The sequence below is a fragment of the Phascolarctos cinereus genome, unplaced genomic scaffold, assembly GCF_003287225.1.
Source record: "Phascolarctos cinereus isolate Bilbo 61053 unplaced genomic scaffold, phaCin_HiC Scaffold_726;HRSCAF=1367, whole genome shotgun sequence".
In the NCBI taxonomy this organism is placed as follows: domain Eukaryota; kingdom Metazoa; phylum Chordata; class Mammalia; order Diprotodontia; family Phascolarctidae; genus Phascolarctos; species Phascolarctos cinereus.
In genome coordinates, this window is record NW_027556098.1 from 346,334,921 (window position 1) to 346,594,955 (window position 260,035).

At 37.6% G+C, this 260,035-nt stretch overlaps 3 protein-coding genes, 1 non-coding gene and 1 pseudogene across 20 annotated transcripts; 3 read left to right on the plus strand and 2 right to left on the minus strand.

Moving 5' to 3' along the window:
• Positions 1 to 21,685: 21,685 nt before the first annotated feature.
• On the plus strand, positions 21,686 to 22,327 carry LOC110195010 (V-type proton ATPase subunit E 1 pseudogene; annotated as a pseudogene).
• Positions 22,328 to 100,498: 78,171 nt separating this feature from the next.
• On the minus strand, positions 100,499 to 100,571 carry TRNAK-UUU (transfer RNA lysine (anticodon UUU)). The gene has a single exon. It is a non-coding gene; the product is annotated as a tRNA-Lys (tRNA).
• A 1,499-nt stretch (positions 100,572 to 102,070) lies between these two features.
• On the plus strand, positions 102,071 to 155,082 carry SUPT20H (SPT20 homolog, SAGA complex component). 17 transcript variants are annotated; one of them, XM_020967892.2, is made up of 26 exons: positions 102,071 to 102,156; positions 110,968 to 111,068; positions 116,231 to 116,266; positions 118,101 to 118,159; positions 118,254 to 118,320; positions 119,884 to 120,013; positions 121,453 to 121,556; positions 122,223 to 122,339; positions 122,468 to 122,521; positions 123,766 to 123,905; positions 125,762 to 125,918; positions 126,018 to 126,074; positions 127,260 to 127,331; positions 128,981 to 129,138; positions 132,612 to 132,644; positions 133,591 to 133,705; positions 134,803 to 134,931; positions 138,195 to 138,294; positions 138,518 to 138,676; positions 140,421 to 140,727; positions 141,645 to 141,799; positions 143,828 to 143,883; positions 147,810 to 147,941; positions 151,981 to 152,086; positions 153,622 to 153,725; positions 154,494 to 155,082. In XM_020967892.2, the coding sequence occupies exons 2-26, from the start codon at positions 111,066 to 111,068 to the stop codon at positions 154,632 to 154,634; spliced, it is 2,691 nt and encodes an 896-aa protein (XP_020823551.1). In that variant the 5' UTR covers positions 102,071 to 102,156; positions 110,968 to 111,065; the 3' UTR covers positions 154,635 to 155,082. The 17 variants fall into 17 exon arrangements, with proteins under 17 accessions (XP_020823551.1, XP_020823548.1, XP_020823556.1 ...); XM_020967889.2 differs by lacking the exon at positions 102,071 to 102,156 and adding an exon at positions 108,355 to 108,444; XM_020967897.2 differs by lacking the exon at positions 102,071 to 102,156 and adding an exon at positions 108,355 to 108,444 and having other exon boundaries at positions 154,497 to 155,082.
• EXOSC8 (exosome component 8) lies at positions 154,999 to 168,492 on the minus strand. Its single transcript, XM_020967909.2, has 11 exons — positions 167,624 to 168,492; positions 166,779 to 166,815; positions 166,385 to 166,448; positions 165,181 to 165,254; positions 164,405 to 164,450; positions 160,189 to 160,294; positions 160,058 to 160,103; positions 157,381 to 157,477; positions 156,225 to 156,345; positions 155,588 to 155,694; positions 154,999 to 155,210 (listed from the first exon to the last, which is right to left on the minus strand). Exons 1-11 carry the CDS (start codon positions 167,638 to 167,640, stop codon positions 155,095 to 155,097), a joined length of 831 nt encoding a protein of 276 aa, XP_020823568.1. The 5' UTR covers positions 167,641 to 168,492; the 3' UTR covers positions 154,999 to 155,094.
• Positions 168,493 to 168,703: 211 nt separating this feature from the next.
• Positions 168,704 to 222,134, plus strand: ALG5 (ALG5 dolichyl-phosphate beta-glucosyltransferase). The gene is made up of 10 exons (XM_020967802.2): positions 168,704 to 168,874; positions 174,169 to 174,340; positions 184,408 to 184,454; positions 186,857 to 186,925; positions 188,735 to 188,827; positions 191,904 to 192,017; positions 201,249 to 201,308; positions 211,484 to 211,635; positions 218,893 to 218,978; positions 221,934 to 222,134. Exons 1-10 carry the CDS (start codon positions 168,809 to 168,811, stop codon positions 222,047 to 222,049), a joined length of 975 nt encoding a protein of 324 aa, XP_020823461.1. The 5' UTR covers positions 168,704 to 168,808; the 3' UTR covers positions 222,050 to 222,134.
• The last annotated feature ends 37,901 nt before the right edge of the window (positions 222,135 to 260,035 follow it).

The following is a 260,035-nucleotide window of genomic DNA, read 5'->3' on the forward strand; positions in this document are numbered from 1 at the left end:
GACAGAAAGCCACCAACACCAAGTGCTGGAAAATGAGTTGCTTTCATTAGAAGTTTTAAAATCCTTATGCTTATTTAATTTATAGTTCAAACGTATTGTTTCCTTGAACGTTTCAGCAGTGTTTCCATTCTCTCAGCCTTTGTCCACACAACAGCAAAGAACTTCTTGGAAAAGGAAAAAACATTGCATAAACTGGTGTTGGGGAAAGGTTTTAATGACATTTTTTTTATTTTTCAATCATATTAGATTATGTAGTGTGGGGTCTCTCCACATTTCTGTTACTTCTATTACTTCCTTCTGTCCTTGGAAATGGAAAGGAAAACACTGATCACCATGCACTCATAGGGCTGTGGTTACAATGAATCAGAACAATCAAGTCTACTTGAAATGGGAACCAGATATACAGGAAGAAATCTTTCAGCCTACACAAAAATTTTTTAGAAGAGGGAACACATATAATTTTTTAAATCACTTGAAAAAATTCTCAGTGCTCACTAATATTCAAGATGGGCAAATTAAAACAGCTTTGAAATCTACCACTTCCCATCACTGAAGAAGGGTATGTCTCTTAATTTTAACAAGATGTTCTAAGGCTTCCTTAATACCTTTCTCATGTGAGAACGCATCTTTAAGTGACAGAATCAAAGTTACAAAATAGGTGTGAATAATTCCTAGATACCTCTGTTGATTGAATCAATCAAAAGCATGAACTAGGTACAAACAACCCAGCCAATAAAGTGGGAAAGAAGTGAAGTGCTTTGAGCCACTGAATGAAATCATTTGATGGAATGTATTGGGATTGGTTGAAAGAATTATATAAACTTCTGAACCTCACTATATAAAGGAAAATTCTAGTAGAAGGGTTCTAGCTACTGCTTCAGTAATGTACTGAGAGGGCAGATCCCCTGGAATCCTTGTGGTTGTATCAGAAGGAGAGGCATAGAAGGATAAGCCCTGAAAGGGTGTCAGACTCCTCCTACCATTGACTGTATCATTGGAGAGAATGGGCCAGTAACAAACAATGCATCCTATAAGGAGCTGAGAGAGAACAAACTAGACACCCAGAAGAAAGGCTTTAGAGTGAGGAAAAGCAGCACTCTGAGAGGGCTTGACCCTCAAAGAGCTACACCCCGGAGGAACGTCATGAGAATCCCATAAAGGGAGAAAAAGATTTCCGTCTAACCACCAGTTGTGTATAACCTTTTTGCCTTATCCCTATTATTTCCTGGACGCTGGATATACTTGTGAGAGAGTGCACCCGAGACTTTGGGGGAAATGTTTTCATACTAATTGTTTTTACTGTGCTACCTAAGTAAATACCCCTTCCTTAAAATGAATTAATTCTGGCTATCAATTAATATGAACTAATAATCAATAGGAACACACAGGTGGGGGCTCATGGGTGATAGTATTAGAAACTATAACTACTTAGGATTACAGCTAGAACCCTGAAGGGAGAGCTGCCCTCCTGGCACAGCCTTCTAGTTCAGCATGAATAGGGAGACTGAGCCCAGGACCTGAATTACACTTAAAATCAACAAAACTCAATAATGCTGGTGGCACTATTTGGCAACAGACAGGTGGATCATTAGTTTCTGGTGAAATTATAAACTGATAGAATATTTTTTGTATCATAATCTAGTAATAAAAATCACAAAAATAGTCTTGGGGAGGAAGGGGGAAGGGAGGTAAAAAAAATTTAAAACTCAAAAGCATATAGAAGTGATTGTTAAAAACTATAAATAAATAAATAAATAGATAGATAAATAAATAAATAAACAAATGTTGCAAAAATAATCATGCATTTTTATCTAACAATTTTATTGTTAGGAATGTTATCAAAAGTGTTTGTCAAAAAAAAAGTTTTTAGACTTTTGTGCAAAATAGCACGTAAATTCCTTAGGGAAAGGGATGGTTTTATTTTTGACTTTGTATCTCCTGGGCCACTCATAGCACCTTTCACAAAGTAACCAATGTTTGTTGAATATGTTGAATTAAATTTTCATGGAAGCATTATTTATAAGTATGAAAATAAATGTGCACAACTTAAATATCTTACAATAGGAGAATGATAAATAAATTCTATCATCTTAATATAATGAATATTATTAACTTACAAAGAATCCAATAAAAGGCAATAAGAAGGGACTGAAAAGTTATATTTGTACATTCAAATTTATTTATTTAAGCATAAACTGTTACAAAGCAAGTTTATTTGGTTATAATAATGTTCAATATTGTCTAGTTTAAAAAAATTTAAGAATTATTTCAGTCAAATACGTTTCAAACATTTATTTTGCTCTGAATAGGGGAAGTTTAGTTTTCAGGTTGCAAAAAGAGAGAAAAGTCAGCTGGGCTGGCTGGTGCTCATGAGATACCTATTCCTGCTTTGGTAAAGTTACCCTATGTTGCCAGGGGCTCTATGCTTTATACATTCAGGAACTCCATGTTATTGGATCAGTCAAACTGTGCTGACTCTGATTCGCCTTAACTGGATTCATAAAAGACTGATTGATAAAGCACAATGATAAGTCATTCATTAAAAACAGGAGATCTTATTTAGAAAATCTAGAAAAACAACTCACTAGTCATTTGCACAGAACAGTCTGTCTTAATGGGCAGAGCAGCTGGTCCTACAATGGAGAGAATGCCGGGCCTGAGTCAGGAAGACATGAGTTCAGATCTTCTCAGACATTTACTAACTTTTTGACCTTAGGGAAGTCACTTAGCCGCTGTTTACTTCAGTTTCCTCAACTGTAAAATGGGGATAACAATAGCACCTACCTCACAGAATTGAAGGATCAAATGAGATAATATTCGTAAAAGGTTCATCACAATGCATAACACATAGTTGTACTGTATTGTACTATATAAGGATTCAGAAGGATTCAGAAAACCCCAAATTATAGATCTTAGGAACAGGGCTGCTTGGTAAGCATAGGCCTCCAGGATCAAACATAAATTTTTCTATTTGGCTTTAGACCTTCATAACCTGACTCAACCTACATTTTCAACTTTATTATATATTTTACACACACACACACACACACACACACACACACACACACCCCCTTCCTGCATTCTGTGACCCAGGCATACTGGTCTTCTTACTGCTCCCTACATGACACTCCTCCCATTCCTGAGCTATTGCATTGACTGCCTCCATGCCTGAAATGGACACCTCATCTCTGCCTCTTAGAATCTCACTTCCCTAAGAACTCTGCTCACGTGACACTTTCTGGAAGAAGACTTCCTTATGCTCCAGCTGTTAAGGCCTTCCTACCACCATAAAACAAAATAAAAAAAAACTTGTATATATAGTTTGTATATACTTATTTATGCTAATGTTGTCCGGCCCTTTCCTTTGCTTCTATAACAGGAATTCTTGACCTATTTGTGTGTCATGGATTCATTTGACAATCAAGTGAAGTCTATGGACCCTTTTTCAGAATCATGTTCTTAAATGTATAAAAGAAAATACATACATAAAAAGGAAACCAATTACACTTAAATACAGTTATCACCAGGCATTGTGGGGCATGCCTATAATCCCTGCTACTAGGGAGGATGAGGCTGGCTTATCACTTGAGTTCAGGAGTTCTAAGCTGCAGTAGGGCTATAATTGGTCAAGTGTTCATACTAAGTCCAGCATCAGTATGGTAGCCCTCAGGAAGAGGTAGGGAAGAAAGGGGCCAGGCTATCTAAAGAGGCAAACAGGCTGGAAATAGAGTGGGTCAAAGCTTTTGTGTTAATCAGTGCTTTGATAAAGTCTGTGAAAGACTGCTGCACTTCGAGGCTGAGCAAGTTTAAGATATAGCCTCTGAGTTTGATAAATAGATATGTATGTATTCATATGTATATACGTATATGTGTGTATGTGTATATACACACAAATATACATGTACATGTATGTACATATATTATAGATATACGTATAAATTTTGTAAATTAAATTTAAAGACTCCAAATTAAAAATATTTGTCCCAAAATGTAAGCTCCTCAAAGACAGGACCCGTTTCGTTTTTGTCTCTGTAACCTCAGTGCCTAGTACTACCTGGTCCATGGCAGGAGCTTAAGAAATGCTTGTTTATTGATTTACTGATTATCTGCGATGAACTTTGTCTCTCCTAGATGGGTATGACCATCTCCATTAAGAGGAACAACATATGGCTACATGTAGAAAATTTCTGAACCCCAGCCTTCTGGAACAGTATCAGGATTTGAGTGCATAAGTAATGACCTCCCAGATGCAAAGGAGAGGACTGAACCCAAAATGTCAGGTCATGTGGACAGCTCAGTTTTACAACTAAACCATTCTTTATCTTGTTTTCATTAAACTTTTCCTCTCCCACTACTTCCCTCAAGAAAAAGAAGGGGGGCAGAGGCTGAAATGATACATTTTTCTCACAGGTTTTAGGTGTAGATGGATAATCACAAGTAGGGCCAGACATCCATAAGAGATCAGAGTGAAACATTGAGTCAGGAAAGAATAGAAGATATAATTTGGAGTACAAATTTCCTGAGAATTCAATGCAGAGAAGATTGCCAGCCCTGACACTGTACAACTGCTTGAATCAACTGAAAGGGCCACAGTATGAGGAAAACATTTCCACAGAAAGTAAAATTCCAAATAATATTACCATTAGGGATTGTTGCACTGGTTCCCCAAAATCTGTGCTCTTCTCAGAAGCAATTGTGTTTCTGTGAGCAGAAATCAAAAACTGCAGCTCCAAAGCTGAGCTCAATAGTGTTTCAACAGAAAAGAGAAATGTAGCTTTTTTTAAAAAGTACAGATTTTTTTAAAACCCAATGCAAACAAAGGTCAGGTATCAAAGAAATAACAGTGTGCTCAAGTCCAAAGTACTTGACATACATTTTCCAGGTCTCTAAAAATGGCATTTCTCTCCCCCCAAACATTAGGAATTACAAGTACATCATACCTATTAAAATGGTACCATAAAAACTTATCTAGGTGAAATGGCATGGAAGAAGTTAATTACAATTTTATAAAAAGGAAGAAGTGGCAAATTAAAACAACTTTAAGGTGCCATATCACACCTGTCAGGTTGGCTAACATAACAAAACAGGAAAATGATAAATGTTGGAGAAGATGTGGGAAAATTGGAACATTAATACATTGTTGGTGGAGTTGTGAACTGATCCAGCCATTCTGGAGAGCAATTCGTAACTATGCCCAAAGGGCTATAAAAATGTGCATACCCTTTGATTCAGCAATACCACTTGTAGGGCTGTATCCCAAAGAGATCATAAAAATGGGAAAAGGACCCACATGTACAAAAATATTTATAGCAGCTCTTTTTGTAGTGGCAAAGAATTGGAAATTGATAGGATGCCCATCAATTGGGGAGTGGCTGAAGTAGTTGTGGTATATGAATGTAATGGAATACTATGGTGCTATAAGAAATGAAGAGCAAGCAGACTTCAGAAAAACCTGGAAAGACCTGTGCAGACTGATGCCGAATGACGTGAGCAGAACTAGGAGAACATTGTTGTACACAGGAACAGCCACATTGTGAAATGACTAACTTTGATAGACTTAGTCCTTCTCAGCAATGAAAGGATCTAAGACATCTCTGAAAGTCTCATGATGGAAAATGCTATCCACATCCAAAGAAAGAACTATGGAGTTTGAATGCAGATCAGAGCATATTATTTGCTCTTTTTTTCTTCTGTTTTGTTTTGTTTTCTCTTTTTTGTGGTTCCTCCTGTTGGTTCTAATTCTTCTTTACAACATGACTAATGTGAAAATATGTTTAATAGGAATGTATATGTAGAGTCTATATCAGATTGCACGCCATCTTGGGAAGGGAAGTAGGGAGGGAGGGGGAGAAAATTTAAACTCAAAAGCTTATAGAAGTGAATGTTGAAAATTAAAAATAATTTAATAAAAAAAGAAAAGAAAAAGAAGTGTTCCTAGGCAGCCAAAATTAAAACAATAAAAACTGAAAATTAGTCTTTGCAAAGATGCAATACTAAAATCAAGCAGGACTGGGATGAGGTAGGGGAAGGGGGAGGGATTGGGATGCTTGAACAATTAATATCCCCAAAGTGTGGTTTTGTGGCACGTTAAGTTACTAGAGGAAGTTTTTATTCTCTCCATCAGTCCCTTACCTATAGCTTACAAGCTAGGTGGAAATAATTTTCCACAGATAAGCTTAAACATTGTTTCTCAAAAAGAATCATTGTTATCCACAAGTAAAGAGAGTACAATCCATCTTCCCAGAAGAACAAAACAATGGAATTTACTATAGATTAGAGTGTGGAATCAGGAAGACATCTTCCTGAGTTCAAATATGGCTTCAGACACTTACTACTGCCTGGCTGACCATGGGTGAGTCACTTAATCCTGATTGCCTCAATTCCTCATCTGTAAAAGGAGCTAGAGAAAGAAATGACAAACCACTCTGTTATCTTTGCCAAGAAAACCCCAAATGCGGTCACAAAGGGTCAGACATGACTTTAAAATGACTGAACAGCAACAAAAATAGATTAGAAGCTTCCTGGAAAGGAAAGCCTTGGTACTCATTCCTATTCTCCTTACAGGATAGTTTGCTTCTTATAATGGAGACGAATTTCTCTTTTTCCCTCCTTCCTCTTCCCCCATCTACAAAACTCAAGGGTTCCTTCTGATAACATGGTGCTTCAGGTCTCTAAAATATCATTACCTATATAATCCATGCATCAGTTGGTCCCCAGCCCATACAATGTACTGGATTTGTCTTGAAGCCCTCTCTCATACATCCATGACCAGGATAGTCATGAAGAGCATATCCCAAGAACATTACAATTTAATTCCTTTTTGCCTCCATCTAGGGAAACATCAAAGTTTGACCCTTATCTCATTAAGATCCCTTAGCTCCCCTGCAAGCATTCAAGCTAATAAGATATCATATATAGGACATATTTTATTTTACCCAATACTCACACATATACACATATACGTAGAATTCAATCAGATCTCCTCTCTGATGAGTCCAACATCCCCTCCAAAACTATATGTTCCATAAATAGCTGATATTACCAGAAAAGAGAGAGATTTGGATTACAACTCAGTGAATGTGGTTTCAACCCTATGAACCTTTCTTCCCTTTTGGCTACACAGATGGTGAGGCCTTTTGGCCTCTTTACTGTCCTTAAAGCTGGAAGCCCTGAAAGCATTCTCAGAGGGAAAATACTATTCCTCAGATCTAGAAAGGAAAGACAGTTTTTAAGTACTGGGATGAGGAGTAAGAAAAAAAGCTGAAGCAAGGTAATTCCTAGCTGAAACTAACCAACTTTTTATCTTTTCCTACCTTTCATCAAGGTTTAGATCCATTTCCTCTTTCTCTTTTGTCAAAAACAATAACAATACTAAGATCTATTTATATAATGCCATAGGATTTGTGAAACCTATGTATGTATGTAGGGTGTGTGTGTGTGTGTGTGTGTGTGTGTGTGTGTGTGTGTGTGTGTGTGTGTGTGTGTGTGTGTGTGTAGGTAGAAATAGGTGTATATATAGATATATAGATATACATATACCTATTTATATGCTTTATATATTATCTACATACATTATCAAATTTCATGCTCATGACAACCCTATGAGGTGCTATTTTCTCCTTTTTGATGAAGAGAAAAATGAGGCCCAGAGAGGCTGGATAATTTGCCCAGTAAACATATAACCAGTAAATATTAGAGATTTAATCTGAATCCAGGTTATCCTGTACTGCAGCACTTTATCCATTATTCTATTTTCTATACTATAAAGGATCTATCTCCTTCCAAGTAAGTCTCCACCATGTAACAGTCCCCAGATACATATGAGTCTCTGAAGAGGCCGAGTGCTGTGCCCAGTTTCCATTCTTTCTGTCTTCTCCCTCCAGAAGGAATTTTTCTCTGAAATTTCTAATTTCTTGTCTCTTAGAAGCCCCATAGGGTGTGACATCTATGAATGTCTACTCTTCTCATTGATGTTAATGTGTACATGTGGTAAACTATATTCCAGGTTCATGAGAAAAAAATGTTCTAGTGTTACTTTTCTCATACGGTACTATGCTTAAAATGGATTACTTATCCCATACCTTCGAAATCTGTGATAAACTATGCTCCTGATGGCCAAAGAAAATAAAAAATAGAAAAATACCCAAAGTAATTTATTTTCCTCTAGATACCTACATCTCATTGGTCTGTATGCCCCCCTTTATATTTAGTGGATCTCTCTCTGTTTTGCCTGGCTGAGTAGAAATTCAGAGACTTTGAATAAAGCTGTCAGTTGTTATATGGTCACAATGACTAATTCTACCAAAGTTTTCACCCACTGGAAGAAGTGACAGTTCAAACTTAGTCATTGTCTAAAGAGTACGAGAATTATTCAGATCAAACCTTTGAATATCTTTAGTACATCACAATGAACTCTGTAACTAGACTGAAACAATCTCTAAGGCAAGCTTATACTGTCCTTAAAGCTGGAAGCCCTGAAAGCATTCTCAGAGGGAAAATACTATTTCTCAGATCTAGAAAGGAAAGACAGTTTTTAAGTACTGGGATGAGGAGTGAGTAAGAAAAAAAGCTGAAGCAAGGTAATTCCTAGAAACATTTAGCCTAAAGGATTTTTGTAGATCAAGTGCTAAGTTTGTTACAGATGAAGATGGGGAATACTAAAAGGCAGTCCAGATTTTTACCTAATAAAGTAAAATTAAAAAACAACAATAATTAAAATCCATGTCGGGTTGTCATAGAGCCTTAAGAGCCTTGTCAGAGAGTTTTAGGGTACTTTATGAAAAACTGAACACTAGGGTGGGGGGTATTCTTCTTGACTGTTAGGAAAGAAGGAGGTTATGACTATATTAGAAATGGTACAGTGTCCTGACAATATTCTGATGTAAAGGTAATAGGAGGTCACAAAATCTGGCTTATGCCATATTTAATGCATTGCAAGTGCCTGTTTTGCTTTTTACAAATTACATTCATTTTCTACTCAGAAGCAAAACAAAAATGAAAGGGAAATCAGGACAACTGAATGCCAAATAGATTCTTAAAAACTCATACTCAAAAAAAAAGTCTCTATTGCTACTATGAAGCTCCCTCTGGGAAATACTCAAGAAGTTAATGATTCTTCCAAAGAACTCAATTTCCTCAAATTAGGAATTCCAAAGTGAAGTTAGGAGAGGAATCACAGCCTGGAACAGTAACAACTATAAGGATCCAAGTAATGAGAAGGTATAAACAGGAAGTGGGAAAGGGATACCACAAACTTACCGTATTTGGACTGACAGAATTATTGAGCAATGTGACATGAAATAAGGTGACAAGTTTGACTTTAGACCCTCATTTGGTTATTTCTTGGCACCTTCAAATAAGGCTGGCTTTCTGATTCTCTGGAAAACAAATCAGTAATAAAGGCTGTGAGGGAACCTTGGGCATCCTCTTGTGACTGTATCTGAAAATAGACTGGAAGAAGTCAAAAGACTTACTCACGTATGACAAAACTACCTAGGCATAGAGTAGCATCACCTCGTGCTCTCCATATACACTATGATAGCTGGGGCATGCAGGGTCAGGAGGCATTGCTACCAGTCATTGGTCATTTTAATTCTGTGCCTCTTTGGAATGGGAAAGGTACCCCTGCTTTGCAGTGAACTTTGTTCTAACCCCATCCTCTTGTTTCTCTCCCCTCCTCAGCTTTCGTCTTCCCAAAACCATCAAACAGCCTGTTTTCAGTTGTCCTGTGGTTACTGTGGGGTCATTAGCTTAGACAGAGAAACTACAAGAAGAAACAGTCAGCAAGTCCCAAGTTTGATATAGCAATGGGATGAGTATTTACCAGGCCAAAGTTGAGTTGTGAAAGGTAGCGATATTCTCTTGCCTGATACAATCACAAAAGAAAGCTAGGAAAAACTGAGCCCCAGGAATGGAGCAGATTGGAGTAGTCCTAGGAATACGCAATAGTAAAAGGAATATCTGAAGCAAGAAAGGTATGTGTGTCAAGGAAATTAGTGTACTGCCTGAGTATAGCTACTTTCAATTCCTTCCTGGTTGTAATAAGGACAAGCAGGTATATCTATGCATCAGAACATCTTGGGTTGCTGGTGACCCTGAAACTGGTCCTCATATTTCTAGAAGAGCTAGAGAAAGTGTGATACAATTCTGAGATAGACAAGCAAGCAACCAATATTTTTTAATAATTTATTTTTATTTTCAGTATTCCCTTCCATAAGATTTTGAGTTTTAAATTTTCTCTCCTCACCTCTCCTCCCCCCTCCCCAAGACAGCATGTAATCTGATATAGGCTCTACTTATAAATTCATATTGAGCATATTTTCATATTAGTCATGATGTATAGAAGAATTAGAACTAATGGGAGGAACCATGAGAAAGAAGAAATAAAACAAAACAACAAAAGAAAAGGAGAGCAAATAGTATGCTTCCATCTGCATTCAGACTCCATGGTTCTTTTTCTAAATGTGGATCGCATTTTCCATCATGAGCATTTTGGAGTTGTCTTAGATTCTTGCATTGCTGAGAAGAGGTAAGTCTATCAAAGTCAGTTATTGCGCAATGTGGCTATTATTGTGTACAATGTTCTCCTGGTTCTGCTCATTTCACTCAGCATCAGTCCATATAAGTCTTTCCAGGTTTTTCTGAAGTCCTCCTACTCATCACTTCCTATAGCACAGTAATGTTCCATTACATTCATATACAACTTGTTCAGCCATTCCCCAATTGATGGGCATCCCCTCAATTTCCAATTCTTTGCCACCACAAAAAGAGTTGCTATAAATACTTTTGTGTATGTAGGTCCTTTTCATGTTTTTATGATACCTTTGGGATACAGCCCTAGAAGTGGTATTGCTGGGTCAAAGGGTATGCACAATTTTATAGGCCCTTTGGGTATAGTTCCAAATTGCTCTCCAGAATGGCTGGATCAGTTCACAACTCCACCAAAAATGCATTAGTGTTCCAATTTTCCCACATCTTCAACATTTATCATTTTTCTGTTTCACCATGTTAACCAATCTGATAGGTGTAGCAATCAACAGGTATTAATTAAGTATCTGCTATCTGCCAGGCACAGTACTGGCTGCTGACTATACTCAACCAAAAAACAAATAGTCCCAGCCCAGAAAGAGCCTATGTTCTATCATACAAATGAGACTGCATCACAGAACAAGAGAAGATCCTGGGTTCGTAATGGTACTGGGATTCAATTCTTTCACATCCTGGCATGTCAATTAGTATGATATTTAGGGGATGTCCTTAGCAAATTCAGACTGAGGCAGGGAGGTGAGAATGTGATGTATATTAACGTATGTTAGAACGGATCAGTGGTTGAGAACATGTTTTGCCTTGCTTGACTGTAAGTAATAGGAACAAGCTGGGGATGGGAAATGGTCTTCAATCCCAATAAGAATCTGACCTCTGATCCTGGTGCTGCTAACTAAGAATTTGCCTGGTAAATGTAAGTCTGAGTGCTGCCTTCTCATTAACACAATAATTAGCATTAAATAGATTTAGAGCTGGAAGCAGTGCTTTGTACAGACTTTTTCCCTACCAGTTATAATTTAAAGAGAGGTAAATACAAGTAGATCCATCTCCCAGCCGTATATATTCTCTTGAGCATCCAGAAGAGGATAAAAGGCAAAACAGTTTTTAGAGGCATGTGTGTATATGTGTGTGTGTGTGTGTGTGTGTGTGTGTGTGTGTGTGTGTGTGTGTGTATAGAAATGATCTGCCATGTGAAAAAATCAAATTGATATTGTCTCCATTTTTGTAATTGAGTCTATTCTGTATCACTGCTGCCATTTTGTATACTGCCTAAATCACATTTCTTGTCTCTGAGTTAAGTTAAGAATTTCAGCTTTCCCATCTGAATTAATTAAATTTGGAAGTTTTGTTTTCCTGCTAATAACTATTCTATTACTACATCAAGAAAGTCTGTTATCCTTGAGGGATGCCAAGGAGTCTGATACGTTATCACTATGACACTAACTAGCCATGCAAGTGGACGCCACCAATGAGCCATCCATAGCAACAAGATGAAAGGAAGGGTTCTTGCTAGTGCTGCGTTCCAAATTTCTAGTCAACCATATTGCTTTCCTCGTCTACAATGCTGCCGTTTAGCTTATGGATGCTCCTCCTTTTGTCTTGTAAAAATGATCTGTCAGCCCTCATTTGAGGCTTTTTTGTTTGCTGAGGAACTGAAAATTCCTTTTTGTTGGTAATTGCTAGCTTTACCAACAAAATTGAACATGCACAGAACTTTGTGCTTCAGTTTACCTTAATTTCTATTGTAACACAAGTCACACATTACTGACAATACTTAACATTTTCATTTGATTTGAATCATCAGATTCATCAGCTCATCATTGAATTATCAAGTTCATCAATTGGGGAGAGGCTAAGAAATTGTGACATAAAAGTAATGGAAAATTACTACACTGTAAGAAACAAGAGATACAAAGCATAAGAGAATAAGCAATTGTATAGCACCTACTATGTGCCAGGTACTGGGCTAAGCATTTTTAAAATATTTTCTCATTCAATCCTCACAACAGCCCTTCGATGTGGGTGCTATTATTACCCCTGCTTTGTCATTGAGGAAACCAAAGTAAAATGACTTGCCCAAGGGCAGCTAGGTGGCACAAATCTGGCCTCAGACAGTTGATACTTACTAGCTATGTGACCCTGGGCAAGTCACTTAACCCTAATTGCCTCACCAAAAAGCAATCAATCAATAAAAATGACACACCTAGTAAGAATGTGAGGTTGAGGGGTAGCTAGATAGAGCAATGGATAGAGCACTGGCCCTGGAGTCAGGAGGACCTGAGTTTAAATTTGGCCTCAGACAGTTGACACTTACTAGCTATGTGACTGTGGACAAGTCACTTAACCCCAATCACCTCACCAAAACAAAAAAAAAAAAGGAGAATGTGAGGTTGCATTTGAACTCAGGTTTTCCTGACTCCAGGCTTAGTGGTCTATCTACTGCACCACCAGCTAAATACCAAGAATTTGTGGAATCTTAACAAGAAGAGGAGAGTGAAGTAAGAAGAACCATGAAAACCACATACAAAGTGACTACAAGAACAGAATGGAAAGAACAAAAAAGAAACTGTACGATGCACCATTACAATACCTGAGCACGGCCCAGGAAAACAGCAGAGAAAATGTACCACTTTCCCATCAGAGAAGTAAAGAGAGGGGATATTTCACACATTATCGGACACATTTGGTATGTTTGGGGAGTTCTACAAGCTACATTTTTTTTCTTTTTTTAATCTTTGTTACAAGGGATTTCTCTCTAGGTAAAAGTAGGGAAGGGGGCATATTCACAAACAAAATGTGATGTAAACAAAATACATCAATGAAAATAAAATAATTCTTTTAATTGTTGACCTTTATATCTACAAAAACTTTCCTCATTTCTACTTGCCACTAATTTCCAATAGAGAAATCTACAATGGGAAGCCGCTTTTGAGCCCACAAGAGGTGGGGTACTGGGCCAACCCCTGATCTGTACACTAGCCTGCAGTTTGGACTAGGTTTAGTTCTGGGAGAGCCTGCCTCTAATTAGAGGAATTGGGCTTCTCTTTTTCACACTATTCAACTCACTTAAGTGCTCTTACCCAGTGCCCTGGAGGTAGGAAGCCGGGAAAATTAAAATTTAAGTTATGGTCCATGTCTAGGTCTTCCTAAAGGGAAAAGTAAAAAGAGGCACTCAGTGTACAACATAAACCAAGTATAGAACAAGTAATTGATTCTTACACACAAAAGGAATGGTGAACACACAACACTCATAAGTATACACTAACTCAATGAACTAAATAGGATGCAGTAACTTAATTTAGCAAAGTGCCTACAATAAGCTGGTAGAGTAATAGTTAAGCAAACTCAGAGTACAAATTGAAACATTTTTTCCTCTTTATTTTTCTTGCTTTTTTTTGTAACATGGCCAATATAGAAATATGTTTTGAGTGACTTCACATGTATAATGAATAGCATATTGCTTGCTTTCTCAATTTGTGGGAGAGGGGCTGGAGGGAGGGAGAAAAATTTGGAACTCAAATTTTTTTAAATGAATGGTAAAAAATGAACTTTAAAAAAAATAAATATTATCAAAACTTAAAGTAATTTGCAATACTACCAACTAAGCATTTTACATTTCACCTGGCTCAGCACTGCCCTTACAGCTCCGGCTAGTAAGATGTCCAAGCTTGAACAAGTCCTTTTCTGGTTGCCGTCCTTGTCACAAGATTTGAAGTAATTACCAGGCACCTCTCTCTTCCCTCCCCACCTACATTCTACTCCAACCTCCAACAGAACCTGTGGACCTCTCAAACTCACAAAGTCTCCTCCAATCCTGAACACACCCACCTTAGGATATTCATTCACCTACGATCAGGAAAGAACAAAGAACCCAGTAGCAACGTAGTCCAATTGTAACCCCCCCAGTACTAGCGAAGGTACCTCCTTCCCACCCCTGGATGGAGTTACATGATGCCACCCAGAGTGGCATGAAAGTGAGGGGAGCACCAGTCAGAAACTGTCTCTTCTTTTAACTGGAACAGCAGCATTCTGTAGTCCTGCCTCTGTCACTGGTGACAGAGTGACAGACATTCAGGACCTACCACATCTCATCAAAATGTCACATCTTTTCAGCAGTGAGTAACCCACATGACCAAGGAGTTTGTCATCTTTGATATGTCCAAACTCTGAATTACACATGTGATCATCAGGAAGGGCAACCCTAAACATGCCCTCCTTATATTCTTTAAAAATTAAAAAATAAAAAAAGTAAAGTATGATCATGATAATCTAGAGAACTATGTCTGGGTCCAAGCTAGAAACTCAGAAAATATCTCCTTTGCCGGCTGTTAGAGCCACTAAATAGAGAATGGCTGGGACTTTTAAGTAAATTTTCTTTCTTTTCCAAGCAGAAATTAATCTAGGTAACCCACAAATTCAAGGGATGTTTTCACAACTTAAACAAAATGAGGAATTAAAACAAATCACTAGACAATTCAAGCAAAAAAAAAAAAAACTTGCTCTTGCATTTCATTTTCTACTTCCATTTGAGCTGTGGAAATACTGTCTAAGTTTTCCACAGCCCAAGTAATTTTGGTCATTTTTTTAAGGTAATAAAACCTTTTTTTTAATTCTCTTATTGTTTTAGATTAAATCGCTTGTTTGTAAGAGCGAACATTTAAAACAGCTGTATTGGATATTTCCCATTTCTCTCCCCCAATAAATAAAATCCAATCCTCCAAAGAGGGTATGAAAATTAAACAGGGAAATTAAGTAGTAGCACCAGATTAAGATTTCATGAACTTCTATTACATCACCTAAAATAATGACACTGCTCCAAGGCTAGTCCCCCCAAGCAAGGATTCTCCAGGTAATAGAACTGGCCAAGTGGCTGAATCCTATAGAGTCCTAAATGAGTGAAACTTAGCCAAACCCAGAGACCTTTTGTTCCAAAGAGGGAGCATACTTATAACAAAAGCAAAAACTAGAATCTTCCAATCTAAGAATAATACCATTTCCCTGCTGGAATAAACTAAGTCTAGGCCAGGCTTACATGTTAGCCCTTTATTCTAAAGGGGCCTCAACCTCAGAGTACCCACATTCAGACAGCCTATATCATCAGCCTCGTGGCAAAGGGCAGCTACGTGACACAATGGATAGGGTGCTGAGCCTGGAGTTAGGAAGCCCTGAGTTCAAATGTAACCTCAGATTCTTACTAGCTATGGGACTCTGGGCAAATCACTTGACTTTTTTCTGCCTACATTTTCCCAGGTGTAAAATAGAGATGATAATAATAACACCTTCCTCCCAGGGTTGTTGTGAGAATAAAAATGAGATAATATTGTAAAGCACTAAGCCCAATTCCTGGAACATAGTAGGCACTGTATAAATTCTAGTTGTTATTATTAAAGACAAGAGTCCAAATCACTGAGTCATCTAGTTGAAAAAGAGGGAAGTACAGGCTGTAGCTTACCAAATAATAACCAGATTCTGTGATTAAGTATAAGGGCTATCGGCTTCCTTGGAAATATAGTAGAACCCCCCAAAAAAACAATATTAATGTTTTGACTTTGCTGAACCATTTCCAGTACTTTGAATGACTACTAAAACATCATCTTAAGTAGAAAGTGCAGCTGTGTTTCCATTTGCTAGGGAGAAGCAGTTCCAGCCAAGAAAATTGATGGGATATTTGAGACCCCTGCTCAGATGGAGTCCCTTACGATTTCTTTCGGTCCCTCGTATAGGTCTGCCTTCATTCTCAGGTATGTGCCTATTACTGCATGTACCTATCTGGCAGTACACGTTTCATGGCTTTCAATCTGCCAACACTAAACACATAGGGCTGTGAAAGAGCCCTGCATTTTAAACAGGGTTGGTGAGAGGTTTAAAATCAGACAGGAAACGTTATGGTTAAGGAGGTTCTGAAACAGAAATATGTCTAGGGAACAAAAAAAGGCAGACCCTAGTCTACCAACAGCAAAGCCAGAGAATGATAAGAATGGCAGTATGATGAACATCACTACAATATTATATCTTTATTCTTATATGGAACCATATACTTTTTTAAGAGTTGTATTTTAACAAAACAGGCTAATCAAATCAACCAACTTTTTTGTTATCTCAAAAGCTGCAAATAGACTCCCTGTGGTTGGCAAGTTTCACAGTATTCCGCTCTACTAGAAAGCAGTAGAACAGAGTAGTTCGTTGCTCCACATCCTGGTCTTTTGAAACAATATAGATAACCCAAAAACTACCCTACAAGAGATACCAAAATGGAAATTTCATGGTGTTGGTCCAGACTGCATTGGACTTTCAGTACAGTGTCTGGTAGTGACAATAGTGGTATTTTTATCATATTTTAAGCCTTGCTATTTAGTAAAAGCATAACAAATACTTGTTTGATAAATCAGGAGATATCTTGATTTATAAAGGAAAAAAAAAAAAGGATGCATTCCAACAGCAATTTTATTGGCAAATATTTTGTCCCTGAGAGAAAAAAATGATATGAGTCATATGAATCCAATATAAGGCCTTTAACAAACCAAATAAAAATATGAATTTAATACAGAAATCATAGATTTGAACTAAGTTGGAGTTAATATGAAAAGAACTCATTAGAAGCAGGAAACATATATCCATTTCAAATATGTATAGAATGACTGCAAAAATTGATCACATGCTAGGCCACAGAGAATAGGAATAGGGATTGGACTTGTGATTTCATAGGGTTAGAGAAGTCCCAGATGGTCACTAACAAGTAAAATGACTTGCCCAAGGTCACATAACCAGTATATATCAGAGGTTGGATTTGAACCCACATCTTCCTGGCTCTGAGGCTAGTTCTCTATTCACTATGCCATGCAACTCTCTGGAAAAAAAAAACTCAAAAAGTAGAAATTATATTGTATTTTTAAGCCATAACGTAATAAAATTCAAATCAAATAATAGTGACATTAGCAGAAATTACAAACCACATAAAACCATAGAAACTAGCTCCTTTTTTTTTTTTGAGGCAGTTGGGGTCAAGTGACTGGCTCAGAGTCACACAGCTAGTATCAAGCAAATGAGGTCAAATTTGAGCTCAGATCCTCCTGACTCCAGGGCTGGTACTTTATCCACTGCACAACCTAGCTGCCCCAGAATCTAGCTTTTAAACAATGATTCATTTAGAGATGAAATCAGGAAAAAGGCAACAATACCACATATCAAAACATATAGAATATGGTCAAAGCAGTACTTAGAAGCAAATATCCCAGAATTCATATTGATTAGTGAGTATGGAGAGGCTGTCATACATCGACAAATAATTATGAAGAAGTGGTATAAAGGATGCCACAAAAAATTATAACAAAAAGATTATATGTAGTCATATGGTCAGAAAAAGGGGAAACCAGATATAACATTCAGGCTTTACTGGAATGTTCCTGATGTCAGAAGAATTGAAGGAAGGCCTCCAGGACCCTGGGTTCCCTATGGTGAGATGCAGGGGTGTGCTGAAGCCAGCTCAAACTGGCTCTCAAGAGCCAAACTCTTAAATTTTCAGTGTGAACATTTATACTTCAGAAATCAGAAAATACTACAAATTAAGTCTTGATTTAATGTTTTGTTGATTTTTAGACTTTAAAAAATTATAGGAAAATGTTAATCATGAATATTAAACTTAAAAGTATGTCATAGACTCTATTGGCATATTTGAGTTAAAAAGCTCAAATTCTTCATGGCCTAACAATAAGTGAACGAGTGCTTTTTTTTCTTATGGGAATAATCAAAATACCAAGTTTCTGGGGCTCCAAGGAGACTATGTACCTAGAAGAAGAGAGATTCAATAATCTAAATTATTCTAACTGCAACTAATATAAACAATTTGTCCAAAAAGCGAGAATGAATGTGATATGCATAACTCATATCCTCAAGAGTAAACCAAGTGGAGAAAGCCAGGAAGACTTTTCCAGAAACAAGTTCTTACCAATAACATTCAACACTGGAAGTAGAGATAGAGTCACCAAGCCAAAGAAAAAGTGCAATAGAGTGGTTTCAGTAAGATCAGTCATATTATAAACAGATGGAACAGCTGAAACTTAAAGACCTAGGACAGGAACACATGGCCGCAATGTCACGTCCCAAGGATCTAGTTTCATATAAAGCAGCTCATTTCATGGGAGAGACACAGGCTTTGACTGTATGTAGTAAAAACCAACTATGGTATGGCCCAACTGTTTATTTGAGTCTCATTAATAAGGTGTCCTCATCATGATGTGGATTTGTTTGATTATCAGGATAAGGAAGAAAGCAAAGGGAAGCTGGAACAGGGGTATGGACTGGAAAAGTAAGGAAGAATAAGTTGAATGAAAGTTACAATATAAACAAAAAATAGATTTAGATGAGTGAGGTAGAGGAAGAGATGACAGGGTTAGAGATAATGATCTGAGATGAATTTGAGAGTTCTGGATTCTGGAGATAAAACTGTTATGGGTGAGGGTCAGATCAAGGATGTAACAGTCACTGTATGTGACTGAGGTGAGTGAAGGGATAGAGCATGAAAGATAAGGAGAGCAGATTGTTTGAAGTATGCTGAAGTCCTCAAGTTTAGAGCTGGAATGGAGCGAGTTCCATGCTAAACTCATTGAAAACAGAGAGAATGATCTGGGATCTGATAGTCACTACTCTGATCTGAATAGGGTGATATAGGTGGGATGAATCTCAAAGAACAAAGAATTGTGAATGTGGCAGAGTCTGAAAGTGGTGGAAGAAGGCAAAAAAAATCTCCAGCTCTTCCTCTTCTCCCACTGTTTTGAGGGGCATGAGAAAAGGTATATCCTCCTAGAGAGAATAGCTAGGGATGCTATGTCTCCAGAGAAAGTCATATTTCAGCAAGTGAAAATAAAATAATATAAAAGGAAGAGGTTAAGTATGAAGGATAGTTTAACAATAGCAATTGGCACGATGGAGGGAATAAGAAAAAGTAGATTAGGGATTTAGGAGAGATAACACTGAAATGGATGAGGATAAGGGATGGGGGGGGCGGCTAGGAAGGAGGATTTATCTAGCTGCATTAGTCTGAATAAGTGATTTGGAGAGGAGGAGGAAAGAGTTTACTAGCCATAGGAAAATAGTTCTTCACACTCTTCCCACTAAGCAGCTATAGCTCTGCCCACACCTCAGCTCATATGTTGACTTTCTTAACCTCCCAGGGCGCTACTTAACAATGAGTCTCAGTGTGGGATGACAAGAGACCTGGGATGTGGGCCCTCACAGTGATGACATAGAAACAAGAACTATGCTCACCCATAAGACCCGGCTCTGATGTTGAAAATTAGGGTACGTCACACCCAGAAAAAGAAATGTGTAGTCTGAATGCAGATGGAAGCATACTATTTGCTCTCCTCCTTTGTCGGTCTGTTTTATTGCTTCATTCTTGTGATTCTTCCCATTAGTTCTAATTGTTCTTTAGATCATCACTAATGGGAAAATATGCTTCACATGCATGTACATGTGGAGCTTATATCAGATTGTATGCTATCCTGGGAGAGGGAGGGAAGGAAATGGGAGAGAGAGAAAATTTAAAACTCAAAATCTTATGAAGTGAATGTTGAAAATAAAAATAAACAAATTTTTAAAAAAGAAAATTAGTGTACATCACTTTTAATATAGTAGAATCTACTTTTATACCTATGACTCTTTCTGTTGCCCTTTGAGATGCTTATGATTTTAATTCTTCTGACACCATCACAATCTATGATTTGAAGCCATATAACATTACTGGGAGAATATTGATACTAAAAAGATGGGGTCATTTTTAAAGTGAAGAAGTTTGGTACCACTGAATGCCCTATGTAATTTCCTCAAGACTATTCAGCCTAATCTCCTGCTACTACTGCGCAATACTAAAACAAGGTTTTTTTTTTATCTAGCTGAAGCATTCATCAGACAGAGAGAGAGAGAGAGAGAGAGAAAGAGAGATACTGATGGACTTATTGAGTGAGATAACATATGTAAAGTGCTGTGCAAACCTCAAAGAACTATATAAGTGCTAGCTATCATCAGCATCAGTATCATTCATCATCATAATGATAATTATTATCATCATATGGGTTGTCTGCCCAGGTGCATTTCCTAGTTTAGACCATATGAATTTTCATGTTCTTTGTTTTTTTTTTTTCCAGTATAGAGTCTCTTTTGCATCATTGTGGATTTTCTTTGAAAAGGCTTTGCAGAGTTTTGAAGCTTGATACAATTAGTATGATCCTATCTGCATTTGGAGAACCTAACTTTCAATAGGAAATCCTTTGTTTGTTAAGATATACTTCCAGGATACTGGCAAAAATTTTGGTGAGCATCCATCTCCCTGTTTAACTCCTCCCTTGTATTTGGTAGAGTTTTAATCTCTGTATTACTTGTACTCTGAGAAGAGACTTCAAGGTCACGTTTAATTATAATAAGGCAAATACTTTCTCAAAATAAACAAATAATAAATACAAAAGGAATTAACATTCTTTACATCTCTCAAGCATCTGTGTAAACATATGGTTTTCATTAGAAAATTATATGTAAAGGTCTCCCTGTTCCTTTCTCAAGTCTTCACTCAAGCTACTTTCACGTAAAGAATTAGACCATTATAATTCAGATTTTATAGAGAGGAGAAAGCAGGCATATGGGTCCATAACTGTTCATGTCTTCCCTATCTTTTTTTTAAGTAAAAAGCACTATATGCTCCATTTTCCTTTTTTTTTTTTCTTCGGACATCTCTCTCATTCATTGCCATGACATTCAATTCAAGGATCATTTATTAAGGGCCTACTCTGCACACAGCAATATTCCAGGCACAGGGGAAACAAAGACCAAAAGAAAAACAGCCCCTGTCTTCAAGGGGTTTACAATCTACAGTTAAGAGATAACTAAGTAGAAATAACTGAAAAGGGAGAAAGCACTAACAGCTAGGGAGATAAGAAAGACTCCTATGGGAATAAGTACATGAATTGAACTTTGATTAAAGCTAGGAATTCTTAGAGACAGAAGTCAGAAGAAGAGCGCATTCCACAAATGAGGGACAGCCTGTGCAAAGGCAGAAGCCCAATTATCTCTAAAATTATGTCACTTAGTTGCTTCCTCTTCTGCTGTCCTCAGAGGCTGCCAACTCTGTGTAGGAGTTGCTGCTGTCACCATGGCTCTCAGTGGCACCGACTTCCAAAAGCAGATCAAACACATGTTGGCTTCCACTGAACAGGAAGCAAACAAGAAGGCAGAAGAGTTCAACATTGAGAAACAGAAAATAGAAACTGAAGATAATGGAACATTGTGAGAAGAAAGAGAAACAAACTGGGCAGCAGAAGAAAATTCAGATGTCCAACTTGATGAATCAGGCAAGATTGAAAGTCCTCAGAACCAGGACAACCTTATCTCAAACATTAAATGAAGCAAAGCAGATACTCCCCTAAGGCAGTGAAAGATACAACCAGTCATCAGGTGCTTTTGGGATGCCTGATCCTTCAGGGTTTATACCAATTGCTGGAGGCAAAAATGATTGTTTACTGCAAGAAAAAAGTTCTCTCTCTAGCCAGAACTGCGGTACAAAAAAGCATCTCTATGCATAAGATTGTGACCAAAAAATGTTGATGTTCAAATTGATCAGGAGGCCTACCTAGCAGAGGAAACAGCTGGAGATGCTGAGATCTATAATGAAGATCATAAAATAAAAGTTTCTAATACTCTAGAAAGTAGACTGGATCTTACAGCCCAATAGATGATGCCAGCAGTCCCTGGGGCCTTGTTTGGTATTAAAGCCAACAGGAAAACTTTAGACTAAGCCTCTGATGAGGGGGGAATCCATCCATCTGCTGTATTGCTGATCTATGAAAGTGTCTAAAATTGAAGAAACAACTATCAACATTCCTCCTTTTTGATTCTGTGACACTGTCCCATGTTCTTCGGTGCAATAGAGTTTGTGTAGAATGCTGGATTTATGGACTTAAACCGTGAAGAAGTAACCTAGTTCATCCTGAAGGGACAGAGTTCTGATCTCCTCTATATTCTAGGGACAAAGGGAATACATATCAGTTGCATGGTTTTCTCTGAGAATCCTTCTATGATCTGCCTTAGATTAGAGTGAGCTGTGTGAAGTAGATCATAGCCTCTTTGTATTTGATGTCTATAGGTGCACGCATAAGAAGCATGCATTTACTCTAGCATTAGTAGTATTACTTCTGTTAACTATTTGGATTTAAAGGCTTTCCTCAATCATATCTATGATTCAAAAACCCAAGCTAAGAATATGCTTTATTTATTAAAATAAAAAATATGTGGATCAAAAAAAATAATAATAAAATTATGTCATGTTAAGGGCTTATTTAATCTCTATGTATTTTGATGAAATCTAACCACTCTGTTTGACTTCATCTTATTATTCCCACTTCACATGCAAGTTCTCAGAATGGTAAAGTGACTTATAGAAAGTCCAATCACTTATGTAGGACTGCTTATAGAGAAAATCCAGACTATCTACATGCACAAATGTAACCCAATAGCTCAAAGTGTGGTCCCTGGGGAGCCTGAGAGATCAAAGACTCAAATCCAGATCCTCAAACTCCAAGTCCAATTACAACCCTGCATCACCTTAATCCTAGCATATAACTAGTAGAAGCATATTAAAAAATAGCACATAACTACTAGAATTTAAATGGAATAAAATATTAACAGTAACTCATAAAGAAATAAAACATTAATATTACAACCATCCGGCATGCAAGACACTAAGGCAAATTAATGTTTGTCCTCTTAACGATAATAAGTATCCTAGTGGTTTGAAGGAATTAATAAATCCTCTTTTACAAGGTATAGTTTAAATACTTCTTAAGAATGGCCCAATGGAAGGGCAAATAAAAAACATTCCTGCTTAATTTACATAGAGCAAGTTTGGGAGTTGGTTTTTGTTTTGTTTTTCCCATAGTTTAGATGCTATAACTACAGAAATAGCATCATCTATTTATGCAGCACAAATCATCTGAGAATTCCAATTTAGTTAATCACAATATTCCTCTAATAGCTTACTTTTAATTAATAAAGGCTATGAGAAAGACAGCATGGTCTAGCTGGTAGAGGGCTAGCCTTGGAATGAGGAAAACCTGGGTTCAAAGACCTGCCTTATCTTTGGCAGGCCACCTCATCTCAGTTTGCAAGCAACTCTTTAAAGCTATAAATTACCATCTGTTGCAATTTTAATCAGTAGATTTAGTTTCCACACCAGTAAAGTTAAGGTCTGTACCACCCTAATTCCCAAAGGAAACTCAGTCAGTCAACAAGCATTTATGAAATACTTGCTGTGCTCTGGACACTGTGCTAAGCAGTAGAGATACAAAGACAAAAACAGTCTCTGACCTCAAAGAGCTTACATTCCACTAGAGAAGACATTTTAATTACTGTGTACATACAAATAAATACAGAGTAAATGGAAAGAATCTCAGAGGAAAGACATGAGGTGAGGAGAGAAAGAACTGAGAAAGGTTTTCTTTGGAAGATGGATTTGGAGCTGAGTCTGGAAGCTGGGAGGCAGGGGTGAAGGGGGAGAACATTTAAGCTATGCAGGTCAACCAGAGCAAAGATACAGGGTTAGGAGATGAAATATCATATGTGAGGAAAAGCAAGGAGGCTGGTTTATAAGAGTACCTATAGGGACGTAAAGCTTTAAAAAGGCTACAAAGCTAAGAGGAATTCAGGTCATAAAATAGTCAGTCAGTCAATAAACATATATTAATGCCTAAATGTAATTAATTGCCCGCTATGTGCCAGACACTATGCTAAACGCTGCCGATACAAAGGAAGGCAAAGAGAGTCCCTGAGCACAAGAAGCTCACAACTGATTGAGGAAAAACAATGTATAAAAAGAAGGTGGAAAGGGGAGGAGAAGAGCATAAGGAATGGGGTATGATGAGGTCTATCTGAATGCAGCTGGGTGAGAAATGATTCAATCGCTGCCCTGGGAACCCTCCTTAAATGGAAGATCTGGAAGGAGCTCTCATTATCCACTCTCAACCCTCTCCAATCAGAGGGAGGGGTGCCTAAGGGGATTTTAATGCCAAACAGAGGGCTTTGTATTTGATCCTTGAGGTAATAGGAACCACTGGAGCTTTAGGAAAATCACTTTGGGAGCTGAATTGAGGATGCATTGGAGTGAGGACAGACTTATGGCAGGCCAGATTCACCAGCAGGCTATTGCAATGTGATGAAATTCTACCCTGATGAAATCTTTTTTACTTCAAACGCTATACTAGTAAAGCCGTAAACTGTGCTCGGGCTCCTACAGTTGGTCCATTCCTTTCGTCTACTTTCATGACAGCTGTGACTTACCATGTAATCCAGCTTGGCTACGGTGATCAGTATCGATCAAAGACATAAACAAAAAAAAGAATGGGTTTGCTATGCTAGTACAATTGACCCTCAGTGGAAAGACATGGCTATAGTCTTCTAACAGTGCTAGTAAATTCCACTTAGTTTCATGCTCTACAGGACTGCATTTCCAATTGAAGGCAATTATTTATTTCTGCTAACTGTATCCTGAGGAATTGCTTTTATCTTCCACAGAGACTCAAAATGGTGCCAACACTCTCTCTGCAATTAAGCATGCAGAAAAGTGTCATTTCATCACATCTGTTGCCACTTTGGTCCTATACAATTCTTGCCTGAAAGAGCATTTCGAAAATCCTTCTGACGCAGTGATACTAATCATCTAGTGAAATGGGCATTTCTCTCCAAAGAGAATTTCTAAATAGGATGTGACTAGTTATAATTAGACTATAGAATCTTGGTTGCTTGAACATCTTGGATGCATTCGATTTTTAAGAAACACACATTATCCAAGTACATGAATGTAACCTTGTGGTTCTCAGAGTGTGGTATTCATGGTCCCTGAGACCTTTTTAGGGGATCTACTATTTTCATAACAATATTAACATCATGTGCCTGTTAAAATGCTCCTCCATTTTCCAACTACAGATCTATATAAGGCAAAATTTTCTTCATATACTTCAACCAAAACAACATATCGTGACAGATTGAATACAGAAGCAGAGTGGAGAATCTAGCTGTCTTCTATTAAGCCAGACATTAATGAGCTAGGCCACACTGTCAGTACTTTTTTTGTTTTGGAAAATATATTATTTTTTCATTTAAAAATGTTATTTGTGTTAACATGTAATTGGCTTATTATTTTAAATAAATTAATAAATATTTTAAAATTCAGCTGTTTTGGTTTCTAATATAGTAAATATCAATATGTGTATATACATACATAATATATATCTTGAATAAACAAAAGCTTTTTCGGACCTCAATAATTTTGTTTGTTTGTTTGTTTGTTTTTGCTCAGGCAATTAAGTTACTTGCCCAAGGTCACACAGCTAGTAAGTGTTAAGTGCCTGAGGCTGGATTTGAACTCAGGTCCTTCTGACTCCAAGGCCAGAGCTCTATTCACTGCACCACCTAGCTGCCCCTTATAGACCTCAATAATTTTTAAAAGTGTAAAGAGATTCTGAAATCAAAACATCTGAGAACTGCTGATTTAATTTACAAATAGAAAAAAAGGGTCTTATTGTAACTGATGGCTCAGAAGTACTATGTTCACTCAGACTTTGTCTAGTCTTGGGATGGTTTCCCAAAAAAATCAGTCTATGGCTCGGATCCCTCCTCACTGTGTTTCCTTAGGAACATCATAATTTAACTCTTGTGTAGATTTCTGCAGAAAAGCCTAAAGGACCTTACGCAGGCACGCAAACCAACAATATATGTGAAATTCAGTATAGCATTAATTTTACCTCACTGAAAATTCAAAACATAAACACACAGAAGCCTATAAATAATCAAAACAACTTCTAGATTTTCACATATGCAATGATGAATATTTTTAAGGGTCAGGGATATCATCACTATGGGTCCTCCTTCCATTGATAAAGATCCTAATTTTTCTATAGCTTAGTAGTTAATCAATCAATTCAACAAATGCTAAGAACCTACTGTTTGCCAGGCATCATGCTAAGCTCTGGAGATACAAATGTGAAAAGAAACAATCACTGCCCATCAGAATTTACACTCTTTTGGGGAAACAACAATAGGGACACAATTATTATACTATATTATGGAAATGCTTGTTTTATTCCATAAATTAAAAAATAAAATAAATTTTTAAAAATTTTAAATTCTATCCAGAAGATATGCAGTGTAATTTCAGAGTAAACAAAAAACAAATATCTAATGGAATCAGGAAAAGCCTTTTGTGGGAGGTATCTTTTGGGCCAAGCCTTAAGGGGAAGTAGGGATTCCAAGAGGTGGAGGGAGAGGAGGGGTAGCATTCCAGGTATGAACTCTGTCTCCCTATCTTTGCACAGAGGCAGCAGGTGCAGTTTAGTGCTAGAAGAGCTACAAGTAAAACAGTTTGGCTACATGGTGTTCAAGGGGAAGAGTAATGCGAGATCAGACTGGAAAGCACTGACTTTGGAGTCAGGGAGACCTACGTTCAAATACTACCTTAGAAATGTAGTATGTGATCATAGTCAAGTCAATTAAGATCTCAGAGACTCAGTTTCTTTATCTGTAAATGAGGGAGTTGTACTCAATGGACCCTAAGATCATTTCCAGGTATGAATCCATGACCTTATCTATGAAAGATAGATTGGAGTCACATTGTAAAGGATTTTAAATGCCAAACAAAGGAGCTGATACTATGTTCTAGCAGTAATGAGATGAAGTTTATTCATTAGGAGAATGACATACTCAGCCCTAGGCTTTAGGAATATCAATTTGGTAGCTATGAGGAGGCTATATTAGACTGGAGGAGAGATTAGAGACAAAGAGATCAACTAGAAGGCTATTATAACAGCCTCAGACCAAGAGGTGATGAAGGTTTCAATAAGAGTGGTAGTCGTATGAGTGGAGAAAAGGGATGTGAGAGATATTGATAAGACTTAGCCACTGATTGAATATAGGGACAGAGGGACAGTCAAGACTCAAGGATGACTAGATGGTTGTGATCTTGTGTAACTGAAAAGATGGCTGGTGGTGCTTACAACAGAAATAGAGATATTAGGAGGAGGGGTAGGTTTAGAGGAAAAGATCACGAGGTTTTTTTTAGATATGTTGAATTTGAGATACTTATGGGATATGTAAGTGCTGATGGTGATGTGAGATGATGCCCAGGAGCAGGGTGGTAGGTAGATACATAGATTTGGCAATCACCTTATAAAGATGATAGTTGAACCAAGGAGAACTGATGGATTCACCAAGAGAGAGGAGATGACAGCCCAGAAGAGAGCCCTGGGACACACCCTTTCATAAGATACATAAATAATGTTCCAGCAAAGGAAACTAAGAAGGTGCAATTTAACAGGTGGGAGGAAAAGCAGGAAAGAACCTCCTCCTGGAGAGTGTGATCAATAGTGTCAGACCGCAGAGATCAGGAACAATGAGGACCAAGAAAAGTCCATTGAAACTGGTGGTGGTTGGTGGTGTGTAATTCAGAAATCACTGGGGATCCTGAAGTGAACAGTTTAAGATGCTCTTCCAGAGATTCTGGGTCCACAATATTCATTAGCTTTGGCCAGTCTGGTATAGAATGGTAGTCTGAGAGCTGGAAGAGACATTAGGTATCAACTAATTCAACCTCTCATTTTACATGTGCAGCTAGATAGAAGGCTGGGCCTGGGATCAGGAAGACTCATCTTCCTGAGTTCAAATCTGGCCTCAGTCACTTACTAGCTGTGTGACCTTGGACAAGTCACTTAACCCTATTTGCCTCAATTTCCTCATCTGTAAAATGAGCTGTAGGAAAGAAATGGCAAAGCGTTCCAGTACCTTTTCCACAAAAACACCAAACGGGGTCACGGGGAGTCAGACATGACTGAAATGACTGAACAACAGCAACAACTCATTTTACATATAAGTAAACTGAGACCCAGAGAGAGTAAATCACCTTCTCAAGGCCATGTAAGTGGTATTTGGCAGACATAATATTTGAGCTCTGATCAGATGATTCCAAAAGTTGTGTTGTTGTCCAACTCTTCCTGATCCCATGGACCATAGCACGCCAGGGCCTTTTATCCTCCACTATCTCTCAAAGTCTATCAAAGTTTGTGTTGTTTCCATGATGCAATCAATCCTTCTCATTCCCTATCATCCCCTTTTCCTTTTGCCTTCAATCTTTCCCAACATCAGGGTCTTTTCCAACGAGTTCTGTCTTCTCATTATGTGGCAAATGTCTTCTAATTTCATGGCTGCAATTACCATCTACAATGATTTTTGAATCCAAGAATATAAAATCTGACATTGCTTCCATTTCTTCTCCTTCTATTTGCCAGGGAGTGATAAGACCAGTTGCAGATATCTTGGGGGGGGGGGGTTTATGTTAAACTTCAAGCCAGCTTTTACACTATCCTTCTTCACCCTCATCAAGAAGTTTCTTAATACCTCTTCATTTTCTGCCATCAGAGTAGCATATCTGAGACTGTCACTATTTCTCCCGGCAACCTTAATTCTGGCTTTTGATTTATTCAGCCTGGCAATTCACATGCTATACTCCTATATAAATTAAATAAGTAAGGTGACAACAGGTAGCCTTGTTGTACTCCTTTTCCAATCTTAAACCAATCAGTTGTTCCATGTTCAGTTCCAAGTGCTGCTTCTTGGCCCGCATTCAGGTTCCTCAGGAGACAAGGAAGATGATATAGTACTCCTACCTGTTTGAGGACTTGGCACATTTTGTTGTGATCCACACAGTAAAAGGCTTTAGTGTAGCCAACAAAGCAGAAGTAGATGTTTTTTACTGGAACTCCTTTACTTTCTCCACAATCCAACAAATGTTGGCAATTTGGTTTCTAGTTACTCTGCCTCTTCAAAACCCAGCCTGCTCTTCTGGTAATTCTCAGTTCACATATTGCTGAAGCCTAGCTTGCAGAATCATAAGCATAACCTTGCCAGCATGTGAAATGACTGCAATTGTTCAGTAATTTGAACATTCCTTGGTATTGCCCTTCTTTAGGAGTGGGATGCAAACTGACCTTTTCCAATCTAGCAGCCACTGTTGTATTTTCCAAATTTGTTGGCATATTGAGAACAACACTGTAACAGCATCATCTTTTAGGGTTTTAAATAGCTCAGCTGGAATTCCATCACTTCCACTAGCCTTATTGTTAGCAATGCTTTCTGAGGTCCACTTGACTTCATTCTCCAGGATGTCTGGCTCCAGATCAGTAACCACATTATCAATGATGTGATTCTAAATACATTTCTCTTTTCACTACACCAAATGGCCTCACCAAATTTACAAAGGTTAGTCCTAATACAATTATACAGTCTATCACCAGGTCTACGTTCTAATCTTTTCTAGCTTGGTAGGATCTGTGAAAAGAAGAACTCATTTGGGAAGGGGAAGGAAATAAGCATTTATACAATGTCTACTAAATGCTAGGCACTGTGCTAAGCATTTTTACAAATATTATTTCATTTGATCATAAATGAGTATAAGCCTTAATGATCCGGGGTCACCTTTACCATACCACTAAAGCAAAGGGCCCATAAACATTGTTTTTAACATTTTGCTAATTATCTTTTAATATAATTTGTTTCCTTTGTAATTCTATGTATTTTATTTCATGTATTGAAAAAACATCGTTCTGTCACAAAACTGCCAAAGGGGTCTACGATTCTAGAGTCACCATTATCGTTGCTAGCATTTACAATGTTTCAAGGTTTGCGAAGTGCATTACATACAATATCTCATTTGGTAATATTTGAATAAGACTTAAGAGAATAAGAAAATTGACCTTTTTGAAATTTTTCTTTCAAATAGTCAACCAGACAACTCCTGAATAATTGTATATAAAGAGTGACGAAAACAACTTTCAGCTTGCTCCTGAAAGAATCAAATGCATTGCAATATCGCCCTCTGCTGCCCTGTTTTTAATTTGCACCAAATCTATTCCATTAACTCCAGCAGTGTCTCAGTGCCCTTCCAGGCCCTACTGCAGTTGGAGAGATTTAAGGACTCAAGGACTTAAACCACAGACAAATGGTTTGTCATTTCCAGGATTTTTTTTTAGTTGAAACGATGGCTTCATTTGATCCTGGTTAGTGTTGCTCTGAACATACCGTTTGCAGTACACAGACCACAGCAAATGCCTGAGAGAGCACTGTTTGCTTAAGAACAGGTCTGCATAGTTTGTTTTGTAATATAAGTAAATATTTCCAAAAGAAAAATCTCTTCATAGGAATTTAGGGTGCTTACTAGAATGGCAGCAACACAGCCCAGGCTACAACTAAAAAATTCCACGTTACTTAGAGAGGAAACATTTTCCTTTTTGTTCCTGATAAAGGGATTGCAGTAGCTTTTCTGGAAGAAATCTTCAAAGGAGTTTAGAAATCTTACTCCCAAACCTGGAATCTAATCCCAACTCTGATGTATCACTTTAGGCAGGTTAATTTACTTCTTGGAAGCCAATTACAATAAAGTTGATTTTAAGTTGTTGTTTGTCCTTCATTCTTAAAGGGGTAGGTCATGATATCAGGGAGGTTATGCCATGACATGCAAGTGAATTGGATGTAAGTGAAAGAAGGCTACGGAAGTCACCAGCCTCACTTTCTCCTCAGCAGCCATCTGGGTCCAGTGGCAAGATACAGATCAGGATGACTGGAGATGGCCCTGGACACAGTTTAAGCTAAGGTCTTTTCCAGGTCTCAGTTTGACTGAGGCAGTGCCCATTCAGTGATTAAGGCCAGGTAAGAATTGAGGCAAAGAATAGTCTCTTTTACCCAGTCAAAAAAAAAAAAATCAATCTAGTAGGGGAAGACCCTCAGAATTTCTGGCCAAAACAGAAACAACTGCTATTTATACTCACCCTGAGCCACCGGGGCCCAAACAATGGCCAAGTGGGGCTTGGCCTGGGACCTATTGCTGGCCAATCATAGACAGCCAGAGTGAATTGACCAACACAGGCCTTTTTTTCTGACTTTTAAGTAAGCAGGTGGGAAGCAATGAGGAGGCGGCTTTGCTCCAGAGATGGATTAATCCTGTGGAATCCTGAACCCAATCCTGAAGAGGGAGGCCATGCTATTCTCAATCTATGTTTCATTAACTCCAGAGATAGCTCTAAAAATGAAGCTTGGGTATAATTCATGTCTCTCTAAAAAGTGGGAGACAGATTTCCTTCTCAAAAAGCTACTAGATGTACAATATAGGTATTAGGTATAGGTTGACCTTATTTTCTCAACCAAAGAAAATGTTTAAGACACAAAATAAGCATGCACTAACCATCCTTGTATCTCTTGTATTAGTTCCTCCAGGAACCTCTATTTTAAGGAAGACTCATACCAGCCATTCTTCATTTGTCTCCCAGCTCTGCTTCTGACTCTCCAGACTTCATCATCAGGCCGTGAAATGGGTACTTCCCTCGACCCATCCCCAACTCTCCCCCACCCCAGCAGCTTTTCAGCTCCCTTTATATGCTATCTTCCCTAATTAGAATGTAAGCTTCTTGTGGGCAGGGATTATCTTTCTGCTTATATTTGTATTCTCTGTGCTAAGCACTGTGCCTGGCACTTAGTGAGTGCTTAATAAAAGTTTGTTGACCCAGCTTGTTGACTTGAATAACAAATACAAAAATATATTTTTAAAAAATCACATTCCTTATTGGGGGGGAGGGGAAGAAATGGCAGGAGAGAGACAACTTTGTAGCACTGCTGAACAGATATTTTAAGATATTTCATATTTACCTCAGATCTACACTGTCTTAACAGCTCACTAGGTCTACATCTCCTGGCCAGCCAGGAAATAGCTCAGGTTTTCTTCTTCATCTTTCCGCTGAGAATCCTCCTGGCACTGCTTTGCATAATGTCTCATCTCTGCAGTTTGACACCAGATTCTCCTTATGTATATAAAGACATGGGTTTTCTTCCTAGGATTTTGTAACTTCAAGTACTAGTCTCCTTTTCCTCAAGGGACATAAAGTAATATGGCTTGCTCTAAAATTTATACATGCATATACACGTTTATGCATAGAGATAGATTAATAAATGAGGCTTTGTTAGGATCTTTCCCCACTGGAAATTTATTCCCATTTTCCTATGGGATCTGAGTTAACTTTTCACAGGTACTATCCCTGCGGAAAATAAAAACACAGGTACCTTGATGAATACTTTGATTTCTTACTTCCGAGAACAAGCTGAAACCATACTCCTGGTACTTGCCAGATAACTGGCATGTATCCAAATGTTAATTATCCTTTTTCTTTTTACTTTCACCCATAAAATCAGCCAAGAAGGTCTCTCCCTCTTTGCCAAAAAGTAATTTCATAGATGATATGTCCATCTGGATTAAATGGCCCCATACACCACCTGGCATGATAGGTAAGATCCTTTGAATCTCTCATTAGCTAACTTTGAGGAAATCAGGAATAATTAATTTTCACACTCTTTGCCCCACAATCAATTACTGCATTCAAAGATATCAAAGCATATCTGGAAGTGGACTTATTAGATAACATCTTGCTGCAACAATCTTCATACTAGAATACCATCTCCATTCCCCTCAACCCCCCTGCTCCCAAAAAAGAAGTATCTCTAATACTATTATAACACATTGAAAGCAACTAGGTGGCCCTGATGGGGTAATGGTGAGAGGGTACAGGCCCAGGCCCATTTGTCTATGGGTCCTAGAAAACTCTACCTTGGATTCTTCTTGAACTCTTCTACTTGTCAACTGGCCTTTCATTATTGCCTACACCCAATTTCCCAATTCTCTGATACCCTTAACCTAACCCAGCCCTCTATTATCTGTTACCTCCTGTGGTCCCCAGCTACTTCCCACCCTTGATCCCATCTAGACCCCCCTTCTACCTCCCAGTTACTCCCATCAAGATCCTCTCTAGATTCCCTTCTCTCAGACCTCTCCTCAAGTCGCCCCAAACTATTTGGCCACTCCTTGATCCTTCCCATAGTCCTTCCATATATAAGATCCATCTTGTCTCCATTAAGGTGCCCAGATTCTTAAGATCTGGACCCCTTGCATTAGCGATTTCTTAAGAGTCTGCCCAATATGATGATGTTTAATAAATCTTGTCTTTGGCTGAAAGAAGTCTTGGGTCTAATTCACTCAGGCAAAGCCCGTATGTTGTGATTTTGGGGTCCCAGCACCAGTAAACCTCTAAACCTCAACAACAGGTCCCTAAAGGAAAAGACAATGTCTCTGTGGAAACAACTCAGTCATGTACAAACCTCATCCTGTAATTCCTCTCATAATGGCTTTCAGTGCAGGGTACTGACCCGAGGACTCTGTCTCTGGTGCCTGGACCATGCCTCTGGCAAGCCTTTGTGCAAACAAAATTATCTTGTCCTTTCTCCCCAATGTGTAGTATCAGAGCTATCTCTGTTGACTCCCTTAACTTTCCTATTCATTCCAAAAGACCAGGTCACTAGCACCTGGACTACTGACCACTCCTTAAACCAACCTCAGATCATACTTGACATTCCTTTCACTGTCCCTTTTCCATATAAGCTTTAGCATCATCCTGTCTGTTTGCAGGTTCCCTAAGAACTTTTCCTGCTTCTAAAAGCATCACGATAAACTTTGCCACTTGACTAAAAGGCTTTTTGAGCATGTGAATTCATTCCAGGTGACACTGCCCTATATCCTGACATTTTGGGGGTTCCCAGAACCCCTAAACCACATCAGCCTAGTGGATAGAGTGTTGGACTTGGAGGCAGGAAAACCTGAGTTCAAATCTGCCTCAGACATTTCCTGGCTGGTGTGACCCTGGGCAAGTCATTCAACCTCAGTTTCCTCATCTGTAAAATGAAAATAATAATAGCACCTACAAGGTTGCTGTGAAAATCATATGAGATAACATGTGTAAAATGCTTTACAAACCTTTAAGTGCCATATAAATGCTAGCTATTATTATTTTTACATCAAAAATCTGACATTTCCTATACAAAAAGGGAAAACTGGGGAGCCATCTTTGGAACTGCCACAACTTCGCCCCAATCCAGATCCAGACTAGAAGACTATACTATCCCACTCCTACCTTCAAGTTGGCCAGGGGAAAAAAAATCATTTAATGAATCTCCTTTGAATACTTAAGTTTGGTGCATAGGTTTCATTTTCCTCTTCCTAATGAAATACAGTATCACCATATAGAGAGGTGTTTGTTACCAAATGAATGAAATGAAATGGATGGGAGAAACTGATCAAGTCTCTTCACCATTTTTAAGGTCCTCCAACTCAAAGAACCCTCATTCCGATTGCTTCTAAACTTACCTAGCAGTGGTGATTCTGCAATCACAAAGGTGGTTTCCTCAAAGGGAGGCTTACCCATTGCACTGAAAATATGTTGAACCCTGCAACTTCCCAGAATATCAGAAGTTGTTGTTTGCGGTTGGCGGTGGTATGTGGTGATGATTGTTGGTGGTGGTGGTGGTGGTGGTGGTAATCAGAAGTTTGGAGAGGCAAGGGGCCCTAATTTAGGCAGTGATGCTTTTTCTCCTCCAGAAAGAGGTACTGTTACAGAAATCGCCATACAGTGGGTGGCCAGTACTTGACCCAGAAAACTCTTGTCCTCTCAAACTCACAAAGTTATCACCAGAACTGGAAACATTAATTTCTCAGGATCACTGGTCATTGGCCTATGCTTTAGGAGTAGAATAGAAAACAACCAAGCCCAAGCCAAGAACAAAGGCTTGTCTAGGTAAGCTGGTATTCTCACTGCCCATGTGCTTATAACCACTATTGAATTTGTGGGGTGAGGGTGAAACACTGGATGCATTTCAAATGACAGAACAATTTCTCTTTAGCTGGTCTCATAGAGGAGAATGGGCCACTTTTCCTAGCTTAGTTACCATTCATCTTCAATATAACCTCATAGTCACAAGATCCAATAAGGAGCTGCTTCTTCATTTCAATAAATGTTTCCTTTATCAAGGGTCCAGAGAACACATCTCAAAGAAGGAGACCAGATTGCATGTCTAGCTCCATAGGAAAGGTCTCAGTCCTGCAGATCAGGAGGTTCCACGTAAAATATAAAATAAGAGAACTGGCCAAAGTTGATCTCTAAATTATCTTCCATATCTCAAATTCTTTGATAAAGGATAATTTTGGTTTTCATGTATTTATTATGTTCTTATAGCATGTGCCAACACCCTCAACTCTAGAACTGCTCACTATCTCCAGGTTCAGTATGGAGTATTTGGGGTATTCATAATTATGCAAATGCAGCTTGAGCCTTCCATTCTACTGCGTAGTGTTTTATGGACCTGGTAGGACCCGTAAGTCAGATGGTCAAAGTGTCTGAGACAGAATAGCAGGGCAAATAACAAAGTGAAATAAAATAGTAATATCACCTTGGGTTTCATGTACAAATGGGTATAATTTCCATAGAAATCAAGGGTAAGGAAGCTCTCTTTCCTATGTCAGTGGAAAGAGTGAAGGAAACAGTATCTTTTCTCAGACCAGTCTTATAGCTGCCATGGAGAACTGCTACAGTCTCACAAGAGTAGACATGCACCACCATGACTCCAGGAATGTCCTGACTCCTGGATTTGAGAACACCATTGCAGCCTCACTCAAATGGTCCCTCTCCCTTTTTCTCTCCTGACATAGCCCAGTTAGGTTCTCTCTACCTCCACAGAATCCTGTTTTAAAGCCTCTCTGCTTATTAAATTTTCTGCATGATTCCAGAAGACTCCCTCACCAATCAGAGTCATCTCCTGGTGATTTCACCAATATGTACCCCAGACAAAACAGCCTCTTGATAAACAAAATCCAAGGAAATACTCCTTATAAACAATCATCTTGGGGCCCCAGGCATCATGGGAAATGAAATCCAAAGAATTTTTCTCCTTCACTCAATTTTGAAGATATAGAAATGAGGAGATAGGAGTAGATTTGTGATTTTGTTGATATTAAGAACTCTCAGGTAAGGAAACTCCCTCTATCAATTGAGTCAGAACTTTCTCTATAATTTATAGCCTTAGAGAGCTGCCCAGAGCATTGAGAGTTTCTGATTTGCCCAGAATCACAAAGTCAGTACATTCAGAGGGAGGATCTGAACCCATGTTTTACTGGATTTAAGACCAGCCCACTAACCACTATGATGCAAAATTTTATTTGACCTGAAGGAAAGAAGATTTAAAGATATAACAATCAGATGTTCATCATCATATTATGATTATTTCAATAAATAATTACTTTTCCTTTGGAACATCTCTTGCATAAGCTTGCTTAAGGGAAGCAGAGGCCAACTCTTTAAATCATAGGTTGGCAAACTATGGCCAGAAGGTCAAATCTAGGTTTTGACATTTTTTTAAATAAAGTTTTATTGTATTTTAAAATGTAAATTCATTCTTAGATCAAGGGGTGTAGAACAATAAGCAGTGGGTAAGATTGGGCCCTCAGGTTATAGTCTGCCACCCCAATATAGATTATAGAATGCTGGACTTTTGCCCAGATAAAACTAAGCTTTAGTTCTGTCTCTGATACTGCAAGTGTGACTATAGGCCAAGCACTTAACTTCTCAGTACTCTATATTGCAGAACACTTGTAATCTAAATTGGAATGCAGAGTTTTCTACAACAATGACATCAGGGCGTCTACCCACTTACGGAAGTTTTGTGGTGGCAGCTGAAACACTGGGCCTATGACTGTTCTTTCTTGCTGCTCTTCCCCTGAACCAATAGCAATGGGAAGCTTACATCTACAAAATGCTTTGTAAATTTGAAGGCATTATGTAAATGTCAGTTACTATTACTCATTTGTACTTTTATGTATATCTTTTTAGAAGCCTCTTCAATAATATATATTAAGCTCTAGAATCCAGCAGGAGAAGAAATACTATTCAGGCATCTTAAAACTTAGATACTTTCTTCGTTTAAAACATCTGTGTTTTCTTTGATCACAAGTGGCATTTGCTAAATGAAACATTTCTAAAATAACCCACACATTGCTCTACTGCACCCACAAGAATAATGTGACAGCCTTCACTTGATAATTTAAATAAGATCACAGTTCCTGAGCAGCAATACTACTTATTATTACTAATATTCCCTAATATTCCACTATATCACTGATGTCCAACCTTGAAATCCCTAGGAACAAGAAAATTACAGTTAAAAGTGAGTCCAAGGAGTAGAAGAAAAATCTGTACTAAATCCAGGTTTATAACTCCCAAGTTTCCAACCCTCATATAAGATTTCCAACATAGGACATAATTCAGAACTTACTTCAGTTGCAGAGGAATCATAAGACTAAGACATTGTGTGTTTCACATGTGAAAGGCTTAATAGTAAAACCAGGCACATTTTAAACAGTTATAAAGAGGCAAAGGAAAAAAAATTTCTGGGACAAGGCAAATGAAGGTTTTAAGCAATATCAAGATTATAAATTTAGAGCTAGAAAGGTTCTTATAGGTCACCTTGTACAAGCTTCTCATTTTATGGTTGAGGAAACTGAGGCCATGAAAGGGTAAGTGACTTGCCCAAAGTCACACAGGTAGAAGTGGCAGAGCAAAGGTTAAAATTTAGGGAGGAACAGAGAATTTATTATCCTAATCTGGATTATCTTTTCTAGTCTCAAGAATAAGTAATGAGGTTAAGGATGTCTTATTATTCAATTCAGTTCAAAATAAAAACATTTATTAAACGTCTACTAAGTGCAAGGCTAGCTAGGTGGCACAGTGGATAGAGTGCTGGGCCTGGAGTTAGGAAGACCTCATTTGAAATCCAGCCTCAGACACTTACTAGCTTTGTGACCCTGAGCGAGTCACTCAACTCTGTTTACCTCAGTTTCCTCACCCGCAAAATGAGCTGTAGAATGAAATGGTAAACCACTCCAGTATCTTTGCCAAGAAAATCCCAAAAGGGGTCGTGAAGAGTTGGACACCACTGAAACGAAAAGACTAAACATCAAAAAGTGCCAGCGTGTGAGTCTAGGTGCAGCAGAGAATACAGACAGGAATAAAACACAATCCCTTTCCTTGAGTTTTCAGTTCTAGTAGGAGGAAAAATTCAAGCACACAAATCACTTCAATTCAAGCAGAATATGATAAACACCACAAGACAGGAGGGCAGCTAGAGCAAGGGAGGCTCGTAGAAGTGAGAGAGAGCCAACATCTAGTGAGGAGATCAGGAAAAGCTTCATAAAGACATACTACAGGAGGGGCAGCTAAGTGGTGCAGTGGATAGAGCACCAGCCCTGGATTCAGGAGAATCTGAGTTCAAATCTGGCCTCAGACATGTAACATTTACTAGTTGTGTGACCCTGGGCAAGTCACTTACCCCATTGCCTAGCCAAAAAAGATAAAATAATTTTTTTAAAAAAGACACACTGACTTGAAATTTTAATAAATGTTTGCTAACTCTTGCTTCAGCTAAATCTAAACTAAAGTGAAAGCTTGCTAAATCGAATCATTAACTAGGAGATGGAAGTGTTGAATTAAAAGGGATAGCATTTGAGCCGTGACTTGGAAGACCTGAGACTCCATGAGGGCAGAAACTGCCTCTGGTCTAAAATTTGCATCTCCCTCAGCTCCTAGGGCAAGGCTGTGCTTCCAGTAGGTGTGTAATAAATATCTGTTGAATGAATGCTTATGTGAAAGAATGACTGAACCAGTACAGTTTTGACAGAAGGAATGATGGAAGAACATTCCAGTATGAACATAGCCAGAGAAGAGTATTTAGTGCAGAGTAAGGCTAGAATGCAGCTTGATGATAATGTAAGTGAACAGTAGAAGACACAGCTGAAAAGGTATGTTGGAGCTATATTGTGGTGGGCTCAAGCCTTCTATAACATCCTCTTTCCCTCTCTCCCTCAGCATATGACTATTTGATTTAAAGAGATGGAGAGAAACAGAGACTAAGAGACAGGGAGACAGAGACAGAGAGATGCCATATATCCTTTTCTCCATGTATGTAATACTGACAGATTAGATTTTACTATGGAATATTTACTTCAGTCAGTATAATAAATATATGAACTCACCCTCCCAACACTTAATTTCCACCCACTCCCCACCCTCCAAACACTGTGTACTCTGGGGAAGAGAAGATTAGGATCGTGACTTAGATCAGTATCTATACATCACAATCCTTTTTCCAAGTCCCAAACCCACCCTGGGCAACAGTCTCAGGCATGATGGCTTGTCATGGATTCCCTGCCAGGCTGGCTGCCTGCAATATCCTGCCTGCGATCCCTGCTCCAAAGTCACCATGTTTCTAATTCCCAGATCTGGTAGGGATTTTCACTTACACTAGAAAATGAGGACAAACAAAACAGAACAAGACAAATACTCCAGGCCCATTTGATGGAATTACAAGGTAAAAGGGAGAGCAGGAGAAGAAAATAGTTTCCCCAACATTATTCCCACCACTCCCCTTTACCTTTTTTTCCAAACTATAAGGAAGAGGGGCCCTTCTTCTTGGCAAAGTCGATATCTCTACTTGTGTCAGTGACCATATCATCTTCCGACTACTCCAACAGCTTGCCCTCTCAATCATCCACCCTCACACTAATCTTTGGTCTTTCCCTATCTACTGCCTCACTGCCTGCAAATATACCTAAATTTCCAAAAATAAAAAGAATATATTTTTTCATTAAAGCCTTCTATGGTCTTTGGCTTTCATCTTATCACTCTCTTCCCTTTCATATCTGAAAAGCTACTACACTCATTGCTTATACTTCCTCTCCCATTCATTTCTTACCCACTTGCAGTCTGGCTTCTTACTTCACCACACAGGTGAATATTCTCACTCTAAGGTTGATGTATAATCCTAATTATCAAATCCAATGACATATTTTCATTTTTTTATCCTTGATGCAAAGCATTTGATACTGTCATCAGCTCCTCCTGGACATACCTACTTTCCTTAATTAACACTACTCTTTCCTAGTTCCCCTCCTACAAGTCTGACAGCTCCCTTTCAGTCTCCTTTGCTGGATCATCATTCATGTCTCATCCCATGGGTGTCCCTCAAGCCTCTGTTCTGGACTCCTTTCTTTTGTCTCTCAATACCCTTTCTGTTGGTGATCCTCTCAGTGCCCATTGATTCAGCCTTCATCTTTGTACAGCTTCCTATGTAATCTATGTAATCAATCCTAGTCTCTTTACCAGCCTCCAATCCCGTATCACCATAGACATCTCAAACCCATTATGCCTAAAGCAGAACTCATCATGTTCTCTCTGCCTCCCAGTTTGTCCCTATTTCAATTTTGCCTATTTCTGCCTAGGGTACTATCTTTAAGTCAATCTCAGTACTATCCAGAATCTTCACTATTGCTCACACCCCGTATTCAATCAGTTGTCAAGTGTCGCTGATTCTATATCCACAACATCCCTTGGATTTCTCTCTGTACTCACATGATCACCCCACTAATTCAGCCTCTCATCACCTTTTAATTGACTATTACAACAGCCTCCTAATTGGATTGCTGGCTCTGAGTCTGCCCCCCTCTTCAATCTGTCCTTCATAAAATAACCATCCATTCTCCTGCTTAAGAAACATCATTTACTCCCCATTGTCTATAGGATCAAAACAAATGCCTCAGCCTAGCATTTAAAACTCTTCACAATCTGACTCCAGCCTACCTTTCAAGGCTAATTGTATGTTGCTCTCCTTCACTCATTCTCTGCCTGAGACAAACAGGTCTTCTTGCTGTTCTCTGAATTTGGCATTCCATCTCCAATGTACATGCTTTTGCACAGTCTACACCCTGCCCCCAAGCCTGTAATGTACTTCCTCCCTACTTCTGTCCTTCAGAATCCCTAGCTTACTTCACGGTTCAGTTGATGCACCATCATAAGTCTTTATTGAGGCCCCTAGTTTGTTAGTATTTTCTCCCTTCCTACTCTTCAAGTTATCAAGCACATACTTATTTTTTTTTACATGGTGTATCTTCCCACCTCTCCACTAAAATGCAATATTTCTTTGTATTTCCATTCCCTAGCACTGTGCCTTACTCATAGTAGGTGTTTAATAAATGCTTATTGGATTAGAAGGCCAAATTGAGGAGTTTAGACATCATTGGGTAGGCAATGTGGAACCAGTGAAAGTTTTTTAGTTACATGATCAGAGTTGTGATTTAGGAAGATTAGTTTTGCAGCACTGTGTAGTGCTTTCCATTAGAAATGGAAAGATTGAAGATGAAGACCAGAGACCCTAAGAGGTAAATGCTTCAATACGCCAACAGCTTGTAATTTTATCCATGTAGGTTCTTCAGTTGTAACTCCTTGGTAATTTAGTATATGTCCTTTGGCAGCTGATATAGCCAAAAAATCATCACTTACAGCCAACCAGGTGAATAACTTCTCCAAATTAACAGCATCTGGGCTGAACCTTAGACAACAGCAGTGTAGTCCATCATTGGATCCACACTCAAAGTCTTTTGGGGACCTGCTGTAGTTTTTATTCTGCTGGAATTGCCTTAGACAACCCAGTGTTACCTACATGACATGAATATATATATATATATATATTATATATATAATATATAATATATATATATATATATATATATATACAACACACACACACACACACATATATACATACATATATATGTACACATACATATATATACATACATATATATGTACACATACATACATATATATACATGCATCAGAATATTAATTTAGTAGAGAAAGCTATAACAGCATAAACTAGGGTGTGTAGCACTAAGAATGGAAAAGAAAAGGTGGGTGAAAGAAATGTGGAGGAAGTCAACTCTGTAAGACTTGGAAATCTAATCTAAAAGACTGGATGGAGGAATAAGGGTGAAAAAGAAGGTAAAGACCACTACAAAATTTTGAGCCTAGATAACAGTGAAAGAGCATTGCAATTACACAAAATAGAACAGTCAGGAGGAGAATCTGGTTTTGGAGGGAAGATGATGAGTATGAATTGGGCACAGTAGAGCCATTCGGGGAGAGCTGTCCAAAAGAAAGATAGCAAAAGATAACTAGATCACAATTTCTTTTTTTACTATCTTTCTCTTGGAAAAGACAGACATGGAAAAGTTAAAAAAATAAATTTGAGAGTAATATACATAAAGCTGATAAGCAAAACCATGTGAATGAGATCAGCGAGAGACAGAAAATAGGAAAAGAAAAGGGGTGCCAAGGACAGAGCATGGGAAAATATCCATATTAGAAGGGCAACAGGAGAGAAATGAGCAAGAAAGGAGACACAAATAGCCCAGTTACAGACAAGAAGAAATCCAGGAGAGTTCTCTGTCATGGAAGCCCAGGAAGCTTTCTTCTCCCTCTATCTCACATATATAACTCACTGACTCCAAGATTTCTCCTCCCTACTCTGAAAAGCCAAGTATAGAGCTATTCCCATTAACAGAAGGTAATTCAGCATTTTCTCCCCTGAAGTATTGAAGGAGAATATTCTGCCTTTTATCACTCTATGCACAGCCAAGAGGGACAAAAGATCTTGGAAGGGACTCTAGAGGTCCTCTAACCTGATTCTCTCAATTTATAAACTAGGAAATTGGGTCCCAAAAAGATTTATTAACCTTGTGTTTATTCAAGACTGATCTCCAATCACATTAGAGATTTGGTTCAATGTATTAGAAATCATGAAACAGGAATGAAAATGAAAATTAAATGTTTAATGTTTCCATGGAAAGGAAGCTGGATTTGAAGTCAGAGAACTTGGGTCCAAATCTTGGCTCTTGCACTTACTACCTGGGTTACTTGGGGCAAGATAATTATCTTCTCTGAACCTCAGTTTCCTCAGTTATAAAATTAGAGGATTAATCTATAAGGCCTAGGAAATCTAAATCTATGATACTATGAAATACATATTCAGATGTAAAATCCTATACTATCAAATTGCACTCATATATATATGTTAGCATTTGATGGATTAGAAAACCAAGTTGAGGAGTTTGGTCTTGGATTGGCAAGCAATATGGCATCAGTGAAAGTTTTTTAGTTACATGTTCAGAGATGTGATTTAGGAAGATTTGTTTTGTAGCACTATATAATCCATCCAAATCTAAAATAATTTCTTTCTGCCTAGTCTTCAGATCAAAGATGTACAAAGACACAGCTTTGGATTTATACCAAATCAGAAACAAATATGTTCATTTATACCTGGACCTGACACCTAATGCCCTTCAAGCACAGGACTAGTATCAGTAGAGTTAGACCTAGCTGATGGAGGGGAAGATGGCCCCAGGCATAATTCTACACAGGATCTCTTTCTACCCCAATGGGCTCAAAAGGCGTAACTGTCCAAAGAACCCCTGTGTGAGTGTTTTCTACTATTGAAATCATCCTAAATCTCCCTTTTACTCCCCTAGGTATCAAAATAATAGATCCTCTATGTGCCAACTCACATTGTGTTTCAGTGATTCTTGGAAAGGCTTCTTATACACATCTTACAAAATGTTGCCCTCTAGTAATTTGCCATTCAACAGTACTTTTTAACTATACCATGTTAAAAGGAGAAAAATAATTACAACAACTTACTATATATAATTATTGATATTTTAAATTCATGCATCAAGGAAACACTTGAATCACTTTCAGAAATCATCTTTGACAGAAACATTTCCACTAAAATAATCACTATTTAATGTGTATTATTTACATAAAACTAGTATTATAAACTGTTCTATATATAAATTTTTTTAAAAATACTCTTAAGATTCTAGATCCAGGAGTTTGGCATGATGGCTGCTGTATCCAGAGAAATAACACTGGTCTACATCAAGTACCATCATTAAAGATCCTGTTCTGCCACTAACTGGAGGGGAGGGACAAATCCCTTTACTTGACTGGGCCCCAAATTTCCTCACTTTAAGATAAAGGGATTATACTAGGTAATCTCTAAGGTCCCTTCAAATTCTAATTATCTAGGATTCAATAAATCATTCGTAACTTGAGCATCAATATTAATTGAATAAGCAAGAAAAAGACATCATTCTCCCCAAAATAAGACTGACCTCGTTAAGAACAAACATAAACAAAACGTGTGTGTGTGTGTGTGTGTGTGTGTTCGCGCGCGCCACTAAACCGGTATTATTTTCAGGTACGTAATGTTTTCCACCCAGGCCAGATTCCAACGAGCATCTAAGAGACCATGATGTTTCTAATCAGATGATTATAACAGCATGTGTGTGCACAGACTTGTGCATACTTCAGTACTCCAAGGATCCATGATTCCTTGCTGAGGGTATTTACACACACACACACACACACACACACACACACACACACACACACACACAAATACTTAGAAGAGAACCCTCTGATGTCTTGGTAAGCAATCTTCATGGATTTATAGGATCATGAGATGATAGACTGAGAGTTGGAAGTGACCTTAGAGACCATCTGGTCCAACTTCCTCATTTTTAGAGACAAAGAAACACTCCCAAAGAGGTCAAATACTTTTCACAAAGTCATACAAATAATAAGCTAAGATCTAAATCCGGGTCCCTTCACTCTAAATGCTGAGCTCTTTCCAACATATCAAATTGAAGTTTTTGTACCTCTTCCAGCCTCTCTCCCCCACACCCACCAAAAAAAAAAAAAAAAAGAACCTTCACCTGGTAAAAAGTAAAGCTTTGATGAGCTTATCCAAACTAAGCTAGCTGGTCCTTGGATAAGTATGGTCCAGTGGAAGGAGTGTTGAATTTAAAATCGTAACTAGATGACCTCTGAGGTCTCTTCCAGATCTAAATGTATAATATTATGATTCACTGACAACTATTGATTCTGTGATTTATCACCAGACTTGCACCTAGAGCCTTCTCCGTTCAGTAGAAGCTGCCCAAGCAAGTTCCCTCCTGACACAGCCTACCTCCATGCCATAATGAGGAACTGTCCCTATGATATCAGGAACTCCCAAGCAAGGAAAGCCTCCCTACCAATGCAGATCAGCACCTTCTCTGCAACTCATCATCTTATAGAGCTTCCTAGAGCACTAGTTAAAGATCCAGCATGTGTCAGAGGCAGGTCTTGAACAGAGTTTCCTGGTGTCTAGGCCAATTGTACTGCCATACTGTGCTGCATAAAACATATAGAAAATAGTGCCCTTTGGGACAGGTGTTATTTTCTTTTTTGTTTTTGTTTCCAATATCTAACATGATGCCTGGTCCATGGTAGGCGTGGACCTACCTTGTTGATAATAATAATATTTGTTGATTGAAGTTGAATTGAAAAAGATTGAAGAAACACTAGCTAATCTGTTATTCTCATTATATGATAAAACGAACAAAGAAATTCCTTTAGTAGTAATCTTCTGTATGTACATACACACACACACACACACACACACACACACACACACACACACACACACACACACAACACACACACACGATCTGCCTTTTAATACCCCTGAATCATGAGACACTACTTCCTCCTATTCTTTTCCAAATTGAGTCCTCCAACTTTGCTACTTTATTTGGGAAAACTGTATAAGCAGTATTACCCCCTCTTTCCATTGTGCCATTACAATAATTAAGACAGAACTAATTATAGGACAACGTAAGCAGTTTTTATAATTATTTTCATGTGCACAGAAGGCAAGTCCTTGAGAATGAACAGCTCATTGCAGACTCCCAACCAATGCTTATGTCTGGGCAGCTATTATTTGTGGTTGAAATTTCCACATTACATTGCCTTCTAAAAAAATATGGGAATGACAACTGACTGTTTTGTCAGGTTATTGTGTGTATGCTATGAACAATGTATAGTACTAAGAAATGAAACATGGATGAAAAAAATCACATCATAAAGATCCATGAAAAAGGCACAAAAATGTTTAATATCAGCAGTGATAGGAGACAAAAGAGTACAAGATCCTCCAGTCAAGATATTCAAATCTTTCTCTATATCATCAACAGTATAAGGCTATCATTTGTATATGAAAGGCAGTTTGGTTTATAATAGAGAGATGTCTTGACAGTCAGGAAGACCTGGGCTTAAATCCTGTCTCTGACACATACTAGCTGTGTAACCCTGGGAAAGTCACCTAACTTCTAGTGCTCTAGACTCAATTGCAGAGGTGCCAACCTGCATTAATAGAAAGACTTTTCTTCCTCCCTTCCCCCCCTCCTCTGCCAGGGCATTAACTATACAAATAAAATCACAGGTCCCATTCCTGTTCCTTATAGTACTCATTTTACCCAGGAGTTCAGAGGTTCATTCATTCAAAAAATATTCCTTGAGTATCTATAATGTACTATGTGCTTAGGGTAAACCTGTTTTATAGATAACTATTAAAACAAATTGCAATTTTCTTCTTAAACATTTCAAAGATCTCTAGATACACTGATGTACAGAGATATTGCCTCCATAGAAGGAAATTATAATATCTGCATGTCTTAATAGACAGTTTTCATGAATTCCATGACTGGGGGGGGGGGAAGAAATATTGCCTGGAAGTCATCCCTCTGGTGAAGAATTTCTCTAAGGTTAGCTGGAGTGACCTTCATACAACAGTCCACAGGTGGACCAGTACTGGAAGCCTTTCCAGTATAGTAGACCAGCTCTTCTGGAAGAGTCTGTAAGAATCCAGGGCCATCATGAAGCATCAGAGCAGGACTTTAGTATTACTATAGGAATAGGGATAAATAGGGCCTAAATCTGTGATCTCGTGGTTAAAGAGAACTCCCAAATGAAGAAAATTCCTCTAGCAATACAGACTGGCATTTTCTCTGAAGCTTATTGTCTTAGTGAGATGCCTAGAATGATGAGAACTTAAGGAATTTTTCCAAGGTCATACAGCCAGGTCATAGTGTCAGAGATGATACTTGAACTCAGATATCTGAGATCCAGTGCTCTATCCACTATACCTTGCTACCACTATCGTTAAAGGTATTTTTATAAAGGGTAACCATATTTATACAGGCTCTATGCCCAAAAGGAACAGAAGGCACCATAGTTCAGAGGGAAGACATGTCATCCTTCCAGAGCTCTATAACAGCCTGCTCCCCATGCACATGAGAGAAGAATAGGGCTGAACAAAAGACTTCACTAGATTCTTCCATCACAAAAAAAAATGTCCTTGAAAGTAAATGAGGTCTCCTTGGAATCCACATTAATTATCTCAGACCCTAAGAGTTCTGACCAAGGAGTAGCTTGACAACCAATTGGACACACATATGTTGAAAACAAAAGGACACCTGGATGCTAAGCTGGATGCATATACGGCTCAGACAGACCTTGATATCAATAATTGAGGTCAGCCTTCCTGTTAGACTATTCTTTCAAGTTCTAAACATCTGCACAGACCCTGAGCTAACAAATGAGAAGACCCAACAGATGCTAGAAGGATCTATCATAATAGGTTGTAGACTTTATTGAGCCACCAATTCATCCATTTTGTGTGTTCCTTTGCTTTTTTATATTAAGTTGGATGAAATGTTTGCAGGGTTTCCTCTTTTGAATTGATTTTATATAATTTTTATAACTCCCATGGGGGGGATAGCATCATTGCTAAAAATTACTTGAGTAACTTGAAAGAGTTAATACACCTTTCAAAGGGATGTCACCACCTCCCAGAAAGCCTCACTCCAACAAAAGTTCCCAGAAGATGGTGGCACAATGGATAAAGCATTGGACCTAGAGTCAGGAACACCTAATTTCCAATCCTCCCTCACACAATTACTGGCTGTGTAACCCTGAGCAAGTCACTTAGCCAGTCTGTGCCTCAGTTTCCTCTTCAATAAAACGGGAATAATAGTACCTACCTTCCAGAATTGTGAGAATCAAACAAATTAACATTTGTAAAGTACTTTGCAAACCTTAAAACACCACATAAATTTTTTTTATTATTATTATTTTCATCGTTTTCTTGGTGCTAAGCATGATTTGACATGTCATTTCCATTATCATGGAGCTTGGCTGCAAAGGCAAAACTAAAGCAGAAGGGCTTTAAACAATAGGTGGGCTTGTGCCCCTTCTATTAGAGTCCAGCGTTGATTCTTCCTTTAGTGTAACGGAGCATGGAACATGCTTACATTTGCCCTTCCTGATTCTGGTTAGCCCAGTGGGATCTTTGGAATTGTCTCCAGCCAGGGGGTGACCTATTGCTGAAAGGATTTTAACATTTCAGTATTATGCGGCAAACCCTTACTTGTCTCCTGAGGAGACTATATGTGGGCCAAGAAACAATAGTTAGACCTGAACATGGAAGAACTGATTGGTTTAAGATTGGAAAGGAGCATGACAAGGCTGTATATTGTCATCTTATTTATTTAACTTACATGCAAAGCACATCATGTGAAATGCCAGGCTGGATGAATTAAAAGCCAGAATTAAGGTTGCTGGGAGAAACAGCAACAATTTCAGATATGCAGATGATACCACTCTGATGGCAGAAAGTGAAGAGGAGTTAAGAAGCCTCTTGATGAGGGTAAAAGAAGAGAGTGTAAAAGTTGGCTTGAAGCTTAACATCAAAAAAAAACTAAGGTCATGGCAACTGGTCCCATCACTTCCTGGCAAACAGAGGGAGAAGAAATGGAAGCAGTGTCAGATTTTATATTCTTGGGCTCAAAGATCACTGCAGATGGTGACTGCTGCCATGAAATTAAAAGATGCTTGCCTCTTGGAAGGAAAGCTATGGCAAATCTGGACAGTATACCAACAAGCAGAGTCATCACCTTGACACCAAGGTCCATATAGTAAAAGCTATGGTTTTTCCATTAGCAATATATGGCCATGAGAGTTGGACTATAGGGAAAGCTGAGTTCTACATAATGGATGTTTTCAAACTGTGGTGCTGGAGAAGACTTTTGAGAGTCCCTTGGATAGCAAGGAGGTCAAATCAGTTAATCCTTAAAGAAATTAATTCAGAATATTCACTGGAAGGTCAAATATTGAAGCTGAAACTTAAATACTTTAGCCACATAACGGGAAGAAAGGACTCATTGGAAAAGACCCTGATGCTGGGAAAGATTGAAAGCAAAAAGAAAAGGAGGCAGCAGAGGTTGAAATGGATAGTGTCACGGAAACAACAAACATGAACTTGGACAAACTTTGAGAGGTATTGGAAGAGCGAAGGATCTGGTGTGCTATGGTCCATGGAGTCACAAAAAGTCAGACATGACTGAATGACTAAACAACAATGGTAAACCCTGAGTAATCACTTGATCCTCTGATCTGCCTCATAATATCAACAAAAGGGAAGCCAGTACATCTGTAAAAAGGAGAGAGAAGTCCCAGCTCAGGCTCTCTAGGCTGTGACCTTCATAGTAGAGCGATGCCATTCAAGTGAGAGATGGGAAGGACAAGATACTTCTCTACCATGTATCATGGAGATCCCACCATCATGGCAGCTAATGCTGAGGCCACCACTAACCAAGTTTGCACATGGAATCCTGGAAGCCCCTGGCTTTTTAATTTCTTTTAGGGAAGTTGCTATATCAAAGAGGATAGCAACCAGAAAAAAAGCAATCTTAGTATATGATCAGATGGTGACAAGCAGAGGTGAAATAGAAAAGTCCTTGCCCTTTACTCCCTAGCACTTGAAAAAGGAAAAAAAACCTAGGTGGCTGAGTGGATAGAGCACTAGGCCTGTGGTAAAGAAGATTTGAGTTCAAATCTGGCTTCAGACACCTAATTAATAGCTATGTGACTCTGCGTGAGTCACTTTGCTTCTGCTTGCCTCAGTTTCCTCATCTGTAAAATGAGGATAATAATAGCACCTACCTCCCAGAGTTGTTGTGAGGATCAAATGAGATAATAATTATAAAGTGCCTGGCACATAGTAAGGGCTATATAAATGTTAGCTATATTATTATTATTTTTGTTAGTCTGCTTTGCCCTTCATTGGCACCTATTACTTAACAGGTAGAAATCCCTCAGAGGCCAAACAAGAAAGAAAACCTGAGTAGCTCTGTAGAGCCCAAGCTTAAGGGTGCTACTTTGGCTAAAAAAGCCCAACAACGCTGTAGAGAGCCCAGCCAAAAAGTGGTTTGAAGAGAGTGGACAGCAGAGGCTCCACCTAGCAAGTGACTTTTGGTTCAGGCTGTTCTGTGAGAAGACCAAGGAGATCAAGGCCTTCAGCCAACACTTGTGAATTGTTCTGTACACATGGGTTCCCCACTCATGTGCCTCCCTATTAAGTATATGTAAATTTGTGCCTACTCTCCCCCCCAGACATTTGGTGGGAGAATATGCTCACATTTATGGGTAGACTGTTATGATGTGATTATTCTTTTTTGGCAGTGTATGTAGCAAATGTTTAATGATTAAAAGTTAATATGACCATCTTGGTTGATTTGTTAAAATGGGAAGCACACCAGTTGGGGCTCAACAGTTAAAGCTGTAGTAATAGACATATAGTTTCTCCTTACCTCTAGGACCAGGAGATTAAGTTGTAGCAACATGGTTACTTTCATCTGAGAAAACCCCCTATCTGCCAGTGTGAATGCAAGCTGGTGTGATCAAAGAAATTCAGAGAAAAGAGAGAGTGGATGCAGTTGCCCAGGATACCCACATAGGCCACACCCACACTACGCAGCTTCCTTTAAAGCTTATCCCAGGAGCCACCACCTGCAGAACTTTCCTGAACCCCAAGTTATTAATGTGCCCTTCCTCCTAAAGTAATTTAGCATTTTTTATCTGTGTACATGTTATTCCCACCAATCTCCCCACTCCAATAGAATGTAAGCCCATTTAAGGGGACTTTTTGCTTTTTTACTTTACATCTCTTACTTCTATCACCTTGCCTTGTACATAGTAGGTGCTTAATGTTTATGGAATTGAATTGAACTGAACTGTCTAGTTGTATGTGACTATAGACTAGGCAAATGATGTGGCTCAGCCCCACATCATTGTAGGGACAGTTTCATGGGCTATGAAATTAGTAGAGCAATCCAAGAGAAAGTTGAAGTTAAATAAATACTTGAGAAACTAATTAATTAATTAATTGAGATACTGATTTCAAATTATATACAGCCTATGGCTACAATCATTTTTAATGGATTGAGTGTGGGCAGCCCTGAAGTGCCAACCAAGGGTGTGCTTGAACAATGGGCATCAAAAAAGGTAAATGCAGAGGGGAACATTCATGGTGACATTTTGTCTACAGGTGGCACGTTTGAATTTTGAACGCATATTTACATTTTTGGATCAATTTAAATACTGACGTACCTCTTTCTTCAAAGTGTTCAAAAGACTGTCATGAATTTCTACCACTATAATCCCTTGTGCTATTATCAAAACGCAATAGTCAAAAAAAGGTGTACGGCATCATCGCTAATAATTATGTTGCTTTGAAAAATCTTCCTTCCACTCAACTAGTTTCCTCTTTCCATGTGAGGCTGCCAACCAGCTATGCACATCCTGCCTATTTATCACAACAATGATTGTATCTACTTAGCATAAAGCATAAGCCTAAAAAAGAGTGGAGAGATATTTTTAGCTATCTTGAAAACTGAAATAATAAACCTATCATGGTAGAAGCTTTTTTATAAACTTACTCTGATGCTGCCTTCTTAATTAAACTCCTCCATGACGGATTTTTCAACTACCTTCAGGCCAAGGGCATGCTGGACCCAGCTCTAACATAATTGAGAGAGCCAGCTGTTAAATTTCCTGGGAACTTTTTATGCCTCAATTGCTACAAATCAGGACTTGATTTTTTTGTCGTTGATTATCCACACTTAAAGTATTAATTATGCAGATCAAAATTAAAAGTGCATGTGCAGATGTTCTGTCTTGTTTTGGTTTTCCTGGAGAGCCTAGTTGTTGAACATTTACTGGCACATCCCTGTATTGCCCTATACACATTACTTGAGCTCAACAGGAACATAGTAGAAGGCTCAAGAAATGAAGTCATCACCAACTGTAGGCTAATAATAATAATGAGGGCTGGCTTTTATATAGCCATGTAAGGTTTGCAAAGTGCTTTATGTCCATTATCTCATTTGAGCCTCACAAAAACCCTACCTCAACATCTCAAATCATAGCCTCCTAGTGGTCAGTGACAACTTTCCCTTATGAGGCAAAACCCATGAAATTATCTTTCAGACAATTATGAAACCAACAGTCCTTATTTCATTTTCTCATAGTCTCCAAATTATTTGGGTTACCACTTTCAAGCTTTAACCTCTCAAACTCTAAAAATAATCACGTGCCATTATGCTGAGGAACCATAACACCCTCCAGCCTCAGTTATCTCTCTGCCTCCAGAAAGGTCCTCTCAGTACATTTATTTGAGGGACAATTCTCTATCTGGTCCCATTAGTAGTCTGTATCTCTCCTCCACATTTTGTCTGATAAACACAATTCTCCACAAATTGATTTCATCCTTTTTCTTTCACCAAAGCTATTTTTTCTGCCCCTCTCCTGCAAACAAACTGTTTAAATATGAAAGGGGTAGCACCTTAAAAAAGCTTATGGTGAATCATTACATTTTGCTCTCTTCTCAGGCTTTCTGGAAGCGAGCATCCTATTCATGAAAGCATTTCCCACTAAGGTTTGGGGCCTCGCCATTTTCTCCCCAATTTCCCTTTTATCCTGTCTTTCCCTTGGAGGCATTTGGGTTATATTATTCAAATTACCCAAGGCTACTTCTTAAAACACCTAGACAAGGGAAAGGAGATAGCAACTGCTCTAACTAGCACCATGATGCTGTAAAGAGGGAGGAATCTGTATTCCCTGCTTACCCTAGCTTCCTGTACATCAATACTACTTCAATCACCTACATGCTTCCAGTTCTGAAGTCTACCCCTGCTTTCTGCTTTGCTTTTTTTTTTGTGAGACAATCAGGGTTAAGTGACTTGTCCAGGGTCACACAGCTAGTAAGTGCCAAGTGTCTGAGGCCAGATTTGAACTCAGGTCCTCCTGACTCCAAGGCTGGTGCTCTATCCATTGCACCACCTAACTGCCCCTCTACTTCTGCTTTTACCCTGAAGTTGAGCCTCCATACTTGCATCAATATGAGCAATGAAAGGGTTTATTCAGAAGGTAAAAATAAAACTAAGGATATCCCACTTTGTTTCCAATTCTTAGTCATCACAAAAAGTGCTACTATAAGTATTTTTCAAGTATATGAGGACTTTTAAAATTAATTATAGCTTCCTTGGGGTATAAACCCTGTAATGGAGACTCCATTAAGAGGTATAGACCTCTTAATTTTTTGAGAGCTGTTTATTCACATTATTTGATCATTATGTATTGGGGAATGGCAATTATATAGATATACATTAAAATATATTGTGTACATACATTAATCATATTAATGTGTGTATATGTGTGTATAGTTTATATAACCTGGATACCAAACCCTTATCAAAAAAATGATACAATTTTTTTTCCATTCAATCATTTCTCTACTTATCCTTGATGCAGTAATGTCTGTGAAGAAACTTTTCAGTTTCAAGCTCCCTCTTCTGATGTAAACACAGTATTATATTCCTTCAGTTATGTTATTATTTTTATTTTTTAATAAATATTTTATTTTTCCCCAATTACATGTTAAAATAATTATTTCCAACATTTGTTGGGGTTTTTTTTTAAGTTTCAAGTTCCGAATTCTACCCTTCTCCTCTCCCCTCCCTAAGACAGTAAGCAATCCAGCATAGGTTACACATATGCAATCATGTAAAACATTTCTGTGTTAGTAATTTTGTACAAGAGGACTTGGAGAGAGAGACAGAGAGAATAATAGAATGCTTCAGTCTGCAGCAGACAATATCAGGTCTTCATCTGGAGGTGGATAGTATGCTTCATCATGAGTCCTTTGGAATTGTATTGCTGAAAACAGCTAAGTCATTCACAGTTCATTGTACAATATTGCTATTACTGTGTACAATGTTCTCCTGGTTCTGCTTACTTCATTTTGCATCAGTTCATGTAAGTCTTTCCAAATTTTTCTCAAATAATCCTGCTTGTCATTTCTTATAGTACAATAATATTCCATTACAATCATAAACCACAGCTTGTTCAACCACTCACTAGTTGATAGCTAGCCCTTCTATTTCCAATTATTAGCCACTACAAAATGAGCTGTTATAAATATTTTTGTACAAATAGGTCCTTTTACCTTTTTAAGGCGGCCTTGTTCCCACTGGCTCTCTTCCTTCTCACCCCAATCTTCTCATTTAATATTACCCTTCCTCTCCTCCCCTTTTGCTAGTTCTGTTCCTTAGTTTTTAAATTACTTTTTGGCACCCTTTTCCAAAAAGGATTTCTCTCACTCTCTTCATTATCTATACTGTCTCTCTACTATAGACCCTCATTCTCTGATTCATGAACCCTATTATTATCTGGTCTCTCTCCTTTCTCTGTATGTTTTATGCAATCAAAGGATACCTTCCAAGGTATCTATTCTAGGGTCTTCCTCTAGGTACTTTCTTCCCCTGCCTCATAGGGCTTACCCCATGAATTTCCCTTTTCCATTATGCCTCACTCCCAGAACAATGCCAATTATTGCAGGTGTCAGAGAGGATACTGCCCCGTGATGGGGCCACTCCCTCACAACTTTCATGATAACTAGGCATAGCTATATAGAGAGCTCTTTCCCTTGGGCTTGGTGGAGTGATGCACAGCCCTCCACATGCACCCACATGCTATACTGGTGACCTGTCCCACACTCTCTGCTCCTCAGTTCTCTTACCCAACACTGGCAGTTCAGAGCCTGCTTTCTCCTGCATAGGCAGTGCTGATGCTTTCAGGTTGCAGCCCTAGTGGGCTTTTACTCCTGAATGGCTGTGGCCAAGCTGCCTATCAAGGCCTGAGCAAACTTTCTCATGCTGGTACTGGAAAGAGGAGGTGAGGACTGGGGTAAGAGGATGGGTTTTGGTATAAGCCTATGTCATGTCCCTCAGTCTGCTAATGCAGCTTTGTAGGGAAGTGGCGGAGGGGTGCTAAGTGAGCTCAGGGTCAGGAGTGTCAGTTCTTGGGCTGCTTTTTTTTTTAAACCTTCTTTTGGATTCTAAGTATCCTAGACCATGGAGACAACTGAAATTGTTTCACCTTTGATTCATAATTTCTATTTTGAAGAGATCTGAGAAGTCTTGGTGATTAGAGAAAATGTCTAGTCCACCATCACATGACCCGGAAGCCCGACTATATGTTTCCAAAGTTTTCTATGTCTACACCATTAGATTATGAGCTCCTTGAGGACAAGGACCGTCTGCCATTCTTTGTATCCTCAGCACTTAGGACAGGGTCTGTCATATAGTATGCATTTAGCAAATCTGTTTATTGGCTTATACTAGTTTCCCCAGGCCCTCTGTGGTCATTGGCCATATGCAAAACAGGGCCTCCCAATGCTCCTTCTCACAAAGGTCTCCTTTGGCCAGAATGACTTCTCTCCAATCACAGGTTCCCAAGTACTGAATTTGGTCCCAACCAGGTTCAAATTTCCCAAGTTTAAACCACCTATAGGTTTAAAATCATCTTGACTGTCCTGCCCCCCACCAAGTTACCCAATCTAGAATCCATGTTGATTCTATGATGTTGAACTGCTTTCAGGTTGCAGCCCCCGGTGGGCTTTTGCTCCTGAATGACTGTGATGACATTTCTCTCACATACATGTCATCTTTACCTTACTCTAGCATAGAACAAATATATATCATACCAGTTATTTTACACAATAATAGTCCACAAACAAAAACATTCTCCCAGATTCAGAGACACCCTATTTAATAACAAATCAATACAACCAGTGCCCACTCCCTAAACAAGTTGAGTATTTTTACAACCTCCAGGCCCATCAATAAGCCAAGCTTTTAAAAGTGTCTCTTGAAACCTAATTTGAGATTATTAAATCACGAGACATTTTAAATATTCCTATAATCAATGCTTCAAGATATAAACCAGGGTACATTTTAACAAGATTTTTTAAAAATACATTTTTATTTTACTTATCCAGTGATCAGATTTCTGGAAGTCTCAACCAAACAGAACTCGGCTACATATGAACATGGAAGTGGGAAAAACAAAAAAAGATAGCTGCCCCAAAGTCTGTGGTACCATGAAAGAGAGAGGTAGAGGAACACAGAGACCAGAAAATTACGTTTAAATGAAGCTGATTTAACAAGTTTTGTTATTTAATTTCCCCTTAGGCTGTAACATAAGGTGCTATGGGATGGGGAAGTTGTCAGAAGCTAGAACACTAGCAAGTGACAACTACTATCTGGGGAACCAACAAAAGAGAAGAACTACCCACCAGAAAACACTCTGGGACCATTTAGTGAAGGAGCAAATAACCCTATCCACAGTTTAGCTGCCCCTGGGAGAGACTCACTGTTTTATGCTGCACAGTACAATAATAACTCTCTGTTGTCCCAGGACAAAAATCAAAATCCCTTTCCCTGGCAGTTAAGCTTTGCCATAAATTGGCCAGTCTATTTCACATTACTTTCCTTTATAAACTTTACATGTCAGCCAAATATTTCCAGGCACTAGGACAATCTTAGTCTCATCCTATATCCTCTCATCTCCATGCATTCATATAAGATTTCCCCCAGGCTATTAACAGAGAGGCACAATAGTCCCACTGTGCCACCAAATTCAGATCACATCCGAAGTATTTTGTTCACTTCTGGGCATTTTATTTTGGAAAGGGCATTTATAAGCTTGAAAGCCCCTAAAGAAGAGTTACCAGGGTGGTAAATAGCCTTGAATTAATGCTCACATAAGTATAAGAATTCTGGTGGAAATCTCTCCAATTAAAGTAATCAGAGAAAGCTCAGACAGCTGGATTAAAATAAAAAGTATAAGCAAGGTGCAAGCAATTAATTTAAGAAAAACAAATAACTTGGCCATTAGATAAAGATAGATGCCACACAGGAAATATCTTGCTAAAAGATATTTAATATTAAATATTATTTATTTATATTTTAATGCTAATTATTTGATATCTTGCTAAAAACATCAGACATCTCTGGGCCAATGTATAACAACACAGCAAGCCAGTTAACAATTGAAAGTTCCAACAGCAAGCCAGATGAATGGTTAAGTCACTTAACTGGGATTGCCTCACCAAAAAAGAAAAAAAACAAACAACCCTGAGGAGAGAAGTAGGCACCTGCTGTCTGGCTACCATGCCAGGCATACTTAAGGAAACAGTCTTGGAGATGGTGTAAGGATGAATTGAAGGAAGCAAGGATATATTGCCTAGAGGAGAGAGGTCTTAGTGTAGGAATGATATTGTCTTAACACATTAGAAGGGCTCTTAACTTGTTCTGATTGGCCCCAGAAAAAACTGTAAGAAATTAATGAAAGCTGCAAAGTGGCTAGATATAGGATCCATGATCCTGGATATAGGATCGTATGACCTCAACTTTGCCCTCTGCCTCTACTTTGAAATTTTTTGGATAATGCAGGTTCACTGGGAAAGGCTTCTTGTCTCTCTAGCAACACTAAACTTATTTCGTTTCCAGAAGGAAATCTAAGTCCATTGAAAAGTACCATAAGGCCTTTATAGGTCAATAAGACTGAATGTGGGACTTACTAGAATGTCAGAGGATTATCTGTCTAGCCAATCCTAAATTTATTTCCCTTCCAAGAGGAGTTCAAGCCAACAGATTAGAACTATAAAGCTGGCAGCCTGTAAAGGTCCCTGAGATGAAAGATGGAACTCAGTGGAAAGGGGAAGACAATTATATCAATTGTTTGTGTACATCTAGGAGCAAATCATGGGCTCTTTCTGTTATTTTGCATTTTCTGTAGGATGACATAAAGGGAAGAAGGATGAATTGGAGGTAAAGGAATAAACATTTATTTGTTGTGTTGTTTCAGTCCTGTCCAACCCTTTATGACCCCACTGAAGTTTGTTTGGCAAAGATACTGGAGTAGTTTGGGGCAGCTAGGTGATACAGTGGTAAGTTAGAATGCCAGGCCTGCAGTCAGAAAGACCAGAGTTCAAATCTAGCCTCGGGTACTCACTAGATGTATCACCCTGGGCTTGTCACTTAACCCTATTTGCTTCAGTTTCCTCAGTGCCTGCTATATGCCAGAAGCTAGACTAAGTGCTTTACAAATAAATACAACCTCATTTGATTTCATTTGATCCTCACAATCACCCTATAAAGTAAGTACTATTGTTTTCCCCATTTTACAGTTGAGGAAACTGAGGGAGTCAGAGGTTAAGTGTCTTACTCAGGGTCTCACAGCTAAGAAGTGTCTGAGCCAGATTTGAACTCAGATGTTCATGACTCCAAACCCAGTGCTCTGTGCACTATGTCCCCACCTAGTCACCACTATCAGGTTTACTGTGGCTGGCTAGGTAGCACAGTCGATAAAGCACTGGCCCAAAAATTAGATAGACAGTTCAAATCTAGCTTCAGATATTTATTTGCTGTGTGACCCTGGGAACTACACTCGACCTTTGTCTGCCTCAGTTTGTTCATCTATAAAAATAATAATACTTCCCAGAGTTGTTGTGAAGATAAAGAGATAACATCTGTAAAGCATTTTATATACCTTACACCATTATGTAAAAGTCAAATACTAGCTACTAAGTGCTTGCCCAGGAAGTGAGGACTGTTACAGATGAGTGGAGACCTATATATGGATTAGAACCTTAGGTTCCCAGAGCAAGCCCAGGGAGGGGATACTATTAACCAAAGAGCTATACTTAGGAGATGTAACCTTCCACCCCAAGACTAAGCCTAGTCCGTGTAAACCTAGAGTTTAGGGCTCTGGGCCATGGGTTATATATATTACCTTAGGGTCATCAAGAAAACATCAAATTATACTCTCTATCTTCTGTTTAGAGAAGATGAGAAGCATATTTTAGAAATATTTCCACCAGTATAAAAAAACTAGAGGGAAATTCTAAGTATGTGGAACATTCCTGGAATATGCCGGATAAATGAGGCATTACATACATTTATTTTAACTACCTGGGCTGAGGAATAAATGTTAGCTAACTAGTGATTTACTGTCACTTCTTCTTCACCTATTGCATTGTTCCCCAAATTCCTATCCTGAAGAATAATTGTCTCATTGTTTGACCCAAGACCTAGAACTTCGTAGCCATAAATGTTTTCATGGATGGAGAGTTTCAATAAAATCCATTAGAGATAGTAGTAAATATTACAAGAATTCACACATATGCTTTTACTGCATTCAATTGTTTTTAGGGTCATTCTCTAATGCTAAATAAATCACATAAGACAAGAAGCAATAAATAACTAAGATGCCTCATGAAGAAGGGTTTGGATGCTCATCAAGTCCTGATATTTCCCACTGGTTATGTGTGAGCATTTTCCACTTCTGCTTTTCATAATCATAGAATCACAAAACTGGAGGAGATCCCAGAGGTCATACAGTCAAAAGCATACAGGCTGCTCTGCTTGTGAACAGTACTAACCATTAGGAAATTTCCTCTTCTATTGAGCTAAAATCTAACCCCCTGTAATTTTTACCTACTGCTTCTAATCCTGATACCTGGAACAAAGTAGAATAGATTTAATCCTTCTTTCAAAAGAAGTGGCCCTTCAAATACTTAGTCAACTCAAAACTAACATTTATTGAGCACCAGCAATGTGCCAGGCATTGTACTAAGTGCTGGAAATACACTTAATAAAAGGAAAGTTTCAGCCCTTCAGGAACTCACAATCTAAAGGGGAAGACAAGACACACACACACACACACAACACACACACAAAAAAACAAACAGGAAGGTGGGGGTAGGATATCAAGGGGTACCTTGCAGGGCATTCTGTTCCATGGAGTTGAACCCAGGCAGAGTTACATACATAAAGTGAAGTGATCTGAGAGTCTAATGTCTGCTCTCTATACAGGAAGGCATTGGAAGGATTTTTGTACTCCACCCTCCAGCCCTCTAATCAGAGGGGAGAGGAGGCTGAGGGTGCTGTTAATCAAGGCTTGAGTTAGCAAGCATGGTGATGAAATTAGAGGTAATAAGCTTAATCTGGGGAGGGTATTTTGTTCTTAGAAGTCGAAACCAGGCAAAGCAGCACAATGCAGAGTGGAGACCAATGGAGGAGACAACATGCAAACAAGATATATGTACAGATGTGTGTGTGTGTGTGTGTGTGTGTGTGTGTATTCAAGATATCTTGGAGATAATCTTACTAGCATTAAGGTACTTGCATTAAAAGGGATTGAGAGGAGCAGCTACGTGGCACAGTGGATAGAGCACCGGCCCTGGAGTCAGGAGGACCTGAATTCAAATCTGGCCTCAGACCAGCTGTGTGACGCTGGGCAAGTCACTTAACCCCAATTGCCTAAAAAACAAAACAAAAAAAAGGGATTGAGAAAGTCTTCTTGTAAAAGATGGGATTTTAGCTGGAACCTTAAAGAAAACCAGGGAAACCAGGAGATTGAAATGAAGGAGAGAATTTCAGGCACGTAGGACAATCAATGAAAATGCCCAGAGCCAGTGTCTCTGGGTTGCAGAGTACATGAAGGGGAATAAGGTCTAAGAAGACTGGAAAGGAAAGGGGGGTGGGTGGGAAGGAGATTAAGAAGGGTTTTTAAATCTGGTTTTACATTAGATGTTGGAGGTAAGAGGGAGTCATTTGAATTTACTGAATAGAAGGAGGTTGGCATTGTGATCAGAGTTGAATTCCTGGAAAATGAATTTGACAGTAAGGTGGAGGATAAACTGGAATGGGGAGAAGCTTGAGGAAGGGAAACAAACCAACAGGCTATCACAGCAAGCAACTAGGTGGCACAGTGGATGTAGTACCAGGCCTAGAGTCAGGAAGACTTGAGTTTAAATCTGGCCTTAGACACTTACTAGCTGTGTGATCCTGGGCAAGTCACTTCACCCTGTGTGCCTCAGTTCCTCATCTGTAAAATGAGCTGGAGAAGGAAACGGCAAACCACTCCAGCATCTTTGCCAAGAAAACCCCAAATGGGGTCATGAGTAGTCAGACATGACTGAAAGATGGGGTAAAGAGGAATGGATATTTATTCCATCTCCTCCTTCTTTTGATGTACAATGAAAATTCTTGAGTGGTTGAGTGGATTGCAAGACTATTACAAAGTATGCATTCTTTTTTTCCCTCTTTTTAACCAGATGTTAAATGCCTACATGCCTGCACCACAGGCCACATCCCAGTTTCCAGCCATACATCACTAGGAAATTATTGATGACTTGAATTGTGATCCAGTACAAGGCATTTTTAAAGAGAGGTCCCCAAAAAACCAGAATGAGCCCCATAGAAGTGATCAGCACCAGAGAAAACCCACATGGTCCTAGGTCAGCAACACAGATTGTAGAATCATAGATTTAAAGCTGCAAACACCTTAAAGGACATTGAGTCCAGTCCCTTCATTTTACAGAGGAAGAAATTGAGGTGCATAGGGGTTAAGTGAATTACACATCTATTAAGTGTCTGATGTTGTATTTAAACCCAAAGCTTCCTGACTCTAAGTCCAATGCCCTATACCATGCTGCCTTTTGGAAATTATCTTTGAATTCCACTATTTGTGGGGGCATTCTGCCCAATGGCATAATGATTGGCAAAGAAGTAGAGAATTAAAAATAAAAAATAAAATAAAAATTTTTTTGAAAAGTAGAGAATTCAGAGATATAAAGAATGTTTTATAGGAAGGTAGCCGACAGTGAATTGCCCACAGGGCAGGATCAAGCTTCAGACTAAATTTAATGTTCATTAGTCAGTAGTCATAGTTTATTTTCACATAAATGTGAGCTGTGGATTTGTTATAAATGTCACATCTAGAACTTTTAAAGCTATAAAATAGTTTTATCTTTATTATCTATGTAATATCATCTAGGTGTGTGGACACCTAGTTACCCCCTGGGCTTGCTCATTCTCTCCAGTCTGCCCTTGGATTGCCCTCAGGCCCAGGTTCCCAGAGGAGGACTACTACTAGACAATTTCTCAAGGTCCTAGGAGCTACTAGGAAGAAATGCATTCCCCCTACTCACAAGAAGTTCAGAGGGAAATAGACATGTGGGACAGGAATCAACATGTTAAAGTTAATGCAGACTTCAAAGGAGGGGAAAGGGCCAAATTATACATGAGGATTTGTGGTTTTCTGTCTTTTTTTCTGTTCTTTATATATGAAAATGCTCACTCTGCTTTATCAGGTTCATAATATCAAAAATAAAGTTCAACAATTAAAAGAGATCTAGTAAAAATTATACACCTTGCTCTGTATGATTCATTGTTTTGTTTCTACAATTCAGTATGTCTGTCAAAGCATCTACATGTTAATCCTGACATTCAAAATGAACTTTTACAAATGTTACTTTTAAATAGCAGAATATTCATTTAAACCATGTAGATCACAAGTTTTCTTTGTGAAATTAGCAAAACAGTTGCCAAGTGTAAAAAGATAAATAAATAAAAATACAAGGAAGGGAAAGACAGACTTTATCTTGGTATATGGTCTGAGATGTTGGTCTACACCTAGTTTGTGCTGTATTGTTTTCTACTTTTCCCAGCAGCCTTTGTCAAATAGTGAGTTCTTATCCCAAAGGCGGAGGTTTGGGGGTTTATCAAATACTAGCTTGCAATGGTCATTTACTACTACGTCATATGTGTCTAATCTATTCCACTGATCCACCACTCTGTTTCTTAAGCCAGTACCAGATAGTTTTGATGAGTACTGCTTTATAATACATTCTGAGATCTTGGCCACCTTCCTTTGTATTTTTTTCATTAATTCCCTTAATATTCTTGAACTTTTGTTCTTCTAGATGGATTTTGTTGAGTTTTTTCCTAGCTCTATATAGTATTTTATGGTAGTTTGATTGATACGGCATGGAGTAAGTAAATTAAGTTAGGTAGAATTATCATTTTTATCCTATTGGTTTGGCCTACCCACGAGCAACTGATATTTTTCCAATTGTTTAGATCTGACTTTATTTGTGTGAAAAGTGTTTTATAATCATGTTCCAGCACTGGGCGCCCACCATATCATTCAGCATAGCCCTGGGAAAACAGGCAGCCTTCAGCAGCCAGACTGCCATTTGCTTCAGCGTAGCCCCAGGGAAATGCAGAAATACCCTACCTGCCTCAGTACACACCAGACACCACCACTAGAACCCCAGCTCAGCACCAGGGAAGCTGCTGGACCCCTAGGGCTTCCAGCAGTGCCAGCCACCCCCCAAACCACTGCCTCAGCACAGCACCAGGCACAAGGATCCCCTGTGGGCCTCAAGGTAACATCATTGCAGCAGCATGTAAACAGCCAGGACCTGCAGCCCTGGCACAAGAAGCAGGCGATAGTGTCCCTTCCACCCCAAGAGCAAAGGTCCAGTTTGAAAGAAAGAGAAAAGACCAAAAAAGATGAAAAACAACCACAAAAAGACTCTGACCATAGAAAGTTATTATGGTGACAGGGAAGATCAAGACACAAACTCGGAAGAAGACAACAAAACAGCTATGGACAAAATCTCAAACAAAAACAGGAAGCGGTCTCAAGCCCAGAAAGAACTCGTGGAAGAGATCAAAGAGAAGCTTAAAATCATCTTAGGTAGAAGAAAAATTGGGAAAAGAAATGAGAGTGATGCAAGGAAATTATGGAAAAAGAGTCAACAGCTTAGAAAAAGAAAACAATTGCTTAAAAAGTGGAATTGGCCAAATGGAAAAGGAGATACAAAAATCCACCAAAGAAAACAACTCCTTGGGGCAGCTAGGTGGCACAGTGAATAGAGCACTGGCCCTAAAGACAGAAGGACCTGAGTTCAAATCCGGCTTCAAACCAAACACTTGACCCTTACTAGCTGTGTGATGCTGGGCAAGTCACTTAACCCCAATTGCCAAAAGAAAAAAAGGAAAACAAAAAAAAAGAAAACAACTCCTTAAAAAGTACAATTGGCCAAATGGAAAAAGAAGTACCAAAGTTAAATGAGGAAAACAACTCCTTAAAAGCTAGAGTTGGGCAAGTGGAAGCTAATGACTCTATGAGACATCAAGAATCAATCAAACAAATTCAAAAGAATGAAAAAATAGAAGAAAATGTAAAATATCTTGTTGGGAAAAAAAAACTGACCCGGAAAATAGGTCCAGGAGAGACAATGTCAGAACCATTGGACTACCTGTAAGCCATAAGCATCTTTCAAGAAATTATCAAGGAAAACTGCCCTGATATCCTGAAACCAGCGGGCAAAATAGGCATTAAAAGAATCCACCAATCACCTCAGGAAAGAGATCCCAAAATAAAAACTCCAAGGAACGTTATAGCCAAATTACAAAACTATCAGATCAAGTGAAAAATACTGCAAGTGGCCAGATAGAAACAATTCAGATATTGGGGAACTACAATCAGGATTACACAGAACCTAGCCACAGAAACTTTAAAGGACTGGAGGTCATGGAACATGATATTCCAGAAGGCAAAGGAGCTAGGACTACAGCCAAGAATCACCTACCCAGTGAAATTAAATATAATACTTCAATAGGGAAAAATGGTCATTCAATGTAATAGAAGGATGTCAAACTTTCTTAAGGAGAAGATCAGAAATGAACAAAAAATTTGATCTCCAATATTAAGACCCGAGAACCCTAAAAAGGGAAAAAGGGAAAAGAAAACATAAGGGATTTAATGGAGCTGAACTGTTCATATCTCTACATGGGAAGATGATACTTGTAATTCTTTAAAATTTACCACTAATAGTACAGCCAGAAGGAATATACATAGAGGGTATATGTGTAAGGTGAAATTGAGGAAATAATATAAAAAAAATTAAGGGATGAGAAAGAGGAGCACACTGGGTACAGAAGGAAGGGAGAGGTAGAATGGGGTATGTTATTTCACATGAAGAGGCATGAAAAACCGTATTGAAGTAGAGGGAAAGATCGGAAGGTAGGCAATGAGTACTTCTTGCCTCATCAGTATGGTTCAAAGAGCCTCCATCATTATTTGGCTGGCAAAAAGAATAGAAAGGTAGCAGCTAAACTAGTCTATGTGACAGTGAGAGAAGGGGAATAAATGCATTATCTTCAAGCGTAACAGCTTTCCTCCCTCAGCAAGCCTTCAAAAAATCAGAGTGGGAAATTGTTGCTCTTCTCCTCCCAGGATACCCTGGCACTATCAGCTAAGGGAGGAGTAAATTTTCTGCCCTAAGTGCACTTCAGGAGTTTTAGGAACAGAGAGTTGAAGGTACTTAGCCCACTCCCCCTGATGAGTTAGTTCCCTCAGAGCAAGGCCACATTTCTCCTCAGGACTCTAAGTGTACTCCTGAAGCTTTCTCCAGTACTATCAGCTCAAACTCCCATTCCAGTGTGTTATCTAACAATGATCATATAATAAGAACAAGAGTACATTTTCTCTCAGCACCTGGGGGTTTACTCTTCCCTATACCACCTCAGTACCTAGGGAGAGTGTGCTCAGACTTAAAGCAGTGCCTACATAGTATTTGCCCCCACCAAGTTCACTTCTGAATTCAACATAGCCAATGGATAAATTGCTGTAGTTCCCTAATTCCTGCCTTCAGTCTACACCAAATCAAGCAGGTCACTCAAGATTTTCCTCTCTATCATCTTGCTGACCACAAAATCTGGCTCTCAGACCTCTAGTAAATAGCTCACCACTGTGACCTTCCAAAGCTCGCAAGATCATAGCTGTCTTCAGTACTCCTGCATTTAAAAGCAAGAATGAATAAATGGAAAGACGTGAAGGACAAGAGGCCATACGTGGCAGGCCACATGTCAGCCCCAGGGGAGAGGGAGAGGGAGAGGGAAAGGAGGTGAGGCCTCTACCCTTCCAGAGGCTTACAACATGTCTCTATCACTCCAACCCAAATAAGATAGTAAAAGATGCTTATTCTGGCAGATCTGTTTTTGGCTTTTGAATGCGCCTCAGTTTTGGCTCAGCTCCAAATCAAACTCCATCTCTTCGTTGTATGGTTAGCAGACCAGAATCAGTTACAGAACATTTCCGTATGCTCCGAAGACTATGTTGGGGTTATATCAGCCACCTAAACTACTCATAAGATCCGGGCTTAATTAGTCCCCCATTACATGTAAGCTGAGCAGGTAGAAGACTACCTCATTCCCTGGACACACAAATATCAACACACATACACATACACACCCATATTGCTCATCATTATTAACTCTATCATATTTTCATTCCTCCAGGGTAAGGCATCAAAGACTTCTGCTAATAAATAAGTGCTGTCTATGAGGAGATAATACCATAAGTCATAACATTGACCCTTTAATTTAATTTATAGTTAAATGACTCTGCCCAATAATTCAAGGTAAGAATGTATTGTTAATACTGGATGTCTATGACTTTTTAAGTGAAAACTACCCAACAAATAGTATTCAGGATTTATCTATCAGATGATCAGGACCAGTGATTCATGACAGTGATATAGGAAAATTATTAGACTGCTGAGCACACCAAGAAACCTATGCCACGAGAGACAGTATGAGATAATGGAATGAACACTGGATTTAGAATCAGAAGGCCACCATCTTGGCTCCACTAGAATCGAAAGGCCTAGGTTTCCTGAGCAACCTTGGGCAAGTGACAATCCTATTGGGCCTCAGTTACCTCACTATAAAATGGGGGTAGAGGGTAGACCAGATGATCTCAAAAGCCATTTCTAACCGTAAATCTATATTCATAATGCTATTTTTCCCTACCAGCAAGCCCAGGTCTGTGCTCACTGATATGACCTTCACATTCCTATTTACCAACACTTCTCCTAGATTACTGGGGTTTGCCAAACCCTATGATCCCTGGAGGGAGAAGAACACAGGGATTTTCTTCATCTTATTAACCCATCCAGTTTTTTCTTATTCTCTGATAATACATTAAACTCCTTGGTGATTTTTAACTACTGAGGAATATTATTATGAAGTATTATGGGAAAGATGACATGATATCTTGGAAAGAGAATTGGATTTGAACTCAGAGCACCTGAGTCTGATCCCCAAATCTGCTACTTGCTATTTGAGTCTTGCCTTTTCCTCTCTGAACTTCATTTTCCTTTTCTATAAATGAGATCATCTTTAAGATCCCTTCCAGCTCTAAATCTATAATCATGTGAATATACAGTGGGAGAGAATGAGTAGAATTATAGATGTAAAGATTAATGATTTCAGTTTACAAGCATTCTCACAAGTGATTCTGGTTCTCAGCATCACCTACAAGACATCTGGCACACTCTCCTTAGCTTAGCCTCCTGCCTAAATTTCTTCTATACAGTCTTGGCCTTGATATGAACTTAACTATAGTTCATATTGCCATGGAACTGACCAGACCTACAATTTACAGCCCTCTAAAATCTGGTTCTCTAGCCCTAGAAAAAGGTTTTTTTAAAAAAGGGGGCAGCTAAGTGGCACAGTGGATAGAGCACTGGCCTTGGAGTCAGGAGGACCTGAGTTCAAACCCAGTCTCAGACACATAACACTTACTAGCCGTGTGACCCTGGGCAAGTCACTTAACCCCATTGCCTAGCCAGAGAGAGAGAGAGAGAGAGAGAGAGAGAGAGAGAGAGAGAAAGAGAGAGAGAGAGGTGAACAGGGCAGGCTAGATGATGGCGTAGGAGGAAGCAGACCAGCTCCTCCCACAACAACTCCAAAAAGTATCTAAGAAGATGCTGAACTCAGTAAATTATCAGGAAATTGAAAAAGAATGTCATGTATGTCATCTTTCCAACCCAAGATCACAAATAAGACCTACAGGCAGGTAACCAGGCCTGTAACTATGGAACAAGGATCTCCAGAATCATGATATTAGTACTAACAGGGACTCTCAGAGCAACTCTCTCTTCCAGGACTTAGCTCCAGGCCAGCAGTATGGGGGTCTCCTAGAGAGGTTCCCAAAGCTCCAAGATAGTCCAGCAACTTCCGGTGGTCAAAAGTAGATTTCTGGAAGAATGACAAAATGAAAAAAGAAAAAGAATTATTATGAGGCCAAGAATGCCCAAGACACAAACTGAGAGTGCAGAATTACTTCAAAATACCTGCAAGCAAAGACTCTAAGAAAAATGCAGCTTACCTACAAGATCAGTTAGAATTCCTAAAAGAAATGGTTTTTAAGTGATTTTAAAATGGTATTATAAATTAAACAGGAGTGAGAGAGAAAAGAACTGGAAAAGAAAGGAAAGCTATTAAGAAGGGCCTTGGAAAGAGAATTAATAGCTTAACAGAAGATACCAAACCTTATCCAAGTAACAGAGTAGCATGACACAGGCTGAAAAGAGAAAATGAAAAAGAGAAAACTACATTGTGAAGGGCCTTGGATGACAGACTAAGGACCTCAAACTTTACTCCGTAAGCAATAGGAAGCCATTAAAGAGTATTAAGAAGATAAATTATATGATCAGATTCACACATAGCAAACCTCCTACTTCAATGGATCTCAGTAGTATTAACAATCAGCACATGAGCCAAATCAAGTAAGATGAAATTTAGTGAAACTAAGTATACGATGGAGGTAGATGGTAAGACAGAATTTCTTTTGGAAAAAAAAATGAGGATTTCTTCCAAAAGTTAAAGAAAATGAAACCTTCAACAAAAGTAGATTGTTTGCTTCCAGACTAAACATGCCCTTTTAGTAATCTCATCAATATGTATAGCTTTTTCATCAGTATAACTCACAGCTCATCCATACCTTTCCACCCTTTGCGATCTTTGTCCATGTTCTACCATAGATTCTCCATGAAGTATCTACTCAATTTTCTAGAAGCTTTCTTTTAGGTCTTTTTATATTTGCATGTTCCAGTAAGGCACTTAGCTTGTCCATCTTTCATCCTCACTCTTGCCATTTAATTGGATCACCTTTTCTGATCATTCATGTCCTGATATATTCTTTACATTACTTCTTACATCTATGTCATCCTTAGAAAGATGCTGAAGTCTTCTCTTGTCTACCACCTACTGGGTCACTTAAAACTTTGATCCTTCAGAGACTATAGTGTTGGAAAATTTGCAAACCAGAGTCTCCAATAACTGGGGGAAATGTATTTAAAAGATGAATTTTAATGGCAAAGAGCAACTTGAGATTGCACTGATCAGTTTCCCAAATGCAATCTTGCCTGTTCTCTTCCTCCTATTCATTTCTGGGTCCATTTCATTGTCTGCTTGCAACATCTATCCCAAATACATGTACTATTTAATGTATACATGTAATACACTTATTATTTAGTATTGTCTAAGTACAAATTCAGAGATCCCTCCTCTTCACAAGGTATAGCCTGGATAATAACTATTTTTATGTAAGGAAGATCAATGTGGATTTGATGTGAAGGGCAAATTAGAGGAAGAGTGAAAGAAAAATTGCTAGGAAGCTAGTGCAATAGTCCTGAGACAGTGGTGGGGAATGGAGGGAGGGAGGTGTAAGTATATTAAGCTGTATCAAGTAATATTTATTATTTTGGTGCAGTGAAGTAAAGGAACTTTTCTTCGTGCCCTCTGAAATCTTGCCTTAGACCTGAGTCTAAACCTAACTCCAGAATTCAGTCATATACCATCATGCACATACTCACTAAGTGACCAGACTGCCTTTCAGAAGAAACTTGGTAGTAGAGTGGATAGAGCACTGGGCTTAGAGTCAAGAAGACCTGAGTTCAAATCCAGCCTCAGACACTTACTAGTCGTGTGACCCTAGGCATGTCACTTAACCCTGTTTGCCTCAGTTCCTCATCTGTAAAACGAGCTGGAGAAGGAAGTGGCAAATCACTCTAGCGTCTTTGCCAAAAACAAACAAACCCGAATGGGTTCACAAAGAGTCAAATATAATTGAAACAACTGAACAACAAATATAGTCTTTAAAGTTCAATAGGTCTTCAAGAACTATCCAGTGAAACAACATAGATAGTGGATCCTTAGAGACCTGTAACATTCTACCCCTAGAAGAACATCTAGGGATTCCCAAAGTCCAGGAGAATGCCTAAGAGCATTCCTCCAGGAAAAACACAAGACAGAAGGAGCTTTTCTGTTTCTCTTCAGGGAGGTTTAAAACTCTCCACAACTCCCAGATTTTCACAACACTCCAGCTCACAGCCTGGAAGCTGGCCAAACGTTTTTCTCCTTTTCACTTCATCCTTCTCTTAATAATTAACCTCCCTGTTATGGGATTTCTTCACAGCTGTCAGTCTCACAATTGATTCTAATTAAACTCTCTCTAAACTTGGGAGGTGTGTTTGCTTTTGTGGAGCATCTTTTTTTTTCTCCTTTTCTTTTTTTTCCTTTTGGGGAAAACTTGATTATCAGGCAGATTTTCCCAGGTCAGAATCAAAATATAAAAAAATTCCCTGAAGTGACTTCAGATTCAAGTGCTTCTCATCAAATATTGACAGTATTTCAAGTCCCCAGAGGATTGGAATTTTTTTTCTAGTGATTCTCTCAAGAGGTGAAGCTTTCAGACACATGAATTGCTGTGTTGCATGCTGGACGGAACCTCACCACCCTGGAAGGCATTTTAATCATCAAACAGAAGTCACAGTTTCATGGTACACCACCAACCACCAGGAAGCTTAAATAACTTCTGAGTAATTACTGTAAAATGTAAGCTTTTTGAGGACAGGGCTATTTTGCTTTCTATCTTGGTAACACCAGAGCCTGCACAGTGCCTGGTAAAGGATAAGTGCTTAATAAATGTGGAATCAAATTGAATTGAAGGGAATACTGGCAAGAAGAAGGCAGAAAAGAATTACTCCCTGTCACTGATTTGGGAAGGAGAAGAAGCACCAAAGTTGACAGAGGCTGTACTGTCACTATGAACAGCTGAGTAAGAAAAATATCTCTTGGCACTCCCTGCCCCTGGTGTCCTCATCCAGCTGAGCTGCATGACCACTGTAACTGGGCTATGACCTCAGGACTCCCTAAACCACAAACCTCCACTTGGTTTAAAGTGAAGATAGCAAGTAATGACTTAGTCATAGCACACAAATAACCTTCTGTAAGGGGTAGGGAGGGAGGCAAACTGGCCTTTGAGGACCAGGTCCTGGGATCATGCACAGGACGCTCTCTCTGCCAACCCACATCAGGTGTTTGGTGAGTTTGCTTCTAGAAGTGTATGATGATACAGAATGGAGGGCCCATACTTTAGTACAGAGTGTGTTCAGATATTCCATGACTGGTTCCTGGATGATGAGGAAAATCCTTTTTATTGTCTGCTCAGCAGGAGCTGAGTATACATATTAAAGTCACTAACAGTTCAAATCAAGCTGGTGGTGATAGAAGGAAAAAACCTACAAGCCTCCCGGTGGGAAAAGCAGTCTTGGATCTTCCCACACCAACCACAATGTGGCCATGAACACATGGCATTGTTGGTTTTCTGTTGTATTTAATTTCTTTCTTATTGTAAATGAGGTGTAGGAGATGGAATGAACTAGGTTGCAAACTTGTGAGCTTTGAAAGGCTGAAAGAGTCACCAGAAATAAAGGCAAAGGAGTCCATTCAAGAGTTTGCCAACAAGTAAACCTAGTGAGAAACATAGTCTGCAGTAGTGACCTATTCGATCAGCACAGAAATGAATCAGCTTGACAGCTGATACCATGTCCTGCAGCAAGAGAACAACCTGTCCAACTATACTAATCGGAAGAAATATTGAGAGGGCAAATGTTTAGTAACAAGCACTTTAATTTGAGCCCACCATCTCCAGGGACCAAGATGGTAGAGAGAAGAGTGTGCCTGGTTTGAGGGGCAAGAGATGTGAAATGTGTTTGTTTCAAATAATTGCTATTTATTTCATTTCACATTTATTTCACTTCACATCCAATTCACTCAAGTAGAATACAGGGTATTCCAACAGTTTTAGTGCAATTTTAAGTCAACTGAACTAAGACTGCAGGAATACCATGTATGTATGTGGAATTTAATGACCTACAAGATTCAAATGCAGTGCGGTGTGGGCAGGCAGGCCGAAGCAAACCTGGAGCAGGCCTCAGAGGACTGAATCTCAGGCAGCTGTGGAGGTTTCCAGACTCCTCAATCCACCAATGCCAAAGATAACTGAGAAGGTCAGTGGGAAAAGTCTGTTTCTGTCAGTGCTGAGAAAGGAAGGCGGGGTCTCAACTCCATTCCCCAAGAGCGTGGCCCTGGAGGGGGGGCAGCTGCTTCCCGAGCTTCCAGCCCACAGACTGAGGGAATCCAGTGGCTGATCAGAGAGATTGCAGGGATCTCTTTGCCAATGCTGAGGCAGGAACCTGTTTTTGTTATTGGGCCACAGTTCTGGGTGGCTGGGGTGAGGAGGAACACTGGCTGGTGGAGCTTGTAGTGGCTGTGGAGAGAACCCTCCTCACAGTTACAGGACAGAAAGGAGTACTTGTCACAGGCCAGGAAAGGAGTAAACACCTCGCCCCTTATCATACCACCTTGGAAGAACTGAAAATTTACAGGTCCCTACAAGTATCTCTGAAAACAGCTGTACAAACCCCCCAAAGCTTGGGACAGTACATTCTCCACATTGGAAGCAGACTCTTACCTTAACAAAGAGTTTAAAAACTCAAGTAATTGGCCGGGATCATGAGCAAGCGCAAAAAGAGTTAGACTATATTATCTTACTTTGGTGAAAAAGAAAATCAAAATATACAACCAGAAGAAGACAACAAAGTCAAAGTTCCTACATCCAAAGCCTCCAAGAAAAATATGAATCAGTCCCAGGCCTTGGAACAGCTCAAAAGGGATTTTGAGAAGCAAGTAAGGAAGTAGAGGAAAAACTGAGAGTGATGCAAGAAAATCATGAAAAACAAGTCAACAGCTTACTGCAGGAGACCCAAAAAAATACTGAAGAAAATAACACCTTAAAAAATAGTCTAACCCAAATGGCAAGAGAGGTCCAAAAAGCCAATGAGGAGAAGAATGCCCTAAAAAGAAAAATTGGCCAAATGGAAAAGGAAGTCCAAAAGCTTACTGAAGAAAATACTTCCTTAAAAATTAAAATAGAGCAATTGGAAGATAGTGACTTTATGAGAAATCAAGACACAGTAGAACAAATCCAAAAGAATGAAAAATTAGAAAACAATGTGAAATATCTCATTGGAAAAACAACTGACCTGGAAAATAGATCCAGGAGAGAGAATTTAAAAATTATTGGACTATCTGAAAGCCATGATCAAAAAAAGAGCCTAGACATCATCTTTCAAGAAATTATCAAGGAAAACTGCCCTGATATATTAGAACCAGAGGGCAAAGTAGAAATTGAAAGAATCCACAGATCTCCTCCTGAAAGAGATCCCCAAAGGAAAACTCCTAGGAGTATTTAGCCAAATTCCAGAGTTCCCAAGTCAAGGAGAAAATATTACAAGCTGCCAGAAGGAAACAATTCAAGTCCTGTGGAAACACAATCAGGATAACACAAGATTTAGCAGCTTCTACATTAAAGGACCACAGGGCATGGAATATAATATTCAGAGGGCAAAGGAGATAGGATTACAACCAAGAATCACCTACCCAGCAAAACTGAGTATAATCCTTCAGGGGAAAAAATGGTTATTCAGTGAAATAGAGGACTTTCAAGCATTCTTGATGAAAAGACCAGAGCTGAATAGAAAATTTGACTTTCAAATACAGGACTCAAGTGGAACATGAAGAGGTAAACAGGAAAGAGAAAACATAAGAGACTTATTAAGGTTGAACTGTTTGCATTCCTGCATGGAAAGATGATATTTATAACTCATGAGACCTTTGTCAGTGTTAGGGTAGTTGGAGGAAAAATTATATGTATTTATATGCAGATAGATAGATAGAGGGCACAGGGTGAGTTGAAGATGAAGGGGTCATATCTGGAGAATAAAATTAAGGGATGAGAGAGGATTATACTCGGAGAAGAAGAAAGGAAGAAGTAGAATGGGGTAAATTATCTTACAAAAAAAACCCAGAAAAGTCTCTTACAGTGGAGGGGAAATGGGGGAAGGTGAGAGGGAATGAGTGAATCTTATTCTCATAGGATTTGGCTTAACAAGGGAATAACATACACATTCAATTGGGTATGGAAATCTGTCTTACCCTACAGGAAAATAGGGGGAGAGGGGACAAGAGAGCAGGGGGATGATAGAGAGGAGGGCAGATTGGGAAAGTGGGTAATCAGAAGTAAATACTTCTGAGGAAGGACAGGGTCAAAAGAAAGAATAGAATAGATGGGAGGGCAGGGTAAGATTAAGGGAAATAGAGTTAGTTTTTCACAACATGTCTGCTACAGACGTGTTTTGCATAACTGCACATGTACAACCTATACTGAGTTGCTTGCCTTTTCAATGAGGGTGGGTGGGGAGGGAGGAAGAGAGAAAATTTGAAACCTAAAGTTTTAAAAACATATGTTTAAAAAAATATGTTTTCACATGCAACTGGGAAATAAGAAATACAGGAAATGGGGTACAGAAGTCTATCCTGCCCTACAGGAAAATAGAAGGGGAAAGGGATAAGAGAAGGGGAGAGAGATAGAAGAGAGGACAGACTAGGGGAAGGGATATTCAGAATGCATGCCATCTTGGGGTGGGGGGAGGGGGGAGATGGGGTGAAAATTTGGAACTCAAAAACTTGTGGAAGTGAATGTCGAAAACTAAAAACAAATAAATTTATATTTTAAAAAAGGAGAATTCGATAGTAATAATTCATATTTATGTAGTACAAAGGGCTCTTCTCACAACAATCTCCCAATAACACTGCTTTCTTTTTCTAGTACTGGCCATTCTTTTCCAGTACTGGCTAACATCCTCAGTTTTTCAGATGAGGAAGTGGGCCCAGAGCAGTTAAGTATCACAAAGGTAGTAACTGAGGCAGTATGTAAATCCAAGTTCCCCTGCCTCCCAAATTCCCCAAAAACTTCATTCTTCTGTACCACGATTTAACTCTGGGCAAGATTCTTCTTATTCCTAAGCCTATAAAATGGTGATAATGATATTTGTGGTACCAGTATGACTAAAGGAATGAGGTAAGTTAGCTACAAGTTAAAAAAATAAATAAATACCATTTTGTGAAGCTAGGCACCATACTAGAGTGAAGTATACAGGTGTTACTGAACTTCTCAGAGCCATAACAGGCAAAAAGAAAACAATTCTGTCAGGCAACATTAAACAACTATAATTAAGTTGGGCTAATTTATTTTCACTGAGTTGACTGATTTTTTTTTTAAATTTCTGAACTAACCATTTAGTTGGCATCAAATCCTTAGTGACCTCTAAATGTTCATATGTCTCCTTTCATAAAAATCCTTAGAGAGACATTTTAGCTGTGGGAAAACTTTTTCATTTTATTTTTTTCTCTCAGCCTTTACTTACACAGGAAAAGTAAAATGGAGAGTTACATAAATTATTTTAATAACTTAGAAAAACCCTCTTATTGAGGAAAGAATAAAGAAAACAAACAATTCCAGGTCTGAGTTTAGAGCTGAACTAGAAAGTGTGAAGGGTACTATCTGCTAATTTCACTGTATAATTGAGTAACATTAGCATAAACTGAAGTTGTTCCATTTGGTTTTGCAGATTTAAGTAAGCAAAACTATAAAAATAAAAAGCAATCAATACTCCCCCCTCTCCAAAAATCACCATCAACATGAATATTTTCTGAACTTATGTTTATACACATCTGGGTAACAAATCAGACAAGGCAAGTAATGAGATTCCCTACTGAATAATTAAAATTAACTTTACCATGAGTAATACTGTATTGGTGAGAATGAAGTAATGCATTTTTTTTTAATCTCTTAAAATTTGTGGGAAGGGAAAAGGTATGTTTTAATATTTTGTAAATGAATGGGAAATATTCTTTAGCTAGAGATTTAAGAAATCCCATTGGCCCAATTAAATCAGCCTACAGTAGTTCAGGATGATTCCGATTAGATCAGATGGTAATAACCATAAGGGACAGATGCTTATCTATTCAACGGGTCCTTTTTTACAATGTATCCCAGGGCTCAGCATAAAGCCCTGTCCTGGTTCTTATGTATATGAAGCCATGGAAGATGCTGAAATGTTTTGGACTAAAATGTCAAGTTGCTGATGTCATTAGTTCTCTGTTGTAATTTTCATTTGATCCAGATGGTGTGGTTTCTCAATTTTCCTTGTGCCTGGCCAAGTTTAAAGAACAAATTGGTTAGAGTTCAACACAGACTAGACAGAAGACAGTCAGAGGGAGACACCTGGAAAATGAAGCAGTAACACAAGTTTTTCTTACTTGCAGAAAATTTACTTACTAATTCCACTAATTACACTCCATGCTCAAGTTAAATGTTCCACTTGCCAGTTCCATGTCTTCATGCAGGTATCGTCCCCACACCCACGTCTACAAAGTTCTCCCTCCTCACCCCTGCCTCTTGCAGTTCCTGCCACATTTCATGATTTAGCTCTAATGACAGCTCCATCAAGAACAGGTTCTTCCCAATTATCCCCAATTGTTAGTGACACCCTGCCCCAATCACTCTATGTCTGTATAACATATCAGAGAATTTTTTTTAATTTTATTTTATTTTTAATTTATGGAATAAAACCGACATTTCCATAACACAGTACAATTAAAAAAAGATGATTGCACATGAAACTGCAAATCTATTACGTACAACTTGCTATTCCTTTCAAATATATAACAAAGTTATCATGTAAATTTCTTTTTCCTCCCTTTTTCTTCCCTCCTTCCCCCACCCCACCCTACAGATGGCTAACATTAGATACAACTAAGTACGTATATGTAAAATTTTTCTATACACGCTTCTATTTATCGGCTCTTTCTCTGGATGCAGATAGCATCTTTCTTCATATGTCCTTTAGTTTTAATTTGTGTATTTGTAATGGTCAAAATGACTTGGTTGCTCAAAGTCATTCTTTTTGTTTTGTTGGTTTGGTTTGGTTTTTTGTTGGCTCAAAGTCATTCTTAAAACAATGTTGATGTTACTCTACATAATGTTCTGTTGGTTCTGCTCACTTTGCTCTTCATCATTTCATGCAAGTCTTTCATGCCTTTCAAAGATCAATGATCCTTATAGCACAGTACTATTCCATCACAGCCATAAACCATAACCTGTTCAACCGTTCCCCAATTAATGGAGATTCCCGCATTTTCCAGTTCTTTGCCACCACAAACAGAGGTGCTTATAAACATCCCATTCACACTCAAAGTTAGAATCACCGCTTGTGAATTTCCCTCCATCTCATTTTTACTCACTATTTTCTTTCTCAGCCTCTCTTTTTACCCTATCCCTATTACCTTATCTTTTACCCCAACCCTCCCACCCAAATTTCACCCACCCCTTTAAGAGTCCCCCATCCCTTCCCCCAACCCCTCAATCTCAATCCACATACCCCTCTAAAAGTCCCTCCCCTCACTCTGTCCCCCAGTTTTCTCACCTCTCTACATGTTCAGAAGACTTCTACACCCTTCCAGATGTGCACATTGCTTCCTCTTCAACACAGATGAGAGTAAAGTTCCAACATTACCAGCCCTCCCGCCCCCCCCCTCCTTGCTCCCTCTGTATTAGTTCTTCCCTTCAGGCCCCATTTTTTAATTTTAAAAAATAATTTATTTTTTAAATTTTCAACATTCTCTTCCATAAGATTTTGAGTTTTAAATTTTCTCCCCTCCCCTTTCCTCTCCCCTCCCCAAGATGGCATGTAACCTGATATAGACTCTACTTATACATTCATATTAAGCATATTTTCACATTAATCATGATGTATAGAAGAATTACAACTAATGGGAGGAACCACAAGAAAGAAGAAACAAAACTGAAGAGAAAAAAAAAAGAGCAAATACTATGCTTCAATCTACATTCAGACTCCATAGTTCTCTCTCTGGATGTGGATAGCATTTTCTATCAGGAGTCTTTTGGAGTTGTCTCAGATCCTTGCATTGCTGAGAAGAGTTAAATCTATCAAAGTTAGTCATCACTGTGTACAATGCTCTCTTGGTTCGGCTTATTTCATTCAGCATCAGTTCATAAAAGTCTTTCCAGGTTTTTCTGAAGTCTGCTGCTCACCATTTCTTATAGCACAATACTATTCCATTACTCATGCCCCATTTTTGTAATTGCTCCCTTTTACCTTTTCCTACCCAATTTTGTTTTTTAGAATCACCCCATCATAAGAAACTCAGCCATAACCTTTTTTTCAAACTACCATAGTAATGATGACAATCTTAAGAACACTGATAACATTTTCATATATATAATAAGTAAACAGTTTGACCTTAATGAGTGCCTTAGAATTAGTCTTTAATGTTTTCCTTATATTTCCTCTGGATCTTTTACATTGAATTTTCCGATGAGTTCTGGTCTTTTTGTTACAAATACCCAAAAGACTTTCAGTTCATCAAATGATTTTTTTTCAATTTTACTGGGTAAGTTATTCTTGGTTGCAATTCCAGCTCTTTTGCACTTCAAAATATAATGTTCCAAGACGTATGGTCTTTTAGAGTGGAAGCCACTAGGTTTTATGAAATCCTGACTGTATTTCTGTAGTATTTAAATTGTCTTTTTCTTGTTGCTTGTAATATTTTCTCCCTAACCTGGGAGTTTTGAAACTTGACTATAATATTCCTATAAGTTTTCCTCCTGGGATCTCTTTCAGGTGGTGAACAGTAGATTTTTTCTATTTCTACTTCATCCTCTTATTCTAGAACTTCATGGCAATTTTCATTAATAACTTTGCGTAATAGTGTATCCAGATTCTTTTTTTGATCATAACTTTCAGGTAGCCTAACAATTCTAATATTGTCTTTCCTCAGTCTGTTTTCCAGATCAGTTGTTTTTCTAATGAAATATTTCAGATTCTCTTCTGTTTTTTCTAGTTTTATTATTTCTTAGCATCTTATAGTGTCATTTGGTTCATCTTCCTAAATTCTAGTTTTCAGGGAGTTATTTTCTTCCTTAAGATTTTGTATCTCTCTTATTCTTCAGAGTGCCATGTTGTCAACTTCCACTGCACTGTGAAAGCCAAGTGCAGGAAGAAGCGAATGCGTAGGCTGAAACACAAGAGGAGAAAGATGAGGCAGAGGTCCAAATAACCACTGTGCTGATCATGGAGGCCACAGGAGCAGAGATGGAATGACCCTTGGTGACATTCTCAGGAAGGCAGAAACCTTCAGGAGACGTCACTACGAAGGACTCTAAGCTCTACCATCTGATAAGGACTCTTACCACCATCTGACAACCTCCCTGACAAAAGGACATGCCATCATTTAATGCATATTCCACTTACCTGGCTCTTGACTTTGTGCCATGGTATTTTTGTCATTCTGGATTGATTGTTTTCTTTGTGGCTAAGTGTAGCATACCTATACAATAAATCCCCCTACTTTCTTGTTAAAGATAGATAGATAGATATAGATAGATAGATAGATAGATAGATAGATAGATAGATAGATAGTAGATATAGATATAGATATATATATATTTTGGACCTCTTTTTCCAATTGGTTAACTTTCTTTTCATACTTTTCTTGAATTGTTTTTTTTCTTAATTTTTCCTCAATCTCTATTATTTGATTTTTTTTTTCCTTTTAGTTCTTCCAAGAACTCTTTTTAGGCTTGTGACCACTTGATGATACTCTTTGGGGTAAGAGTGGCTTGTTTACCTCACTAGCTTCCTCTGAATAAGAACCAGATCTTCTTTTACAACAAAGTAGCTATCTATGGTTGAGTTCTTTTTCCTTTGCTTACTCATTTTTATTTTGTTTCATTTTACATTTAGCAGCTTATTATTATCAGGTTTTAATCCTAAATTGTGTGTAATGTTGCCTTAGGCATCAGATCCTCCTGACTGTTATTTTCTGAATTATGCCAGGGGCTCAACCTCAGGGATTTCTCTCCCCTAAGCCACAGCTAGGGCTCCCAGCTGCGATCCCAAAAATGTTCTTGCTCCCTGCCATACCACACCCACCAGGCATGTGCTCTCTCCTCCTCGCCCATAGCCACAGCCCAAGATCCCTTCTGGTCAGCACTGCTAGGCCTGACTTCCAGAAACAGCGGGGAGTCCTTCAATCTTCCCCCACTCAGCCATCTGCTGTTCCTTAGATGAAAGTTTGTGAGGTAAAAGTTCACGAGATGAAAGTTTCTGAGGCTATAAGATGAAAGTTTGTGAAGCGAAATTTCTCGAGGCTGTTAGTGAGGTGAAAGTTGAGGTGAAATTTCTTGAGGCCTAGTCTGCCTCCTGACAGAGCTGCTCTGAGGCCTGCTGTTTGACAATTCAGTGGAGTCGGCCTGGAGGCTTCTACACTTCACTCAGGCCAAACCTCAGCCCTGGAGGTCCCGTCTTTTCTGAGGTCCTCTCTGGTTGTCTTAGTCGGACAACTGCTTTACTCCGTTATTTTTACTACTCTATGTTTATGGCGATTTTCTCTCTGTTTGGGGAGGAAATCTGGAGATCCTAGAAATTTCTGACCTACTCCACCATCTTCCCAGAATCTCTATGCGTACCTCCTTTTCCATTTGGCTGATTCTACTTTTTAAAGAGGTCTTCTCATCTTCTCATCAGTGAATTTTTGTATATCTTTGTCCATTTGGCCAATTCTGCTTTTCAAGGCATTCTTTTCCTCATTGGATTTTTGTACCTTTTACCATTTGGCCTATTCTGTTTATAAAGTATTATTTTCTTCAGGTGTTTGTGTGTGTTGTGTGTGTGTGTGTGTGTGGTATGTGTGTGTGTGTTCCTCCTTTACCAAGCTGTTGACTTTTTTTTCATGGTTTTCTTCCATCACTCTCATTTTTTCTTCCCAATTTTTCCTCTTCCTCTCTTACTTGATTTTTAAAATCCTTTTTGAGCTCTTCCATGTCCTGAAACCAATTCACATTTTTCTTTGAGGCCCTGGCTGTAGGAGTTTTGACTTTGTTGTCTTCTTCTAAGTGTGTGTTTTGATCTTCCTTGTCACCATAGTAACTTTCTATAGTCAGAAATTTTTTCTATTGTTTACTTATTTTTCCAGCTAATTGCCTGACTTTTAACTCTTTGCTGAAGTGGGGCTCTGCTTCTATGTTGGAAGGTGTACTGTTTCAAGCTTCAAGGGTTTTGTGCAGCTATTTTCAGAGATACTTCTAGGGACCTGTAAGTTTTGGCTCTTTCAAAGTGGTATGATCTAAGGAGAGGTGTATTTACTACTCTCCTGGCCAGTGCTCTGGTCTGTGAGTGACCACAAGCATTCTTTTCTGTCCTGGAACTAGGACCACCTTCCCACTCCACTGTGGCCTCAAGTTCCAGTGTGCTAATGCCCCTCCTTGTCCTGAGACTGCCACCAGGACAATGACCCGGATCCAAGAATGGGCAAAACAACAGAGTCCTGACCCCAGTGCCAGCAAAGAGACCCCTGTAATCTCCTTCTGACCAGTTGTTTGACCCCTTTACCATCTGTAGACTAAGAGTTCTGGAAGCAGCAGCGGCAGCCACTGCTACTACTGCTGCAATTCAGTTGCTCCTCAGGCCTGCTCCCAATGTCTGCTCCAAAGCCTGGTCTGAGCTTGAGCAGCCTGCACTGGACTGCACTCCACTCTCACCCCATGCAACAGAGCATTCCTGCCAACCTTCTAAGTTGTCTTTGGCTGGAAAATTGTTTCCCTTTGTCCTTTTGTGGGTTCTGCCACTCCAGAATTTGTTTTGGAGCATTATTGAAAGTTGTTCAGAGAGGTTTTGGGAAGAGTGCAGGCAAGTCCCTGCTTTTTCTCTATCATCATGGCTCCACCTTCCTGGGATTTTGCTTTTTCAACCTTTCTGCCACTCTCTTTCATTTTATTGTATGCATAGGATTGTGATTGTTAGGCTTATGTTTTCCTATATTTACTCCTTTTGCATTGATTTTTATTTCCTTCCTCTTTCAAATTGGCACATTTTCTCTGAACTTAGTTTTACCTACCTTATGTTAATGTCATTCTATTCTCACAGGTTCTCTCTAATTTACATGCCTTCTACCAAGTTCCTTAAATTTACTTAAACTATTAGTTTTTCATTTAGTTATGTATTTTCTCGTTTATTTTATCTATCTACCTATTTCTCCCTTTTATTTGATCCTTCTCTTTCTCTGCGCAGGTAAGCATGTGATTGAAAATCTTCTCTCTCCTCCCCCAAACTTCTTAGTTTGAGTAACATTCTTTTCCAGCACCCTTTTCCATAAAATTTTGCTTTACTTTGTCCTTCTCCTTGTTTCTCTGTCCACCTAGTCTATTATGAACTCTATCCTCCAATTTACAAGCTATATTTTTATTTGTGCCTTGTTTATTCTTTTTATGTCCTTTGAAAGGGTAGAACTTCTGGAGTACAAATTTGAAATCTCTCCTCTATCCTATTTCTATGTTTTTGTATTTGTAGATCTCACCCTATCTTCACATTTTTGTGAATATCAGAGTTAAAAGGAATCTCAGAGATCATTTAGTCTAACCCATATTTGAATGGGAATCCTCTTTACATCTTTTCCACAAAGGATCAATTAGCCTCTGCTTCAGGAAAAAACTCAGAACCTATCAAGCCAGTCCATCCCACTTTAGGTATCCTCTAATTATTAGCAAGTTTTTCCTGGAAACTTTTACTTATTGGTCCTAAATCTGCTCTATGTCAAGTAAATCATCATCATGATTACCACCATCATCATTACCACCATCGTATCTCTTCCATATGAAGGCAATTAAATAATGAAAGACAGCTATCATACCTCACTCACTTAGGACTTTTCTTCTCCAGGCCAAATAGCCCCAGTTTCTTCATCCAAATTTCATATAGCATGGATTTCAGTCCTTTCATGTAATTGCTGGATACACTCCAGCTTTTCAATGTGGTAAGCAAAACTAAAAACAATATTCCAGATGCAATCTGACCAGGACAGAATGTATCAGAACTCTCACTTCCCTTGTTCAGAATTTAAACATATTTAATAGTCACCATGTCAGTGACCCATGACTTTACTAGTAAGAGAACTTCTACTACCAAAACAGCTCACATCAGGTCTATAAACTAATCTTAGAGAGTTACCTAAGGTTAAAATGACTTGCCCTTAGTCATACAACCAAGAATTTTCAGAGGTTGGATTTGAACCCAAGTCTTTCTATCCTAAATCATGCTTTTTTTAAACACAGCCTGAGATCATACTAGCTTTTTCAATGTTATGTCACACTGTTGATTCATGTTGAGTTAAGGGTCTACTAACATTCCAATTTTTTTTATATGAACAGTTCTCTAGTCATACCACCCACATTTAGCACTTATGCAGCTGATGTTTTAAAATTTGGGGCTTTACTTTTATTCCCTATTCAATTCCATCTTATTAAACCCAGCTCATGATTCTAGCTTCTTGAGATCTTTTTGGATCCTGATTGTCCTCCTCACCCCAGATTCAATTTTCTCTGACTCCACCTCCTTTTCCTCACCTGCCACATTCCCATCTTAGGAACCTCCAACCTAGGACCTGCCTCTCCTCATTGATGACTCCGTCCTTAGGACCACCATTTCAGAAAGGCCCCAGCCATGCTTCACCTCATTCTTACCTCAAATCTAAGATTTACTTCCATCTTCTTGTCTTGCATACTGCTCCATTTAGCATTCCCTTCATCTCACTTTCCATTTTCCAGCACCTTCATAGATATCGTCTGCCCCCCCCATCTGAATATGGGATCCCAAAGGTACGGGCTGTCTTGCATACTTGTATTTGTATCACCAGTGCCTAGTACATAGTAGGTGCTTAATGAATACCTTACCTATTGATCTATCTGTCTGTCTGTCTAGCTAGCTAGCTAGCTAGTGTAATAGCAATCCCTACAAACATCATATCATCCACAGATTTTATAAGCATGCTATCTATTCTTTCATCCAAGTCAATAATTTTTTCAGCACAGAACAAAGGATACATACACTAAAAACTTATCTCTACATTGACATCGATCCATTTTGGGACAAGTCATTCATCCAATTCAAAATTCATCTATTTTGGCATCAACCAGTACACATCTCATCCACAAGGACAGCATGAAAAACTATCAAATATCTTGCTGAAATCTAGGCGTACTATGTGTACAATATTTTCTACTTTACCAGGTCACCCTGTCAAAAAAGAAAAAAAAAGGAAGTTAATTTGCTATGACCAATTCTTGATCTACTTATGTTGGTTCTTTCAAAGTGCCCACTAAACATACCTTTAATTAATATATTCAGGAATTTGCCAGAAATAATAAACTCATAAGCCTATAGCTTGAAGTATCCACTCTCTTCTCCTTCTTGAAAACTGGAACATTTGCCTATCTCAAATATCCTCACACCTCTTCCATTTTCCATAATCTTTTGAAGATTATTAATAGCAGTTTAGCAGTGATTTCTTTGAGTACTCTTGGATATAATTGATCCAGGCATGACTAACTGACATCGTTAAGAATGTCTTGGTATTCTCTTACTGTCTCCTCCACTATCCCGGACTATTATAAAGTAAACTGAACTGGGGTCTGACCTCATCATTCAACTGGAACTGCTCTCTCCATATTTACCAATTATCTCTTAATTGCCACATCTAATGGATGAGTTTTCTCAATCTGTATCCATCTCCTGTCTAGGAAAGAAGGCTTGGTACTCCTCCTCAATATCCTTTGCTGGATCTTCATCCATGCCACACCCAGGCACTGTCCTGGGCCTTTTCTCTTTATACTCATTCAGTTGGTGATCTCATCAGCTTTCATGGGTTCAGTTATCATCTCTATGCAGATGACATCCATATATATATTGGTATATAAACTCATATATACACATATAAGGTATATATATATAGCATATGTTATATGCTATATATATATATATATATATATATATATATATGTATACACACATATTATAGAGAGAAAGGAGAATTTAGATAAAGATATAAAGGTAAATAGATCCAGCCCTAGTCTCTCTTCAGAGCTATAATCTGAAATCATCAGTGCCTATTACACATTTCAAAAATGAATGTCCTGGGGCAGCTAGATGGCACAGTGGATAAAGCTCTGGCCTTGGAGTTAGGAGGACCTGAGTTCAAATCCAGCCTCAGACACTTGACACTTGCTAGCTGTGTGACCCTGGGCAAGTCACTTAACCTCGACTGCCTCACCAAAAAATTTTTAATGTCCCATAGGCAGCTCCAATTTAAAATGTTCAAAACAGAACTCTTATTCCTAAACTTACCTCTCTTCCAAACTTTCTTATTAATTTCAAGGATGCCACTATATTTCTAGTCCCCAGGTTTACAACCTTAGTGTCATCCTTGCCTCCTCACTCTCTCACTCAATATATACAATCATTTACCAAACCTTGTTGTTTCCATCACCACATCTCATATATATCCCCTTCCCATCACTCATATAATCTATTTATTGACCAGTTATGATAGTTTTCCTTTCTTTTTCTTTTATTTTCTTTTTTCACCTTCAAAAATGTTACTTGTTATATAGGATGGCTCTCTAGGAGGGTTGAAAGGGAGAAATGTAGGATGACATAAAAAAAGACATCAATAAAAAATATTTTTAAATAAATAATGGCAGGGAAGGACTGTTTTCACTTTTTCTTTGTATCCCCAGAGCTTAGAATTGTTCCTGGCACATAATAAGCACTCAGTAAATGCTTGATCAAGTGGCTGATGCTGCCACTAATAACAAACTGCCACTAACCTTGGACAAATTGCCTAACCTCCCTAGAATTCACTTTCCACACCTATAAAGTGAGGTATTTAAACAAGATCTGAGGTCCCTTCTAGCTCTATGGCCTTATATATTCTGTTTGAAAATAAATAACATTAATTTGGAATGAATTACAAAGATGTGAGTGCTTGGGTTTTAAAGAAAATGAGCAGTTTAAACAAGTATTAGCTTAACACTGTATATCCCATTTGGTGCCACAAGGTGTCACTTATATACAAGAATATTCATAAATCATAGAACCGGGCCTTTTTATTTTAAGAAATTATATGACCAACAAATACTGTGTATTTCTCTCCACTCACCTACCTGATTAACCCATGGCTACTTTTTATTGTCCTCTAGCCCTCTTGGAAACATGTCTACGAAAAACTTGTAAATATGATTATATAATCTCAATATTTTTAGTTGAAGAATTAATCAATCAACACATATTTGTTAAGCACCTACTGTGTGCCAGGTACTCTATTAGTTCTAGGGATACAAAGACAAAAAAATGTCAACAATCTCTGTTCTCAAGCAGTTTACATTCTATGTATATAATGTATATGCATGCATATATGTTGTTTCCTGCATAAGTTTCCTCTGAGAATTATATAATGTTAAAGGCCACATGAAGGATTCTTGATTTAAGATTTCATATTCTTACTCACAAACAAGAGCATAGGCCAGGAAAGGAATAAACACCTCTCCTTAGATCATGCCACCTTGGAAGAGCTTACTAGAAGTATCACTGAAAACAGCTGTACAAAACTCCTGAAGCTTAGGACAGTACACCCTCCACACTGGAAGCAGAGCCTACCTTAACAAAGAGTTAAAAAGTCAAGTAATTGGCTGGGAAGATGAGCAAACAGTGCAAAAAAAACCCCTCAGACTACAGAATCTTACTTTGATGACAAGAAAGATCAAAACATACAACCAGAAAAAGGCAACAAAGTCAAAGCTCCTACATCCAAAGCCTCCAAAAAAATATGAATCAGTCCCAGGACATGGAAGAGCTCAAAAAGGATTTTGAAAAGCAAGTAAGAGAAGTAGAGGAAAAATTGGGAAGAGAAATGAAAATGATGCAAGAAAATCATGAAAAACAAGCCAACAGCTTGAAGGAGACCAAAAAAAATATTGAAGAAAATAACACCTTAAAAAATAGACTAGACCAAATGGCAAAAGAGGCCCAAAAAGCCAATGAGGAGAAGAATGCATTAAAAAGTAGAATTGGCCAATTAGAAAAGGAGGTCCAAAAACTCACTGAGGAAAATAATTCCTCAAAAATTAGAATGGAGCAAATGGAAGCTAATGACTTTATGAGAAATCAAGAAATTATAAAACAAAACCAAAAGAATGAAAAGGTAGAAGACAATGTGAAATATCTCTTTGGAAAAACAACTGACCTGGAAAATAGATCCAGGAGAGATAATTTTAAAATTATTGGACTACCTGAAAGCTATACTCAAGAAAAGGACCTGGACACTATCTTAACAAGAAATTATCAAGGAAAACTACCATGATATTCTTGAACCAGAGAGTAAAAATAGAAATTGAAAGAATCCATCAATCACCTCTTGAAAGAGATCCCAAAAGGAAAACTCCCAGCAATATTATAACTAAATTCCAGAGTTCCCAGGTCAAGGAGAAAATATTGCAAGCAGCCAGAAAGAAACAATTCAAGTATTGTGGAATCACAATCAGGATAACACAAGATTCAGCAGCTTCTACATTAAGGGATTGAAGGGCTTAGAATATGATATTCCGGAGGTTAAAGGAGGTAGGATTAAAACCAAGAATCACCTACCCAGCAAAACTGAATATAATCCATGAGGGGGGGAAGTTGACCTTCAATGACATAGAGGAATTTAATGCATTTTTGAGAAGCCAGAGCTAAACAGAAAAATTGACTGTCAAATATAAGACTCAAGAGAAGCATGAAAAAACAAATAGGAAAGAGAAATGATAAGGGACTTATTAAAGTTGAACTGTTTACATTCCTACATGGAAAGATATTTGTAACTCATGAGACTTTTTTCATTATTAGTTGGAGGAAATATATATATATATAGACAGAGGGCACAGGGTGAATTTAATATGAAGGGATGATATCTAAAAAAATAAAATTAAGGGGTAAGAGAGGAATGCACTGGGAGAAGGAGAAAGGGAGAGGTAGAATGGGGTAAATTATCTCACATAAAAGAGGCAAGAAAAAGCTTTTACAGTAGAGGGGAAGAGGGGTGAGGTAAGAGTGAATGAGTGAACTTTAATATCGTCAGATTTGGCTTAAGGAGGGAATAACATATACACTTAATTGGGTATGGAAATCTATCTTACCCTGTAGGAAAGTAGGGAGGAAGGGGATAAGAGAGGGAGGGGTGATAGAAGAGAGGGCAGATTGGGAGAGGTGGTAATCAAAAGCAAACACTTTTGAGGAGGGACAAGGACAAAGGAGAGAATAGAATAAATGGAGGGTAGGATAGGATGGAGAAAAATATAGTTAGTCTTTCACAACATGACTATCATGGAAGTGTTTTGCATGACTACACATGTATAACCTATATCAAATTGCTTGCCATCTCATTGAGGGTGGCTGGGGAGGGAGAAGGGGAGAGAATTTGGAACTCAAAGTTTTAAAAAGGCACGTTAAAAATTGTTTCTACATGCAACTGGGAAATGAGATACACAGGCAATGGGATATAGAAATCTATCTCATCCTACAGGAAACCAGAAGAGGAAGGAGACAAGAGAAGGTGAGGATGATAGAAGGGAGAGCAGATTGGGGGAAGGGGTAATCGGAATGCATGCCATCATGGGGTGGGGGGAGGATAGGGAGAAAACTTGGAACTCAAAATCTTGTGGAAGTGAATGTTGAGAACTAAAAATAAATATAAATTAATTGGGGAAAAAAGATTTCATATTCTTATAGTTCATTATACAAGGCCAAACTTTCTCCCCAAGTTAAAACTCTATTTAAAAAAAAAATTGAGCCCCATGGGCAGGCTCACTTCAAATGCCACCTTTGAAAAGAAAACCTTTCTTTCTCTCTCCCAAATACCCACTTGTTAAAACTCTTTCCTTCCTCAAATTATAACTATTTATTGCTGCTGGACTTTGTTGGTAATATATAGAAATGCTGATGATTTACGTGGGTTTATTTTGTATCCTGAAACTTTGTTAAAGTTGTTAATAATTTTAATTAATTATTAGTTGGTTCTCTAGGATTTCCTAAGTATACCATCATACCACCTGCAAATAGTGATAGTTTTGTTTTCTCATTTAATTTCTTTTTTTTCTCTATTGCTATAGCTAACACTTATAGTACAATATTAAATAATAGAGGTGATAATGGGCATCCTTGCTTCACCCCTGATTGTACTGTAAAGGCTGCTAGCTTATTCCCATTACAGATAATGCTTGCTGACAGTTTTAGATAAATATTACTTATCATTTTAAGGTAAGCTCAAATTATTCCTATGATCTCTAGTGTTTTTAATAGGAATGGGTGCTGTATTTTGTCAAAGGCCTTTTCTGCATCTATTGAGATAATCAAAAAATTTGTTTGTTTTATTATTGATGTGGTCAATTATGCTGATAGCTTTCCTAATATTGAACCAGCCCTGCATTCCTGGTATAAATCCCATCTGATCATAGTATATGATCCTCGTGATATATTGTTATAATCTCTCTGTTAGTATTTAATTTAAAAGTTTTGCATCACTATTCATTAAGGAAATTGATCTAAAATTTTCTTTCTCTGTTTTGGCTCTTCCTGGTTTGGGTATCGCACCATATTTGTGTCATAAAAAGAATTTGGTAGGAATCTTTCTTTGCCTTTTTTCCCAAACAGTTTATATAGTATTGGTTCTTTAAATGTTTGGTAGAATTCACTTGTGAATCCATCTGGTCCTGGGGATTTTTTCTTAGGAAGTTCATTAATGACTTGTTCAATTTCTTTTTTCTAAAATTGGGATACTTAAGTATTTTATTTCTTCTTCTGTTAATCTGGGTAATTTATGTTTTTGTAGATATTCCTCCATTTAATTTGGATTGTCATATTGTCAATTATATTGGCACATAATTGGGCAAAAGAGCTAACAATTGTCTTCATTTCCTCTTCATTGGTGGTGAATTCACTCTTTTCTTTCTTGATACTATTAATTTGGTTTTCTTCTTTCCTTTGCTTAATCAAATTAACCAATGGTTTATCTATGTTACCATTTTTATCATAAAACCTCTAGTTTTATTTACTAGTTCAATTGTTTTCTTGCTTTCAATTTTATTAATCTCTCTTTTGATTTTTCAGGATTTCCAATTTGCTTTTTAATTGGGGGTGTTTAATTTGTTCTTTTTCTTTGCATGCCTAATTCATCATTCTGCCTTTTCTCTATTTTACTGATATAAACAATTAGAAATAAAATTTTCCCCCCAAGTACCACTTCAGTTGCATCCCATAAATTTTGGTATGTTGTCTCATTGTTGTCATTTTCTTTAATGAAAGTACTGACTATTTCTATGATTTGTTCTTTGACCCACTTGTTTTTTAGGATTAGATTATTTAACCTTTTTCCCATTGTCCATTATTGAATATAATCTTTATTGCATTATGATCTGAAAAGGATGCTTTTACTCTTTCTACTTTTCTGCATTTGATTGTGAGGTGTATATGTCCTAATACATGGTCATTTTTTGTGTAGGTGCTATATACTGCTGAAAAAAATGTAAATTCCTTTCTATTCCCATTCAGTTTTCTCCAGCGAGCTATCATATCTAACTTTTCCAGAATTTTATTAACCTCCTTAACTTATTTTTTGTTTACTTTTTGGTTAGATATATCTAGTTCTGAGAGGTAAAAGTTGAAGTCCCCCCTAGTATAGTTTTATTATCTATTTCCTCCTGTAACTCACTCAACTTTTTCAAAACTTTAGATGCTATACCATTTGTTGCATATATGTTTAGTACTGATATGACTTCATTGTCTATGGTACCTTTCAGCAAGACATAGTTTCCTTTTTTATCTCTTTTAACTAGATTTATTTTTGCTTTTGCTTTGTCTGAGATCATAATTGCTACCCCAGCTTTCTTTGCTTCAGCTGAAGCATAATAGATTCTGCTCCAGCCCTTCGTCTTTACCCTGTGTGTACCCCTCTGCTTCAAATGTGTTTCTTTTAAACAACATATTGTAGGATTTTGGTTTTTAATCCACTCTGCTATATACTTCTGTTTTATGGGTGAGTTCATCCCATTCACATTTATAGTTATGATAACTGTATTTCCCTTCATGCTATTTTTTGCTTGTTTATCCCCCTCTCTCTCCTATATCTTACCCTTTCCCTCCTCACAAGTGTTTTATTTCTGATCACCACCTTCTCCAAAATATCCTCCCTTTTATCAGTCTCCTCTCCCCCTTCTATTATTCCTGTCCCTTTCGACTTATAGAGTAAGATAGATTTCTATATCTGAGTGTGCATGTTATTCCCTCTTTGAGCCAATTTTGATGAGTGTAAGATTTAAGCTTTGCCCATCACCCCTCCCCCATCTTCCTCTCTATTATAATAGCTCTTTCATGCCTCTTTTATGTGGGATAATTTACCCCATTCAACCTCCCCCCTCCTTCTTTCAGTGCAATTTTCTTTCTTATCCTTTTATTTGGGGCGAGGGGTATCATCTCATCAAAGTCACCTTATATCCACATCCTCTGTTGGCATACACTCCTTCTAATTGCCCTTATAGTAATAAAGTTAAGAGTTACAAATATTATCTTGTCATATAGAAATATAAATAGTTTAGCCTTATTGAATTTCTTATGTTTTCTCTTGTTTCTTATTTATCTTTTTGTGTTTCCCTTCAGTCTTGTATTTGGAGGTCAGATTTTTTATTCAGCTCTGGTCTTTTCATTGGAAATGCTTGAAAGTCCTCTATCTTGTTAGAATCTATATTTTTTTTCTGAAAGATTATATTCAGTTTTGCTGGGTAGGTGATTCTTAGTTGTAATCCTAACTCCTTTGCCTTCCAGTATATTTGTCTCCAGTTCTTTAATGTGGAAGCTGCGCAATCCTGTGTAATCTTGACTGCACCTCCAGGACATTTGAATTGTTTCTTTTTTTCTGTTTACAATACGTTCTCCTCAGTCTGTGAGCTCTGGAATGTGGCTATGTTGTTCCTGGGAATTTTCATTTTGGGATATCTTTCAGGCAGTTATCAGTGGATTCTCTCAATTTCTATTTTGCCCTCTGGTTCTAATACATCAGGGCAGTTTTCTTTGATAATTTCCTGAAAGATATTGTCCAGGCTTTTTTCTTTTTTCTTTTTTTTTTTAGCAAGGCAATTGGGGTCAGGTGACTTGCCCAGAGTCTCATAGCTAGCAAGACGTATATGTCTGAGGTTGGATTTTTTTTTGATCAAGGTTTTCAGGTAATCTAATAATTCTTATTTTATCTCTCCTGGATCTATTTTCTAGGTCAGTTGTTTTTCCTATGAGAAATTTCAATTTTCTTCTATTTTTTAACTTTTTTGATTTTGTTTAATTGTATCTTGATATCTCATAGAGTCATTAATTTTCACCTATTCAATTCTAATTTTTAAAGAATTATTTTTTTCAGTGAGGTTTTGTACTTCCTTTTTCATTTGACCAATTCTATTTTTTAGGGAGTTGTTTTCCTCAGTAAATTTTTGCATATCTTTTCCCATACTTTTGACCCTTTTTCATGATTTCTCTTGTATCACTCTCATTTCTTTTCCTGATTTTTCTTCTATTCTAATTTGCATTTTAAAATCCATTTTAAACTCTTCCAGGAATTCTTTTTGGGCCTGAGACCAAATTGCATTTTTCTTTGAGGCTTCACATGTAACCATTTTGACACTATTGTCCTCTTCTAAGTTTATGCCTTGGTCCTCACAATCACCATAGTAATTTTTATTGTCAAGCTTTTTTATTTTGTTTATTTTTGCTCATTTTTTCTGCCTTTTTTTGTGACTTGGCATGTTTATGTGAGAGTTGGGCACAGCTTTTTGTGGTAGGGCTCTGGGTCTTGCTGCTGGCTTTCGTTGGCCTTCGGGGTTTAGCTGCTTGCCTTCTCTAGTGGATAGGTTTCCCTTCTGGCTTGTATTGAGGGTGGGGCCTCCCAGTTGGCTTCCCCAGGGTGTGGGGTTCAGGCCTACTCCAGGAGTGGGGGGGGGGACCAGCTGCTAGGTTGCTATGGTAACAGAGTCCTTCTGGTGACTGGCCCTGGAGGAGGGATCTTGTTGCTGGTCTACCCCAGGGTTAGAGTCCTGCTGTTGGGTTGCTATGGAAACAGGGCCTCTCTGCTCATAGGCCCCAGGGGTGGGGTCTCACTCTTAGCCAGCCCTGGGGTGGGGCTTCACTACTCTGCCATGGGGTCAGGGCCTCCCTGGTGACTTGTGCTGGGGGTGTGGTCGCTGGGGTAGCTCCGTGCTGCTACAGAGACTGCTCACTTTTGTAGGGGGGCTGCTGGCTTGCTGGACAAGGCCTCGCTGGTGGATTGCCCAGGGCTTGGAGCCTGACTGCTGCTGCTGCTGCTCTTCTTGGACCCTGCTCTTCTCCTACCTCAGTGAGACAGACCTTTCCTGCTGGGCTGGTAAGCTATGCTTCCCTTTCTAACCTGGGAAAGGTGCCAGCTTTAGCTCATGAGTTACATAAAGGAGTTTAATAAATATCGTTAAGTAAATTAAATTGGGTTCAAATACCCCTCCCATAATACATGTGTGGCCTCAGGCAAATTACTTAACTGGGCCTCAGTTTCCTCACTTAAAATGAAGGAGTTGTGCTAGATGCTCTGAGGTCTCTTCCAGCTCTACAGTTATATGATATGATGAATGGGCTCCATACAGTGTACTTTATTCCCTGACATTATGGTGGGAGTAGAGAATAATGTAATACATGTGGGATTTCTATTAACAGAGCCTTTAGAAAACACCCCTGCAAATGCCAATAATTTTCTGTTTGTTTCCTAAGCTCTTTCCCATGGTTTTGACCCCATGAAGATCAGGCTTTCCACAGGATAAGCTCATCACCTGAAAACTTATCGTCATGGAGATAGTTTCACCTTTGGTGCCCAACACCTCGTCAGTACCCTCAGTTACTTCTCCCTCTGATGAAAGGCTGGAGGGAAGAGCAAAGAACTCCTCCCCAAAGCCTCTTTTCACACAAGGTCAGAATTTCCAGCCATCTCTTCATTTCCCACTAGTTGATCTGCTTGGTTTTGACTCCATGAACATTTTGTCCTTGGGCAGTTACCCTCTGGCATCCCACTCCCTTTGTGTTCTGTCTTCCCCATTAGATTACAAGCTCCTTGAGAGCAAGGATTCTTTTTTTTTTCTTATTCACATCCCAAGCCCTTAACACAGTGCTTGGCACATAGTAGATGCTTAATAAATTCAGACAAGGACAATAAAAATGGGAATGAAAGATGATTCCTGAACTTTAGTCCTGACTGCTTATCCTAGCTCTAGTCCTGTATCTCTCTTAGTTTTTAGACATTTTCATCTATATGTTTACCTTAACTACAACCTATACAAAACGAAACTCTCATAATCACCTTAATTCCTCTCTGTCTCACATATCCAGTCACTAAATCCTATACATTTTTTTTCAAAAATTATCTTGGATTTATCCCTTTCTTTCTATTGTCAGTACGTTAATACAGGCCCTTATCAGCTCACACAGGCATTATTGAAATAACTTCCAGACTGTCTTGCCTGATTTCAGTACCTCCAGGATGGTGTATTTGAATTGGATAGCACCAGATTTGATGTCATGAGATGTCAAATCCCAGAGTCACTTAACCACTTTTTTTTCCCCCAATTTCTTTATTTATAAAATGTGGTAGTTAGACTAGATGTTCTATAAGGTCCTTCCCAACTCCAAATCCTATTATTCCATTCAGTCCATTCTATATATACCTTTTCCAGCCTAATATTTATTTGATACTGATTTTATTGTAACCTCACAACCAAAGCCCTTTGGCATGGAATTCTCTTCTTCTTCTTGGTGGAGATCAATGTCTAATACCTGGGTGAAGGGCAGAGTGGGCAAGAGCCAGAGGGAGGAGAGCATTTCAATTCTCTTCGAGTTTCAAGTCGCTTCCAAGTGTTCTTCAAGCTTCTATGAGTTGTTCCAGTCTCATTGGGATTCAGAGAAGATAGAAGATGCCAATCCCAATTCAGGTTGCTGAAGGAAAAGACTCTGGGAAGAAGCTGACATGGGGTGAGCTGGCAGTCTCCATCATGTTAGCTTCTTCCAGATTCTCTCTTGAATCCAGAAGCTCCTGTAGAGACTCAAATGATGACTCAGAGAAGCTGAAAGAAAACTTGGTAGCAATTCAAAGCTTAATCGAACTGAAGAGATCTTCTTTCCATTCTCCCAACTCCACCCTGCCTTTCACGTTGACCTCAACTAATAATAGAGTCCCAAATCAATGGGCTTTAGGCTTGAAGTTACATTATTGTATAGCTTCCCTTCTCAAACATTTGCAGTGATTCCCAACCTATCTACCCAACCTTACCTTCCACAGTTTACCTACATAAATCCTTAGCTCTAACCAGGCCATTCTCCTCACTTTCCCCCACGTTCCCTGTGCTCATTGCTGTGTCTCTGTTTTTGATCCTTCTGCTTCCCTTGCCTGTACACTCAATGGTTCAGGATCCCAAGCTGTGGGATTACATAAATATGGTTCAATGTTTATTATTAAATTATTAATGAAGCACCTAATTTTGCCTCCCACTCAGAGTTTTCTCTGAGTCTAGTTCAAATATAGTTCAAGTCTGTGGGTAAAACATCCCTAGCTCCTGTGCAAATACTAAAGCCAACAATATTATGTACATGGCAAACTTTACAACACTCCTTTCAAAAAAAGGTCTCACAATATCCCATTAAAAGTCAATATAATTGGGGGTCCACTTTCCACCTCAGAAACCTATATAGCCTTATAAATACTACTTTTAAAGGGTTGGACAGTCCTCAGAAAGGAAATGAACTTGGGGTTGCTACAAAGGCAATGCCTCAATAGTCCAATGAGTTCTACCTTTATCCTAGGGACCCATGCAGTCCTTTAGTCATATTAAATAATTATAATTCATTAATTTTACTCTAAACACTTTGACCTGTAATTCTTTCCCTTCTTTATTCTTTATCTATATGAAACCTAATCACCTTTCTAAGTTTAGGTCAAGTTGCATCCTTTCCTGAAACATTTCCAGGCTAGTCCTTGTCTTCCTTCCCTTAACTTATTGATATGTACTTATCAGTATTTCAAGCTTTTGTATTATCTAGTTCTTTCCTTGTTAGTCTGTTTTCTCCAATTAATCCTCAGGAGCCATATCGCATGCTTTTCTTTTCTCTTTTCTTTTTTTTTTTTTAAATCCTCAGTGTCTGCACAGTGCCAAGGTCATAAGAGTCACTTGTGGATTGACTGGATTAATTGAATTCAGGAATATCTCAACATTGGAAACTAACTGTAATTGGTGAAATAAAAATGAAAGGTTATTTACAAATGAGGGTTGGAGAACTGAAGAAAGACTAATCTATTGATTGGTGTGTTTAAAACTCATATTTAAGCTATTTGGGGCCATCAGTCCAGGAAATTATAATATTATATAGTTTAGTGCAAAAAAACATGAATCTGTTTATTGGCTATTATCCATTTACTGGCTTGTTTATTGCTTCTTAAAGACACATAAAGACATATTGCTTCTTTAAAAACACACAAATCTTTAAAAGTTTAATTTAAACCTAAATTTTGAAAACATTTTAGACAAAACTTATTTACAACTGTCAAATCAAGAATTTTGTTGAACAGTGTTTTAAGTCCAAAATAAAGACATTATAAATAAAGTACTACATGTTCTTAGAACTTAGAGCTTAAATAATATATCATTATCAACTTAGAAGAGCATCTTGGAAAAAATACATTATGAAAGAAGATGTTGGAAGCATTATGATCCAGTAGTAAACCAAATTCCAAAGGAAACTGATGAGAACCAGATTTTTCCATTCTTTTAATTTATATCTTTTAAACAAAATTGAGGGTAGCAAATTTACAATGCAAATCTTGAAGTTAATTGAGGTTATGCTAGACATACTTGTGTGGAAAGGAACTCATAGCTAAATGCAATACTTGGCATTTTGTATTAATTTTTATAACTAATTTAATTTTCCTGTTCTTTACAGTGTATAATCTTTGAGTTCCCCTTGCTATGTGTGAAGTAGCAAATAATCTCTTAAATAAGCAATTAGGTGTTTTAGTAGCTGAGAAACATACCAAAAGAAAGTTATTGAAAAGTTTATCAAAAGTATTAAGATTTCTTATCAGAAAATTAAAATATTCCTCTCTCTTTCCCTCCCATACCTGTACCCCTATCATTCATTTAAATAACATTCTCTAGAACAGGCATCTTCAAAGTGGCATCCATGGCCTCATGGGAGGCCAAGACGTGACCCTAAGAAGTGTGTGATCATCCCATTAGAAGGTAGGAAAATAGGTCACATCCACTTGTTTACCTCCAACCCAGCCACATCCACCCTTCATTCATTGTCTCCGAACATTCTCTCTCCCAACATTTTCTCCACCGCTTCTACCACTGTGCAAGCTCCTAACTTCCTCCCTTATGAGCAGGGTAAGGCCTAAGCTAGCCCAGGACAATGACTGAGACTAATGCAATGAGATATTCATGCACAATAAAAAAGCAATAAAAACTACTTTATTAGGAACAAGATATTAGAATTTTGTTTTGTCATTTTTCAGTCATATCCAGCTTTTCATGACCCCTTTCAGGGTTTTCTTGGCAAACTGGAGTGTTTTGCCATTTCCTTCACCATCTCATTTTAAAGATGAGGAAACTAAGACAAACAAGGTTAAGTGATTTGCCCAGGGTCACACAGCTAGTGTCTGAGGCCCAATTTGAATTCAAAAAGATGAGTCTTTCTGCTACCAGGCCCAGTATGCTATCTATTTGGGCCACCAAGCTGTCCCAAATTAAAAGAATAAAATTTCTAAATGTAGAATATGTAATTAGAAGTTGTCTGTATATAAAAACCACTTAGTTTAAATACGACATGGATAGATATCCGATCTTGGATCTGTCCTACTCTACTCCATGGGAGACTGAAATTTCTTCTTCTATGAGGAACAGGAGGAATGCCATGACTGGATGTTTCACTTATCTCCAAGAGGAGAACTGAGCTAACATTATATCTAACTACCACATGTGAGATGACCTTCTAGGGGTTACAGTACTTTGGGGAGACCAGGATCAATACCATATTCCATGATCATGCTCCAAGGGAGGGCAGCATTTAGCTTATATTCACCAACCAATTTAGCTTTTCCCCAGTAAATACTCCTTACACAAAAGACCATCACAAATGGCAAATAAACTTTTTTATCAAAGTAGGCAATAGATAGAAATCAGAGAAATTATACAGATTAACATAGACGATAGAATACATCAGTGGACTACCTACCCTCTCTGCCTCCCACTTTGGGTAATATTTTCCTAAAAATATTATTTGTATTAATATTTTAGTGAGATAAAACAGTTTTTATATCCTTACTAAATCAAATAAACATATTTTAAAATATTGTTTACTTAAACTGTATCTCAATTTTTTAAATTTCCATTTGTATACATGTTAAATAATATATAAAATATATAAATCCATTTCCCATTTTTTATTTTCAGTAACTTATTTTAATAATTCAAGGTTACTTATTTTTACTTTTATACCTTACCTTTTTTCATTATCATTCTTTCATCTTTTTTTGTTATAAATTCTAATCTGATGAATTGCTTGGTTTGACAGTGCACAGATAGCTGACTCAGGGATAACTCCCATATCAATAAGTCTTTTTCCCATTGGGTTAAAATTCAGTCAATTTCATTCTTTGATTTGTAATTTGGTGCCATCTACATCTAGCACATACCAATTTTTTTTTTAAGAAAATGTTCATGATGTGAAAGCATGGGGCTGCTCTCTCTTCTACAAGTCTTTGGCTTCTTTCATTTCTTTCTCCTGAATCATACTTTCTCATTTATTTCTCTCCACCCTCACCTTTCCTCCTACTTGTATTGATGATTACAACCTGGGGTGAGCTTCAAGAGGTCAGGAAGCTTAGCCATCCAAGGTCCAGGAATAGATACCATTCTGGGTTTTGCATCCAAACCAACATCAAAGCCCACATGAGTGAGGAGAGACCAACTGGGACCAGGCCAGCAGTAGTTGAAACATAGACTCATCCATTGTCAATGCCATATTTGGACATGAATTTAGTGAGACCACTAGTATGCAGAAACTGTGCTAAATCTGAGTACACTCTCCCCAGAAACTGATTAATAGTCGGGAGAGTATGGTACTCAGTTGTTAGGAGGAAATGTCTGTAACAATGTAGAGGCAGCTAGGTGGCACTGGGCCTGGAGTCAGAAAGACCTAAGACAATGGCTGTGTGACCTTGGGCAAGTCACCTATTTGTAAAGCATTTAGCACAATGCCTGGCACATAGTCAGTGCTTTATGATGTTTATTCCCTTCTCCTTCTCTACCTCTGTGCCTGCTATATCTTCAAAGTAAATACTCCTTTGTTAAAGTTAGTAGATGTAAACAGCTGGAATGTAATTGGGGTGCTAGTCACCCAGGGCCAACAATAGGAAATACACCAGAATGGGTCCTTAAGTCATTAACATTAGAGAAAGACACCCTCTAATCCCTCAGAAGTATCTGGAGAACCCCAAGGGGGAGAGGTTGCCAGCCTTGCTCTCATGCTGAGACCAAAGCAATCACTACATTTATGAAGATGTCTGCCTACAAAGAGCAGATAAAAGTCTAAGAGAATAATAAAAGAATACGTTTCTCAGTCTTACAAACTTTTCTGTAATAGTTTTAGCAATATATTAACACTTTTCCAATGGGTGGATTAGCTCTCTCGCTTCCCTGAGGTAAATTTTATGATGCATCCTCATCCTATTCCTCCTTCTCCTCCTATTTTTCCTCCTCCTCCTCCTTATCATCATCATCATCACATAGAGCACTGTCCCTGGAATCAAGAAGACCTGAGTTCAAATACGGCCTCAGATACTGACTAGTTGAGTGACCCTGGGAAAGTCACTTAACCTCTGTTTGCTCCACTTTCCTCATCTATAAAATGGGAATAATAATAGCACCTATCTCCCAGGGTTGCTGTGAGGATCAAATGAAAACAGAACTGTAAAACACCCCACAGTTTAGCAGATAGTAAGTGCTATGTAAATGTTAAGAATTATTAATAATAATAATAATAATTAAATAGTATTAGTAATAATAATAACTACCATTGATACATGGTATCCCAAAAGTCTTAGTGCCATTTTGATTTTGGGGGGGGGGGTTTGCTTGGCAATGAGGTTAAGTGACTTACCCAGATGGTAATTGTCAAGTGTCTGAGGGGAGATTTGAACTCAGGTCTGCCTGACTCCAGGGCCACTGCTCTATCTACCGTACTACCTTAAAGTATCTTTTACTTGCAATAAGGGGTTTGCCCAAACAGGGATTTGAACCCTGGACCCTCAGATTAAAAGTCTGATGCTCTACCAACTGAGCTATACAGGCCCACATTTTAAGCTACTAAAGCTTAAAGTTTGCAACGCAGTTTACAGATCATTTGATCCTATTTGGTTTGTGTGATGATAAAGAGATAATAGCAATTTTGATATAATTTCACCTAAAGAATTGTCCCTACATCTCGTAAGAAGTATTTGCTCCTTAGAAAATCATTCAATCTTCTTTATTATTATTATTATTATTTTTTAGGCAATTGGGGTTAAGTGACTTGCCCAGGGTCACACAGCTAGTAAGTGTCAAGTGTTTGGTCTGAGGCCAGATTTGAACTCAGGTCCTCCTGACTTCAGGGCCAATGCTCTAGTCACTGTGCCACCTAGCTGCCCCAATTCAATCTTTTTGTAATACATACGAGATAAAGAATGTTTTACTCTAAATAAGATTTAAAATACTCTTTGAAAAAAAAACCTCTATTATCTCTAGAAGTGCTAAAATTTTAATTAAGTTTCTTAATCCTGTCTACACAGGCATATTTTCTAAGTCTTATCCTTAAAGACTAAAAAGAGGCACGCATATGGTAGTTTGCGCTGGCAAAACTCATCCCCTACGATGAGACAAAATGTAAATACTACACAGTAAAACAATGTGCCAAGCCTAAAAGAGGAAGCCAAAGAGAGTAAGACTAGCCTAGAAAATAGATTAATTTCCCATACAGGCAATGGCAAAAGTTCAAAACTCTATACAAAAGATATCCTTTATCTGATGTTCACCCTGAAAAGTAACCACATATGTCCATTTTTTTCCAGTTTTAAGTACAAGGACATTTAGCTTATTGAATTACCATTAGAATAACAGAGCACATGGGAAAAGCTCTAAGTCTATTTTAAACAACTTATTATTCCTAGTTTTCAAAGTATTTTTCAGTAACATATGACAAATCTTAAATACCAATACTTATTTTTCTAAAATTATACTTGGTAATTGAAGTCGTTTGCAATCTGTCTCTAGCCTATATTTCCTGGCTGATTACACATGATTACATCTCTTTCATGCATTCCACATTCCATCCAAACTGGACTTGATGCTTCCCATACAATAGTGGGTTTTCAGACTTTTCGGGTTCAAGATCCTTTAATTTTTTAATTAGAATTTTATTTATTTTCTCAAATATTTATCAATTACATTTTCATATGATTTTAAAACATTATTTATTTATTCTTAACATTTTAAAAAATTGTCTTTTATGTAAATATGAGTTTGGCATTTAGGTTATATGGCCAGCTCATTTGAGTTGCACTCTCTGTAGTAGAGTTTGAATGCTTGGCAGTTCAGCTGAAGAAAAGACCTCAGCATCTGGTACCTTATCTTGCCAGGTAATCTTCAGAATCTTCCCAAGACAAATGAAATGGAAGCAATTCCATTTCCTGGCATGGTGCTGGTATACTCTCCAGGTTTCACAGGCATATAACAATGAAGTCAGCACAAGAGCTCTGTAGACCTTCAGTGTGGCAATTAGTTTAATACCTCCTCCCTTTCACACTTTCTTTCAGAGCCTCCCAAACACTGAGCTAGCTCTGACAATTTGGGTATTAACTTCATCATCTGTGTGGACATCCCTGGAAAGTATGCTGCCAAAGTAAGTGAACTTATTCACGATATTAAAAATGTCTCCATTTGCTATCACCGATGGTTCCACAAATGGAGGGTATGGTGATGGCTAGTGGAGAACCTCTGTTTTCTTGGTGTTGATTGTCAGGCCAAAATTAGCACAAACAGTAGAGAATCAATCTATATTCTATTGTATCTCAGCATCAGAGGCTGCATTGAGTGCACAATCATCTTCAAACCAACTCTCCCTCCACTTTAGTCGACCTGACCAAGGACTTTAATACTGTCAGTCATGAGGACTTGTAGAAGATCATGGTGAAATTTGGTTTGCCTGGAGAAGTTCATCAGTATTGTATACCAGTTTAATGATGGTATGTTTGCATGAGTTCTGGATAAAGGATGATGCTTTTTTACTTTCCCAGTCACAAATAAGAGTAAGTAAGAGCTAGGTGCTTGTTCCCATGCTTTTTTGCATGATACTTTCTTTGATGTTGTCAGAACAAAAACAGCATCCAGGTCAGCAACTGCATTGATGGTAAACTATTTAACTTGTAAAGGCTACAAGCCAAGATTAAAGTGCAGGGAGAGTTGGGAAGCAACCTTTTTTCATTTTGCTTTTTAAAACAACCATTACATAGTCAGAGAACTAGGAAAAGTTGGGTTTGTTTTTGTTTTTGTTTTTGTTTTAGACAAGAAAGATATCATTGATTGCCCTAAGAAAGATCAATTTCAGTAGAATGATTGAGATGGAAGTCAATGGAGTGAATGAGTGGTGAGGCAGTGCAGGCAGGGAATATAGACTACTCTTTCTAGAATTTGGTTGTCAAGGGAAAAAGAGAGATGTCAGATATAGGACTTTTTTCTAGGCCTTTTTGACTCAATGGCCTGTACTCCATGTCATCCTGCTTCTTCTCTATGGCTGACATTGTGGAACTGAAATATATAGCCAAAAGAGAGAGTGTAAAGAAAAGGAAAAGGACAGATTCTTGAGAAACATCATCATTAAAGGGTCAGTAAGAAGATGAAAATCCAATGAAGAGAAGAAAAGTTGCTATTAGAAAGACAGAATCCTAGGGAAGGTTAGGTATCAAGTAGAAGCAATCGGTTAATTTTATCAGAAACTTCAGAGAGATCAAAGAGAATAAGGACTAAAAACAGATGTTAGATTTGGCCACTAGGAATTCCACAATGACCTTTAAGAAAGCAGTTTCAGTAGAGTGGTGGAATAGCAAGCAAAATACTGGGTAATGAGTAAGTAGAGGTATTTGATATAGACAATTTTTTCAAGTTTAGCATTGAAGGCCTATTCTAGCTCCAACAACTGTCAGCTGGTCCATTTCATAGATACAAGACACCACCACCAACGCACTGAACAAAAATCTCTAAGTGAATACTAACCTTGCTATACTTATAGCATGCTTTAGCATCTAGATACTGGTTCAACAATCAATTGAAATTTGGAATCAATTCTGAGTCATAGGAGACACTGGAACAGAACAGTCCAGCATCAAAGAAGGTGCTGTACTCTTATAAGCAAAGCAGAATTGCAGTAGTTCAAAAGAAATGTGTGATGTGCAAATGTAGAGACTACACTCCAGATGTTCATATTGACTATTTGTCCCCGCCCTATGGTAGAGCCTTCGAAGCTTGTATTTGTCTGATCAACCATAGTTGGACACACTGTACCTTGACCTCAACATAGTGATGCCATTTTGGTCCTGGAGAACCGAAGAACAACAGCCTGCCAACTGGCTCAACAGAGTTAAAAGTTCGGTCAGAAATTCTGGTAATGAACAAACATAATGGCACCTTGCTTTCCCCACCCCAATCAGTGCTCAAAAATGCCTGGGAAGTGAGGAAATCTGTGACATTCAGAGATGGGACTTTTACAAAACAGGAGAAAGTTGGGACTCTAACTTTGGAGCTCTTATCCAATGCAGTCTCCTCTCTCTCCCTTTCCCCTACACATACCCACAAATCTGATAAACTCTTGGAGATCTGTTGCAGTTCTCATCTCAGCCTTCCCCAGGATTCAGTCAGGTATAAAGAATATGCTTCAGTAATTCTCATTTAGACTTGGAGGTAAACAGTCTTTGACTAATTAATCCTGGCCCTATCATACAGTGGATGTCTCAGAAAAATGTTGTTAACAGAAGTAATAAGGCACTCTGTGATAATGGGGTAGTGGTGTTTTTGTTGTTGTTAAGTCACTTCAGTCTTGTTCATGACCTCATTTGGGTTTTAGGGGCTGGGGGGGGTTCCGTTTTGTTTTTAGCAAAAATACTGGAATGGTTTGCCATTTCCTTCTTATTTTACAGATGAAGAAACTGAGGCAAACAGGATTAAGTGACTTGCCCAGAGTCACACAGCTAATAAGTGTTTGAGGCCAGATCTGAGCTCACAAAGATGAGTCTTCCTGACTCAAGGCCAGCACTCTATCCACTGCACCTAGTTCCTAATACAATGAAGTGTTAAACTAACTTTAAAACCCATCTATGCCTTTCATTTCCTTACAAAGTATAAAAAATATTTTTCCAGTTGAATTGAAAAGGAAGCTTGGGATTGGCTAGCTGGAAATCAGCCATGCCCTAGGAGGCTAAGACTATCAGTCCTGAATGAAATGAATGAATGAAAAAGCATTTACTTACTATGTGTCAGGCACTGTACTAAGCCATGGAAATACAAATTGAAAAATGAGATAGTCCCTGTTCTCAAACTTCTTACACTCTAATTAGAGGACACAACACAAAAGAAACTTACTCCCTGAGTCCTCCTCCGTCCAGTGACACTTGTTGGAGGCTGTTCCACCAACAAAACACTCAATCCCTCAGCTCTGAGCATTTTCTCTGACTATCACCCATGGCTGGGAGGCCATCTTAAGTCTTCCTGATCTATATCTTGCCACTGACTCAGATGGCTTCTGAGAAGAAAGTAAGGCTGGTGACTCTGTACAGCTCTCCCTCATTCAAATCCAATCCACTTGCAAGTCATGGCATCACCTTCCTGATGTCATAATCCTCTTAAAGAATGAAGGACAAACAACACCCATGCCTGGAACACTCTCCCTCCTTCACTTGGACTGCTGATTTCCCTGGCTTTCTTCAAGTCCCAAATAAATCACTTTTTTTTTACTAGAAGCCCTTCTTAATTCTAGTGTCTTTCCTCTACTAATTAATTCCTATTTATCTTATATTTAGCTTGATTTGTATAGCTCTTTTTTGCATTAGATTGTGAGCTCCTTGAGGGCAGGGACTGGCTTTTGTTATCCAAAGTGTTTCGCACAGTGCCTGGCACATAGTAGGAGTTTAACAAATCAATGGATTGCTTTGATCCTCATATGACCAAAAAAAAAATTACAAATGAAGTGGGAGAGATCAAGATGATCTGTAACTTCCCTTCTAGCTCTACCAATTTATAACTCTTTGTAAATTCTGGATGTATGAGTTAACAATAGTAAGAATAAATATATCATTTCATACCATAGCTTAGCTCGCTATCCCCTCAGCTTTCCTTTTTTTTTGGGGGGGGTTAGGCAATTGGGGTTTAGTGACTCGCCCAGGGTCACAGAGTTAGTGTCAAGTATTTGGTCTGAGGCCACATTTGAACTCAGGTCCTCCTAACTTCACAGCGAGTGCTCTATCCACTGCTCCACCTAGCTGCCCCTCCCCTCAGCTTTCAAGGGTTATAAAGTATAGAGTAAAGGCCTACAAAATGGTGGCTGTGGAGCTCTACCTACTCCTTACAATTCTGAGGGTCTTTTACCTAAATAAAGCAATGAGGTGTCAACTCATCTCATTTATGTGGCTTGACATAAAAGCTAGCCGTTATAGTTTGCTCTGCTGAAACCATCAGTTCTAGCTGCTTCCTGCAAGAAATCTCTCTCCTCTTGCTAGCTCCAATGGAGTATCGGGAGAATTCCCATCATATTCCAGCCCTGGCTGGGCTTTCAAATGTTCTCAAGTTGTAATCTTTCTTCTGATCATAAAGAGCAGAAGGAAAAATCTCTTCTCTTCCTAGTTTACTTAATACTTTACCCTTACCTTGCAAAACAGTTCAACAGATCCATTTAGGCATCTACTTTTGCAAAGCACTGTGCTAAGCTGAGATAGTATATAAAAAACAAACACATACATAAAAAACCCAACCCCTTGAGGATCTCATTTTCTACTGGGGAAAGGGTATAACATCTAAACAGATAAGTAAATGTAACATAATTTGAGGAAGGCAAGAACACTAGGGATAGGACGACCAGGATAGGCTTTGCATAGGTCGTACCTGAGCAGAGCCTTGAAGAAAGTTATGGATTCTAAGAGGCAAAAATGAAGTGTTCCAGGCTAGCCTATGCAAAGGCAAGTAGAAAAGATGGGATGCTGAGCTAGAGGAATAGCTAGGACAACTAAGAGTCCATGAAGGGAGAAATATGAAACACCAGGCAGAGAAACTGGCATGTTGTCTAAGCACATAGGTGGTACAGTGCATAGAAGAGAATTCTGCTTCAGACAATTATTATTTAGTAGAGTCTGACCCTTTGTGACCCCTTTTGTGGTTTTCTTGGCAAAGCTTCTGGGGTGGTTATAACCCCTTTCCTTCTCCAGCTCATTTTACAGAGGAGGACACTAAGGTAAACAGGATTAAGTAACTTAACTTGCCTAGGTCACAACAGCTGTTAAATGTCTGAGATTGGATTTGAACTCAAACCCAACATTCTATCCACTGGGCCACCTACATGCCCCACTTCAGATAGCTACTAGCTGTGTAATCTTGGGCAAATTAATTAACTTGTCTTCCTCTGTTCTGCATCTGTAAAATGAAGATAATAAAAGCACCTAACTGCTAGGGTTGTATCAAATGAGATGTTTTATTTGTAAAAAGTGCTTAGCATAATGCCCGGCACATAATAAGCACTATATAAATGAGGGCTATCATCATCATCATCATCATCATCATCATCATCATTGTCATCATTATCCTTGGTTCAAGATTCCCCCTCTGACTCCTACAATGTGTATGACCTGTCACTTATCTGGGCCTCATTTTCCTCATCTGTAATATAAGGGTTAGGCTACATTACCTCCGAGGCATGACATGATCTTTCTCTTGAACTCTCAAGATGCACATCTGAAGAAGTCCCAAGATAACTCAACTTCCCTTCCAGCTCTAACAACGTATAAAACTTTGAAAATTGAAGACACATAGATAAAGAATAGACAAAGTACATCACAGTTTAGTTTTCTGCTATGGTAAAATCAGGTACATAGAACTCCCTGAAAGATCTGATTTTACCGGTGTAAATGACATGAGGCCTTACTGTCTGCTTTGCTGCTGCATCCTAAGAAATCTTCCAAATGTGTTGTTCCCCTCCTCCCTGCTTTAGAAGATGAGCTCCTCGAGTTCCGTGATTGTTTTTCTATCTGTATTCCCAGAACTTAGCACAGTGCTTTGCATATGGTAAGCACTTACTTAACAAATGCTTCATTCACTCATTCATTCATTCATTCATTCATTCATTCATTCAATTATTGGCGAAACTTGGCAAGTGTTTGCTAAGGCAGCTAGGTGGTGCAGTGGATTTAGATAGACTTGGAGCCTGGAAGACCCGAATTTGAATTCCACCTGAACAGCTCTGGGGTGTCCCTTATCCTGTCAGCCTCAGTTTCCTCTAGTAAACTCTACTACGGTTCTGCTACTTTGAAATGCAAGCTTCAAGGTGGAGCGCTCTTAGGAAATGTCTGGGGGAGGCTTTACTTAAACTTGATGGAATCAGGGCGGCAAAGGTGTGACCAGGTAGCTTCTTTTTAACTACTCAGGTCGGGTCAGAAATGGATTGACCGGTAAGTCAAGCGACCCAGAGCGAGCTGGATGTGGGCACGGCGCTGGGTTGAGGCGGGGGACGGCCGCGCGCCCCTGAGGGCCCCGGGGAGTAGCAGAGGCCAAAGCCGAGGGCGCCCCGCAGCTGCAGAACCGGCCTCAGGCCTCCCGACTCTCCGGCGTTCCCCTCCCGCACTCAGGCCCCCAGGCCGGGGCCCGCCCCCGGCTCCTCCCCTTCCGTCGCCGCCGCCGCCGCCGCCGCCGTGAAGGAGCCCATTGGGGCCCGGACGAATCGGAAGCGCCTAAACCGGAACAGGCCGCCGGCCAGGCAGGCGGCGGGTAGGGAGGCGGGGCGGAGGGGGAGGAGCTGAGTGCGTTCGGCGGGGCCGGGCAGGGCTGGGCCGGGGGAGCCACCGGCTCACTCGCTGTGTGGAGCGTCCTGCCGAGGCCTGAGCTGGCGGCGCCGTCATGAGGCCAAGCGCCCCAGCCCCCGCCGCCGCAGGGGCAGGTAGGGAGCGGGCGGGCAGGAGGCGGAGGGTGTGGCGGACGGGCCCGGCGCGCCTGCGGCCACTCGCTGGCACTCGGGGCGGCCATCATCTCCGCAGGGTCCCGAGGCGCCTGCGTGAGGGGGGGCATGAAGGGGGGCAGCCATCTCCACTCCCTCCCCCTGACCCCCGGCGAGCGTGGGGGCGGGGGCGGAGGCGAGTTGGGGTCGCGAGGTCCCCGCCTCGTCTCGGCGTCCACTGGGGAGCGTGGGTCCCCCGCCCCGGCCTCCCGCCGGGGCTGGTCTCCGGCGCAGCTTCCCGGTTACAGGTATTTTCCGGAGACCTGGCACGGATTTTGTACCCGGCGGTGACCTGGCTTCTTCCGTCCGCCTGCCCCGGGGCCTAAGGGGAGAGTTTGTTTGATGGTCACTTGTGCTGTACTTGAGTGTGAAGTGATTTGGGCAACGCAGGGGGTCCACCCCCAAGTCTGTAAGGGGGGGCCTCTTCCAAAGACACTTAGGAACGTGGATCCTCGTACTGGAAGGGACCTCCGAGGCTGTCTAGGCCCTACAGATTAGGAACCTCAGGCCCCTGAAGGTTGTGACTTGTCCGTGAGCACACTAGCAGAAAGCATCCGCCTTGGGATGTGCACCTGTGTCCTCTGACTGTAGAATCAGTGGCTTTACCCACTCATCTACTACTTGGAAACGATTTGGCCTCGACGCTTACCTTAGGTGAATTATGTATGAGTAATCTCAGTGAACTGCCCAAGTAGTACGAACTAGAACAGAGACGGCATCATAAATGCTAGTTAACATCTCAACCCAGTCAGTTGCCTAAGGGAGCCTTTTCTATTATTTTTCTTGTATATGCAATTTTACTGAAAGTCATAGGTGAGAATTCTCTTGCAAGGTTTTCCAAATTAGGATGAGTAACAAAGTACCACCTTGAGTAAGCATGAAACAAAACAAATTGGGCGTCGGATGACATAAGAACAAAGGAATCTAGTGACGCATCACTGGACTGCCAGGAGGGTAATTAATTAAATTTGTTGCTTGACCACCAAATTAGATAGATAAGAAGAGATGAGGATTAGGTGCTTTTGATAAATAAAGTGATATCAACCTGCGTAGTTATATCACTAAGTGATTTTTAAAGTTCTTAGTTTCTTTCAAGTTGAACTTTAAAGTAATCAATTTTGTCTGTATTTAAAATTAAATTCAGTCAGTCACAAGCTTTTGACTCTGTGGTCAGCCTCTCATCCTACCTGTATTTAATTTGTACGTTGGTTAAATCATAGGATTAAAAAGTTCCATTTTCAGGCTTTCCCAGGACCACTAATTAGCTATGTGGCAGAAAATTATAACACTTGAGTTTAGAGTCAGAAGACCAGTGTTTTTGAATCCTGGTTATGCTCTATTTAGCACCTCAAGTTATCGCCTCAGTTTCTTCATCTTTAAAATCAATAGACAAGTATTTATTAAGCACATACTACTATGTGCCTCCAACATACCTTTGGGAGCTGTTATGAGGATCAAATGAAGTGATAATTTCCTACATTGCTTAGCACAGTGCCTGGCACATAGTAGGCGCATGATAAATGCTCAGGGCCCCCCCCATATACTAATGCTGCCAATACAGTTAAAATAATTCTCCTTGACAGATTTACATCCCATTGTAAATAAAGAGGTGTCTTCTTTTGAGGTTCCTTCTAACTCTAAACCCAGAGTCACAGATTGTACCCTTTGCTCAGTAAACTAACTGCACACTAGTGGTCACATGGAGCCAAGATAAAAATTTGTGTGGATTAATAATTAACATATAGCTCTTTAAAGTTTACTCTCATTTACTGTACATAAGAACCCTGTGAGGTAGGTGCTATTACTATCACCGTTTTATAGATGGGAAAACGAGCCAAAAGAGGTTAAGTCTTGTGAATTTTTTAGGGTCACAAAGCTAGTAAGTAAATAAAATTTGAACTCAGGTCATAGATCCTAGGTCCAGGGTACTACCACTGTGAAACCTAGCTGCCACAGGGGAGTAGCAAAATACCTCCCCCTTGTTTCGAGGGACGGAAAGGTGGGAGGGGGAGATTTTATACTAAAAGTTCTTTGAAATTGATAGAATTTTTCAACTTGCTTTGCATAAAAGTGTTTAATGAACATTGAAACTGATATATAAGGGAATAAATAGCCCATAAGAGATTATGAAAAAAGTTTACTTCTTTGAGAATAGAAGGTAATGTTTAATCGCTTCAATTATATTCTTCCAGAGAATAAAGTGTTTGGAAACTATGAGTATTTGATGATACAATATGCAAACTAAATGTCTCCCCAGCATGTTAATTTTGCTTTTCAGAAATGATTTAAAGATTTTGTATGGAAGTTCTAGAAAGTGCTTTTTTAATATTCATACAGTATGCTTAAAACTATGAAGATGATTGTCACAAAGAATTTGCAGAGTTAGCCACTTGAATACTTTTTGTTTCACTTGCTTGACCATCTTATCTTCATAAAGTTTTTTGTTGTGTTTTTTTTTAACTTCAGCAGTACTTTGAAATTGATCTTGGACGTGATTGTCACCACACTTCATCAACGCACATAAATAATTTTCTCCTCCTTTTGGATAATTTTTTTATACTACAATGGTAAGTTTCATCTTTTGAGGTAAGGGGCCTGGACTGGTGATTTTACTGGTTTAGGGAACCCCTCTGTAAAGAAATTTCCTCTTCTAGACAGATCAGCAGCTATTTAGCAATTTAGAGTCCCAGAGGTTTGCCTGGGGAACCAAGAGGTTAAATGACTTGTCTAGAGTCATAGAGCCATTCTGTTTCATAGGTTTGGACTTAAGCCCAAGCATTCAGATACAGAGACCAGGTTTTTGTTCACAACTCAAATGTTTCTCAAAGTGAATTTTGAGGCAGCTAGATGACACAGGAAATTGGGCACTGGACCTGAGTCAGGAAGACCTAAGTTCAAATCTTACCTCAAGATGTACCTGTTGAATGCTGGGCAAGCCATTTAACCTATTTGTCTATGAAATAGAGATAATAATAGCATTTACTTTGTTGTGAGGATAAAATCAAGTCAGTAAACATTTATTAAGTGACTGCTGTGTGCCAGATACTGTACTAATCACTGGGGATAGAAAAAGAGTCAAAAAACAATCTCTTCCTCAAAGGAGCTTACAAGGGGAGACACAGCAAGCAAACAGATATGTACAGACAAGCTATATACAGGATAAATAGGAAATAACTAAAAGAGGGAAGGCACTAAAATTAAGTTGGGAAAGGTTGGGAAATTAAAATTAAGTTGGGAATTAAAATTAGGTTGGGAATGACTTTCTGAACAAGGTAAACTTTTAGTTGTGACTTCAAGGAAGGCAGAGATGAGGAGAAAGAGAGTTCCAGGCGTGGAGGACAGTCAGAGAAAATGCCCAGAGCTGAGATGAAGTGGCTTGTTCATAGAAGAAGCAGGAGACCAGTGTCAGTAAGTTGTAAGAAGACTGGAAAAGTAGGAAAGGGCTAGATTATGAAGGGTTTTGAATGCCAAACAGCATTTTTCATTTGATCCTGGAGATGATAGGAAGCTACTGGCATTTATGGCAGGGAGTGTGGGGGGAGTTAACCTGATCAGACCTGAGTTTTAGGACAATCATTTTCATGGCTGAATGGAGGATAGATTGGAGTGGAGAGAAACTTGGAGATGGCAGACCCATCAGTAGGCTGTCACAATAATGAAGACATGAGGGGGATAAGGGCCTGCACTAAAGGGGTGACATTGTTGGAGAGAGAGGGGCTGTTAAATGTTGCAAAGGTGAAATCAACAGGCCTTGGCAACAGATTGGATATGGGAGGGGGAGAGATAGTGAGGAATGCAGGATGACTATTAGTTGTGAGCCTGAGGGACTGGAAGGAGAGTCTTGCTCTCTACACTAATAGGGAAGCTAGAAATGGGGGTAGAGTTTAGAGGGAAAGATAATAAGTTCCATTTGGGATATAATGAGTTTAGGATGTCTAATGGACATCCAAGTTCAAGATATCTAAGAGGAATTTGCAGTTTGGGACAGGATAGGTAGATTTTCAAATCATCGGCGTAGAGATGGTAATTAAATCCGTGGTAGCTGATGGGATTGCCAGGTAAAGTAGCATAGAAGGAAAGGAGAAGAGGACCCAGGACAGAATCTCTAGGAATACCTATGGTTAGAGAGCATGATCTGGAGAAGGATCTAGCAAAGGAGACTGAGAAGGGCATGTCAGATAGGTAGGAGGAGAACCAGGAGAGAGTGGTGTCTTGAAAACCTAGAGAAAAAGTATCAAAGAGAAAAGGGTGATCAGCAGTTTCAGAGAGGTGGAAAAGAATGAGGATTGAGAAAAGGCCAGTGGATTTGACAAGTAAGATTGTTGGTAGCTTTGGAGAGAGCAGTGTTGGTGGAATGATGAGATTGGAATTTGGATTGTAATGCTTGGTCAAGAAGTGAATGAGAGAAGAGAAATCAGAAGTGTCTATTGGCAACAGGCCTTTTCAAGGAGGTTGCCCACAAAGGGCAGAAGAGATACAGGATTATAGCAGAGATGAAAGAATCAAGTTCGGGATTTTTGAAAATGAGAGAGACATAGGCAAGTTTGTAGGCAGTAGGGAATGATCCAGTAGAGAGGGAGAGATTGAAGGTAAGTGATAGAGTGTGGTTGACAGAGGGTTAATCTTTTGGAGGAGACAAGATGGAATGGGATCACTGCAGTTGGAAAAGGGAGCTTTGGTAAGGAGTAAGGCTACCTCATTATGTGAGAAAAGGGTTAAGGAGGAGTTAGTGGCAGAAGTCATCTTATTTGGGGGGAGTAAAATGGAGAAGAGGGAGCTCTTGGAGAATGACCTCAATTTAATTTTGGAGGGGAGGGTTTGAGTAAAGTGTGAGGCAGAGTTCTCAGCTGAGGGGAAGCAGGGTTGGGGGGAGCCATGAGAAGTTTGGGAAGATAGGAAAACTGATATTTATAAAGTACTTCACAAACCTTAAAGCACTTTATAGAAATGTTAGCTATTCTTATCTTAAGGTAGAGGCAGTTAAATGGCTCAGTGGATAGGGCGCTGGGCCTGGAATCAGGAAGACCTGAGCTCACACGTAGCCTCAGACCCTCACTAGCTGTATGACCCTGGGCAAGTCTCTTAACCTGTTTGCCTTAATCCACTAGAGAAGGAAATGACAAACCATTCCTGTGTTTTTGCCAAGACAATCCTCTACAGGGTCACACAGAGTCAGACATGACTGAACAACCAAACAACAATTATCTTTTTTTTCTTTTCTTTCTTTTTTTTTTTTTTTGGTGAAACAGCTGGGGTTAAGTGACTTGCCCAGGTCACACAGCTAGTAAGTGTCAAGTGTCTGAAGTGTCTGAGGCCGGATTTGAGCTCAGGTCCTCCTGACTCCCAAGGCCAGAGCTCTATTCACTGTGCCACCTAGCTGCCCCTAAACAACAATTATCTTAAGGTGTCTTAAAATGTATGTTCTCTGTGAGCATGGCAGCAAGTTTTTTGTGATATAAAAGAAGTTCCATCAAAGTACATGTCAAAGTGCTTTTGGAATAATCTAGTTGGAAAGTACTTTAGTAATCACATGCAAGTTTTCTACCTCATGATTAACGTATCTATATTATGTTCTGAGATCTTTAGCATATACTAAAAAGTTAAGCATTTACTTCTTATACATATCAGGAATAGAAAAGTTTCAAGTCACATATATTCTTTCATTTCCATTAACCTGAACCCATTGTTTAACCTGATGCATTTCTGCTTCTGCTCTTAGCACTCATACTTAAACAGTAGTTGACCTTTTTTGGAAGTAAGTTCCCATTGTACACTCTTCAAAGGCAAGGAACCCAAACATAAGAAACATTAAGAAATATATTTTGATGGGTCAACTGATCACCTCACTAGCTGCATTGGGAACTCACTCGATAGACATTCACATTTCCTAATTAAAAACTTTCTAAAGACTGTTGAAAAAGTGGGAAAAAAAATTAAACTGTTCAAACATGTAACAGCATTAACCATTTCACTCCAGTTAAAGTTAAAATGTGAAGGAAGATACAAATACGTACTGCACCTGCTTACATTTCACTGGGTAGATTTGCTTTTTTGCCCTAACAGTTGATGTCATATGTAATACAAGATTCTTCAAAAGATCGTATTAAGCTAGGCTAAAGTCTTTGTTTCATATATTGGAACCTAGGTTCATAAATTTTTACATATGAAGTTGTATTTGAATTTTGCAGCCAAAAGTATTAGAGCAGAGCATAGTAATAATCAACCTTCACAAAGTTCTTTAAGGAACACAAAGCATGAGGTAGCATCATCTTATGTAAGCAGCATTATCTCCATTTTTTACAGATAAGGAAACTGAGGCCTAGAAATAAAGTAGTTTGTCCTTGGTCACGCAGCTAGCTATTCAGTATTAGAGTGGAGAAAACTCAAGTTTTCTCCCTGAAATGGGAAAAGTTTCAGTGACAGCATGCTTACTTATTAAGCATTTGTACTTTAGGTGGCTCTGTGGATGGAGTGCTGGCTCTGGAATCAGGAAGACCTGAGTTCAAATTAGCTTCAGACATTTAATAGATGTGTGACCCTGGGCAAGTCAGTTAATCTGTTTGCCTTAATCCACTGGAGAAGAAAATGGCAAATTTAATTTTTGACAAGAAAACCTCATGGACAGTACAGGCTCATGAAGAGTTGAATATGACTGAACAGTAACTTTTGGGGAAACTTAAAAAAATGTGATTATCATGTGAAGTTTTCTGTAGATAAAGACCTCAGTTCACATTCTTAATAAAATTACAGAGTTTCAGTAGGAGTTTTTACTCTTTGTAACAATTTTTTAAGTATAAAAACCTTGCATTTCAAAGTCATGTTGGCTTTCAGAATATATGAAATTTATTACAGTTAGTTGTTTGATAATTTGTACTCCTATGAACATTACTTTTTGGTTGTAACCCAAATTACAATGAAAAAAAAAACCTGCAGAATATCACAAGGGTTCAGAGACAGTGCATGGGTTTCCATAGAAGGGAGAATTTGATTTTGTCATAGAGGGAGGGTCAGTAGATATAGTAAAGTTTTGGGGGGGGTGTTTCCATGTAACTTTAGAGGATGTTACAATTATAAGGAAGATAATCTGGCTCATAAAAATTTTTTTAATGGAATTAGCACATATTTTAGCGTTTAGGAATGAGGTCTACAGACCTAAATTTGTAATTTGTTCTCTTTGTATATGAATTAAAGATTATTCTATTTTAAAATACTTTAGCTTCATCCATTACTGTGAAGCTGGAAAGAGAAAACATTTATGAGACTTTGTTAAGCCAGTTATGAAGACACAGATGTTTGTCTTCTCCCTCCTTTCTTGTATTCAAATGAAAGGTAACTCTGAAAAAATTTGGAGAGGTCATCAAATCAAATTCTGAAACAACAGCCTTAGGTGTTCATGATGACCAGGAAATATGTAACTTTGTGAGTAGTTTCTTTTATCCATGTTGGCATTCACTGACATATTTTTATTTATTCCTAGAACAGAGTGTGCTTTAAGATAAATTTGCAAGATTGAATAATATGTTTTTCATTGGACGTATTTTTGTCCATTTCTAACTAAGATAGGTATTTGAACTGGGTAAGGGTGGCGGTAAATTTAAGAGAATTCTTGGATCACTCCCCCAAAAAAAGGAATGAATGTGTTAGATTAAGCAGTCTTTCACTCAAATGCTTATTACATTGTTTATTATTAAAATAGTCACAAGCAAATTTTTTTCAAATCATTTTACAGCAGCAAGCTTTAGAATTAGCTTTGGATCGTGCAGAGGTAAGAAATAACTATTGAAATTTTGTTATTTAAATAATTTTGCTTCAGGTGACTATATTGGTTGGTTCATTTTCCTTTTTAAAAACAGCTTTTGTGGATGTATTTTGTTGTGTTTTACATCACTACACTTCCCGCCAAAATCCCTTTTCTTCCCCTTCTCAGACAGCCATCCCATAAAAATAAACATAACTGATCAATGCATCAAAAAAAAAGTCTGAAAACATGTGCAGTGTACACCACTTGTGTACTTCCTACCTCTCCAGCGAGGTGGAGTGAATGATACCTTATCACATCAGTTCTTGCAAGTCATCCTTGTTTTTTAATTTTGCAACATTCACTTTTGATTTTTTTTTTAATGATTACTCTTTTCATTTGCAGTGCTGTAGTCATATTTTTTCTTGGCTCTGCTTACTTCCCTCTGCATCAGTTCATGTAGATCTTTCCATGCTTCTCTGTCATCATCACATACAAAATTTCTTCCAGCGCAACAATATCTCATTACATTCAATTACCACAATTTGTTTAGCCATTTCCCAATCAATGGGCATCTATTTTGTTTCCAAATTTTTGCTGTCACTAAAAGTGCTGCTATATTTTGATGAATATGAAGACTTTTTAATTAGCCGTGGCCTCTTTGAGGTATAAGCCTAATAATGTAATCTCTGGGTGAGAGGGCATGGAACTTTAGTCACTTTACTTATATAATTCTAAATTGCTTTCCACAGTGGTCATACTGATTAGCAGTTTCACCAACAGTGCACTTGTATGCCTATCTTCCCACAGTCTCTTCAACGTTTACTATTCCTGTCTTTTGTTGTCCTTACCTATTTTCAAGGTGTGAGGTAATAGTTTTTTGATTTATATTTTATTAGTGTTTGGAGTATTCTTCCAAATGTTTGTTAATAGTTTGAATTCATCTTTGGAGAACCATTTGTTCAAATGCACTGTCCACTTAACTACTAGGTAATAGTGACTTGTGGTGGTGGTGGTGGTGGTGGTGGTGGTGGTGGTGTGTGTGTATGTATGTATGTAAAGCAATTAACAGATGTCAATAGATAGAAAGATATCTGTCCATTGTTTTTATATCTTGGATACCAAATCCTTTTCAGAAGAATTTACTACAAAGGCACATTATTTTTTTTGTGCAGAAGTTTTTTGTACAGTCAACACTATTTTAACTTGTACAGTTGCTTCTATCTGTTGTTTGGCTAAGAATGCATTTCTTACCCATAGCTGAGAGGTTTCTGTATGATCTATGTTGTAGTCATTTTCAAGTAGGTATTTTTTGGGGGGAAAACTTAGGATATAGTTAGAATGTAGATAATGATATAATTAAAGACCTGCTGTGGAAGGAAACTTTCAAACAAAGGAATTATTAAGACAGGTTTTACAACTGTTACAAGTCTTCTATTTCTTACTTGGGTTTTCTACTCATACTTTTTACATGGTAGGCCTCCACTGATTTGTTGAATTGAATTAAATAGCAATTGAATATCCTAATTTCTGAGTGAATAAATCATAAATATTCTAATGAAACTCAGGAAAGTTACGCAACTTCCCAGCAATGAGATAGATGGTAATTGGAAGTTGTGGAGTCTTTTTTACATCATATCATTATAAAATAATTTTGTTGCCAATTGCTCCTGTCATTTAAATGTTAATGACAGTATTGTACTGTAACAAAAAGGGTTTTTTTGTAAGGCATAATTTAACGTACATCAGAAATTTTCCCATACTTTTGTGGTAAATCACTGAGATGCATGTGTAATCTTACATAATTATTTCAGTTATAAAACAAAAGAAATCAGTGTTTTCATAGCCGCCTTTTTTTCAGTATGTCATTGAAAGTGCCCGTCAGAGACCTCCTAAACGGAAATATTTATCTAGTGGAAGGTGCGTACGCTTAAAAAATTTTTATAGTATAGTTTATTTAATATCAGATGTTTTATCATTGTCATAGTTACATTAATTTTATGATTTTTTTAAGGAAATCTGTATTTCAGAAGCTGTATGACTTATATATAGAAGAATGTGAGAAAGAACCTGAGATAAAGGTAAGTAGAATTTTTCTTCATTTGGCATTATACCTATTGAAGTGCAAGGGAAATAGTTAATTTGGAAGAGTAGGATTATACAGATAATGACCTTTTAATTTTTAACTTTCTTAGAAGGTACCCTTCCCTCTGAATGTAACATAGTATTTTCAAGGTAAATTTCAATACAGTTGTATAGGTTCTTTTAAGGACCTTATCATCCCGGCTTTAAGTACTTAGGGCTAATGACAAACATGAGAAAGATTGTATTTCTAGGAGTAAAGAAGCGTATAGCAGAAAATTAAGAACTAAAACCACAGGACTGAGGTGAGATAAAACTACCAAACCATTTCCTTAAGCTTCTTCACTGGAAGGTAGGTGACTCCTAAGGTGATTCCTGTGCATTTAGAAAATCCTTTTATGAATCCAAAGGTAAATTGGTAATTGATCATCATAAAAGTGAGCAGATGGTCAGAAAAATTAGCTTTAACTTTTTTAAAAAGTATAAAAAAAGATAAGAGAATTAAAATATAGGCACTAGAAGTAGCTAATCCAGCTAGTAGGTAATCTGCCTAGATCTGTTTGGAGCCACATTCCCTAAGCCTGTGCTTCTCAAGAAGGTATTTGTTCAACTCTCTTCCATGCTAGAAATTGTGTCTATGTTGCAGTGGGTTTGGTTTTGTTTTTTGTTAGTAGCATAGAAGTTAATAATGGGGTACTTATGTTTCCCAGAGGTTCTGCTAAAAACTTGAGATAGTTAAAACCAAGTATAATTTGTTCCTTTAAAATAAAAGTTTTTGTTTGTTTTTTTTTAATTTTCAGGATGTTAAAGTTCTTTATTCAAGAATGGCAGTATACCAAGAATGATAATTCTCCAGTGTATTTAGCTAAAAGTCTCACAGAAATTTGATAGTTGATCATTCTGTAGTTGAAAATAGTGTTTCTGATCATCTCAAACACATTTTTGACCTAGATTAATTCCTTTCCTAAGCATAAAAATCTAATAGAAATAATTTTGTTGGTTTTGTTCTTGAATATGTTCATTTTAATATAAAATACTGATGCCAATTTAAAATATCTCCTTCAGCAATTTTTTTAATGGGAATTTAGGAGTAATTTGATTCTCATTAACTTTGAAGGCTAAGAAAATTATACAAGATGTATAGAAAATCATCAGAACTAGCTAACTTCCTTCTAATTAATTCAAAAAAAATATTTTGTATTATCTTTTGCAATTTGAGGAAAGGAAAAAAAAACACCGGGCCAAAATCCCAGGATATTTTTCATATAATGAATTTCAGTAGAAAATAACAAAATTATTTGGATTTTAAAAAAAAATTATTCAGATGTATACTGACCCAAGTTCTCTTTGAAAAACATGTTGGTTTATTGACATGAAAAGTGTCCCTGAGTGCCTCTTTGCTTAAACTGTGCCTTATAGAGTTAGTTACTCTAGGAATTATATTTATTTAACTAATTGTTGAATGTTCCAGTAAGTAATCTTGGATTAATTTTTCCAGAAGAGTGACTTATGAATCAAATAGTTTTAATGATTATTTTCATGAGCTCTGTCTCCTTTTAAAGCAGAAGCTGAGACGAAATGTGAACTTGCTAGAGAAACTTGTTATGCAAGAAACACTCTCCTGTCTGGTAGTCAACCTATATCCAGGAAATGAGGGCTATTCTCTGATGCTCAGGGGAAAGAATGGTTCAGGTAAATACTGTATGCATGCATCACTTGGCTTTTAACTTTTGTTAAAAATATTCAGTCTTCTAGTTCAATATGACCTGTCACAACTTATGTTCTACTGGTGTAGTTTTTGAAAACCCAGGTACACCTCTACATTTTTAAGACTAGTAAAGGAATTTATATGAATTTAAGCATTTTAAAAATTTAAGTCATAGATTACATAATAAATTTTAGTGTGGTGAGTATTAAGGTTTGGGTTATTTTTTGAACATATGTAGGAATTCTGCCAAAAAGTTTTCATTTTATATTGGTTTCAAATTCCTTTTGTAGTTGTGATATAAAGAGAATTGTTGTAAGTGACCATTTTGTAGATGAAATACGAAGTCGTCAACATACTATAAGTTTTATTATGATGAAATTCAGGGAACTCTCAGCTCCTTTGTTTGGAATTTTCTTGTGTTTAATTCAGTAAGTGTTAAGTGCTCTTATGTAAGATATAGACCATAGTCCGAAGAAGCATAAAAGCCATTGAGATTATTGATTCTTTTTAACCAGTAGGTAGTTGCCTAGCATTTGTATTATGTTTTATATTAATAATTTTCTTGAACTGGTTTTGATTATGACAGAATTGATCTTGTACCTGTTGGTTAGATACTTCCTAAGAGATTTTATCCTTTTTTTCTTGCCCCATACTTTTGTGTAGTTTATCATTTATCCCTTGCTCTTTATTCTCGTTGCCACTATCCTAGTAGAGGAATTCATTACATTCTGTTCCACACCGCCCTACCCCTCCACTCCCTCTCCTCCTCTAATCCATTCATTATACTGGTTTAATTTTTCTTACCATCTAGTTGTGCCATTCTTCAGAAAAGTTCAGTAACTCCCTATGGCCTGCTAAGTAAATCCTTCTGCCTGCCTCCCTCCCAAAAACAACAACCACCACCACCTTCAAACTGTTGTTTCCATGGCTTTCTTCATTTGGTCTTATGTGCCCTTGTTAGGCTGCTCTTTTCTGTTGTCCTATTGAATTTCTTCCCATCCTTTAAGCATGGCACAAATGCCACTTTTTCTCCACTTATTTTGGTCATTGACAGTGTTCCATCTCCCATGGCACTTTGTCTTGCAGCTTTCCAGTGAACCTAGTGTGTAATACATTGTATTTCATCATTATTTATTTGTACTTTATCCTCTTGTTACACTTATAAGCTCTGAGAGAGCAAACATCTAATCTAAACATACTATCCTCCATAACCTAGCATAGTGTTGACTGAGTGGAGCCTAAATTATTAATTCATATAAGTTAAGTGAAGAGGAACTCCAGAATCCTTTTAAATGAACAGCTTTATGTTCATTGATCCTTTACATGTCTGCTTATGTTCCTTTGGAGAAAGAACATTTAAATTAAGAAAATGTACTCTCACTTTACTTTATCCACCAGTTTTACTTTGTCTTTCTAAATTCAGATTCTGAAACCATTCGCCTGCCTTATGAAGAAGGAGAACTGCTTGAATACTTGGATGCTGAAGAATTACCACCAATTTTGGTTGATCTCCTGGAAAAATCTCAGGTGAAAAGTATTTCCTCTTTACCTTGCCTTTTTATTAGTCATATGTGTCCTTTGGTGGGAGATTATATTTAATGTCTTAACAACTAACTGCTTTTAGAAAGTGGAAGGAGTCACTGAACCTTACCAGTGGAAAGTTGATTTGTTGTAGGGTCTGGAATATTTTTACCTTCATGTGAAAAGGCTAAATATTGTCAATAGGTTGCTGTTTGCTGCATCTAACATAAATAGGCTGAGGCATGTGCTTCCTACTAAAATCATTGTCACATTTACCTCACCAATTATCAGTCACCTGTCAAAAAATAATTACTGATGTTCCTAGAATGAGCATGACTTAATGTTTGGGGACATGCATTTGCATAAACTTAAATCTTGCTGCATGCAACATTTTTGGCATTTGTTAGACTAATATAAAGAAAGCTTATTCTCTTACCTATGACATCTGTTTAACTCTTATGATAATCACTTTTCCTCTTTTATTAAGCTCTGAATCTTCATATCTTTTGGTCAAGTTTTTAATTTTTTTTCCTACAATGAGACAAAAAATATCAGCCTAGTTTAAATGTTTTATGCTTTTGACCATTTCACCACAGCCTCAAAATCTTGATTCAGTCTTTAAGAAAGTAGTATTTTCCCCCAAAAAAGCGGGTTTTTTTTCTTCTTAAACAGGTTAATATTTTTCATTGTGGATGTGTCATAGCAGAAATACGTGACTACAGGCAATCTGGGAATATGAAATCTCCAGGTTACCAAAGCAGACATATTCTCTTACGTCCAACAATGCAGGTGAGCATTTTTCAGTTACATTCTTAAACTGTACACTGCTGTTTTAATTGCATGTTAGTGTTTTAATTGCATAATTTATTCCTATGCTCATGTGTTTTTATATAGATGTGCTATTTATTTTTTTTCAGACTTTAATCTGTGATGTTCATTCTATAACAAGTGATAATCATAAATGGACACAAGTAAGTTCAGCAATTCTTTTTTTTCCTAGTAGAGCACATACTTAAGGCATAAAGTAAAAATTGTTGTCATAAAAAGTATGAATTAGTTGATACATATTCATATTTGAAAGTCATGAAACAAAATTTCTCCCCCACATTTCATGTCCCTAAACAGTGCAGGATGTTCTCTTTTGGGTTTAATTGTCCTGGACACATTGGACTTACCTTCCTCATCTTGAATAATCTCTAAATTGAAGATTTAATTATGGAATCTAAAATCCTCTAACTGATCACTTAGCCTCATCATACTACTGGTCTTAGAGTATTTCAAGTAAAATCAAGTAATAGTTATAGTCACTTATTCTTCAAACCTTAGAGCTCAATTAGTCCATTTCCTTCTTTCACTCCAGCCTCTATCCCATTCAGGAAATCCCTCGATAATCCAGCCCCCTTTAGAGAAAATAACTACTCAGTATAGTAATTTAAGTTATTCTTTCTATGGCATGTAATTATAAAAGAATCAGTGGTCATTATATTAATAGATATTTGGACATTTCTTCCCTGGAGAGGACAGTAACTTTCCTGTTTGTTTCACAATGTATTACAAAATAACTGTATGAACAAACTATGCTTATTTCTTTGCAAAAGTACTTGTTTAGCCATATGATTAATCAGCATTAATAAATATCAGTTCTAGATTTAATTTTTTTGAATCATGGTACTTTTTAAAAATGCAGTCTTCAGTTCTAATAAAAGATTCAATAAAATACTTAGTTTACTTAATGACAATGAAAACACATATACACACATACATATACACACACATATACATACACACTTTTTTTTTTTAAACAAAGGTGAGTGTTTCAGTTTATGCAAGACAAGTCTAGTTAGCTTTGTTCTGGTAAAATCCTTAGGTGCTGGCCAAACTGCCAAAATTACATTCTAATGTAATTCTTCTTCCTGAGCCTGTCTCTTAACTGTGAAGAAAACAAAGTGATCTGTCATCACTATTTATTTTGGACAAATAATTCTAATTTGGCTGTTTTGTGAAACTGTACAAATTATTGTAGTATCCATGGGAGTCTTTTTATGATGCCAGATGCTTAAAATCTTGTGTTAAAATTCTAAAATTAAGTATTTCATTTCATTTACAACATGTTTGAAGGTACAAGAGTGTTTAAAAGTCTTAAGTGTCTAGATTTATAATTTTAAAGTTTTGAAATGTCTCCAATGTATCATCAGTGTGTTTATTTACATTTCAGGAAGATAAACTTCTCCTTGAGAGCCAGCTTATCCTAGCCACAGCAGAACCATTGTGTCTTGATCCATCTATAGCTGTGACCTGTACTGCAAACAGATTGCTCTATAATAAACAGAAGATGAATACTCGACCAATGAAACGGTAACTATCTTTGTACTAGGATTGTATGTAGACCTAAGGAGATTGTGCCATAACTAGTGGTCCTGGCTTTTGCCAGAGGTTCTTGCTGTGTGGATAGTGTTTTCCCCCAATGTGTCCCATAGACCTCATCTGCTTTACTTTTGATTTCTTTGCATTCCCAGTATTAATTAAACCTTTCTCTGAGACCTCTTAGAATGAGTTTCCAGAGTTTGAAAACCCACCAGAGAAAAACTGAAAGATAAAATGGATAAGAAGAGTCTACATATAAACTAGAATGCTATTTTTTTTAAGTTCTTGTACAAACTAGTAGGTCACAGCTTTAAAAATTGTATTTGATAAACTCGGCTTTTCTTCAGGAAATATGGAAACCATGGCCACTTTTGGTAAGCCAAATAGTTTACTAAATTATTGTGTTTTTTTTTAACTTAAATTACAGTATCCTGATTAATGTTTCAGCTGTATATTCTACACATGACGTAAGACTGGTAGTGTTATTTATTATGCATGATTCATTTTCTCACATTGAAGCAGTTGTCTTTGTTGGCCTCTTTAGAACCGATTCAGATAGGATGTGGCTTGAAAAAGCTGATGCAAGACCATAACACAGCTTAAAGGTGTCAGCCTGGTAGTATATGGGAACAGCAATTTTCTTTTAATGAATCTGTTATCTAAAGTTTTGCTTTCTAATTTACAATGCTGAGTTATTCAAGTTCAAGGAAGACTTAATGTAATTATTAATGAATATAATTATTATAAATGATACCTTTGGAAATAACTAGTAAATAAAGGTAGGAAGGTGCCTTATCTTCTGTTGGAATTCATGAGTTGTTTTTTTCTCTTGTTTCCTTAATTTAAATCAACATTTAAAACAGTTGCTTATTTAGCATATTGTCTTTTATTCTTAAGATCATCGACTTATTAGTAGCTGATAAAGACACTTCATCTAATTTTATAAATTGATGTTTTAAAAACATTCTCTTTAAAATATGCACGGAACGAGCCACTTTTCGGTCCATAGCAATGGACCGAATTAAAGAATGAATGGATACTTCTTATAGAATATGGGCTGCCTTAGCAAACAAATATATGAAGAGTCTCCTGTGAAACTATGGTGATGAGGTCTGGAAACCTTCAAAGAAACTATATGAGTCTCAAAAGCAGAAGGCTAGAGTTCTGTGCTTACTGGTTTTCTTGTGTTGATGTCCCAAATAGTAGCTGACTTTTTCAGCAACTCCACAACCAAGGATGGCCTCTGTTCAGACTAATCTTGTTGAGATTAACATCTCTAATGATTTAGTGGATGGAGTTTGAATCCCAGCACTGACATTTACTAGTCTTGTGCTCTAGGACAAATCACTTAGTCTTATCTGTAAGCTGAGAATAATCACACTTGTACAACAGCCAGAGTTGTGAAGATTGGAAGAGATAGAAAGTGCTTTGGAAAACCTTAAAGCTCAATATAAATGTCATTACTAACATTGTCAGATTTTAGGCTAGAGCCCTTGGGTACCAACATTAATTTGCTTAGCAAAAATATGTTACTTGTTCTTTTTGAGCACATTTCCTACAGAGTTTTTTTTTTAACATTAAATATATGCTAATGCTGTGGGAGAGAATAAGAAACTACTTCTGAATAATACTTTTTCTGCTTTGTAGCACTGTGCAAGCCTACCATTATTTATAGTGTTTCTTTTTATTTTAATAGGTAGTGTACAAATCAGCTTTCCTGGAAATATTCATAGATGCTTTTTTTTTTAATCCAGTCAGAATTTTAATGTCCCCTTACATGCTGTATCTATCCATTAAAGATTTCTTTCAGTATAATTTTTTTCATTTTGAGTCTTAAAATATTTTAGATGTTTCAAGAGGTACTCCAGATCTTCCCTGAATCGACAGCAGGATGTATCCCACTCCACAGCTCCTCCACAGCTAAGATTGCTTGATTATTTGCAGAAAAGAAAAGAGAGAAAAACAGCCCAGCAGTATGACCTCAAAATTTCTAAAGCAGGAAATGTAAGCATATTTTCTTTTAAAAATTAATGCTTATTGATAAAATAAAAACCTTGCTTTGTTAAAGTTTCCAAGATACTCATACTGTTATTTAATTTTTAGTGTGTGGATATGTGGAAACAGAACCCATGTTATTTGACTACACCTTCAGAAGTGGATGTAAGTTAATTAACTTGTTTCTTAAAAGTTACATAAGTTTAGCTAATGCTGATTTGAATTTGGGGGGGGGATTTTGAAAGAACTTTATATGGTAACAGTCTTTAAAAAGTAATTGTTTATTTAAAATGCTGTTCTTTCTGTATTCTGTATTGTGAGGTTGTGAATGAAACAGCTCAAGCTATGAAAAGACTATAAACTCTTTTTATAGGGTAAGGTTAATTAAATGACTCCCGAAGTAGGCTGAATACAAATAGAGCCCCTACTGTATAACTGATTAAGTTTTTCACAATCATAACATGTAAGTGTTCTTTTTCTCTCAAGGTGATTATGCTCTAAAATTGACAGTTTTGGGTGATCAAGGATGAGAGCTTTGTCACCTATGAACCATAAATGAATGGAAGATTACCTTTATAAAGTAACACTACCAAACCTTCCCACCACTACTCATGTCTTTCTTTTCTTCTTAAATGATAGGATATAGAGTTACAAGGAGGTAGCCTGCTCATTTTACAGGTGAAACTGAAACTTAGGGCTTAGTGAATTCCCTAAAGTCACACCTATAGTAAGGAGCAAGACCCAAGGCTCCAGTCCAGTGTTCTTTCTGTTATTACTGTCTGGTCTCTTTTCCTAACATGCTCATTTATAAAATTGTTACAAGAAATAGGTTGAAGATAGTGGTAGAGAGAGTTTTATCTTTCAGTAGTTTATGTGCTTCTTTGGGAACTAATTCTGCAAAAATATTTTTTTTTGTATAAATACTGGGGACAGAATTAAGCTTGAAAGTTACTTAGATCTCAAACAAAAATTATATAAATGTGGAATTTGAATTTAATAAATATGCAAATTGTAAGTCTTCACCTCATGGAGTACAGTGGCAGAGAGAGAGAGAGAGATCATGAAAACTATTCAGTAGTAATAAGAAATTTGGGGTAGGGATTATTTTAAAGCCAAATCACTTTTCCAGAATATGTAGAGAAGTTCTAAACACTGTTAAACTATGTTTCTGTGGTTGAATGTTACTTCGTTCATCTTAAATCACTTTTTGAACTGATATGCTTATTTTAAAAAGTTCTTCTATAGAATTGTAGCTAAGGGGATTACTGAACTTCTTAAGCTCTTTACCTTCTTTCAGACTTTTTTGTTCTTTGCTCTACAAACCAGTGTTTTGTTGGTTTGACTTTTTAGGTGGAAAAGTATGCTAAAGTGGAAAAATCTATCAAATCTGATGACTCACAGCCAACTGTCTGGCCAGCACATGTGAGTAATTGAGACCTCTGCCAATTTCTGTTTCTAATATTTAGCAAAGATGTCTTGGAACATAATTTGTGAAATACTAAGTTATCTTTTTAGTTTTTTATTAACTTATTTTAAACTTAAATACACAATAAGAAAAGTAAAAGAAACTATTATAAACTTAAATACTAAAACAAGTAGAAAATAAGAAAAGGAAAAACAATGTTGCCATGTACACAGCAGAATGTTAGAGAGGATTCAAAATATACAGCAGTTCATTTCTATTTCAAGAAAGCCTATATGATAAATACTACACATTGTGTTTAGAGATGTCCACCTTTTTTTTTGCTTCCTTGTAGGTTTTCTTTTGTTCTCTGCTGTGCAGTTTTTGCTCTGTTCTTTTTGTCCCCTTCCTCCCCCCTTCTCCCCAAGAAGGCTACAATTAAACTCAGATGTATGTGATACACACACACACACACACACACACACACACACATACATATATCTGTATATGCACACATACCATGTACGCATACATACATACAGTTACATATACTTAGATGTCTATAATCACACTCATATGGATATATACATTCATATGCATCTGTATAAGACCATGTCATACTTGTTTGTCCTCCCTTTCTCTGAGGGTGGATAACATCTTCCTTCATAAGTCCAAGTCTCCACATTTTCCATATTTTTCTAAGTCCACCTATACCACAACAATATTCCAACCTTAGTTATTTTAAATAACTTAAAACTATGGCTGACATATAGTGTAGTTTCACTATTTTTCTCTTTTGATTAAATCTGTTTTAGCTTTAACTTTGTCTGAGATGATTACTGCCCCTGCCTTTTCCTAATAAATCCTACTCATGATCTTAAGAGTTATCTTTTTAAAAATAATCGAAAACATCTGGTTTTGTAAGGTGTCATGAACTTCCAGACAGAAAAATTATATTCTCCTTCATAACTTACAGAAGAACTTCATTAGAAACCAGATGTTAAATGTTGATTTTTGGTTTTCTTTAAAACTATTGGTAATTACTGCTGTTCACTTTTTATTCTAAATTTGTGTGGCACATGTCTCCTAGAATTGAACCTTGAAGAAGAAAGTTCACATTAGTCTTATTCCTTGAAGGTGGGAACTACTAGATATTTTTAGTGGGGGAAATTTTCAGATTAGGTCATCACAAGAAATTGAAATGGTAAAAGATCCTTTTTGTGTAGTAGAGAAAAAATATAAATAATAAAAATTAGGATTGTTTTCAAAGGATATTTCCTTTTAATGTTATTATTTACATTTTGTGTGTCCATTATGTGCATCTATAATATTTCTGTTAAGCTGGGTTCATGGAATTAAAAGTTCTGTTGTATTTTCCAAGTGCTAAATTATATGAAAAAACACTTGTAAGTTATTTTTATTGGTTAGGCAAAGACTAAAAAAAAATAGCGAAGTGCCATAGGAGCTATTTGCTGTTTGCCTGCAAGACATTGGGGTGGGGGTGGGAGAACCAGTAGAATAAGGTCGGAAATCATTTTAGGCATATATGGATAGTCAGAATTTGTTTCAGCAGCTCTGCCTTCACCCACCTTTTCTCCTGTTTTACTATTAATTTAAATTGCTGCCTTGCTTTGGAAGAGCACTATTTGTGATATTTTATCTTTTTTAGGAGATAAAAGAAGATTATGTGTTTGAATGTGAAGTTGGTAATCAGTTTCAGAAAACAAAGCTAACCATTTTTCAGTCACTTGGTAATCCACTTTACTATGGGAAAATACAGACTTATAGAAGTGATGAAGAAAGTGAGAGCCCAATGACACCAACCCAGTAAGTTCTGCTTAAATACACATGTATTTATGTCAGCTGAATATGCAGTGAACATTTCTTGAGCTTTTAATATTTATAAAATGGAGTTTTGACAAATAAATAATTTAATTTTTGGTTTGAAATAAGATGAAATTTTAGTTATATCTTAAAATTAAGATTTGGTAAAAGGCCCAAAGAGGTCATGTATTTCCTATCCTTGTGTTTAGTTAAATTTAACTAATTTATTAAACAACTATTGTACACAGAGCTTACCTACAGGTACTGAGAGAGATAAAATTGGAGTTTACATTCAGGTGAGGAGATAAGACACACAAGTGAGTAATGTACAATGAAACATAACAGTTATATTAAAGAGGTTAAACCAGGTGCTATTGCATTAGGTTTAAGGGTGAAGGTTGTCACCTAAAGAGAGAATGAGAAAGATGGAAAGACTTCTCATGGAATTTGGCATTTAAGTTGATGGCTAGAGGATGAGTGGGAATTCAGAAGGAGAAGGAGAAAGAGGGGGTATGTGTAAAAAGGATAGCATTCCAGATATAGAAAACAGTGTGAGTGCAGAGGATTGCAAGGCATATTTGGAGACAGAGAATAATCCAGTTTAAGTGAAATATAGAAGACCTGTAAAGAAAGAATTTTGATTGATAGCTGGAAAGGTAGAATAGAACCAAATTATGAAGGCTTTGAATGCCATTCAGCAAAGTTTGAGCATTACTTAGTAGAGCAAAGAAGTGACTTGCATAAAGAAGATGATTCTGGCAGTAATGTGAAGAATATTTCATATTAAAGAAGATGGGACTAGGAAGATGTGTAAGAAAGCTAGCACAGTCCTTCAGAAGAGTGTCAGTGAGGCTCTAGAGTCTAGGCTAAGGCAGTGGCCGTGGGAATAAAGAGGGAAGGGAATAAAAAGGGAAAAAGGAATAAAGAGACGTAGGAAATATTACAGGGTAAAATCAATAATTGGTTGTTTGAGAGGTAAAGAATAAGAAGAAGCAGAGATAATACCAAGGTTTTGAAAATGGAGACTCAGTGAATAATGGTGGCAATGATAGAACACTAGTAAAAGGAAGTTTAGAGGAGGCGAAATAAGCCATTTTAGGCAGTTCTTCCCAGGAGAACTACTGGGACATCCAAGCAGAGCTATGAGTTTGGAGTTCAAAAGAAAAGTAAGGGTTGGTGATATAGAATTAGGAGTCATCTATATAGAAGTGATAATAGAATGCCTTTGCCAACGAGAGAATATAGAGCAAGAAGAGGTCCAAGATACAAAACCTTGGGGTGGTATCCATATAAGGAGGAGGAACAAAAGAATACTGAGAATTACCAGGGAGAAGTAGACACAGAGTAAGGTGTGTCTGATGTCTCAGAATCCAATGGAGGAGAAAATTTCCAATAATAGAAAAAGAACTGCGGTGGCAGAATGATGCAGAGACTTCCAAGAGGAGAAAAATTGAAAAAAAAGATCATTGGATTTGGCAGTTTGGGAGGCAGCCTTTGAAAAAGCAGGTTCAGTAGTACCTACTTTTCCTGGGCATACTCTATACTACAAAGGATTGAGGAGAGTGGGTGGTGAGGAAACAATACCTGGCATTATGTGTAGGAAACTTTTAAAGAAATTTAACAGTTCATCATTGTTCATTGTCATTGTCCTTTGTACTCAGAGGACCAAAATGGCAATCAATCTGGCAAGATCAGGAAATTGCAGCACAATTTATAGGCAGGTGGAAAGGAAGAGTGGAGAAGAGAGAAAGATTGAAATGTAGGAAGTAAAGGGGATAACTACTAATGCAAGATCTGAAAGCAGTCAGGAGGGAAGCCCATTTCTAAATGCCTCAGTCTTCTGAAGTAGGAGCTGAAGTCATTTGATAAAAAGCTTGGGGTTTTGGTTGCTTTTGAGAACATTAGAAAAGGGTATGGCACTGGGGAAAGCTTTGAAACTGTCACTGTAGGTAATAATATAGTAATGGACAATTTATATAGGGCTTTAAGTTGTACAAAGTCCTTTACATTATTTCATTTGATACTTAGAGCAGCCTTTTGAAATGGGTACTAAAAATAGGGAATGAGATAAGGGTGTTGATAAGAGTTAGAGTAGAATCTCAGAGATGGAAGGGACTCCAGAACAGACCAACCCGGTACCTGAAGCATAAATCCTCTCTACAACATTACTAACTCATCGTCTTCTAGAGTAGAATATGCCCTTTGTTGCCAATTCTAGTATCAGGAAGTTTGTTTTTATAAAACCAGCCTCAGTCTACCTCTCCAACTTCTGTTCACTGTTTCTAGTTATGTCCTGTAGGGCCAAACAAAATAAGTCTCTTCCTTCTTCCACATGACAGCCCTTCAGGTATTTAACGGTAGCTATTATGTCTCTGTTAAGTCTTCTTCTTTTTAATCTAACCACCCCTAGAGCAGCAGACATTTGAATCACATCACCCTCCTGGTTGCCCGCTTATTAATGTCCTTCCAAAACCAAAAATTTTCCCCAAATCCTCAATTGCTAAGTACCAAGAGGAAGTCATAGGCTAAGTTAATTGGGAGGGGAAAGGAAGTGGATTATGCTGCTTTAAATAGCAATTTCTCTATTTGGTGAAGCATCACCTAAAGTTTCTCCCTTCAGGCTTCTAAACTCCTGAGATCTTTCTCTCTGATGGCAGGTTTTGATTTTTGAATCTGTACTATCACCACTCTCTTCCTCAACCTTCCTTCTTCTGTTTCATCACCAGTGTTCTAGTTTCACTTTTTAAGCAGAAATAAGAACCCAGAAAAAAATAATGCACCATAAATTTGTGGCAAGTGAAATCCCCTCAGTTATATGATTTTTCTCCCTAGGCAATGAAATCAAATGATGGAACTTACCCAAAAATGTGTATTAGGGGAGTGGAAACACCAGAAGGTCATAGAGACACAGACTCCAAAGAAATAGCTAGTTGAAACATTAAAACCTAGCTATAACAGCAAATGAAATGTGTTAGGAAGGTAAACTTGGAGAAAATAAATGAGTGCAGTTTTGGACAAAAAGAGGGGGGAAAAGCAATAGAACAAAGGGTTTGATAATCACAGATTATCAAAACATTGTGAAATTTCTTTTGGAAGTTACCTGCCACATGTTCTGGCAATTGAAACCAGCAGCTAAAGTTTGCCAACTAATTAAAGAGGTTTACCTGACTAAAGAGGATAGAGTGCTTTACCCCAATTCAGGAAATTTCACTGTATGTAGTCTGAGTCTAAATTCATTGAACATTATTCTCACTTACTTGACTTCAGATAAATAGTACGTTAGATAACAAATCTAATGTAAAACCCTGTTTTATGTTATCCTGGTAATTTTAAAAATCATGATATGCATAGAATTATGTTTTTCTACTATAACTTGTTGAAGTTTAGTTCTCTGGATCTGGAGATTTCCACAGCTATCCATCCATCCTACTGCTGCAGGAAATGACTCATATCTGAATTTTTCTTTAATACTTCAGGTTCCTAATTGGATCAAAGACTGACGCTGAAAGGTAAAACATTCAGATCTTGTTTTCTGCTTGTTTTGTAATCAGGAAAAAGCACAGAATCAATCCAAAAGGGAATAAATCTGCATGGTATAGTACGAAGTGAGCTACCAGTCAGGAATGAGAAACCTAGATTCTTTTTGGTCCCTATTCTGTTATTAGCTAGCTGTATGATTTAGGCCGGGGTTGGGGAACCTGCAGCCTCGAGGCTGCATGTGGCCTTCTAGGTCCTCAAGTGCATCCCATTGACGGAATCCAAACAGAACAAATCCCCTTAGTGAAAACATTTGTTCTGTAAAACTTGGACTCAGTCAAAAGGCAGCACCCAAGGACCTAGAAGGCTACAGGTTCCCTACCCCAACTTTAGGCAATCAGATCATCTCTCTGGGCCTCAGTTTCCTCATTTATAAAATGAGAATGTTGAATTAGATTCACTAGTCTAAAATTATGATTCTACAAATGCCTAAAATGTAATCCTTTTTTTCTTTTCATTTTTTTTAAGCTAGTGAATGGACAACTCTAAGTGAGGTTACAGTAGAAAGGTAGTTTTCAATCATTTTAGCTAACAAAAGTAATTTTAGGTGGATAAAAGTTGGGTTAAAAAAAAAGCTATAAGCAGGTACTTTTGGTGGCTTTTGGTTAAATTAAAAATAGATTCCTAAGCCATTTATAGTATGTAAAGATCAGATGTTTACATTGTCCGTATGGGAAATTTAGTTGGTATGATCTAACCGTTGAATAGGGCCTACATTGGTTATTTTTGGTGAATGTGGGAGCTTGGTTGTATACCATTTAGAACATGCAGAAAAAAGTGAAAAATGAAGTAATTTTGTCAAGGTCATACGTGTTCATAGAGGAACATTTTCAAGGGATTTTTGTTATCCATTCAGTGCATCTGTAATGAGTTCATTTGAAGCAGTAGCGACAAATTCTTTTTTCATATATATTTCAGAATAATTAATCAGTACCAAGAGTTAATTCAGAATGAAGCCAAATGTCCAGTGAAGATGTCCCACTCAAGTGGATCTGGCAATCTTAGTCAACTTTCTCCAGGGAAAGAAATGGAGGTAAGAGTGGTCACTGTTATTTCCTTATTAATAATCCAAACAGAAGAACTCGAACAATTTCTTTTCTTTTTAAAAATGTTGGGTTTCTTTTGCCATTTTATGTACACAATAATTCATAGATCTTTATCTCAACTAAGCTACAAATTCTTACTAACTGTCCTTTAATTTTTAGTTCCGTATTTAATTGAATGCCTTTAAAACTGCTTAAGGGTTCTTGTCTTGGTAAAAATTGACAGTATCACTATAAAGAGTTAACAGAGCAGCCTAACCTATTATCAAATTTGAAGATTCCTTTAGTATTCCGCATATATTCTTTATTGTCTGTGATGCCTAAGTGCCTTATAAATGGTTGATTAAGCTTTTCATTGTGGCATAGAGTTCTTAGTATATTACTGTATTTTTCTATTACATTTTTCACTTTTTAGCCTTCATCAACTATTTATAATATTGGGAATTTTTTGGTCATTCGTTGTTTGCTATATTTGGTAACATTTATTTTTGGAAGCAGATTTCCTTAGTGGCACGTATTTGTGTACTAAAATAGTGAGATTTATATTAGAACATAAGTAGTTTTTCACAATATCTTATTTCAATAGCCACTATTGATGCATCTTTTTATTAATGTTATGCTTAATTATATTGTACCAACTTAAGCAAAAATGTATACCTCCCATATTGTTCCCAAAATTTTCTCGTTATGTGAATTAATTATGAAAAAATGATTATAAAAATAATGAAATGCCTTAGGTCATGTGATTATTAAAAAGCTATTTGTATTTTTTAAGGAGTTAAGCCTGATGTGATAGAAAGAATGCTGGCCTTTTGAATTAGGAGACCTCTCTGTTCTCGTTTTAGCTCTACTATTAACAGCAGGGTCTGTGATTTTGACAAGTCCCTTCACCTCTCTAAGCATCATTTCCTTCCTCTGAAAAATGAGGAATTTGGGGTTAGAGCAGAGGTTATTAACCTTTTAAAAATCTCATGAACCCTTTTGGCAGTTTGGTGAAACCTAATGCCATTTTTTTTAAATAATGTTTTTAAATGCATAAAATAAAATATGTAGTATTACAAAGAAAACCAATTATATTGAAATACAGTTATCGACCAGCCAAGATGGCGGAGTAGAAGGAAGTAGTACAGCCGAGCTGTCTCCCACAACTACTCCACAAAGATCTAGAAAACGCATCAGACCAAGTCCTGATCGGGAAATTCAAGAAAAAATCACAGTGAGTCATTTTTTTAGCCCAGATTGGCATAGGGAGATAAGTGGAGAGGAGGGTTGGGAGGTAATGGGGAGAAATTAGGGGGTAGGATTGGTGGGGAGGGGGAAAAGGGAAGGAAACAAGGTTCTAGACAGGAGCACAGACCCCCATGGAACCTTCCAGCAAGGCGTCTACACGTGCTTTGCACCAGGATGGAAGCGGTCCCAGATTTGGCACAGAAATGTCTGACCTTATACAGGGAACAGGAATATGTACCAGTATGAAGCTCTGTCACTTCCCATACTGGGTTATAGATCCAGTATAGACTACATAGAGGAGATCTATGTCTGGCTGAGGGTGGGTCCAAGGCAAAGAGTATTTAAGGGCCCTAGACTGAGAACTAAACAAGTATCAAAACAAGCAGTAGCTGTGTGGCTTTCACTCTGGGAGTTGTTTGGATCTCAGATCCAGCTCCCAGCCAAGTCTAAAGTTTGCAGCAGAATAACCAGGGCAGGAAGCACAGACAAAAGGGGAGCCAGCTGTCACTCTGAACCTGCAAAGCTTTCCATCTGGTTGACCAAAAAGTTGCAGTCTCCCAGCTTGAACTGTCACATGTATACTCCAAGAAAGATGCAGGAAGAACACAAAAGGACAAAAACAGAATGAAGCTTAGCCCCAGCCGTTCCCTCCAGAACAGCTTTACCCTAATGCACAGAGCCTTGTCTTAGTAATACAAAGTCAGGAAGGAATTCTGGAAGAATGAGCAAACTAAAAAAGAATGAACCATAAAGAGGTCTTATGGGACAAGGACCCCCAAGACACAATCGCAGAAGAGAATGATTCCCAAAACATCGAATAAGTGAAGACTGAGAAAAACTGTTTGGATACAAGTTCAAATAAAATTCCTGGGTGAGATGAACAAGAGTTCTTAAAAAGAGATAAAATGACTTTATAAATGAAATGAGAGTGTTAGAGGAAACAGTTGGGAGAAAGAAGAGCACAAAGAGCCATCAGGCTCCTTGAAAATTAGAATGGGTCAAACAGAAGAGAATGATTTCATAAGGAAACAAGAAATATTGAAGTAAAAAGACTGGGGAGAGAATAGAAGAAAGTAGAAGGTATCTTATTAAAAAGCAGATGACAGTGGAAAACAGATCAAGGAGAGAGAATTTAAGAATCGTTTTACTACCTGAAAACCTTTGCCGAAAATAGCTTAGGCATCATAGTTCAGGAAATTGTAAAAGAAAGCTGCCCTGACCTCTTAGAACCAGAGTGCAAAGTGAAAATAGAGAAAAATCCACCAGTCACTTCCTGAAAGAAACCTCAAGACAAAAATTCTCTGGAACATTATAGTCAAAATCCAGAGCTTCTAAGTCAAAGAAAAAAAATGTCACAAGCAGCCAGAAAGAAAAAAAACAACAACAAAACTAACTATTGAGGAACCATTGTCAAGATCAAACAGTATAGCAGCCACCATTGTAAAGGATCAGAATTTTGAGTATTATTCTAGAAGACAAAAGATAAGCTTATAGCCGTGAATAAAGTACACATCAAAACAGTGTAATCCTCAAGGGGGAAAATGGACTTTTAGTGAAATGAGGACTTACCAAAAAAAAAAGAAAAGAAATAGAGGACTTCCAAGCATTTCCTGATGAAAAGATCAGAGCAGAGTAGAAATTTGAAATACAAATACTGGAGTCAAGAAAAACAAAAAGTTGACAAGAATGAGCAATCCTGAGGGACTAAAGAAGGAACTGTACCATCATTGCTCTGTCATCATTAGGGTCCATAGAGGAAAGTTATGTCAGTTTTTCTGATCTTAAAAGAAGAATGGAAAAGGAGAGGAAGAGTGATGAGAACTACATCACATAGGGGCAGCTAGGTGGTGCACCAGCCCTGGAGCCAGGAGTACCTGAGTTCAAATCTGGCCTCAGACACATAACACTTACTAGCTGTGTGACCCTGGGCAAGTCACTTAACCCCATTGCCTAGCCCTCCCCCCAAAAAAAAAGGTTTAAAAAAAAGAATTACGTCACATAACCATATACAAAGGAGGAGGGAAGAAAGGGTAGAGTGGGCTACTCTTGAATCTTACGTTCATCTGAACTGGTGAAAGGAAAATACACACAGAATTGGGTACAGAAATATGTTTACTGGGAGCAGCTAGGTGGCACAGTGGATAGAGCTCTGGCCTTGGAGTCAGGAGGACTTGAGTTCAAATGTGGCCTCAGACACTTGACACTTACTAGCTGTGTGACCCTGGGCAAGTCACTTAACCCCAACTGCCTCACCAAAAAGCAAAAAACAAAACAGAACAAAAACAGAAATATGTTTACTCAGTAGGGGAAACAGAAAGGTAAGGGGAGATTAAGAGGGAGGGCACATTGAGGGGGAAGGATTAATCCTAACCATAACAAATTTAACGAAAGAATAGATAGATCACAAAGAGGAATTGAAAAGGAAAGTAAGAAAATATACCAACGCATAATTGGGCTCTGGGAGGAGAAGAGAGGCAGGAGAGCAGAAGCTAACCACAATTTCAGAGGGCTCATGATGAGATGTGTTACCTAACTCTGACAGATTTAAATATATTCTTTTAGACACAGTTATGAGGATTGTTTTGCTGGACTATGCATATTTGTTACAAGGGTTTTGTTTTTCTTTTCCTTTTCAGGGGGTGGTGTGGTGATGGGGTAGGGGAGGAGGATTTTCATTATTTGTTTAAAAGAAAAAGAGCTTAATTTTAAAAAAATACATAGTTGTCAGAATATTCACACACACATACACACAAACACACACACGTGTTAAGAACTCCTGGACTAGAGACTATAAAGGTCTTTTCTTATCGTATTCTATGATGGTCTTCCCTCGTGTGAAGGGCATGAACAATAATATCTTTTATTTATGCCTTTTGGCTGGTTTCCTGGTTATCACTTCAGTACAGTGGTGTTGTCAAAGCAAAAGGAAAGATGAATTCTAAAGACACAACTGCAGCCCTGTGTGGGACCAGGATTACATTCAGGTGACTATCCTGAGCCCTCCTTTAACTTTCTTGGCCTATTATGGTAGCCCATAAGTGTCACATAAACCAAGTGACCTCTCAAATCAAATTAGAGCCTGACTTTGTGGTACTTAGATCACAGTCCTTAAAATTGTGGTATCTATAATATTGAATCTCTTCTGTAGGGAGTGAAATTGTGTTTTCACTTGAGAATTGAGTGATTTTCATGTGATTCACTGTTCCTGTATTTTTGGTAATAATCTTGATGAATATTTCTTCTTAACAGCCCGAGAGTTTATTGGTTCAGCCATCAGTGTTGGGAAAGGGAGTAAAACATCGGCCTCCACCCATTAAACTTCCTTCAAGTTCAGGAAGTAGCTCTTCAGGTAATGCAGTCCTTTCATTTCCTCTTTATTTTTATTTCTTGGTTTTATTTCACTTTTGGGCGATGATCTTGGATGACAGCTGATTAATTATAAAAACAATGTGATAACGATATGCTCTATCATTATCTGTCAAAACTCTTTTGACTTCATTGGTAGCTTTGACATAATTTAAAATCTCTCCTGTGATGATTCAGAATAATAATGTAAATTTATTCTTTTTCAGGTAATATTTTTAGTCCACAGCAGTCAGGCAGCCATCATAAGTCCCCAACTCCTCCCCCCACTTCTAAGCCACCTGGTCTTTCTCGGAAACCTTCCATGGATCTTAGTCAAGTTAGCATGCTTTCTCCAGCTGCTCTGTCACCTGCCAGCTCATCACAAAGTGAGTCACAACCTAAATTCTCCATTAAATATTCATAAGCTTTTGCATTAGTGCATTCCAAGACAACTTCTTGGCCAGTGGAATGATAAAACTTAAATGTACATTGGGCCCCCAATTGTATCAGTTTTGCAAAGCTGAAGGCAGGTCTCTTGTTGACTGTATGTACTTTATGTTTATTGTATTGTGTGTTTTTCTGTATCTCTGTATGCACCCTTGTGTATACGTTTCTAATAGATTTGCCATTCGTGTTACTTTTTTCCTTTTAAAAAATTAGCCTGGTAATTAATGTGACAGTGAGATTCCAAAGTGTTCTTGATACCAGTGTACCTTGGACCACTTTGCATAAGTTATGCAGCAGATTTGATAAAAATGTCTTAGGGGATATAGCAATTATATCTTTGTGTATGTAACAATCTGTTTAGTCCTAAGGTGGTGATGCAATAAATTAAAAGCTGGTTTTTACAAAATACTCCTATACTGTTTTATAAATCACTGTCGATTATTAAACTGTGATAATGATTGTAAAGCACTATATTGAAGATGTTAAAATATAATTTTTCCAACTGAGTGATTTCAAAGGTTTAGATATCATTGACATAATTACTAGAATTCTAGCTCGATGTTGAACTAAATTCTTCAAATAAAAATGAATCTTAAGACATCTTAGAAAGAGATTTGTCCAAAGAAACTCCATTCCAGTTTTTACATTTTTTAAATAGACTATGTGTACTGAACCTTTTAGTACATGGCACAGTGGTAGAGTGTGGTTCTCTGCATTAGTTATAAGCATCTTCATCCTGATAGCTCAAAAGGTGTAATTTTTCTGCCTTCTTGTTTTGCACAAAGAAAAACAAAAATCTTTGATAAATTCTCTAAGTCTTCTTCACACCTTCTTATGTTGGGGGTATGGATTATGTTACTCTACTGCACACGGTTGTTACTAGAAGTAAGGGTTGGGTGACAGCTTCTGGACATTCACATTTCTTTCCTTTCTTTCTGCAGGACATGAAAGCTAAAAAAGAAAACACCTCAAGAGCTTTTGGTTTTGCTTTTTTTTTTTGTTTTCTTTTTTTTAAATTGATAAACTGTGCGTACTGCATTCACAACAGATTTTCTATACATTCTACATTTAAAGAGAAATACACAGTTACTGTTAAAGATACAGTATCGTCACCTTTAAAATGATTTGCTTTATTACTGGCTTTTATGATTTGGGTGAACTATGTTGGCAATTATATTTATTCATATGTATCTATATAGGTGCCCATTTTTGTTTATTGGCCAAACCTAATTTATTGATACTGTTAATCAGTTTGATTCAGATTTATCGGATTATTGTATAAATTATATAAGTAGTTTAAAAGTTAAATCAATTTTAAATCATTCATTATAAAAATTAATTTGGGTTGCTTTAGAACTTTAGTAAAAAACAAAAAAAAACCAAAAAAAACTAAATGTAGGAATTTTAACTTTTAAATGGATGTTGGAAAAAGTACCAATTTGTATTAGCATTGTAATAGTAAAACTGCCACTAATGGACTTTTTAGGTGATATACTGCATCCTTAATTGTGATTGAGTGTAGCAACACTCTTGTATCATATGTAGAAATTAACACTGCAGTTTACTGCTTTAAAAAAAAACTGGAACAAATTGTCAGTGCTAAGTAAGATTCCATTAACCTTATTTTAAAAAGGACTGGCCTTTTATAACAAACTAGCACTTTTTATTTTTCTCAATGAGCAGGATCTGGAACTCCTAAGCCATCTACTCCTACACCAACCCCTTCATCGACCCCACACCCTCCTGATGCTCAGAGCTCAACTCCTATTACCCCTTGTGCCACCCCTACTCCCCAAGATTCAGGCTTCACCCCTCAGCCCACTTTGTTAACCCCGTTTGCTCAGCAGCACATGTCTCTGAGCCAGGCAATGCCTGTAATGACCATTCCTCTTTCCACCATGGTAACATCTATAACTACAGGAACCACGTCCACCCAAGTCATGGCAAACCCTGCTGGACTTAACTTCATCAATGTAGTGGGCTCTGTATGGTAAGTTTGCTTTGCTGCCATGTTTTCTCATTAGTTTACATGAGTCGTAACTCTTAGATGTATTTTCAGAAAGATTCAATGCCCAAGAAAAATAGATGGTTTTAAATTACCTAGCCTAAAGTGTATTGGACATACTTGTGAAATTAAGAATAAATTCCACATTAGCTAAATATGAAAATTATGCATGTTTAATTTTTAGAAAAGATAACAGCTACAAGTAGTATATTGTAGCTATCCTTGTACTACAATGTCATCTCAATGTGTATTCCTGTTCTTCATATTCATAAACAATACAGTGAAATCTTTACAGTGAATTTCTCGGTTTTACGTACTTTTTAGCCTCCTCCTTTGACAGAATCTTTTTTTTATTTTTCCAGTGTTGCACTTTTTTAGGAGTCTTTTATTGTGTATAATACATAGTTTCAGTAGCCTGCGGTCAGCATACAGCCTAAAAATAACAAGGAAGTAAAGAAGTCCGTGCATAAGAAAGAGAAAGGAAACACACACATATAAGCTGAGAGTTTGATATCAGTTTTTTGCATGCAAATTTTGTTGTTGTTTTTTTTTCCAGAAGAGCTTCTAACCAGTTCTAGAATTCATTCTGTCAAGAGTTTAGTAGACTTATATTTCCTAAAGCAAATGAAAATGTATACAAAAAACTAAATTATTGCTAAAGCTATACTGTCATAAACAGGTGTTTGGGTCAAAGGGGAAAAAAAGTCCAGCTGAAATTTATGGGTTTTAGTGCATTTCACACAGTTAGGCATTATTAAAGAGAGATAAACCAAATGAGTAGACTTAGCCTAGTCACTATCTCTAATGACTACAAGTTTGTCCAAAGTTAAATGTATACTGCTATCAAAGAGGAAAAATTGTTACTATTTTGGATTTAACACATGTTTTTTCCTCACCTGCAGTGGAGCGCAAGCATTGATGAGCAGTTCAAATCCCATGCTCGGGTGTAATACTGGTGCCATAACCCCTGCAGGTTTAAATCTGAGTGGCATTTTACCCTCAGGAGGTCTGGTACCAGGTGCATTGCCAGCTGCAATGCAGTCAGCCCCTCAATCAGGTTAGTATATTCAAAATAGTGTAGTCTTGAAGACAAAATGTTTATGTTGTCAAGATAGTAATGACCTTGACCATGAAAATACAAGACTCTTAACTTCTCTACATATACTATATTAGCCTACCATGACCACTGAGGGTTTTGGGTAATTTCTCATAAAACTGAAAATGTGTTAAATTCTTGTAGATGCCATCAAGTGTGTTTGTAGCATTCTTAATTCTATAAATTATTTTACTATAATTTGCCTTTTAAGAGCCATACTAATAGTGAATTAAGCAGAGGTTAACCCAGACGACCTCTGAGTTCTCTTCCAACTCAGATTCTGTGATCCTTTGCATATATGCTTCCTGTAATTGAAAAAGAATCTTGAAAACGTGTTAGAATACTTAGTAAAAGCTACTGTTGGCCAGACATATAAGTTAAAAATAACTTCAAAGTGCTTTCATGAAACAGTTTGAAAAATCAAGTTTTTCTTTTTAGTTACAAGAACAAGAAGGCAAACAGTACACCTTTAAATCAGTTTTACTTGTTAAATGTTTTCCTGACTCTAGAAGATTAATATGTGTAAATGTTATTTCAGCTTGTTGATTTCACTTCTTATAAAGAATTAAACCAAAGAGCCTTGTCATTTATTTGGAATTTTTCATAAAATATATTAATGAGTCTATTTATAATTTAACAAAAATATGTATTCTCAGGTACATATACAAAGTTCTTTGAGACTCCTGTGGTTGAATATCATACATGTGTTCTTTTTCCCGTTATTAAACTTCATCTGGTTATATGGCCAATTGCTATTGAAAATAATGTTTATGATTGAATTCTCCATCTGTGTACTTGACTATAGTACCTTAAGAGTGCATCTTCAGTTTTGAAGGTTCAAAGCTTTCTAGGAACTGGATCAGTAGAAAATAGTTGTAAGATTCTGTGTCTGTACTGAATCCCCAACATTCTCTTGATTAACCTTGATGTGGTTAAAAGATGTACAGACACCCCATGTGTCACAGGCATGCTAGTGTATTTAATGACACTGCACCAGACAGTACTTAGTCATTTGTTAAGAGACAGAAGCATGTAGAGTTTTGTTTTGCCCCCAACAAATTACGGCTATTCCTGGATTCATGAGTGAAATAAACCTCGTTTTGGACCCCCTGCAGAATTTATATCCAGCTTAGCTTAGCACTTACTGCGAATGACAGTAAAGTTATACTTACCTTTTTGGTATGATTTCTCAGATTCATGCCCCTTTATGCTTTTGTGCTTCATTTCTGAGAAACATGATAAATGCACGGTCTGCCAAGACTTATTTTAGAAAATGTGGTCCAATTGGTAAATGGGCTGAGTATATATCAAGTTGTGGCCTGTCCAGATTAGTTGAACTGCCTTTCTTAAGTAACTAAGATCAAAATGTCTTAAGGTTTTATTATGGTGTCTTTTCCCAGTCGAATACCTTATGTCTGTCTATCATCTACAAATATATGTAGTTTGTTTGCATAAAGGATTTGAAATACATAGTCAACAAGCATTTTTAAGTGCTCATTATATGCCAGTACTGTGCTAAGTACTGGGGAAGCTTAGAAAGGCAGGCAAAAACATGATATCTGCCTTCAAGCAGCTCATGGTACTGGGAGAGACAACATGCAAATAACTAGGTATGTACAAGATAGATATATAGTGTAAATGGAAGGTATCCATGCTCAAAAGTCATGATTATAGTGATATTCATGATGCCTGCATAGCACCATGCTAGTCTTCTGCTAAGAATGATTCATTAAGAAGTTCTTATATCTATAAATAGGTTTTATTTTGTCAAAGATCTTCAAAAACATCAATATTATTTTTAAATTTTTCTTACTAATATGTCAAATATAAGATGCTGAATAAAATACAAACAAAACTAAAAATAACCACAGTTTGTTGACAGAATTTTTTAAGTGATGTCAGTGGACAACTACCAAATTACAAGCCTATTTTAATATATAACATTCTGTTGCTTCCTTTTTATAATTTAAAAAACCTTTTCTTTGTCAGGTGTCCCCTTTGGTTTAAAAAATACTTCAAGTCTCAGGCCCTTAAATCTACTCCAGGTAAATATAAGATACTGCTTCTGTTCACAATTCTAGTGGGTGTGGGTGTTTAAGATGTGGTAACTTGTATTGGTTATTTTCAGCCACCTGTAACAGCCTTTGAAAATGAGGGGCTTTATCAGGGGTATGTTAAGAGTCTATAAACATTGCCAGGAGGCTGAGAAGGCACAGTCAACCCTGTCCCCAGGTACCTCTGATGGTGAAGGACCCTGGGACATAGAGTTCCAGCTCTGGATTTGTCAGTTACTAAGCACTATTCACTAGCATATAATATTAAATACTATTTTAATAAACTTTATTATAAGCTTAAAAATCATCAACAAACATAGTTTTTGTATGTAAAGAAGTTGAGAAAATGTCAAACCATGAATCCATTATATACTGTTTGTTCCTTTTAATATATGTTATATTTAACATGGTGGAAGACCCACATTACTCTGCTTTTCTTTATCTCCATCTGAATCCTTTGGTCCCTTATTTTTTTTAATGCTTCATTGATGCTCTTTTATTTCCTCTCTACCCTCTTAGAGCAAAAGTTTTAGACTTACTGTTATTGAAGAGGCATATAGTGACAGTGTCTTTAAAAGTCAGCTTACCTACAAGCCAGAAAATAACATATTTGTATATACTTTGTGGAAAATACTGTTAGCTGTCACTGGTCTTTTCGGCCCACCTAGAAGTACTGATGGTCACTACGATCAGGATCATCTTTAAATAGGAGATGACCCTTTTTAATACAAGTGTGGAGGAACATGACTAATACCCACTTTAGCATTAACTGATATATCAGGCTTTTACCAGGTAGTTGTGTTTCAGGCAGTATAATTCAGCCTGTTATGTATTTAAGTCCATACTAGTTTCCGTGGTGAATTTGTTGTGATCAGCTACCAATATCTTGCTAACTGCATCTAACCAAGTGAGTTGACAGGATCAGTCCTAAACAGAAAGCTAATTTTTTTATTTTTTTTGCTTTTTGGTGAGGCAGTCAGGGTTAAGTGACTTGCCCAGGGTCACACAGCTAGTAAGTGTTATGTGTCTGAGACCAGATTTGAACTCAGGTCCTCCTGACTCCAAGGCCAGAGCTCCAGAAAGCTAATTTAAAGCTCAAGAAATAAGCTAAGTTTTCTTTTAAAAATTTTTATTGGGTTAAATAAAATAGTTATGAGTCAATGATGAATTGAAAGCAGTTTAATAGTCTGTCTCTATGTAAATGGTTTTCTGCTTCCACAAAGTTTTTTGTTAATAGAGCAAGTTATAGAACAAGTCAGATTTCAGCTAAACCTCTCAACAGTTAAATGTATCTTACTTTACCCTCTCCTCCCCCCCCCCATCATACTTTGGATAACATATAAGATGAAAATGGCCTTGTTCATACGTGATTCAAAAGGACATCAACACTGACACACTGAAGAAAGGGGTTTGTTGAGAGATTCAATAAAGTACAGTATAAGGGAGAGAGAGACACTGCCTCAGAAACAGCAGAGGAGCAGACCTATGATTGGCAGGCGACTGTTTAAAACAATTTGAGTCATGTGTGGAAGGGTTAAAAGCCAGTTAATCAGGATCAAAGAAGAAAGAAGTTGTTTGAAAAAACAGTAGAGGCATCTGTCTCCATAGCAGCACTCATCCAAGAAGGTCTATGACAGAACTTTTTTGGTTTTTTCTGCATTTTAGATAACTCCCTTAATTGCAAGCTAGCTACACGTTTCTTTTGAGGACTTTTACATTTCAGCTTGGGAGCTTATTTTAGAAAGCAAAATTGGTCCAGTTTATTTTGATGCTACAGTATGTCATCTGTCACTGAGAACGAGGGTGTTTCACACCAGGTTCTTTCTGAGCTTATATTTGGTTAGTTTTGGAAATTTGGGATGGTGTAAGATAATTCCATGTCCTTGAATTTTAAAAAGCAGAAAAGGAACTGAGGTGCCATTATTAATACTGTTTATTCAAAGTGGAGAACCAGTCAGGGAAACAAAGTGTAAGCTTAATCTGTCCTTAGCCTTTCTTTTCTCCCCCTCCTCCCCCTTTTTTTTTTTGGTTGGGGGGTGATGGTAGTAGAAACATTTTACATCTACATAATCTTTTATGGTTATTAAATATTTTAAATATGTTAGCATATTTGGTCTTCAGTTGTTGCTCTTAGAAAACAGGCTTAGAGTGATTCACCTAAGGCAGAAGGCTAGGTCTTAAAAGTCTTCTCCAAGTCCAGTGCTTTTTCCACATTTATGTGCTTTCTCTAATTTAAGAATCCTCTTCTGTTCTACCAGTGCATGGGCCAAACAGCTGAGGCAGCATGGCATAGTGGATAGAGAGCCATCCCTGAAGCCAGGAATACCTCTGGCATATATGGTGGTTGTGTGACCCTGGGCAAGCCACTTATCCTCTCCATCTAAGACTCTTAAATTGAAGAGAAGGTGCCAGTCTGCATTGGTAAAGGAAGTTTCTTTATCCAAGACCTTCCTACACCAATGAAATCCCAGATCTAATACTTATCTCTTCCTGCTGCCAGAACAGTCACAGAATGAAAAATTTGTATGAACTATCAAAGGAATTGTTTGTGTAGCTGTGGGCAGATGCCAAGGACCTCAAAGTATCTACAGATTAAAATTTTAATCTATAACAGGTTGGCTATTAGTTCCCAATTATAGTTACAAAAACTTTGATTTTTTTACCCTATTTTTGGTACATGTCTTTATATGATCCTAATATTTAAAAATAACAAGTCTTTTCTCATGTAAATTAAGATTCCAAAACATCAAGTGCCTACAGGTACTGTATAATGTAATATAAAGCCAAATTTAGAGTCAGGAAAACCTAAGTTGAAATCCTGCCTCTACGTGAATTTGGGCAAATTGCTTAATCTCTCAGTAGTTTAGGTGAATCTGCATTGGTAGAGGGAGTTTCCTTACTAGGGAGACATGAACAACAATGACATTTTTTAACAAATTGAACAAAGAAAGTTCCTAAAACAGAATGTGAGCAACCAGAGCTGAGTGTATTCTTTACAAATGGCATTTAGCTTTTCATCTCTTTTGCAATTTCCCTCTAAGACCTATCAGAAGCTGAGTTTTTCTTTGGTGAAGTTCAAGTCAGTTAGCTTTGGGGGTGGGGGGGGGAGTTTTTATAGAGACGTCTGATTTTTATCAAATGCTCAGCCACTAGAAAGTTTTTAGGATGGAATTATGTTTAAGATGAGAAAGGTGAGCTTGAAAGTAAAAAAAAAAACAACAAAAAATAACAAAGGACTTTACTGTGATATACTTGGGTAGTAATTTATCATCTTTAAAAATGAAATACTTGTTTTCTATAGAAAGAACATTCAAATTTGCCTTTTAATTGTATTAAGTCTTCAAAATTTTTGCCTCCATTCTGGACAATGAGCCAGCCATCAGGAACCCAGAATTCCCTCTCACCCCTCCCCTTCCCAGTGGGAATGGTCTGCTCATGTGAGATAGACATGCCTTTGTTGCTGTAGTTATACCCTTAGTGCTTCCATCCTGCTCTCCTGCAGCTGAATTCTTCTGTGTGTTGTCTTCCCCCTTACAGCTTCAGAATAGGGACTGTCTTCTTTTTCTTATATCCCAAGTGTTTGCAATAGTAAGTGCTTAATAAATGATTTTTCATTTTAAAAAACTGTGTCCAGATGGGTTGCCAGGGCTGTGTTGTTCAAGTTTTGATAGAATGGATTGTGTACTGACCAGAGTCAGCATTTTTGAGATTTCCAGTGTCTTCATAGCTTTGCACATGTTATTGAACCTCCCTGAGCCTCAGTTTCCTCATCTGAGAAACCAGGGGGTGGGACAAGGTGTCTTCTGAGGCCACTTCCAATTCTAAATCTAAGCTCCAACAATCCAGATATCAAAAGTTCTTAACAGTATATGAAAATGTGAATTTAGCCAAATAATAATTTTTAAATTCCTTAACAGCTTCCAGGTGGTTCACTTATTTTCAATCCACTTCAGCAGCAGCAGCAACAGCAACAGCAGCTCTCTCCCTTTTCTCCACAGCAACAGCCTCAGCCCCCTACAACTTCTAGTCCTCAGCGGCCAGGAGAACAGGTATATGCCCTCTTGCTCTTGTGTAAGACCAAGATTTATTGTACTTATTAACAATAATAATGTCTAGATTAAATTATAAAGTTCTAAACAGTCACAGTGTGACATGCCTATAAAATAGAGGGACAGAGGGAGACAAAATAGAGGGACTGAGGGAGGAGTTTGATACAATAAGGTGAATTGTTTGATTTTCAATTTACCTTTTCTTGAAAATAATAAATTTGCTTTTACATTCGTTTATAATCTGCTCCTCCCACTGTTCCCCCCTATAACCCTCCCTCCATTGAACTAAAAATTTTATAAAATCCTCATCACAAACATGCATTGTTCCCACACTGGCCATGTCTAAAAATATGTTTATCTTTGCATTTTAAGTTCATCACCTCACTGACAGGAGAGATGATTTGTGAGCATGTTTCATTTTCAATCTTTTGGACTTGTGATTTATCTTTGCATTAATCAAAATTCTAGAAGTCTTTCAAAATTGTGTTTTGTTATGTTATTGTTATCGTTTAAATTGTTCTCTGACTTTATTGCTTGCTTTACTTTGCTTCAATTTATAGTCTCTCCAGTTTCCTTTGAATCTATCCCTTTTGTCATTTCTTATGGTATAGTAATACATTTCATTTATATACCACAATTTGTTTAACCATTCCCTAATAGAAAGCCCCTTAGTTTCCAATTTTTGGCCCTGCCTAAGGAACTGCTAAGAATATCTTTTGTACATATAGGCCCTTTTTCTCTTTATTTGATCTCTTTGGGAGGTGTCTGTTAGTGGTATAGATGGGTCAAAGGATATGCACAGTAACTTTTGGGGCAGAGTTCCAGTCTGCTATGTAGAATGGCCTGACTAATTCACAGTTCCACCGGCAGTGCACTGGGGTACCTTTTTACTCTCAACAACTTTTCATTTTCCTCTTTTGTCACCTGCCAGTCAGGGGAACCTCAAAGTTAATTTTTTCATTTGATTATTGATAGTTTGAATTTTTTCCTTTGAAAACTGCTTTTTCTTATCCTTTGACTATTTATCTACTGGGGAATGGTACTTTCTCACTTTCATTTCTGCACTGATGCTAAATTCTTCTTAAACTACATTGATAAGTACTACTTCTATATATGAGCACATATATGTGCTCAAAAGATTATTGACGCATTAAAGTGTAAGGAATTTCTTAGGGCTGTTGGATTAGATTAATACAACAGGACAAGTGTTTTCTGGGCATGTGTTTTAACCAGAAGTCAGTAAGCATTTATTAGGTACCTATTAAATACCAAATAGTTCAACAAAAAAATGAAACAGCATCTTCTCTCAACAAATTACATATAGCTATAAGGGGCAAGACAACACACAGAAGAAACAAGATACACACAGAACAAACTGTAAATTTAAAATGTATTCAGAGATTGAAATCACAAGCATGGATGGGTCATACTACTTTCCCAAAGACATAGCTCAGGAGTATATCCATTGTCCTAACATGATCATTTCTAGGGATTCATGCAGATTCTAACATCTAGACCTAGACTTGTATTGATCTTTTTGTTGTTCAGTTTTTTCAGTCATGTCCAACTCTGTGACTCCATTTGGGGTTTTCTTGGCAAAGATACTGGAGTACTTTGCCATTTCCTTCTCCAGCTCATTTTTCATATGCAGAATCTGAGGCAAACAGCTAAGTGATTTGTCCAGGGTCACACAGCTACTAAGTGAGGCCATTTGAAGTCATAAAGATGAGTCTTCCAGACTGTACTCTACTGTGCCAACCAGCTGCACCCAGAGATTTATTATTAAGGACTTATTCTGTGTCAGACACTGGAGGGTACCAGCATGCAAAAGCAAGTTCCACTTTCAAGGAGCTTATATCTTAACAGGGGAAGACAACCCAGTAAGAGTTGGTAAGGACATGGGGCAGAGGGAGTGACATAGGGGGGGCATGGTGTGAAGGACTAGTTCTGGCAAGAGGAGGTGGGGCAGAAAGTAGATAAAAATGCTCCTCCGTTAAGAAATGGTATAGTAGAACACTCACTGCATGGTAGCCAGTCTTGGGTTTGAGTCTTAGTTAATGGCTTCCTAGCTGTATGACTTATAGGGATAATAATATTTGGACTAAAAACTTCACAGGGTTGTTTTGAAAATTAAATGAGATAACAGAAGTCACAGCACCTTTCAAAGTGCAAGGCTGTTCCTGTCATTAAGTTGTTGTTCCTCAGTCCGCTGCGGATGCAACATTGAATTCCATGTCTTTTCTTTTATTCTGTCTTGAATGTGATTATCCTTTTAAAGAGTGTTTTTTACTTGAAGCTTTTCTATTTGCTTCAGTCCTTTTGAGAGGTCTGCTATAATTTGAAACCTTTTAGCTAAATAACTCTAAAAGCAGGAGTTGAGTGGTATGATAAATTTATTAAAGAGCATACTTTTAAAAATCAGAAGAGAAGCAGATCATACACTTCTCACAGCTTTTTGTAGGAGATATATTCTTAACCAAACAAGAGGTAGAGACAATTCCAAAAGATAAAATCGGTAACTTTGATCACATGAAACCAAAAAGCTTTTGCACATATAACATTAATGCATCCAGGATAAGAAGGAAGTGATCAAATGGGGAAAAGTCTTCATATCAAATTTCTCTAATAACGGTTTGGTATCCAACATATATAAACATATATGAAACAGTAGCCATTCCCCACTAGACAAGTGGTCAAAGGATATGAACAAATAGTTCTCAAAAGAAAAATTACAAAGTATTAAGCCCCATGAAAGAGTGCTCTAAATCACTAGTAATAAGAGAAGTGCAAATCAAAACAACTCTGAAGCTTCATCTCACCCTGGGAATTGGCAATGACAACAAAATAACAATAGTCAGTTTTGGAGGGGTTGTGGAATGATAGGCACACTGATACAGTGTTGGTGGAGCTGTGAAATGCAATTTGGAATTTTGCAAAGGATACTGTCTGCACCAGGAAAAGATAATGTTTAATTTAGGCAGAGTTAATATTCTTCCAAAATAACAAAGGATTATTTTTTACCACTTATCCTGAAAATATAAGGCAGACAAATTTGGACAAATCATAGCTATTTTTCCTATATGAATTAATTAATGTTTAAAAATATACAAACATACAGGCACATATGATGCTACATTTCAGAGCTTTCTTTATGAGTATATGTAGTTGGTAGTAATAAAACACAACTGTACAAATTTAAAATCCAGACAAATACGCATATGATCAACATGTTATTACATAAAAACGCAGACAAAACCAAGGAAATTTATGCAACAGTTCTGCTTAGGACATACTACCACTTGCTTTTCAAATTAAAAGAAGATAAAATTGGTTAAGCCCTGCTAATATTATGACATTCCTAGTTTACATTCATTCTTGTATGCTGTCTTACCCTAGTAATATACCCAGTTGAGTTCCTCACAAGATTTCCATCCTTCAGTTTCAAATCGTTAGTCAGCTCCCAGTCTCCTTTATCACTGCATTACTATACATACTGTAGACTTCCCAAGCTGCTTGTAGACTTAGTATTTGATATTTTTCAACTTTACCCACTATGGCTGATTGGAAAGCTAGATATGCATTTGCAAAGGTATAATAACTTCAGTGGTTCTTGTGGTCAAGGGTTATACTAACTCAAAGTGATCTCAGTTGGAAGTCAGATTTACCCAAATCTTAGTGGTTTCTGGCACTCTGATAGTATTCGCTAGTCTGTTTAAGATGGGGTACCAGCCCTTGATTGAGGATTTCATATAACTTTGAAGTTTAAATTACATAAAACTAGGTTGTTGACCCATCTAATAAGTGACAATACCAGTTGGTTAGGCAGCTTTAAATCCTTGTGTTCTGCACTGTTTTGTTTTTTCCCTGAAACTTAGTCTAATGTAACATAGCAAATATCCTTTTAAAGGGGAAAAGTTTTTATCATGGTGTTTGGAGGATTTTTCTTTTTTAACTATCAAATAAGTAAAATTGTTTTTTTCATTGTGTCTCTTCCTTGACAACATGGAGTTCATTACTGCCTCTTTTTCTTTTTGGTCAGAGTTCTGAACCAGGTACAGCCAGTCAAGACCAGGCCTTATCTGCTCAACAAGCTGCTGTTATTAACCTGACTGGAGTTGGGAGCTTTATGCAGTCCCAGGCAGCTGGTATGTCTCTGCTCAACTTATGCTGTGTTTTCAAGCAAAAAAAAAAAAAGTACTCAATCCAAAATTCACTTGGCATTTTTATTTCACCTTTTGAATTATTTTTTTCTTTTCCTTTCCAGGCAGATGATAACTGGGGACTTAAAATAGAAAGTAGAGTTGGTCTTAATGTGTGAACTCTTGAGATCTGTCAGTTGAGGCCCCTTTTTAGTATTTCATTATATTCAGTTGTAATAGATCAATTAGAAATGCCTGGCCCTCCACAAATTACTAACTGTAGTTTTTCCGCATGTTATATTAGTTACAATTCTGCACAGTTACTAAATGAATTAGGCAATTAGAAAATGTCTATTTAAAATGTTAATCAGTAATTGTGCACATTATCTACTTATTCAGAATGCATCTTTTTCTGTATTTTATCTTTTTTTTCCTGGCAGTTTGCATATCCACAGTCTTTGGACAAATCAATTAATGACTCTGTGCTTTAGTTCCTCATCTGTAAAGTATAGGGATTGGACTGGAAGGCCCCTAAGGTCTTTTACATCTCTTTATCTGTGTGAAATAATTCATTAGAAATGCAATTCAAATTGCTAAAACTACAGTTAAGATAGTCCATATTGTGTAGGTGAGGTTTACTGGGAAGATATTTAAAAGGTCTCTTGATTTTAGGAATCCCTTTACATATCCTGTTCCCCACCCTACCCCCACAAAATGAAAAACTTCAAATTTGTGAACCTAGATACCATTGAATATATAAGGAAGAACTAAACTCTTGGAAATAAGCAATTAGTAATTGTTATTCCTAGACTTGAATTGTAGTACAGGTATAATAATACCTACAAAATGGTTGAGTGGAAAGAGCAATGAATTGCAAATCATGTGATGTGGGTTCTAGTTCTGGCTTTGTCACTAACAAGCATGTGACCTTGGATAAAAATTACTTAAGTTCTCTGGGCCTTGAGTTACCACCTTGGAAACTGAGGGGGTTGGATTAAATAATTACCAAGGTTCTTTCCAGCTCAAACTCTGTACTTTTATCAAAATGTATACATTGATCAAATTTTGTTAAAATATGGACTTCTAACACAAGCCTTTGTCTTGAAACACTTATTTGGCATCTATAAGTTATCTTATTTAGGCTGTCTTTTTGCTCCTTGGGAACATCAGAAATGTAGTTTTTAATTTTATGGGTAGCAGTTTTTGATACTGGAAAAATACCTTCCCAAATAAACATCAGCATTTCACTCCAAACTTCCGAGTTTCCCTCCCATCCTTATTCCCCCCCCCAAAAAAAAATCCTTAAGAATATACATTAAAGTCCTGTAGGAAAACTTGTTGCATGACCACAAAGCTTTATAGCCTAATTGCATGTATCAACTAACAAGTGACTACTTTATTCTGAAATGTTGTGATTTTATATCTAGGATTAATCATACTGACAGCCTTTCTATTATCCCATTTTCTGTGTTGCCCTTTTCTAACTCTGATAACCTTCAAACCTTTTTGACTGGCCTGCTTTCCCCTTCTCCTTTCTGTAGTGTTGTCTCAGCTTGGCTCTGCCGAGAACAGACCTGAGCAAAGCCTTCCTCAGCAGAGATTCCAGCTCTCCTCTGCCTTTCAACAGCAGCAGCAACAGATACAAGTAATCCAGCAACTTCACTCTGATTACATTTTTTTAAAAAATACAATTCTAAGCTCCCAAAGTACCCTTAATACTTTGGTTTAGTTCTCTCTTAATTCTTTTATGCACTATAACATTCAGTAAATAAAGTTATTAGTAAATTTAGCATCAAGAGTTCCAACATACTGGTCATTCAGCTTGAATACTTAACATTTTAGACATTTAAGTCATCTTTTCCTAATTCATCATTCAAGGAGTCCTGTCGGCACATTACCAGTTCTTCCCAATTGCCATTATAATTTCAAAATCAGACAATGCTTAAGTGCCAACTATTTTTGACATTATAGTGCAGAAAATATATAGCAGTGTTCATACTACTAAATGTCATAACTTCTGGTGTTTTTCATTATTTTAGTATAAATAACCAGTATAGCAAGGAAAAGGAACTTGAAACTTGAGATGTAAATATTTATATTGTTACAAACTCCCACTATGAACCACGTTGGTCACTGAAGTTGCTGAGTTACTACAGTAAAGACTGACAGGGCAAAATAACCACACAATTTCAAGTTGATCCATGATCTTTAAAAGGCCCTCAGCAGGCTTCCGTGCCACTGGTGCTGCTTGACTGTGCATTGTCTCAATGTGGTACAGTCACCTTTTTGTTATTATGGTGCTTTCTCACTTTCAAATTTTGTTGTTTTCCATCACTCTCTCTCAAGAAAAGCACCTGTCCATACCTACCTCAATTTAACATAACTTGAATTTTTTTCCTTCCCCCTCTGGCAGCAGTTGCGATTCTTACAGCATCAAATGGCTATGGCAGCGGCAGCAGCAGCCCAAACAGCTCAGCTCCATCGGCATCAACATACAGGCAGCCAGTCAAAAAGTAAAATGAAGAGAGGCACGCCAACCACTCCAAAATTCTGAGTCACCAATTACTTAGGGTTTTTTTCTCTTCAAAAAAAGAGCATTGAATCAAAGGGTTTTTCTGGGTTTTTATTTCACTTGCTTTTGTTTTGTTGTTTTTTTGTTTGTTTATTTGTTTTTTAAGTGTCACTATTTTACATGGCTAGAGTGGGGGCAGAAGTACCAAGTTAATATGGGAACCCAACCCTGAAATTTTAAAAATTAGGGAGTTCATCTAACAAATTAGGGTTGGTTTTCTTAAGTCACAGCCTTTTAAACAGTTGCTTTACTGTGCGGTTTTTTTTTTTTCCATTAAGGAATAACTGTATATAGTATAAGGAGGTGGCCTAAGAAATTCTAGGGGAAAAAAAGGACTTTGTAAATGTAGTATTGATATTTGTTTATTTAGTATAAAAGATTTGTGAGCACTGTAACAAATACAATTTTTACAAATCCATTTTGAAAAATATGTGCTGGCTGTTTATTTTGGTTTCATACTCTTAATTACTTCATCCATCAGTTTCTTTGCTTCTTTGTGTCTTGTAATTGCCCGACTCATACAGTCCTGAAGTTTAGCTCCAGTTAGCCCACTTCCACCTGAAAAGAAATGTTATATACTACACTGGTTATTCTGCTTTTTCCTATTGATGCTGATTTAAAACAAAATACAACCACCCAGAAAACAAAACATGGGAAAGGAAGAATATTTTATTGTCTTGACTAGGATATTGTCTCAAAAAAAGTTACATACAATAATGCTAAAAGCAGTCTTGTTCTGGAAATAATTTGAAGTAGGACAGAAACAGTGACAGTCACTAAATCCTCATGAACAAAACTCCACTTTTCTTAAAGATATAGTGTTATGCATGATTAAGCTAATTTTTTTTGTCCAACATATCCTATAGAAAGGGTTTGTAAAACAAATGATTTTTTAAAACTAGGACTGTGTTTAAAGTTGAAGTAAAATAACATGCCTGGTTTGTGTAGACAACACAGTTTGCCTTCCTCATCCATTACGACTGTTAAAGTTCCTGTTGCCAGATGTTCCTCTTCTCCCGTAGGGTCAACTATGAGTAAAGTGCTATACAGGACAAAACAAACTAATTCTTTGCAACTCATTTTAACACGCAAAATAAACATGTTCAGAAGGGAACTGGTTCAGCTAATTGTAACATTTTAAAATTTCAGAATTACAAAGAACAGAAGCAGACAGAAATTCCAATCATCCTCATGGAAGTTGTGTAGTAGAATCAGAATTGGGCTAAGTCCTAGTTCTGGAATGTTTTATTAGCTATGTGACCCTGGGTGACATTAAGCTTTCTGAGCCTGTTGCTTCACCTGTAAAATGGGTATAATTCTTATGCCACCTAACTTGAAGATTGAAAACAAAATGAGAACAGTATGTGTAATGTACATAGAAGTATCGGCTCCTGTTAAGCCAAGTAAATCAAGAGTAACTTTGGAAACTTTAATCTATATTTGCAAACAATAAGGATAAAAAAATTACTGACAAATACAATAATACAATTTTTCCAAAAGAAAATTTTCCACATAAACCAAGAAGAAAAGGACAAGTAATATTTTCAGAATTCTACCATCTTATTAACTTACTCATCAAATATAGCAAATGATGTGGCAATTGGATGTGTTCTAATATTCAGGTGACTTTTCTTTTTTACATTAACTTCAGCTAAGCCAGTTTCTTCATTTATTGTAACTGCTGGCAATTCAACTGCAAAAAGACAAATAATTATTACAATTTCTAAAAGGCATCTGAGTTGAAGATTACTCTCACTAGCTAGCCCCAAGTGAATTTTTCTTTCCTCTCACCTCAAGTTTTATCAAAAACAATCCTAACATCTAAAATATACCTGAATTTCTCTTAAAACTAAAATAATCATGATTGTGAATCTTTCCTCCTTTACTGCATATAAAATAAGACATGAAGGCAGAGGTAGATGTAGTAACATGTGACTACTACAAATGTTATGCATAATTCATGCCCACAGAACTTTCTTCACAAAATCTAAATACATTAAAGACATTACTGATGGAGCTCGTATAGAAAAGTAAAGGCAGTTGGAAAAGGAATACCAAGCTGCTCCAAACAAGATGCCCCCAGCCACCAATCATCCCACCTGCCCAAGACAGATTTCCTCCAAAACAAACTGTTAACAGGAAGTGGATGGAATCATGAGTTACAAGACTTGGGTTTGCATCCCAGCTCAGATAGTTTATAGCTGTGTTGGGGGTGGGGAGAGAAGAGAAGGTCCCATTAAAACACCTGTTTCCTTTTATGTAAAATGGCAATAACCACCTACTCTTCAAAAGGTTTAAGATGTCTCATACATCTTAAAATGCTACATAAATGTGAGATGTTATTTAAAAAAACTGGGTGATGCCTTTCCTTAAAGGTTTACAATTTTAAATATTTTTTTTTCTAACAGGCAAACACAGATAAGCAAAACCCAAACACAAGGACAGTATAAGTAAAACTAGTATCCTATCTATGTCTTTGTAGTGGAATTACTATTAGTCACAAAACTCAATTTCAGTTATTAGAAAAATCCAAGTAACTATAATAAGATATGTTTCTGTTAATACCATTGCTAAATGTGACTTCAAATTATACTATTTGTTTGCAGTAGCTGAAGAAGTCTTATCAGCAACACATGCTTGATTATTCAATTACCAGTCAGTTTACTTACCAGTTGGAATCCTATTACTGAGGTAAGTCTATATAAACTTTGTTACTAAACTCACTTACCATTTCTTAAAGCTGCTAACAAAGCAAATGTGCAGGCGTCCAAGATGTTCCCATCATAGTCAAGGCAGATAAGATCACAATATAGAACCCATGCAAGCTAAGAAAAATAATACATGGTAAAGTTAATTTGTCTTAGCAGGAATCTCAAATCCAGTCTAGAGGCTGCTTACGATCCAAGTCATAAATTACACAGCCTTTTGTCCCTCTGTTCAGAGGAATACCCAATCAAGAGTGGTAGAGCAAGTTTTGTAAGTTTAAGACCAAAGTACAATTTGAATTTGAGATGAAAGTTACATGAATTTTTCCTTAATGAGTATCATTATCACCAATGCTTGACTTACCTTGAGAAATTCTCTCTTGCAGGGTATTTTTTATCTTAAATAAAATGAACCCAATTTTAGAATCTAAACATCTTCCCACAGAAAGCTTGTTTTAGGTAATAGTAGTTAGGCTTTTTTAGAGGAATACTACTTGTCTTCATCATTATGTTATAGGTTTTATAGGTTAAATAGATTTTTGAAGGCTAGCCTGGGAACTTAACTACCATTTGGTAGCACTGTTCCTATGAGAAAGTGCATAACAGTTCAGACAGCTTACTTGCAAACTGCTGAACATGTCAGAGACATCCTTTAGCTCTTGGCTATCCCTCAACCCCACCCCTGTCCTCAATCCAATCAGTTGCCAAGTCTATCTCTACAACATCTCTTGCTTCCCAACCCCTTTTCTCACTCCTGGCCAATACCTGGTTGAGGTCCTCATCACCTCTTATTCAGACTTGCACAATAAGATCTTAATTAAAATCTCCCTCCTTCCAGGCTCTCTATTCTTTAATCCACTCTCCACAGCATTTTGTGAATAAAGTTAAAAACACAAGTCTGACATATCACTTTCCCTAATTCAAGAAGCTTCTGTGGCTTCCTACAGTCTCTAGAATAAAGTAGAAACTCCTCAGCTTTTCATTTGAAGCCCTTCACAATCTGGCTTGTTTGACTGAATTTACAAAGGTAACCCCAAAATTCTGAACATGGAAGACCTGGTATATGCTGGTGCTGTTGACAGAAACAGGGAGGAACAAGTGGAATGGAGGAGAATGTGATTTATATTGAACATAGACATGTCTGACAGGTGCTGACAGGACATGTCAGGGGAGAGGTCTTCTGAAGAGCTGGAGATGGGCATACAGGAATGCAAATTTGAGAATCCTATAAACATAAGTGGTACAGAATCGAAATCTGAGGAATGAACTTGATTTCCAAAGGGGATTTTGAGTGTAAAGAGCCAGGGATAGAACACTCCAGTAGGCACACACTTTTTTAAGATGTCAGGAAAAGGACAGAGTTAATGAATGGAAAAAGGAGGAGCAGAAAGACAGAGATCCTGTCAAGTGTGCTGTCCCGGAAGACAAAGGAAAGAGAAAGCATCCAGTAGTAAATTGTTCGTCATCAATAATTACAAACATAAACAATTTTGAGGTTATGAATTTGAGATTGAAAAGGTTCTATTTTTTAATATAAAAGGAATCTGAAATTGCTTTACATAATGACTTTTAAAATGTTACAGAAATCATTATTCAGTACTTCATCACTCAATACAAAATCAATATTTTAGTACTTCAAGGATGCATAATTTCAGTGGTGTAGGTATGCCCTCCACCAATGCAAACCACAATCCCTCTATGCCTTCATAATATTACTTAATCCCTAACACATTACAATTTTCCCCACTGAGGTTTCAATATGTTGTGGGTTCAGCATAAGAAATTAAATGTGGGGGGACAGCTAGGTGGTGCAGTGGGTAGAGCACCGGCCCTGGATTCAGGAGGATCTGAGTTCAAAATCGGCATCAGACACATAACACTTACTAGCTATGTGGCCCTGGGCAAGTCACTGAACCCCACTGCCTAGCCAAACACACACACACACACACACACACACACACACACACACACACACACACGGAAATTAAATGGGAATTTTTTTTGGGGGGGGGAGGTTTGCAGGAGCCTCAAACAACACGCAAAGGCCAAGAGACAACACAGAGCCTATGACCAAATACTTAACCCAGATTTTACAATAAGCCAGTTAACACCCCATAAAAGAAAAAAAAATTCAGACTTCTGTGGTACAAAGGGAGGGCCAAAAAATTTTATGCAGATTTTCCAGATTGTGGGGGCGCCATGCTCCTAACCCCCTTAACATGGAAGGGATAATTGTATTATGTAGTGAATTTCTGTGACCAAAAAAAATGTTTATCACTGCCTGTTGGCCAATGTCTGCTTGTGAACATCTTCCAAAAAAAAGCTTATTAGCTGGTGAAGGACCTGATAGAGCACACATTCTCTGTTGGTGCAGCTTTCAAGAATTTAGGGTTCTCTCTCTGCCACAGAAAAGCAAATGAATAGGACTGTGGTAGGAGAGAGGAGTTATGATTCAAGTTTTAAAACAGTACCTATTGCAGTTTAAAAACAACAGATTAAACAAAGTAGTATATGCTTCTCAGGTTTTTCAATGGTGTTTATTTTCTAGGATTGATGTCTTTATTATATTCCACCCAAACCATAACACAGGTTGTGGCGGCTTTACATTTTACAGCCACTCCATCCCAAAATAAAAACAAAACTCTACAGTACTTTAAAAAAAATGAAATCACTCACTATGCCTCTTTACTCTTTTCTTACCTTTCCATGAGAAATGCACAAATCTTCCTTCTGTATTATCTGTGAACTTGATCAAAGAGAGAAGATAGAGTAAGTTACAAGTGAAAATTAACTTTCAAGTCACTGATACTCAAATTATTGGAATGTCTTACTTTTCAATCACATCAGCAATGAACTGACTAGCCACTTGGGCCTCTTCCCCAGGAGGTCCAGAACGAAATCTTGATGAGCACAGAGGTGGCAGATCCACATTTGGAACTGTTTAAAAAAAGTGGGAGCGGGAACCACTCTACAACTATGAACTCAAGAAAAATCACATGCCAAAACTTTTCTTATTAGATGCAGCTTTTGGTACATTTTCAAAATGGTATACTCTAATATTTTAAAAATAGAAAGTCATCAGTCATTTGTAAGCACAACAGTGAGTTAAAGGACCCTGTGGAACAGGATATTCCTGCTCAGATACGGGTTCAACATAACCTTTGAGATTGCTTCCAACTCTGAGAGTCTATAAAGAGTCTGTCTTTGATAGAATGGCTTGGGAATTAGCAATCAAACTGAAAAAGTGCAAGGAGCTGGGAGAATGAATAAATGCGTTCTCCTTGTCCTAAGCAACTTCATCCATGGACGTTTTAGTTTAAAGTTAAAAGCCACACTAAGGCAAGAGCAGAGGTCAGTTTTGTCACATCAGCTCCATAGTGACCATGGAAGACTGACCTAAATTTTAGGACTCTTTACAGGACAGTGGTTTAGTTAAGCAGTTCAAACTATATTCCCTATCATTCTACATAAAGGTGCTTTCTCTAACATTTAAAGTACTCTTCCACAATACTTTCACTCTATCTCAAGGGCACTAATTTTCCCAAAAGGGCCCCAACTTCTTTTAGCTTCTTCAAAGCCAGTGTCTCCAGCAGAAGGATTTCCTTTAACCTGAAAATTCACAACTTTTTTAACCTGTTTTGCATGTGTTGAAAAAAGCAGGTAAGTCAGAATTATAAGAAATGCCTATGAGCATAAAGATATATGTCTCTGGAAATAAAGAAAAACCGAATCTCAGTTTACACAACTACAAAAATACCCATCTACCAATTCCACTATGAACTCACTTCGTGGCCATGATACTCATTTAACCTTGCTGCCTCAATTCTGTTTATAATAAGGGTAACAAAAAGTCCTACCCATCTCACAGGGTTTTTAGGATATGAAGAAAAAAGATTTGCTAACACTTTGAAATAGGTGAACACTGTACAAATATCAAGAGTAGAAAGAGCACAGGAATCAGGAAACAACCAAGATAAACTCCCACCTCTAACACTGCTAGCTATGTGACTATGGGCATGTCACTAACCTTAGTTTCTTCATCTGTAAAATAGGTATAATAAAAGATGTACCTACCTTATAATATTGTTGTGAGGATCAAATGAAGTAATATGTAAAGTGCTTTGTGTAACAATATGGGGTTTTTAACAATCAGTTACTCATTAAATTCAAGGTACTATTATGTAATTATAACATAAAAATTTCATTGTTGAAAGGTACAGAAGATATATAAAGACTAGTTAAACAACTGAACATAGAGATAAACCACCTTAGCTCAGAATTGTACTAGGAGGCATTATATTGCCAAGACATTACATTTAAAATGCATCTTGACAAATTCGCAAACTATTTTAAGTTAGAACCTAAGAAAACTTCAGAAAGTGCTACAAAATTTGGACAAGATGATAGTACACTACATGTAATCAGAGCTGGATGAATGACTGAACTCAAAAGAGTAGAGAGTAATGGATCAATGCAATGTCAACCTCGAGAGGAATCTCTAACACAATGCCACAAAATTGTGTCCTTAGTCCTGTGCTAGTCAACATTTATACCTATGACTCAAAACAAAGGTATGGTTGATGTTTATCAAATTTTCAGATGACACAAAGGCTAGGATAGCAATGTATACAGAACAGGACAATATACAGAATCTGAAAAAAGACCTTAACAGGCCAAAATTATGACCTGGCTACATTTACTAAGATGAAATCTAACAGTAAGAAAATGTAGTCTTATATGAGTTTAAAAAATAAACTTCATAAGTATAATATGATAAAAGTGCTTTTAGACAGAAGTTTACATTAAATAGACCCCGGGGGTTTTAGTGGTCCACAAGCTCCATATAAATCACCAGTGAGATAGGGCATCCAATTCAATCTAATAAGCATAAGAAAGGCATAGTTAGATACTGGAGAGTAAAGACAAAATGACAAGACCAATCCCTACCCTTAAAGACCTTACCACTTGGTGGGGATGTTGTAGAAGGGATTCTTGGTCATAAAGGGCTCTACCACAAAGATGACCTTTGTGATCCTTTCAACTCAGTGATTCTGAACAGGGCTATAATAAATCAATAAGCCTCTGTTAAAGAGGCTACTTAGCAAATGTGCATGTTAGCTTCTGTATCATTTCTACTTTTTTCCATTCCACGGTCCTGCCTTATAACAACACGTTTGTGATCATTCAGGAAATAAAGGCTTTGGATGAGGCTCAAAACTGCCTCTATTACATATTAAATTCCATTCTACAGATAATACTCCAATTGTAAAATATTTGCTCTAGTGTATACCATATGTGTGTGTGTATGTATATATATACATACACAGACATACACATACAGTGTATACCATACCCAACTAGAACAAGACAGAAGAGAATGGATGTGAAAGCACTTGGTAAACAAATACAAGACATTATTATTATTGCTACCTGAGGAGCTAAAACAAGTGTGAAAAATAAAAAAATTACAAAGTAGTCATAATTGCTGAGACTTTCCAAACATCAAGGTGAAACTTATAAAAAAGTGGACATCTGCCACAGTTTAATAAAGATTTCTGGGCACCTGCCATAATAGAGCGGCTATGTGGTGCAGTGGATATATCAAGTGCTGGGCCTGAAGTCAGGAATACCAGAGTTGAAATTGGCTCCAGACAGGCACTAGCTGTGTATCCCTGGGCAAGTCACTTAACCCTGTCTGCCTCAGTTCCTCATCTGTAAAAAGAGCTGGAGAAATGAATGGCAAACCAATTCCAGTATCTTTGCGAAGAATATCCCAAATGGGCTCACAGAGTCAGACACAAATGGAAACAAATCAACAACAAAAAGGTATTTGCCATATCTCAGTAACTGTAACTTGTCCAGGTCTTGTTAGAAACATAGTCTTTATACAATCACGCAACTACAGATATACAACATTACACCTACCCTCTCCATATATAGACATGTAATATCAACAATAAACCTCAGAGGTTCAGTGATTAACCAAATGTCCATTACTGAACAAGCTCAAGCTTTTAAATGGAGAAGTCAACTTTTAAGACCTAAATCTGTTGACTGCTATGCTTGATCAGTAATTCTCAAAAGTATGTGGTCTAAGGAATCACTCCCTGCTTTCAGGAGGTCCTTAAGATCAAAACTATTTTCATAGTAATATATTTTCATTTCTAACTTAATAAATATCAATAGACATAACCCACATAAATAAAAGTTCTTGGGGGGAGGGAGGGTTATCCTGAATTTTTACAAATGTAAAGGGGTCCTGAGACCAAACAGTTTGAGAACTGCTATGCTAGGTGACTGCTTCAAAACATAAAAGCAAAGCAAACTCTTGATCTATAACTGAAACAGGAACTCTTCTACTCCATAAAAAGGTAATTTACAATACTATATAATGGGAATATTTAGTGTTCTTAAAACACAAGTATCCCTTGTTATCATCCATCTGCATTCTAAATGGAATTTAATTTTCATGTAATGTATTTGAATGGGCCTGGTATGGTTGGTTACCAATATAAATCAGAACCCTTCTAATTCTTACTAGATAGTCTTTATGAGTCATTGCCAAAAAAAAAACTATCATCTTATAGCCAACCTAATAATGAGACTCTCCAAACCTAGCCAGGCTAGTCCTTGGAAATTAAACATACAGTCTCTCTCTACATCTATACCGGGTGCCTTCATTAGCCTCACAGGACCTCCCCAGAGCTCGTACTCTGCCAGCACAGCTTCAAGAACCCAGAGTCTACCCCCTTGCTAAAATGATGCATCAGAGGACTTTAGGATGTAACAAAAGTTTTATATCTAATCTATTACGCTGTGTTAAATTTACTCCATTATTTTTATCTCATGCTTTTTCCACTAGATAACAACATTGTCCAGAACACTTTCAGGGAATAACCTTATTTGATATATGAAGGGATATGTGTATAGTTTTTAAATTTACAAAAACATGTTCTTTACTCCAATATGTATTTGACTTAGCCTACAAATACTCTGAAATAAAGTGATATACCTAATTAGTATTTTAAGAAACACATTTTAACTTACCAATATAACCTTTATTGAGTGAATCTACTGGGGGTGCTGCAAACTCCTATAAACAAAACAAAAAGGTTTCCCTTGCTTTACTAAAGGAAAATTATAAAAGAAAAATTTATATTGCAGTTGTATAAACACACTATCATGTAAACTATTTTCTTTTGAACAGCTTAGGTTTTCCATTATGTTCCATACAAAGTAAATGCCTGAAAATAAAATTTTACAATTTCATGTTACCAATAGGCTTACCCTTGGAATCTTAATTTCTCAAATAATTTTTAAAATCTGAAAAATTAAAAATCAATTCCAGTTTTGATGCATCCAAAGAATAGTCATAATTAGTGTGTCATTACTGAACTTTATTTCTCTGGTCTTTGTTACAATCAACTCTATTATTAATCCTTAAATTGCTCTTTGGAAATAAAAACAAGAACTTGATAAAAATGCTACTGGATTTTCCAGTCAACTGCAATGTTATAGACATTCATTACCATCTAATAGAAAAATGAGAAGCATCATGGCAAAAGGACAGTGAGCTTCCCTGGTAGTAAGGAAAACCTGGGTTTAAGTCCAGCATCTGACACATCCTGGCTATGTCATCCTGGCCATTACTTAACCTGTCAGTGTCCCAGGTAAGTCTCCAAGACTCCATCTGTACTAGTAGAGAGAATATCCTCATCAGGAGCTCCCTACACTGATGAAATCAAAGGTCTGGTAAAAAAAAAAATGACCAATGAAACTAATTTGGTAACTCTTTTAGATGATTAAATGAAAAAGAGACCTACCGCTTTAACTCCACAAATTACTGTTGTATTTCCCAACTTCACTAAAGCAGAACCATCTGCAGTAGTAATTGAACCTGATATTTAACAGATTAAAAAACTTATTAGAAAAAAATTTCAAAAGTCATCTTACCAGTAATTATTACCAGGTTTAACATTTTTTGTCCAGTTGGTTAAAAACCTATCATGGCTTTACATGTATTTGGAGGTTCTGGTTAAGTCAGTGAAATTTTGCTTCTAGTTTTGCCTCATTAGTCACTGGACAGAAAGTGGTCTAATTCTATCTAAAGTCAAGTCCAATTCAACAAACATTTATACTGTGCCAGGTGCTGGAATATAAAGACAAAACCCAAACAATTCCTGTTCTTGAGGAACCTATATTCTTTGATGAGATACAACTAGTATACTGATCAGTACAATATGAGGCAATTTGAGTAGAAGTGGGGTTATCAGAAAGGATGACATAGAAGGCAGCATCTGAGAAGAGCTAAGACAGGAGGGAATGCATTTCAGGCAGGAGAATCAACATATATAAAAAGCAGAGATGGAATGTAGAGATTGAAGAACAACTAGTAGGCCAGTTTGGCTGGAGTATGAAGTTATATGAAGGTAAATAATATGAAATACTACTGGAATGGTAAATAGGAGCCAGACTGTGAAGGGCTATAAATGCCAGGCTGAAGAATTTGCATTTATACCAGAGGCAACAGGGAGCCACCAAAGTTTTTGAACAGAGAAGTGCCAAGCTTATTACAGATAAATGACGTACTTACACAGGTTACTTTAACTCACAATCAAGTGATTATCCTAAAGTAAATTTCATTACAAAACATTTCAAATCCTTTGCTTTATTGGATTTGGTTGCTGAATATTGCTAGAAACAAACTGGGGCTTAGTAACATTCCACACAGAAATTTTTATTGTAACTACATTTGTTAAAATAAGAGTTGGTTTATTATTCATAAGAGAACCATGATTCCAATAGCACTTTTTACTCCATCTAGCCTTTCATAATAATTGACTCATATACTCAAGCCTGTGTAAACAATTTATGATGGGTAAATTGGAACAAATATGTTTGTTTAAAAAAAAAACGAATTTCCAAAAGAAACAAGAATTTATCACCACTGTCCAACAAGCACTACATATAAAGTTGGTTTTGTATTACAGCATTTACTTTCTTTCTTAGGACATAGGGTACTCTTACCTATGTTGACAGTAGTAGTCCTGAATTCCCCAAGCTCCCTTCCATCTGGACGGCAGTTCTCTTTCTAAATAAACAAACATGATTCACATATATTTACCTTAATAGTCCTACAGATATGCATTCATTCATATTTCTCTACATCATGCTGTGTGAACCCTACAGAGGCTTGGCTGAAATCTTATTTGAACTAAACAATAACATAAACACAAGGCATATAACAAGAGTCAGAGTATAATCCCTGGCTCTACCACTAACCCTGTATGACCTTGACAAGTCATTTAAACTAGGCCTCAGTTTCCTCATCTGAAAAAAAAGGGGACTAAACTATGTAACAATGAGGTCTCTTTCAATTCTAAATTTAAAGTTCTAAATGTACCCGGTTGTCTTTACTTACCAAAAATCTCCTATAATACTCCAAGGGTTCCACTGTTCTGAAATAAATGAGTAAAAATAAAATTTATTTTGAAAGATTCACAAGAATACTGTAGCAAACACTGTATTTCAAGTTATCTAGTCCAGCTCACTCTGACGTTATAACAAGAGTGCCTGTAAATCTGTAGATCGTTAAACAATAGATTTATCACACATCCTTCACCTCACAAAATACTCTGTTTTTAAAGGATCCCTGTGCAGTTTCAGCTCCAATGCACCTCTTCTCCCGGGCCCCAGCTTTGTTTCTTTAAACATTTACAGATTTGGCCAACAGCTTTATTTAGGGCTGGCTTTTTTCAGTGCAGTAAAAGAAGCAAATCCTGTCACATCTCTGTTTATACCACATGTCCAGCCCATCTTGGATCAGATGGAAGTTAGTTACTAGCAGCTGCAGCAACAAGTGCGGAGGCTCCCGGGAAAGAAGCGCAGTAAAGACCCGGGTGGGCCAGGAGCTCCCCTGCCCCCTGCGCCGACCGCCCAGGCCCACGGCACTGGGGAGTCTCGCTCGACTCTTCCCAGGCCAGAGGCGCGGAGGGCTAGGTTAACCCGCACAGCTGGCGGCCCTGAAGCCCGACCCCTCCCGAGACACCTCACTCCGGGAAAGGAAAGCGAGGCCCAAGGGGGCAGACACAGGGGGGGATCCCGGGGCACAGAAGGCCGAGGACGGCCCACTCGGGCAGGTCGCGGGGCTTGGCTCTCCCTCTGCCGCCGCCGCCGCCGCCGCCGCCCCAGGAGCCCCAGCCCCAGCCAGGCATCTTCCCGCGGTCCCCGCCGCCCCTCCAGGCGGAGTCCCCCGGGGAGACTCACTTGAATCCAGCCGCCATGTTAGACACGTCCCACGTGCTTCCCGGCGTCCGCCGGCCGCCCTCCACCTCCTCCTCCGGCGCCCGCTCCGCCTCCGCACTTTCGCCACGGAGTCCGGCCGCCCAACCTGCCCTGAGCTAGGGACTGCAGGGGAGGGCGACGGGGACCAGCTGCCGGCTTGGTGACCTAGCACTGAGAGAACCGATGGCATCTCTCTGGTTTTCTTTGGCTTGGAATTTTAGCGAATCTCCGTTTGGGGAAAAGAACACGGACTCGGGGAAAGCTGGCTACGAGGGAAGCTCCCCCCGCTGCCCCCTTCGGGGTTTGTGGGGAGCGCACCGGGGCGTGGTTTGTTTGCCCGGACGCCCGGCGCGGGAGCTGGAGGCAGCTTTTGAACATGTGGTCTACAGAAAGTTTGCAGACTAGAAGGGAGGAAGGCTGTGAGCACTTAGCTGGGCCCAGTGTAGTCGTTCCTTTGGCCACGTCACGGTGTGCGTCTGCCCTCCTGCTCTTCCCTTTCTTTCGAGAAGGTGGGAGGCTTTCTTCACCCAGGCGTGTGTGTGTCGCCCGCGGGAGAGGGTTGTTTGCAACCACCAAAGATGCGCCTTCCGCCGACTGGGCGACTGCAAACACTAGCACGTTTTTGGTTTGCTTGTTTTTACAGGTAATCCATTATACACCGTATAAAAGCACCACTCGATATATGCAACTCCTTTAGAGATAGACCAAAATATCCATCTTTCGGAGAGCTCGTTCCTGGGAGTGAGACGAGGTACGACCAGGGACCCGGTATTGGGCTCTTGGAGACAGGTCTGATAGAAATTGGGACGATTCCCTCTCCCCTAAGGAAGAAAGAAAGCCAACACATCAAAACTCAGGAGCAGCCCAGAGCGAAGATTACATAAGAACACTTCTAAAACAGGAAACTCTTGCGAGGGGCGGGGCAAGAGGTTCAGGCTGCACATGCGCAATGGGAGCCAGGCTGTCAAAGCGAGGCTCGCAGGGGCGTGTTACCGGCAGGCGGCGCTGTGAGAGCGGGCCGGGAACCGAGTCGGGAGACGCGCCCCTCGCGACGCGGGAGGCGGGGCGCGGCTTCGGCCATAGCGGCCGAGCGGTCGGCGCTTCCGCTTAGGTGTAGGTGCGGGATAGGGCCAGATCGAGGGAAGCTTTCGGCCCTGGGGATGGAGGATGGGGCCCTTCCTGGAGCAGCTGGCGGTGCTCGTCGTGGCGGCGGCGGCCGCGGCGCTGATCCTGGTGAGGAGAGGGAGGGATCCGGGATCCCGGCCCGGCGGGCCCGCCTTCCCCGAGGATCGTTCCCCTCCCGGGCTCCAGGCCCTGGCAGCCCTGCCTAGGGTCTCCGACCGAGGCCCCTGTCTCCAGCTCTCTCAGCCAGGCGAGCATCCCCGTCCTCTAGCCCTCACCCTAATCCGTAGACTTAGAACTGGAAGGGACCCTGGAGGTCATCGAGCCCAACCCCCTCATTTTACAGATGGGAACACTGAGGCTTGGCGAGGAAGTCACTTAAGACTCCGAGTCTCATTTCTTTTCAGACCCGGGATTTGAATCCAGCTTCTCTGCCTCCAAATCGGTGCTCTTTGCACCCCGCCTTACTGCCTCACTTCTCTCCAGTCTTCTCATCACAACCTCTATTCTGGATTCTGGGACCCTGAGATATTTCCTTTTCATTTCTTGGGCCGCGTGCCCCAGTCTTTTCTCCACATTGCCCAGAGGAAGTGGTGACAGGGCAGTGCCAGAAGTAACGTCATAGTAATAACTAAAGGACAGATGAATAAGTAAATGAATGAATGAGCATACCAAAAAGCCCTCATATGCTAGGTACTGTGCTGAGAGAGATGAATGAATGAATGAAGACAATCCCAGTTGGAAGCAAGAAGAGGTAGAGGTGCATTTAGATTATCCTGTGTTTGGAGTTATGATATCCCCTTACAGAGACCCCTGATCTCATTGTTACAAAGTGTTATAAGAAGTTTGATCTTGTACCCTCTACTCCGATAGAATAGATACTCCTAATAAATTACGAAGAATTTTAAAAGGAAATTTTAGCTAATGCCTGTGTAATAGATGGTACAGAACTGAATCTTCCTAGAGAATAATATTCTAGGCAGTGTATGTTTAGTAAATGCTGACAGTTTGGACTTCTCAGTACTCTACTTTCAGTGTAACAGGAAGATTTCTCACTAGATGAAGCAGTGCACATAATTATTGTCTTAATACTTTGGGACTTATATCTGGGTAAAAAATGAATTCTCTTTGTCAAATTGGGCAATATTAATTTTTTCAGATATATTTTGGAGGTAGGAAGAATCCAGCATTTTCCCCACTACTCAAATTGAAATTGTCAACAGTTAAATTCAACAAGCACTTACTAAGCTGTGTCCTAAGAAAACAGAGGGGGGGAAATCAGCTTTATTGTAGAGCTACAATAATAACTGGAGTAGAAAAGCCATATTATTGCCTTAGATACTGACATTGGGGGAGACACCACCCCTTCCTTCCCCAGAGTTCTCCCTAGGCCTGTGCCCCCTCAGGAAGGAGCCCAGGAAAACAATTGAAGGAGCAGAGATTGGTTGCAAAAGAGGAAGGATATGTCCTGCCAGTCTCCAGCTGTTAGGGAGGCTGTTGGTGGTTGAGAAAGGCAGGTGGGCCCAGAAGGCAAAGGAATAAGATTGCTAGTCTTGAGGGAGATGATGTGACACACACCTGTGGGCACATGCACACTACACTGGGCTAGACACAGACTAGATGCCCCAGAAATATGTTAAACTTGTCTTGTCTAAAACTGAACTCAATACCTTTCATCATAAACATTTCTCTATTCCGGTCTTCCTTATTTAGGTTAAAGGTACCATCCTTGTGGTTTCTCAGCTCCGTAAACTTGGCATCATCCTTTCCCCCTCACTTGCCTTAACCCTACATATCCAGTCTGTTGCCAAACTTGCCTTGTCTGCCATTACAACATATATCTGACTCCTTCGCTCACACTTTCATTTTTCCCCTAGATATCTTATATTGTTTCTATGTTGTGATACTCACTAAAACCTAGTTTTCTCTGGTAGATGCTACATTTTCTGACACTCTCCAAATCTGGCTGCAAGTTTTACATTACAACCCCAGACATATAAGGCCAGGAGGGAGAATTGGCATATTCCTTGCTCCCTAGTACTCTCTTTACCACTAACACTCAGCAGGCCGCTCTTTTTCCATTAAGGTTCATTCTGTCGTGTCTTATCCTCGTGGCTGACATCTCTGGAACTCCAAGACATTCTTCCTTCTCCCTAGTGAGTTCAGTGGTTGGCTCATAGATGTCTTCAGCCCAGCCCAGCCCCACATGACTTCCCAGTTCTTCTGCCTCAGCTCCATGATTTGTCTCTAGTTTACTTCAGCTACACACGGGAGTGTTCATATTTTAGCTGAATTTACTCCAGTTCAAGAATTTCTAATTATGGCTTTCCTCTCAAAGAGCTTATATCCAACCGGAACTTAACATTCAGTCCATATAATAAGTTGTATAGATTAAAGTGGATAACTTTCAAGCTGTACAAACAGTTTTTGATATATTTCTTGACAAAACATTATTTCTTGGACAAAACTAATTGGTTCAGCAAAGCAGCTGCTCTGTGTACATCATCATGGTAGGTGCTGGGGTTGTGGTCTAAAAGCTCAATCATGAGTCAGTGGTTACCATTGAGACAATTGAGGCAACAGCATATACAGTGGAAAGTTCATCTGGGCTCAGATTTCACTTTTGATACATGGCAAGTTACTTAGCATCCTTAGGTCTCAGGGACTTAGATAAATAGTCCAGGTCCCACTAAATGGAAGTAGAGGTGAGAATACATTCCTGAGTATGAAGAGATATTATGTGCAAAGGCATGGAGATGGGAGTTGGAATGTTATGTGAGGAGCTGCAGGTAGACCAGTTTTGCTATGTAGTAGAGTACATAAATAGAAACTATATGAGGAAATATAGTCTGAAGTCAAATGAATGGTATTGGATGCCAAGCTGAGGAGTTTACATTTTAACCTAAGGCAATAGGGAGCCACTGAAGAGTCTTGCGTAGGAGAGTGATATCGTCAGACCTGCTTTTTAGGAACATTATTTTGGAAATAAATGCGGAGGCTGAATTGAATAAGAGAAAGTCTGGAACCAGGAATTCCAGTTAAGAAGCTATTGCAAAAGTGCAGACAAGATAAGGGCACAAACTAGGGTGATAGATGGAAGTCGAAAGCATGGAACAGATGCCAGAGATGTTGCAGACATAGCAAAGACAAAATTTGAAACTAACTGAATATGAGTGGGAAGGCAGAGTGAGGAATCAAGGATGACCTTGTATTACAAGAAGGATGGTGGTGCTTTTGACAGAAATAGTAAAGTTCAAAAGAGAGGGGAGTTGGGATAGGAGGAATGGCAGGGAGGAAGGGAAAGAAAAATAATGAACTTTAATTTAGACATGCTGGGTTTGAGATGCCTATAGTCATCTAGTTCTAATTGTCTGGGAGGCTGTTGGTATTGTGGGACTGGAGCCCGGGAGAAAGACTGAGACCGAAAATATAGATCTGAAAGTCACCTGCACAGAATGGTAAACTGAAACCATGGAAGCTGATTAAATTGTTGAGAGAAGAGAAAAGGTCCTAGGACAGGGTCTTTGGGTGTTCCCAAGGGTGTAGAGAGGGACTTGGATGACAGTACAGCAAAGAAGACTGAGATAAAGTAGTCAGATGGGTAGCCGTAGAAACAGGAAAGAACATCACGGAAACCCAGACAGGAGGGTATTTCCAACTCTCCCAGAAGGGGTGGTGAGCAGTATGATATGTTCCAGAGAAGCCAAGAAGAATGAAGACTGAGAAAAGGCCACTGGATTTGAGAAATAAAGGAGAGGAACGAATAAAAAAAAATAGCTCAAGGTTTCAAGCCTAAGTGCTTGGAAAGTATGATAGTTCCAGTAGCAAAATGTGGAAACTTGAGTAAAGAGACAGTTATATGGGGGGATTCAATAAATCTATTGAGCAGCTACTATGTGCACTCTGCTGAACTCTGAGCATGCAAAAAGAAATGGGACCCAGACCTGCCTGCTTTCAGGAAGCCAAGAATCTGATGAGTGGGTGGAAGGATAAACAAATAAAAATCATGCAAGAGTTAAGTTAGAGTATATAAGTACAAAAAAGATGGCCAGGCAAAAGGCCATGAGAAATTTGAGGAGGGAGAGGGCACTTTCACCTGGACTCCAAGCAGGACAGGAATCAGAGAAGACTTCAGAGAGAAGATGACATCCGAAGAGTTAGATATTAAAGGAAGGAGAAATACTTCAACAGGTAGATATGGTCAGAGGAGGGGCAGGAAACGATTCCAGGTATGGGGGTGATATAATCGAGGACACAAAGTAGTTCCATTCATCTGCAGCATAGATTACATGAAGAGTGATGTGAGATGTGATTGGACAAGTGGGAGGCAGCCAGATTATGGACAAACTTGAATTCCAGAGTTAAAAGAGAGCCACTCAGGCTTTTTTTTTTAAATGTAGGAGTGTTATAGGGATCATAGCAAAGCATTGGATCACTTAGGCAGTGGTGTAGAGGATGGATTAGAAAAAGGTTTGACTGATGATGAGAAGACTAGTTAGGAAGCAATTCCAATAATTTAATCAAGGAGAGAGTACCTAAGTTAGTAGGGTTACAGTGGAGTAGAGGAAGGGCAAAATAGAAGAAATAATTTGGAAGTAGAAATGACAGGACTTGCCAACTAATTGCACATGTGGCTAAGAGGCAGAGGAAGGTCAAAGATGACTCCCAGGTGGAAAACTTAGGAGCCTGGGAAAAGGATGGTGGAAGGATTACAATTGTTAATTGAACCTGGTCATTGGTGAGGAGTAGAAGTAAAAAAGTGAGGAGGGAAGACTAGGTCCTCCAGACATTTCCAGGTAAAATACTTAGAACTAAAAGATGGCGTTTACTTTGGGGCTGGAAGTAGAGATGAAGAGCAGCAGTAGCAGTATCCAAAGGGAAAAGAATGCCATCAAGAACAGTTCTTTTGGATGGTGGGAGCAGCAGTGTATCTTTAGCCTTCTTGGGCAGCAAACTGGGGTCTCTGTAATTCCCTCTGCAGTTAGGAGGTGCAATAAATAGAGCTCAGGATCTGAACTGAGGAAGACCTAGATTCAGTTATATGCTTCCTAGCTTTGTGACCTTGGACAAGTCATTTAACTTCTGCCTGCCTCCATTTCCTAATCTTTAAAATGAGAATAATAGTAGAACCTACATCTAGGGTTTTGAGGATAAAATAATATTTGTAAAACACTTTGAAAATATTAAAGCACTCTGCAGATGTTAGTGGCTATTATTGTTGTTATTATTGTTAAAGAATCTCAGAGTGAAGGCCAGCCTTTATTTCAGTTTTATACATCCCAATAGTATACAAGAATTATGTAGCCATATTCTATAAAAACAGATTTTAGAAATTGTATTTTAGCTGTACCAACCTAACAAAAAGACCAGAATATATTGAACTGCATGTTTTATTCTATTTTTAGCTTTCTTTTGTTGCATTTCTATCTACTACCAAAATTCCAGACATTTACTGGCAGAAGGAAGAGAATTTCTTTTTAAATTCATCTGGCAAGAAGGAAACTTTACCTACTATACATGACTCACCGACTAAGCAATTATCCATTGTTGTGCCTTCATATAATGAAGAAAAACGGTGTAAGTACAATTTGGTTCTGGTAGTGGGAAGGAACTCGGGGTGGAAAGAACTTTGGTGTCCTGGCATTTGATTTCACTCTTTTCCAGAATGTCAGTAACTATTAGGCAGCTATAAAGTGGTTATAAAACAGTACTGAAGTTTTATAGAACACCTATTTCATTGAAATTATTTTTAAAGGGGTTCCTTGGGATATTATTTGCTTCAGTTTTCCTATTCTCATAGTTGAATGGACAATAGACAAAGATTTGAATTGCCATTCTATCTGTAGCACTGTGCTGAAAGACACTGGATGTGGGAGTATGACTTGCACCCTGCTTTTCAGAATCTGGCATTCTAGTTAGAAAAATAAGACATGAACACTGAATAATAATTGGCATAAGAACTGAGCCTGTGATTTCATTGGTATAAGGAATTCCCAAGAGAGAAAACTGCCTCTACCAATTCAGATTAATACCTTATCTTCAGTTTATCTTCTTAATTGCTCAGATTACTGAGACATTAGACTATTTGCCCAGAGTAGCATAGCCAGTATATCTCAGAGGTGAGACTTGAACCCAACTCTCTTCACTATACTGGATTGCGTCTCTAAAATAATAAAGTAAATCAAATTCAGCAAACTCCAAGACATTGTGCTAGACCAACATACAGCATGTAATATATAAAGAGATATCTTTCCCAGTGAGAAAACTGGTTTGGCTAGATCACAAAGTTGATACTGGAGGCCAGTGGGAGGTAGGTTAGGGCCAAATTGTGGCAAGCTTTGAATGTTAGGCTGAGGAGTTGAGGCCATCAGAGTCATTAAAGGCTTTTAAGCAAGTTGCCTTCATGAAATTGACATTTTAGGAAAGTAAAACTGATATCAGTGCAGGCCAAGTTGAAGGAAATTGAGGCCAGAGGCGGGAATACCAGTCAAGAGGCCATTAAAATTTTATAGTTGTAAAATCATTAGTTCCAGGACTAGGGTGATGATAGTTGAAATAGATATGAAGGGACTGGTATAACATAGAAGGAAGAATAAGGAATAGCCAAAGATCATTTGATCAGGAAGTATATGTTGAGCACTGCCAGTGTGCTAAGTGCTGGGCCTTCAGGATTATAAGCATAAATCACCAAAAGAATTGGAGTCCTTTTGATCAAAATAGGAAAGGTACTTTTCCAAGAATGATGTTCTTGTGGAGCTATCGTGTTTCCTGCAAAAGATTCTCTACAATATCTCCAAAAGAAGAGAAACACGTGAAGCAGCACCTGGTATAGGCCCTAAACTATATTAGTTTGCTTGAGAAAAGGTAATACTTAGACAAAGATATCCCTCAAGGATAGAGTGAAGACCAGGAAACTTTAATGAATAAAACAAATTTGATATGAATAGGTAGGAAAGATGGTTTTCATGGCAAGTGTAATTTCATCCATGTGAACTGGATTCAGGTCCTTGCTCTGACATTAATTGGCTATGTGTTCTTAGATAGGTCATTTCCCTTCTCAAGGTCTAAGCTTCCTCATCTTTAAAAATGAATTAGACCACTCTGCCTCAGATCAGACAACGGCTGGGTAGGATTGTGCTCAGTTCTTAGCACCACATTTTAGGAAGCACATTATTCAGCTAGAGCTAATCCACAACAAGACTACCATAATTGTGAAAGACCTCCACTACATGCCATATAAATAATGATTGTGAGGAACAGTCCAGTCTGTCCTCTACAAAACTGCAAGACTTGATCTCCCAAAAGCACTGGTCTGACCATGTCAGTCAGCTATTAACATTTAGTAAGCACCTACTATGTGTCTTGTACAAGGCTGAATGCTGGAGATACAAAGAAAGATAAATGACAGTCCTTGCTGTCAGGGAGCTCACAGTCTCATGGGGGAAACAGCATGCAAACAAGATATAATTATGGAATAAAGTAGAAATAATCAACAAAGGGAATGCACTAATGGAGGATTGGGAAAGGAAGGTGGAGTAGATGTGGAAGGTAGAATTTTAGATGAAATTTGAAGGAAGCAGAGAATCCAGGAGTAGAGATAAAGAGGACAGCATTCTAGGCATGAGAGGCAGCCAGGAAAAGTGCCCAGAGTTAGGAGATGATGTGTCTTTTTCAAGGAACAGCAAAGAGGCCAGTGTCACTCAATTATAGAGTATGTGTGGGGTCTGAGAAGACTGGGAGCAAGTTACGAAGACTTTGAATGTCCAACAAGGTTTTATATTTGATCCTGGAGAAAACAGGGAGTCACTGAAGCTGATTGAATAAAAGGGTGTTGTGGTCACTTTGGCCACTGAGTGAAGGCTAAACTGGAATAGGGGGAGACTACAAGCAAGGAGACAAGCTAACAGACTGTTCTTGAGGTGTTGAAGACCTGTACCAGGGTGGTGGCGACATGAGAGGAGAAAAGAGAATATATATGGGAGATCTTATGAAAGGAGAAACAGCAAGACTTGATGAGTAGAATATGGAGGGTGAAAGAACGAAGAGTCGAGGATGGCACCTAGGTTGTGAGCCTTAGTGACTGGGAGGATGATGGTACTCTAGATAGTAATAAGGAAATTAGGAAGAAGAGAGGGTTGGAAGGGAAAGATAATGAATTCAGTTTTGGACATGTTAAGTTTAAGATGTCTGTGAGTTCTATAGTTTGAAATGTCCAGTGGGTAGTTGGAAGTGTGAAAATGGAGGTCAGGGGAGAGATTAGAACTGGACAAATAGATCTGAGAATCATCTGCATAGAACTGATAATTGAATCCGTAGTTGTTGATGAGATTGAGATTGCTAAGAGAAATTGTATAGAGGGAGAAGAGAAGAGGGGGCCCAGCACATAACCTTGGGGGACACTCTTGATTAGCTAGATGAACACCCAGCAAAGGAGACTAGGTAGGGGGAAGGTAGGAGGAAACCAGGAGAGAAAAGCATCAGGAAAACTTAGAGAGAAGATATTATCATGTACACAAGGGTAATCAACTTCAGAGAGGTAAGAGGAAAGAAAGTGGAAGTGCTTGATTTTAGCTAGCAGGAATGGACGGATCAAATAAGGTTGTGGTTTTGGTTTTGGTTTTTTTAGAATGGAGGAAACATGAGTATTTGTGTAGGCAATAGAGAAGCAGCCAGTGAACAACAGAAAAATTAAACGTAAATTTGAATGGAGATGACAGAGGGGTCAATATTCTGGAGAAGACAGGATGGAATGGTAGAGGGGTTTGCCTTAGCAAGGAGACGGCTGCATCTTCATGTGAGTCAAGTGAAGGATGAGTTAGTAGAAATGCATCTGAATAATGTGAACAGAAGAGAAGAAAGAGGGGAGAAGAGGAAGCTCTCAGCACATAGCCTCAGTTTTTTTCAGTGAAATATGAGGCAAGGTTCTCAGCATAGAGGACTGAGGGAGACAACAGAGGTTTAGAATATTCTCGTAGTTGGGGGTGTGATACGGGTGATGAAACTTGCCTCAAGTCTTTTACTACTCCAGTTATCTTCTACAGTTTTCAAAATGATTTCCCTTAAGTGCAGATCTGACTATGTCACTTCCTACTCAGTCAACTTCAGTGGTTCCCTGCTACCTCCAGGACCAAATATACACTCTTCTGTTTGACTTTTAAGGCCTGTGTTTCCAACCTTCCCATGTACTACAGTGTAATAAAATTAGCCTGCTCTCTGTTCTTTACAAACAGAGCCCTACCTTCTATCTCAGAGCCTTTGCATTGGCTGTCCTTCGTGTCTGGAATACAATTTCCCCTCACCTCCACTCTAGAACCCCTCATTTCCTTCAGGACACACAGATCAAGGCTCCCCACTTGCTAGGTTTGTCTCTGCCTAACTGCTTTTTATTTATTCTGACTATACTTACATGTCAAGTCAACAAGCATTTATTAAGCGCCTCCTGTATGTCAGGCACTATGAGCACTGGGAATACAAATGCAAGCAGAAAGACTGTCTCTGTCCTCAACGAGCTTACATTCTATTGGGGAGGAAGACAACACATAAAAGCAAGCCAAAAGGCTGAGAGTTGTGAAGACACTCAGGCGGAAGCGTGGTAGAGAAAGTCCTGTCAAGAGGAATCGGCAGTGTATGGAGAGATATGAAGACATGGTTGACCTGGGCCTGTGCTTGCCCCTTTAAACCAAAGATTCTGAGAAGAGCCAGCCAATCAGAAGGAGAAGCCCCAACCCCATCCCTCTTCAGAACTTCCCTAAGTCATCATCTAAGTTTACAAACTTGGTATTATTTTTGGCTCCTTTCCCCTTCTCCCCTCCCCCCCCCTTACCCCATGTAGAATAAAATCCTGTGTTTTAGGCACAAGCCTGAAAGAAACTTTTTTTTTTAATTAATCTTACTTATTCTCATCTAAGATTTTCTGCTTAGAAAGTATCAAAGGCTGACAGAGTCACTCTGATTATGAAATTTTTTACTCCTAGGCATTTCAGATTTGCCTTTCTAGCAGTCCCTGACAATAGATAGGTTTCCACAGTGTTCAAGGTAAAAGTCACTTAAGATTTTGTTTGATTTGGAGTCACTAACTTTTGGAATACCTTGAATAATTGTTTTCCCAAAACCGTTCAATCCATTTTTGACCACTCTTTTCAAGGATTTTCAAAATGAATCAAGAGGTACTTCCCATCTTCTAAGGAAGCCTTTCCCAACTCCTCTTAATTCTAGTGCCTTCTCTCTCTTAATTATTTCCTATTTATCCTGTGTATAACTTGTTTGTATGTTATCTCTTCCATTAGATTGTGAGTTCCTTAAGGTCAGAAATGGTCTTTTGCTTCTTGTATCCTTAGCATTTAGCTCAGTGCCTTACACAATAGGTTTTTAATAAATATTTTTGACTGACTTGCATTTTAAAAGAAACTTTGCTTTCTTTTTTATCCTTTTTTAAAATTAATTTATTTTTAGTTTTCAACATTCACTTCCACAAGATTTTGAGTTCCAGATTTTCTCCTCATCTCGTCCCTCCTCCCCACCCCAAGATGGCATGCATTCTGAATACCGCTTCCCCTAACCTGCCCTCCTTTCTATCTCCCCCCCTGCCCTTCTCTTATCCCCTTTCCCTTCAGTTTTCCTGTAGGGCAGATTTCTGTACCCCATTTCTTGTATATCTTATTTCCTAGTTGCATGTGAAAAAATTTTTTTAACATTTGTTTTTAAAACTTTGGGTTCCAAAGTTTCTTCCTTCCTCCCTCCCCACCCACCCTCATTGAGAAGGCAGGCAACTTGATACAGGTTGCACATGTGTGTGGAGTCATACAAAACACTTCCATAGTAGTCATGTTATGAAAAACTAACTATATTTCCCTTAATCCTATCCCACCCACCATTTATTCTGTTCTCTCTTTTGACCCTGTCCCTCCTTAGGAGTGTTTGCTTCTGTTTACCCCCTGCCTCAGTCTGCCCTCCCCTCTATCATCCCCCTGCTCTCTTGTCCCCTCCCCCCCATCTTCCTGTAGGGTAAGATAGATGTCCATACCCAATTAAGTGTGTATGTTATTCTTTCCTTAAGCCAAATACGATGAGAATAAGATTCATCTATTCCTTCTCACCTTCCCCCACTTCCCCTCCACTATAAAAGCCTTTTCTTTTCTGAATTATGTGAGATAATTTACCCCATTCTACCTCTCCCTTTCTCTTCTTCCCAGTGTAATCCTGTCTCACCCCTTAATTTTATTCTCCAGATATCACCCCTTCATCTTCAACTCACCTATCTATCTATCTATTTATCTATACATATATATAATTTTTTCCCTCCAACTACTCTAATACTGACAAAGGACTCATGAGTTACAAATATCATCTTTCCATGCAGGAATGTAAACAGTTCAACTTTAATAAGGCTCTTATGATTTCTCTTTCTTGTTTACCTCTTCATGTTTCTCTTGAGTCTTGTATCTGAAAGTCAAATTTTCTATTCACCTCTTGTCTTTTTATCAAGAATGCTTGAAAGTCCTCTATTTCACGGAATGTCCATTTTTTTCCCCTGAAGGATTATACTCAGTTTTGCTGTGTAGATGATTCTTGGTTTTAATCCTAGCTCCTTTAACCTCCGGAATATCCTATTCCAAGCCCTTCGATCCCTTAATGTAGAAGCTGCTAAATCTTGTGTTATCCTGATTGTGTTTCCACAATACTTGAATGGCTGCTTGCAATATTTTCTCCTTGACCTGGGAACTCTGGAATTTGGTTACAATATTCCTAGGAGTTTTCCTTTGGGGATCTCTTTTAAGAGGTGATCAGTGGATTCTTTCAATTTCTATTTTGCTCTCTGGTTCTAAAATATCTAAAATATCAGTTTTCCTTGATAATTTCTTGAAAGATGATGTCTAGGCTCTTTTTTTTTGATCGTGGCTTTCAGATAGTCCAGTAATTTTAAAATTGTCTCTCCTGGATCTGTTTTTCAGGTCAATTGTTTTTCCAGTGAGATATTTCACATTGTTTTCTATTTTTTCATTCTTTTGGATTTTACAGTGTCTTGATTTCTCATAGAGTCATTAGCTTCCATTTGCTCCATTCTAATTTTTAAGGAAGTATTTTCTTCAGTAAGCTTTTGGACTTCCTTTTCCACTTGGCCAGTTTTGCTTTTTAAGGCATTCTTCTCCTCATTGGCTTTTTGGACCTCTTTTGCCGTTTGGGTTAGGCTATTTTTTAAGGTGTTATTTTCTTCAGTATTTTTTTGGATCTCCTTTAGCAAGCTGTTGACTTGTTTTTTGTGATTTTCTTGCATCACTCTCATTTCTCTTTCCCAGTTTTTCCTCTACTTCTCTTACTTGCTTCTCAAAATCTTTTTTGAGCTCCTCTATGGCCTGGGACCAATTCATATTTTTCTTGGAGGCTTTGGATGTAGGAGCTTTGATTTTGTTGTCTTTTTCTGGTTGTATGTTTTGATCTTTGTCACCAAAGTAAGATTCCATGGTCTGACTCTTTTTGTGCTACTTGCTCGTGATCCCAGCCAGTTACATGAGTTATAAACTCTTTGTTAAGGTAGAAATCTATTTCCAGTGTAGAGAATGTACTGTCCCAAGCTTCAGGGGTTTTGTACAGCTGTTTTCAGACATACTGTAAATTTTCAGTTCTTCCAAGGTGGTATGATTAAGGGCGAGGTGTTACTCCTTTCCTGGTCTGTGCTCTGGTCTATGAGTGACCACAAGCACTGTTTTCTGCCTTGGAACTGTGAGGAAGAGTTCTTCTCCATCGCCACTACAAGCGCTCCTCCTTGCCCCACGACAACCACCCAGAACTGTGACCCAGATCCAAGCATGGGCAAAGCAAGAGAATCCTGCCTCAGCACCAGCAAAGAGATCCCTGGAATCCCCCTCTGATCAGCCACTTGATTCCCCCTCAATCTTTGGGCGGGAATCTCTTAAAGCAGCTCCCGCCCCAGGGCCAAGCTTGGGGACTGGGGCTGCGACTGCACTTCTCTCTCTCGCTGCAGTCACAGACTTTTCCCACTGACCTTCTAAGTTGTCTTTGGCATTTGTGGGTTGAGAAGTCTGGAAACCGCCACAGCTGCCTGAGATTCAGTCCTCTGAGGCCTGTTCCAGGTTCACTGAGGCCTGGTTTGCCTACATGCTCACGCCGAACTGCATTCCTTCCCTCCCCACCACCCCCACCCCTCCCATGGTCTGATGGTGGGATATACCTTTCTGATCAACCATCCAGGTTGTCTTGGGCTGGAAATCACTCTTTCATTTTATGGGTTCTGCTGCTTTAGAATTGGTTTAGAGCCATTTTTTACAGGTATTTGGAGGGGTGTGGAGGAGAGCTCCAGCAAATCACTGCTTTTATTCCACCATCTTGGCTCTGCCGAAATTTCGCTTTCTTAGGTGGATCATTACCCCAGTCTGGTCAAGAGCCCTTTGCCCTTATCAGATCACCATCCTAATTATTTCAGAAAGGAGACAATCATTTCAAAATCAATTTTTAAAAAAAGACTTCTCGGGACAGCTGGGTGATGCAGTGGGTAGAGCAGTGGCCCTGGATTCAGGAGGACCTGAGTTCAAATCCAGTCTCAGACACATAATACTTACTAGCTGTATGACCCTAGGCAAGTCACTTAACCCCATTGCCTAGCCAAAAAAAAAAAGACTTCTCTTTTAGATTAGTCCAAAGACTAAGATAATTTTTAAATGTTTTCATAATTTCTAAAGGGAGCTAAAGGAAGAAGCTTTAGTCTGCTTCCAAACCCACATTTCTCATCAGTTGCTATACCTTGTTTCTTCCTCCACAACGTCCACCTCCCCTGTAGTCATAAGGACACCACCTATTCCAAGCCCTCAGTCACCTCTTACCTGGGCTGTTGCAGTAGCTTCATAATTGGGCATCTATCCCAGGTCTCCCCTCTCCAGTCTATCCTTCACACCACTACCAAGTGATTTTCCAGAGCTCAAATCTGATCATGTCCCCCTTCTACTCAATAAATGCCAGTGATTTCCTTTTTGATTCATATTTGATGCCCTTAGTATCAAATATGAATTCCTCTTTGGCCCTTTGTCCTAAACTACCTTTCTAACTGCATTATATGTTATTCCCCTTCCCAAACTCTGTTCCAGTCAGTCTGACTATTTTGTGTTTCTCACTTACTGCATTTCTCCTCACTTTTACCTCTTAGAACCCTAATTTCCTTCAAAACTTCCTGGTCCTACTAGCTGCTACTCCCTTCCTCCTCAAAATTACTGTGTATCATTTTGTGTCTACTTATACACAGAAATGTCATTTCCCCCTATAGCAAATAAGCTCCTTAGGGGAAGGAGCTATTTCACTTTTGTTTTTGCATGCCTAGTACTTAGGAACACATAGTTAGTGCTTGTTAGTTAATGTGATTGTAAAGAAAATTATATAGATGCCTAATTTTTTTTTCTAGGGTTTTTTTTAACTATCTAGAAAGATCATATTAACATGGGCTCATGTATAGAACATGTAGAAATTAGTAGGATAAAAATATGCCTATAGATAATAGTTTGATACCCACAAACAAGGATAGCTATTAATAAATTCGTTTTTTAAAAATGTGTTTTTATGGATGCTTTTTTTTTTTACATCACCACGTTTTCTCCTGGTATCAGCCCACCTCCCAAAGAGCCATCCTATACAACAAATAGTACTATTTTAAAAGAGATAAAAAGAGGAGAAAATCAGTATAACTGATCAACACATTGAAAAAACCTGAATGTATGTTTGTGAACCAATTCATTAACATTGTATTTAGAGTTGTATTGTGAGGAATGATCATTTGTTTTCTTTAGATCTACTGCTTTGATTCTATGGCTGACATTAAATAGGGCATCTATTAAGGAATATAAAAAGAATGTCTTTATGAAGTTCGCACGTATTATCTTACTGATAGTCTGTGCTGACTAACAAACTGAGAACGCCTCAGCTGAACCACAAACTGATTGCAGCTGATGAAAGAAGCATTAACTTGACCCCGAGTAAATTTCTGATAATCTACTTTTTATTTGCTTTATCCTTGCCAGATGAGTCGTATATAAATCAAAGGCAAGGATAGAGAAATAGGCATAGAGAAGGGAGTAGAATTCTGTATACACACTGACAATTTGGTAAAGTGGGACACTTTGTAAAGATTTTATAGTTTAAAGTAATTCTTTTCAAAAATTTTACAAACATTAAGTGCCTGTTATATGCAAAGCACTTTGATAGATTCTGGGATACTGAGGCAAAAATAAAATGATTCTTGACTTGAAGAAGTTTATATTCTACTAAATCAAGAATTTTTTGTGGTCTAAGGAGAACAGCATTTTCTAATGATTATTTAAGATATATTTCATTTGAGTGAAGATCGTTTAGTACGACTCAGTTATTGGACGACTTCTTACTTCTCTCAGTGCCTATAGCATATGCACTAGCAGAAGGCAGATTTTTCCCTAGTAGCAAGTTTGTTAATGAGTTCTTGTAAGATCCTCCTTTGCAAGCAGGTTAAATTATGACAGCTCATGTTCCAATTTATTTGTGAGACTCCAGCATAGCACGTACTAGATATTATTAGTTGTATTAAAAACATACATAAATCTATTGCTGACTTATTGACTTAGTAAATAATTTTGGGAAGGAATATTTAACTACTTATTTTTTTTCAGTGCCTCTGATGATGGATGAAGCTCTGGGTTATCTAGAGATGAGACAGGTAAAATATTTTCTCATTCAAAACATAAGGTCTTTTAATTAATTTAAAAAACTCATTGGAGTAAAGATATTCTTTATGACTTTAGGGTCAGAAGCTAAATTTGTCCCAAGTAACAGTCCCTGGAAAGGAAGCAAGATCCCATTCTTTTTTTTTAATTTTATTAATTTATTTTGATTTATCAACAATCACTTCCATATGCTTTTGAGTTGAAAAATTTTCTCCCCCCCACCCTCCCCAAGACGGCGCACAATTTGATATAGGCTTTACATTTACATACCCATTAAACATATTTTCACATTAGTGAAGTTGTAAGTAAAAATTAAAACCAATAGGAGGAACCATCAGAAAGATAAAACAAAACTCAACAAAAGGTAAAAATAAGTGTAGCGATTCGACTTCCATAGTTCTTTCTTTGGATGGGGACAGCATTTGCCATCCCGAGGCCTCTGGAAATGCTTTAGATCCTCGTAATGCTGAGAAGGGTTCAGTTTAACAATCTTAGTCATTGCATAACATGGCTGTTATTGTGTACAAAGTCCTCTTGGTTCTGCTCACTTCACTCAGCATCAGATCATATAAGTCTTTCCAGGTTTTTCTGAAGTCAGCCTGTTCATCATTTCTTATAGCACAATAGTATTCCTTTACATTCATGTACCACAACTTGCTCAGCCATTCCTCAATTGGTGGGCATCCTCTCAATTTCCAATTCTTTGCCACCACAAAAAGAGCTGCTATGAATATTTTTGTACATGTGGGTCCTTTTCCCATTTGTTTGATCTCTTTGGGATATGCAAGATCCCATTCTTGTGCACAGAATGCTTCCTTGGGCACCATGACAAAACCAGCATGTAGATGATTCTCTATACCTCTAATTGAAATTGTAAAGTATATCCTTCAGAATTTCTTCTTTGTAACCTCTCCTGATCCTTCTCATCCCCAAGTACTACACCTTCTAGCTACCATTAATTAATAAGCTGAATTATTATGGGGCTACTTGTATTTGAATATCATTTGGGTTAAGACATGTGAGCTTTAATATGTAGAGGAGAGTTTTTTTAGGGGAAGAAGGGTGGCTTTACTGATAACCTCCTCTTCCAGCCAACATCATTCTATATATCTGTAAACTGGATAGATTGGCCGAGATGGCCCCTGAAGTCTCTTCCAGCTAAAATCTGTATTCTTACTCCTCTTACCCAAATCAAATGCTTAGAGCCAGTAATTTGGCACTTCCCTAGTGAAAAATAGGGTCCATATGATTGTGGTAAAGTTTTACCTAATGAATAACATACTTGAAGTGTTACCATAGATTATTGAGCTAAAAGTTAAACTTATGAGTTATTATTTCATTAGCACCTACTGACAGACTGGAATCCTGTTGAGAGACATGTAAAGTAGATAGCATATAAGAATATATTTCTTGTATATGTATTTCCTGAGTGGTGGTAAAGTTTTGTATTTAATCTTCTCGCTTAACACTTCTTGTGCAAAAAAAAGTTATCCTTAATATATGTTCAGTAGTTTTGTAACTTGGATTTAGCTACAGGGTTAAGGATGGGACCTGTGATTCCTTGGAATAGGGAACTCACAGATGAGGAAACTCTTTCTGTGCATGAAGGTCAGCACTTTCTCTGCAACACCAAGCCTCAAAGAGTTACCTAGACAACTCAGAGTTAAGTGACTTGTCTAGAGTCACACAGCCAATAAGTGTCAAAGGCAGAGCTTGAACCTAGGTTTTTTTTGCTTCAAAGGCAGCATTCCATGCTGCCACCCAACTTGAATTTAAATAATATAGTTGACATGTGTGTTATTTAATTGAAGTAATATGGCACCACTGTGCTCTTTTAACATTTACAGATTTTAAGAAAACAGCGTTACTTAAATTAAGTCAGTAAATTGATTTAATTCCAAAGGCGCTTTTCATGTCCTTGTATTTTCCCTTCAAGTATAGATTTTGAGAAGAAAGTGTTTTCCCTTAAATAATTCTTTAGTTTTTTCCTTCATTTTCTTTAAAATCACTTAAGCAGCTATTAGAGCATTCCTCCAAGAATATCCATGTGTTTCGTGACTTGAAATGTAATATTATATTCAGAAGGAATGTATTATTTGTATAAATTTAAACACATTGAGGAAAACCAAAAATTCAGTTGCTTCACTGCCTAGCATAGACAGAAGAGACAGCTAGTCAGCAATCACTCCTCTGTCTCCTTGCCTAGCTGCCTCTTCCTTCTTGTTTTTATCTTGGTACTATGTATGTGTGTATCATTATTCTTATAAAGATACTTTTAGTTTAATTTAAAGGGATCATCCTACATTTATTAAATAAAATTATTTTTAAACTCTTACTAGGATTTCTTCTAGGGGCAATTATGCTAAATTGTATGTTCAATTTTTGTTTTTTGAAGAAACAAGATCCTTCATTCACATATGAAGTGATCGTGGTTGATGATGGAAGTAAAGACCAGACTTCACAGGTAAAGAAGCAGCTTTGTGGTGCTTGATCTAAGAAAAATGTGACATTAGGCGTAATAATATCTAGCATTTATATGGCTACTATGTACTAGATACTGCACTAAGTGCTTTACAGATATCATCTCATTTTATCCTCGCAACAGCCCTGGAAAGTTGATGCTATTTTTATCCCCATTTTACAGTTGATGAAACTGAGACAATCAGAGGTTAAGTGACTTGCCCAGGGTCACTGAGTAAGTGTCTAAGGCCAAACCAGCCTGCAAGGTGAAGGAAAATAATATGCATTTTTTTTCTTGGAAAGATAGGCTGAAGGCAGATTGTGAAGGGCCTTAAAAGCCCATCACAGGAGTTTACATTCTGTCCTAGAGGCTAGATGGAACCACAGGAGCTTCTTGAATTGGGGAGGGACATAGTCAGACCTGTGCCTTAGGAGTATCAACTTGGAGGAAGGATGGAGGACGGATTAAAAAGAAAAAAGACTATTCAGGAAGACCAGTTAGGAAACTATTTCAGTTCTCTGGGCAGTAGGTGATGAGTACCAAATCCACATTGGTGGCTGGGTACATGAAGAGAAGAGGATAGATAGAAGATACATTGTGAAATTAGAATCAACAAGACTTGGCTACTGGATGCAACAAATGAAGAGGAGGCAAGAGTCAAAGGGGACTCCAAGGCTGTAAACTTGGGTTGTCATATGCATGGCAGTGACCTCAGAAGAAGTCAGGAAGTACGAAGAGGGGTGGGTTTTAGAACAAAGCCAATGAGCAGTTAGGGATGATACTGTAATGTGGGGACAAGATTAAGAATCGTCTGTAAAGAGATAGTTGAACTCATGAGAGAACCCATGGTGATGAAATCACTAAGAAAGTAAAAATTAAGGAGAGGAGAGAGCCCAGAACAGTTTTGTGGCACAACCACAAGTGGAGTGTGATACATGGATAATGATTCCTCTAAGGAAACAAAAAAGGGTAGGGGTCAGGCAGGTAGGAGGAGGACCAGGAAAAAGCAGTGTCTTGAAATGCCAGGCAGAAAAAAACCTCTAGGACAATAGTTCTTAACCTGGAGTCCATGAACTTTGGGGGAAATATTTTAATAACTGTTTCACTATCATTGATTTCCTTTGTAATCTTGTATATTTTACTTTATACCTTTAAAAGCATTTTGAGAAGGGGTGTGTAGGTTTCACAGTTAACCAGTGGGGTTATGACATAACACACAAAAACAAGGGTTAAGAATCCTGTATTAGGAGAAGGGGGGTAATCAACATTATCAGATGCTATCGAGAGATCCAGAAAACTGAGTTCTAAGAAAAGGCAGTGAGATTTTGCGATTAAGAAATATTAAGAACCTTAAAAGAGTCATTTCTGTTGCATTAAGGTCAGAAGTCAAATTGCAAAAATGAGCAGGAAATAAGAAAATGGAGGCAATAAATGTGGCCAGCTTCTTCTTGGAGTTTGCCTGAGAAAGATATAAGAGAGATATGACCATAGCTTAAAGGGATGATAGGATCAAGAAAGGACTTTTTTTTTTAATTTAAGGGTGAGATCACCAGGGGAGGAAATGTAGGAAAAGATCTGAACATCCCTTTGAGGAATCACCACTCTTGAGAAGGATCTAGATGATGAACTGTAAAGAAGGCTGAAAGGGACAGTCCCATAGTGAGGAACTGAAACGAGAAGGCAGTATCATGAAAGCTACAAGAAGAGAGTATCCAGAAGGAGGGAATGGTGATCATGTACAGGATTTAATTATAGTTTTTAAACCATTTGGCAACCCAAATTAATTTTTTATTACTTTTATGTACTTAACAGATTGCTCTTAATTATTGCCAAAAATATGGAAATGACAATGTACGAGTAATAACATTGGCGAAAAATCGTGGGAAAGGTGGAGCTGTCAAGATGGTAATGAACACTTTTATTTAAAATACAAGCACTCTCAGTAACCTGTACTGCCAGCCATAGAATGGGTACATTCTATAGCTGGTCAAATGTGTCCCAAAGTTTCTGGTTCAGTAGAACATACTTCACAATGAAAATTAATATTTAATATCTGTCTTGATTTGTTTCACATTAGTTTATCAATAAGGATTTTGCTGCATGAATAGATATTGTGTCAAGAATGCAGAAGACGTACAACTGTGTGGTGTGACACAGTGGAATGCTATGTCCTGTTATGGCAACTACATTTGGATGAGTGTTGATGAGCTTGTCCAGAAAAGGGTGATCAGCATGTTGAGAATGCTGGACACCATTCCAAATAAGGAACAGTTGAAGAAACTGTTTAGCCTAGAGTAGCTAAGATTTAGGGGAAAGCTAATAGCCATTTTCAAGTGTTCAGAGAGTTATCATGTGGAACAGGGATTAAACTTCTGGTCATCTCCAGAAAGCAGATGCGGGGCAGAGAGTGGGAAGTTATAGAGAAGCAGACATGTCCTTAATCTATAGAACAACAGTAAGAGCTGTCCCAAAGTAGAATGGGCTGTATTAGGAAGTAGCAAATTCTAGAGGTTGTCCAGAGTCACATTAGGCATGATGTGTCAGAAGCAGGATTTGAACTCAGTTCTCTAGACTTAGAGGCCGGCTCTCTATCCACTATACCACGCTTCCTATCTTTTGTATTACACACAGGTTTTTCAGCAGTCACTGATATATGTATTTGTGATGAAGTTGTTAAAATATAGATTATATTTTAAGGAATCGAACATTCAAATCATTCATCAACTTCCGCGCATTTTTGAATGTGTAATGTGAAGTCCTGCTGACTAACATACACGTATGACATATGTACCTATATCTCCTCTCTGCCCTTTCCATTTATGAGATAAATGATTTTCTAGATGACCTAGCTCCATTTATCATTTTACCTTCAGATGACTACATGTATTTGTATTCACATTCCCATCCATATTTCCAAATTCTGTGTAACTCTCTGGCATTCTTCTGTTTTCCAGAAGTCCACTAAAAATGGACTTGCATTGCTTGAATGTCAGATGTGACTCTACTGTTTTGATTTCTTTTCACTCATATTCTAATTAATGTGATACTATACTGTGATATTACATTGTTAGTAACGACCAACTAGAAACGGATTTGTCATTGGGCAATAGAAATTATCTCATTTATGCCTACATTTCTAAATGTCACACCAGTATTCCAACTGTATATAATTTGTGGTGTTTCAGTTTCTCATTCACATTTCCAAATGTTTTATGACGGGAATTTAGAACTATGCTATATATAGTTATATAATACACATGTAATCTATACAAAGAACTATCATTTAAAATTACATTCGCATGATTTACGAAGTGTCATTGGTAACAGATTGGCAAAGTGGTAGTTGGATGAATTGACATTAGTTGCATTTTAATGAGGTTCACCATTTCTTGACTTAGCTCCATGTAACATCTTTAGATCTTTTGGTAAGAGATTTCCTATATAGACCTCCACTCTCTGTAGGCAGGCAGTCAATCACAAGGACTTATTATGCACTTGCTGTGTGCCAAGTACTATGAAAAGACAGAAAGGCAGACACATGATTCTTGTCCTCAAGAATCTCACATTCTAATTGAGACGTTTCACAGTAAGGCACCACACCATAAAAGTTACTTAATGTATGCACATGATCTTCACATGCTGTGCCAGTGAAGAGCTCTCTAACCATGTTTATTCCATAGATCATGTTTTGTAAAATACTGTATTATGTATAGAGAGCGTACCTATGCATAAGACAGGTCCTTAACTTCAACAAAATCTATATGAATTTTTTCTTTAAAAGTACCAGTAGCCTTATTCAGCTTTATTCATATTTACAAATGATAGTACTGTCAACTCCAACAACCAGATAATTGACAAAAACATTAGTGACCTAACTTAAAAGACTGAAGTATATTAGACAGTTAAATAATATTTATTGATTGCCCACTATGTGCATGGAATTATATTAATTAGACTTTGCAAACATTTTACAATCTAGGCTTATAAATAAAGAATATAAACCTATGAAAATTACCTAAGAAGGTTTACTTAACAATGACAAATGTTCAATATGTGGGAAATAACAAAAGTGCTGAGGATATACAGTAATGGGCTGATCTAAAAGCTACATGCTTTACTGGATAAAGTGAATTTAAAGCTAAAAAGGTGGTTAGAGAGTAGATTGGAACATAAAAGTGTTGTTGGCATACGGACTACAGGAACATTTTGACAATAATAAATTATTATTTGCTACTATTTATGATGTTAGGGCCAGGATGAGGAAAGACTCACTGAACTTAGAGGCATTTAATTTTGAAATTATTCCCCAAAGTAGTTGTTTAAACCCACATTACTTTGAAAAAAAATTTTTTTTTGGACAGCACCTACAGTTTCATTAGTGTAGGGTAGCGAGGTCAAATGCAGTGCCCCCAAGGGAAATTAAAATGGAATTGGGAAATGTTTAATAACATAAATAAAAATGTAAGACAATATAGTTAATGTTAATATGTGGTTTTCCAAGTTAATAGGCAGCCTCTAGGGATCTGTTTGAGTTTGACACACTAGTATTAGGAGCTCAGAGTAAAGAACTTTGTCTCCCAATGAAAAGGGGCATCTTCTCTACAGGTTATAATCTTCGATGTTTGTCTGGGGCATTGAGAGGTAAAGGAACTTGCCAGGGACACACGGTCAATATGTGGCAGATTTGAGCCATGTCTTCTGAATCTGAGACCAGCTGTCTCCACTATGCACACTGTTACTCTATAATTAGTAATAAATTCCCACCATTCGTTTGCATCTGTACAGTCAAAAATTGGGTTGTAGCAAAAAGTAATGCAAATAAGTCTACGTATGTAAAGATTATGAAAATAGATGTGATTTATTTGATCTCACTGAATTTTAGCTTTTCTCTACTTCAGCCTCATTTTATTCATTCAATTAAAACTTTATGTAATTTTGTCATTTTTGTTAAAAGTATTTTTATTGACATTTCTAAATGCAGGGCGTATTCACTTCTCGAGGGAGAAAGATCCTTATGGCAGATGCTGATGGAGCCACAAAATTTGCAGATCTTGAAAAATTAGAAAAGGAACTTGGAAATCTACAGCCTTGGCCTGTGAGTATAATATTTTATGATTACCACTAAAATATCAATAAGAAAATATCAAAAAGAAAAATTTGTGAACAAAGCCTCTATATAAATATTAGTTACTTATAATGGAAATATGTTTACCATGTAATGAAAAACAAAAACACCCATTTTTTAACATCATTATTCTCTTGATAATACTTTTTGACTGCAGTTTATGGAACACTACAATCAAATTGCCAATAACTGAAACAGCAATAGAGAAATGCATGTTAGGCGTGAATTAACTATAGCATAATGTGACTGATGATTTGCATGTAAGAAATGGCATCAAAGATTACTTCTGGGAAATAGATCATCCCAAAAGTATATGTGCTAATTATATAATGAGACAAATGATAGTGCATGGGTGATGTGAAGACTCTACTGGTACCCGGAGAATATCAAAAACCCCTAGAGGAAGGTGTCCAGCATTTTGGGGTAGGTATTCTATAGAGGATTTGTAAGAGACATGAAGAAAAGTCACATGGGATGAGAGGCCTAGATGGACCAATACTACTAGAGGGAATAACCACGTTGATGAGCTCATCCATTCATTGAAGTATAGGTAAAAGGTTAACACAAACCTGAAATGTTTGGGGTTTCTTAATCATATTACTATCTTTACGGATTACTATATTGTAGTTTTTTATGATGATTTTCCAGTGAGAGTCCAAATAACTATCCTGCCAGTTACTGTTGTAAGTCCCTAATCTTTTACCTCGTTGTTGTTGTTGAGTCATTTCAGTGATATCTGACTCTTCATGACCCAGTTTGGGTCATGGCAAAGATTCTGGAGTGGTCTTCCATTTCCTTCTCCAGTTCATTTTGCAGATGGGGAAACTGAGGCAAACAGGGTTAAGTGACTTGCTCAGGGTCACACAGCTAGTAAACTCGGGTCTTCCTGACTCCAGGCCCAGTGCTCTGTCTACTGTGCCACCTAACTGCCTTTTGCCTTTTACGAAGATGTTAATGCTTATTATGCATATTTATTATGCTCTCACCTTTGTTTAATATGTTTCATATGTCTAGCACCCTTTGAGTTTATTTTTAAGCAGTTCTATATAATGTTTTCTCCAAGGATGTTTTAGAAAATATCTCTCCCCTGGATTCCATGGCTCATACAATACTTTCCTTGGCCCTACCTAGAGGTATACCAGGATTGGACCTATGATTGGGGAACCAGCTGCCAGGATGCTGTCTTCCTTGACAAAGTCGGCCTTTGAGTCTGTGAAGGAAGAGATAGGAGCCTGTCATCAGGACCAGAAGGGCAGAAGCAAAAGGCTTCTTGAACAATACTTGATGTTAATCACTTACTAATACCCAGAGATAATCAATCAGTGAATTGCCTGTGTTGGTCAAAAGCTGCCAAACTTTTGGTCCTTTTCCAGGTCATAAGAGATCACATAGAGCAAGCTGCCTTCAAGTATATTAAGGACTTTCATTTGGAGGGTGGCTTAGACTTATGCTCCAGAGAACAGAATAGGAGCAGTGGGTGGGAGTTGCAAAGAGACAAGATTATGCTTGATGTAAAAAGAAACTTCCTCACGATTAAACCTATTCAAAAGAGAAATGGGTTGCAGAGATAACAGGCTCCTTCTCACTAGAGATCTTGAAACACAGCTTCAATGATAGCAAAAAGCATTTATTAAGCAGCTGTTCCGTGCCAGGCACCATCATGGACCCTAGTCGTACAAAGTTAAAAATGAAATAATCTTTTCCCTCAGGGAGCTTCCATTTCTATTGGGAGAGCCCCTTAAATGTTTATTGACAGAGTAGCTGTACGTACGAACAAATAAGAGGTAATTTTTGGTGCGGGTCAGGGAGAATAAGGAAGTCTTCATGTAGGAGGTATTGCTTAAACAGAGTTTTAGAGGAAATGAGGGATTCTAAGAGACAGACGTGAGGTGGAGGATAAGGTCCAGAGGCAGGAGAAGGTATATTGTTTGTGGGGAACAGCAAGAAGGTCAGGCTGAGTCAGAGTCAGCTGGGTCCAAGAGTGTGGGAAGGACCATTCTGCTTCCTCCTGTGCCTCCCACAAACACACTCACTTAGCTGACAGTGCAGATGGAGCTTTCATGCAAAGCAGTAGCCATTGTTCCAAACCCCAGAGTGAATGAAGCACCTGCTGCAGTGCCATTGAGCTGTTCAAGATAACGATAATGATGAGGAGGAGATAGGGATAATATTTCTATATTGCTTTATCATTTGTAAAGTGCTTTACAAATATTATCTCATTTTATCCTCATAACAACCCTGGCAGGTAGGTTCTATTATTATCCTAATTCTCAGGTGAGGAAATTAAAGTAGACAGAAGTTAAGTGACTTTCCAAGGATCAGACAGCTACTAAGTGTCTGAGGAGGGCTTTGAATTCAGGTTTTTCTGACTCCAGGACCAGTATTGTAGCTGCTCCATCACCTAACTACAGATATTCAAAAATTAGCATTTACTCTTCTGAATCCCTTGTGAGATTGGGTTTGACTAATGCTGGGGCAGCTGTTCAATGACATTATTAAAAACCTTTAAGGAAGGTTTTGCCATATGACAAACACTGTATAGATATTTTCCCTTTATTATTCCTCCTGTGAAGAAATGGGCTTATAAGTAAAATTATGCCTTTTTACAAGTGTAGTAACTGAGTCAAAGAAAGATGAAATTTCTTACCCCAGATCATTTAAGAAAGCGGGGTAGAAGAGTATGCTAGAAATAATTCTTGAACTTCTTCCTAATCTGTTTCCTCATCCGCCGGTGAAACATGGTCTGTGGCTGTTTGATTGACATAGGCCTTCCTATAAAAAAAAAGAAGTCATACAAAGAGAGGCTTTTAAAAAATTTATCATTGCTTTTACCATTTTTTGAAAGCATAAAGTAAGGAATTAGTAAATTACCATTATGTCCTTTTTTTCCTGCCCTGGTTTTGTAGTACCCTCGGATGGCTAATTATTTCAAAATATCTACTTTATTTCAATTAATTAATTTTAATTAATATCAAAATATTTAATTATTTCAGAATTCTTACAGTAGAATTCATTTAAATTCATACTAATTTATAAGTATGATAGATATAATTAGAGCATCATAAGATAAAAAATGTGAAGGAGTGGCAAATTTCTCTGATTCCTTATAAATGGTGAGGGCTAGCAGATGGCCCTATTTGTGAATTGCTTCAAGCCCTCAGACATTGTAGTGCCACCTAAATGAAATCTATAATCATGTAAAGGATTTCATAAGCTTGTAAAATCTGATATTTAAATCTAGATGGGATCTTAGAGTCTCTCATCTTGGCCAATCTCCACTTTATAGATGAGGAAACTGAGGCCCAGAGAGCTTAAGTGATTTTTCCAACATTACAGTGATAGTAAATGAAATGATCTAGCTTTTCTCGCAGGAAAAACCAAATGATAAAGAATTCCTTTTGTCCCAAATGCTACATGCAATACAATGGACAGCTCAGAGCTGGTCAAATCAGTACTTCTGTCTTGGACAGACATTGCAGATGGACAGTGAATTGTAGATTGAAGGGTAGAGATTGAATAGGATGAAGAAAGTGGTTAAATTGCATTTGGGATATTATAAACTATCATTAACCTTCATGCAATAAAAGTGTAACTGCTTAGCACCACTGTTCTCACTGTGATATGTAGCTGGCGATCATAAAACACCAAGAGCTCTGAGGAATCAAAACTGCCAAAAGGAAATTGGAAAGATATATGGTGAGCATAAGTAAACTGAAGCAATATTACTAACAACAAATTGTACACTAAAAGAAATAGGAAAGTGACATAAGTCATGTAACAAGAGCTGACATGGACAGCACATCTGCATCATTGGTACCCACGTGATGTCCAAAGAAGGCCCCTGGTACATTAGGTAGACTTCTCGTAGAGTATTTATGGGAATACTTGGACAAGAACCACAAAGGTTCAGAAGGTATGCGTGGATTGTGATTCAGATCATCAGAGGGCACACTCAAAGTAATAAAAAGTTGCAGATTCATTGAAGTTATAAATATGTAACATCCAATACTTTTCAAGAATGGGAGTGTGGGCATGGGAGAAGGGGAGAATACTTAACTAAAACAATGGTACTTATAACTCTAAAATTAATGGTCTGCAAAGAAGCCTAGTGAAAACTTCCTTGTCTGTTCATGGTGTTTCTTTTACAGTATTTATATAGCACAAATTTAAAATGTGGATGCTATGTTGTGGAAGCTTACTTTTTGAAGTAATAGATGGGTGGCAAAATATCTAAGCTGAGTGAACATTTCTGTGACCTCACTAGAGGGCACTAGCTTGTTAAAAATACTACATGTTTACATTTTCATAATTTGCAAGTGTTACCTCAGGAATTTCTATAGCATTTTTATCATTGACTTCTGTCATTGTTTCCTTTCTTAAGTTTCATTTTTCACTGAAACTGCAAGAAATTGCCTCCCTGTCTTACTCATATCTTAATATTGGAATGTTCTAATCGCTTTTGCAAATCTGATTGACCTTCCAAGATCTGAAGGCCAAAATTGTATTAATTATTTCTCTTAAAAATGTCCTTTTTTATCTTTTTTAGTTTTTAAACTAAATGGCAAATAGCTTGAACAGAACTTTTTATAATCCCTAGTTATGGAATAGGGACTTTACATTTCAATTCCATACCTTTTTTATTCTTAACATTTTTCTCGCTTTTTCTTAAAACTATTACCAAATTTTCAATTTCTGGTCAGTAGGTAATAAGCCCTATTAATGAATGTATGCTTGCCTTACATTCATTTTTCTAAAAAAAATAGTATTTTATCCAGAGCTCATTTGTATTGTCATAATGTTGGAAATTATAGCCCAGAACTAGGAAATAAGCAAAACAAACAAACAAACAAAAAACAATAGGTATCACAAAGTCCATAAATCTAAAACTCATTTTTTTTGATCACAGGAGAGTTTCTAAAGCCCTCTGTAGAGAGCCTGTCTGTGGGGTAATGCAGAACCTGGGTTCAGATCTTGCCTCTGGTGGTTATTTCTGGTGTGATCTTCGGCAAGTCCCATCATGTCCCGGGGCCTCAGCTTCCACATTTGTAAAATCAAGGGGTTGGCTAAGATGGCTTTTGAGGTCCTTTCAAACTCTAGCTCTATAATCCAATGATCCTAATTATAACAGCCTTGATTATCTAATTTCTAAACCAAAAGCAGATTAAAAACAACAGATTTAGGAGAGCACCATGCAATTGAATCAAACACTCTGACAAGGAACAAGGACAGCTGAGAGCAAGAAAGGAGAAAGAAAAACCAAACCCCAGTTTAAAAGGCACAGCAATATAGGACCATCTAGTACAGGAGCAGCAAATAGCCCTTTCTGTTTCACTGGTTCCTAATGACCCTGAATCATCAAGAAAAGGTCACATTATTTTCTTAAGCAGGCAATGCTTAAGAAAATTTTTATCAAAAATGCCAAAAAAATAAAGTTTTAGTGCATAAGTAGAAAATTTCCTTTCAGAGAACAGCAGCTTGTTATTCCCGAAAATCAAAAGCCACATTTTTCATGATATACTGATTGTTTGTTGTTCATGAATGGTATCCTAAAACCAGATTCTTATAGGAAAATTTTTAGGAAGATATAAGCTGAAAGCTCTCTCATTTTTATTGAATAGGTTTTAGGACAGCTCTATGCGTGTATAGATAGTTAATTGCAGAATTTTAGAATTGAAAAGTCTTTCAAGAAGTTATCTAATCTAATGCCTCGCTGAACAAGGACCCCTCTCACAATATCCTCAACAAAGTAGTCTGTTATTCTTTACTTATAAACCTTCAGAGAGAAGAGACCTGCTGCTTTCTGAAGGAGCCTTTTCTCCTGATAATGATCCCATCTCTAGCAAAAACCAAGTCCTCTTAGTGAGTGTATGGCTGCAAAACAAGCATTCAGGTGTATAAGGCCACAGCCAAGTCACCTAACCTCCCTCTGAGCTCTAGTTTTCTCATCTGTAAAATGACAATGAGATCATTATACTATATACTTTCTAGGGTTATGGAAATGACATATGAATGTTAGTAGTTATTATGATAATGACTGTGGGAAGACTCATCTTCCCGAGTTCAAATCTGGCCTCAGACAGTTAGTAGCTGTGTGACCCTGGGCAAGTCACTTAACCCCGTTTGCCTTAGTTTCCTCATCTATAAAATGAGCTGGAGAAGGAAATGGCAAACCACTCCAGTATCTTTGCCAAGAAAACCCTAATTAGGGTCACAAAGAGTTGGAAACAACTGAAACAACAACAAAAATAGCACTCCCCCTTAATAGGTTGGTTACTTAAGGTAGTTCAGTCAGTGATGAGTTTGTAAGTGTACAATCAAAGAAAAATAAAATGCATTTCAGCATAAGGCATGTTTTCCATTTTATCTTTGCATGATTTCATTTTTACTCTCATGATTTATTCTGATAAAGTCTTACTTTGTTCTTAGTTTTTTATTTTGGAATATTATACGTTTCCTTCTTTCCTTAATTCCCTCAGGCTTAGTTCTCCTGTATCACCATCCATGAGATATTTTAGAAGAGCATTATGAGATTCTGATTAGACACTTCCTTCTTAAAAAATAGTGTAGTACTTTCATGCAGAACATGCCCCACTGCCCCCACCTTTTTTTTTTTAAGCCAGCTCTGTATTATTTCCCATCTTTCACAGACTAGCAAAAGTACTTGACCTGAATAGATTTGAATTCCATATTGTTCCTTAAGACCTTTGGTGGAAAGGCCCCCATATCCTCCTAGATATTCTTCCTTGGGCACAGTTTTTAGAACAAGGATACCCTTCAGTTGTGAAGAAGTAGAACGTGTTGGCTTATCATTTATAAGCTCTTTAGATTAATTCGTCCTGATACTGAGATCAGTACCATGAACTCATTTCCTCTTTAAGGTCCTATGGCTAATAAACTCATGTGCTTTTCTGATATACAAAAAAAGGAGAGATATTAAAAGCACTCAAGGAAGTAAGTTGTACTGATAAGCTAAAACAAGTCTGAAAAGATTTTAGGTAGAAGTTTTTAGCTGCTGTAAAGACTGTCACTCCTTACCTTAAACTCATTTGCTATACACACACACACACAGAGTTTAAAAACAGTGACAACATGGGGGGGGGAATGTGTACGCAAGCTTCTGCTATTAGTGATACTGTAGAGATGTCAGCTTTGTGGCCTTTCTTTGCTATAAAATTAAACATAATTTATTATTGATTGCTGGGGGGGTGTTATTATTGTTTTTTGTTTTTTGTTTGTTTTGTTTTAAGACTAAGTCTGCCCATTTCATTCAGACTCGAAGTATAGCAGCCACTCACAGGCCCAGTTCTACTGCTGATTGGCATGAGAGTGTAGACCTGCTCCATTTCCAACTTGGACTGGCTCCTCCCTCCCTAGACAGCTTGGGGGGGGGTGAAGAGGCGGGAAATCCCTGCCTGGTGGGAGGTGCTCATTATGCCATTACTGATCTTAGTGTGAGCCTTGGTGATCAGCTCTCAGAACTCCAGAGGTCACGTGATCCAGCAGCCTCAGCCTCTCCAGTAGCAGGGGTTGCAGGCTTATGCCATCATTAATAGCATCTTTTGATAATGTCATATATGATATGATGATATGATATTATGTGGAATTTTTCCCTTCTGTAAAGTTTTCCCTCAGTCACTTCCTGCCTTACTTTCACCTCCCACTCTCACACCCCCAAAGGAAAAAAAACTTATCTTAGAATGTTAGAGTTAGAAAGTATCTTAAAATTTCATCTAGTTCAACCCTTTCATTTTATGATGAGATGGCTGAGGTGCAAGGAGGTAAAGCCTTTTTTTAATACAGGATCACCCAGCCAGTTAGTGGTAGAGCCAGGACTAGAAAATGTCTTCAGACTCCTGGTCCAGTATTATTATTATTATCATTATTATTATTAACTTTTATTTATTTAGCACTTTATGATTTATAAAACACTTTATATGTTTTATTTTACTAAATTCTCACATCAGTCCTTTGAATCCAGTATTGTAGTATCCCCATTTTATACTAGCTTTTTTTCCTTAATGTTGGCTGATACAAAGAAGACATGTAAATTAGGTAAATAAATATATGCATAAATACATGTAAAACTGCCTTTTTACCTAGCCCTCAATATTTTCCCATCTGGTAAGCATTAGAATGCTATTCCTTAAATGTACAAACATTCTGAACTATACAAAAAGTCCTAAACATTAAAGTTCTAAATAAACATGAGTTCCTTCTAGAGAACAATTTGTAACCACACCCAAAGAGCCATAAAACTGTGCATAGTCTGACCCAGCAATAAACTACAAGGCCTAAAGAAATCCAAAAAAGGAGGAAAAGATTTATTTGTACAGAAATATTTATAGCAATTCTTTCTGTGGTGATAAAGAATTGGAAATCTGGAGAATGCTCATGATTTGGGGAATGGTTAAACAAGACATGGTTTATGATTATGATGGAATACTATTGTGTTATAAGAAATATCAAGCAGGATGGTTTCATAAAAACCTGGGAAGACTTACATGAACTGATAAAAAGCAAAGTGAGCAGAACCAGAACATTGTATACAGTAACAACAATGTTGTAAGGATGATCAACTGATCAAGACAGTGATCCAAGAAAATTCCAAAGGACCCATGATGAAAAATGCTATCCATCTCCAGAGAAAGAACTGATTAAATCTAAATGCAGATTGAAGCATCCTTTTTTTACTTAATTTTTCATGGGTTTTTTTGTCTGTTTTCTTTGGTAACATGGCTAATGTGGAAATATGTTTTACATGACTTTACATGTGTGATTGATACCAAATTGCTTGCCTTCTTAAGGGAGGGGGGGAGCAGGAGGGAAAAACTGTGGAGCTTGAAATTTAAAAAAATTAATGTTAAAAAATTTTACATGTAATTTGGAAATATTTAATGAAAGCAATAGACATATTTTTAAAAATTAGTTGTTGAAATATATTAAAATTATTAAACTGAAATATATTAAATAGTATCAAATAATATTAAACATAAAGATATTTCGAAATAAATGAGTTATTATTAAACAGACACTAAAGATAAAAGAAAATTTCAGCTTCCCCATGCTGAAACATTCACATTGTTAATGAATAAATCTTTTCCTCAGTGATGAGATGATACTCTAGGCAACTCTATAAGACTTCAGATTGTATAACAGTGCCCATAAAATATTCTGATTTTTTTGATTGCTTTTCCCCACTAGGATCAAATGGCTATTGCTTGTGGATCTCGAGCTCATCTGGAGAAAGAATCTATAGCTCAGGTAAGGCTTTCACAGGGTGGCCTGGAACACTCTTTGTTTTCATGTATTCATGTTGCAAGAAATTAAATGAGCCTTTCAAGTTTAAGACAAAAAGACCCACTTTTTTTCTTTTTAAAAGAAAGCTTGAAGAATTTGGTGCATTTATTTATATGCAGTATTCTGAAAATATAAATGAGCTTAGACTTTCTAAAGTTCAAAGACTGGTGGAAACAGGAAAAAATAGGATACTAATATTTATATTATTGAACTTCTCTTAGAATGTACAAAGCAGTCCTAATACAGTGAAATACAAAACTTCAAAAGGAAAACAAATACTTTGTGTATAGACTAACACTGGTCACATTAACCCACTTTTAAATGGTGTATTTTGACTTTAACTCAGTCCAAGTGATTATTTTTCTTAGTGTTGCCTTTGTGTTAGAAAAGTGATGAAACCTAAAATCTTATTATTCCTTTGCCATTTAGTATCTGATTTTTATTTTACAGTATAAGAAGTCTTAGAAAGGCTCTATAAACTACAAGAATAAACTAATCTCAGGAAATTAGGTAGCATATGCTAGAAAATCTGCAGGGTACCTAAAGGGAAAGGGGTTTAAAATGTATTACAAAAGAAAAATGCAGTGATGTATGTGTTCCCCTTGTACTGAGAAATTTAACCTCCTCACACTATTAGTATTTATTCAGTAATAATGATTCTAGAGGTGAAAGAAAATAAATATCCTCCTGCTATTTAATTTTTATTTGATTCAGCTACATAAGAAAAATGTTAATGCCTTCTTAATACTCCCTACCATAAGTTTACCTTTCAATCAGTTTAAATTGCTTAAAAATGTATATGCCTTAGGCCCTTGTAATTTTTTATCCTTTTATGGTATAGAGAATAAAGGTACCATTCTGTTGTTCCTTTGGGAGAAGCTTTCCAAGAGGATTCATCTTTTGAGACAGAATAATGGCCTTTTATATTTATGATTAAGAAAGATTGGCAGAGAGGCAGTATGGCTTAGTGGTTACAGAGTCAGCAGGCTGACCTGGGTTCATGTCCCACTTCTGACACATGCCGTCCATGTTACCCTGAGAGAGTCATTTATCCTCAGTGTTCTAGGCAACTCTCCAAGACTACAGGTTGTAGAATGGCTGTTTTGGTTGAGGCAGTTTCCTCAATAGGAGTTTACTACAGTAATAAAATCATGGGTCCAAACCCCCAGATAAGACCCATTGGCTATCTGGTTGTATAACTTTCTGGGAATGGTGTCCTTAATGGTAGAGACTTTGTTTCTTGACCTCCTTTGAAAACAAAAAAGCCACAATGCTTAATACATTGGACTCTGATTAAATAAGTAGATAGTGATGAAACAACATGAAGGATTTGAATATGGAAATTTCCTTTTCCACTAAATAGAAATGTAAACTTCTTGGGAGCAAACTGTCCCCTAACACCTATTCCTAGTTTAATGACCGTGTTTTGGGTTGGTGCTGCCCTTCTCCTTCTATGTTTTCTCATGTTTTAGTCCTTCTCAATTTGTGTCTCTCCTACTGTTAGTTAGAATGGTCATCATGACTCCATTGTGTCTGTTTATATTCATATACTACCTTTGTGAAAAACCTGACTATTTTACACTGTATGACAGTTTCTTCAAGGAAAACTTAAATATTTTATATTAAATGTATTCAGTATTCTCATGGGGAAGTGGTAGCTACAGTCTCAGATTACAGTAATAGTTTTCTCAGGGTTTGCTTCCTGTTAAGTCTTTAGTATTTTCATCTTAGTTTAATCTTTTTATTTGCTACAATATATTTCATTTGTTTTCCATTTGTCTTTTTCTAAATAATAGTTGATTCATCCATCAAATTCAACAAATATAAAGGCCTGTGTTGATGTCCCATTGCGGTATGGAGATAAACTTGGATTCTTGAAAGCCATGCCAGTGAAGTACAGGTTCTGGCAGGCTCTGCCAAGGGGGAAAGGCCTCTAGTACAAGTCAGCAATAGCGTGTCACCTAGTCACCTATCATCCTAGTTAAGTGTGGAGAGATGGTCTCAGTACTAGAATGTTAGCCACCAGATAATTTTTTTTGACCATGGCTACTCTTGAAACCATATTCTTTTTTAAAATAAATTTTGTTTAATATCTTTTCTTTTTCAAAATCATCTTAATTTACTCCAGTATCCCTGTCCTTTCCAGAGAGCCATCTCATATAACAAGTAGTATTTTTTTTAAGACAAAACAAAAAGAACAGGAAAAAAATCAGCCCCCTGAAAAGTCTGAAAACATGTATAGTATGAAATACCTGTGGACCTCCTACCTAAACAAAGTGATGGTTCAGAGTGTCCTCTTATAACTCTTTCGAGTCATACTTGTTTTTTATAATTTTACAACATTCACTTTTGAGTTTTTGTTTCTTTAGTTCTTTCCATTTACATTGTTGTTAAATGTGTGTGTACGTGCATATATATGTATATGTATGTATACATACATATGTTGTTTTCTTGGCTCTGCTTATTTCACTCTATATCAGTTCATGTAGATCTTCCCATGTTTCTCTGTATTGATCACATTCATCATTTCTTACAGTACAGTAATATTCCATCACATTCATGTACCACAATTTGTTTAGGAGTTTTCTAGTCAGTGAACATCTACTTTGTTTCTAGTTCTTTGATATCACTAAAAGAGCTGCTATAAATGTTTTGTTGTATATGGGAACTTTCTTCTTTTCAGTGGCTTCCTTGGGTTATAAGCCCAGTAACTGAATCTCTGGATCCAAGAGAATGTGTATTTTAGTCACTTTATTTGCTTAATTCCAAATTGTTTTCCAAAATGGCAGTACTAATTGACAACTCCACTAACAGTATATCCATGTGCCTTTCTTCCCACAACCCTTTTAACATTGACTGTTGCCACTTTTTGTCATCTTTTCTGATTTTCAAGGTGTAAGGTGAAACCTCAGGGCTATTTTGATTTGTACTTCCCTTATTATTAATGATTTGGAACATTCTTTCATGTGGTTGTTAATGCTTTACAATTATTTTGAGAATTATTTATTTGTATCCTTTGACCATTTAGCTATTGAGAAATATGTGTATGTCTATTGTATGTGTGTGTATTTAATTGTTTAGATGTCTTAGATACCAAAGTCTTATTAGAGAAATTTGAAATTTCACATTCAACCACTTCTCTTCTTATCCTGGGTGCATTAATTTTGTCTATGAAGAAGCCCTTCAGTTTTATTTAGTCAAAGTTATCTATTTTATCTTTTGTAATTGCCTGTATCTTTTTTTTGTTTAAGGATGTGTCTCCCACCCATAGCTATGAGAGATATATGATATGTTTCCCTTCTAATTTTTTTTAGTGTGATCTTTAATATTAAGGCCACGTATCCATTTGGAATATATTATGAAATATGATGTAAGGTGATGTTTATCTAAGCCTAATTTCTGCCAAACTGCTTTGCAGTTTTCCTAACAGTGTTTGTCTTTTGTTTGAGGTTTTTTTTTGGCTAGGCAGTGGGGTTAAGTGACTTGCCCAGGGTCACACAGCTAGTAAGTGTTATGTGTCTGAGGTCGGATTTGAACTCAGGTCCTCCTGAATCCAGGGCCGGCGCTCCATCCACTGCACCACCTAGCTGCCCCACAGTATTTGTCAAATAGAGTTCTCTTCCTAAGTAATTTATGTTTTCTACTTTATAGAGCACTGTTATTGAATTCCATTGTTTCTGATTCTCCCTTGTCTAGTCTGCTCCATTGATCTGTCTCTGGTTTTTTTTTAAACTAATTTCAGATGATTTTGATATCTACTGCTTTATAATATAATTTGAGGTCTAGAAGTTCAATTCTTGCTTTGTCCCTACAGGTTTTCATCATTTCCTTTGATGTTCTAGATCTTTTGTTTTTCCAGGTTAATGTTGTTATTATTTTGTCAAGTTCTATAAAGTATCCCATTGATACTTTATTGATATAGCCTTAACAATGTAAATTAACTTTGGTAATATTGTCATTTGATTATATTGGCATAGCCTAACCATGAGCATTGATATTTCCCCAGCTCTTTAAATTGTTCTTTATTTCTTTAAGGAATACTTTGTAATTGAGTCTGTAAAAAGTCTTTTGTGTGCTTTGGTAGATAGGATCTTCAGATACTTCATTCATTTTGTAGTTATTTGGATTGGGATTTTCATTTCTATTATTGCTATTATTTATCAGTAAAAGGAATGTTCACCCTGATGAAATCTTTTCAAGTAATATATAAGACCATATATTTATCAAGCACCTGCTGTTTGCAAGGCACTGTACTTTGCACAGTGGAAGATACAAAGAATAAGACATAGAGCTAGTGTAGGGGGTCTTCTGGCAAAGAGAATTGAGGAAGGCATGATAGAGTAGGTAGCTTTTGAGTTGAGCCTTAAAGGAAGAGGTGCCACTATCATATAACCCATCCTAGACCAGTAACTTCAGACTTTCTTGCAAATACCTTTGAAAATTACTTAGTTGACTTTAAAAGTTTTCAGTAATATGATTTCAAAACTATATAGTCTCTCTTATGTTATTATCTAGAATCCTTTTTCAACAGAAAAACAAATGGGGACGATTTTGGCTTTTTGAAAATAAGCATTTTCATTATAGCTGCCTCTCTTGACCACTATTTGGCTCCTTTTTGAATGTGTTATTGCAAGATACACAAAATTATACATTTTTAGTGACTATTAAAAGGGTCTAAAAATTTATTTTATTGATTTTTAGTTTATAATTCAGTGAACCATAGAAGATAAAAGGGACTTTTTTTAACCTGGACCTATGATTTTATTGGAATGAGTAACTCCTACTTATGTATATCAGCAGCTTGCTAATAATTTAGTGTGTCTTGTCTATGTTTACGTGGCCAGTATGTTTAGAAGTAGGACCTGAACCCAGATCTTCAGATCCAGAAGCGACCTTAGAGGTCATTTAGTCCAACTCCTTAAAGCCAAGGACAGGGAGGTCCAGGAAGTTTAGGTGACATGCTCATGTCACAGAAGTAGTCAGCAGTACAGCTCGGATTTTCCAAATTTAGCACTTTTCCACTGCAGCAGCATGCTGCCCGGACCTTACCTCCACCTAATCCCAAGTGCTCATCAGTCCTTTCTTGAAGACCCAAATGGCACAAACCACTTTCATTTTGAGACAGCTAAGTGTTACATTGAGTCAAAATCTGCCATTCTGCGGTGGAAGTGCAGTATGAAAGTTTTTATGTACTAACGTAGTTTTTACCTAAAGGAGTATGTTTGCTGATATATTTTAATGTTGCACCTAATATTTAAAGGATTCTGCCAACTATCTTTAAAAATTAGAGATTGAAAGACACAGTGAGGGTGTTATCTGCTCTAATATAGAGCTACCATCACTGATAAAATGATCGATTCATCAAAGTATCAACTTTTTCTTTGTGCTTTCTGTAGTATGGTTCCTACTCAAAGTTGCAGATTGAATAAATTGAGATATTTATGACAAATGAAACAGTCCCTGCTTCAAGGAGTTTACTTGGTACTAGAACATACAATATCTCACAAAGTATAATAAAAGAAAAATAGAGGTGGAAGGGGACAATAAGAACTAAGGGAATCAGAGAAAGCTTAATGGAAAAGGTGGCATCTGAGTTGAATCTTGCAGGGAAGACAGACTTTCTAAGATAGAGAAATGAGGACTGAGTAGACAGCATGAAGTATCATTTCTAAGAAACTGAGTGTCACTTTTGGAAAAGAGCTTTTAGTCCAGTTTAGCTAGAATGTAGAATTTGGAGTTTCCTATATATAGTTTTACATATATACACACCGGTTTATAGTGATGATAGTTAATACCTGGTTTCAGAGGGCCTTAAATGCTAAAAAGTGTGTTTTGTTTTATTTTGCAAGGCAGTCAGGGTTAAGTGACTTGCCCAGGGTCACACAGCTAGTGAGTATCTTGTGTCTGAGACCAAATTTGAACTCAGGTCCTCCTGACTCCAGGGCTGGTGCTCTATCCACTGCACCACCTAGTTGCCCCTAAGAATGTATTTTATATCCTCTAATCAATGAAGTTTTTGAGGTTCATGACATAGTCAGACCTGTGCCCTAGGATGATTATTCTGGCAACTTTCTAGATGACAGAAAGGACAGAGGAAAGAATAGAATCAAGGAGAGCAATTAGGAAGTTACTACGGTAGTATAGGCAAGAGGTCATTCAGGCCTGTATCATGGTAGTGGCTGTCTGAAAGGGAAGAAGGGGACAATTGTGAGAGATGTTATGGAGGCTGAAGGATCAAGACTTGGCAATGGATTAGATAATAATGTGAGGATGGAGGAGTAATGTGAAAAAGAGAAGAATAAAGGATGATTCAGAATTTGTGAATGTAGCTGACTGGGAGGATGGTGGTCTCAACAGAAGTTTGGAAGGAGGATTGGGTTTAGAGGGGAACATATTGGAGTATGTTTTAAGTATGTTTCATTGGACTGCCTGCAAGACATACAGGAGAAGATATCTAGCAGGCAGCTGATAGAGCATGACTGTAATTTAGGAGAGTGATTAGGGCTGTAGATTTGGGGAATCATCCGTATAAAAAATGATTCTTAAACCTATGAGAACTAATACAACATCTGAGAAAGTAGAGACAGAGAAAAGGACCCAGGCCAGAATTCTTACCAACAACCATTCCAAGAAGACAGAAGATAGAATGATGATCCAGCAGAGGAGACTGACAAGAAATGATTGGAAAAGTAGGAAGAGAACAGTATTTTGAGAGGCAAGAAAAGAAAGAGTGTCTAGGCGGAAAGAATCATCAGTAGGATAAAAAACTCAGAGGTCAAAAACAAGGAGAATTAAAAGTCCATTAAGATTATTTATAAGTTAGAGACCTATAGAGAAAGCAGTTCTACTTCAGAGATGAGATGAGAAGCTAGATTTCAAAGAATGACAAAGTAAATGGTTCAGAAAGAAGTGAAGGCAGCAAGCATAGAGGGAGAGATAACAGAAGATAACTTGAGACCATGGCAAGTGAAGTGAAATTTTTTTCTTTATTATTAGGAATGTGATAAAAATTAACAAACATGAACATGTCCATATACATAGAAGAACAGAAAAAAAGATGATGGGATATGACTGAATTTCTGTGATGTATAGTTTAAAGTATATAGTGATCTTATTAGCTCTCATAGGTTCAATTGTCATCTCTTTACAGATGATTCCCAGATCTGTATAACTAACCCTATAAGAACCCATGGTTCTATAACCATAGAGCCCTGGAGCTTCTATGAGCTCCACTTCCATATCATTGATTGCCTGTTGGTCATTTTAAACTAGATATATTCCATAGGCGTCTAAAACTCAACCTATCCAAAACAAAATTAAAACAAGTCAAAAACAATAATTCCCTTTCCTCTCCTTCTTAACGTCCCTATTGCTGTTAAAGGCACTATCATCCTCCCAGTTACTCAGGTTTGGGTAGATAGAAAAGCAAAAAAAAGGTGATTGTATGTGACACCGTGAATTTCTGTCACTCTCTTTATATCATCAGCTCTTAGCACAGTGCTTGGCACATAGTGGTAAGTACTTAGCAAGTGCTTATTGATTTTTCTATACTAAATTTAACACAGTGGTTTGAATACTGCCCTACTTGTCTATATCCTCTTCTGGACTTTGATCTGTTCTTTTATAGGTACTTTTAATGTTTCATTGACTTTTTCTTTCTTTTTTGTATCATTATTGCTACCAATATTCTCTCTAATTCTCTCCTGTCTGCCTGGTCCCCCTAACCCCTAGAAAAGCCCACCATTATAGGAAAAAGAGTATTTGAGTAAAACAGATCCATGCAATGGCTATATATGATAGTATTTGTCTCATTCCAAACCTCTGTCAAAAGATGGAACTCATGCTTCATGATTAGTCTTCTGGAGACCTGATTGGTCATTTCATTGATCGTAGTTGTTCAATCTACGTGGTTGTTTTCCTTTACAGTATTGTAGTCATTGTATTGATTGTTCTGATTCAGTGCTCTTCACTCTGCATTGATTCATATAAATCCTTTCAAGTTCCCTTGAATCCATGCCATTTATTATTTCTTACAAAACAATAATGTGTATTACATTCATATACCATAATTTGCTCAACCTTTATTCCCCCAATTGATGGGCACTCACTTTGTTTCCAGTTCTTTGCTCTGACGAAAAGAACTGCTATAAATATTTTTGACATGTAGGTCTTGTCTCTCTTTCTTTGATCTCTTGAGATATATATGCCTAGCAATGGTGGGATTGCTAGATCAAAGGATAGGTTAGCAGATTTTTGAGGTATCTTTCCAACTTGCTTTCCAGAGTGGTTGGATCAATTTACATCTCCACCAGCAGTGCTTTGGTGCACTTGTCAAGTGAAGGTTTATTAAGTATGGGATAGACTTGAACTGTTTGTAAGTAGGAGAGAAAGAGTCAAGTCAATTTATTTACCCTGTGGCACTTTTTTCTAGTCAGTCAAACATTTATTAAGCATCTACTATATGCTGGACACTATGCTAAACTCTGAAGATACAAATAGAAGCAATCTAATGGAGAATCTAATGGCCACAATCTAATGGAGAAGACAACCAGCAAACAGATATGTACAAATAAGCTATATACAGAATAAGCAAGAAGTAATTAAGAGAAGGAAGGCACCAGAATTTAGAGGGGTTGGAAAAGGCTTCCTCTAGAAGGAAGGATTTTAGCTGGAACTTGAAAGAATCCAGGGAGGCTAGCAGGCAGAGATGAGGAGGGAAAGCATTCCAAGCATGGGGGACAGCCAGAGAAAATTTTCGGAGATGAGAGAAGACTTCTTTGAAAGGCCAATTTTTTTTCTGCAAATAGGCATCGAGGTGGCTTAGTGCAGCACTTCTTAAATTGTGGGCCTCAACCGGAGAAGTACTGAAGGGGTCACGAGTGACTTAAAAAGCCCTGGCTGGTGGATAAGAAGCTGGAATTGGAATCAGGATGATCAGAGTTTGATTTCTGCTTCATATATTTATTAGCTCTGTGTGACCCTGAGCAAATCATTAACTCATCTGTGAGATGGAGGTACTCATAGCACCTAATTCACAAGGCTGTTAAGATGAGCAGATGAAATGACATATCATACCACTTTAACGTGTGCAAAGTGCTTTATATGTCAATGTGAGCTATTGTAGAAAAAGTTTTGGCCACCCCCTCATGAAAGTGTACAACTGAACTATTTGTGCTATTCGTTTTTACCTGCTTACACAGTGAGGATTTATTTGTTTGGCATGTGCATCCTTTTTAAAGATCACCTAGAAACTCCCTTGGAACTAACTTAGACAAATGTTAAAAGGCTGCTTAGACCTGCGATGTAAAGAAACAGAATTGGCACTTGGACCACACTGAAAAGACTCTATTAGATGCCATTTGGAGCAATGGAAAGAGTGCTGGCTTGGGGCTCAGAGGACTTCCATTCAAATCCTGGCTCAGTCCCTCCTTACTCTGTGACTTTGAGCAAGTCACTAATCTCTGGGAGTTTATTCCCTTATCTTTAAAAGGTCCCCTGCATCTTAAAACCTCTGATCCTGTGACCTCTATGCAGTAGCTAGTACTAATTTTATCCCCATTTTACAGATAAGGAAACCAAAGCTCTGGTTAATGATTTGGTGTTGTGATTGGGATTCAAACCCAGGTATCTTCACTCCTAGTCTATCGCTCTTTGCAGGAGGCTGCATTTTAGTCTGTCGTTATTGCATTCTACCATGATAACTATCAGCTTTCTCTTAGACTGATAAAAGTTTGTGAGGCCAAGAGGAATCATAAATACATGTGATGATCTACTCCTTGCTTGTAGCAACATAAAGCCCATTTTTCGTGGTAGACTGCCTGGAGCCTTGGGCTCTCGGGAAGTACTATAGTATTTCTTCTTCTACTCAGCCATTAATAACTCAGGAACCCGTTTTTTTAGTGCCCCTGCTCAGTGGCTTAGCTTCCAGGCATTCTCACTTGTTTTTATTAAATTTTAAAAACTGTCCTTTTGATATGTTTTGTTGGTGAAGCTAATGGAACTTTGTTTATATGTTAGGTGTACACAGTTAATTCAAAATTAAAACAGTTATGTGTAGTCAGATACTTTCCACCACTTTAGAGTACCCTTGACAAATAAACGGAAATGCCATCTAAATTGTGTCTGTACTTTGTTTTCAGCGTTCCTATTTCCGAACTCTTCTCATGCATGGATTCCACTTTCTGGTGTGGTTCCTCTGCGTCAAAGAAATCAGAGACACACAATGTGGTTTCAAATTGTTAACTCGAGAAGCAGCCTTGCTGACTTTTGCAAATTTGCACATTGAGCGATGGTAAGTTCTCTGACTTGGCGGTATCTAATGTTAAATCTTCTCCTTACCATCGAATGTATAGGCTTTTAAAAAATTTTTGTATATGTAACCTAGTTGGAGTCATTGCATTTCCATTGTATTTATTAGATACTAGTTTAAAGCATGAAAGATTATTTTCAAAGATAATAAAATTCTAATACACAGATTTATATGAGCCTACATTTTATCTACTGAAAAGTAATCTTAATTATAAACAGTGTGAAAAAAAAGATAATTATCATGGTAGAGTGCCCCTCCCCAACAGTGCATTCTTTTTCTTTTTTTTTTAAAGATAAAAAGTCATTATAATAATAATAGCATTTATGTAACACTTTAAGGTTTATAAAGCATTGTATAAATATTATCTTGTTTTATCTACACAACAACCCTGAGAAGTAGATGCTATTATTATCTCCACTTTACAGATTAGGAAACTGAGTAACTTGCCCAGGGACACACAACTAGCAAGTATCCAAAGACTGATTTGAACTCAGGCCTTGCTGGATCCAGATCTAGTGTTCAATCCACTTTGCCACCTAAGTGCCTTATCAAATATCTAACAAAACAGTACAGATAACGAATTGCATCTGTATGCCAAAACCCAGTATGTTTGGAGTCAGGGAATCTGTATTCAAATCCTGCCATTCATTACCTATATGACTCTGGACAAGTTAGTTAAACACCTTGTGCCTCAGTTTCCTCATCTGAAAATAGAGTTAATGATCTGTAAGGTCCTTTCCCTCTAAAGCCTATGATCTTATCATAAATTCATTTGGTTATCAGACTGAGATTGTGCTGAATGTATTTCATATAGGGTCTTCAAAGAATGGCCACATTCCTTATTTCTTTCCAAATAAACACTTTTGTTCCATGTCTCTTAGGTGCATCAATTTTCACATTTAGAAATGTACACTTTAAGGAATGTAACTTACTGAACTAAAATTGATTTTATTGAATGTGGAAGTATGCCTCAAATACTTTATGACTAATATTCATATCTGTTAGTTTATAAATAATATGAAACAGTTATTATGTTTTGGGGGTTTTTTGTTTATTGTATTTTATGATGTTATTGACTATTAAAGAGAATAGTTATTCCCAGTTCCCAGCTTTAGCTACTAAAAATATTTTCTTTTGACTGAAAGAATCTTCGCTTTTATGCTTTCCTTAACATCAGGTTAAAAAATGATAATTATCCTTTCTAAAAGTGAGAACCTTTTGAGTTGTTAACATGTAGTTAGTTACTTCTCTTTATATAATGTAACCAATCCTCTTTGCCTCAATCACTGAAACTTGCCCAGATTCTAATTACTTAGTAGTCTTCACCAGTTTTCAGCATCTGTTTCCCGAGAAACAGATGCCACACCAGAAAAAATGAAGTTGCTTTGGAGAAATCTTTGTTCAGAATTAAAATGATCACTAGAATCCAAAGCTATTTAAATTCTTTGTTTAAAAAATGGCCTATTTTTCCTTGAGTATGCATATGTTGTTACTGTGTAGAACAGCAAAAGAATATCTGATATGAATAATCACTATGAAATGTGAAACCAGTGAACATAATTATAAGAAGCCACATTTGCAAGGAAGCTCCTCCCCCGGACCTGAAGTTATTCATTCAGCTGTTATATCCAGATGGGCCAAGGGACTTGTTCTTTGTAGTTTAAAAGAATAGGGAATAGGAATAGGCTTTAGGAATAGGGAATAGTGTTTTCATTGTTGAGGTTCTGTTTTTTCCTTGAAGTGTAAAACTAGTTATGTTCGATAAACAAAATATGATGAAATTGCCTTTAGTTAGGTTGTTTTTTTCCTTTCAAATTCAATTTTTGTATACAATAGGAAAAAAGAAAAAAAAGAAAGCCATTCATGGAGCAGTTTTGTTTACTTTCCTTTATGGCCTACATTGGTGTGTATGTGTGTGCTTTTTGTCCTGTGTTTTAATCAGTATCTTTGGGATCAGTAAAAATCAAAAGTTGTATACTCAGTGGCCTTCTCTTCAGAAGTGTGTCTTGTCCCATCCCTTGGTAGCATTCTTCAGCATTTCATCTAAAGCTAAATGGAGAATCACCAATGTGCACATATAGAATGTGTTGTTAATAAGCCCTTAATCAAAGCATTTTTTTGCTCTAGGGTTGTTATTTGGAAACTTATTAGTTCTTCCTTTTGAAACAGAAAAAAGGATGTATTTTATTTCACTGTAATTAAATTCCCAGAGCCTCAAAATTCTTGTGTTCTTTCTTTCCTAGTATTATCTTGTCCTGAATCTTTTTTTGAAACAAAATTTTCTTGATCTCTTTTGTTTTTCCATCATCTACATTTCCCAATGTATTCCTACCCCATCCCAGGGAGCCTTTATTATAACAATGAATAAACCTCAACTTGATTCTTCAACAGAAATGTTTTGAACACTAGGAGGGATGGCTTTTTTAGCCATTTTAACTCTTAGACTACTCTAAGCAGCATGACTTATCTAATTGGGAAATGGGGTAGGATGAAGCTGTAGACTGGTAAAAAACAAGTCTAGAAAAGCTGTAGAAAAGTTATATCTCACAGGTAGCCCCTGGGATACTTCCAGGACAATGTTATCTTTAAGCCTTGCAAGCTGGTATGTCCTCTGTCCTTGTTTGTCCTTATGCAATTAGGGGAGTTTTTAGTTTCTTCTAAAGAGACAGAAAGTCTGGTAGTTTTAATCCCCCAGCAAAGATTACTGGATACAGATGAGTCTGAGAAAAAAATTAACATTTTGTAATTGTCAGAGAGGGGCAGTGATTAGCTTCATGTGAATGCCAGCCCACCTTTCTTAATATTTCCAAGTGTAATGTTCCTGCCTTGAACCTACAACCTGTCATTTTTTTCTCCACATCTACTAACACCCCTTCTTTTTTATGTGTCAATAAAGAGGGTCCCTTCCTCATATGGGTCACTGGCTTTGGGTCACTTGGTTGCCAGTCTGACCCATTTTGTTAACAGTTATATGTGTCACTGTTAATAAACTGATTTTGCCCAGAGCCATGTACCTCCTTTTACCTTTATTAATTTTATTTGCTACACTTCTTTCAAAACAATTTTGGGCTTACTTATATTTATTTTCTTTATATTTATCCTACTTAAACTTTTATGTGTCCGTGCCGTTTCCCTTTATACTCTTTGTGAGTAGAGAGTTGTTCCTTTTTTTGTTTTTGTATTCCCGTTCACTAGCACAGTGAGAAAGTATGTAGTAGGCTCTAATAAATGCTTGTTGGATGGTTAATAGAGATACTCTAGGCTTCTTAATGCTTCCAGAATTGCAATGAGTGAAATATGGTTAATGGCAGAAATAAAATTCCTCAGAAACATATGGCTGCCAAATGCCTTCTGACTAATGTTAGTTTTATGTGGCCACGTTTGTGAGTGGCTCTGAAAATGGAGTACTTGAAAGTATATTCTCTTTTGACAGTTTCTTTAACCTCAGTAAGTATATATTTTCTCCCAAGACAATGCTGGGAGCAGCTATGCCAGTAGCACATTTCAAACATGGGAACTGTCTCAACCTTTAAAAAGCAGATTTCAGACTTTTAACCATTGCCCTTGTTATAACTATCTAACTACACTCTTACTCATTATAACTATATGATTACTATTCCCCTCCCCCAAATACTTGGTATTTTACATACCATGTGTTTGCTTTCTCTTTATGTTATTAATTTAATAATTATCAACAAATGCAAACATTCCAACATACCAAGAACAAAAAGTATTGTTTACTAAACTGGGAACATCTAATATTATAATTTGTTTCTTTTTAAAATATGTGTTTTACAAAGTGGTATCAAAACTGCCCTATTTGTATTGCCATCTGAACTTTTTTATCAGTGTTCTTTTCTTTCTTTTTCTATTTTTAAATATTTCTTTCACTTTCCACTAATTCTATTTCTATTCTTCCCACTCGAAAATCCTTGTATTTATTAAGTATAGCCAAGCAAAACAATACCTTGGCCGTTTCTAAAACTATCTTATTTCAAACCTATAGTCCTTCACCCCTTCCAAGAGGCAGGAGGTATGCTTCATCAATGTTCTGAAGTCTTTTACAGTTGTTTTCTTCTACATTGTTGTGTCCTTGTTCTGCTTATTTTACTCTGCATTAGTTGATACAGGTCTTCCCAAGTTTCTATGAATTCTTTGTATTTGTCATTTCTTATGGCATAGTTATATTCTGTTACATTCATGTAACACAGTTTGTTCCGCTAGTTCCCTTTTGACAGCTACCTGCTTTGTTTCAAGTTCTTTACTACCACATGAAGTACTGCTATAAGTGTTTTTATGTATGATCCCTTTCTCTTTATTGACCTCTTTGGGTTATTTTCCCAGTAGTGAGCCAAAGGGTTTAAAGATTGGGTATAGTTATAAATTGTTTTCCAGAATTGTTATACCAATTTATAACTCTCCCAACAGTTCATTAATATTCTGGTTCACCTAAAGCCCTTCCGATATTTGCGCTTTTTGCCTTTTGTCATCTGATGTGAGATGAAACCTTAGTGTTGTTTTAATTTGCATTTGTCTTATTATTTGTGATTCTGGATGTTTTTTCATAAGGTTCTTTTACAAGGTTGCATTTGTTCTTTTGAAAACTGCCTATTCATATATTTATCATTTATCTTCTGTAGGAATGGCTCCTATTCTTAGATATTTCTATCATTTCCCTCTGTTGGCTATCAGACCTTTATCAAAAATATTTTTTATAAAGACTTATCCCACTTAACTACTTTTATTATAATTTTTAGTTACATTGACTTTGTTTTTGCAAAATCTTTTTGATTTTATATAATGAAGATTGTCCATTTTATCTTCTTTGGTTATCTCTATTCTTAATTAACTTGGGAATTCTTCCCCTAACCATAGTTGTGAAAGGTACCTTTTTCCATTCTCCTCCATTTAAAAAAAATGTGATCTTTAATATTTAGTCTTGTGTCCATTTGGAGCTTCTTATGATATATGATGTGAGAAATTGCTCCCAGCCTAATTTCTGCCATATTACTTTCTAGTTTTTCCAGCAGTTTTTGTCAAAGGAGTAAGGCATTCTTATTCCAGTAATTTCATGTGCCTTACTAATAAAAAGTGTTTGTTACTTATGTGTGAAGATGTGATTTGTTTTTTCCACAATCTTTTTTGGGTCTTCCAAAATCCCACACTGGCCACAGCCAGTGTATGTCAGAGGAAGGACTTAAACTGAAACATCCCGACTGTGAGGCCCCTCTCTGCTATGCCATGCTGTCTCTAATAACAAAAACATAACAAAATGTGTAGTCATTGTTGGGTTTTTTCATAATATGATTCCAGCCAATGAACTCTCCTCTTACCTACTCCTTTACATTTGCATAATTCTTGAATTAAATCACTTTTCACATCTGATAAGGTATAGGTTTGACTAACTAGGTATTTGGACAATGCATTCCTTAGAAAGTTATTTATTATTGAAAGTCCTGTTCAAGTAATTCAGCTATCAGAAAACCCATCTCAGCCCCACAACTGACACTTGTCTTGTAGTGTGCTCTTATGAAATAGAAAACAAAGGAATAATGGAGAGAGTTCAGGGTGAAACATAAGGCTTAATGTTGAGTTTCCTTCCTTCAGAATTGTCAATCCTATTTAACAGAAGTTTTTATGTTTCCTTTTGGAAAATACAAAGCACCCTCTTTTCAGATGGTTCTACCTTCCTAACTAGATGTTTAAGTAGGATAAGAAAACGTATTAAGTGAGCTTAAAATAACTTTTATCCTGAATCATCCAACTACCTCATTTTGGGGCTAGTTACATAATTAGAATTTGAACAGGATAGGGAGAGGCAAGACCCTTAAAGGGGAGAAAAGGAAATCTTCCAAATCCTTTGTTGATTGAGACTAAAATGAATCTATCTGGGCCAGAGTAGTAAAGCATCACTTTATTCTTTTTTAATATGTAGTAAGACTTAGAAGTGTAGGCAGAAGCTTATGCTGCCTGTGGGAATGTAAGAGAGGAGAGATGGGAACAAACCTGTTTCTTGTAGAGAACTTAAATTTTTTAAATGTGTGAAAGGATTAAGGAACAGTACATAATGCTTTCTCGTTCATTTTTACCATGGACTGTGCACTTATGAACAGGAGAAATTCAGTGGCAAGATGCAAGGAAACAACATGAATGTCAGTGCTAGTTAATGTCTCAGTTTCAGCGTAGGGATGGACTGTGTTTCTTCCTCAATGATTAGAAATAGTACAAGAAAGTTTCACCATGGTTGGGGAAATCAAGGCAAACTAGGAAATGGAACTAAAAGTGTTCAAAGCTTCACTGATGTGCTGACTGCTCCCAGTAAGACTGCACTTAAGATTACCTACCAGTACAATCACACCCAAAGACCTCCTCATGTCTGTGCCCTGAATATCTATGTATATGCTATGCAATAGCAGATATACAATAGCAGGAATGTAAGGGAATTAGCATTTATTAAGTGCTTACTCTGTACTAGCCACTGTGCTAAGTGCTTTATGAATAATGTCTCATTTGGTCTTCACAACCACCCTATGAGTTGGGTGCTATTATCACCCCTATTTTATAGTTGAGGGAGTTAAGACAGAGATTAAGTGACTTGCCCAGGTTCACACAGGTAGGAGAAGCCTGAGGCTGAATTTGAATTCAAGTCTTCTTAACTCCAGGCTCAATGCTCGATCCATCGTACCACCTCGCTGCCACATCAGGGGAGAGGGGACCCAGGATCATGACCTTTGGAGGAGAAACCTTGATTCCCTAAGTTAGTGGCAGCAGAAATTACCTAAGCATCCACAAGCTGTGAGCCTTCTGTTTGGGGGCTTCTTTGAGACTGATGTCATCATCTCAGTATTAGGTTGTTGATTAAGCATGAAACAAGCTCTCAGTTCTACTTTAACATCTTAACATTAGGATTGACAACCATCTGTCTCAGATGCTTTAGGTTAAAACACTCTTTAAAATAACAGGGCTGGGTTTAAGATTAACCCTCTCTATGAAATTCTCCAAATGTTCTGATTTCTAATCAGGACTCTCATTTTCTCCTTTAACTGGGTCATTGTCAGGTCCTTAAGTCATTTTGTCTTTTTCATAGCTTAGCTTTTTATTAATTTCATCATTTATGGGTCTGACCCTCAGAGCAGCTACATAAACTGCACAAGTATTGAACAAGCTAATTTTAATTATGTCACATAAGAGATCTAATTACAACCCAACTTGCTTTAAAAAAAAATGTATCTATTCCAGGGCATTTGATGTAGAACTTCTTTATATCGCGCAGTTTTTTAAAATTCCAATAGCAGAAGTTGCTGTCAACTGGACTGAAATCGAAGGTAAGTGTGAATTGTTCGTATGACAATTGATCTAAAATCAGCCCAAGTCCAAATAAAATTTTAAGATCCCTTCCTTTCCCTATTGCTGTCAGGAACTAGTCAGTTTTCTATGTCAGTGGACCAACTCCATGGAAAAGCTATTTTATACCTTTTCTGCCTCAGTTTTTCCCGTTTCCACTCCTTTCCCTTATGTAATAGGAGAGGAGAGATTCACTAAGTGTGGCTCATTTAAATAGGTATCAGAAAAGGTACCATACTTGTCAAAAGTTAGCAGAATAGCTTAGAATCTTTAAGGATAGATGTGCTTTTTGTTAACATTGTGTTTGACTCATTCTGGAGATATTTAATAAGCATCTTTTATGTATCTCATACTTATAGGGTATTGAAAAGTGGATAGATCTGCAGTCCTGCTCTCTGCATATACTTTCAAAATCTATTCAAAGCACTTCTTTTTATCTCATACATATATGTCCTATATCTGAAAAAAAATTACGTCTTTTGTGTGTTTCACCTATTATTTCATTAATATAGAGCACCTGAATGAGGAAGCTGCCTCTATCAATGTAAACCTAAAACTGTTCTTAATTTATAGGATTAGAAAATTGCCTGGACAGTGATTTTTCCCATGGCCCTTTAGCCAGGATGTGTCAGAAGAAGGATTTTAACCAAGTGGTTCTGATTCCAAGGGCAACCCTCTGTCCCACTATACCATACTGCTTCTCAGTCCATAAATATTCTGGGCTATAGTGATTTTATTTATAATTGTATGCTATTTACCAGATAGAGTGCCAGGCTGGGTCTCCAGTAGCTTAATGTATAACTATATGTAAGTAGGTAGTTATAAGTGTCTTTGGCTTGGCGCTAGTTCTGATGTTAACTTGCTTTGTAAGTTGTATCTCCTTTAAAGCTTATAAAACAGCAAACAAAACCAGATGAATTTGAATGCCTGAATGAATGTTACCTTTCTCCTCATTCCATTCCTGTCCTTTCCAAAAGGAATCTTACCAGGCTATTGGTTAATTCCATATCTAGAAGGTCTACTCGGTCCAAAAATTAATTCTGTCTTCACAAAGTTCTCCAGAATCTAGATGTTCTTGAATCAGCCTATGCCTCCCCAACCTATAACCCATTCTGAGCTCACATGGACTATGTGATCTCAAGAGGGCTGACCCTTTTTTCCCTTTGGCCTATGCTGCCTCCACACAGAGGTTGTGCTGGGAAATTTCCAAATATAGCTCAAGTCTGGCTTTTCACATGTTTGAGTAAAAAGAGTCCCCAGCTTCCACTCAAGGTAATAGAACAAGTATCAAGCAGCCTTTATTTCACCCTACAGAAAACACAAAAGATGCAGAAGACTCACAGAAGTTTGTGAACAGAGACAGCACTCAATCGCTTCTCCTCCAAAGGAACAAAGCTAGGAGTTGTTAGCAGGGCAGTGGACCACCGTTCCAGTGAATCCCTAGTGCTCTAACAGGGTCCTCCGATATCTTTGCCAGTCACGTGGTACCCTCTTTTGGATGCCACTGATGCGGCTCTTGGAGAGTCAAACCCCTTCACTACTACCTGTGCTGTCCAAATCTTGCATGGCAGTGGGAGGGGACCAAGTGCAGGTCTTGTGCTCCCCCATTTTGTTGCCTTAGCTCCTTGTTGCCCAGCAGCAGCAGCAGTGGCTAACACATTGGCAATTCCCTTTCAATTTGGAGTTGTTCTCCAGGTAATCTGCATGGCTGGCAGTATCCAAGAAAATCTCCTTCTCTGCTACAAGGTTAGATCCTGGAGTCACACTGCCCTCTTCCAATTAGGAGACTGTGGATCAGGAACATTGCCTATCAACTCCCCTCTCAGGCCATGTAGGGAAACACATCTCCTTCTGTTTATGTGCATGGAAGAACTACTTCTCTCTCTTGGTAGCCTGGAAAACCACAAATCAGGGACCCTTCTCACTGACAGAGTAAGAAAGCTGTGGGTGAACACCTACGACTTCCACACACTCTTACTTCTAGACAGTAAGGTTTCTGGGAGTGGCAGGGGACTCCATAAAGTATACTAATAGTGAAATTGACTTGGTTTTTGGACATTTATAAATATGGGACTGGTAATAGTTTGTAATGGATGAACTGTACCACAAAGCTTCAGACAATTAGATTATTTGTGGTACGACAGTCTGTAAGCTAACCTGTTAGGTAGGAATAATGGAAAGAGTAGGAGACTTGGAGATGGGAGTGACTTGTATTCACAGCCTAGTATCTACATTTTTTAGCCATGACACCTCACCCCCAGCTAGAGTTTCCTCATCTACAAAGTGAGAACAGTAATTTCAACCTCATAGCAATGTTATAAGAAAAATACTTAAAACACTATAAATGAATTATTACTGAGGTTGGATTAGCGTATGCCAGAATCTTTCTTGTGAGCTCTTATATGATGCTTTGGCCATTTTGTATGTAATGATTTCTTCTTCAGTAACCAAGTGAATTGTCTTATAAAGCATAGGATGTAGAAGGAAGCTTAGAGATCACCTAATAGAATTTCATTTTAGAAATGAAAAAACTGAGACCCAAAGAACTGACTGCTCAAGTTGCACAGATAGAAATAAGAAACAAGTGAAAAAACCAGGATTCAAACTTAGGTTCTCTAGCTCTGAACCCAGTGCTGTCTGTACTGTGTGATACTGTCTATTCAGATATCATTATTAAACCTAAACTCTTTGTGTTTCCCTGCCTATTCCACAGTCATTTTTAAAGTTCTGAATTAAACTTTTTGTTTCTAGATTTTGCATTCCAGAGTTATTTTATGTGACTTAAATGTGAATACATTTAAAGTTTGATCACAATTTAAATACCTAGAAAGATTGTCAAAGGTAGTATTGGTTGACTTTTTAGTGTAGTTTTTAAATTGATTTTCCCTTCAGTGCTTATTCAAGCCAATTTATTTTCAATTCTGCTTTAATTACAGGTTCTAAGCTGGTCCCATTTTGGAGCTGGCTACAGATGGGCAAAGATCTACTTTTGATACGACTTCGATATTTAACTGGTATCTGGAAGCTTGTAAATACTCAAAAAAAAAATTAGGTTATTTACATTCATTGAGGGTATTGATATACACCATTGCCATTTCACTTGAGATTAAATATTAAATAAAACTGAGATAAAGTTGTGGGTCTTGTCTACCTTGTTTTTTTTTTAAAGATAACAAACATTTTCACTTCTTTTGGGAGTTAATTAGAACAAAAGACTTTTTAAAGTAGGTGTGGAAGGGGTAGTATTTGCTACTATTATGAATGTTCTTTGCGTATCACTTTCTCATGCATATATTTATACATATACAAATGTTTTCCTACATGCAGCTGGTTTTAATCACATATTTGTGTATTTAAAAGATAACTGGAGGGTCAGCTAGGTGGCGCAGTGGATAGAGCACCGGCCCTGAAGTCAGGAGGACCTGAGTTCAAATCTGGCCTCAGACCAAACATTTGACGCTCACTAGCTGTGTGACCCTGGGCAAGTCACTTAGCCCCAACTGCCTAAAAAGAATTTTAGAAAATTTTTAAAAATAAATAAAAGATAACTGGAAATGCTTAAATGCCACACATGTAGCAAGTGGGGTTTTGCAATAAATTTTGTCAGAAAAGCTAATAGTCAAAATTCTGTTCCAAGAATTAATATGGCAAATTTATTTCAATTTTGTATAAAGTATTCTTGTCTAACTAAATACATTTATTGAAATCTTTCCTTTAATCAAATTCAGTAGGAATTGTTATAAGCATCAGTTTCCAAGTTTTGCTACAAGATTCAATTTTCTAATTCCAAGACTGTTAGCACTTCTAATATTGGATATCTTTTGACATCATAACAACTTCTGTTTTTAAGGTAAGAGTCTCCAAAAATACAGTCATTTAGAAGATAGTTACAAAAGAAACACATTCTAAGCTAAGGTGATTTGAAATTAAGCTTGCAAATTTTTAATTGTTCTTAAAGTATAGTTTTTAAATCTGACTAATAATTGCAGGAACACCTGGATATTTTTGAGGAAAATTTTCATTACTGGCAGTTTTATATTTAATTTCTATGAATTTTCCTTGCTAAATATAAATTCTATTTTCAAGAGATTTAAAACAAAAATCAATGTAATTTTTAAAGTATCCTTAACAAAAGTTTTCCCTAAATTAAATTTACAATAGATAATCTTAATTGCCTGAATATAAAAGTAACTTGAGTTTTATTTAACAAAACTCAGATCACATATATTTAAAAAGACTACAACCTTAGCCCTTTTAAATTTTCATTAGACTATTATACCCATACTCTTCCCTTTCCTAATTATTCCAGTTTGTGCTTTACTAATTCTCATATCAGTATTCATTCTAAATAAAGTACTACAGATTGACCTTCTTCTCTAAACAGTTCTCCTGAACTGTGGGCAAGAAAATGCAAGACTTTTTTCCTAAACATAAAGCTAGAGAGTTCTCAAGAAGGATGTTAAGGATGTGTTGCATTTTCATCTACTCTTACATATACTTTTTGTAAGTTTGTTCATTTCCCTCAACTTGTCTTACACCATGACAAACTTTTGTTGTTATTCAGCCTTTTTTCAGTCATGTCCAACTCTTCGTGACCCCATTTGGGGTTTTCTTGGCAAAGATGCTGGAGTGGTTTGCCATTTCCTTCTCCAGCTCATTTTACAGGTGAGGAAAGTGAGGTAAATAGGGTTAAATAACTTGCTCATGGTCACACAGCTAAAGTGTCTGAGGCCACTTAAACTCAGCAAGATGAGTCTTCCTTACTCCAGGTCTAGTACTCTATCCACTGTGCCACTTACCTGCCTCGTGACAAACTTAAGTTGTGTAAAAAGTAATCTACTCAAAACACATGTTCTTCCCTGCTCAAGGTAATAAAAAGAAATAGAAGTGAGTCATGTGCCTATAAACCTACTTAACTAATAATTCCTGGACAAGACAAGATGAAGACATTTCCTGTTTTCACTTATGCTATATTCAATACTCATTCTCTTTCATCCAGGTCAAATCTTTGGTTGTGAATCATTGTAAAACTTTGAATAGTCAAAAATAGCATCGTTGTTCCTTAATGTCTGCATAACCAAAATAAATCGGTAATCCTTTCAGCTAGAAAGATAGCTTGTTCTGCTGCACTTATTGAGGTATTCCTTCATTTAATCTGTATGTTTACCATTATATATGACCACCTTGAGCCATCCAACTTATTAATTTTATGTTGAGCAAATAGGTGTCATAGATTCTTAGTCTATTTAAGTGAATGAATTTCTGATTTTAATTCATTTTATGAATATGAATAATTTTCATTAAAATTTAAAACTTAAGGAATGCAATAGTTTTCAGAGAAACATACTAACAGTTTTGTCAATAAAACATTTTTTAGTGTACAAAAGGGAAAAATGTAGAGGAGAGCAAACAGCAACTTTCTTATTTTCTTATGAAATGTAATATTTATATTTTTTAAAATTCTAAGAAGTTTCTTATACAATTCTTGGTTTGGTTTTGTTTGGTTTGGTTTTGTTTTGTTTTTGTAGTAGTGGTTTTGTTCAATTCACATTAAAGACTTTGTTGAGTTGCCAAATTGAAGGAAAGGTTTGTATTTTAAATGGAAAAGTTTGTCCCAAATTAAAGATTTTCAGTTTAAAACACAAATATCCATAGGAAGGTAAAACCTCATTTTAGTGTTAATTATTTCAATCAGATCACCTACCAACTTGTTAATGATTGCCAAAATTGGAATTTTGCTTTGGAGAGAAACAAAGAGGAGTAATTCTGAATTCAGAGGAGTAATTCTGAAAGCATAGGCACTTCAGTCCCTGTCTGTTACCATTGTGGAGGATTTCCTTTATCCTGAGGGGCCTAAGAGCCAAGGTTGTGAGAATGGAGAAGAAAGAAGTATCTATGAAGTGGGACAATGATTAGGAAAAGAAGGTAGAAGTATTGGTGCCAGCAACTGCCAGTGTACCACTAAAAATCGTCTCATTAACATCTTTGGGCATACTACTGTAATTGGCCAATACCTAGAAAGCACATTATCTTAGAAAAAGAAAAAGGTATTTACTTGAAACATTAGTCACTCATTATTATTCCTACTGATGATAGATTTTCCCCTTTCCCTTCACAAAGCCATCTTTCTCTTTCAAAACATCACTTACCCATCATTTCTTCTTGAAGCCTTTGAGAATAACTATCCAGTTTAGGTTACCACAAATAATAATAATAATAATTAACATGTGCCAAATGTTATGACCAAGTGTAGATTCCTACACAAATTTGATCTGTTGTTATGTGTAAGGAGACTAAGGTAGCTGGCCAGTATTTAATATTTCAATGGATGTACAGTCTTACTTGATAATGGGATCCCTCATTCAGTGCAGCTCATTATATCCATACCTTGCACCCTGTGCACCTTTCATCAATGTCTTCAAAACTTTTCCACAGTCCCCCTCATGTGCTGGAGCCTTATTTAATGCCATTAAACATTCTTTTAATACTGTTGCAGCACTCAAGCTATCCATTCATTTTTTTCCTTGATTTTGCTACATAACCAGCCCACCGCCCCTTCTTAAAATACATCTCCTAGATGATCCTTTTAATGTCATTTCTTGCCTACAAGTCATACTGGTAAGATGCTGTAGCCTATCTGTGCCCACCATCTTTGGTCTTTTGGTTCTCTACAATTTCTAGGTTTATTCATATTTTTGTATCTTCTGAGATCCTGGTTTTCTATCATTTATAGCCATATAGCATCACTGAAAGAACGTTGGTGTTTAAAAGTTGAGTTTTTGGCTGGGAAGATGGTGGAGTAGGTTAGAAAATTCCAAGCTCTCAAGATTTTGTGCTCCCCTGCCCCCCCCAAGAGATAAAACAGCACCACAGGGCAAAGAAATTGTGGGTAAAAATAAGAATGGGGCACAACAGGGGTCCTCTTGGTACAATGAGAAGATCAGAAGAAAAATCCCAGAACAAGGTTTGGTCTCTGTGAAGAGTAAACACTTCTAAGCTAGGGTCCAAGTTAACAAGTGGCAAGCCCTGGGGTTGGCTAGTTTGGAAGGCTGCCTTGGCCCCAATCACCTGAACATTTACCCCTGGGATAGTGAGGGAGTTGGGCGTCTGAGCCAGGGAAGATCAAGGGAACCTCTGCTGACAAGGAAAGCCAGAGCCAGCTGTGCTGTGGAGAGCAGCAGAGGTGAAAAGGAACCAGCACATGCTCAGTGAGTGCAGAAGCAGTGGGGCAGAATGACTCTGACTGTGGGCACTTACAGGAGGCTGGAGGTTTGGTTTTGGTTCCAGGCTAGAGGGGAGAACTGAAGATCTGGGGCAAGAGGCACCATCCCCCATACTCCAGAATTAGAGGTGATTATAAAAATTAAGCTATTACTGCAGAAAAATGAACAGTCAAAGGAGAAAGAATCCAACCATAGAAAGTTATTAAGGGAATAGGGAAAACCAGGTTCATCTTCAGAGGAGGATATGGAAGCAAAAAAAATCCTTTCCTACTCCAAAGAGTAATGTCAAATGGTCACCTGCCCAAAAAGAATTTATAGAAGAACTTAAAGAAGACTTTAAAAATCAAATGAGATTGAGGAAAAACTTTAAAAAAAACAATCTAAGAAAAACAAGAAGATTGTGAAAAGAAAGTCAACCAATTAGAAAAGGAGATCCAGAATCTTAAGGAAGAAAATGACACCATGAAAATTAGAATTGGGCAAGCAAAGTCAGTGAAGTTATAAAAGATTAAGAAATAATTAAAATACAAAGAATGCAAAAATAGAAGAGAAAGTGAAGCATCTTATAAGAAAAACAACTGATCTGGAGAACAGATGAAGAAGAGAAAAAATAAGAATAATCAGACTACCTGAAAGCTATGATCAAAAAAAGAATCTACAAGAAATAATTAAAGAAAATTGTCCTGAAGCATTAGAACAGGGAGGGGAAAGTAGAAATAGAAAAAATCCATCGATCACCACTTGAAAGAGATCCTGTGAGGAAAACTCATAGGAATATCATAGTCAAATTCTGAAACTCCCAGCTCAAGGATAAAATATTAAGAGCAACAAGAAAAAAACAATTTAAATATGATGGTGCCACAATTAGAATCACACAAGACATAGCAACAGAGAACAACTTTGGAAACGGTTACCCATACACAGTTCTGGATCATAGTTCCAGGGCAGAGAGGAGGCACTTGTAGCTGTAGAAGAATAGGGGACCTAGTCACAATTCCAAGGCTAAGAAGAGCACTAGCACTTGCAGGGAAGCAAGAACTCTTTCTGGGTAAAGACCAGTTCACAGACCAGGGGAGCAGTGATCACAACTCTCCCCAGAATACATCACCTTGGAAGCACTGAAAATTTGCAGACTTGCAGAACTAGTTCTGAAAACAGCAGCACAAAACAGTCTGAGGCTTAGGACAGTCTGTCCCCACTCCCAGATGAGCAAAGCCCAACTTTAACTTAAAGTTCAAAGTCAAGAAATTAGCTGGAAAAGTGAGCAAACAACAACAAAAAAGAAGTTGACCATAAAAAGCTACTATAATGGCAGAGAAGACCAAGACACAAACTCGGAAGAGGACAACAATATGAAAACAGCTACAACCAAAGCCTCAAAGAAAAATGCTAATTGGACACAAGCCTAACAAGATTTCCTAGAAGAGTTAAAGAAAGAAATAAGTGGTGGAGGAAAAATTAGGAAAAGAAATGAGATGCAAGACAATTATGAAAAGAGAATTAACAGCTTGATAAAAGGCACAAAAAAAAGAGAAAATAACACCTTAAAAAGCAGAATAGACCAAATGGAAAACTAGATACAAAAATTCACTGAAGAAAAGAACACAGAATTGGCTGAATAGGGGGGAAAAGGCACAAAAGCACACTGAAGAAAATAATTCCTTAAAAATTAGAATTGGGCAAATGGAAGCTAATGACTTCATCTGGAAACAATAAAAGTCAAAAGAATGAAAAAAATAGAAGAAATGTGAAATATCTCATTGGATATTTGAGACCTAGAAAATAAATTGAGGAGAATAATTTAAGAATTATTGGACTACCCAAAAACCATGAGTAAAAAAGAACCTAGACATTATATTTCAAGACATTATAAAGGAAAACTGCCCCAATATCTTAAACCCAGAGAGTAAACTAGAAATTGAAAGAATCCACTGATCACTCCCAGAGTAGAAACTCCCAGGCAATTTATAGGCAAATTCCAGAGCTTCCATGTCAAGGAGAAAATATTTCAAGCAGCCTGACAAGACTGACAAGACAATAGATATTTAATGAAAAAGAAGAATTTCAAGCATTCCTGGTGAAAAGATCAGACCTGAATAGAAAATCTGATATTCAAACCCAAGACTCAAGAGAAGCATAAAAAGGTAAACATAAAAGAGAAATCAGAAGAGACTCAAAGTTAAATTGCTTAAATTCCTACATAGGAAGATAATACATGTAATTCCTAAGAATTTTATTATAATTAAGACAGAAGTGGTCTACACAGAGGGCACAAGTGTGAGTTGGTTATATTGGGATGATCTCAAAAAAAAAGGTTAGAAAGAGGAATGCACTGGGAGAAGGGGGAAGGGAGAGGTGGAATGAGGGAATTTATCTCACACAAAAGGGGAGCAGAAGGAAGTTTTTACAGTGGAGGGGGAAATGTGGGATGACGGGCAATGATTGAACCTCATCAGAATTGGTTCAAAGAGGGAAGAATACAAACATACGCAGTAGGGTATAGAAGCCTATCTTACTCAACAGATAAATTGAAGGGGAAGGGGATAAGAGAAAATGGGGGGAGGAGGGTAAAAGAGGGCAGATTAAGGAAAGCAGTGGTCAGAAGCAAAACAAACTTTTAAAAAGTATTTTTATTTTATTTTTAATTTAGGGAATAAAACAATCATTTTTTTAAAAAGATGATTGCACATGAAACTGCAAATCTATTATATACAACTTACTATTCTTTTAAATATATAATAAAGTTATCATGTGAATTTCTTTTTCCCCTCCCTCCACCCTAGAGATGGCAACTATCAGACACAAATGTGTGTGTGTGTGTGTGTGTGTGTGTGTGTGTGTGTGTGTGTATAAAATCATTCTATACATCTGTTTATCAGTTCTTTCTCTGGTTGCAGGTAGTGTCTTCCTTCATATGTCCTTTATAGTTAATGTGGATATTTATAATAGTCAAAATGACTTATTCACTCAAAGTTGTTCTTAAAACAGTGTTGCTGTTACTGTATACAATGTTCTTTTGGTTTTTCTCATTTTGCTCTTCATTATTTTGTGCAAGTGTATCCATGTTTTTCTGAGACCATTCAGGTCATCATTTCTTATAGTATGGCAGTATTCCATCATATACCACAACTTGTTCAGCCATTCCCCAACTGACAGACATCCCTGCAATTTCCAGTTCTTCCCCATTCCAAAGAGAGTTTTTCATTTTTTTCCTTTTTCCCTAATCATCTTTGGAAATAGACTTGTGGTCAAAGAATATAGTCAGTTTAATAACTTTGGGCATAATTCCAGATTGTCCTCCAAAACAGTTGGAACAGTTCACAATTCTACCAACAATGGATTAGTGTCCCAATTTTTCCACATCCCCTCCAACATTTGCTACTTTCCCTTCAATCATTTTAGCCAGCCAAATAGGTGTAAAGTGATATCTCAAGGTTATTTTAATTTGCATTTGTCTAATCAATAATGATTTTGAGCATTTTTTCATAGCACTATAAATTGTTTTGATTTCTTCATTGGAAAAATGCCTGTCCATATCCTTTGACCATTTATCAATGGGGGAACAACTCATATTCTTATAGATGCAAAACAGACTTTTGAGGAGGGACAGGATAAAAGAAAGATAAACAGTGGAAAATGGGATAGAAAGAAGGAAATACACAGTAATCATAATGAGAATGGGATGAGCTCACCCATAAAACATAAGTGGATAGCAAAGGAGTAGAAACCAGAATCCAGCAATATGTTGTTTACAAAAGACACACACAGATACACAATTAAAATAAGAAGATGGAACATAATTTATTATGCTTCAGCTGAATTAAAAAAGGTAGGCAGGGGTAGCAATCGTGATCTCAGACAAAGCAAAAGCAAAAATAGACCCAAATAAAAGAGATAAAAAGGAAAACTATATTTTAATAAAAAGTACCATAGACAAGTAATATCAAAACATTTTACAGCAAGTTTCTCTGATAAAAACCTCATTTCTCAAATATATAGGGAACTGAGTCAAATTTATTAAAAATAATAATAAGAGCCATTCCTTAATTGATAAATTATCAAGAGATATGAACAGACAGTTTTCAGAAGAAATCAAAACTATCTATATGTGAATATATATATATATATATGTGTGTGTGTGTGTGTGTGTGTGTGTGTATGTATATATATATGTGTGAAAAAATACTTTAAATCATTGTTAATTGGAGAAATGCAAATTAAAACAACTATGAGCTCTCATCTTAGCCCTATCAGAAATGACAAAAGCTGGAAGGGATGAGGGAAAACAGGTACATTAATGAACTGTTGGTAGAGTTGTGAACTGGTCCAAACATTCTAGTGAACACTTTTGAACTATGCCAAAAGGGCTATAAGGCTGTGCATAACCTTTGACCCAGCAATACCACTAGTAGGTCTATACCCCAGAGAGTTCAAAGGAAAAGGAAAAGCACCTATATGTACAAAAATATTTATAGCAGCTCTTTTTGTGTTGGCAAAGAATTGGAAGTTTAGGGGATACCCATCAGTTGAAGAATGGCTGAACAAGTTGTAGTATATGAATGTGATGGAATACTATTGTGCTATAAGAAATGACAAGGGGGGTGATTTCAGAAAAACTTGGAAAGACCTATATGAACTGATGCAAAATGAAGTGAGCAGAACTGGGAGATTATTGTATGTAGTAACAGCAATATTGTAATGATGAACAACTGTGAAAAACTTAGCTACTCTATCAATACAATGATCCAAGAAAATTCCTAAGGACTCATGATGGAAAATGCTATCCACCTCCAGAGAAATAACTGATGGACTCTGAGTGCAAAATGAAGTATAGTTTTCTCTCTTTATTTTTCTTGCTTTTTTGTACTATATGGCTAATATGGTCATACGTTTTATATGATTTCACATGTGTAATTGATATCATATTGCTTCTCAATGGATGGAACAGGGTTGGGAGGGAGGGAGAGAACCTGGAACTCAATTTTTTTTTAAATGTTAAAAATAATAAATATTTTTAAAACTAAAAAAAAACTCTTAAAATATAAAAAATTTGTGTTAAACCAAAGCAGATTTTAAATGGTTGATAATCCTTTGAGTATATCTCAAACATTTTTCAACCCCCACTCCTCTCTTTTTACTGTCTTATACTCTTTTCCTTGAATGTCTTAAATTATTAATTATACTTATAATATTTGGTGCTAAGACACTAAATAGAGTTGGGGCTGAAAAACACTGGCTTTTATATACTTTTTTGAGATTTTTATTGACATAAAAACTTGTTTATTTTAACACTAATTCCCCTCATCACTGGACAACATCTTGTATAATTAAGGAACATGCAAAGCCGTCCAAATAATCAGAATAATAGCTGATAGACCTGTACCACTTTCAGATTTTTTTCATTGCTTCACAAATATTATCTCATTTTGTCCTTGCAACAGTCCTGTAAGATTGGTTCTACAGATTTTGTTATACCCTTTTAACAGCTGAGGAAACAGAAATAGGTTCAGTGATTTGCCCAGGATTCCAACCCAAGTCATTCCTGAAGCCATTTCTCTTTTTCTGCTATGCCACACTGCCTATCACCCAACGCCAATGCAAACAATAGAAATTCAAATTTGAGGTTGATTTTGTGTAGAAACATAGACCTCAAATCTTTTCCTACACTTAACATACCTCAGAGTTGGGGCAATGAATGTGCTTTGTAAGCAGCAAAATACCATGAATGTGAAGTTATTCTTATAGTCAGGAAAACTCTAAAAATAAATAAACACATAAATAATAAATAAAAATAAACAAACAAACAAATAAATAAATAAGTGGATGGATGGATGAATAAATAGATAAGTGAATGAATGAATGAATGAATGAATAGATAGACAAATAATTAAATAAATAAGCAAATAAATAGATAAGTAGATAGATAGATAGATAGATAGATAGATAGATAGATAGATAGATAGATAGATAGATAGATAAAAAATAACCTTAGGAAGAAGATACTTCAAAAAGAAAGTTGTGACCAAAGTATAAACAGATTGAAGACAGTGGGGTCTCCTCTTCATTAGAGGATTTCAAATAAAGGTAGATGACCACTTGTTTGGTCAGCTGAAATGGGAATTATTTTTCAGTTATACGATGGCCTAGGTCAGTGCTTCTTAAACTGTGGGCTGAGACCCCATATAGGGTCATGAAAAATTTGGCAATAGTAAAAGGTTTCTAAACACGCAATGACCAAAAATTAATTAAAAATCAAAGGCATAATGAATCCAAGGCATTTCTGGCAGCACTTACTGGTGTTGCATCACCCAACTTCACTGCAGCCTCAGTTCTGAACACACAGCATGCACATCTTGCACTGCACATGCCCTCAGGCAACGCGACACCAACAATGGCTGCTGAAACACAGAAAAGGGGTTGCAAGTGGAAAAAGTTTAAGAAGCCCTGGTCTGACGGCCTCTATGGTTTCTTCATTCTGTAATATGGGGAAAGGGGGGAGAGAGAGAGTCAGGCGAAGAACGTTGCAAACCAAGTTCCAACAAAGGTTGCCAAGAACAGCAGCTCTCCCTTCTTTCACCTTCTCCTTCTCAATGACTCGGGGATCCAGAGGCACTTTGTGGTAGTGGCTAGGAGGCTGATCTGGGAACCAGGAAGATAAGTTCATATGTGACCTTGGACAAAACATTTCATCTTTCTGTAAACTGAAGATGTTAGATTTGAACCCTAAGTTTCTTTCCATGTTTAAACTTGTAGTCCTGTGATCCTCAGGGGCAATGGGTTCTACAGGAATCCACCAAATCTGACACATGCCGAACAACATATCCATCAGGAATGGTGACAGAAGGGGTGACTCCATGGGTTGGAGCTCCTAAAAGAGGAAGGATCAGGGCTTCTGAGGGCACAAATTCTCTTGAGGGTAGCAACTGCAACAGCAGCAACTGAAGCTCCTACATCCACTAGTTGGCTGTCTCATCAGGGCCAAGGTGGTCACCATTTGAATGGTCACAGGAAAGTTGCATAGTCTAGGTAGGCAATTAACTATAAAAGAAATTTTTTTAAAATTCTGCAGCAAGAACTAGAATAGATTAGATAGATAGATAGATAGATAGATAGATGATAGATAGATAGATAGATAGATGAGTAAATAGAGAGATAGATGGAAAGGGAAATAGAAACACGCAGGCAGATAGACAGATGAATAGGTATAGATATATAGGCAGATAAATGGATGGATCAATAGATGATGGATGATGGATGGATGGATGGATGGATGGATGGATGGATGGTAAATAGCAAAAGCAATGCCTATTAAATATGGATTGACTGAATGAAGTAGAGTTTGAATGAGTGAAGTCATTTTAAAAGGGTTTTTCAGTTGTTTTTTATTTAATTGCTGGCATTCCAGATTTTCCCTTTGAGCTTAAGTATGGCACTTGTGCTTCTTATGTCAAAGAATATATAGGTGAATTATACCAAGCTGCTTCTTCTTCCCTTCTCTTCCACTATTTTGTGGATGTCACACAACCTCTTACTGCAAGCCCACAGTGCAAATCGATAGCACTAGTGGAAAAAACAAATGAAAGTGGCTCTCCCCCAAGCCTTCTCACACTGCTGAGAGCCTTGCCCCTCTAATTTGTTTAGGATGTGACCTCTATCTCTACATCATGCATCCCTTTGGAAGTTATTTTAGTATGTGAAGTGAGATGTCAGTCTGGCAATAAACATTTATTAAGCACCTACTATGTGTCATGCATTGAGCTAAGTGTTGGGGATATAAATATGAAAGAGAAAGACAGCACCTGCCCTCAAGGAGTTTACAGTCTAATGGGGGAAGACAACGCACAAAAAGAAGCTGAAAAGCTGGTGTGGAGGAGGGGAAGGGAAGGTATCTGGTGCAGGAGCAAGCTGAAGAAGTCCAAAGGAGGATAGCTTAGTGGGAAAGGAAGAGGTGGTTAGCCTCAGTGTCCTCTTTAAATTGGGGTTCAGTGAGGAGCTCCCCACTTCACCCTCCAATCAGAGAGGCACCAGAAGCAGAGGACCCTGATGATGTGTGAGTACCAAGGTTAATGCGATGTTGCAGGATGCTTAAGGTCCTGGGACGTGATGGAAATGTCCAAAGAATTTCAAAAGATGGAGGGGAAAATGGTGTTCTATACCTAATTTCTGACAAATGGCTTTCTAGTTTTTCCAGCACTTTTTATTGTATAGTGACTTCTTGCCCCAGTTTTTGGGATCTGTGGATTTATTGAACACGGTGCTACTATGTTCATTTGTGTTTGCCTCCTTTGTACCTGTTCTGTTCCACTAATCATTCTATGTTGTAACTAGTACCACATAGTTTTGGTGATTCTTGCTTTTTAATGTAATTTATGATCTGATGACATCTAAAAATTTAACTGAAACAATATACCTTCAGAAAAGTTGCATAATATAAAGTAAATCCATACAAGCTATCAGCATTTCTGTAACCCTAGCTAAAGTAGTCAAAATTTAAATTCTAGCTTCCCAGTAACAAGCAGGTCCCATAGAAGAAAGCCACAACTAATTCTAAAAGTATGAAAGGGAAGTGGGCATGCCCTGCCAACTCAGAGAAAAAAGCTAATCCTTTAAAAGCAGTGCCACCCTGAACCCACATTTCCAGGAGTCCCCAAGCATCATGAAACATAGATGATAAAGAAATGGCATTGGTTACTCTCTAATGTTTTACCTTTTAGGAAGTAAATGGTTAGGGTTCCAATGTAAGGGCCCAGTCACATGAAAAATTACTTGGGATGAGGTCAGTTTGAATAGTATCTAATCTCGGCTCAAGCTTTATTATGGCTTCTACCACTAGATAATTTTGGGTACAAACCCTAAACACAAGCAGAGACAATTATATTGCAGTGAAAAGAATGAAGGACTTCAAAACAAAAGACCTGGCACTACTAACTATTAGCTATGTGGTGTTAGGTTTAATCTTTCTGAGACTCAGTTTACTCGTCAGTAAAATTAGGATAATTAATACTTGCATTACTTATCTTTCAGAGTTGTTGTGAAAAACAAATAAGAACATATGTAATGAACTTTGTAACTAATAAAGTACTATATGAACGGGAGACAGAGAATAGATCTGTGATTTCATTGCTATAGGCACTTCCACCAATGCAGGTCAGTGCCTTTTCTACTATGTATAGTCTTAGAGAGTTGACTAGAGCGCTGAAAGTTGAGTGATTTGCTCAGTCACACAGCCAGTGTGTATCAAAGGCAAGACTTGAATGCAGGTCTTCCTGCTTTCTTATGATGCCTCTCACAATATATGAATATGAGCTATTATTATCTAGCATTATCATTACCTTCCTACACACACTGTTTTTTCCAGTTAGGCAAATCTCTTCACCACTAATTCCTGTCTCTAAGACTTTTCCTGATGCTTCAGAATACTTGTTTAGCATAGGATTTGGGGTTGGAAGGCTCTTTGGCAATAATCTAGTCTAACCCTCACTTTTAGTTTTCATATCATTTTAAGTTCTTACATTCAGTTGGCACATTGTTAGCTAATTCAAAGTCACTTTCTCCCTGGGTCTGTTTCCTCATCTGTAAAAGGGGGTTGGACTAAATGACCTGTAAGGTCTCTTCTAAGCTTTATGTCTAAAACCTATAATCTGATAAGAGTGTGCAAGAGAATCTGTGTTGAGAGGTTATTGCTTAAATGTAGATGTTGAATTAAATGCAACAAGTTAAGTATTTAGTATGTTCAAGACATGGCATTAGATACGGCAAGGGATGCAAAGATGAAAAAATAAAACAGGTCCTGAACTCCAGCATTTATACTCTAATGGAGTTTGAAGTTTCTAGTTAAAATATGTACCCATACAGATGTAATGAGGGCAAAAGCAAGATCTGGACAACATGCTCTGGGAAAACTAAAAGAAATGATCATTTTCTGCTAAGAAGAGAATTAGAGAAAACTTCATGGATGAGATAAATATTTCAATGGAATTCTAAAAAAGGACATCAATGGCAATTCACTTCTAGAAAATCCAAGCTGAAAGATATACAGCAATGTGTTCTTAAACCAATAAAAAATTTTACAAATTATCAACATAGTGAACATATTCTATGTCTACAAGTGAAACACATAAACAAAACAATGATAAAATTAAAAATTAATATTAATAAACTAGTCCAGTGCACAACTACAAAAATTCAGCATATTTTATGACGTTCTCCATTTTTTGTAATGGTGATTACATTATTTGTAAAGACTTATGTCTGATTGATTTCACCATTTTTCTTTCATACTTAATTTAATAAACTGAATTCCATTCTATCTTTGTTATTCCTCTTAAATAACACTACAGAATTCCTGTGATAACACTACATTGATAGTCTGTGATCCTCAGGATCTCCAGATTCCCAGTGGAGGGGCAAGCAGAACCAAAATGATAAACAAAAAAGAAACAAAAGCTATTTCTTTTTTCTGCAGCTACTCTCACTGTTACTAGTCGTATTGTTGCTATAACTCTTCGTTCTTATGATAATAAGAGCTTTTCATAGAGCCTCTTGTGTTAAAATGTCAGGCTCCAACCACTTTTTTCTTTTCTTTTTTTTAAATAAAAATCAGCCTTCAAAATGAGTACAGGTCTTGTGTTCCCATGTACAATCTTTTGGCAACATAATGGGGAGTTGTGACCTGTGGTTGAGGAATCATCACAGTAAGTATTCAGTAAGTGCCCAACTTGTCTTTCTTAAAATAAAAGATGTATTGCTGGATTCTGCCAAATCCATGCCCTGATCGGACTGAGCCAGATTCTCACTCTTCCACAGAATTGGGTAGTATGAGATTTTGGCCCAATGACGTTTTCAACTATGGTTACCTTTCTCTTTCCACTAATGGATTATGCAAGAAGAAACTGAATCGAGTTTAAAATTGAAAACCCCCTAGTCTTTACAAACTCTAACAAATTATTTTGACCTCCTGTGAGACTTGCACATTCACTGAGTTGTTACACTGCACAATCACGGATTCTCAAACACCACTACACCTTTTCCCTCTTTTGTTGTTTATTTTTTTTATCCACTATAAATTGCTCATCTTATATAATAAGGAATAAACCTAAATAGTAATAGGAAATCAATTCTATTTTTATTAGAGGGAAATAGTAAAGAAATATCTGCTTCAAGCTAATTTAATTACTTCAGCATACTGTCTTTTATATTAATGGCAACAGGACATAGGGGACTGGGTGCTATTTTGGAATTTAAAAATCTAGGTTCTAGTTATGGTTCTTCTATTTACTGGTCATGTGACTTTGGGCAAAATAGTCTCCATGAAACTCAATTTATTTCTTTGGCGGGGATAATAGTAAATACCTTGCCTGCCTTGTACAGTTGTGTTTGGGTTCAAATGGGATAATGAGGCAGCTGTTTCAGGTACTTACTAGCTGTGAGACCCTGGGCAAGTCACTTAACATCCCTCTACCTGGATTTCCTAATCTGTAAAAGAGGGATCATAATACCATTTAGTCTCAAGGGTTGTTATGAGGGTTGTTAAAAGTGCTTAGTACATTGCCTGATGCATATTAAGCACTTAATAAGTTTTTTGACACTGATATTGAGGAAAAAATTAGATAATATTTGTAAAGCCCTTTGCAAATCTTAAAGCATTATATAAATGTTAGCTTTTATAATGTGTATGAAAATCTGATATGTTGTACAAATAGAAAGCATTACTTCAGTATCTAGTAACAAGTTGAACTCTGGTCAATTTAAGTTTTTCTTATATTTACTATACAAAATTAACCTTTTACAAAATAGGAAAAGCAAAAAATCAGGTTCTGTCTTCTCTCCTGCTGAAGCAAAAGTAGAATTATCACTCATTCTATGATGTTAGGATGAATGAGAGTTAGCAAGGAAGAAGAAAGGTTGGATTTCATTGTCTCCATGCTGTGAAACCATGGGGAAAGAATACTAGTTTTCTTTAGAAACATGCTTGCTGTTGCACCATTTCAAGTGACTTGAATATCATTTCAGTGGCTCTTAAAAGTGACAGTGTTATGATACCTAAGAATTTATCCCTGACAAGGAGATAGATGGCCTTCAAGAGCACCTTATGGGGTAAAAAGGTCTGATAAGTTTTATGAGTGTCCATGAAGAAGCCAGGAGTTCAGAGAGTGAGTAAAAAACACAATCCTGCTCTTCACTCAGATTGTTAGCAATGTGAAACATAAATCTGTCTGCTCCCTGGCTAGTCAACAAAGAGGGAGAGGGTTGGTACTTTTAAACTTCAGCCAGTGCTGCTAATCTGAAGGAGAAACTCTTTTCCTTACCTATTTGGGTCAAGGGTAAAAACTTTAAATTGAGTACGTTTACCTCTTTTATTACCAGTCATTTCCAACTGGACACCACAGAGTGATGGTGACCTCTATCAAGCTGTATTAAAAAATTCTTGGTTCATGAGGATTTCTATAACCTAGCCAATAGCTCAGTAATGTTCAGATTCCTTAAGAGTCTGCCCAATGTGACACACCTTCTAATAAACCTTGTCTTTGGCTGAAAAAAAATTCTCCACTCAGAGTCAACCTTAATTCTCTAAAATTTTTAAAATCAGAGGCACAAAAACCATTGTTGGGGTAGAGAGGAAGTTCTAGTGACTGGATGTCAGAAAACCAGACAAAGGTTTGTAATTCTCCCAAATTAGTGAGCATTGTTCTATATGCAACCAGTTTGGCTATTTAGCCAAACCTAATTAAAAACAAAACAAGCCTATTTTAAGCAAAGTAAACTCCTAATTTCCACAAATTTCCACACTGATTTCCACCATTTGATGCATCTTGGGATTCAGGGTTAGAAAGGAAGTTAGAGATCATCTAGTTCAATCCCCTCATTCTACATGTGAGGAATTTGAGGCCCAGAGACTGGGGAAGAAGTAGGAAAACACAGTCACACAGAAGGTAAATGGCAGAGCTGTCATTCAAATTCAGGTCCTCTGATACCAAATTCAATGCAACTCCCACTGTTTTGGGTACTTTTCCATGTACTTTGTTTCCATAGATCCTAGGCCAATCTTCCCTTTCAGGAGCATGCATGAATGTCTCTCTGTCCTCAATCTTTGTTCTTTGGTTTCTTTCCTTGAGTTTGGCCCTGAATTCAAGCACTGAGTGTAGTGATCTAATCTGACAAGGAATATATGATATAAACCAGGGTGCGGCCTTCTCTAGCATGCTAAGGGATGTGTGGATGAATTTCCCAGATTCCCAGTGCTGGGGGAGGCAATGAATTTTAGCAAATGGTTTGAAGTAGTCCTCAGGAACTGAAAAAACAAACATCTGGGGATGGACAGAATAAAAAGAAACAAGGATGCACTTCTGTTTTATGGTTTTTATGTTAGATTTGTCTTCTTTCCAACCAGCAAATGTGCTTCTAATCCACGTTGGCCATCTAATAATGCAACCCCACATAAAGGTAAACATCAAGCCTCATCCCATTCTTGCTATAGGGGCTAAGTGTTGGGCTTGTTGCTACCTTCTCCTTTACTTGATTCCATGCCTAGAGCGACTCCATCTTCACTTCCCCAGCAGGTCCATAACAAAGGGTCACCAAACAAAAGCAGAAGAAACAGAATATGTGGTTTGGTTGGGATTTAATAAAAAGGTATTTATTACAGTATGAAAAATGCTTTGTTTCTCTGGTATCAAAAAATTTTAGTGTTCATTTTGAAGATATTTAAAGAGCTAAACTAATTTTTTTAAACATATATCTATTTGCTACCATTTGGTACAAATTTTTTTCTTAGAAATCACATACTGTAAATTAAATACGTTCCTACAGTTTACAATAATAATAATAATAAATTACAATATTACAAGAGAAGAGTAATTTAAGTCCCAGTCCTCCAGAAATTTACAATAATAATAATATATTACAATATTACAATAATAATAATAATAATAATAAGCTTGCAGCAAATTAGGTGTGAGCAAATAAGATGTTAACTTTCAGTGTAGGATGCTTTTAAATTGTCATAATTATGTGGCTTCTAAATGCTTAATTACTTGATTCAAACAAGAGAAATATCACCAAGGCTGACCTCTAATATATCACCAAGAAAGACCTAGCTTCAGGATTTTTAAAATTCAATTTATTCTACTTTTACATTATCTCCAATTAGCAGATACACATAAGTGACAACTGTAGAAGCCTGGATGTCCATCAATGTGAATGAAGGAATAATGTCTGTTCCTAGAACTTTATAGGCTCCGCTGGCAGATCCTGAATTATAGAATTTATTTTCACGCTTAAAGGCCTTAAATTTGTTTGTGTCCTGAAACAAGAACATGCACAACAAACTGCTTTTGTAGCAATGGTAAACTGGTCATATCGCCATATGGAATACCTTGATGTCCGTGGATTAATTCCATTTTGAACTGCCCAACATTCACAACCTTCTGTTCTGGATTAGTCAGATTCTTATCAGTCTCCTTTGACAATGTGAACCTCTTTAGCCAGAGGCTTAAGCTAGTTATAACTTTCTTTGGTGCAAAGGTTTCTGGTGCAGATAATGTACTGAATTTTTCCAGACACTGGCATTTTTCTTTTTAATTAGCTGGCAGGCTTTGGCAATGGTAGGGGATGTGCAGGTCTCTTGCTACTGTTATCCTGTTACCAGCCTCAACAACAGCACCTACCAGAGCTGCCTTCTTCTTCCTATCACACAGGGTTCAATAAATTCATTACCTACATCCTAGGAGTCTTACGAGTATCAAAAGAGACAATATATGGACGATGTTTTGTAAAAGCAATATGTTAACGTCAACTATTCTTATTGTGATAATTATCAAAAGTTGGTTACCAGAAGTAAATATTGACATATATTGCCTTCTCATAAATAGCTAAACTCTCGAACTTTGGTGTGAGGTACCCATCCTTGAGACCTATTGTATTGTTCTGTTTTCCTCTTTCTTGTAAATCTTCAAATCTAAATTTTAAATCAGGTGGTAAATGCTATTGGCTCAAGTTGAATCTTAAATTGGTGGCTCATGGATGATCGAAAGACTTCTTTTATTTAAATCACGATTTTGCCTACTAGTTTTGTTTCTTTTCCTTTACTCATTAAACAAGTGTTCATTTAAGCCTGGTTTTAGATAAAATATTGTGTCAGTTGCTGTGGGAGAGAGAAGAGTAATTTAAATCCCAGTCCTCCAGAAATTTACCATGAAGTTTGAGGGACACAAGACAAGAATATGTGAAATAAATACGCATGTAAGGAAGTATGTGTGTAACATCCCTCCCCACCCTACAACGCTGAGGACATGATGTTACATCTGATTCAGTGACAAAAACAGTGGTATAGACAAAGTGCTTTAAAAATTCAGAAAAGAGGGAGATTAGTAATATATAGGAGAATTAAAGAAGGGTTTGTGGAGAGACTAGGACTTTAAAGGATAATGGTTTGAATAGGCAGAGAGGAGATGAAAGAGGACATTCATGGTCAGGGAACATCACATATAAAGGCCTAAAGGTGAAATTAATGACACATAATAATTTACATTTATATATCACTTTAATGTTTACAAATTTTGGTCTTTGAAATATCTCCAAGACCGGTAGTGGTAATGAATACAAACCGTTCTCAGGACAGTGAAGAGATAGACCATGCTAGAGGGAAGGGCTCCTCTTGAATAAAAAGATTGGTTAAGTAGAGTGAGACTAGATTAGAGAGAGTTTGAAATACCACATCAGTGAGTTTGAAGGAGTGGGAAGACTTTTGAGCAGGGTACTAAGATGATGAAAGTTATGTTTAGTAAGACTATCTTAGCTGCACTAATTAAAAGGGGATGATTCAGTGTCTTAGCCTCCCCCTACCCTGGGGAATTCATGGTTTACCTGCTCCCACTGACATTTGGGTGGTCAGAATTAGTTCCAGCTGTACACATACATGCTGTCCTGTCCTGTTGCCTCTGTTCCTTAGTTCTTTGGCCTGGCACTGCCAGCTTAGAGCTTGGCAGCACTGGTGCTCCAGAGCTGTGCTCCTGCAGGGCTGTGGATATCAAGGGCAAGTTTCTCCAGCCTGAAGTCAGGGATGAGGGTATGGAGGTAGGTTGTGTTGTAGGTCCGTGTCCTGTCCTTAGGTCTGTTATGCAGCCTCACTACTGGTAACATGGGAGGTAATCAAGCAGTGCAAAGTGAGCTCAAGATCAGGGTATGTCAGTACATGGTTTTGGAGTTGTGGGGTTTTTTTTTAACCTTCTTTTGGATTCTGGGTGACCTAGATCATGAGGACAGATGAAATTGCTTTATCTTTGGTGCATAATTTCTATTTTGGAGAGGTTCGTGAGGTTACAGGATTAGAGAAAGTCTAGTCTTCCATATTCTTGCTCACTCAACTTCAATGTCTCAGCTGCACTATTTAGAATAAGTTGCACTAGAGAGAAGCTGGAGACAAAAAAACCAGTCGCAATAATTCATGCGGAACATGATAAATATCTGCAACAGACTAGTGGAAGTGGTAGAAAAGAGGAAAGGACAGATGATTAAATTACCTTGAGAAGAAATAGAGATGGCAATTGTTGAGCCTATATATCTGGCACTATGTTGATGCCATTGACATTAAATTGAGAAGGGAGAGGAAAATGAATTGAGTTTTGGACACAATGAGTGTAAGATGACAACAATGTCCAAGTGGAGCTATCCTATAGGAAATTGAAGATCAGGAACTAGAATTTTAGAGGAGAGGCTGGATCAAGAAAGATACATTTGAAATTAGTACACAGAGAGGATTCTGGGAAGATGGAGCAGAAAATTTTGAGCTCTTAAGATTTTCCTCCACAAAAGATATAAAATAGTTCCTCAGGGAAAACATAGAGCTGTGAAAATAAGTAAGAGTAGGGGCAGAACAGGGGTCCTCCTGGGACAATTGGAGAAGATCTGAAGAAAAATCTCAGGATGAAGTTTCATCACTGTGAAGAGTAAACACCTCCAGGGGCAGCTAGATGGTGCAGTGGATTCAGGAAGACCTGAGTTCAAATCTGACCTCAGACGCTTGACACTTACTAGCTGTATAACCCTGGGCAAGTCACTTCACCCCATTGCCTCACAAAAAAAAAAAAGTAAGCACCTCCAGGCTAGGGACTGCTTAAACAACAAGCTTAGCTGGGTTGGGGGGCTGTCTCTGCCCCAGTCACAGGTACTTTTACCCCTGGACAGTGAGGGGAGTTGGGAGTCTGAACCAGGGAAGATCAAGGGAACCTCTGCTGATAAGGAACACCAGAACCAGCTGTGCTATGGAGAGCAGCAGAGGTGAGAAAGAACTAGCACACTCTAAGTGAGTACAGAAGCAGTGGGGCCTGTCTCTGACTGTGGGCACTTAGAGGAGGCTGGAGGTCTTGGTTTGAGTTCAAGGTCAGTGGAGAGAACTGAAGAGGATCTGAGGCCAGAGGCACCATCCTCCATACCCCAGGAATAGAGGTAATTATAAAAACTAAACTATTACAAAAAAAATGCACAGGCAAAGGAGAAAGAATCCAACCATAGAGAGCTACTAGGGGATAGAGAAGACCAGGGTTCATCTTCAGAGGAGGATACTAAAGAAAATAAACTTTCTCTTATACCCTAAAGAGTATTGTCAAATGGTCACCTACCCAAAAAGAATTCACTGAAGAACTTTAAAAAGACTTTAAAAATCAAATGAGAGACTGAGGAAAAACTAAAAAGAAAAATTAGAATAATCCAAGAAAAACAAGAAGAATATGAAAAGAAAGTCAACCAATTAGAAAAGGAGATCCAGAATCTTAAGAAAGAAAATGACTCCTTGAAAATCAGAATTGGGTAAGGGGAAGCCAGTGAAGTTATAAGAGATCAAGAAATAAAACATATATCTATATCTATATGTGTGTGTGTGTGTATATATACATACATATATACAAAGAATGAAAAAATAAGAGAATGTGAAATATCTCATAAGAAAAACAACTCATCAATACCTGAAGCTATGATCCAAAAAAAAGAATCTTGATACAACAATATGAGAAATAATTAAAGTAAATTATCCTGAGGCATTAGAACAAGAGGGAAAAGTAGAAATAGAAAAAATCAACCCATCACCACCTGAAAGATATCCTACAAGGAAAACTCAAAGGAATATTATAGTCAAATTCCCAAACCCCCAGCTCAAGGACAAAATATTATGAGCAACAGGAAAAAAACAATTTACATATGGCAGTATCACAATTAGAATTACACAAGACCTAGCAGTGTTGACACTAAAAGATCGCAGGTCTTGGAACACTAAATATTGAAGAGTAAAAGAACTGGGGTTCTGGCCAAAAATATCATACCCAACAAAGCTAAGCATAACTCTGAATGAAAAAAAAAAGGTATTCAATGAATTGTCAGACTTTCAGGACGTTGTTTAAAATACAAATCAGAACTTAATCGAAGATTTGATAAACAAGAGCCAAGAGAAACAGAAGGTATGTACCAGTGAACAATTACAAAGGACTCAATAAGGATAGACTGTTTACCTTTTATGTATGTAAGATGTAAAACCTGTGTCTAAGATTGTTATTAGTAATTAGGTAGCTTATAAGAAAGATTGGGGTAGACTTGAGTATGATAGACTTCAAAAAATAAAACCATTCAGGAACAGCTAAAAGAGTAATTATACAAATGAGGTGTGAGAGGAAGAACCAATACAGAGGAATTAGATGGAGGAGGGGGGCTGTTAGTTCTGGAAATCTACTTTCATCAAGAATGGGTTCAAGAGGGAAAAATACATACACATCTAGAAGAGTATAAAAGTCATCTAAATTTAGAAAAATAAAATTCTAAGTGGATGGGGGGAGGATAAAGGAGAGATTTTTAGAGGGGAGGGTGAGAGAATAAATTAAAAGGAGGCTATAGAAGGGGTTTAAATCAACAGCAATGGGAGGATAAGGGAGGGATTCTTGAGAGGATAAGGGAGGGATCTTTAGAAGGGTGGTTGAAGGAATAGGTAAAAGGGGTGTACAAAAGGGAAGGGGAAAATAAGGGAGGGATCCTTGTAGGTGGGGTAGGTTAAGTAATGGGAGGGCAAGGTAGTGGATAGAAGGAAAGTAAAGGAATTAGGAGAGATAGGAAAAAAGAGATAAGCACAAACATAAAAACAAAGATTAGGAGTAGAATCTTTTAGGGAAAGTATATGTTGATGTATGTATATGTACATATGTATATGGGTATGTATATATTAATATCTATATGTAAATATAGCCATGCTTAATTGTAGCCTGGGATGGGGCAGGAGAGGGAGGAGGAAGGGGGGAGAAAAGAACAGAATAAAAATTCACAGCAGAGAACAAAAGGGGCAGCTAGGTTGTACAGTGGATAGAGTTCCTGACCTGGAGGCAGGAGGACCTGAGTTCAAATCCAGCTTCAGACACTTGACGCTTACTAGCTGTGTGATCCTGGATAAGTCACTTAACCCCGATTGCCTAGCCAAACAACAACAACAGAAATTAGTCAGTATAGCACAGAGGCAGGATCAGTTCACTAAGAGAAAGACTAGGAGACAGAATCAGTTCACTAGGAGAAGGAATACAGAAAAAAGATAATAGATGACAACTAGTATGTTGTTTGAAAAAGGAGGGGGAAATGATAGTCTCTTTTTAAAAATATTTATTGGGGATGGGACCTAGATACCAGAGTAAAGGGAGCATTTTTGCTGAGTTCTCCCAACATTCCCCCTTTAAAGGTACGTCGAATTGATTTCTAAGCAGCATAACTAACAAAAGTCAGAGTGAGTTATTTTTCCAGCTCAGGACAGTTAAAAGGACAGAAAGAGAGATCTTTGGCACTGGACTGGGAGCTGGCCTAGAACACAGTCAGTGGAACTGACACTGAGCGTAAGCCTCGGAGGCAGTGGTATTAGGAGCATTCAACACCCAAAGATGCTAAGGGAATTAAACATGTGGACAGAAAGAGATGATCAGAGACCTCTATGCTGCCACTGGACTCGGGACATGGTGCCATTTGGTAACTCCTTTGACTATTACCAGTTTCAGGTTGCATTTCTAGGGCAGAAAGGGTAGTTTGTGGTCACAAGAGAACAGGGAACCTATGTGAGTAAGGGCCAGAGCCTAGACCAGGAGAGCAGTGACCACCAAAAACTTAAAGGCCCCCAGAACTAGCTGTGAAAACAGCAGAGTATAAAACCTGAAGCTTGGAACATTCAGTTCCTCCCCCCCTCTACACACACCCCAAGCTAAACAGAGCCTAACTCTAATGTAGTCTAAAGTCAAGAAATAGGCTGAAAAAAAAAAAGAGCAAACAACAAAAAACATGACCCTAAAAAGCTACCATGGTACCACAGAAGCTCAAGACTACAAACACAGAAGATAATAACTTGAAAACATCTACAAGCAAAGCCTGAAGGAAAACAAAGCCCAACAAGAATTCCTAGAAAAGCTAAAAAGGAGATTTAAAAAGAGCAAAAAAAGATTTTAAAAATAAAAAAAAAACAGTGGAGGAAAAATTGTGAAAAGAAATTAGAGCAATGCAAGAAAATTATGAAAAGAGAATTAACAGCTTGGCAAAAGAGGCATCAAAAATACTGAAGAAAATAATGCCTTAAAAATCAGAAAAAATCAGAATTAGCCAAATTTTTTAAAAAAAGAGGTACAAAACTTCAGTGAAGAAAATAACTCCTCAAAAATTTGGACAGTGGAAGCTAATGATTCCATGAGACATCAAGAGACAAGGAAATGGAAAAAAAAGGATGGAAAAAAAATAGAAGGAAATATAAAATATAGGAAAAATAACTGACCTGGAAAATATATTGAAGAGAGATAATTTAAGGCTTATTGGATTACCTGAAAACCATAACAAAAAAAAAGGAGCCTCAACATTACATTTCAAGACATTACAAAGAAAACTACCCAAATATCTTAGAACCACAAGGCAAAATGGAAATTGAAAGAATTTGCCAACCACCTCCTAAAAGAGATCCCAAAATGAAAATTCCTAGGAATATTATAATCAAATTCTAGAGCTACCAGGACAAGGAGAAAATACTGCAAGCAGCCAGAAAGAAACAATTCAAATGTCATGGAGCCACAGTCAGTCTCACACAAGATTAAGCAGTTAAGAGAGTGGAGGGTTTGGACTATATTCTGGAAGGCAAAGGAGCTAGGATTACAACCAAGAATAACCTATTCAGTAAAACTGAGTAAAATCCTACAGGAGAAAAATGGTTATTTAATGAAATAAAGGATTTTTAAATATTCCTGATGAAAAGACCAGAGCTGAAACAGAAAATGTGACATTCAAACACAAGACTCAAGAGAAGCATTAAAAAGATAAACATGACTAACAAATCTTAAAGACCATTAATAAACTGTTTACATTCTCAGATTAGAAGATGATGCACATAACTCCTGAAAACTTTATCTTAGGGCAGTTAGAAGGAGTCTTCTTAGAAGAGAGAGGGAACAAGTGTGAGTTGATTACATTTGGATTTTCTCAAAATAACAATGGAAGGGTGAGAAAAAGGGATGTACTAGGAGAAGAGGGAAGATAGAAGAAGAATGAGAGATATTATCTCACATAAAAGAGGAATACAAAGAAGACTTTTCACTAGGGAGGGAGAAATGGAAGTAAGCAGGTAACACTTGAACCTCACTTTCATCTGAATTGGTTCAAAGAGGGGAAAGTATATATATGCACACATATATATACACACACACATACATACATACATACACTGACATACACACATATATAATCAGTAAATAGGAGGGGAAGGGGATTAGAGAAAATGGGGGGGGTGGTGATAAGAGAAAGGGCAGATTAATGGAAGCAGTTGTCAGAAGCAAAACAAACTTTTGAGTTTGAGGATGGGGCAGGGTAAAAAAAAAGAGGATAAATAGAAGAGAATGGGATGGAGGAAAATACAAAGTTAGCAATCATAACTGTGAAGGCAAATGGGCTGAACTCACCCATAAAATGGAAGCAGATATCTTCACCAAATAGCATAGCATCCAAATTCTTGAAGGAAAAGTTAACTGAATTACAGGAGCAAATAGACAGTAAAACTATACTAGCAGTGGACCTCAATTTACTCCTTTCCTACCTAGATAAATCTAAACATTAAATAAATAAGAACATGTTTAGGAGATGAATAGAATTTTAGAAAAGTTAGATACGAAAGGCCTCTGGAGAAAAATGAGTGGGAATATAAATACCATTTTTTTTTCAGCTGTACATGATACTTTCACAAAAATTGACCATATATTAGGGTACAAAAACTTCATAAGCAAATGCAAAACAGCATCTTCCTCACAAGCAAATGCATCTTTTTGGGACCATAATGCAATAGAAGTTACATTTAATAAAGGGTCTTGGAAGGAGAGATAAAAAATCAATTAGAAACTAAATAATCTAATCCTAAAGAATGAGTAGGTCAAAGAACATATCATACAAACAACCAATAATTTCATTAAAGATAACGACCGCAATAAGATAACATAATAAAATTTGTGGGATGAAGCCAAAGCAGTACTTAGGCGAAAATTTATATTTCTAAATGATTACATCAATAAAAAAAGAAGAAGAAGAAATAACAGATGTATGAATTGGTCATTCAACTAAAAAAAAAACTAGAAAAAGAACAAATTTAAAACCCTCAATTAAACACCAAAACAGAAATCCTGAAAATCAAAAGAGAGATTTATAAAATTGAAACTAATAGATAAAACCTGGAGCTAATTTTATGAAAAAATAAAATAAAATAGATAAACCATTGGTTAATTTGATTTTAAAAAGGAAAGAAGAAAACAAATCAACAGTTTCAAAAATGTAAGGAGTCAATGAATAATAAATAAATATGAAATTAAAACATTATTAGGAACTATTTTGCCCAGTTATATACCAAGAAAACTGACAATCTAAATGAGATGGATAAATATCTACAAAAATATAAGTTGCCCAGATTAACAAAAGAGGAAATATAATATTTAAATGATCTTATCTTAGAAAAAGAAATTTGACAAACCATAAATGGGCTCCTTAAGAAAAAAAATCCCCAGGACCAGATGGATTCACTAGTGAATTCTGCCAAAAATTTAAAGAACAATTAACTCCAATTCTATATAAATTATTTTAAAAATAGGTAAAAAAGAAATCCTTATATGACACACATATGGTTTTAATACCTAAGCCAAGGAGAGTAAAAACAGAAAAAGAAAACTATAGACCAGTTTCCCTAATGAATATTGATGCAAAAATTTTAAATATAACAAATAGCAAGGAGATTACAGAAACATATCACAAAGATCACATATTATGATCAGGTTGGGTTTATAGCAAGGATGCAGAGCTGGTACAGTATTAAAAATTATAAACATAACTGACCATATCAATAACAAAAAGAATAAAAATATGTGTTAATCTTTTGTACATCACCTTTCTTTCTAAATATATCTTTCCTCCCTCTCCAGAGAACCCTTTCTTATAACAAAAGTTTGAATGAATGAATTAAAAATCCTATGTGGATACAAATACAAAGGCAAATATAGTAAAACTTAGATGTTTTAAATTTTTATACTAGATATCTTTGTGGTGACAAAGAACTGGAAATTGAGGGGATATCTTTCAATTGGAGAATGGCTAAACAAGTTGTGGTATATATGATTGTGGTAGAATACTACTATGCTATGAGAAATTATGAGTGATTGATTTTAGAAAAACATGGAAAGACTTGCATGAAATAATGAAGAATGAAATTAATAAAACCAAAAGAACGTTGTACACAGTAACAGCAATGTTGTTCTAAGAACAACCTGTAATGACTAAGTAATTTTGAATATTATAAATACTCAAATCATCTACAAAGGACCAAAAAGGTGAGGGTATCCATGTGCAGGGAAAGAATTGATAACTAGCAATATGTATAATATGGTTTTACGCACACGCACACATTTATGTCTAATGTAGCCTTCTCTAGGGTGCAGTAGGAAGGGAGGAAAAAAATAAAATAAAAAGTACACAACAGAGAACAAAAGAAAACTTAGAAAGAAGCACAGAAAAGCCAGGTAGCTTTGAAAAATGTGTGGTATTTATTACATAGTTTTCCAAAAAAAGTAAATAGTGTGAAATGAAAGTTCATGGTTTTATATTGAATCTTCTTTTTATGTTGTGCTGTATACATGGAAATGTTCCTTTTTTTTTTTTGGTCTTTTTATATCTCAGTTCAAAATGAATAAAAAAGAAAAAATTTAGAAAGCAAATATAACTCTTGACCTCAGAGAGATTACATTGATTGTAAAGGGTACACAACACACAAAGGGATGTTAAGTGAGGCCATAGGAAAATAGATTGACATACTCCTTCTAAGAACGATAGTGGAGTTGACTGAATATGGTTTGTGGTTCCAAAACTAGAAATACGGAATAGAGCAAAATGTGGTAGGGAAGCTTATGATGGAAATAATCAGATAGAAGGGAGTAGAATGAAGTGTGGCTGGAGCTTTCCTGAAACAGTGACCTGGGAGAGACAGTCACCTATCAAGATAGCTGGGGCCCAGAGTAGGAATTCCTCAAAGGCATGGTCCTTGGCATGGCAGTTGGTAAAACTGGGGGTGGCTAGAAAGAAGGAAGTGATTTGAAGCATGGATGAGACTTTCTTGGAATAATGTTTCAAAGTTTGTTTTTTTGGTTTTTTGGGTGAGGCAACTGGGGTTAAGTGACTTGCCCAGGGTCACACAGCTAGTAAGTGTCATATGTCTGAGGCTGGATTTGAACTCAGGTCCTCCTGACTCCAAGGCTGGAGCTCTATCCACTGCACCACCTAGCTGCCCCTTTCCCAATTGTTTTTTTTGCTGTTGTTTTTTATGAATCAGGACAGCAGGGCCCCTGAAGTATATATATATATATGTATGTGTGTGTGTATGTGTATATATATATATATGTATATATATATATATATATATGTATGTGTGTGTGTATGTGTATATATATATGTATATATATGTATATATGTATATATAATATATATAAAAGCAGAAGTTAAAAAAAGTAATGAGAGACAAAGAGAGAGAAGAGCAATTTAGCTAAATTAATCAATACTTCAACCAGATCTGAGAATACATGCAATGTTCTATAATCACAGACTCCCACCTCTGCAAAGAACACAGGGGAAAGAGACATTCCCCCTTCCCCTTTTCAAGGCCCACTTTGATCAGTATAATTACACACAGAGTTCATTTTCTTTTTTTTTCTTTCTATTTACATTAATCAAAGTAAATAGTCATTGTCTATGTACTGTCACACTGGTTCTATTATTTCAGTTTACACCAGGTCATATGTTTCTCCGTGATCAGGAAGTGAGTTTCAAAGGGTATGTTTTCAGCAATATGAAATGGTGAAGATGGTAGCATGGTGTAGGGCACTAGTAATCTGAGTTGTAGTCCCCTAGGCAAGTCAATTCCCCACTTAGAGCCTGTTTCTTTATTTATAAGAAAAAGGGATAGGATTAGATGACATGTAAGATCCCTTTCCCTTCTATGATTCCACATTTGTGAAAATGATTTCATATTAAGGTCATTAATGACCTTGAAAGTACAGTTTCAGCTGTGCAAAGGTCTTGTTGAAAGAAAGCAGATTACGTAAATTAAGGAGAGAGCAGGTAATAGGGTGAGGCATTAGAAATTTGGCCATGAAAGTAAAACCAAAATTATAGGATGGTAGCAGCTAGGTCAAACAAAGATTTTTTTGTTTTTGTTTTTCCCAAGAGAGGGGATACCTGAGTTAGAGGCAGAGGAAAGTCAAAGACTGGTAGTTAGGGAATAGTTGATTTAAGGTGCTGGAGGAGATGGGGAAGCTATGGCTTAAGAGTTCTCTTTCCTCCGCTCTTTCTCTGCAGTACTCTCAGTTGACTATTTCTATATCTTAAGAATCAGATCTTGGATCTTTTGTTCTCTAACAACAATTGTTTCCTTAGAAATCTCATAATACTTACGGCTTCAAATATCACCTCTATGCAAATAAATTGCAATATACATCTCTATCTTGATCTCTCACTCATCTATAATTCCACTTCTCTAACTACTTATTTCTACTTTTATGTCCCACTGTCACCTTAAGCTCAAAATGTCTAAAATTGAATTCTTAAGCAGATCAGAGATTTAGACCTAGAATTCATTATTTTTACCTCCAAATTAGTTCTTCCTCCTGCCTTCCCTATTTCTTTCAATGGTTGTGTTATTCTTCCAGTTGCCTTGGCTTGAAACCATAGAATCATTCTTCCTATCTCTTGCCCCTTCACATGCCCCTCCCCCAACACTTGTTCACGTACCATCAACTGGTCAGTCTACCAAGTCTTATATACTCTTCTTTTTAAATGTGTCTCAAATCTATTGCTTCTTCTCATTGTTACAGTCACTATCTTAGTGGTACGTTAGAGGTACCCTTTGTTAACCTCCTGTCTAGACCCTGTAGTGATCTATTAATTGATCTCTATTTCCAATCTCATTTCATTTTAACTGATCCTTCCAGACTGTTGTTGTTGTTCAGTCTTTTCAGTTGTGTCTGAGTCTTTGTGACCCCATTTGGGGTTTTCTTGGCAAAGATACTGGAATGGTTTGACATTTTCTTCTCCATCTCATTTTTCAGATGGAGAACTGAGGTAAACAGGTTTAAGTGACTTGCTTAGAGTCACACAGCTTGTAAATATCTGAGGCCAGATTTGAACTCAGGAAATGAGTCTTCCTGACTCCAGGCCCAGCACTCTGTCCACTGTGCCACTTAGCCGCGCCTACTTCCAGATTACTCTTCTAAAAAAAAACATCTCTTTGCATATGTACTTATAGATATGATCCTTGGCCACTGATCCAATCCTGGCCCAGAAATTGTAAATGCCTCCCCATTGCCCATAAGACCAAGGCAAAGCTTGCTAGCTTGGTTGGTAGAGCATCAGACTTTCAATCATATCCACATTTAAGCAGTAGCATCTTTTTTGGGAAGCAGGGTAGGAGAGTAGAAAGAACATTGACTTTGGACACAGAAGACTTAAAGTCAAATCTTCACTCCAATACTTATCATCTGTGTGACCCTGAGCAAGTTAACTTACATCTGTAGGCCTCAGCTCCTTATCTGGAAAATTAGGGGGTTGGGCTTGCTGACCTCTGAGGTCACTTCCAGCTCTAAATCTATGATCCTAAGTGCTTTCATGATCTGGGCAAAGCCTATCTATACAGCTTTATTTACTATAGGAACCTCTGTTCCCATCATAGGTAGACACTTATTTTACCAAAAAAAAAATGGTCGATAACTTTAAAGATGTTTTTAAAAATAATTGTTGGGTTTTTGTTGTTGTTATTATTCTGTAGTTGAAACCAATTAACACAAGCATTTCCACATACAAAAAAATAGAAAGAAAAGGGGGATTGCACATGAAACTTAAAATTTCTTTTATAAACAACTTTCCTCTTTTTTAAAAAGCATGTAGTAAATTTAGATGTTACTTCTACATCAACTTTGTGAGGTTGAGAGAGCAAGTGTTATTGTCCCTATTTTAAAGATAAGGAAATGGGCTCAGAGAGGTAATCATTTGTCTGGTCATATGGTTAGGAAGTATTGAGGCTGTGACTCAAACCAAGGTCCTTTGACTCTAGTACTCTGTTCACTGTTATGTTCCTTCTTCTTTGTTACAAATGTCGTGAACACTGTTATGAACTTTGATCGCACTTTTTTCCTTGCCTGGAATGTCCTCCCTCCTCTGCTAAGTCAAACTCTACCTATAAGGCCCAGCTCAAATGCTGCCCACTGGGTAGCTTTTCCCATGATGCTGCTCCCTCTTCTGAATTAATTGTAACACACATTTATATTCAACATTTTATAGTTATTTTTCTTTTTACATACACAACATCTCCCAAATCAAATTGTAAGATCCTCGAGAGCAGGGATCCCCTTTTGTGCCCTTACTATGTTCTTCTTGTGATTATTTCTCTCAAAGAAAAGGCTAGTGGAAAGGGAAGAAAATCGAGAGAGTTGGGATACAAGAGTAAACTTAATGTTTCAAAACGCCCCCAAACTTCCTAATAATTAGAGCTGTTCAAAAGTGGAGTGGGCTGCCCGGGGAGGCAGCGGGGTTTCCCTCATTGGAGATTTTCAAGCAAAGACTGGATGACCAGTTGCTGAGAAGTCCTTAATGGTAATGAATTAGCATGGTTCAGCTAATCAGTCAATCCACAACTAATCACTTAACTGACAAGCATTTAAATGCCTTCTTAGTTGGACAGGCTGAAAGATTCAGTGAAAATAGCATTGGCTTTGGAGTCAGAGGACCTGGGCTCGGATTCTATTTCCTGCACTACACGTATGACCTTGGGCAAATCCCTTAATATTCCTGGAGCTGTTCCTTCATCTGTAAAATGAAGAGATTGGACTAAATGTTCTCTAAATTCCCTTTCAGTGCTAAATCTGTGAATTCTCTGCTCTTACCCTGTGCTAGGCACTCTGCTAGGAATTGGAGATGCCAAGATAAAAAGACTGTTGAGCTTTCTTCCAACTCTGAGGTTCTGTGGGTCTGTGAAATTTGGTCGCAGAATTGGTGTTTGGGGAGAGAGGAAGGAGAACTATATAAGCTTTTGCAAGGTGTTAAAGGTGTTAGATCAAATGGAATAATTTTATGTGAACATACTTCAGAAACTATAAAATGTTAAGCACATGTAATGCATTATTACCACTACCATTACTGATTATTATAGCTCTTAGAACAGCAACAGGGCCCTGTGTCATACACATGGCAAATGTATCAAACTAGCCCATTTGGAAGCAAAGGCAAGTATATTTCCTTCTGTGGTTTTATGGTCTTGAGTATTCACTACTCAGCCATTTAAAAAATAAAACAAACTTATGTCCTTAGCAAAGAGTTAAAAGAGTCAGCAGAAAGTAATAGATAGAATTTTGGACTTGGAGTCAGGAAGCTATGGATTCAAATCCAGCCTTGAATACTGACCAGTTGATTGGACAAAACATTTCATTTTTATGGGCCTCAGTTTCCTCATTTGAAAAATGAGACAGTTGGATTCAGTGATCTCTAACATCTCTCCTGGTCCTCCTATGTTATACGATCTTTTGAGATCCCTAGTGGTTGAAATTTCCAAGTGGAATTTTAACCAATAATTTACCACCTAGGTCTTAATTTCTTCCTATCTATAATGAAGGGTAGTTGCATCATACGGCACCTTGGGTCTCATCCAGATCCAAATTGTATGATTCCAGGCATTGATCTACCTAACCAAAATTTTAAAATAAGGTACTATGAAATGGCAAAATGTAATTATTTTGAGCTTCATATTTATCATTTCTTAAAATTTTCAGTCTTTTCTAATGAGCAGAGAGATGGCTAAAAAGTAAGAAAATAGAGGGGAAAGGTGAAGCAAAGAAGTATGGGTAATTTGTAAACTGAATAATGGAGACAACCCACATTCATTGCTAGTGCAATAATCCCACTAGACCACCCTCAGCAGCCTGTTCACACTGAATCTTCTGCCCTGAATGTGGAATTTCCTAGTTCCTTTCTAAGCACCCACCATATCTCAGTGTACTTTAAATACGTTCTATTTGTATAAATAATGATTGGAAGGGAATAGTGAATAGAGGCTAACTTCTGAAAGGGGGTAAGGATCATATCTGTAAGTACAAATATTTACCAGTAAGGAAACAGTGAGTGTACAGAAAAAGCAGGCTGTGAGCACTCAAAGAATTTGTAAATCCAGGTCCTGCTAGAGGCGATGAAAGAATTCTGAGAACGTAAAAAGTTTGTGCCAAATCACAAGTAGCTACTACCACACAGTTTGTATTTTCTTAGCTTTAGGTCCTATATGTTTGGTGTCCACATACGATGAAAATCAAAATACAATTTAATAATTTTTATTTTTTAAAAAAATTTTCTTAACTAAACCAGAGTGGACTTTTTGCTACTTTCACCCTTGAGTTCTTTTGGTCAATTCACATTTATTCAATAGTGTGAAATCAAACCTTAATTAAAAACATTATTGATGTCTTTTGCTTTTGTATCATAATCATTTCTAGACATATTCCTCTCTGTTCCCCATGCTTGAATCTTCCCCGACAAAAAAGTAACAGAAAACAAATTTGAGCAAAAACAACTGATCCAGTGACCTTAGCCAAAAATGTATTTGACATTCTACTTTAGCAGTTCCCCACTTCTCCTCTGAGAGTGAGTAGGTACATTTTTAAATCTATTCCAGAGGATCCTTGTCTGCTTTTTAATGACTTAGAGTCTTTCCCTTTAGTGACTTTGTATTTTACATTGTTGTAGTCATGAAATCATAGATATAGAGAGGGAAGGGGCCTCAGGTGCCACCTTGTCTGACTTCCTGGTTTTACTTACAGATATGGAACCTGGGGCCCATGGAGGTTAGGTGACTATCCCAAGGTCACTTGGGTAGCAAACATAGGGGAAGATATTTAAATCCAGGTCTCTTAACTCCCTTGCTAGTGCTGATTCATTGCACCACAAGACAGGCATTGTGTAACTATGGTTCTCTTTATCTCACTCATGTTGGGCCATACAAATCTTCCCACATTTCTATGAATTTCTTACATTCATCTTTTCTTACTAAGTAACAATATTCCATTACTCTGATATGGTAGAATTTGTTTGGATTTCCTTTCCATCTACCTGTTTTGTTGCCAGTTTTTTTTTTTTTGCCACAACACAAGGTGTTGTTATGAATATTTTGGTTCTTGGTTTTTTTCTTTTACTTCTCCAAGGAAGAGCTGGACTGAATTCTGCTGAATGTTTAACCCCTGAATGATGTGAAATTTTAGCAACTCTTAGGAAAGGGGGTATTGGGAACTCAAGTTGAATGCAAGAATTTGCTAAGAATATTATAGCATTTGGAAATCAAAAGATGTTTATTGCCTCAGAAGTAGGTTGAAGCCATTTTGTTTCTGATATATAACAGGTACAATCTGATCGACCACAACATCTGCCAGTAGGAGGAAAGTACAGCCCCATTTCTAGGGCATTAAAGGCTGGCAGACACATTGTATCTAAATATTTTGATGGGTCTGTGATCTCAGCAGACTGGACATTACCTCATTCAGTACTGATTATAGTTCCTTCACACCTTTTTCCAACAGGTGTGATTTTTGTTCAAGTCCTTTGCAAATCCTTCACAAAGGACCCATCCAGTGTCCTAGAGACCTTCACTGCCCATTGAGCTGTCCTATCAGAATGTAAGTTCCTTGAGTGTAAGAATTTTCTCACTTTTATCTTTATATCCCCAGTGCTTAGCACAGCCCCTGACAATAGTCTAAGCATTTGTCAGTGTATTTTACATTCATTCATTCATTCACTCATTCATTCATCCCTTTTCCATATCTTGAAGGTGTCAGTGTAGGATCTGATTATCCACCTCTTGTTTTTCATCCTTGTCACATGATCAGCCCAACTTCTTTTCTGATACTCCACGGCCTTTACTAAGTCATTTCTCCTGTACTGGGAACATGTTGCAATACCCTAATACTCAAAACATATCTTTCCATTGCTCTTTGGGTCACTTTTGGTCGATTCTTCAGAGACCACGGTTTTTGATAATGTGGTAAAATATTACATACTTTAAAATAATTTGCATTAAAAAAGATAAGACTTTTGCAACAAGAAACAACTTGGTGTCACTGAAAGCATCATTCAGTTCCCCAAATACAAACTGGCTCTATATCCTTCTCAGCTCTGGGTTCTGTTATTGTCTGTTTTTGATACCCACCCAAGACTGGAATAATCATAGACTAACTCAATGAACTTGTTAGCTCAACTATGTATTATAAGTGTCTTGGCATGACGGAAAGAGTTCTGGATTTGGAGTTGAAAGGACCTTGGTTCAAATCTTAGCTTTCAACCGCTTACTAATTGGGCAACCTTAGAAGGTCAATCTTTCTGGGTCTCCGTTTCTTTTTCATTCAAAAAATGATAGAGAGTTGGATGATTCCTTAGGTCTGTTCTAGCATTAAATCTATGATCTTATGACATTAGGAATGGGTTTTTTTCCCCACCCTGACTGTGTTTGTAGTATGGACAGTTAAATTGATCTCTTTTGAAAATCATAAATTTCACTGAGGAGGCTCTGGGTGTGTCTGGGCTCAGTGCAATTAGTACCACGATATTTACTAACAGGAGCATTTGGAGAGTTCAAATCTGGCCTCAGGCACTTGATTGCTGTCTGACCCTGGGCAAGTCACTTAACTCTGTGTGCTTCAGCTTCTCACCTGTAAAATGAGCTAGAGAAGGAAACGGCAAACCACTCCAGTAACTTTGCCAAGAAAACCCCAAATAGGGTCACTAAGTAGGACTTAACTGAAATGACTGAACAACAAAAACATTTGGAGAATCTTGTCATCAGTAGGAAATCCCTCTCTCATTGTTAGTATATTTGAACAAGTTGTCAAAATGCATTTCATTGAGTCTGGTTTTTTTAACAGATGAATGATTTTTTCATGCAGGAAACTCCGTTTGAAGAAACCCCTCAACTAATGCAGACTTGCAATTTAGAATCTTATAGAGTTGCCTTGGGAACAGAGAAGTTCAGTACCTTTCCATACGTCACTCAATCAGTATGTATCAGAGATGGGGACTTGAACTCAGGTGTTTTTAAGAAATCAGCAAATTTTGGTTTGATGTCAGGGAAAATAATGCCTAACAATCAAAGCCCTTAGAAAGTAGAATGGGCTGCCTCTGGAGGCAATAGGATCCCCTTGGTTGTAGGTCCTCAAGCAGATGCTAGATGACCATTTGTAGAGTATGTCATAGTGGGGATTCCTTGAGGATATGAGGTCTTTTCCACTGTTAAATTCCACGATTCTGCCATTTCTACTCAGATTAGACACAAGTTAACTGGCCTTTCTCAGTGAGGCCTAATTCTCATTAGTGACACCCTCAGCATGCTTTCAATGAGGAGCTGCCTTATTAACTTCCACTAGAATGGAAAGTGGCAAATACCCTCCGTCCTGATCTCCTTCAGGGGTGTAATTCTAGGTGGCAGCCCGTGAATTTGAAGCATCAAGTTGCAGAGCAATCGGGTTGTACATTAACACAGCCAAAGTGCGTATGAGGTTGTAGCTTTATTAGATTAGCTAGTATTACATATTATATGCTTGTCTGTTAAGTAAATAAATACACTTAAGAGAAGTCTCAATCCACATAATTATATGACTAGTTTTAACCACTGCACCACACTCAGAGTGATTAGATTTTCTTTTGCTTGCGCCAATGCAAATCGGTTGGGTGGGGGTGGGGTGGAATTTCGGTGGGGTGGGTAGGAATGGGTTCTTTTTCTAGGGCTTTACTGCTCTCCTTTGAAAAACCCAATAAGAAACCAATGACAAGTAATAGTAATGACTCTGAAGAACATCTAAGCACCTTGGGGATCCTGCGGTTCCCAAGTGAATGTGTTCCAATATTGAATATTTGTTAACAAATAACTCCCGGTTTATCTTAGAAAGAACAAAGAGATACCAGGGAAAAAGAGGAAGAAGCGAGGGTTGGTTAGGACAGGAGATGAGGGACTGTGGGATTGAACTAGTATTTCCTAGCTATTCGATTGTGGCGCTCCGGCTCGGTTTCGATCAAGAAGGATGGATGAAAAGGAGTTGAAACAGGGCTAGGCACGATTGGGGCACGGACAAGGAAAGAGCCAGTTGCGGTGCTGGCACACTAAAGAGGTGGTGAAGTGAGAAGGAAAGGAAGGGAACCAGGATTGCGAAAAGCTTCTCCAGGCGCAGCCCTCCATCCTCTACCCCCACTGCCTTTTGCTCCCCTAAATGTCCGAGCACGTGCAC

Excerpts from the sequence above, each read along its gene's own strand:
- ALG5 (XM_020967802.2), top strand. The coding sequence starts at position 168,809 with ATGGGGCCCTTCCTGGAGCAGCTGGCGGTGCTCGTCGTGGCGGCGGCG. Across the intron at positions 192,018-201,248 it reads GAAATCTACAGCCTTGGCCT|GATCAAATGGCTATTGCTTG; the intron begins GTGAGTATAATA and ends TTTCCCCACTAG. Across the intron at positions 201,309-211,483 it reads AGAAAGAATCTATAGCTCAG|CGTTCCTATTTCCGAACTCT; the intron begins GTAAGGCTTTCA and ends CTTTGTTTTCAG.
- EXOSC8 (XM_020967909.2), bottom strand. Across the intron at positions 164,451-165,180 it reads TAATTTGTGGAGTTAAAGCG|GAGTTTGCAGCACCCCCAGT; the intron begins GTAGGTCTCTTT and ends TTTTGTTTATAG. Across the intron at positions 155,695-156,224 it reads TCATTTGCTATATTTGATGA|CACTTTACTCATAGTTGACC; the intron begins GTAAGTTAATAA and ends TGTCCTGTATAG.
- SUPT20H (XM_020967892.2), top strand. Across the intron at positions 129,139-132,611 it reads AGCCCAATGACACCAACCCA|GTTCCTAATTGGATCAAAGA; the intron begins GTAAGTTCTGCT and ends TTAATACTTCAG. Across the intron at positions 141,800-143,827 it reads GCAGTCAGCCCCTCAATCAG|GTGTCCCCTTTGGTTTAAAA; the intron begins GTTAGTATATTC and ends TTTCTTTGTCAG.